The following is a 288,358-nucleotide window of genomic DNA, read 5'->3' as shown; positions in this document are numbered from 1 at the left end:
TACCATACTTGAAAATACAAAAAACTTTCTTGAAAAATATATATGCTATTGATATATCAGAAAATGGTGGAAACGCCTCAGAGATTAACTGTGTGGTTTCCTTTACTCATAGAGCTACCTGTTAGATCTGTGGGAAAGAACTACAAGACAGAGCTGCCAGGTAAACTATGAAAAACCTAACAAACTTTTTATCTTAGGTATCAGCATATCCCAATGATCTGTACTGTTCTAGGGTGTGATGGCTGAGGAGTGAATATGATTTGAACCTAATACATTTTTAGAGGGTGTCAAGTTCAGAACCAGGCAGATCCATCTCCTGACCCTAAACATGATCCTAAAGTAAATCACTTGAGGAAATTGGATCTCAAAGATTACAGGTGGGGAATTTTGAAGTGTGTCCATATTTCATTGGAGATCAAAGAAGCCTAACTGAAAGAACTGTGGGCTGACTCGCATGATAACTTCTTTTTGAAAGGGCTATTTTATCTTGAAGGTTATGAGTTTGGAGGAACTAAGGTGATTGGCAGTGGAAAGAATCAGAACGTGTGAAATTCCTTAAAAATTTATTGACTTAAATAACTTTGTGTTACACATAATAAAAAAAAACGCTTTATACTTAAAAAAAAAACAAAGAAAATAGAACACTGATCATGTGGAGAAATCTCGAATAAAATTTATCACAGGCTCATCTTCCAAGAAACAAGCACGCAGGCATGTGATATGAACCAACAGTCAGCAGGGGAGAAAATACAGAAAGTAATAAAAATATGAATAAATTATCCTGCAGCTATTTCCTCTGCATGTGACACCATCCCTCCTTTCTCCATTGAACTTCTACTCACCTTCACGGACCCTGTGATCGTTATCATCCCTGTGAGTATTCCTCTGCCTCCCTTGGGGCCCCATAGCTATGTACAAGCTACTGCTACTTTATCATATCTGGTTATTTAGCAAAGATTTAATAAGGATGTCCTAGGTGATGCTCTTTTAGGCACAGGGCTCAAGAGTAAATCAGAGAGACATGATTCCTAGATTCCTGGAGCATACTTTTTTATTACAAAGGATGCATGTGCATATGTCCAGACTGAATCCTTTGAGGACCTGAATCCCATCTCATGTATCTATGCCATCATATCCCCACTGCCTGCGTACTACCTGAGACATAATAGACAGTAATTTGCTGATGAATTAACTCACAGCTTGTTCACTGTCCTATGAGTACAGTGTCTTATAAATGTGTTTCTAAGCAGAAATATAAGCTGAGATACAAACAGAAAACTTTTGTTCACTGCATACGAGTAACAGTAAAATAAGAACAAACTAAATGTATGTTGTAGTTAGTTTCCAAAGGCAGTCACCAATGCTTCATGCCTGTATTTACATCCCTATGTACTCATCTCCCAAATGAATGAGACTGAAGGGGTGCATGTGACTCCCAAAACTAAATCACAAGGAGAATTGGAGCTTCCACCTCAGTCTCTTAGGAGGTGGATTCTGGGAGAATCCTGCTGCCATGTCCGAAGTCTGGCCATCCTGAGACCACCATGATGTGAGAAAGCCCGAGCAGCCACACGTGAGGCTGAAAGGAGAGGAAATGATGTTTGGTCGTTCCCCCAGCTGTCCTGGTCCAGCCCCACTGAGGTACCAGACATAAGGTGAACCTCCTTCTACACCTAGCCCCATTCAACCCCTGGATGATGTCAGCCCAAGTCACCACCTAAGCAGCAACATTTGAGATTTCAAGTACGAACACACCCAACTGAATGCAGTCATCCCATAAAACTATGAGAGTTTGTTTGTTTGTTTTCTTTTGAGCCACTACATTTTGGGTTGTTAGGTGATAGAGAATCAGAACGGTATCCATCTACCAGATAGCATAGCATGTAGCATCTTAAATGATAGTTACAATAGGTTTTCAAATGCCTAGAAAATGCTTTTGGTATACTAGTAACTCAAATAAGCAGACATTAATTGCATTGTCAATATGAGCTCAACTACATAAAGAAAAAAAAGTAGAAAAATAATGGAAAGAAATTTGCCACCATGTTAACGATGATTGTCTCTGGGTAGTAAAATTATGAGTAACTTATATTCTTGTTTTTTTTTTTAACTTTCTACAATTAGCATGAAATTCTTTAATAAGCATAGGAGAAGAAAACAAAGGTTGTGTTTTCAATACAGAATCAATGACTCAAAGAAATATCCCTGGCTTTACATGTTTTGAACCTAAATGTCAAAGAAGTACCTGCTCTCTTTCTAACAATAGTCATGGAAGAGATGGTCACAGTGTTCCTTGTACCTGTTTTAATGGGCAGCACTTTGTACTGCTAAAGATATTTTATTTCCATAGGGATACATCCAGTTTATTTTTGTTCTGTACTAATCAGATTAGTTTCTACCCAAATCAGAAGGACTCTGACTCAAGTTTAACTACTGATTCTTTCCTCAAAACCTTTCCATCTTCCTTGCCTTGAAACTTATTTTTTTTAATTTAACTGAGGTATAATTCATGTACCATGAAAATCACCCTTTGAAAGTATACAATCTAGTGATTTTAGCATATTCACAAAGTTGTACAACCAGCACTACGATTTAATTCTGGAACATTTTTATCACTCCCAAAAGAAACATCATGTCCACTAGCAGTTTCTTTCCATCCCCTGCCCCAACCCCTGGAAGTCACTAATCTAATTTCTCTCTCTCTGGTCTTTCCTATTCTGAACATTTCACATAAATGGAATCATACAAGATTCAGCCTTTTGTGCCTGACTTCTTTCACTTAACATAGTGTTTTCAAGGTTCATCTATGTTGGAGCATGTATGAGTATCTCATTCCTTTTTCCTGGCTGAATAATATTCCATTTTCTAAATATACTACATTGTTTAGTCCACTTTGATTGATAGACATTCTGGTTGTTTTCACTTTGGTCTATAATAAATAATGCTGCTATGAATGTTCATGTGCAAGATTTTGTATAAACATATGAGTTCAACTTTCTTGCATGTGTACCTAGGAATGGAATTTCTGGGTCATATGGTAACTGTATTTTAACTTTTCGAGGATCTGCCAGACTTCTTTCCGAAGTGGCTGCACCATTTTACATTACCACCAGCAATTGATGAGGGTCCAATTTCTCCACATCCTCATAAACCTTAGTTATTATTTGTCTTTTTTATTCTAGTCATCTTAGAGGATGTGTGGTGGTATCTCACTGAAATTTAGATTTGCATTTTCTTAATGACTAATGATGTTGAGCAGCTTTTCATGTGTTTATTGGTCATTAGAATTTCTTCTTTAGAGAAATGTCTTTTCAAATCCTTTGCCCATTTTTTTTAAGATGTTTAATTTTATTTATTTATTTATTTTGGCTGTCTTGGGTCTTCATTGCTGCGCATGGGCTTTCTCTAGTTGTGGCGAGTGGGGGCTACCCTTTGCTGTGATATGTGGGCTTCTCCTTGCAGTGGCTTCTCTGGTTGCAGAGCACGGGCTCCAGGCGCGCAGGTTTCAGTAGTTGTGGCACGCAGGCTCTAGAGCACGGGTTCCGTAGTTGTGATGCACAGGCTTAGTTGCTCCATGGCATGTTGGATCTTCCTGGACCAGGGCTCGAACCCGTGTCCCCTGCATTGGCACCCTTTGCCCATTTTTAATTGGGCTATTTTTCTCTTTATCGTTGTGTTTTAAGGGTTCTTTATGTACCCTGGACACTAGCCCCTTATCAGATGTATGATTTGTAGATATTTTCTCCCATTATGTGAGTTGTCTTTTCACCGTCTTGAAAGTGTCCTTTGAAGCACAAAAGTTTTTAAGTTTGATAAAGTCCGATGTGTGCAGTGTTGTTGCTGCTCGTGCCTTTGGTGTCATATCTAAGAAACCATTTCCTAATTCAAGGTCACTAAGACTTATGCCTATGTTTTCTTCTAAGAGTTTTATAGCTTTACCTCTTATATTTAGGTCTTGGATCCATCTTGAGCTCATTTGTGTGTGAGGTAGAGCCTCAGCTTAATTATTTTGTATATGATATCTGGCCATCCCAGCACCGTTTGTTGAAAGACTATTTTTTCCTCCATTAAATTGTATTGTCACTGTTGTTGAAAATCAATTTTATGGGTTTATTTTTGGAATCTCCTATCTATTCCATTGATCTATATGTCTCTCCTTATGTCAGTACCAAACGGTCTTGGTCACTGTACCTTTGTAGTAAGTTTTAAAATTGAGAATAGTGAGTCCTCTGACTTTGTTTTTCCTTTGTAAGATTGTTTGGCTATTCTGGGTTGCTTGCATTTCCCTATACATTCTTTGATTAGCTTGCCAGTATATACTAAGGGAAAAAAGGCAGCTATGATTTTAATAGGGATTGTATCGAGTGAGTTGATCAGTTTGGGAACTTTTGCCATCTTGACAATATCAAGCTTTCTAATCCACAAACTCAAGAGGTCTTTCCATTTATTTAGATCTCCTTTACTTTCTTTCAAGGATGTTTTGCAGTGTTCATGTACAGGTCTTGCATGTTCTGTTAGATTTATTCAGGAATATTTTATTCGTGTTTATGTTATTGTAAATGGAATTGTTTTCTTAAATCCAATTTTGGACTGTTCATTGATAACATAACAATACCATTTACTTTTGTACATGTATCCTGTATCTTACAACCTGGCTGAACGTGCTGTAGTTGTTTTTGTGTATGTCTTCAGACATTCTACATACAAGATCATGTCATCTGTAAAGTAAGATAGTTTCTCTCCTCTCTTTATAATCTAGATGCCCTTTTCTCCCTTTTATGTGCAGAGTTTCATCCTGGTGTTTATTCATTCCTGATTGAAACAAGAATAACTTACACAGAGCTTAGAGTAAAGCCATATTCCCCCTGTGGAAGTCAGGACAAGTCACAGTCTTAGCGCGCCCACACATCTATGATCCTGAGTCACCACACCCCAAGCCTGTTCCTCAGCTGACCTCACTTATAGAATTGGGCTTCTGGGCTGGTCTTCTTCCTCTTTAAGACTTAAGTTTGGACCTCTGTCTTGTAATTCAGCAGCTGCCTGGCCTCAACCCCTGGAAGGGGTAGAATGGAGAGGACTTTCGTCCTTGTATCTGCTGGGTGGCCTCTGGCTGCCTTTAGATTTTCCAGGGCCACAGACTCTACTTATCTAGTCAGAAATGTCAAGTTACTTCCTCAGCACCGCCCACACCTCGGGTGGTGGCAGAACTCAGACTCAGACCTAACCATCTCATACCAAGAGCAGAGGTGTTCCCATGGCTCCTCCCGCTGGGCCACTTCCTCGGGACAGGAGCTGGCTTCCCTGGGACCATCCCAGAGCAAGAGACAGTAGAATATGTAGTGGAAAGGGGGAGGGGAAATTCTGCATGTTTAGAAAACATTTCAAGTAGAGGAGAGGCGAGGAAAGGGGGAGATATCCAAAAAGAGTTGAACAACTATTTAGAGCCAAAGCACCTTTACACACTTGAATTCATATCATTAATACATGGGGAGTAGAGTTGTATCCTCTTTTATGAGTGGTGAAAATGAGATGGAAATTTTTAAATAACTTGCTCAAAAAATCACAGATCTGGGTTTAAAATTAAATAAATGCTCTCTTCACATCCACCTGACTCCAGGACCTGGGTTATTCCCTGTTGTACCACTAGGTGGGACTTGCCCAAGTATTAGTAATAAATGCATTTCAAACCACTCATTAGCAGGTGACATGAAACTTAGATCTTGGGAAGTTGTTTTGTGTGTGGTATGTTGAGGTGTCCCTATCAGGTTGTGTCCCTATCAGGTCTTGTCCCTAGACTTAGACTAATGAATGAAATCGAGAACCAGTGAACTGGGAATGAGCCTCTTTTTTCAGGAACCTGTTAATGTACCAAAAAGGTACAGACATGCTCCAGTGACAAGAGTGTGGACTCAGAGCAAACAACCTTCAGGACACCTCCTGGCTCTGCCTCTTACTCGCCCTGCAAACGTGGGCGAGTCACTTACTTCCTTAGATTCCACTCCCCCAAGCAACAAAGTGGGCGTCAGGAGACCTACTTTACTAGCTGTCTGGGAGACTAGCCCAAGCTTCCCAGACATCAAGCTACATAGGCAGTAAACCCCACGTCCTTAACTCTACTCCCGGGTGTACCAGAGAATATCTAACCCCCCCACACACACATACACACACACAGTGTTCCTGGCCGGGTGTCCTCCATTCTTCCTTACAAATTCAGGCTGGAGTCCTCCCAGCTGGTCCAGGGCTGCAGCTGAGCTGCCCTCACTGTGTGTCCCGCCGGGCACTCTCACCTCCCTGGGGCATCTCCAGGAGACATAGGCATCAGCTGAGGCCTGGGCCAGACCATGCCTGCTCCCTGCAGGGTAGAGAATGCCCACGTCTCCTCCCCAGTTGACACGGTGGGGCCTGATCCGGCTGCCTTGCAGAGTTCTCAGGGACACAGACCTCCCCATTTTCTCCTCATGGCCTTCCCATCCCCAGGATCCTAGGAGCAGTGCCCAGGACATGGGCTGGGGGACCCACTCCAGGGACAGATGCCACGCTGCACACAGAACTGCCCGACCCCCAGGCCAGTCCAGTCAGCCTGGCTTCCTCTATTGCCAACAAGATGTTCCCCCAGATGCCCCTGCGGCCCATCCTGAGACAGAGCCAGCTAGAGAGAGAGAGATGAGGCAACGTCCTCGGTCCCGAAAAGCCACAGCAGCTCTGAGTCCAGGACAAAGAGAAGTGGGGAGCCCCTGGCCCTGACCCACAGGGGTGCTCCCGCAAGCAGACTGCAGCTGCTCAACACTCACCTCCATAAATGACCCAACCGTGACCGCCCATGCCCTGCTCCTGCCGGGGGCACCAGGCACCAGCAAAGGCTCCGTCTCTGGGGACAAGGTTTCCAGTCCTGAGTGCGGTGATTCATCTCCCACTGACCCGCCCTCGGGACAAACCGGGCTCCGGTGGGTGGAATATTAGTGGCTGCACTGGGTCACCTAAGGGCGGTAGCAGGCAGCTCCCTAGGGCCATGCGGCCAGCTTGCCTGGGACAGGATGGAGTGGGGGGCATTTAATAAATGAAAGCACAGCATGTCTTTTTATTCCTTTTTCTGTCACTTCTCTCCCTACCTTTTCATCAGGCCTTTGCTGTGGGGTATAGGTTGGAAGTTGGCCAAGTCAACTTAAAAATTAGAAGAAGACACAGTACAGGGAGAATGATCCAGTGCTTGTCAAAAATATAGAAGGTGTGTGGAATATTATCCAGCCTTTAAAAAGAAGGAAGCTCTGACACATACTCCAAGATAGACGAATCTTGAGGACATTATGCTAAGTGGAATAAGCCTGTCACAAAGGGACCAACACTGTACGGTTCTACTTACATGAGATATCTGGAGTGTCAGACTCACAGAGACAGGAAGTAGAAGGGTGGGTGTCAGGGGCTGGGGGAGGTTTAATGTTTAGCATGTTTAACGAGTTTCAGTTTGGAAAGATGAGAAAGTTCTGTGTGTAGATAGGTGGTGGTGATGCCGACACAAGAATGTGAACGTAGTTAATGCCCTGAGCTTACACTTGAACATGGTTAAGGTGGTAAACGTTCCATTAGGCGTGTGTCACACAAGTTAAAATACCATCTAGGAAATCTAAGCAGAGAGAAAAATAAATCTCACCTAAGAAAAATAAATACATACATAACGTATCTACACCATATATTAATAACAGATAATCTCTGGTTAGTCGGTTTATAGGGGATCTTTATCCTTCTGTATTTTCTGAGGCCTTTTAATTGGCATGTATTATCTTTAGAATTAGAAAAAATAATAACTCTTTCGAAGAAGCCCTTTTAAAAGTGTTTGTTGTGCGCTGAACTTGTCTTTAATCATGTGCTCACCGGTTGGGAGACGGTAATGCCAGAGAGGCTGGCCGCCCTCACCTGCTGGCCAGGCTGCCCGGTGGGTGATTGACCAGGAGCCCGGGGACCCTCCTGCCCTGCTTGCTCCCTGAGCACCAGGAAAAACCCCATCCAGCCCACCTCCCACCCCCAGAGCCCTCTTTTACCTCTCCCCCCACTGCCTCCTGTCACTTGCTTCTGGGTCACAGGTATGTAAGGTAAGACTCCCATCCACACCTGGGCCTCCAGGCGTTTAATCTCCTCCCTCTGGGACTGGAACTCGGAACTGGCAGAAAAGGAGTCACAGCCCACCCGCCGGCCTGCCCCCCTCCCCCGCCATCAGCACCACTTCTCAGCCTGCTGTAGAGTGGAGGTCTCCTCCCGCCTTGTCCTCTTGGTCATCAGCAAGTCCTCTCCAGCAGCCCTGACTCCTGCCTCGACGGGGAAAGCCGCCTAAAGGCCACCAGCACGAGCCTGGCACACGGGGTCTTCCTCCCCTTCCCGTGCCCTCTGCTGCCGTCTCCTCTCTCCTAGCCCAACACTCACCATCGCCTCTTAGGACTGTCATCAGGGTTGAACAAGGCGATGCCTGTGCAGTGTTTGGCATGAAGGAAGAGCTCAGGAACTTTTGGACATAATCCGTGCTCCCCAAGCTACCAGCACATGATTTTGACAAACGGCCACTTCTTCACATGGGTCCAGAAAGCCCACGGACGTTAGAGAGATGCAGGGGGCACGACAGGTGTGGAATGGGGCCCTGTCGGCAGTGAGCGCCGTCGAGTTAGAGGACACAGCCGGCAGCGGCGTGCTCACGGAGAGAAGTTGTCCCCCCAGAGTATCAGGCAGTTTGTCAAACCCAGAAGGAAGGAGACGTTGTCAGAGCCGCTGGCCCTCCACGGGCAGGTAGGCAGCAGAGTGAGATGGAGAAGCCAGGGTGGCCGAGACGGGAAGGAGGCAGGACCCCACAGCTACTAGAACTGCCGCCCTCCCATCCCACTCACGGGACAAAACCAGTGGGCCTCCATGGACTCCAGGATGGACACTAGGCCCTTACAAAATTGCCCTGCATGCTCCTAGCCTCCCCAGGGATTAAAGTTGCGTCCTTTCCTCATATGAGCTCAGGATGAGTCAACATGGGCCAGTTCAACATGGACTCCACACACCAGCATGTGCATGTATTTGTGTGTGCATGCATTGTGTGTGAGTATGCAAGTGACTGTGTGAAGGTGTGTGTCTATGCAGGCACGTGTGTGCACGTGTGTGTCCGTAAGTACACATATGTGTCAAACTCTGTACAGTTCTACTTGGAAAGGCTGTGGGTATCAGGTTGTGGTGCTGTGACCTGCACACCTTGTGTTTTAGCCACATCTCCCAACTTACATGGAATTTGGATTTTAATCCTAAATTTGCCTCTGACCCATTGGTGCGTCCTGCAAAGCCCACACTCAAGCTTCTCTTCTCTCTCCCTGGAAATCGCACCAGCCTGCCAACTCCCCACGCCCAGGACACCACTTTGGCTCGGTCAGACCACCCTGACCTCCACCTTGTCCAGTTCTAAATTGAGTGGAGAGTTAGTCACCTTCTTGGAATGTTCCATTTCCTCTTTTATATCTGTCCCATTTTATCCATGCTGTGGATGTGGGAGAAGGCTGTGATCAGACCACACCGGTTAGGAAGTCTCACACTGGAGAGGCTGGAATTTGGTTTCAGGATCCGGGGAAGAACACTTGTGATTTTGCAACGCACATTAAATCTTCACATACAATAAACCAAATCTAGCACTTGTTCCCCCGTGTGAGCTGGGCCACCTTCGTCCCTCCATAAACTTGCAAAACCAGCAGGTGCATTGCCACATGTGAAAAGACCAGTCCCCTCCAGGCTGGCCTCGAGGAACAGGAAGCCTTCTCTCAGTCTTCTATCTGTCTGTATATTTTACTCATTTCACTTTTTTTTTTAAATCAAGCAGTTCACCCCTTAATAATTCATCCAGCATAAGATGCCCTCTCTGAAGGCAGGCAGCAGTCCTGCTTGGCAACAAGACCACAGTACAAAAATCAGGGGATGTGAGTTCATAACCAGACCAGCCCATTCACTCCACGGGCTTCTGTTTCTTCATCAATTTGAAGTGGGTTGGACCCCCCCAATTTCAGGGTACTCACTGGACCTTATGGCCATCTGAGGCCTGGGATGAGGCTGGCAGTAGCCAAACAAAAGGTTGGAGCTGGTGTTTAGAGACCAGGGCTTCATAGGGTGTAGGCATCCATTGACATGGTTAGAAACAGGAGAAGCCACCAGGGTGGCGATCAAAGCAGGCCTAGGAAAGGCTGAGGCCAAGCTGGGAAAGTTAGAGACCTGAGGACAAACAGAGGTTGTGAGAGAGAGTCAAAGCCAAAGCTCAGAGATTCATAAACTCGGAAATGGTGCACACAGTGAGCACAAGGCCTGGGGCATTTCCCTCAACTGGGCCGGAAGCTGAGAGATCCCTCTGCGGAGATTCCGGCCTCATGGTGTCTTGAAAGAAATCGGCTCGGTTGAGGCAGGAGCATTTTGCAAGTGTATGCCTCCATCATGCGAGAATGTAACATACAAGGAAACAGAACTCAATGAAAAGCATAATTTAAATTGATTTCCAACTCCAATCCATCCTGAAGGAACTGACTGACAAGTGTACATCTATCCAAAACCAGAACACAAAGAATAAACAAAAAAGGGGAAAAAATCCATGAAGTCCAGCAGTGACACCAATCGTCTCTTAAAGGAAATGATCCAATGTTCACAGGAAACTGTTGCTACCGCTATAATGAGCAGTCAGAAGGGCTTCAGCATGGTGGAGAAATGACCTTGGGGTATCCTGACCCATGCCCCAGATTTTGTGACGACCAGAAGACCACCTGTGCCCAGGAAATAGAACAAGGATCAAAGAAATGCACAGAATTAAAGCCAGGACGCCAGCTTCATTTGCAAAAACTCTAACATTTGGGTTCTTGAGGGACAACACCAATAGAAACAAACTGTCAGGAGAGTCTGTGTATAATGATGGTTCAGCTGGCTACTCACACCAGGGGAAAAGAACACTTCAAACACGAGAGAGAAAACAATAGGAAAAAAGACAAAAAGCAATTGTTTTTGCTTTTCATAACTATAGTGTCCATAAATCAGTTTATGGGCTGACGCTAATCTCAAACAGGCTCTGCCACTGAGAGCTCATAAGCCATGGACAGAACTTGAGAATTTCCATCAAGTCTTCCACATGCCCACTCATATCTGTAAGAATATCTGTAAGAGTACAGAAAACTTGTGTGATTTTTTAAAAATTCTAATATATTTTGCAAGTAATTAACCAGCTCAGAGAATGAAAAGACCTTTCATTAGCTCAAAAATTAGTAAGCACAGGGGAAAAAATCAAACATTTTTCCTACCTTCCCTTTATGAACTAGATAAGCATTGGGTAAGTAAACAGCAGATCAAGGAAGAACCTCTTTGAAAAAGTATTCCAACTAAGAAGTGATAAGTGCTGTAATTAGAGTCTCTTCAAATTGTAACTCCCAATGAACTGATGAATCTAGGTATTTAGCATCTAAATCTGTAAACATCACAAAAAGAGATAAGCTGATATTACCAGCTGTGTGATCAATGAATAGAGCACTATCTATTGTCTTGGTAAAGACATCCAACCGGAATCTGGATAATGGAGCCCCTGGATCCATTCGGAAAGCAGAAAATACAGAGGTCTGTTGAACTGCACCATGAGTGTGCAATTAGGAAAACAGAGACTGTGGGAAACTCTACAGGTCAACAACCCAGATTCTTCTACAGATAAATTGCAGGAATAAAAAGAAATGGAAGGGAACAGCAAGCTCCTACAGTAGTAGAGCACAGGGAACTGTATCCAATATCCTGTGATAAACCGTAATGGAAAAGAATATGAAAAAGAACGTGTGTGTGCGTGTATATATATATATATATATATGACTGAGTCACTGTGCGTACAGCAGTAATCAACACAATGTTGTAATTCAACTATACTTCAATAAAAAATACATTTGAAAAAAGAGACGGGGGGATCAGCACATTAGAAGACACTTCAAACATGTAAAGTGTTTTAAACGTACAGGACTGAACAACAGTGTCTGGGGTTGCTGTATTTGGAGGAAAAACTGCAACAAAGTGGTGGACAGTGGCTACTTATTGAAGGACGAGTTGTAACTGGAACCACATGTCGATGTGTCTGGGGTGCTGAGACAGGGCTATTTATTGGCCTGGGTGGTGATCATAAGGGTATTTGCCTTACAACAGCTTATGAATCTACATATTTAGGGTTGTTTCTTCGTGGTTTTATGTATTTGTGTTTTATTTTACAATTGAAATGTTGAAATAAGGTACTGATGTGCTCATGTCATCTCTCCATCCTTTACCAGGACAGGAATCGTTCAGTAATTTCCCTTAAGCTTCACAGTAGAGGTTACCCACCTCACCTTCATCTGAAATAGCTATCATAACCGTAGTGGATGAGTGCACCGGTGTCTGCCCCACCCAAACTCAACGCTCCTTCTTGCCTCAGAGAAACACCCCCTTCCGCTGAGCAGCAATGCTTATTTTGTGCAACATCACCCTCTGATCAGACTAAGCGCTGGGTTGAATTACTCTCCTTGAATTTTTTGGACATGGTCTGTTAGCATAAATTAGCCTGTTGTACTTGAGCTGGGACTATTTGATATTCATAAAAAGAAACTACAGAATCCCAACTCGTGGAGTGTTCTCATTCCAGCCTACCTTTCCAGGCTCACTTTTTTTCACACCTCAGCTTGCAGCCTGTACTTCACACACAGCCAATCAACTTGCCCCTCCACGATGCCACGGTGCCCTCATAATTCCATCGCTGGCACTTGTATTCCCTGCCTGCTGGAATGCCAGCCTTCCTTTTGACTCTGGAAGCTTCTTATTCATCCTTCAAGGCAGAACTAGCTGCTTTGTGTGTCTGGGAAGTCTCTGCTGATTTTGCAGACTGTCTCCAGCCCCTGTTCTCTGCCTTTCTAGCAGGCAGTGGGAGATTACATTTTATTTTTCACACTGAGTTGATCACTGTGTGCTTACTTTTCTGACAACCCCATCTAGCATGAGTGCATTGAGGGCTGGAACTATGTGTGTGTATCTCAGACCACTGCACACACACTATAACGTTTGTAACATTTGTTATATTATATTACATTACAATAACATGTAACATTTGTTACATTACATTCGTTACAATAACATTCTCCATAACATTTGTAACAAAACAAAACAAAAAAGCCTCTTAACTAGCAGGTGATTTTCTAAAGTCAGATCCAAATGCCTGTTTGGGTTCTTTAGCTATTCCATAATTATTCTGGATCTCTCTCATACTCACTTTTGTCTCTTAGAGATTTCCCAACTCTTCAGGAATGGAACATCCTGAACTTCACGGAATTTGACAGTTCTGGAACAATAATATCCTCTCCAAGGCCTCACATCCTCGTCTAGCCTAGATCGCACACAGGAATAATGACGTCAGATTTCGTGAAAGTCAGTAGCATGCTCAGGAAGTTGCTTCATTTATGGTTGTGATGGTGTTTATCCCAGTTTTTATGGGCCTTCTGTGCTCTCCCATCATGTCGACCTGGCTCTCCACTACTGTGGCTGTGTGGGAAAGGCTTAGGCTCAGAACCACAACAGAAACCTGCACGGGTATTGTTGCCGCATGTCTACCAGGAAGTGCATGACATCACGGAAAGGCACAGGGCTGCAGGTCAAGAGGGAAGGTTCACATCAGACTCCAGCAGGTATAAGCTACATAATTTGGAGAAGCTGATTAAGGCTCTCAAACTTCAGTTTTCTCCTGTAGGTAACAGGGGCCAATCACACCAGGAAAGCAGGGCAGCAGGGATGACACAATCAGTCAGTGTTCTCTGTAAGGACGATGTACGCTCCAGCTCGTGCTCAGAATCTCAACCTCAGACCCAGCACAGCTCAAGTGGAGCCATTTTAAACAGGATTGGGACACAATTCCTCACCCGCCACTCACAGATTTTCTTAAATGACCATTTGCAGTTGTCTTCACACCCTACCTCATTCCATTAGGTAGACACACTGTAAGAACTCATCGGAAAGTGGGCATCCCGAAACTTACCCCTCCATTTGACGATAGAAATGGTCAGATTACATTAACTTTCTAATGATGGAGAGACAACCCCCAATCTAGCTGTTGAATACCAAACTCCAAGAAGCTAAAAGACTATCTAGTTTCCCTAGAACTCAAAGAAATGCAAAGGAGATGAACAATGGGTGTCATTTTTATCAACCATAGTTGCAGAGTTTTTATGATACTCTCAGTGCAGATAAGGAATCGTTCCAATAGAATACACCATTGTATGTCAAAACCTCCTTTCTAGAAATATACTTAGCAAAAGGTTTCAAGAGATTTTAAATGTTCAGATCCCTCAACACACTAGATTTACCTTTTAAAACATAGTCTAAGGGATAATTGTAGATGCAAAAAAAGATATAAGTAGAAGTCTGTTCTTACACCATTACTTAGAATCATAAAACATCTAGAGGCAACATAGTCAAGCATCAAAGGAGTAACAAAAAATGATGTGACATTCAGCCAATTAAACTAAATTTTAAAGAAAATGGGATAATAGGAGCATTCATAATATTACCAATTAGTAAAAATTAGAGTACAAAATTGTACTAGTAAGGTCTCAATCTTTCTATGTGTGGGTGTCTGTAAAATTTGGGTGGACCTTACTTAGTTCTAGAAAGTATTTCTGGATTTTGCAGGTATATAAAATACAACAAAATTATAAGAATTAAAAGTGAGGCAAAAGAAGAAAGAAAAACAGATAGCACGAGGAATGAGAGGAGAAAATGTTCATATGAAAAATCTACAAAGGATAGGCAGCAGACTTTGCCATGCATTTTCTAGCAGCCAGTGAATTATGGGAAGTTGCTTAGTATTGGATTTAGAGTCAAAAACACACACTGAAAACCAACCAGGATAAGTTACACCAGCAGTGTAAACCATAGCTTTCTCTTAATGATGAGATTTCAAGCAAATTTTTAAAACTATTTTCTAAAACACCTACAGTGAACTTACAACACTTTTAAAATCATGCATATGGGGCTTCCCTGGTGGTGCAGTGGTTGAGAGTCCGCCTGCCGATGCAGGGGACATGGGTTCATGCCCCGGTCCAGGAAGATCCCACATGCCGCGGAGCGGCTGGGCCTGTGAGCCATGGCCACTGAGCCTGTGCGTCTGGAGCCTGTGCTCCGCAACGGGAGAGACCACAGCAGTGAGAGGCCCACGTACCACAAAAAAATAAATAAATAAAAAAAATCATGCACATGTATTATAAATAATACAAATACTGTGGAAGTAATTATGCAAAAATGTTGAGTTGCCTCTGAAGGGAGTGGGATTGGGTACTTTTTCCCTCTTTTTCCTTCTCCTTCTCTGATAAAACTTTCTAAAATGAACCAATAGGAATGAGGACAGCTGAGGAGATGCCCACAGATGACTGAAGAAAAAAGTGAATGCAGTTCTTTCCAAAGACATGAAAATTACAAGCAACCTGGGACCACCTACTGACATCTGGGCTTCTTTGTTATAGGAGGTCATAGATTCCCATATATTTAAAGCAGTTTTTAGCCATATATCTATTAATTTCTGCCAAATGCATCGTAACTGACTCACTCCGCAAGCTTTGCTACTACCATGTTCCTCGTGAGAGTGATCTCTTGTTTAGCGTGGTTTTCTCCTACACTGACTTATTTATTTTGTATTGTCTTATGGTCAATTGCCATTACACAAATGATTCATTCACTCTCCTTATTTAAATATCAAATAGTGTTGATAAAGCCAACTGACCATCATTCTTCATCCCATTTACCTCTCTTCTAAATCCTTATCCCCAGAGGTAATCACCGGAAACAGGTGTGTATTCTTACAGACATTTTTCTTTATGTCTACAAAGCTGTATGAACTCTATACTCACATGCTGGTAAGCTCAAAGTCTACAATATGTATTACTCTTCAACTTTTTTTTTCATAAGGACATGTCTTGGAGATTAGAATATATAGATCTCCCTTGGTCTTTTTAAATGCTACATAAAGTTCCATGGTAAAATACAGCTTTATCCTATTGTGTTAGCTCCATTTCTTTTCTTCTAAAATTATTTCTGACAAAAATTCTCAACATGTACCCACTTTCTCCACCTGACTAATTTATTTAGAGCAAATCTGAGACATCATATAACTTCACATTTAAATGTTTCAGTATGGGTCCACAAAATTAAGAACTCTTCGTATATAACCATGACGTCATTATCATGTCTAATATACATTAACAATTTTTGATATCATGAAATAACAAGTCAGTGTTAAAGTTTCTCTGTACTATATCGTTTTCTTGTTTTTTTTTTTTTTTACAGTTTGTATGAGTCAGGACGTAAAGAACAGACACATCGTATTTAGTTGATGTATCTCCTACTTGTAATCTATAGTGTGCCCTCTCTCTTTTTTATTTTTGCCTTTTATTTGTGAAGAACCCCAGGCTTTGTACTGTATTGTTTTGTGGTTTTGTTTCTACATGATGGATTTGGCTGACACCATCCCCCCTGGTGTTGCAGAACATGTTCCTCTGTCTTTCATTTTTTTCTGTAAACTGATAGTTAACTCTAGATGCTTGAATATACAGGGTTAAGTTTTTGGCAAGAATACTTCATGTGCTGTACTGTCTGCTTCCTGTTGTATCACAGCAGGGAGCACATGTCAGGTTGACTCTCAGTTTCTGTGTTATGATTGAAAAGTGTTATCAACCTAATCCATTCTTTACTGAGTTTTTACCTAATGGTTTTCATAGCCAATTGATCTATCCATCTAATTCTATGATTATTTCTTCAGTTACCTGCTAGAAATCTATATTGTTTCCAACTTTTTTGTGATTACAAATATGTTATAATGGGCATAGTGGAAAGTTCCCCTTTGTGCATATGTGCAAATGCTGCTCTAGGGCAGAAACCCGCAGGATGGAACAAAACATACATGGTACCTGCCGTCATGGAAGAGGCAGTAGAGAAAGGACATGAAACAGCATCTAACCTAATTTGGGTAGGTAGAGTGTCTAGAGAAGACCTCACCAAGAAAACAAAATTTAGTTGGAAACAAGAAGTCCATTTAGCAGTTAACCAGAGTGGAGAGAAAGGGGGAAATCCTACAGGCAGAGGACAAGAAACATGTTTTTGAAAATGAGAGACTTAAATTCTCAGTAAGAAACCTAAAGTAGTTTCCAGTAGAGAGGAGAAGAATGGTTGCTATAAAATGGGATAGATGCTGTCATGTAAATGTGCATGGAGTACAGATAGAACATAGTGCAGAGTTATCCCAATTCTCAGGGACTGGAGAAGACAATGCATCTGGGCAATGCAGAAAGAGTTCATTAGTAAGAGGAAAGAGGAAAATGTCTTCCAGAAAAAGAGAACAGTGAATATAAAGATCCCAGAGCCTAAAAGAAGATTATGGAAGCAGAGATTGTCAGAATAAAGAGAAAGATAAAACCCAACCACACACTGGCTACAGGAAACGCCCTTTAAATAGAATGATATGGATAGGTTAAAGCAAAAGAATAAACAAAGGTATACCATGCAAACTCTATAATAATATAGATACTCTCACACATATTTAAAACCAATACAAAATAGCCACTGAGAACATCAACAACATCAAAATAATCATAGAAGCAAATGAAATGTCATTCCAGGTGCTACACCCAGATGATGATCATTACTTGATAGGATTAAATACACAAAAAGACAAAGTTTCCCCTCTGTGTCCTTTATATATTAGCAATTACTTAGATGTAGTGGTCTCTGAACATGCTCTGTGCCACATGAGAGGCATTTACATCTTTTGTCTGGTGGAGAACTTATGGTCTCACCTCCCTAAGTGCCCATGCCCTTGCACCTTCCTGAGGTTTTGTCACCAAAGATCCGTTGACAGGGAATTAAACCAGGAGGTCAATTCTCTGGGATGTACCCTCTGGGATACAGGTTCCTCCTGCCACCAGCTTCTCCCAGACCCTGAGACTCTTTTCTTAAACCTTATCATCCTTTCAGGTTTTTCACACATTTTATCAGTCTAATAAATAGAGACACTGAATCATTAGCAACTAAAGAGACTAGTTATCTTTTTCTAGAGGAAATGGGGGTTAATTTTCAAATAGTCTCAGAATGTAATTGGAAATATTTGCATTGCATTCTTCTAGTGAAGAAGAAGAAGAAGGAGAAGGAGAAGGAGAAGGAGAAGGGGAAGGAGAAGAAGGAGAAGGAGAAGGAGAAGGGGAAGAAGAAGGAGAAGAAGAAGAAGCAGGAGAAGAAGAGGAGGAAGAAGAAGATGAAGGGGAAGAAGAAGGATGAGGAGGAAGAGAGAGAAGAAGAGAAGGGAGAGGAGGAAGAAAGAGTTCGTAACTACATTTCCACATTAAATTTAAACATTTGTATCCTGTAGAAAATGCTTTCTAAATGTTAATTCTAATCGTATGTATAGACTGTGGTACAAGACCTAAAATTTAGACTCATCCTTTTGTACCACCTTGACCTCTGGTGAAATTGGAAAGCTTGTACGTGGACTAATTGCAAGTCCCCCCTCCCCACTTTGCTCCTGTGGATAAGATTCTCTAGCCAAAAACCCTCATCACAGGGACCAAGCACAGTGCCTGCTTGTCCCTGAACAGCAAATTTCAGTTCCATGCCAGCTCCCAGAATTATTCAAACAAGTCAATCACATCCTCCCTTAGCAACCAGGGGGCACCTCATCCTCTTGATAGTACAAGGCTCACTCCAGAGCCCCTGTCTGTTGATTCTGTTTCCAAGTAGAACCACTGTGTGGTCCTGTGTGATGTGTGGTGTCCTCCCTGGGCTGTGAGCATATGTGACTAACAAACTGCTGTTCATTTCATCTGTCCAGTATCGTGTCATGTGTTTAGCCATCCCCATACCAGGGTGGGAAGTACTCCCTCTACAACAGGATAAAGGAGAAAAGATCAACACAGAGAGAATGAGAGGAATAATGATTGCTGCATCTTAAGCCACATTAGTACTTGCTTTTCCAGACACTCAATTCCAACAGTAGTGATGTCTCCTGCCTAAGGGGTCCCAGAGTGAGATACACCTGTCTGGTGGCAAAGCTCAGGTGATTGATTCCATCAGTTTATAGCTCTGGGAATCCCTAGAGCACTGTCAGTATAGATCATCATATCTATTCTTTGTCCACACTCTGTATAAATTGTCTTTATAGATTTCATTTCATTCTCACAAGTTACATCGCTTCTTCTGAGGACACAGATACTTAGAGAAGTTGTGACTTCTCAAAGTCACAGTGCTAATAAATGGCAGACAATGGAATCAAACATGGGGTTCTGGTCCCAAAACAGAATTTTATCTACACCACAGAAAAAAAGCAATGCCGTTTCTGAAACAAATACCCTACACATGCTTAATTTAGCTGAAAACTACTCATAATTACAAGGTCCATTTGGCCTTTCCATTTTCCACCTGTCATGCAGGGCTTGTCATATGAGGAAGAGTTGACAAACTAAGGCAATTTAATCTGGAGCAGAGAAGTCTCAGAAAGGACAACATAGATGTATTTGAACATCTAAAGACCAGTCACAGCAAGAGGTTTAGATCTGTTCTCCCTACTAACCAAAACAGGTGGATTGAAGACTAGCTGGTTACTGTTTTCAGAAACAAATGTTAGCCCCATTCTGTCTGAATTAAGTTTAAGTTAGCGAAGATTTATTCATCATTCTAGAGTCAGTAATATTTATAAATATTAGCTGCCATTACTATTATTTTAAAAAATAGTTTTGGAGCACCAACCTTTTGCCAAATACTGCTCTAAACAGTATTTTTAGGATTTGGGATTTAGTATTTCACTTAATCCTCTCAACAGCTCTGAGACGTATCACTTCCATTGATCCACCTTAGTAGCTTACAGTATTATTAATTAGTATTAATATTCACACTAGAATAATTATTAGCCAAAAATCCATACAGGACTTGTAAGCATTGTTCATTTCTGTCTTATGAGGTGAATGGTTGTAGTTTGATGGGGCAGCTCTGCCATCCTCAGCGTGGGGCTTCTGTTTGGGTCCGTTTATCTCCACTTCCCAGTTAATGAGAAAAAGAGAAAAGAAAGAGTGAAATGAAAATAGCTGCTTTACAAAAATAAGCCAGAAGGGGCTTCCCTGGTGGCGCAGTGGTTGAGAGTCCGCCTGCCGATGCAGGGGACACGGGTTCGTGCCCTGGTCCGGGAAGATCCCACATGCCGCGGAGCGGCTGGGCCCGTGAGCCATGGCCGCTGAGCCTGCGCGTCCGGAGCCTGTGCTCCGCAACGGGAGAGGCCGCGACAGTGAGAGGCCCACGTATCACAAAAAAAAAAAAAAAAAAAAAAATTAAGTTAAAACTGTCAATATTTGAATATGATATGATCATTTACATAGAAAATATAAGAGGATCAATAAATTACAGAAAAAAGTAAGCAAATTTAACAATGTTTCTGGATATAAGATTAATGTATAAAATGTAATAGCATTTCTCCACACTCTAATGCAGAAAATATAATGGAAAATAAGCTACAGGTTCAAAACACCAACCAAAACGTAATAAAGTGGTTGTATTTTAATCCGATCAAGAGGTGGATGAGAAAAGTGTTGAATTAGAGAGACGGTATAGAGTCTTGCAGTGAGAGAAGGGAATTTTCTCTTATAAAAACTTTAGTCAAATATATTCTTTTGACCTATGATTAAAGTATAGATACGCTGCTCCAATGGTGCCAGCATTCATTATGATGTGAAAACACTTCCCAGTATTTCACAGGAGCAGACAAATCTCCTGCCATTACTGCTGTCATGGCTACTTATTACAAGAGGTAGCATGGGACAAGGGGAGGGGGCAGAGGATTGTCTGATGGCAATGACTTTAGGGTAAAAACTATCTAAAACTTTGAACAAAACTGAGAGCCAGAAAACTGGTCTGGTCTTGACTCATCCACAAACAAACCTCTGTAACTTTGAACAAAACACTTCACCTTTCCATCCAGCTCCAATATTTTATAAATTTATGAGTTTCTCTATAACATTTATAATGGTGAGTCAAAACACACATTTGTTTTCCAGAGAAAGCTCCAAAGAGTGACACAATCACGTCCCAAAGAGCAGGCCATCAAGCGAATGAGAAACTACTAAAAGTCACATTCTAGGATGAGTGATGATCAAACTGCAATAATGACACTCTGTCTTCTCATGCTGCCCAATCTGCTCGATAAAATCAGAGGCAGTTGTACCAGTAGAGACCCTGAGCAGCAAGAAAAGATCAGCATGGTCCTTTGACCTTTGTTCTCTGCTTATCCACTCATCCAAGAGCCCAAAGAACAAAGCAAGAGGAGTCAAGGGAGTTGGAGAAGTTTATTTTTCCATAAACCAAGTGATTATTGTGATGTGAGGTGTTGAAATTTCTTGGGAGGCTATATTTGTAGTATTTCCCTCCAGAATAACAAGTGCCAACTCTTGAAAATGAGAGAAGTCTGAAAAGATTCCCAGGCTGTTCCGATATATTCAAAGTTGGGATTATCCTGGGCAGATTAGAACTGTTCTAGGTAGAACATGCGTTCATGGGCAGTCAGATGTTCATGTGATTTCTATCCTAATATGGTGAACAGAAATCCCCCTGGAAGGCTTTCTATCATCTCTTCTGATATATTTATATCCAGGAAGCAATGGCCTGAAAACAAGAACTGAATGTACTGATTACAACAGAAGTAAATCTTCTCATTAGAAATGAACAGACTATCAGGTGCCTTAAAGAAGCAAAAGCAAATACATTGTTTAGTCCATGCCATGTGGCAAGCAAATGGTGCTAGGGGCTTCACACATGTTATCTAATTTAACACTCATGATCATCCAGGGAAGTAAGGCTATTGCTTTCATTTGATACGGGAAGAAGGAGAGACTTGGGACACCCCACTGGCTCAGATGTGTTATGTCTGATATTAGCCCTACTGCAAATGTGTGCCTTTGACTGCTAGGAGACCTGGGAGAGCATAGAAGAGGTCAACCCAATTGCATTACTTGGGAGAAGAAAGGCCAGCTGCCATCATTCATTTATTAACTCACTCAACACAAAGTTAGTGAAGCACTGATAACATCAGTGCTTCCCAAACTGTGGTGTGCATGTGAAATGTCCGGGGAAGTGACTACAGTGGCCAGCTGGGGCGGGGTCTAGTCATTTGCATTTAACAAGCTTCTAGATGATGCCAATGTTTAGGGTGCATGGGTCACATTTTGAGTAGTAAGTGCTAGCTGGCCAGCCCTAGGGAGGCTAGACAGAAAACAAAAATGAGTAAGACATAGTCCTTGACCTTGACGTACTTACAAGTCTAACAGAGAAAGACACACGAGGCAAATATATCCACTGAATGCCAGGCTCTTCAGGAAACCCTACGCCTGCTGGGGTGAGAGGTAGAGAAGACCTCGTGAAGGAGGCTTTGGAACTGAGCTTGAGACAAGGGGAGCTGTTTTCTCAGAGTGAGGCTGGGGTGAAGTTCATTCTGGGAAGGCAACAGGAGGAGCTAAGGGACAGCAAGGGCACAGAAGCCCATTTTAAATGCAGTGCTGAAAACAGCGCTAATCATAAGAAAGCCTGAATCCACAATCCCAGATTAACAATGAGAAAAACATCAGACAAATTCAAAATTAAGGGACATTCTACGAAACCCCCGACCAGCGCCCCTCAAACCGTCAAGATCTAGAAAAAGGAAAGACTGAGATGCTGTCAGAGACCAGAGGAGACCAGGAAGAGATGAGGACCAAAGACAATGTGGCATCTGGGACTGGATTCTGGAGTAATAAAAAAGGATATTAGTAGTAAAACTAGTGAATTCCAAGTAATCAACTTTTCCGTTGATCTAAAGTTATTCCAAAATTAAATGTTTAGTTTAAAATTTTTTAATTAGGAAAAGTAGACTCAGAACAAACAAAATGACCAGAAATGAATATGGACCCAACACAAGGATAACCAACAATTCACCAAGAAGATATAGTAATCCTAAATACAGATGCAGCTAACAACAGACTCCAAATGCATAAAGTGAAAATTGATATAACTGAGAAGAGAAATAGACAAATCCACAATTATACTTGGAAACTTCCACACTCTACTCTTAGTCCTCAATAGAAAAAGGAGACAGAAATTCAGCAAGGATATAAAAGATTTAAAGAAACACTATCTAAAACTTGACTGAAATGAAATTTATGGGACAATTCACTTCACAAAGCAGAAGACACATTCTAAAGCACAAGGAACAGTCACCAAGATAAAATATATCCAGCTTCATAAAACTAACACTGACAAGTGTAAAAACTTTGAATCATATATATTATGTTCTCTAACGAAAATGGAATTAACCTAGAAGTCAAAAACAAAAAGAAATCTGGAAAAATTCCCCAAATATCTGGAAACTAAATCATACACTTCTAACTAGCACATGGGTCAAAAACAGAAGTCTCCAGAGAAATTAGAACCAATTTTGAATTTCACAAAAATGAAAATACAACATATAAATATTTTGTATATAATTGTACAGGGAAATTTATAGCATTAAATGCTTATAATAGAAAAGAAGAAAGATCTCAGGTTAGTAATATAAACTTCTACCTTAAAAATCTAGAAAAGAAAAATTAAAATAAACCCAAATCAAGCAGAAGGAAGGAAATAATAAGAGCAGAAATCAATGATATTAAAAAACAACAAAACAATAGAGAAAATCAATGGAAAAACAGCTTGTTCTTTGAAAAGATCAATAAAACTCTAACAAGAACAACAAAGAAATTAAGAAGACACAAATTACAAATACCAGAAATGAAAGAGGGGATATCACTCAGAACACACAAACAATAAAAGGGTAATAATGAAATGCAAGGATCATCTCTTTGCCTATACGTTAGATTGCCTATACTTAGATGAAATGGACCAATTCCTTGAAAAACGAAAACTACCAAAACTCGCTCAAGAAGAAGTAGCTTGAATAATTCTTATGACACTTACTAAAGAAATTACATTTTTGGTTTAAAATTTTCCAATCTGTATAGAAAATTCTTAGCACTCCACAAAAACAAACAAACTACAACAAAAACCTGTCAGAACTAAACCAGCTTTCTTACCCATGTCACAGGAGACAAGATCAATAAATAAAAGTCAATTGCTTTTCTATATATTAACAATGAATAATCTGAAAATGAAACTAAGAAAATAATTTGATCTACAATAGCATCCGAAAGAATAATTTTAAATTGTACACTGAAAACTATAAAACATTGCTGACATTTAATATCTAAATAAGTAGAAAGACATCCATGTCCGTGGAAGACACGATATCGTTCAAGATGGCAGTTCTCCCTAAACTGGTCTTTAGATGTAATCCAGTTCCTATCAAAATGTCAGCAGGCTTGCAGTTGACAAACTAGCCCAATGTATAAGGAAGTGCACAGACTCTCAAATAATTAAACAATCGTGGACACCTGAGATGCCACTGACCTGCCGTCAGGATTAAATATTGTACATAATGACCCATCAGAATACCACCTCCTAATCATGATACCTCATCCAAACTAACAGAATATGTCTAGACTCACTTGGCTTATTTATGTCAGTAGATCAAGGGCAGCCGGGAGCTCAGACCCAGAAATAGCATATATAAAACCCCAGCATGTGCCACTCCAGGATCTGAAGCTTCAGGGCTCTAAGCACTGTGCCTCTGCTTACTTTCAAGGATCTTCTCCACAACATGGGTGTCTGCTTATAAAGCAGAAGAAAGTCGGAAAGACCTGGGGGGCTGGATGGAACCCGGATGAGAAGCAGGGAGAACTGAGGACTAAAAACATCACCACAACAGCATGAGGGACAGGTAACCTGCAAGGCCAGGTGGACGGCGGAGCCAAAACTTCAAGTTGCAGACAAAATGGGAACATGAGGGGTGGCTGAGACTGGGGACAAAGGAGTCCCAGGGCTGCATCGAGCCAGCCTCCGGTGGAGACTGTGGGTCCAGGGTCCTATTAATTTGTGCTCAGTGTACGGTGCTGAAATAGAGGCCCCAGAGGACACTCTCAGACTGGACACTGTCCCTGCTGACTGCTCTGATCATTTCTCTGAGGTCCTAAGCCCGCAGTTTTTAAATGCACAGGAAAGAAAAGTTTTAAATCTAGAAGTGAAAGCATTGTCTACACGCACACACGGGTATACATGTGTGTATAGTAGGATTTAGCGAGTTTGTCAGGTCTCAGGGCGATTCTGGGATTCACTTGGTCAAGGCCTTAGGAAAGAAACCAAAACTGCTTTGGTGAGTGGCCTCACGGAAAAACAGATGTTGCCAGAAAGCAAAGCAGGGGGCCCTGGGAAGGGAGAGCGCGGTGTGAAGACGGCCGGCCGCCCTTGCCCAGGTGCCACTGGAGCGTGTTGCAGACAGGTTTATGGATTCTGCACTGTTTTTTTGGCTTTGGCTCTAATGCCATCGAATTTTATTACAAAGGCTGCTTCCCTCCCCCCCATCCCCCCCCCAAAAAAATGTTGTCTCCTGGGGAGCAATGAGGCTGATCCTTCCAAAGTCTGAATTATGTGCACAATAGGTAACGTTTCCGTTTTTCTTACTTACTTATAACCCCCAGGCATCAGCTAACTGTATTTCTCCAAATCCCCAACCCTGTAGGGTCACACTCCTGGAGCACTGAAATGGAAATGGCTCAGTGCCTTGTATCCCCAGTTCATCGGGAAACTCCATCCACCCCTTCCCCACCCACCCGTCTGCAGACCTGGGGACACGCACTGCCCCTGGAGTCCTCTGCTCTGCTCCTGTCATCTCAGACCCTTCGGTTCCACAGCAGCCACCAGCACGAGGCTGTTGCCTGGGAAGCAGTTATCCGGAGGGGAGTGGCCTCTGGAGGAGGCCTATCCCCTCAGAGCATCACGTAGAGCTGCAGCTGAAGGTCAGGATGGTGCTGACGGGAGCCACTCCCAGGGCACTTTTCCTGCAGGACCTCCCTGCCAGCTGTCTTCAGCTTTCTCGGTCCCCAGAGCCTCGCCATTTCCCTACTGTTTTGTGCAGAACAACTCACACTCCAGTCCCTCCAGGGCTCATGCTGGGCTACCTTCCAAGACCTTCAACTCCGGGGGTTGAAGTGGGGGGGGCAGGGGGTGCTTTTTCTATAAGGTGGGATATAACCAAGCCATTTACATTTTACTTACATCAGAAAAGGGGTATCTTAACTCTTCCAAAGATTAACAACTTAAAAAGGATCTCCCCAGGCTCCTGTTAAATGCAAAGTGCTCAGAGGAAGGGTGTTCAAAACGAACCGGGAGGTGAAGCATCTGACCAATTGGGAAAGAGATCAGGAAGGTGAGGAAGATGTAGGGGCATCCCGAGCTGAGGAATGGGGCTGCCTTAACGTGACAGGTGGTCCTTGAAGGTTGTCAGCAGGACACCATTCATATTCTGGCCAAGGGCAATTCTCAGCCCAACTGCTCTGACCTCAGCTGCCTTCCCCCCATCATCTCAGGCTGTTTCCAAGAGCAGACTCCTGCCAGACACTGTCCACTGTCAGTGCCAGTCACTCCGTCCTCACAGAAGTGCTGGGAGACTTCCCCCTGCCACCTGTATCATGCCTGGGGTCAAGTCCCACAGCAAGGTGCCTGGACCCCAAATGATTTCCTTGTTTGTGGAGACAGCACTATTAGCTCAGAGTCCTGCATTTGCCTCCCATGTGCTGCCAGGCGGGGACAGAGAGCTCCAGGCTCCAACCCCTAACAGCCCCCGGCAGAACCCTTTAGCTGTGTCACACCCGCTTCTCTTTATAATGAATTTTCTTTCTGGGGCTCCCCATTCCGTCTTTTCTTTTTTAACTTATCATCTGTAAGACTCAGGATTTTTATTATGCTGCAAATAACAGATAATCTCAACTCTAGAAGCTTAAACAAGTTAGGAGTTTGTAGAACTCTAGAAGTCAATGGCATCATTAAAGAACGATGCCCCCTCTCTCTCTTGCCACAGGCTCATCAGTGGGCACGGTAATGACCGTGTGCATAGTGTGGCCATAGCGCCTCCAGGCATCACACCCTCTTACAACCTGGGAGAGGGGTGGGTGGGCACAAGGCCATAGGCGGAGGTAGACCAGGTGTCCCCAGTAGAAAGCTTTTCTGAATCCCACCCACAGGCTTTGTCTTGCATGCTATGGCCCAGAACGAGGTCACAAGTCATCCACAGTAGCAAGGGGAGCTGAGAAGGCAGCTATCCCGGCCTCCAACGTTGTAGACAGAAGAAGGCAAGACAAAAGAGAACGCTGTAAATGGAAGAGCAGGTCTGAGTGAGCTGCCTCGGGGATGTTGGGCTTTTGACCACATGAGGACCACCCTGTTCATATCAAGTCAGGGAGAGGGGAGTTCTGGGCACTGGCATCCACCAGCAGACCCAGGCCGATCAGGATCCCTCTTATGTGTGTTAAACTGTGAATGCACCTGTGCAGTCTTCCCCTTGACAAGAACGAGTTTGGGCATTTTGACGGCGCCGTGAAGAGTTGAATTGCCACTCCTCACCTCTCCCAGAGAAGCTAATATTCTAAAACAGAACATACAAGAGAAATGCAAGGAGAGGAACAACTGTAGGACATATGCATCAGCCTCCCTGCCTGTAATCTCATTTAGATGTTCCCCATCACAACAGATAGCCTCCCTGGTAGACCAGGCGTGGGCAGATGCCACTGCCAGGGGCTGAACTCTGCTTCTGAGCAAGTCCACAGGCAGGAGCGGCGCCAGATCCAAAGCATCCCCTTTCACAAGTCACTGGAGCCACTGAAGCTACCCCCTCCGCATGTTACCTGCTGGGTAGGGCTGGGCCGGCCAGGGCAGAATGGCTGTCTTTCTTTGCAGCCAAGAGAGACAGATTCTAAAACAAGCTGCAGACCCTGTGATTTAGGGAGAATCCCTGAGCTTCCTGATCAGCAATGCTAGAATAGCATTGGGTAGTTGCAGTTTCATGAGATGATGTAGGGCACACGGGCAACAAATACTCCTGTAAGATACTGTGCTAAAATTCCGTAACTTGGCGCAAATGAATATACAGGATCGTTTGTGGGTTTGCATTTTTGTATTTACTCATCACTCACTTTTATAAAATGATCCTGATTCAGATTGTCACATCCTCTTAGTCATCATCCCCAGATGTTTTCCTTTGTTTTGTTTCTAATGGTTATTCTGAAATTGTTGTTACAATTGACCTCTTTTTGTTGATTTTCAGAAGATCCTCGATTTAAAAAAAAAAAAAAAAGTCTAGGAAAGTTGCATGTGTCCCAAACTGAGATGAGCTGTTATTTCCAAATTTGTTATTTGTAAATGTGGTTTTTTTTTTCTTTCTTTCCTAAGCTTCTCCCAAGGGGTTACATTGTTCCAGATCTTTCCAGCATTTGGAATAGAGTCGAGTTGCACACTTAACATTCTTCTTTAATTATGAAGTTTTGAAATAAACATCAGTAGATGCCAGATCCTATTGCTGATGGGGACAAAAGTGCATATGGGCCAATGGGGAAAGGAGTGCCGATCCTTCTGAAATAAAAATGATGGATAGTCCGCGTTATCGCCCTTTGAAGGAAGGACAAGGGAGAGAGAGTTTCCATTTTGGCAATTTCTCTGTTTACAAAAAAAAGGAAGGTAGGAGAGGCCCGGGTTCCCACAAGCCCTCACAATGTTTTGCAACTTCCTTGAAAAGCTACTAGGGAACGAAGGCCTCCGCTCCCAGCTGACAGTTGGTGAAGAGATGGCGCCCTGGTGCCCCAAGAAGACCGAGCACTGGCTCTGGGCTCCCTCTGGGGTGCTGCCTGGCAGAAGCACATGGGTGGCCAGGTGCCAGAGAAACTTCAGAGGCCATCGGACTGACGTCTTCAACCACCCGTCTTAACCATGTGTCTTCTCTAGTTACAGCACTCTGGGGAGTCCCCATCTCCATAGGTGGGATTCCAGGCTCTCCTAGTTCTCCAGCTTCATCCCATCTCAGCCACTGCCCTGCAACCGTGACTCATCCCTTGTGCTTTAACACCCATGGCTGCTCTACTGAAATAACCTCCCCTCTCTCCCACAGAGAGGACATTGGTCTTCCCTTTGGTCACCTCCCCTAGGGTCCGTGGAGCCCTGCATCCCTCTGTTCAGGCAGGCTCCCCGTTGCTGGGTAACTGTTATGGACAGAGTCGTGATCCCTCCCACCAAATTCATAGGGCAAACCCCTAACATCCAATGTGACTGTATTTGGATATGGGGCCTTTAAGGAGGTAATTAAGGTTCAATGAGATCATGAGGGTGGGGCCCTAACCCAGTAAGACTGATGTCCTTATAAGAAGAGAGAGAGCAGAGAAGTGAAACTGCAGAACGTGTTTCAGGACTGAGCAGAGCATAAGTTCTCCTGTCTCAGCACAGAAAGAATTTAGGGAGAAGCAGAGTGACAGGTAAGGAAAGAGCTTATTAGTACAGGACGCTTGTGAGAGATACCAGCGGGCAGGCAAGGGAGTGCCACCCGGAAACCCGGGTGGGTTACATATTTATGATCAAAGGAAAAGTGGGGGTGGGGGAAGACCACCTTCTTCCTCATTTTTGAGTGGATGTCAAGCTTCCATCGTCAGCTTCTCCTCCACACAGGGCAGGGGAGTTTCCTTGTCCCTACCTGGTCAAACCAGGACTGTCACGGTGCTACGGAAATGAGCAAAAAGCCAGTAACATATACTAAAATGGGGTAAATCTCAAGTTTCAGTAGAACGTCACCTTCCCCCTATATTTCTGCTCTGAGCACATGAAGAAAAAGCCCCTTCAAGGGTCATTAACTTGCTGACCTCCATGGGCAGGATGTAGGTCTCATTGCACCATCGTTTTATTGTTTTGGCCGCGCCTCGTGCTTCTGTTGCACGGTTTGGTTGCCAAGCAAGTCTGCATGGTTTGTTGTTAAACAAGCCTGCTTTCCTGAAGGATCATTAACTTACAGGGTCTCCCATACTTTTCCTCTACTTATGATTCCCTGGTGGGATTAAGTATTTAATCTCCTACGTTGTCCCTTTACTCTGTCCCTATCCTAAGCACACACAGAGAAAAGGGCACGTGAGGACACAGCAAGAGGACGGCCATCTGCAAGGGAAGAAGCTTCAGGAGAAACCAACCCTGCCCCTTGGTCTCAGACTTCCAGCTATGAGACCCATGAGAAGACAAATATCTCTTATTTAAGACCCTCGGCCTGCGGTGCTCTGTGATGGCAGCCAAGCTAACACAGAACTGTCTGACTCTCAAATCCGTGGTGGCTCCTCCTGACCATGGAAGAGGACATTGGGAGGCCCAGTGTGGGCAGGCCCTGTGCAAACCGGAGGAAAACCAGTAAGAAGCAAAGCCAACTACACCCGCGGGAGTTTACTTTCTTGAAGGGAAAACACAGCGAACGAAGGAACGTGATCAGGATCTTTGGGAGTGATAACAGGGAAATGAAGTCGAGTTCAGGATGGGGCGATGTGGGTGCCGCTTCAGTCGCATTTATCCCAACATTTACCTGACGCCCACCGCGTGCCAGGGATCATCCTGGGTGTTGGGAAAACAAAGGTGAACAAACAGAGAGATGGCCGTCGAGGGATGGGGAAGCCCTGCCAGCCTTCCTCAGTTGTTCCGAAGTTCTGACAGTTGTTCCTAAGGTCTGGCAGCAGACCACCTCAGTTGTTCCGAAGTTCTGGCAGTGCCAGTTCCGAAGTTCTGGCAGTTGTTCCGAAGTTCTGGCCTGTCTGAGACTCCGCTTCGTACTCACAAACCTTGATTAAACTGACAGCACTGCTGTGTTTGATTTTTTATTTTCCTTTCCCTTTCTTCCCCCGCAATTAAACCTTCTTAATCGAGTGGCCTCAGGTGTTCGTTCTCCACTGACACTACTCAGGATGCGGACTGGAGAAACTGTGGAAGATGTATCCATTTCCCCATGAGTTTTCTGAAGTCTAGAATAAAGAATTTTCTATATCCTAGCAGACACTTTTTTCTTTTATTTATTTTTTTCAGGGTACAGAACTAACTTAAGAAAATAACATTTGCTTATAGTCAAAGGAAAAACGCAAAAGCTTTTCCAATGTATAATCGTCTGATTTAATTTTCAAAGCACCTGTATGTTTATGGGGTCCTAGGTGGTGGGTGAGCATGGGCGGTACCCACGAGGACATCAGAAGTGACTGCTGGGATGACGGATGGATGTGGGCTGTGCTCGCTTGGAATCAAGCTCCGTGAGGGCTGAAAAATTCAAAATAAATTTGGAGGAAAAATATTGGCTCTGAGCTTCTGAGTAGCCAATGCAAATATATACATAATCGGCTATAAAATGCACCAAGAGTGACCCGCCTGGTCTCAAAACGAGTCACTGACTCCAGGGACTAAGAAGACTGGTTTGGGTTCTGCCTTGGTACCCAGGACCCATTCTCCCCGCTTCTCATCTAGCTGAGTCCAATAGGGCGGCCTCGGGCCTGGCCAATCAGAACAATCCTCTGACCCCAAGAGGGGTCCAGAAAGGGTGACCCCAATCTGACTCAACAAGAAGCCTAGAGACTGGTCATCCAGAGTGAAGTAAGTCAGAAAGAGAAAAACAAATATCGTATATTAACGCATATATGTGGAATCTAGAAAAATGGTACAGATAAACCTATTTTTAGGGCAGGAATAGAGACACAGACGTAGAGAACAGACATATGGACACCAAGGGGGGAAAGCGGGGGTGGGAGGGGTCGTGGTGGGATGAATTGGGAGACTGGGATGGACATACATACAGTAATATGTAGAAAATAGATAACTAATAAGAACATGCTGTATAAAAAATTCATTAATTAAATTAAATTCAAAAACAAGAAGCAAAGAGACTTTGGACTCCCGGGAAAAGCGATTCTCATGTGGGGGAAGCTTGATGCTGAGAAGATGCAGGCTGGGCTGCCGTGGCCGGCCGTCAGGCTCGCAGTGGGAGGCCCGAGAGGGGACGGGGTCAGTGCAGAGAAGGCAAGCCCCCCTGGAGACGCCCAACGTGGAGGCTGGGTCATTAACTCCTGGTCAGACCTGCAGAAGCAGAACATCTTTGGAGTGGGGTGAGCCTCTGCTTCTGTTTTTGTACATCTGGCTTTCTTTTGTGTTCTTTTCTCAGCCTGGCTGAGGTTGGGTTTTTGCCCTCGGCACCTAAAAGACCACGTGGGAACCTGTATTCTTGTCCCAGTTAGTTGGCCCTGCTCATGCAAGAGGACTGTGACCCCTGACCCATGACCACGTGAGGGTCAGTGCCCGGCCTCTTAGATGCTGTGTGCCTCCTGGCCTTGGGCGGCACTCTCCTCCCGTGACTTGCCAGGAATGACAGGATGGGAGCAGGTGTGACACGGGACTGACTCGAGCGGATGCCGTTGGAGGTGTTCATTCGCCTTGCTGTTCCGGGGCCTCCTTTTCCGTCTGCTGTGAGAACGGGATGTCCCAGATCCGCGTAAAGAGGGAGGCCCCGTCCCTGACTGAGGATGCAGAATTGCCATGGACCGGGGCCACAAGGATCGAAGCCACTATCACGGCTGACCTGCAGCTGGAAAGACAGAGCCGCAGGCCCTGGGGACGCGGAGCGGGAAAAGTTTGCTTCTGCTGAGCAGCGGCCTTTGCTGGCTTCTGTCGCATCCACTGATGGCAGTCGAGGAACACAGCATCCTAACCCGACCTGGGTGAACCCTGACTCCTAGCAGCCCCTCACAACCCGGTCCGCTCGGGCACCCCTCGCAGCTGCTCAGAAAGCCAGGCGGCCTGGCTGTCCTTGGAAGGTGCCTCAGTCCTGGCAGTCTCCCCCCACCCTGGAAGAAGTGACGTCAGAACTGACGCCATGGGCTGCCTCAGCAGTCACAGAAACAGCATGTAAAAAACAGATCCTTGAAACTGGCCCAAACTTTTCCCTTGCTGGGGCCAGCTCCAGGTTTTGAATCACATGACAGAAAGTTTTACTACCTTAAAACGTGCACTTGTTCAGGAAAATACCACAGACTGGTGGCTTTTAAGAAATATCTGTTTTCAGAGTAAGAGAAGAGAGGGTAGAGAACATGAAAAAAAAAAAAATCTGTTATGGGGTAAGAAAAAGTAGGACTCATCCCTTTTTATGGCTCACTGGGGAATGACATGATTTTGAAGAACTGTCAAGTTCCACAGAGCCAAGACACCATATTTAATGGAATTTGGTTCATTACGAGAAATACGGTGCTTGCATAAAAGAGAGAAATAATTTGCCCTAAAATGGAATTGAATACACCGAGGGACAATCCACTCCAGGGTTCCTCCACCTCACTCACTGCCCTGGGGTTGAGTGACGCTGTGATTTATAATAAGAATATATATATATTCTTATTTGGGTTTTGTCCCCATTTCTGGCACAGAGCTCCTAAAAACTTTGGAATTTCCTAAGTGAGGAAATCAATAAGGGTGTCTTTTGTTATGTTAATGAGGTGATTTTGGACGTTTTGGGGCCTGGGAGATGGTTGCCAGTGGCTCCAACCCTGTGATTAGAAGGTTAGAATTTTCAGTCCCACCTGCCTTGACCTCCAGGGAATCAATCAATCTATTGGCCAATAGCCAATGATTTAGTCAATCCTACCTATGTAACGAAGCCTCCAGAAAAGCCCAGAAAGTCAGGGTTCAGGGAGCTTCCCAGTTGGTGACCAGGTAGAGGTTTGGGGAGAGTGGGGTGCCTGGAGAGAGCATGAAAGCTCCATGCCCTTCCCCATGCCACACACACACACACACACACACACACGCACGCACGCGCGCACACGCGCACACGCACTGGGTGCGGAAATTTAAGTCGCCATGCACGCCTTCACGTAAATTCTCCCTACACATCGAGGAGTATGAGAGCGCACATCCCAGATCAATTAGTCCACACTTCACCTTGTACAGATGAGGACCGAGGGAACCCCTGGGTGAGCCCCTCCATCAGGTCAGTGGTCCAACTGGAGCTGCAACCTCTCACGGGCAGCAACGCACAAAAACCCCCTTGTTGTCCCGTGAGGTGACCGGCGAGCAGCAGTGCCCCTAGGACTGATGCTGAGCCCACAGCAGAGGGGAAGGTCTCGCTGGTTCTTGGGATTTGAGTCCCATGTGCAACTTGCTGGGTGGAGAAGGCCACGGTGGGAGCAGCCGCGGTACAGAGCAGCCCCAAGGGGGGCTTTGGTGGTAAAAGTACTACCTTATTTCAGAAACAACCGATGAAATAAAATTCATCTTTTCTGGCAAGGTGAAAAAAAATTGAAACATAAATTTTTCTTTGCCCCTTTGGGCCTCCTCCGTCCTCTTAGGTGTGTATTGCCCATTTGCATTAACCGGAACCCCTCAGGAGAGAACCTTCCTTCTGAATCCTGTAAGGGGCCATGGTGACCCATGACCCACCACTCGCTTTGTACGTGTAGATCTGGGTTGTGTAAACGGTCAATAACGCATCATTTAGCGTACAGCCCTCTGTCTCAAAAACTTACATAACTGTGCTTTGACCTCTAATGGGCAGAACAGTTCCTGGAGCTTTCTGAGAGGCTGTTCCCGGGATTTTAATCCTCAGTTTGGCTCAAATAAAATTTTCCATTTATTTCTTAGATCTACTGATTTTTTCGTTGACTCAAGAAAGGGTGACATCATGTGAGAGAAATGAAGAGGAAACCCCAAGAGTCGGCAGGGCCAGGGCCTCCCAGCCCCCAGGGACAGGGGACCGGGAGAGTGTCCCCGGTGCGGGATGGATGGCCCAGCGTAAGAGCTGGAAGGAGCTGCCATCTGGAAGTCACCCAGCCCAGTCCGTTGGGAGAGAGACACTCTCCCAAGAACTGAACCCACAGCTGGCCGGCACCCAGGGGCAGGGCTCAAATTCTCACCCTTGCCGTGGCAACCCCCACCCCAGAAATACGAAAGTAAAACCTGGAGTCAATGTGCAACACACCACCCAAGTAGAGACCCCAAGACATGACCCCCCAGGGAGGTGGCCGAGCCCAGAAACACCTAGGAGGGGGACACTTCACCAGAAGAGGGACTCAGAGAGAGCGTTCAGGTTGTCAAAGGCCATGAAACACAGCCTGGGCCCCAGGGACTGCGGGAGACGACACCCAGGAAAGCAGAGATCACAGAGCAACGGAGCTAGTGCCTCTGAAAGGGCCAAGGGTTGAGAGGAAATGTCAGCATGCACAGGACGGGGCCAGGCGGGATGGAGCACCAGGCGGGATGGAGAATCCGCGGGAATCGCAGACTGTCAGACACAGTCATTGGATAAGAACAGAGCAGACAGCGTAAAGACATGCACCAGGCTCCATTTAAAAGAGGATGGAAGGGGTTTCTCTGGTGGCGCAGTGGTTGGGAGTCCGCCTGCCGATGCAGGGGACACGGGTTTGTGCCCCGGTCCGGGAGGATCCCATATGCCGCGGAGCGGCTGGGTCCGTGAGCCATGGCCGCTGAGTCTGCGCGTCCGGAGCCTGTGCTCCGCAACGGGAGAGGCCATAGCAGTGAGAGGCCCACGTACTGCAAAAAAAAAAAAAAAAAAGAGGATGGAAGGAGTGGGAAACAGAACAGGGAAAGACAGTACAGCGAGATGAAAAGGTCAAAGGGGAAGGGGGGGTGGGGGGGGAGAAGGATAAGCCCAGCTCTAGGTCACAGCAGTTCCAGAAGAGAACAGCTCATCACACTGAGTCACTGGTGTCCTGCTTCCCTCACTGGACAGGGGTCTGTGTCATCCTCCTTGTGTCCCCAGCGTCTGACACAGAGCACGCACAAACGGCCTTCTGGGAGGTGTCTGAGGGGACACAGCCAAGGGACACCTCCTGGTCTCAGAGGAACAACTGCCTGTGGAGGGGCCGGAGGACAAAGATGCCAGTGGGCCCTCGCGGTGGGGGACAGAGGGAGGGCTTCCCCGCCGGGGGCGGACCCACCCAAGGGAAGCGAGGTCAATTTTAAGGGTGATGAGGCTGTAGGTACTAGTTAGTCCCATCTCCAGTCACTGTCAGCGTGTCCCCCTCCCCTGGCAGGAACAGAGGCTCAGGGTCACTCTACCAGCTGGGGGCAGGGCCCTCCCTGGTACCCAGCCCCGGAGACAGCTTCTGCTTCTAGTAACATCTAATACAGCTGCGGGGAAAGGTCAGGAACATGATTTATGCCTCCCCTAACGCTGAGGCGGTTGACCCATCCCTCCTCCAGTCCAGGTCTCCTGGGAGCAGGAAAGGGCAGCAATGACACTCACGCTGGGACCACAGGCCTGATGCAGGCGGCCCTGGGCTGGCTGAGCCAGAGGGCGGCCACCACCTCGGATCCGTGACCTTTAGCCTCAAGGGTGCCCGACCGCCTGTGTCAGTCCTTTCCCACCCCCTCCAGGCAGCCTCTTCTGCTGACAGACGACTTGCACCTTCCTCCGCTGTCCCACTGCTAAAATAAAGTCCAGCCTCCCCCACTAAAGAAGACCCGCCTTCACTTTCTTCCATGGACAGCATCAGGCTTCAGACACCCCAGCCCCACCCCATCTCCAGGCGTGATAGCCACGACTCTGGCAGTGGGGAAGCTGGCATCAATGGGGTGCTCAGCTCTGGAACCCCACTTAGGGGACTTCCCTGGTGGTCCAGTGGTTAGGACTCTGCGCTTCCACTGCCGGGGCCCTGGTTCAATCCCTGGTCAGGGAACTAAGATCCTGTAAGCCTCGTGGCTTATCCAAAAAAAAAAAAAAAAAAAAACACTTAGAAAATGCCCCCTTCCTCAAAGCCTTTCTCCTTCCATGGCCACCCGGACAAGGCTCCCCGCCTCACCAGGACAGTCGGCAGGCTCTGTGGATCCCCCAGCCCCAGGTTCGCAAACTTGAGGATTTCATCCCCACACCCCATCAGAAACAAAATGCCCCCTTCCTACGCGCTGAGCAAGCCTCTGTGAAGGTGGCCTGCTGTGTTGTTGCTCTTCTTGGACGCCAGCACCGTCTCAACGAGCGTCCTCAGAGGATAGGAGAGACATCGTCTACCAGCTAATGGTTGCTCCGAAAGGGCAGAAGGGGCCCGTTCCCTCCCTCTCTCCTTTCCCACGTGCCTTCCTTCTTCCCTTCCTTCACCCCCCCTTCCCCCACTCTCTTCTCCTCCTGTCTTTTTGGCCTCCTGATGCTCTAAATGCCAGGAACTCTGCTGGTTGTTTGACATTTAACTGGCATCAAGCCATGGCCCCTGTGCTCAGGAAGCTCAGACATGGGCAGCGGGAGTCAGCCTGCCCCCCCAGGGCTCCCTGCTGGGGGGCTGGAGTCGGGCCCAAGGCGGCAGCTGCCTTGCAACCTAGGCACCCCTATGCCAACCTCAGCTGCGGCCCCAGTCAGAGTTACCAGAGTCAGCAAGTAAGAGTTCAGGAGGCCCGGTCAGACTCAAACAACTGGATGACTCAAGATAAGCCATCTGGTTTAGCAGAAGTCCTCGTGGGGGATTGTCAGAACTCCAGAAACTACAGCATGGGGTCCTCTCCCACAAAGCCATCCACCGTGAGCTGGTGAAGGAACGGGTGATGTCCCAAAGGACAGCCAGGCTAGGGCCAGGTCACAGGGTTCATGTGCCCCGGGAAAGTACCGTCTTCACTCAGAGAGAGGGAATCAAGGCGTGAGAGGGGACATGGGGTGCCGTAGCCCAGGCCCCTTCCTGACCCTGCCCTGCTGGGGTGGGGCGACCGTCCTCCTGCCTGCAGCATCACACCGTCTGCTTGCTCTGGCATGTGAAGCAGCTGGGCTGGGCAGGCGCCCACTGGGGTCCTCACAAGTGACCTTACAGGGAAAGGAAGCCTTAGTTGCACAGCGAGCCCTCTGCAGGTTCACAACCTCAGTCACTACGTACAGAATGCTCCCCTTCTGCTTCTGTACTTAAACCTCAGGACACGTCACGGGAATCGCTTTTCTTCCCCCTTTCTGCAGAGGTGGGGAGGTTGGCGGGGGCGATGTGAGCCCCCCAGGACGGTGCGGGGGTCCCCAGCTGCCTGGCCTCCCCTGTGGGATGGAGACGCCTTGTGCAATTCCGCGAGTTAATCGTGCAAAGCGCCGACACGTGCCCGGGCCCAAGAAAGCTCTGTGGAGGACCCCCGCCACCTTCTCCTTCCGCCGAGCGGACGCCCGAGGGGTTCAGGCGGGGCTGAGAGTTCCTTACGGTTCCCGTCTATTCCGGATGACGAAGCCCTCCCCCGGCCAAGCATCCCGTTTCCCCGGCCCTGAGGTCCCGTTGGGGCCCCATCGCCTCCCCGGAAGGCTCTTCACAAGGCTGGACTACGGAGCCAGGGCTCAGGCCCGAGGGGGCGGTCCGCGGACCCCAGCACCTCCGCGCGATCTCCCTCCCGGGCTGCCCCAGGACCCGCCCCCGTCCCCCGCGCAGACCACCCACCCCTCCCCCAGCCCCGCGCGAGTCTCGGTTGGCGCGCGCCCCCTGCAGGCACTCCGGGAAACTGCGCAGACCCGGCAAGGAGGCATTTTCCTTAATATAAAGCTTTTTTAGCATTACAGCCGATTCTGAAAATACCCGCCCCCCCAAAAAAGACACCCCCTCCAACTACAGCTATCATTTTGTGTTTTTCTCTCAAGCCTTCCTTCCACGGTATTTGTGCTTCCACATATGACAGCAATGACAGGAAAGGTCCCACAGGCAGCAGTCGGGCAGGTTGTAGAAACCGGACAGTGGTTGTGAAGTGCAGGCTCTGTGCGCCGCTTCTCACACCCCTGCCCGGCAGCGGGAAGGTCCTGGGGTCCTAGGTGACCCTCCCTGCCTGGTGGCTGCTGAGGGGCAGGAAGCCCTGAAACTCTGTGGTCCCTGTCCGTCCTGGTCCACCGTGGTCACTAACCTGCAGGGCTTTGAGGGTGATAAGGAAGACCTCCGATGCATATACACACACATGCATACACACATATACACAGCAAACATGCACGCACTCACACATACTCTAGAGAGCAGACCCCTCCTCCAGAATCCCTGGGCCCAGTGGTGGCAAGGGGAGGAGAATGATGGACAGGGATGCAGCCCTCTGAGCCTGGGGGCACAATCCCCTCCAGGAGGAGAGGCTTCCACAAAGCCAGGAAGAGAAGGTGTCTTCCGACAGCAATGCTTGCAGCCTGGCACAGCTCCTGCTGTTGGGAGCACAGAGGGTCCTCCAAGACACAGAGACCAGCGGTCAGCGATCGCCTTAACTTCCACCTTCTCACCCTGGTAAATGTCTGTATTTGTACAAAGCACGTGCGTCCCTTGTCTTATACCTTGGCCTGCAGAGGCGCGCCTCTGTCACCTCCCTGGGTGAGAGTGCCCCATAAAGCAGGCGGGGGAGGAAGGGGGCGGGACGGCTGCAGACGGCAGCGCGTGGAGCGGTGCTCAGGCTGTGAGCATCTTCTGGATGACCTGAGCTCTGCTGGCCGCTACTCTCTGAGCCGCCTTCAGGTTCTCAGCCCTGCAGTGGGGCTTACCTCTGAGAATCCACCTCAGTGGGGTGTTTTGAAGATTGGAGGAGATAATGCCTGGCACAGAGTAAATGCTAAATAAAGTTTAAAGACTCCTATTGCTCCGAAAACTCATGGGCCTCTGTCCAGAAATGAGGCCTCATATCCTGTATTTATTTTAATTTACATACAGTGAAATCTCTCTCTTGTTGATGTAGTTCTGTGAGTCCCCACAAGCGTGTGGAGTCACGTAACCACGGCCACGAGATAGGGAACAGTTCCACCCACCTCCCAGACCTCCCTCGTCACCCTGTCCCCAACCCCTAACCTGGCGTGTTCTCCCTCCTGCAGTTCTGCCTTTCCCAGAAGGTCACGATCATACAGTGGGCAGCCTGGAGCCTGGCTTCTTTCACTCGCCATAGCTTTTCTGAGATCCATTCAAGTTGCTGAGTGTACCTACAGCTGTTCCTTTCTCGCTGAATACATTCCTTCACGTGGGTGTGACACAGCTTGTTATCCCCTCATCAGTCTAAGGACGTTGGGTTGTTTCTAGGTTTTAGCAATTACGAATAAAGCTGCTCTAAACTTTCACGTATAAGTTTTTGTGCGTACGTAAGCTTTCCCTTCCACTGGGTAAATGCCCAAGACTAGGATTGGTGGGTTACGGGGTAAGTGCGTGTTTTAAGTTTATAAGAAATGTCTCCTAAGTGGTTGCATGCCTTTTGCGTTCGTACCAGCAATGGGCAGGAGGTCCTCCTGTGCCCTCCCTTGGTCTCCTCGGCATTCTTTTAATTTGACCACTCTAAGAGAGATGGAATGATATCTCCTTGTGGTTTTAATTTGCACGTTCCTAGTGACTCATGACGTTGAGATGATTTTCTTGTGCTGATTTGCCATTTGTATCTCTTCTTGGTAAAGTCTCTGTTCAAATCTTTCCCCATTTTTTTCCAACCTTCACTCTTATGTGTAACTATGTCCATTTTCCACATATGTTTTCCTGCTTTCCTTTGGATAACTGGACGGATGATAGGCCCATCTAAGAGACCAAGCATATGTAAAACGCAAACACATGTTCGTGTTTGATTATATGCCAGGAGCTCTTGCAATTCTCCTTCCTTACCAAGGCGGCAAGCAGACGCCCCGGAGCCGCACTCACACAGCGAGTCAGCACTCCTCAGCTATTTCACGCTGGTTACCTCTGCCCCTCCATTCAACTGGGTCTGGTGGAGGAGGGAACCGAGTACTCCCAATCTGACCCCCATGCTCCAACTCTTAGGAAGCAGGGTTGGGGACTCGTCATACCTGACATCTCGTAACAGGAAAGATGACAACGATGACACTGACGTTGATGGGGATGGTGACGATGCTGCTGGTGGTGGTGATGATGACAGGCATGGTGGGTGACAATGATGGTGATGAAGATGCTGGTGATGTTGGTAATGGTGACGATGATGGTGACCACTAGGTTCCAGGCTTTGCACTGGTTTATCTTGTGCAAAACCTCATTCCATCTTCATTGCAACCATTTGAAGAATTGGAGTCTGAGGCCCGTGATCACACTGTGGGGACTGAGCAGCCCGACCGCACCCACGTGCAGAGCAGTGGAAAACGTGGAGATTCATCAGTGCACACCTCTGAGACGCTGCAGCGCTCTGCCACCCAGAGCCACCATTCCTCTTTAAGTCATTCCTGTTTAAAGTGAAAACACTTTCAAAGTACTTCCTTGCTTTGCTTTCTCTTTGTCCTTAAATGCTATGGGGGGACTTCCCTGGTGACACAGTGGGTAAGAATCCACCTGCCAATGCAGGGCACACGGGTTCAAGCCCTGGTCCGGGAAGATCGCACATGCCGCCGTGGAGCAACTAAGCCCGCGAGCCACGACTACTGAGCTGTGTACCATAACTACTGAAGCCCGCATGCCTAGAGCCCATGCTTTGCAACAAGAGAGGCCACCGCAATGAGCAGCCTGCACTCCGCAATGAAGAGTAGCCCCTGCTCGCTGAAACTAGAGAAAACCCATGCGCAGCAATGAAGACCCAATGCAGGAAAAAAAAAAAAAAGCAATGAGATCAGCAACTATACCTTCACTGCACTTATTTGGTTGGCCCCTCTCCACCATCCAGAGAGGTGATTTTCTTGGTATTTCCATCTTATAGACGAGGAAAGCCTTCCCCTCCGTCACCTTGCTCCTCTGTTTCCCAGGATTGCCAGGTCCCGGGCCGTGTGTGTGCAGCACACCTGCTGGGATAGACACGGCTTCTTGGCTGTCACCTGCCCGCCAAGGCCAAGCAGACGTGGAGCAGGCAGGGCCCATGGGGTCATAGCACAGCAGCCGGACTTTTGTCTTTCTTTTTCCTTCATGTCAGCTCAAGGGGAGCAGGCACTTGAAACTTCAGGAGGACCCAGTGACTACTCTGGTCACGTTTATACATAAAATGTCACTCTTGCTCGAGGAAAGATCCAACTGGTGTTGAGGACATGCAGGCCCTCGTAAGAATTCAAGTTTCCAACCTAACTCAGAGTTGTTCACCTTCCCCCAGGATTCATTGCTGGGCCCTTAGGAGGCCTTGGGAGGGAAGAGGGAAGAGAGTGAAAAGGCGCTCGTAGCTGGGCTCTGAGCTCCCCGTGGCCTCTGACAGGTCTTCACAGCCTGGATGCCCCACTGCCCTGCACCTCCCTGGACCTGGGCGAAAGTTCTCTCTTTCGAAAATCACTGCCGCCCTCCTGGGCCCCGATAAATCCGGGCCACCTCCAGCTTCTCCTTGCTCAGACCTGTCCCTCTGGCCGCTGAGGTACGTGCGAGGTTGAAGGCTCTCTCCCGGCTACAGGTCTCCTCCTGCAGCAAAACCCGCAGCCCAGACCCGAGCCCACCCACCTCCTGGTCAAGCCCGAGCCTCTGCTAAATTCTCACCAGTCTCCTCTTCACTGTCATCAAGTTCTGCCGCCCCCAGTTTCCCAATGACAAAAGGATGACCAAAAACACATCAGACTCGGGCTTCCGTGGTGGCGCAGTGGTTGAGAGTCCGCCTGCCGATGGGGGGGACACGGGTTCGCGCCCCGTTCCGGGAAGATCCCACATGCCGCGGAGCGGCTGGGCCTGTGAGCCATGGCCGCTGAGCCTGCGCGTCCGGAGCCTGTGCTCCACAACGGGAGAGGCCACAACAGTGAGAGGCCCGCGTACCGAAAAAAAAACCAAAAAAACCACATCAGACTCCTCCTTACCTGGCTTGAAGCAGTGGTGCCCACCTGTGTGCCCCCAGGAAGTCCTACCTGCTGGGGTTGGATTTCTTAATCTTCCCCTCCTGTCTCTCAGCTTCCTTTCCCCCACCCTGGTGTCTCCCCCTCCCGCCCCCCCCCCCCCACCCCGTTCACTTCGCTGCACAAGCCGCCCAAGGGCTCCCATGACACAAAGGAGGAGGCCGGCCCTGCAGTTACAGGTTCGTCCTCTGGAGGCGCTTCGTATTTCCCAGCTGGAGAGTGTTGGTCAGAGAAAGCACATCTGCGCTTGGTTATCAAGTTCAGGTCCTGGAGGCAGCTGCGTCGGGTGGCGTGGCAGGGCCACAGCGGCTCCTGGGCTCTCAGGCTCGGTTCCCTGGCTCTCTCCACGCAGGGATGCTTGGATCGCTGTCTATCTCTCCCAGGGCTCTCTTAGTCTTGTAGATTCTTTCTGCTTTTACTTTTATAACAGCTTTATTGAGATACAATGCACACACTACACACCTCACCCATTTGAAGTGTAAGATGCAATGGTTTCTCGTATCTTCACCACAATTCACTGTCAACACCATCAATTTTAGAACATTTTCAACACCTCATAAAGGAGGTTTCCTTTGTTTTCATTCCTGGTATTTCTTTATACCTGTGCTCAGATGGCAAGGATGGCTGGGACGTGGGTGGAGGGCAGAAAGGCCGGCAGGTGGGACAGGAGGGAAAGAAAGTGTGGCGCACCCTCTCCTTCCTGCAGGAGCTTTGCTGGCTCAGCCGCTATTCATGCTGAGACAGGGAGACCACCAGACCGCCACGTTAGTCACTCCGGGACAGAAACCTTCTCAGCCCCAGCAGTTTGAGGCTCATCCTGACGTTTTTTCTTTACGCCAGTGCAGCACATCTGCCCTTACTTGGCAAAGTTTTCCCACCCTTATTGTAGGGGGTCACTGCTACAATGGATAATGCCTCGCTTTTTATTTTATTTTATTTTATTTTTTTGCGGTACGCGGGCCTCTCACTGTTGCGGCCTCTCCCGCTGTGGAGCACAGGCTCCGGCCGCGCAGGCTCAGCGGCCATGGCTCACGTGCCCAGCCTCTCCGCGGCACGTGGGATCTTCCCGGACCGGGATATGAACCCGCGTCCCCTGCATCGGCAGGCGGACTCCCAACCACTGCGCCACCAGGGAAGCCCCTGCCTCACTTTTTGTACAGTGGGTCTCCACTTTAATCCACAAATACCATCAATCGGCCTGTTAAGGATTAAAGACTCTAATAATATTTTTTAAGATAACTATAGCTATGATTGAGTGCCAGTTCCCTAAAGAATTGCTGTTCTAAACTGTTTACATGGGTTCCCTCATTTAATTCTCAGGACGACAGAGAAAACTGGTCTGGTCAAGTAGCTTGTGAAAGTCACAGAGTGAACAGGCAGAAGAGCCAAAATTTGAAGCCAGACAACTCGGCTGCAGCATCCACGCTCCTTGTATTAAGACAATCTCTTTTCCATTCCACACGCTCTCCATTTGTAGGTTAACAGCTAACAGACACCGCGCTGGTCTTTGCGGTTTTGCCTGCTGTAGTAAGCGATGCTGCCACCAGGGGGAGATGCTGCCCACGATATACTCAGCCACCACCAGCTTCAGCACAAATCCTGGGAGACTGCGGATATCCCTTCAGCTAGAATCTTCCTGTCCAAATGGAAGGCAAAGTGCAGAAGGAGGGAACCATCTCCTTCAGTGAGATGGCTCACTGGGGGAGAGTGTGCAGGGATGGCTTCTCAGGGCCACAGGGAGGACACAGGCTCTGGAATTGCCTGCTGCCTGCTCGCAGCCTGTGGTCAAGTCTCTACACTCTTCCCACCCTGAGCTTCATTCTCTGTAAAAGGGCAGACCCCACTGCCGGCAGCTATCTGCAGCTGTTCATTTGCAGCAGCTAAGATCACCTGACTTGTCCCCGCCCCATTTGGGAGCTGTTGCTGTATCTTGAAAAAGGTAACCATAGCCAGCTTCCATAGCTTCCGGCCGAGGCTGTTGGCAGACTCAACCCATGCCTCTCGGGGGGTTCTGTTTGGGGCTCACATCCTGGCCCAGTCAGCAGGAATCACGCTCCCATCCAGCCCCACTCTGGTTTGTGCTGGGTGGATTCCTGGGCTCTTCAGCAGAGGGGAGCTTGGCCCCATAAACCAAGCTAACTGGCAAGTGGTTGCCCTGCACTTGGCAAACAGTAAGCACTCAACCCATGTCTGCTTTATTGTCCTAACCAACTCTCCAGGTTCTAGGCAACTTGACATGGTCTGTGAAACCCTGAAGCCTCCCCAGAGAGGACCCACGCCCTTTCCCAGGATCCCCCCGCCCTCCACTTTACGGCTCAAATTCTGGTCTATTTGGTGAATGCTCCACGGGTTCTCAAAAAAATGTCTATCTTGCTGTTGAGTGGGGTTCAGGATTTATCATTTAGATCCTGTGACTGTTTGTATTGTGCAGGCTTTCCATATCCTTCCAGATTTTCTGTCTATAGTAGTTCTATCAGATGCTGAGAAGGGCATGTAGAGTCCACACCTATACTATGGATTTGTCTGTTTCCTTTTAGCTCAACCAGCTTTGGCTTCATGTTTTGAGCCTCTGCTGTTTGATGAGTGTCCATTTAGGGTCCTCATGTCTTTCTGGTGGACTGATCCTTTTATGACTGTATAATGTCCCTCCTTGTCTCTAGTAATATTCTTTGCTTTAAAGATGCTTTATCAGATGTTGGCACAGTGGTTTCTGTATTTTTTAAATTAATGTTGGCATGATACGTATTTTTCCATCCTTGTAATTTCAACTTACCAATGTCACTGAATTTGAAATGTCTTGTAAACAGCATGTAATTGGCCCAGGCTTTTTGTTTTTGTATTTTCATTCTGCAATCTCTGTTTTTTGATTGGTGTAGTTCAAACGTTTACATTGAAGGTAATTACTGATAAGCTAGGGCTACATTCTGCTATATTATTGTTTTGTTTTTGCCTTGTTTTTGTTTCTCTGTTTCTGTTTCCTTGCCTTCCTTTGGTTATTGTTTAAAAGTTCATTTTGATGTATTTAGTGCTATTAAGTATAACTTTTTGTACAATTTCCGTGGTGGTTGTTAAATCACTTATTTAATCACTAATTTAATGTAGCCTATTGCTACATATATATGTGTGTGTGTGAGTGATTTGTCACTTTCTGCTGGTATCAGCATTTTACCACTTGGACTGATATGTGGAAACATCACCTCCATTGAGGTCCCTTCACCTTCCTCACTTTGCAATATCACTGTCTTGCGTATCGGATGGTGGTGTAATTTTTGTTTCAATCATCAAATCATATCTGAGTTATAATACCTGTGAAGAAAAGCAGAGTCTATTGTTCTTTCCATTGTTCCTTTTTCTTCCCTGATGCTCCAAGTTTCTTTCTTTCATCATTTCTTTTCTGTTCTAAGAACTTCCCTTAGCCCAATTGTTAAGAAGAGGCCTGCTAAAAACTAATTCTTTTAGTTCCTTCACCTGAGAATGTCTTTATTTTCCCTTTATTCCTGAAGGTCGTTTCGCTGAACATAGAATTCAAGGTTGATATTTCTTTTCTTTCAGACTTGAAAACTGTGTCACTTCCTTCTGGCCGTCATGGTTTAATACGAGAAATCCACTGTCGTCCTTCAGTATACATAATCCACCACTCCTTTCTGGCTACTTTCAAGATTTTTTCTTTGTCGTTAGCTGTCCTAAGGTTCATGATGATTACGTTTTGCGTGGATTTTTGTTGTTGCTGTTTCTCCTGCTTGGGGTTCACTCGGCTTCTTGAATCTACAGGTTCATGTCTTTTGCTGAACTTGGAGAGTTTGGGTCACTTCTTCAAATACTACCACTCTCCTTCCCTTCACCTTCTAGGACTCAGTGATACAAAGGACGATTGTCCCACAGGTCCCCTCATCCTTTTAAAGTCTCTGCCATTCAGCTTGGAGACCTCGTTGCTCAGTCCTCAAGTTCTCGGATTCTCTCCTCCTTCATCCCCACTCTGCTACTGAGCCTCCAGTGGGCTTTTAACTTGTTTCATACATGTTGGTTCTGTAATCTGTTCGGCTTTTTTCATCACTTCCAGTTCTCTGCCGTGTCTGTTTCTGTTTCTCCGTGCATTTGTGACTTGCTTGTTGAAGCACTGTTGCAGCGGTTGCTTTAAATCCTCACCAGCTAATCCCAACACCAGATTCCTCTGGAAGCTGGCCTCAGTCAATTGTTTCTCATTCAGCTGTAAATTTCCTGGTTCCTGGTGCAATAGGTAATTTTCTGTCGTATTCTGGATACTTGGGCTGTTATGTTAGGAGACCCTGGGTCCAGATTAAGTCTCATGTGTCAGCGGGCATGGCCCTGTGTAGGGGCAGCACCAGGTCCCAGCCGCTATGGGCTGCGTTCCCATCAACCGTTCAGGCTTTTGCTCAGCCTGGCTCACCCGCTGCTCTGAGGCTCTCACTGGCCCCCTGGGACTGCCTGAGGGGAGGAGGGGGTCTCAGTGAGGGAGGGGTGGCAGGCCTGCGGCTCAGAGAGCCTTCCCTGGCCTGGCATTTGCTGTGGGGGACCCCCTGCCTGTGGGAGACACAGGGTGCTTCCTGGATGGGGCAGGACCCTTGGCAGTGTCCCCACCACTCCAGTGTCTCTGGGCTGGGGAAGGCAGTCTCAGGTCCATGGGGACAAGAGGCTTTGGGAGCCAGGTCAGTTGTGGCAGAATCCCTTTTACTGAACCACCACAGGTGACAGGCTTTGGGGGAGCCCATCCCACCCCTACTATTGCTCCAGCCCAGGCTTGGGCTGTGGTCTGATTCCTCAGGAACTTTAAGGCCATTTGTTCTTGGACCTTTTTTCTTGTTACCAATTCAACAACCCTGCGCCTCAATTGTGTCCAGATACAGCCCATTCCCAGGTCGTAAAATGTCCCTTCCCAGTACCCCAGGTGCGCCTGGAAACTCCAATTCAGCCTTGACCCAGGCTCCATTGCCCTTGCTTTGTGAAATGTGACCCCTGGGCCATGGGGGCAATTTATCCGACGACCTATGAAACCACACACAAACCTCTAGGAGACAAAACACCACGACGACAAAGGGTCAGAACTGATGTCCCCCAGTGGGCAGGTGAGGGGCCTGTCACTGATGGATTCAGGGCCTGAGTGGGCAGGGCGGAGGGGCCGTCACTGATAGGTCCAGGACCTGAGTGGGCAGGGCGGAGGGGCCGTCACTGATAGGTCCAGGACCCGAGTGGGCGGGCGGAAAGGTGGTAACGGATAGGTCCAGGACCCGAGCGGGCAAGGTGGAGGGATATATCCAGAACCTGAGTGGGCGGGGCAGAGGGGCTGTCACTGATAGGTCCAGGACCCGAGTGGGCAGGGTGGAAGGGTGTTCACGTATAGGTCCAGGACCCAAGCAGGCGGGGCAAACAGGCCGTCACTGATACGTCCAGGACCCCGGGTGGGCGGGGCAGGGGGTGTGGTCACTGATAGGTGGCTAAGTGATGAATAGGGAGTGTGACGTTCCCCACATGGCAGGGGCCCGTCCAGCAAGGCTGGGAGTGCGGGGTCTCAGTCCTCTGTGCAGCCTGGAGCCGTGGTGACAAATCCAGACTGTGTCCTTGAAAGCGCACCCGTAAGGGCAGTAGAACCAGAGCTCCTCCCACTTCACTCTCTGCTGTGACACTGATCAAGGGTCCAGGGCCCAGTGGGAACCTTCTGTTGGACAAGACTCAACCCATCTCCGCCCGCTCTGCCTTCCACTATTGGCATCAACCCCGGGGCCACTGCAGCTCCCCCTTCACAGCAGAGTCTCCTGGGCACCTCAGTAGAGCAGAAAGCGAAGCCCGCACAGGCTCACCCTGCCGCGAGGAAATGGAGTTTGGGTGAGGGAGCCAGCTCCTATCTGTCCATGACCAAAATGGGCCCGGGCTCTGTTTCTTTCCTGAGCTGGAACAGAAGCAGCCATGGGGGTTAAGCCACGTGGATGGTCAAGCCTCAGCCCTGAGCCACATCTGTGCCAGAGCCTGCAGGAGGAGAGGAAGGCAAGGCCAGGTGTGACCCAGTGTGTGTGAAGCTCTGGGGCCTGGCTAGGATGCAGACTTGCGCCAAGGCTTGTCCAGTGGCCACCCGGCATCGTGCTATGATAGTTGCTCCAGGCCTTAGGACGCAGAGGAAACAAGGGCAGCAGAGTCCTGCGTCCATCACCAAACAAGGGAGGGAGGTCAACCTCGGGAGGGGGCCCAGACCTGAGAGGGCAGAAAGCCAGCACAGTGGGGCTTCACCTGGTTGGGGGACGAACCCCGCTAGCCCAGGAGAGCGGCAGGGTGGCGCTGGAACTGTCACCAGTATCTATTGAGAAAACAGGTGAACCCACCACACATCTTATACTCAGGTTCAGCACCCAACTCGGTAGACACCTGGGGAGTCCCGTCAGAGGCTCATCTACACGGGTAGCTTTCTCCTACAGCTACTGGAACAAATGTTCAAAAATGTAGCAGCTCCTATGATCAGTACCACACATTATTATGAAATTCTTAGAATCTCTGAATACAATTTTCAAAAGTCTCTGGGCAGAAATCAAACTATAATCCACTGATCCATAAACAATCCCCTTCAAACCCCCAAATACACACACACACGGGCACACCCAGACCCGCACGCGCATGTCCACACCCGCACACGCCTTCTGGGGTCTTCCCGTTCAAAACGACAAACAAAGGCCTGCCTCACTGAGGCTTCCCAAGTTTATACTTTTATTATACTCTGAATAGAGATGGTGTTTAAAGAGCAAAGAAAATGACTATACAAAGGGTTTATAGAACATTCAGTTACATACGGGATACATTCTTTACAATATAAGAAAAGTAAAGATATCCACTACTAGGTAAGGCAGATAAGGAGACACGATGAGGTCTTTGATGCCGAGGATACGCACGGAGACCCTTAAATGCGGTGACTTAACACAGTTATAGGTTAACACTGGAGGAATACAGCACAGGTTAATGAGCAGGTAAACAGGCCCTGGCTATGACACCTGTGGGGTGCAGTCCTCGTGCATGCCCCAGGACAGTACCCCTGTGCCCACGGGCACCCCAGAAGCCAGATGCCTGGGGATGCTCCTTCCCCCGCCTGCCCCAGAGTCAGTGTTGGCGGTGGGGCTGCCTGAGGTCTGAGCACGAAGTTCATGGACTCGTTCCATTTCATGCATATGTAACACACTGTCGTACCAGCTCCTCAGAAGACAGGGAATTGGCTTCCTTTCATTCCACCTCAGAGGGAGGAGAGCCACTTGCTGGGAGGACACCTGCTGATGCCTTTGACTACTGAGAGTAAAAGTCTCAGCTGCCAGTCAGTTTCAAAAGCAAATGTCATGGCTTGTATGCTCTGGACGAGGACGGCCTCTGTGATTGGGGTGGTTGACGTTTCTCAGTCCTGCACCCCTCTCTTGCTCTGATTTCAATATGAGCCCTCTCTTCCTTTGTCAGAAGGATAAGGGACCTGGCCTGCGGTCCCTGGGTCAAATCTGGGGACAAGCATCTCAGGAGGAGGCCCCTCTGGGGGACAGCACAAACCTCCGCTCCCCCTGGCTGAGTTCTAGCTGTGAATGAAAAACGGAAATGCTAGACACCCCCAACCCCGGGTACCAAGGCATCAGGCCTCTGGAAGATGCCGGCACGTTCTCCTTAGCCAGGCCGCCCTGCGTCAGGGTAGAGGGTCCGCGAGGACCAAGGCAAACATTTGGCACAGAAATGAGGCACTTGTGTTGGTGCATCAATAGGAGCTAAACAGTGGACTCACCCACCTGCTTTCACGCACACACTCACACTCATACACGCGTACAACGCCCACTGCGACTCGGCCAATCCCACCTCTGCTGTCGCCGAGTCTGTCTCTGCCCCACTTGAAAACAGAAGCCACAAAGCACGTTTCCAAACGCCAGCGTGGTGACCGCCACAGTGATTCCTGGTGTTTGAAGAGCTGGTGCTTGATTTGCGAAGTGGAGGAGACGGGCAGTTCACGGGGGATGGAGAGCCATGGTGCAAGTGTCTTGGGTGACGGGGAAGGAGACTGGGGCCTCTTGCTATGGGATCTTGCAGGACCATTGGCTTCTTCTCCCAAACCTCTGACCACTGCCGGATTCAGGTGGACAGACCACGGCTCTGCGATATGCACATCAGCGTAAAGAGCACAGCCGATTAGGTGGCTAAGATGATGCAGAAGAGCTGGAAACAGCGCGGAAGGACTGAGATTCGTCCTCATCTTCACCCTGCTCAGGGGCCAGAACACAGGGATCCCGACGGGCGCCAACAGGCTGGGTGGAGACAGACCAGTGTTCCCTCAGGTCAGTGGTTCTCGGGATGATCTCTCCCAGGCCCCCGGAGGGCCGAGAACCGCGACGTGGAGGACGGCTGAGTCTCCAAGTAAGCGTGTCCCACCCCTCAGGACCCTTCCCCCCGCAGCGAGGATGTACCCACAGCCTGGAAAAGACACGTGGATGGTCAAGCGTTCGGGAAGGCGGCTTGAGGCAAAGTCAGCTTTCGGCAGCTGCCCGCAGGCAACGACGGCCCACGGAGCGGTCAACAGAGTCCGCACCACCCGTCTTCGTGCATCCGACACGGGGACAGATGCTCCTCCCGGAGCCCCGGCGCGGCAGGCGGCAGCTTTTGGACACCAGTACAGCACAGCAATGGCAAACCGTTCTCATAAATAACTTGGCATTACGTAACACATAAATTACACGGAAATGGGGTTTTACTCCTATCTTCTCACTTTCCCCTCTCACGGCCCAGGGCGCCGTTCAGCTGAGGCACGTGCGCAGACGCGGGGAGCCGTCCCCACGCCCAGGCTCCGGCCTCACAGTGGCCGCACGACCTCCCTCGTGCTCACCGCCCATCACGTCGTCCCCTTGTCCATGATGCCCCAGTGCCCCGGGAGAGCCTGACCCGCATAAACCTTCATCCAACATGCATCCCCTTCTCAGGTTAATCAGCACCTCCGTCGTGGGAGGACAGAGGCCCTGAGGTGCCCGCTGGATGGGAGCCCTCTGACATGACAGCGGCAAGGCACAGCCGGTCACTCAGGGCCACTGAGGAGCGGGCGGGCTCCCCTCCTTCCCACAAACACCAGAGTTCGCGGAACACGGGTCCCCACGTCCCCTTGCATGGTCCTTTCCTGCATGGGGACCGGGCGGGCACACCCGATGCCCAACTTCCTCCACCTGGAAAGCACTGGGCTACAGAAATGCATCCATGAGCAGTGGCTCTCAGCTAAGGCCAGCTGGTGGCAGGGTTGTTTGTTTGTAAGGTTGGAGGAACCCCTTTCCCTCCTGGGCCTGGAACGTCAGGGTCACACAGGCCCTTCTGGAGTCTCCAGGCTGTGGGGGCTCAAATCTTCTTAGGGGAGCCGATCATGACCTTGGACACGAAGTTGACGATGGCACTGGCCGGCTGCTCGGGGTCATGCTCTGCAAACAGGTGGCACACGTTGTCTGTGGCGCTGCCCTGCTTCCGGGCCACAAATCCAAAGACCCTGCAAAAGGAAAGCCAGGTCAGCGTGCCAGCCGAGTCCTGTCCACCCCACAGGATACAAACCTCCGCTTCCTGTCGCACCGCCGCCACCTCTAACCTCTGCTTCTTCAAAGTCTCAGGGGCCGAGTCCCCTGCCGGGCACCTCCAGATGCAGGTCTGCGTCCTCTCTGCCTCGCAGACCCTGCAGGGAGGATGCTGTGCCCAGACCTCACAAGGGAGGAACCTGACGGGCAGGACCGAGGAGTGCCAGTCACGGGTCTGGGACCTGAACCAAAGCCGCTGCTCCAACCTGGCCAGAACCCTCCGGTTCTGCCAGCTCCTGAGCTTCACTCCCGAGTCTCTGATGGGGAGGACCCTGGCTCTACCTCAGGAGCCGCCTGCTCCCTGCTCACACGATCAGAGCAGACGGGCACACAAAACTCCAGGTGCCAGCACCCCAGCCTCGGCTCCTGGGGTGCTGGGGGCTCTCCCTTGATGCCCACGATCCCACCCACTGGGGCCAGAGGATGGGAGGTTAAAAACACGCCAGGGGCTCCCTTCTCCAGCCTCATACCCCTGAGTTACAAAGTACGTGCAGGTGAGGAAACTGTTTAAGAGCACGGAACAGGGCTTCCCTGGCGGCGCAATGGTTGAGAGTCCGCCTGCCGATGCAGGGGACGCGGGTTCGTGCCCCGGTCCGGGAAGATCCCACATGCCGCGGAGCGGCCGGGCCCATGAGCCGTGGCCGCTGAGCCTGCGCGTCCGGAGCCCGTGCTCCGCAACGGGAGAGGCCACAACAGTGAGAGGCCCGCGTATCGCAAAACAAAACAAAACAAAAAAGCACAGAACAATCTACTATTTTTCTTAGAAGAACAGAAGCCTTTATCTGAACAAGCTTTCAGGAGCCGCAAACTTAACACAATAACTACCATTATCCAAATCCAAATCCCTGGACTTGGATAATGGTAGTTTTTCCTTATCTGAGGTCTTTCTTCTCCTTCTCAGAACAATGAAGAATTTTTCTGTATGAGCTGAGTGGGTTCCACACCACGGGAGGGACTGGCTGACGGCACTCAAGTGACCCCCGCTGGGGCCACACACTCCACACGGCTGGGATCGCCGTGGGCCCTGTGAGCCAGAGCGGCCTGGGGGCACCGCCCCCCCCGCCGGGGGCTCCGACCACTTTATCAGATGCCAGGACAAACGGCCAACGTGAAATTGGAATCCTGGGATTGGACCCCTGCAGTTAGACATTCGTGGTAATCAAATTTAGGTGACGCGGAGGACGCCCACCCGTGGGCATGCAGACAGCTCTGGAGGGTTCCGAGGCTGCGTGGCCACCGCAGAGCCTGGGCCAGGGCAGAGCCGTGCTCCCTCTGGGCTGACGCCCGCTGCACTCAGGCAGCGCCCCCTTCCAACACCCCGGCCTCGGCGCTGCTGCAGACTCTACCCCTCCTCAATGGCCAGAAACGCTGTGCAATCTCTTCACACTATTTATACCACATTTTACGGGTCACAGGTAAGTACTGCTCATTCAGAGAAGAGCAGGCAGAAAAGTTAACCCTTCGCAGGCCCTTTCTGCCTAAAGAGAACACTTTCATTTCTGTTGAATGCCAAACGCACTAACACAACATTGTAAATCTATACTCCAATAAAAATCTTTTTAAAAAGGTCACACCCAAACCCATCGGCATTATTTAGTCATCTTCCTCTTTGGAAATCTGGGGCAGAACTCAGCTTTGGAGGCAAGCGTCTGTCTACTAAGAAAGAATGAAGACAGGCTGGCAACATACCTGGAGCAAGGGCCGTCTGTGATCCACCTTGCAAATTACAGAATAAGAGGAGAGTCACGTTAATTTCTTCATTAACTTAAAAAGCAAAGGAAGCACATGCACTGCTTAGTACAGATACAGACGTCTTACTTCCTGTCTTGTGGATCCAACGCACAGAAGATCACGCCGCTCACGGGGTAGTGCCTCCGGAAGAAGAGCCTGCCGGGACAGGGAGAGGGAGCGCCCATTACTGGGGTTTTGCAGTGACAACGCTGCCCTGGGCAGACCCCCAGGAGGCGGTTCGGTGGGGGGGGGTGGGGGAAGAAGCCTATTTTATGCTTTTACTGGTGGTCTGGAGAGAAGAGCAGAGTGTACGTTTGTTAGAAATCAGCAGACCTACGAGGCTGGGCAGAGTGGTTCCGGGAAAAGTGGGCACTAGGAAAGGAGTGCGTCTCGGGGTGAAGGGAAGCACCTTGCCGAGTGAAATGGAGAAGCTGCCAGCTGAGTGGAGGGCGGGACCAAGCTGAGTGAGGCCCTACCTTCCTGCCCTCATCCCAGGAAAACACCAACTGTCTACAGCCCTCGCAGCTGCCTGTGAAGAGGGCGTCTGGTACAGACCACCACTCTCCCAGGACAGGAGCCAAGTCAGCCCCAACGAGGCATCTGACAGCATGTTGTAGACTGTCAAGGGCTGTGCACGTGAAACCCACTGGGAGGTGCTACTACCGCCGGGCCAGCACAGCCGCTGGGGGACCCACCAGAGGACTCCTCTGTCCTCGGTCCCGGCTCCTGTCACTCGTCCTTTGTTTCACTGTCAGCCCTCCCCGCTCCTCTGAGCATGGCCTGCCCTGTGTGCCCCACTCCAGCTGGGCAAGCGCCCCTCTCCTCTTGGGGGAGGTGGTATCTCCAGAGGCTGGTGGCTTTGATCTGGGCAAGGAGAGAGCTCATCAGGAGAAGGAAAGAAAGAGGCCAGCGTACGGGAAAGGCACAGGCAGAGCCGGGCATCTTTCAGCGGGAACACGGAGGACACAGCCTCTTTTGTCCAGCGTCAGCCAGGCTGAATGCGCGTTCCGTGTCCTGCGACAGGGAAGATCCCGGGTGCCACGGACGCGGCCCACCCCCATGGTTTTATAAGGACACAGGGAAACTAGAGATACAGAAAAAGCACACAGGTAGCAGGAGAAAATAGAGAGGCTGTGGAGGAAGGAGCCGTGCTTTCCTGCCCGACCCCCTGTCCACGCTTCAGCTGAGCCGTACCGGCACCTGCTCGTGGATATCTCATTCGAGTCCCTGACATCCCAAGACGGTTACCTCAGTGCAGCTTGAGAGGAGAGGAAACCGAGTGCATGGCATGAGGAACGTGCCACGGTGGCCCGTCGGGTAAAGCGCGGGGAGCAAGGACCCCAGTCCGAGTGGCAGGACCCACGCTGCACCTGACACGCCACGCCCACTTCATCCTGAGAGCAGTGGGTGGGAGCTCTGGGTCAGGGACCCTCCCAAGCCCAGGACTAGCTCTGGAGCAGGGGCCGTGGCAGGAAGAGCTCCAGGGCGCCGGGGTGAGCGCTGCCCCACCGGCTGGTGCGGGGACTGGCCGCCTGCCCCTTGAAGCTCCGGCCATCACTCTGCTTTGAGGGTCGCTGACCTGGCTTCCTCATTAATCACAGCAGGCTGTTTCCATAACAAATAAACAATAACTGCCTCTGAAATGCCTTGGATCCTGAGGTCAAAGGCTCTGCTCGTGGGAGGAACACGCTTGCCATTGTTCCGTCCACGCACCTGACCCTGCTCTGTGCTCACCTGGAAACTGAAACAGCATCTACTGTCTAGATGTTCAAATGTTGTTAACTAAGATATAACAATAGACAATATCTAGATGATAGTTAATAATTAACATTAATTATTCTTATATACTATAATATTATTACATAATAATTAACATTATCTAGATACTGAAATAATATCTATCGAGGTCACACTCTCACCTGAAATGGGATGACCAAGTGTTAGAATGGGATGACCAACGATACAGAAGCAAAGATAAGTGGATTCTATCATAGTCTCTGAGTGTTTTTACAGAAATGACAAAAGATTTTTGCATTTGCAAACTACACACACGCACACACACACACACACACGTGTGTGTGTGTGCGTGTGTGTGTACGTGTGTGTGTGTGCGTGTGTAAGAGATACTCAAAGATCCATGTATCTTTTTAAAAATTTTACTGACTTCTAAAAAAACAGCATTTGGGCCTAATGTCAATAGTTTATATGTGTCTCTGGGGACATACAGGACCAAGCACAGAGTGACTAGATCATTGATTCGTTCTAGGACCGCTGAGCTTTGCCGGGGTGACCACCGCACGTGCAGGGGCCTGGGCAGAGCTGGTGGAAGGTCTCACCCCAAGTGGGGTCAGAAGCCCCGCCCTCCCCGCAGCCCGGCCGCCAGACACACTCACTTCCTCTGGTTGTCCGTCAGGGTGATGCCCTGGGCTGACACCTTGAAATGCACGACCGTGGACAAAGGAGGCGGCTCTTGGACCAGGGTGATGCTCAGGGCCTTCTGGATGGCTTGGTGGCCCGTGAGGGACTCCATCTCCACGGAGTTCAGATACCACACGTTGCAAGCTGGAAGACGCAGGGGGAAGCGGCGTTAACGCGTCTGCCAGACACGAGGGCCCCGGGGTTTATGAACAACATGCACATATGTGTGGCCAGGTATGTCTGAGGCAAACGCCCTTTACCCCTAATTCCAAAGGTGTGGAGTGACCCAGAGATGCACATGCCCCGAGGCCAATGCAGAGAATAACACCCCGTCCCGCCCACCCCCAACACACACACTGGAGCCAAGGAAACTCCTCCCACTGGCCCAGGATGCGTCTCCACCCCTGCGGCATTATTTACACCTGGTGTCCCAAGGGTGGGCTGGAGGCACCCTCCCCCGTCTCAGTGTGGGTCTGGGTGGGATAAGAACCCCACCACACCTGCAGTTAAGGAAACGTCCCCAGAGGGGAGCCTGCAGCCTGGAACCCCAAATATCCACCCCGCACGGAGTTCTGAAAGCAGCAGGCACCCAGAAGGAGTTGCTGTGAACGAATGACTTGCAGAGACTAAGAACACGGTCTGCGCGCAAAGAGCTGGGACGGCTTGTCCCGTCCACGTGCTGCCAAGGGGACTGGGGTTTGTCCACCGCCACCTCCCCTTGGGGGAAGCAAACAGCTGAGTGCGAACGAGACTTTGTAAACAGACTGATGGCCCTTTGAGCCTGGATCCCTGCAGCTCATGCAGAAGCTAACGTGGGACTTCGAGGCGTGTGACATCTGTGTGACTGTGGGACATTCAGACTCTCCCTCAAGCTCAGTCCTGCGGGAGCTGTGGCTTTGCCTGGCCACCCACCAAGGACGTGTCCCCCCAGGAACAGAGCCGCTCTTGTTCCCCGCTCTGCCGGATGATGCAGCCTCTGCAAGTGCGTGGGCTGTCTTAACTCCATCTCTAAAGGTCTTTAGATTTTCACTAAACAGAAAAGAAAAAGCTTCCCCTTGACTGGAGCAATAAGGTGAGCGCTGTGCCCTCGCCTGCACCGTTTTCCTTGGGAGAGTCTCACGGAGGCCCAGCCTCGGACGGGCTCCGTCTCCACCCCGAATTCTGAGACTCAGCAGCGGTCACACCTGTTGGCAGGTGTGCTGCCGCAGGCCCGCGAAGATGGGTTAAGAAGAACGGAAATAATGTACAATGTCCCTGGTGTCAAGATGCAGGGCCGCTTAGGAGCTGCCAACGCTCTGTTCTCTTCACGGCCAAGGCGACAATCCACAGCTACTTTTTAAGAAGCTGAGAAAGTTTGAGGATTTGGAAACTTCCACTTCAGTGAGGACACGACGATGAAGAAAGAAAGCAAGGCCTGGGGTGCGTGTAACCAATTCATCAGAAGAACGAGGCCCCTCCCTTTACCCTGGGTGGGGGCATCAGAAGCGGGCAGACCTGAGCCGGGAGCAGCTACAATCCTCTGATTTGCCGGAAGAGGCCTGAGTGGAAAGGCTGGGTCTTGAGGGAAGGTGGGAGATACCAGAGAACCGCCCAAACGCATGTTAACTGAGAGTTTCATCCCAGACACCAACTTCCCTCTATAACGTTTACTGAACAAGTCACTTTTACTCTCTGAAAAAGAGCTTCGTATTTCACTCCCATAATTATTAAAATGACATGGTGCCATTAAGCAAAGTCTTCAAAGAAGTTCCCCAACACACCAGTTGTCATTTCTCCGAGCTCCACCTGACACGGCTCATTCATTAGGACACTTACTCTGTGTCAGGCCTCAACCGAACGTCTGAGACAGACTATCTCATCACATCTGCATCAGGGTCCTGTGAGGAAGATTCTGTTATCATCCCCAATGTACAGATGAGGAAACTGAAGTGTAGAGAAATATGCCAGAAGCCTGGCAACTCCCCAGGGGGCTTGCTGTGATACCCAACCTTCGTGCTGGCTCCTGCGGTGCTGAGGGACCTGGTACCACCAGGTACCAGGTGCCAGGCAGAGAACACGGGCTCAGGAAGAAATTTCGCTAACATTCCTGAGGATGAGCTGTGATGTTTTCTTTTTTTTTTTTGAGCTGTGAATTTTACTTCGAGACATTCCTCAGCCATAATGATGCCGTCAGCAGCCCCATGTGACTGTCCTGACAGAGTGGCATCTTTTAAGCCACTGTCCCTCCTGCACATCTTGAGAGGCAGGGAGAAACCAGAGAGCCCTCCCTGAACGGCTGAGCTGCTGTGGCCACTGCTGCCCTCTCTGCGTCCTCTTGTCCCAGCCGGCGGCACTGCCCCATCTGAGGATGCCGGGCAATGAGACTCCAGGGAACTGCAGGGCCGGAGGCTGACCTGCACTTCAGCTCCTGTCTGAACTTAAGGGGTCTACTTGTGTCGTCTTGGGAAAGAGAGTGAGTTGGCCAAAGTCTTTAAAATTGCAGTTGCCCAAAGCTTTGACGAAATCGGGTGCTTTTATGAAATGCTCACGTCCACCCGGACAGCCTTTCTGGAAGATGATTCGGCATTATTTGTCAGGAGGATCTGAAGACCTGCCTGCACTCGGTAACCTGGAGGTCCCGCTCCGAGAGACCTGAGACAGGAAATATTCCATAACCAGCTGAGACAGCTAACCTAGAGGTGAAGATATTTGAGCCCCATACTCATTTGGTGGGAAGTTGGTTGGAAACAAACTATGTCCAAAAGGAGGGGAATGGTGAAATTAGCCCCTCAATGGAATACCAACTAACCAGCAAATGGTAATCACGAACCCTGTATAGCAACGTGGAAAAATGTTAGCGGTTTCTGGGAAAAGCAGAATAAAACTATCTGTGCCATGATGAGACCTATACAATGAAAGGCCTGTGTGCCTACGAACGGTTGGAGGTGTGCCTGGAAAATTTAAGACGGTTTGAGTTTAGGAGGGTGAATATTCTGCCTTGGATTTCATTAGTATTACTATAATGCTACTCGTGCAGTTACAAAAGAGAAAAAAGAAAATTCTGATCTAGTCACAATGAAATCCCAGAAAATTGGCACGAGCTGAACCTGGAGCGGGCGCACGTTTGCCACGACCCAGACTCCTGCTTCCTTGTAGCAGCACAGATCGCCTTTTGAGAAGGAACAGCCAGCCTGGGGGGCATCTCCCCCCGACGCAGAGCGGCACTGTCCCTCCTCGGAGCAGAGAGGGGAGCCCTCCCTTCTCCCAAGCACGTCTGGGGCAGCTCTGCTGAGCCCACGCCAGCCCCTTCCCTCCCCAGCAGAGGACAGGTGGGCCTGCTGTGCTTGTCCCCCGGGGCCTGGCCCAATTCGTCCAATTCCACCTGAGGGTGCATAGCTGTGGTGCGATGCTGAACGGGAAAGCGCCCGTCAAACCCGCGGCGGGAAGCAGAAGTGTTAAGGTCACAGGTTCTCACCCAGTCCTACCGCTGCCAGAAATTCAGGGTCTGAAGGTCACAATTCAGAACTCAGAAAAAGGAAGTGATGCAGAAAGGTAGCCTCCCAGTGCTGTCTGTGGTACTGAGAAGTTAGACGCACGCTAACTGGGCAACCGTAAGGGGTGGAATCAGCCGGCGGACGGTTCCTCAGCCACTGAAAGTGAGACCTAGGCTGTGTCTGCCAAAAACATGGGTAAACCCCTTATGCTAAGGGGGAAAAGGAAAACAGCCAGTGGTTGTACCTGGGCGACAGGTCTGTGGGGAATTCATTTCTCCCTTTTCTGTGTCTTCCTTTTTTTTTTTTTTTTAAACTGGAAGAATTCCTATTACTTTTATAAAGAAAACATCCTTTACAGTACGGTACGTTAAAGACACAGCCCTAACGTTTATGGGATATCGTGTGGGGTCTGGTGCCAGCGCCTTCAGCTGCATTCCACAGCTTCAACAGAACCAATTAAGAGCTGACGCTAAAAACATGAACAGCAATTCTTTTAGAAACTGCAGCAACTCACAACGGCCTCGGTATCAGATTCGAAGGGATTAAACTGAAGAGAACTGAACGCTGCAGACACCCCTGAGTGTCAGCGCCTCACCTCCACGCAGAGGACACGGGCCAGGGAATCTCGAGGAGCCCTTGCAGGGCCAGGGGTCTGGGATTCTAAGTGAATTCAGACAACAAATGAAACTTAGTTTAAGGGGAGAAAGAACCACTCAGTTTCCTTAAGGTGGTCAGAGACCGGACAGCCTGATCATCTTCTCACCACGGTCACTCTGCACTTTTCGAACCAACAGCTAGGACCCAGCGCTCTCTGTAGCATCCTCACCCTTCCAGCTACATATCTGTGTCCTGACTCAATTCCTTGCCTTGTCAGCCGTGAAGGCAGCTGGATGGACATTTAAACCTTTGGATGTGTTCTAGAAACAAGAGATTTTAAAAGGACCTAAGCTCAGGGCAGTCATAATTTAACCCCCAGACATAAATGCCCAATCAGATGATTAAATAAGACCTCCAGGTTCTGCGTGAAGTCCTGTCCCTGGGAGGCTCACCCTTTAAAAAAGCAAAGCTTTCAGAGTTACTGATACGTGCCATAGATTATCTGAAAAGACGATAGAGTGTAACTAAAAATTATAAGCCACAGCAGAAGAAAAAGCTTTAATATCTAAAAATAAAGGCTATTATAGTTCCATTAGGATCAACTAATTCATTGATTCATTTACTAATTCAACATGTATTGGGAAAATGTTAGGTAACAAGGAAGCTTAAGGAGAAACATGAAATGCTGCTTGTAATGAGATGATAGTGAACCAAAGTGCAGAACCCAGAGGCGTGTGTGCCCCAGTGCTAACTGCCTGGGGTGGGTGAGCAGGGCTGTAACCCTGAGACACCAGGTGGTGCTCCGATGGAAGCCCAGGCTCTGCCAGCCTCACAGGGCACGTACTCTGGAAGGGTTTGCTGCCATCATTCTGGAGCACTTTTCTTGAATGAGGTTGATACATGAGGTTGCAATTTAAAAATCATTAATGACATGTTTAAAAATTTTTTAATACATTTTTTTAAAGGTGCAGCTGAAACAAACATGTCAATCGGAGCAGACCTGATTTCACAGCCCACCTCCAAGGTCAAGTGCATGGGTGAGCAGTTCACCAGTAAGGCCTGCAGTAAAGTCCAGCATGTTCCCTGCAACTTTGCTGGGACCCAGAGACATGGGGACAAAGCTGCTGCTTTAACGTAAGGTAGCAATGAGCCCTAGTGGGCTCCAGGGACCCCCTGAAACAACCTGCGGGCTGTGAGCTCATGGTCTTTGGCGTGGGGACAATGCCTCACAACGCTGCTGTGGGACCAGTCCTTTCAATCGCGTCTACGTAGGAAAAGGATGAGGCCACTGCACAGCAAAGGCCACTCCTCTTGGGCCAACACAAGTGTTTTCACACGAAAGCAGAGCGGCAGGAGCACAACTACAGCTTACGTGACCACGTTACAGTTCCCAAGGCATTTTCAACATCCTATTCAACTGGTCCTGCAGCCACTGTGTCGGGGACCGATTATTATGATTATGTTGAGGTCTGCACGGCTAAGTGACCTGCCAGAGGCTGAGCCCCAAGTGGCAGGGCCTGGACTGGAACCCAGACTGGATACAGGCAGACGCTTCCTTTTGAGGCTTCAAGTTCTAGCATGCTTGCTATCTTGGACAAACTCCTGTCACCTTTGTTCTGGCCACGGATAACTTATCCTTTAAGGATAGTCTATGAAGAGTTCAACACTAAAAAAAAATTCCTTTTGAAAACAGAGGGATTTGACTTTAGCTGGGTAATAGAGTCAGTGATGTATAGTTTTACAGAGAAAAACTGCACAGACAAATAATGCAAATTGTACAGAGGAAGCAACAAGAAAATACCTGTATCTGCATATTCCTTCATTACGGAGTCACAGCTATAAAGTACGCTACAGACGTGAGGCACAGATAGAAGTACTTCTAGTCAGTCCTCCTGCAGACTCAGAGAATCCCTCCCCAACATTTCTGAGAGTAAATGTCTACCTTGAATGAAAGACCTCCAGTGGGGGAACTCAAGGTTTGGAGCCAGGGGGCCCCATAATTCTCTCCAGCTGTGTCTCTCCCTCACAGCCACACACCCACAAGAGCCCTGTGGTCTCTGGCTCGTCCACAACTCTCTTAAGCTGGGGTCACTGGGACTGCATCTCATGCTGCAAAAATGACCTGGCCTGAAACTAATAAGCTATTACAGCAGGGTTGCAGGATACAAAGTGAATACACAAGTCAATCACTTCCCTATATGACAGCAGAGAACAAGTGGAATTTGTACTTAAAAACACAATCCCATTTATATTAGCACCCCCAAAATGAAATACTTAGGTATGAATCTAATACAATATGTATAAGATCTATATGAGGAAAACTACAAAACTCCAACTAATAAAATCAAAGAAGTAAATAAACTAAATATTCCACATTCATAAATAGGAAGACTCAGTATATAATTCTGATGTCAGTTCTTCCCAACTTGATCTGTCGATTCAATGAAATCTCAGTCCAAATGTCAGGCACTTACTTTGTGGATATCAACAAACTAACTCTAAAGTTTATATGGAGAGCAAAAGACCCAGGGCAGCCGACACAATATTGAAGGGGAAGAACCAAGTCAGAGGACTGACACTACTTGGCTTCAAGACTTACTCTAAAGTGACAGTAATCAAAACAGAGTGGTATTGGTGAAATAACAGACAAATAGATGAATGGAACAGAATAGAAAGCCCAGAAATAGACCCATATAAATAGTCAATGGATCTTTGACAAAGGGACAAAGGAGATACAGCATTGCAGAAATAGTCTTTTCCACAAATGGTGCTGGAACAACTAGACATCACGTGTGAAAACAACTAGACACAGACCTTAAACTCGTCACAAAAATTAACTCAAAATAGAATGGCTATAAATGTGAAATGCAAAACCATAAAACTCTTAGGAAAAAATTTAGATGACCTTGAGTTTGGTGATAACTTTTTAGACACAATACAAAAGACATGATCCATGAAAGGAAGTATTGATAAACTGGATTTCATTAAAATAAAAAATCTTTTGCTCTGAGAGACACTGTCAAGAGAATGAGAAGACAAGCCACATGCTGGGAGAAAGTATTTGCAAAAGACAAATCTCACAAAGGACTGTTATCCAACATATACAAAGATCTCTTAAAATTTAACAAGAAGACAAACAACCCTATTGAAAAATGGCCAAACAACCTTAACAGACACCTTGCCGAGGAAGAGACGCATATGGCAAACAAGCACATGAAAAGATGCTCCACGTCATATGTCATCAGGAAAATGCAAATTAAGACAACAAGATACCACTAAACACCTATTCAGAATGGCCAAAATCCGGAACACTGACAGCACAACTGCTGGTAGGATGTGGGGAAGCAGGAAGACTCATGCATCGCTGGTGGGAATGCAAAACGGTGCGGCCACTTTGGAAGACAGTCTGATGGTTTCTTACAAAATAAACATACTCTTACCATGCGATCCAGCAATTGTGCTCCTTGGTATTTACCCAGAGGCACTGACAATTACGTCCACCCTGAAACCTGCATGTGGATGTTTATAGCGGTTTTATTCATAATTACGAAAATGTATAAACACTCGAGATGTCCTCCAGTGGGTGAACGGATAAACAAACTGTGGTACATCCAGACGATGGAATATTATTCAGCACTAAAAGGAAACAGCTCTCAGACCATAAAAAGACATGGAGGAATCTTCAAGGCATACTACTAAGTGAAAGAATCCAATCTGAAAAGGCTACGGAGACTGTATGATTCTCATCATATGACATTCGGGAAAAGCAAAACCACGGAGACAATAAAAGGATCAGTGGTTGCCAGGAGTTAGGGAGGAAGGATGAAGAGTTGGAGCACAGAGGATTTTTAGGACCTTGAAACTATTCTGTGTGATACTATAACACTGGATACACGTCACCAAACGTTTGTCCAGACCCACGGACACTGAAACTATTCTGTGTGATACTATAACGGTGGATACAGGTCATCAAACGTTTGTCCAGACCCATGGACACTGAAAATATTCTGTGTGATGCTATAACGGTGGATACCTGTCATCAAACGTTTGTCCAGACCCATGGAATATACACCAAGAGTGAACAGTGATGTAAACTATGGACTCCGGGTGACTATGATGTATCCATGTAGGTTCATCAACTGTAGCAAATGTCCCACTGATGGGGGATGTCATGAGGGAGACTGCGCATGTGTAGCGGCAAGGGCTATATGGGAATTCTCTGAACCTTCCTCTCAGTTTTGCTGTGAGCCTAAAACTGCACTAAAAAATAGTCTAGTAAGAAGAAACGTGCCCCGGGGAGCTCGCTGTCTGGAGGTCTGTGTCACCCTGGGTCAAACTGCAGACTCACTAATCTCTTTAACATTTCCAGCTGGAGGGGCAGGTCGCCCACACTCTCCCAACTGAAACACAGGCTGTGACATTTACTCCACTGAATTTGGTCATCTTTGGCCTGCAGAGTCCTGGCCCTGCTGCCAGGACACTTGAAGCCCCACCCAGCCCAGCCCTGTGGCGGTTTCCACAGAAGGAAACCTCCTCTGACACAGCAAGGAGAGGAACCCAGACCGAGGTAAGAAAGGAAGCTGTGTCCCTGAGCCCGTCTCTGCCCAGGAACCTGGAGGAGCGGAAAACGCAGCGGGGACTGACCTGCCCCCTGCTTCAGCAGCTCGGCCGCAGAGTTGGCTGCCGTCTGCGGAGAACTTTCGGCTCTTTCCTCCAACGGGTCTGCAGGAAGGAGCGAGAAAACGCAGAAGTGAGTCCACCTCCCAGGCCAAGAATGACCATGACATTGTGGATGCTCAGGATCGAGGCCCGGACGGTGATGCACAGGCTCTGCAGAGCTGGGCCTTCCTCCTGCAGACAAGGGCCCAGCGCAGAGAACCATCACCACGTTCCAAGCAAAAGCTGGGATGGCATAGCCCAGCAAAATAGCTTTCTCACCTCCGAATTAATTAATGTGAACAATTACATTTTAAGAGGTAAGTCAGGGCTTCCCTGGTGGCACAGTGGTTGAGAGTCCGCCTGCCGATGCAGGGGACACGGGTTCGAGCCCTGGTCTGGGAGGATCCCACATGCTGCGGAGCAACTAGGCCCGTGCGCCACAACTACTGAGCCTGTGCGTCTGGAGCCTGTGCTCCGCAACAAGAGAGGCCGCGATAGTGAGAGGCCCACGCACTGCGATGAAGAGTGGGCCCCGCTCGCCGCAACTAGAGAAAGCCCTCGCACAGAAACAAAGACCCAACACAGCCAAAAGTAAATAAATAAATAAATAAATAAATAATAAAAATAAAGGAATTCCCTTAAAAAAAAAAAGTTAAGTCACATTTGCCTGTATTTTAAATTAATGATGTTTCTGGAATATAATACAATTATGTGAACTTGAGATTGTCTAGGAAAGCGGGGTATGCCTGATCGCCTGCTGTGGGTGCTATTTTTAAAAATCTTTTCACCATGAATATTTTGAAACAAACACAAAGGTAAAGACAATAGTTCATCCAGCACCTGACGTCAACAATCTCAACATTTGGCTGATTTTGTAGAATTCTAAAATTTAAATGTAAATGACCTGGAAGGTCTCTGAGCCCAGGCATTTTATAACTTTGAGCTACAGAATCTTGGCTCCAAGGAAACTTTTCACAAAGCCATGACATAAAGACATGACCGGAGGCTGCAGGGGCAGCGGGCCACCTCTTCTTACCTGACCTGGGTAAACTATTCAGGGTTTACCCACAGAGTACGTGATGGCAAGGAAGTTCTGGTCTGATTTTTCTCAAGGAATCTCTTCGGATCCCAACACCCTGCGGGTGACCCCACACAGAGCCAGAGCAGCCCTCAGGCCCCGGCAGCGTACCTCTATCCGGAATGAGCAGTTTGCAGGGCAAAGCCAAGGGCGTGATGGAATGCTGACACACCAAAGCCGTCAGGCTCCCTGTGAAGAGATGAAGAGCAAACAGGCATTAGCACTGCCCTAAATAGCCAATTTATCTCCTGAAAGGAGGCTGCTGTAAGGGGTGACCCCTTATAGTTTTAGCACCCAACATGCCCCATTATTGTGGGAATTTGTGCAAAACTTCAACGAAGCCCTAAGTTCAGCAGACGGCAGAGGGGCAGATAAAGGGAACTGCAGATGATTCTCAGCAAAGACACTTCATCACCAATTCATAACGAACAAGTCGCACAGTCTGCTGAATCTGAGGCAGCTCCCACCGGTACCACCGAATCATCTCTGTAAGGTGATGCTTTTCGCTCGAGCTCTGCCTGTGAGCTCATGCCATCTTTCGGACATGCCCGCGGGGGCGGGAAGGCTCTCGTCTTACAGGGCGCCTGTGCTTCTCTTGTGCCCGGAGGGTGGGGTCACACTCAGGCGCCAACCTAGTCCACCTTTCTCTGCCCGCCTGCCTGGACCGTACCTTGTGGAATCTGCATTTCCAGTCCCAGCACCGTGCATTTTATTTGCTTAGTTTTGAGAAAGTTTTTAAGAAAATTTAATGTCCAGTTTATTTTAGAGAGGATAATTGAGGAATCTCTGAATGGGGATGAAAAGTAAATGCTCTGCGTGAAGCCCCAGCGGAGCGATGGCAGTGAGCAGAGGCAACGCGTGCGCGTGGGTTCAGAACACCAAGTCAGGCTCTCAGCCACTTACCAAAATACGGTTCGTTGGAGCACCCTTTCAACCGCACCCCTTTTGGGGTGCACTCGATCAAAAAATGCCGAACGAGTTCATTGGCCAAATCTCCAGCTGTGGTAGAGGTTTAAAAGAAAGAGAAGAGAGTTTTAAAACATGAGAGCAGGGGAGGATGAGAGAGAAGGAAGGAGAGTCTGGCCCCCGCAGTAGGTTGGCTGCCAAGAACCACTCTAGGAATGGTAGCTGGGCTGCAGGAAGGCTGGCTGAGCACTGCCCGATGGGCAGCTAGAACCCCCTCCAGTGACTGTGCTTACAGGTGGAGGAGTCCTTAGGAGACAGCCTCAAACACTGCAGAATTCCCCGCGACGGAAATGAGCAGCTAAGAACTGGGAACATGGACCTCCAGCTCCTTTGCCTCCTAAGAGGAGAACTTAGAAAGACCCAGACACAGCATGATGACCAAGAATGAATCACTGGAAAGAGCGGGAAGGGTGCCAGTCTTCTGGGTAAGATTTTGCCAGGAGTCAGGTACACAAACCCCTCTAATCATATTGCTGCTACACAGACCTGTGTTCATGCCAGCCCACGAGCCCAAAGAGAAAGTGCATCACGAAAAGCCACAGAACGGCAAACTGTCTGATGGTGGAAAAGTACTGCACTATGCTAATGAGTCCCACAGACATTCACATTCACACTGCGCAGTGTTTCCGTCCTGCCTCGTTCAGCACCCTCCCTGGGAACGTGTTTCCATGGAAACGTGTCTCCATGGGAACATGTCTCCATGAGAACGTGTCCCCATGGGAACGTGTCTGCCTGCGGTAACTTCTAACATTTCTGATGGCAGGACCTGCTAGAGGTGGGTTTGGGCTCCACACCTGGGCCATGGCAGGCTCCCCAGCAATGCTTATTTTAAACAACAGTGACAAATATCAACAACATCGGTGTCAGCATTTCACAGGGGCAGTATAGCTGGTAGGAAAGGAGATGATCAGACTCCATAAAAGGCAGTACTGAATAAAAATGGGGACAAGAACATTTTGCCATTCAGTTGTGGGAGGAAAATGATCCACGGCTTCCAAACTGAAGGCAGACACAGAGTGTGGTCTGGATGCCAGTGGTGAGAAGTGAGTCAGTGAGGAACCCAGCTGCATGGGGATTCGGAGACCAGCACCCCACACATCTGTCGCTGTCCCGTCTCCGGGGTGCCAGGGGTGGGTGGTGACTTGCTGGGCTTTTTCCCGGTCAACTGTCCTCTCAGATCTATCCTTAGACTGTGAAATCCAAATGCCAAATCCAGGGGTCGGGTGAAGGCAAGGCAACCAGACAAAATTTCGCCCAGAGGATGCGCCTGGCAATGTTGCATGTCCTGAACTCTGCTATTCTAATATCCTCTATTTTGTTGCCTTTGCCTGAAGATTGAGACAAAGTGGGCCTTAGAGACGGGATGCATGTCTGGAGGTAAGAATTATACACCACCATCTGTATTTCCAAAAAGATAATGCATGCAGTAAAAAAAAAAAAAAAGTTTTAAAAGCTTCAGCTGAAACCGAGGAGCCTGGGAGCTGCCATGCACTCACTTCTGCTCCCTCATCACCCATCCCTGTCTCCACAGACCCTCAGAGGTTCCGGTCCTGAGTCTTTTCTGATATAATCATCACTCAGCATGTTTCCAAATACTGCCAAGTGCCTTACATCCTCCACAATCAGGGCCGAGTCAGCTCCTGAGCTACAAAAGCCTCTATTTAAACCACTCTAAAGCCAGTGGAGTGTTTGGTGGAGCTTCTCATGCAGGAATTCTGGATGCCCTGGGGCCCTACTTCCGAGGCTCCCCTGTTCTGCCTGATCTGCACAGAGCCTCCTCCCCCTTCACTTCCAGACATGACAATAGCCACAGATCTGGCCTCTGAATCACCTGCTCCTCTCAGCCTCATCCCCCCCCCTTCTATTCACACAACCACTACCTTTGCCCAAACCGACCATCGAAGTTTCCTGAAAACCCCTTGGCCATGCCTGAAGCCGGACCCCTTGGAAACCAAATCTCATTCTTCAAGGTGTAACTCACTCCAAGGCAATTTTCTCCAGGAAGCTTTAAGCAGAGATTTCATCCCAGGATTTGGTACTGGGCACAGAGCGTGAGTGAAGCAGGTGAGTGTCATTTGGTTTAAACACCAAAGGTTCAGAATCTGTGCTTATTCTGATCTACCCTCGCCCCACCCAGGTGAGCCCAGGTGCCCTAGGAAGAGCCATGTAACTTGCTGACATTCCAGTACACAATCTCCATTTAGGGGAAAAGAATCTTTTCCCTTTCCTTAGAGTTTGTGGCATAGTTGGTTAAAAAAAAAAAGGGCAAGGAGGGCAGGGTGCAATAAAAAGAAAAAAAAAAGAATAAACCAGAAACCGCATATTAGGGGACAGAGAAAGGGAAGAAGTGTATTGATTTGTTGGGAACCGAGCTCATCCCTGAAGGAGAGGTGAGAAAGGACCTGGTGATACTGTATGTGAACGGGTGGTATCAACGTGAGCTCAGGAATTTTTTAAAAGGCTACATTCCCTAGCTCAGGTCCTAGAGAGAAGGAGTGGTACTCGGATAGCAAAGAGCAAACCTAGCGATTAGATCTTGGTTTCTAGATACCGTTCCCCAATAAAAAGAACCAAGGATCTTTAGAGAAATGGCTGGGGCAGGGAAAGTACAAAGTAAGCCTAAAACACGTCTGCTGTTTCAGAAAGCTGGCGTGCTCAGGGACTAATGGGGGGTATGTCAGAAGGACAAGGGGCCGCTGGAAGGGGCTCACCTAGTCAAATCCAGGATCCTTGGAAACCAAAAAGTCATGGTGGCGATGGATTACAACACACAGGAAAGGGCATGTAGGGGCTTCCCCACAAGGTTGTGGCCTATGTTTGGGTACATGCATGTCTGCTTCATAATAATGCTTACCTCGCATGCAGGCCTCGCAAACTCTTCTATACATGGTTATGTTCGTGACAAAAAACATTAAAAAGGTAAGAAGAAGCCTTGCCTGTATTACACGTTATTCGGCTAGTATTTGCCCCTTGTGCAGAGTGTCGGACCAGAGAGGAAGAAGGCTTTGTCCCTTCCCCTAAGGAAGGATAATCTCATGACTCCAGGCTTGCACTGGCCTCACTTTCAATCCATCCAAATACTCCACTGGGTGTAGGAACAAGAACCGTGTATATAGGATGCCACATTCTATGTAAGCGAAAAGGAAAAATGCATGTGTGTGTGTGCATTGGACAGATAGTGAGAAGAATTTATCAGAGATGTCTACCCACAGGAAGCAGGAGGGAACTGAGGCATACAGGGCTGAAAATGGGAGCAAAGATGTCTTATCAGAGGACTTGCTCCATTGTTCTCACATCTGATCACCCATCAAAGCAATAAAAAAAAAAATTACAAATAATTAACCTTCCTTCTTGAGCCAAGACAGTACTTACCAAAATACACCAGAAAAAATAAATAATAAGAAGAAAACCTATGAGTGTTGTTCCGGGTCACCCACCACCTCACGGGCACAAACGTAACTGACAGGCGAGGTGCCGCTGAGAAGAGCCGGCGGGACCCACCTTTCTTGTTCAGCTGCAAGACGGAGGGCGGGGGCGTGGCCACCTTCATGGCCAGGCCATAGGCGCCTCGGAAGGAGTGGCTGTCCCTGACGATAAATGACCCGGGTTCCTTGTCCTTCAGCATAGCGATGGCTGCAGAGGGGAAACAGAGAGACTTGAGTGTGTGCCGGGGGAGGCCACGGCCTGTCTCCACTCAGGGCCGTGACAAGGGTGAGGGAAGCCTCTGTGATGACCCGAGGTTTCCTGGGGGCCTGACTGTAAAGGACACAGGGGCGCAGGGTGGCCCGTCCCTTTAGATCACAAAAGTGCTGCCTTCACACACGACTCCTGTTAACCCCGCAGCACCTGTGAAGGCCAAATGAGGACCCCCCCACACACACACCTGACAGCCCAGGAAACCGAGCCTCACTGGCTCAAGTGCCCAGACCAGGTCCCGGTACACACACTGTGACCCGGCAGGAAGTCAGGCGGGGCCGCCACGCATTCCCCGCCGTGGCCCTGCCCTGCGTCTCCCCGCGTGGCATTTTTCTTAGAGATTTTAGAAAGTGCGCTTTCAACTTTCAAAAGAAGGTAAGAAGTTTCCAATCCCACTTTCTGAAGACTGTGAGAGTGTACCCCAAAAGTTACTGAATATCTAATACGAATTCCAAGATTTGCCCCAGGGGGATCGTAGGTGGCCCTCCGTCCTGTGGCTCTGAGGCAGGCGTGGCAGTTATGGCCAATTGCTTCCAGCCTGGACGAGGCTGTGAACCCGTATTCGATGCGGCCGTCACCAGCCAGTCAGGGCCACGAGCTGCACCTGGCACTGCACCTTCCACCTGCCCCTGGTGAGGCTGGGAGGCATGTCACACTGTCACCTATGAAGAACATCCCTCCCCTTCAAGCTCAAAGTCTGGCTCCCCCAGGTCCCATGCTCAGGATACGGGAAGAAATCGGGATGGATGGATGGGTTAGGGTGACAGTAACCTCAAGGTGACGCAGCCCAGACACCGGCGAGAGTTTTCTCTAGTAACCAGAACACCTCTCAGAATGTCTCTTATAAACTTTACATTTTACAAAAAGAAAACTAGGGATTTAAAATATAAGGCACTAGAAAATTACAGCCGTGGAAATGCCGCCTTTCTGGAGAGCCCGAGGCCCTGTCTGGAGCAGATGGGGGGCCCGGACATAAACTCAGGAGTGGCAGGAAGCCCTGTCACGCCTCAGGAAATAACCCCAGGAAGCCCTCTGTCCCAGGCCCCTGTGCATCCCGACTCCAGCCCCAAGCCCCCGGCATGGCATTTGCTCGGCTGCAGGATGAAACAATTGGTTTCTTGTACACACTCTTCCATGGCAATGCCCCAGCCCCTGCCGCAGGACAAGGCCGTAAGGCAGGAGCCTGTACACTGACACACACAGGGCATGAGGGACAGGAAAGCACAGTGCTCTCCAAGGGGAGCGGGTTTGGTAGGACCCTGGGGGGTGCAAGCCTGACACAGTGGAGTGAAAGCCCACCTGCTGCTCCAGCAACTCAAGGCCCGGGAGGGGAGGGTGGGTGGACCCCACGGGGCACCCCAGGCCTTCGCAGCTGGTTTTATCTCATAGCATGTTTTCTAAATATGGGGGCTGAAGACCTATTATGTTTTTAAAGTAGGGGAAAGACCACTTACAGAAGTTATAGTTTTCAATTGTGATAACCTCACCAGAGCTTCTTCTTTGTAAGTCATGATTTTACTTCACTGTGGTGGAAATAAGCACCCCAGCCTCATGGGAGGCCGACTTCTGGGCAGCAGAGAGAAGGCCAGCTCTGCTCCGGCCCGTCCTCCCCTCCCAGACCCCATCCCTGAAGCCAGGCCAGCCGGGCACAAGGGAGCCGGGGTCTCACGCGCCCGCAGAGGGAACCTGAGGGCGATGCTGGGCTCATTGTTTCTGGAACAGAAACGAGCCCGCATTGAGGGTGTGAGAAGGAGCTCGTGCACACCCACGGGATCGTCATCGCCTCTCTCCCTGCAGCTGGTGTTTTCAAGGATTCGAGGGCAGAGGCCTGAGAGCACGGCTGGAACAACCATACTTAATTTCTACTTTACTTTCCTCCTACGGTTTTTATGTTCACCTTTAAAAAGTCCCAAGGTACTAATCTTGCCATAGTAATATGTGAACAATTGTGCCCCTAAACAGGCTATAGGGCTTTTTTTTTCCCCTCCTGAATCTCCCTGAAATTTCAGTACAGTTTTTCCAGAAAAAGGCACATCCCAGCAGTTACAACAAAACCCAGGGATGGCTTTCTTCCATCTGGAGAAGTTGACACACCCAACAGAACATTCATCTGTGTAGGTGTTGTCTATACAAAATATCTAGAAAATAGAGGAAGTTATGCTTTTGGAGTTCAACTGGAAAAATCAATGCCCAATGCACATATTAACTATTTTGAGATGGAATCCACCCCAAAGAAATATGTATATATTTTTTGCGGTACGCGGGCCTCTCACTGCTGTGGCCTCTCCCGTTGCGGAGCACAGGCTCCGGACGCGCAGGTTCAGTGGCCATGGCTCACGGGCCCAGCCGCTCCGCGGCATGTGGGATCTTCCCGGACCGGGGCACGAACCCGTGTCCCCTGCATCGGCAGGCGGACCCTCAACCACTGCGCCACCAGGGAAGCCCCCCAAAGAACTATTTTTAAATGTGTGGCTAAGATTAGGCAAATGACAACAGTAATTGCTACCGCCCAGCAGGTACCACCAAGGGAGGTCCCCTCCACCCAGATCGTCTCCCCCAAACCCCACGCGGAAGGCTTTCCCATCGCCATTGCGCAGGACGACCCGCCTAGTGCTCTCCAACCAAGCCTGCCTCTTCCGGAGCCGGAGCCTGGCTGTTCAGTCAGAGAAGGGGGCAGCCCAGCCCAGCCTTCACCCTGGTCTGAAAGGCTGAGCCACCGGAGTACTCTAGGGCAGGGTCCCCAGCAAGCACTTCTCAGGGTCTGTCGGGCTGGATGAGACAGCTGGAGCTAAGGGCCACAGTCCTGGGGGTTCTTGTGACCAGAGCAGGGAGGGGACGAGGAGGAGCATCTGGCCACAACAGAGCCTGGAACGTGGGGAGTGCACAGCACAAAGGCCAATTCAGGGACTCAGAAACCTCTCCAGGCCAAGCGAGCTCCCCTCATAGGAAATGACAATAGGTCCATTGAGCTCATGGGAAGAAAGGCACATTCTTACCATTTTTATTATCTGCCTAATTGAGTAGAAGAATTTCAGTGACAACGTTGGACAGTGCTGTTTTCCAGCCATTTAACTGTTCACATCCAGGCACTTTTGAGAAACACTCCCCCGGAGAGCAGTTGCGATTTCTTCCCCACTGGCTGAGAGCAGCCCCTGGGGTATCTCCTTTCTGGGTATCCTGGCCAGCATCTGCCAGCCCCAGCCAGCGCCACGGCATCCTCTCTCGGAGGGACGTCCGGGAGTGATGAGCCCACCCACAGGCGGCCGTGTCGTCACCCCCAGGGAGGACGGTGGCTCCCGTGAGCAGGGCCAGCACGTCGCAGGGATCCCACGAATTCTGCCGGAGTGAGTGCTGTTCGCCTGAAGGGCTGCCCCAGAGGGACCACCACCGACGGCATGCCAGCGTCCCTCTGGGACACCTCTTCTATTCGTGTTCCAGTAAAAAGTGACACGCGACTTCGCTGCTCAAAAATATTAACCATTTCTCATTTTTGCCAGCTGTCTTCCGACTGTACCGCGCACCCAGAGCTGCCGTGCTGCGTGTGACATGCTGGACTGAGTCCGCCAGCAGCTTGTCTTTCCAGCGTGACACAGGCAGGTGTGCCCATGAACGGTGTTAGAAAGACACCTCTCCTTCCCCCACCGGCTGGGGCCCATGATGTCTTCTCATCACGTCATCATTGGCAACGCTGGCCAAACCTTGTCTGGTGGAAGCCACCAGAAATTACACCCCACACACTAGAACGATCGTGGCCGGTGCCCATCCCGGCCAGCTCCCTCATTAGGACTGAGCTTTTCCAAGAAAAACGTAAAGGTTGTAGCCTTTCCCTCAAGGCGAGTCATGAAGTGACTTCCTCCAGCTCATCCGTCCCACCCTGACGCTCCCACCCCCGCGGTCCTGCTTCCCGGATGCAGAGCCCTCGTCCCGCCCACGCACCTTGCTCTCTGGAGATATCTGCCTTGTACCAGAACTTGGATGTATCTTGGACAAAGTTCACGGACACGTGCTTATCACCTGGATTATCTGCAAAACAGAATTCAAAACCAATAACTGTGAAGGGCGTTTTTCATTGCAACTCTCACCTCAAAGGGACCTAGAAATTCAAAGTCCCACCCTGGGCGAGGACGGGGTGCTCTGGGGAGAGCGCTCTCTTTAACTACAGGGGAGAAGCCTGACTCGGAGCAGGCAGTGGCTGTTTCATAACAGAAAACACAAAGACAGCGGGACACTGCGATCAGGCCTCTGCAACGTATTTCAACAACACGTAGTTAGAAAGACAGGAAGCGCACAGAGCAGAGCGGGTGTTGCTTTACTCCTGTCAGTGTCTTATTATACCTTTTACATTTGAAACATTTCATAATAAAATTTCAAAGGTATTTGTTTCATGTTTTTTTTTACAGTTACTGTCACAGAACCCTGATTCCAAGTCAAAGGGGAAAAAAACAGAACCACCCCAGGTGTCTGCATTTTCTGCTGTTGGAATGAATCTAACGTGAACGAACGCACAAGCCAGATGAATTGCGAGGCGGTGTTGTGCTTCGGGCTAGTGAGATGGAAAAGACCCCTTGAAGGCTCTGGATTCTTCTCTCAAGCCGCTCAGCCCAGCCCTAGCACTGGTGCTCACTGGGCAGGCCCAGCTGTAGCCCCAGGGTCCGTCCCTGCCCAAGTGCACCTGTGAGCACAGGGGTGGGCCCCCTACCCGTGGAGACGCGCCTACCTGGGGAAGGTGCAGCTCCCTCCGCAGCCTTGGGAAAGTCCGGGAGGATGTTTGGGAAAGGGATGCTCATGGTGCTGCCGCTGTGAGGGCTGGAGAAGCCGCTTGAGGATGGAGACACGGAGCCGAAAGAACGGTCCCCCTCCGAGGCTCGCTTCTTCTCGGGAAGGGGCGGCTGCCCGGGCAGGGTCAGCCCCGGGCCCTGCAGGCCGGGGCTGTGGTGGCTGCTCTGTCCAGGTGCCACCGTGAGAAAGCTGTGGGACAGGAAGCCGTTGTCGGCAGCCTCAGCTGCTGTCCGCGGGGCGCCGGGGGCCTGGGACGCTCCGTGGGAATTGGCCAGCAAGGCCCCCGGGTCCTCGCCGGGGGGGAGCCCACCTCCTTCAGGGGCAGTGCCGAAGCTCAGGAAGGCCTGGCTGCCTGGGGGGCCCAGAGCTTCCGGCGGCTCCGCCAGGGACAGCTCGTGGCCGTGGAAGGACGTCTGGAGCTCGGCTGGCGGGAAGTGGGGCCGCCCAGGGCCGTCCTTGCCGGGCCGGCTGCTCCCCAGCAGGGTCAGCGTGGACCTGGGGCTGGTGTCCACCCACTGGTGCTCGGCCGAGGAAGGGCTGTTCAAAAGACAAACCGTCAGGGGATAACACGTCCAGGGAGATGCCTGGAAATTAGCAACGGTTCCCACATGGCGGGGTGGGGGGGAGGCTGGGTGCCGAGGCTCCCCCTGCAGCAGCGCGAGACTCCCCGAGTATCTGAACTCAGGCCCTGCCCTTCCAGCCTCCCCCCTGACTGTTGACCCCAGATGCTCAGTCTGCAGCCTCAGGGACCGGGTGGGGGGTGGGGTCCGACCCTGCCTCCCCAGCCTGTGTGCCTCTTCCTTCCTCGCTGTTCACCTGGCAAAGTCCCCTCTTCTCTTCAGTTCAAGACGTAGCTCAACTGTGTCCTGACTTTGAAGCCCGTGTCCACGTGTGCACAGGGATTAGCTGTGTCCTCCCTCTGGTCCCACCACGCATGCACCAACCATGGGATCTGCTTAAACCTCCCTCCCCCCGTTCTCTTTTTTTCTTCCCGATGCCCAACACAGGTGCCTGACATAGTCAGTTTTCGTAAGTGCTTGCAGGACAACCAGCTGATAAAGGATACATGGGAGATTGCCATATCGAAAATGGGAAATTCCAATATTAAGAATATTGGAAATTACTCTATATTTCGAAATACAGAAAGACAGCTAACACACTAGCAAACATGTATTTGCTCTGTGTGTGATGTCGAGTCCCGATACGCAATGTCCCCCTTTTTTGTAAAGAGAAAGGAGGTGGAATTAGGGTGGTAAATAACTGTAGGGCAATGTGCCCACAAGTAAAATACTAAGAAATGATTCCTACCCTGAGCATCTGAATTTGCTCAGCGGCAGTCCTTTGTGAAGGAGAAATAGGACATTTCTCTCTGGCTGTCTGTGGCCCATCCTTTCTGTCCTCCAATCCCACTGCGGGGTGTTCCTGCACCCCCCATGCTTTCCCGAACACCTGCACAAATTCCATGTCTCCGAGAGCAGCACGTCCTGCCTGCCCTGTCCACCCCAATCTGCAGCCCCGGGCAGGCCCCTTCCTAGCCTGGCCACTGCACCCCCTTTCCAGCCTCAGCTCAGATAACGTTTTCACAGATGCTCGGTCCTGAGCTGGCCACTGCGCCCAGACTCTAAGTGCAGTGTGTTCCTTGAGCACTCCGCCTGCTAACAGTGAGGGTGGACTCAGGAGTTTTTATTTTGACTGCATTTTTGAAAAGTGATGGTGGTCAATCCACAAGGCAGCCCGGTGTCATGTGGAGGACAAGCCCCCGCCTTCCCTCCGTGGTGCTTGGGTTTGGGGTCTGTAAGAGCAGCCTGTGTTTGGTTCAAAGACCACCTTACCTCCCCCTCCGCTGGCTGGGGCTGCGGCCAGAAATCGTGCAGGAGGACGTGAACGCCCGCTGGAAGGAGGGCGCCGTGGGCATGTCGGCCCGGAGCGTCGCAGGTTTGGGTCCAACGGGGCTCTCTGACATCCCCACAGAGTGACCAGGAACCTCAGGGCAGCCTCGTGGTTCTGGATCAAGGAAACACGAGCAGGCTGTAAGAAGCAGTGCCACTTCCGAAGCTTTCTGCAGCAGGAGGAGGTGCCCCGGCTCCGCCAAGTGCAGCGTCCTCGTGTCTGGCACATTTCCAAAAGGAGACACACCTGACCAGTCCCTGCACGCGGCTTTCAACACGTACTGATAACCACCACCCACTGACGATGTGCGTTTACAGTGAGACGGGAAGGAGCCCAGTGTCTCACCCGAGGAACAGTTTGCCCTGATATACTTACCGTGCTGATGAGGTAAGCCATTTCCCACCCTAGAAAGGGCAAGGCCTCTGTGCAAACCACAGAAAAGACCCGCTTTCCATAAAGTGCCCGCCCAGCAGCACTTTGTGCCCCAGGTTGGGTCGCATGCTTTCGGCTAACGCTTCCCTCCGCCAGCACGGTCCTGCCTGCGGTGTCTTCACCCCCAAGAGGTGCAGAGACCACTTGGCCTGACCCCTGTCACAGGAGGAGGAGAAGCTGAGCACCAGGAAAGCCTGCCTGTCTGACACCCACACACCACAGGGAACTTCACACGATCCGCTGACCAGATGTCCGTCCCGCTCGCAGCCTAGCATCTCCACTATTTCTGGGTATTTTTTTTTTTTAATATTTTGCCTTTTTTTAAAAAACTAAGCTTTGAGAACTGGACAAATCTACCATGGTCAATAAAATAATATTGTGAGAAATACAGGTTATTTTGCTTTCTGTCTTAAAACAAGGGAGGACTGATCAGAAAATAATAAAGTTGAAAAAATTTCACATCACTCAGTTCCATCTATCATCGATCGATCCATCCATCCACCCATTTATCCATCCGTTTACCCATCCATTTATCCAACCATCTGTCACCTATCCACCCATCTATCTATCTGACATCTATGCATCTATCAATCTACCTACAATTTTATGGAGATAATATCAAATATTTAATTTAAAAAAACTGATCAGGCATGCCAGGTAACAAAACAAAAACATGAAAATGAAAACAAAAAAATGAAAAAGAAAAGGAAAAACACCCACAGCTAATACAAACATTGGAGTTAAAAGATACAGACTTCAAAATAACTAAACTGAACATGTTTCAGAAACAGGCTCCATGCTCACAGGGCAGGAGAAGCCCCCAATGTTCACTGCTGGCCCCTCCACTGCGCTTGCAGCTGGTGGGAGCTTCAGGTCAGTCATGTTGTGAATTAATGAATGAGTTAACAAAAGCACCGACGGAAAAGTACAGGGCAGGGCAAAGCGTGGAAATATGGTTCAGGAGGTTAGCCCGAAAAGTGGGGGGAGGATCGAGACGCCAAGCAGCCCCTACGACCCCACGTCAAGGAGCAGCACAGAACCATGGGATCAGAAAAACAGTTTCCCCATCAAGTCTAGCGCACCCGCCTTCGGGCTGTTTGCGCGAGTCACGGGCGCGCCGGAGAGCACATGGCACGGGCATGCACACAGCAGCTCCTCGCAGGATCAGTTCCTCCAGTACCGAGGCTGCTCTCCGTGCTCCCCGTGCAGCGACGGGAGCCGTACGCTGGCCGAGTCCCAGGGCCGCGGCCACCTCAGGAATCCCACACCACACTCCCACGGCGCCCAAGAGCCCCAGCAAAAGAGGAGAAGCCGAGGGGAAATAAGATCCCGCTTTGTGCTCTTATCATGCTGCCTGTTCCAGAAAACAACCAGCACCGTGCTTCCCATGAAAGTGGCTTTGTTCCTAACTCAGTTAGAGCCAACTCTGGGGCACGTGGCTGGGTTCTGTTCCCTCTGGTCAGATCGGCCTCTGCCCCCTGCCCGGGCAACAGGAGTTAACCCCTAAGGGGGCGGCCAAGCACCTCAGAGTGGAGGCCCCGGCTTCCTGGCCCCTCCACGTGCTCAGAGATGCTGACAGCACGGGGAGTGGGAACCTCGTGGGAGGTAAGGGTACACCCTTCACTCTCCAAGTGATGGAGCGCTGGCCACCGGCCCTGCTGGGAATCCAGAGACATAAGAACGGGAGACCCACGTGGCTGGAGAACGACCTTGACATCGGGCTGCAAGCCCAGGCAGAGGCACCAGCTGCGTGAGTCGAGCCTGCAGACCCTGCTGCGTGGATTCCCCTCATTTCTCGAAGCGCACGCGCCCGAGAGCAGACAGAACGTGTCCTGGTTGGGGGTTTTCTTTTGTTTTTTTTTAATTAATTAATTTATTTTTGCTGTGTTGGGTCTTCGTTTCTGTGTGAGGGCTTTCTCTAGTTGCGGTGAGCGGGGGCCACTCTTCATCGCGGTACACAGGCCTCTCACTGTCGCGGCCTCTCTTGTTGTGGAGCACAGGCTCCAGACGCGCAGGCTCAGTAGTTGTGGCTCACAACCCAGTTGCTCCGCGGCACGTGGGATCTTCCTGGACCGGGGTACGAACCCGTGTCCCCTGCGTTGGCAGGCAGATTCTCAACCACTGCGCCACCAGGGAAGCCCCACCTGGTTGGTTTTTGTTCAACTTGCACATTTGCTGTTCACGGTTGAACGATAGGTGAAATTTCCAGAAGGACGACTGTACGGGGGCCCCGTTGCCGGGTGGAGGTGGGGATCGGGGCTCCGTCTTCTCAGCTCTGGACCCAGAAGGAGGCTCAGGGGTGCGGTGACGGCCACGGGAGCAGAGGAGAGTTCCGACACGAGGGAGGTCCTGCAGGCGACAAGCGTGCAGGCGTTGGTCCCGGCTGCCCTCCTCCCGCCTGCGGCTGGCAGGCTTTCCTTGGCTCCAGATGCCACAGAGAGCACGTCTGTCTGTCCTAAACCAACCACATGAGGGGCTCCAGGGTAGTCAGGCTTCTGCGGCCACAGCCCCCCTTAGGGCGTGTCCACAGAGTCGGGGGACTGGGGACCACACGGACCCTGCTGTACACCCCGTGCACGCCAGAGCTCTGGTGCCCAACCCGATCTGGGCTCTTTTGGGTCCCTGGCATCATCCCGGCAAAGTGGCAAGTCTGTTCCTCCTCTCACCACATTCTCACATTTTCCCTTTTCTGCTGACGCCCAGAGGAGGCCGCATAATACCTTCAGTGGTTGGAAATCCATCGACCGCCTCACTTCCTGGTTTTCTCTGTGCAGATGGTGCGTCCTGGGCTGAGGGCTGGGAGGAGGGGCCTCCCTTTGGGCTCCCGGGATGTCCAGCCCACCATCTCCCCTCTGCTTCCCCTTCCTGCACTTCCTTTACCCAGAACAGGGTGAGAGAGGGTCACAGGCTCTTTTCCAAAAGGCCTATTTTTAGGCTCCATTTGGGCCGCTACAGGAGGTTCTGTGGGAAGCTGGGTGACATTTGCTCTCTGGTCACCACTATTTACATCACATAGTATAAGTTAACAAGAAGAAAGGGAACCCTCGCTGCTCTCAGCTCCCTGTCATCCAGACCCTGGTGCTGAGGCCTTCACGGGAAGGGAATGGGCGGGCAGCAAAAGTAAAGGAGGGGCCCGCACATCAAGGTTCATCCCGTATGCCTCTTGTCTTGGAGGTAGGAACCACTACTTGCTAACAAAAGTCAGGGCATGTGACATTTAACAAAAAAAAAAAAAAATCAACATTTTCCTGTCTCCTAGGTACATAAAAAAATCTTCAAAACGTATAAAAATTATTCACTCATATATTACTTACTCTTAATAGTTACAAATTGCCAATACATTTTTATATGACCTTTAATGAAAAAGAAAATATATTTAGCTGAGGTCAAGGTTATTCTTGCCTATCCAGGTGATGACACTTGAGTTTTGTTATTTAATTATCTAAACCGTCTCAACCTTTGGCTGGCATGTTCACAATAAACCTTTAGAAGTGAATGAGAAAATCTATTGATGGAATCCTGGAAGGCTGGTGGCATTCTGATAGACCAAATGGTACATGTGTACGCATCTATCTATCTATCTATCATCCGTCTATCTTTTTATCTATCTGTTCACCTTTCATCTATCCTTTATCTATAGCTATCTACCTATCTTTCATATCTATATCTATCACCATCCCTCCGACCTTCCCTCCTGGGATGATGTAGTTAACCAGGAAGTTCCCTTCTCCACCATTTGAGAGAGTTCTGCAAAATGGAACACTACCAAACCTTTTTTTCTCTCTCACTCTAGTTCTAGGTGTGAAACTGGGGCTGCTGGGGAAGGAGCACACAGATTCCCAAGTTCTAATCTGGGTTCCACCACAAGTCATGGACCACTGAACACACTCTCAACCTCTGGGACCTTAGGTTCTTCATTCACAGAATCCCATCAATTAGGATCAGAGCAGATGATTTCTTGAGTCTCTTTAGCGCTAAATTTCTCTCTCCATTGTTTCTTTTTCCTTCTGGTTTTGTCTCCTTTTGTAAATTGGTGGTTTCCACCTATGGTGATTTGCTCAGTCCCCCCTTTTATGTGTGTCATGTCTCAGCTCTTGATTTTTGCTTTATGGTTACCACGAGGTTTACATAAAACATTTCATACGTAAAATGGTCCTTTTTCTGCTGTCTACCTCTAAATTTAAAGTATTTTAAAAAGCAAGATTGCATGGGAAGTTCAATAGTAGTGATTTTTAAAAATTATTTATTAGATATTTAAATTTTGTAGGCTTTATACCGTGCACTTTTCAAACAAATTATTTATTTATTTATTTATTTTTTGCGGTACGCGGGCCTCTCACTGTTGTGGCCTCTCCCGTTGTGGAGCACAGGCTTTGGACGCACAGGCTCAGCGGCCATGGCTCACGCGCCCAGCCGCTCCGCGGCATGTGGGATCTTCCCGGACCGGGGCGCGAACCCGTGTCCCCTGCATCGGCAGGCGGACTCTCAACCACTGTGCCACCAGGGAAGCGCTATTTAGTTATTTTTATTTTTGGCTGCCTTGGGTCTTCGTTGCTGTGTGGGGGCTTTCTCTAGTGGTGGCGAGTGGGGGCTACTCTTCGTCGCGGTGCTTGGGCTTCTCATTGCTGTGGCTTCTCTTGTTGTGGAGCACAGGTTCTAGGTGTACGGGCTTCAGTAGTTGTGGCACGCGGGCTCCAGAGTGCAGGCTCAGTAGTTGTGGCGCACGGGCTTAGTGGCTCCATGGCATGTGAGATCTTCCCGGACCAGGGCTCGAACCAGTGTCCCCTTCGTTGGCAGGCGGATTCTTAACCACTGCGCCACCAGGGAAGTCCAATAGTAGTAATTTTTAAAGGGAACTCTTATCTTATAATTTTTTAGTTATTTGTATATGAACAACAGACCACTTAACCAATCTTCTTGAAAGCAAGGGAAAGATGGGCAGTCAGCCAGATATAATGTCAATTAAATAGAGAAAAACCCTGGAAGACTGAAAAAACAATGCTGCAATAGATGCTTTTTGTCAAAAATCAAAGTCCTGCATCTCTGGCCCCAGAGATGCTCTACAAACAGAGAAGGAAATGATCAACGGCCCCCATATGGATAAACACATACTTTCTTGATCTTGAATTTTTTCTTTTGTAAATCTTTGTCACAATCACATCATACGAATGTGTTCTACGGGTTAAGGTCACCATTTTCAGTAAGTACTAGGAGTGCTCTCCCAAGGATGAACTGTCTCTCTCTCTTCTAGAAGCATCAATGTTCTCATGCCCCCAGCAGACCCAGAAGTGCCCCAACCAGCACTGCAGTCAGGGCCCCTGTCTGTTAACTGACAGGGGATCCTTCTGTGAAGTTCTCATCCAAACCGGAATTACCCCCTTCAAAAAATATATGCCACAGTTTTCCCTTTACTCAATAACACAGAAGAACCAGAAAATGCAGATAAAATAGCTCACTACAAGCAGGACCTTGTTTCTTCTTATTCTTTTAAGATGTCTCATTTCTATTCAGAGGTTTTGATTCAAGCATGCTGGAAAGAAAACACATTTGCCCCCATTGCATTGGTGTTGTGCGGGGAATTCTAATGTGGCAACAGTGGAAACAGTTTTTTCTTCACAATTGAGTCTTTCCAGGCAGTTTCTGCTCTGATGATGCACTAAGCAAGGCCAGCTTCTCAAATGACTAACAAGGGCTCTTAGCAACCTGTAAAGAACGAGCCTCTTTCCAAAATGGGCTTTGGAGTGAGCTCTCAGGAAAACAAACTCCATCCTTCCTGCTAGACTTTAAGGAAGAATGGCATTGGCCCTGGAGGTCCTGAGGATACCTGAGACCCCCCAGAGCCCAGGGATGAGGGAGCCTGCACACAGAGCTGAGAAACTGGGGGTCAGGGTGTGAGGCCTCCTGACACCAAACTCGAGGCCGGAACTGCCCTCTGTTCTGGCCTCACTTACATTTCCGTTTTTTAAAAAACTGAGGTGGAACAGACATAACACACATTACCATTTTAACCATTTGTAAGTGTGCAGTTCAGGGGCATTAGGTACAGTTCACATGTTGCACCATCATCACCACCATCCATCTACAGGACTCTCGTCATCTTGCCAAACTGAAACTCCGTCCCCATGAAACAATGACTCTGCATCCCTCCTCCCCCAGTCCTAGCACCCACCCTTCTACTTTCTGTCTCTATAAGTCTGACTTCTCTAAGTACTTGATGTAAGTGGAATCACACAGTATTTGTCCTTCCGTGTCTGGCTATGTCTTAAAGGTTCATCCACGTGGCAGCATGTGTAAGAACTTCCTTCCTTTTCAAGGCTGAGTAACATTCCATCGTATGGATGAATCACATCGTGTTCAGCCCTTCACGATGGTGGATACTTGGATACTTGGGTGGATACTTGGGCTGCTCCCACCTTTTGGCTTCTGTGAATAGCTTCATGTCCTCCTTTCATGTTCCTTTGCCCAAGATTGAGTGGGGACTGGTTACTTGCACCAGAAAGCAGCCTCAGGGATACAAGAGCCTTGCCTCAAAGCTACTTCCAATCCAGCGGGAATCCAGGTAGACAAGAATGATTACGGCAGCTGTCAGGCTATGGGGAGAGATGGCGCCAGAGAGAAGAAAAGAGGCATTGACACAGGGAAGCTTTGCTTGGGCTGAGCCGAAAAAAAAAAACCACCAGAGGGAGTGTGTTCCAAGCAGAGGGAGAACCTGTATAACTCATGTGCAGAGTAAGGGGCTGATGAGGGCGACAGTGCGGGGAGCCACGAGACTCACCCAGGAACGGATAAACTGTCAGCAGGAGGCACAGAACATGCGAGATGAGGCCCGATCTATCTTGGTGAAGATGCTGTACCCATGACCCCCGGTTGGTTAGAAGTCTTAGGTTCTCAGAAAAACCGCTTTCTTCCTTCAGGCAGAGTCCCCAGTGGCTCTGGCTTTCCTCTGGAAATGGGACATGGCCTTCATGCTAAACTTTGTCCTGGATCTTCTAAGGACAGAGCCATCAGCCTGGAGAAGATGGCTGACACAGGAGCCCTGAAGCGTCTTCATCGGGATGAGAGCTTCCTCTCATCAGGACCGTACCATGGAGACTTAAAACCACGTTCCAACAGAGGGCCAGGGCTTAAAACCCTCCTGTAATCTCACAGAGTGTCTTGTGAGTGGAAAGCCCTATTTCCTGTGGAAGACTTAAAGGCATCCAAGACATCCTCATAGGATCCTCACCTCTCAGAACCCCTAGGGCACCAGGGGGACCCGCATCCATTAACCTCCCACCCTACACAGTAACTGGGGCCCTAGGCGGCCAATTTCTCCCCTAATTTCAGAAGCCAGAAGTCTGCTGTTTTCCAGAGATTATCACTGCTCAGGTTCTAAAACCAGGTCCCTTCCCAGGCAGTGGTGTCTTCGCCCGGTCCTTCTAAATCACCCCGATTACACAACGTACGTAGCGCCGTGAACCCCTCGTTAGGTGGGCACCAGCCCTCTCAGTTCACACGGGCGGCTCGCTGCAGTACACGGCACTGCTGCGTAATTTAACCTGGATTTTCCCAACGTGTGCAGAAACAGCAAGCTTTCTTCATAAATTACCAAGACACTACTACTAATTACTACCTGGGGGGTACCTAACAGGCTTCCTCGGCGCTTGAAACAAGCCCTCAGGGGTATCATGTCCTGGGCAGACCCAGGAAGCTAAGGCTCAGGGCGTGCTCTCACTTACACCCGGAGCGCACACTGTTTCCTCCTTCTAGTGGCCCAGAGATCCACCTGCCTTGGATTCAATGTAAGAGACCCTCTCTCGTTCCCAGGGTGGGCATGGCGTCTTCCCACAGGACAGGGCATCTTCCAGAGGAGGCGGCGCTGAGGGACGGGTACAAAGGGGCTGGGTGTCCCTGGCCCGGTGGAGCCGGGTCCGTGCTGCCCCTGACCCCGCAGGAACGTGAACCGATGGTACCCCTTCCACGGGGCTGGGGCGTGCTCTGGAGAACTCGTCATCAGGGGTCACGGCCTCCCCACAAGATGACCGTGGGACGCCACTCCCACTTCCTGTCCAGGAGATTTCTGGGGCTGTGGTCTTGGGACTGAGCCTCCCCTTCTTCCCTCTGGGCAGTGAGGTGGCAACAGGTGGCATTCTTTGGTTTTCATCTTTTTATTATAAAACTCTGCCCATGTGCTACCTCAACCCCACCTGCTCTAGGAAACAGGATTCTGTCCCGAGCTAAGGCTTCACATTCCACACAAGGATCTGATTATGGAAGGCCTTCTACTAAATTCCTCTTCCTCACTAACTTTGTTATGTATCTCCTGAACTTGCGTTGGATGTTTCAGGCGTCTGTGCATCCCTTCTCCAACCAGCCAGTGAAGTCCCTGCAGTGAGACGCATGCCTGCTTCACCTTGGTTTCCACAGTCACCCAGCACATGGTAGGTGTCTGTGCGGTAAACGTTTACCACATTAGCAATGCCGAAAATAATAATGTTGGGGACTTGTGGTTCCGGCCAAGATGGAGTAGCCCCACTCCCCCCCCGGTCCTTGAATTTACCACTGCAGCCCTGGACATCACACAACCACACGCACAGGGAACTCTGACAGATGGAAAGAAGGACCTGGGCACCTGGGGAGGTGAGGAAGGACACCGTGGTGAGTTCCTTGGTTTCCTTACTGCCTCCCATAGATCCCAGAACTGTCAGACAAAAGCAGCTCCAGGAAAAGCCTGCTCGTCTAGCCAAAGATCCAAAACCAACCCATCCGAAAAGAGCAGCCTAACAGCAGAAAACCTTTTCGGCAATACCTGTCCTATTCCAACCGAACACCCACAGGACCCCCATCCCCCAATGCACAGGAGGAGGTGGCCCTTGACCTCCGCACCAGGCAGGTGTCAGCTGGGCGCAGGGTGAGCCAGCCTCCTTCCCCACCCAGCCTCAGGCCCCAGTGCAGTTGTGCGAGCAGACGAGCTGCATTTGCTCCTCGCCTGTGTCAGCAGGGCCAGCGGGAAGGTGCAGCTAAACATCGAAATGTCCACGTGGCCCTGGAACTGCACCTGGGCAGGAACACCGCCTAAAACGAGAAGACGGGATGAAAGAGAATCGAGAGCTCACAGCACGGTATCAAAAAAGTCCAGGGTAAAACCTAAAAGCCACTCATCACACCAAGAACCAGAACGTGAACAGGCATCAGAACCTACAGGACAACTGGAAAACCGTGGGAGCTTCTCAAAGCGACTGCTCTGAGACAGAGGGACGGCTGGGTGACATCAGGTCTACTCCTACCAACAGACGCACCAGGTAGGGACCCCGAGACCCGCACCTTCCAGGACCAAATCTTGTCCTGGGGGAGACTCTGCTCTCTCACCTTCTCAGAGCTGTCAAGGAGCCCCATGGCATTCTAGAAGCTTCTCTGTGTACACTCAGTCACCCAGGAAAGCCAGCTGTCCCAAGATGCCTGGGTCCTCCACCCAGTTGTGTCCTAATCATACCCTAACCCCAGTCCTTCCAACTCATTCCGCTGTCTCCCACTCCAAGTTTGTAAAATCCTACCACATGCCCTCCCTGCGGCTAAGCAGTCTCAGATATCAGAGAACACTGCTCCAGGCCACAAGTTCCCTGGTATTTAGTGGCAGAACTGGAAGCTGAACTGGTTCCCTGAATTCCACTTCGTCCAGTGCCCTTAAACTTCCATCTGCAGGATAAAGTGGGTGATGGCCCTAAAGGAGGAAACAGGAGCGTAGTCTGTGAAAGGAGGTCTTCTGGAACCCAGCTCCTCTGTGAACTGGGACTCAGTTACCTTTAAGTCACAACAGAATGCCTGGTATAAAGACTGTCTCAGGGGCCTTCTGCAAAGTGGGTGGGACCGGGGACTCAGAACCAACCCTGGACGCGCCAATGATGGCTGAACACCAGCTTCCACGTCACTTAACACCTTTCAGCCACACACACAAAACCACCGTCACCAGCCAACCTGATTCCAACTCACCTGAGTGGCTTTACGCCTTTGGATGTTATTTTACTGTTTTCTTAAAATATAGGGAGGGGAAACTGAAGGGTAGGAGAGAAAAAAGACAACGTAGGCGACAGTCAGGACGACGGTCAGTAAACACTTCTTAATGTGTAAGCTGCTTGCCTAGAATTTATGTTGATCATCAAACCCAAGTCCTACTTTCTTCATGCTTTCAGAGCAATGCTGCCGTGGCTACAGGTGCAGACCTGAATGTCCACGACTTGTAAATCACAGATTCTCAAAGATGTTTTAAAATCCCGCTTGTATCATGCATATCAACATTCTTTACAAAGAGAACGATAATGGAAATCAGAATAATAGCTGCTTTTCGCTGAGTACCTACGACTACATGCCAGGCGCTGTGCTAAGCTATACGCAGCCATCATCTGATTTATCCTCAGAAAAAGGTTTCCATGTGCAAATTTATCACCCCAATCTTATGGACGTGGAAAGAGAGGTGCTGAAAGGTGAGGTGAAGAAACTTGTTCAAAGGCAGTCAACTCACAGTTCTTTCCACAAGACACCCTTGCCCCGCATTAGGGAGATCTCAAAGTCAGGAGCCTTAATGTAACAGGATAACCGTGTCCTAAAGTCACTGCCTTTTGCCTCCAAGTATAGCGTAACGCTACCTCGGAGGAGCCTGCTGTGCGAGTTCCCCGCGTGCAGAGAAGGCTCGGGGCCTTTGGGAGTAGTCTGCAGCCCTGGGACCGCAGCTCCCACTTAGAAAGAGCGTCTGTAGGAAGCGCCCCAGAAGCCGGCTCCTGGGATCCCACCAGCCACCGTCACCCACAGAGGAAGAGAAAGATCTCTCTCTCCTGATAGAAACGGACCAAAACTCTCTTAAATACACCTTCGGAGTTGGAAAAGTATTTCCATCCTAACCAGATAATTTGTAACATACTGATATACATACGGAATTCATGGAAAACTACTCTCGTGTATATACTGCACTAGAATGTCAGGAAACATTTGAACAGACAGTATCATCCACTCAGCTGCGGAGAAACCTCCCAGTCCTAGAAGGGAGAACTTACAAGACTTTCAGGCCGGAAAAAGTGAGCAGGCAGACCGCTCACTGGCCTGGGCTTCCCTTTCTTAGAGGGAGTGTTCCTCTGTCTCCCTCTTGATCACCCTCATCCTTCCAGCTAAGACACACACACAGCGCTGTGTCAGCCCAGGGTCAGCACATGCTGAACACCAGCGGGATCCTCAGGCACAGATGCCCCAGGGTGGCCACCCTGATCCAGGCACGTGCCACCCTCAGAGGCTGGGCCCATGGTGCTGGCCCGGCTCACCTCGGACGTTTCAGAGGTAAGATGCATGGAAGGGCCCAGACACTCTACCGTCTGGAAGCTCTGCTAATACTGTGGGCAGGTTATTTCAGTGACCGTGTGTCTTGTTTCACAGTCATGGATTCTGAAACCCTCCCTCTGATTGTTCCGAGAGTGGGCAACACAACGGGCAAACTCATTCTGAAACCCCAGCTTTGCTCCTGAGGCTGGCTTGCTGCATTTAGTAAAAGCACTGCTTCCCCTAAGAAGCAGGGGCACCTGGGAACAGCCTCGGGGCCCTCTGCCCTCGGGGCAGCCCGAGATCCCTCACGGGCTCTGGGGGTGGACGGACGGCCCTGGAACCGGGCAGGCAGGCTTTCTCGGTTTCAGCAAAAGAATGTGCTGTGCTGGGAAGCAGCCCCGGCTCCGGAAAGCCGCACATCTGTACACCAGGCTTTCCTCTGCCCCAGTGAGTCTCGGCAAAGACAAAGCATGGCTTTCTCCTGGAAGGAGGAGCCCTCCAGGCTCTGGGGCTGCGGCGCTTTGTCCCACAGCCTTCGGACCTGAGGGCTGTCCTCAAGTGACAGGAGACACTGGAAGGGTCACCCTCCTCCCAAGTCCGGTCTCCCCTGCTTCCTGGCCCTGGGACTCTGCATCCCACCTCCTCCCACTACCTCCGTCCCCGTCCCCTCCCCCCCCCACCACCCCAGAGATCAGGTTTCAGCAGCATCGCCCCGGAGACGTGGCCAGAGGCTGTGGAGGAGAGCTGGGGCTGAGCGCGGCGCTTACCTGGGCACCTTGGGGTGCTGGTCAGTCCATAGACGGGCCCGGGAGGTCAGGGGCCGGGCGGAAGGCGCTCCCAGGGCTGTCCCCAGCGGCGTCCCCCACCCACCGGGGCAGGGCGACTCTGGGTTCCGGCGTCCCGGGGGAATCGGGGCGGGACGCGGAACGGCCGCCTCTGAGGAGGCCCATTCAGAGGGCGGCAGGGAAAGAGCTCGTCCGGGGAAAGAATCCGGGCTTGCTGGGCGGCCGCTGGCTGTCGCGGGCAGCCTGCCCACTGAGTGCCTCCAAACGGCAGTGGCCCCGCCTTGCTCTGCTGCGCAGTTTGCTTCCTTTTCATTTCTTTTCCCCTTTTCCCCTTTCCCTGCCTCTAATCTCTTGCAAACTCCCAGCTGAAACCCTCTGCAGCTTAGTTTCAGCCCCAGACCCAGCACTACTCAAGGGACAAGCAGCTTGCGCGCACGCGCGGGGCTGGAGACTCCTGGGGGTCGCCAGCACCCCCCAAACCGCCCCCTCAAGCGGGCCTCCTGTCCAGGATCTGCGCCTCAAGAGGCATCTCCCCCAAAGGCAGACCTGCTTCCCCGGGATCCAATGCTCACAAAAGAGAAGCTTCCGCAACCGCCGAGTCCCTGGTCAGCTCCGCACTCCACCCCTGCCAGCCAGGGTCCACGCCCCGTCCCTTCCCCCCGGGGCAGGGGCATTGCCTCTCCTCCGCCCCAGTCCCCAGCCCCACGGCCTTCACTCCATCCCCTGCCCAGGGCAGCCTGGGGGACCTTCCTCTTGTCAAACCCTGCAGGTTTTCTTCCTGGCCGCAGCGGCTCCCATGCCCTACCACTCCCAGTTTGCAGAGTCTCTTTTCTAACCACGTAGCCTGTTTCACCTGGCTGGTAGCTTAGTCCACCAACAGGCTGTTGGTGGGCCTAAACACATTCTATCCCTTTCTTCCCTCTTCTCTGCTCATGTTCTTCCGTCTCTCTGAAAGGCCAGCCCCACCATGCAGCAATCTGGTGGACTCCTATATACTCTTCAAAGCCCGTTTCAAATGATCCCACATTTTTATAAGACTTGGGACACTATCCCCCTCATTCAGGTGAGTCCACGCTCTGTCCCTCGTGACCTGAAATCTGACAGTAACAAATCTCTATAGCAGAGTAGAGAGGCTCTGTCCCGTGTGTGGCTTTTGCGGCCGAAGCTCCAGGCAGTAGATACGTGCATTACTAGGTTTACACCCACCAAGCGCAGCAGGGAGTGGGCACTCGCCTCTTGCCTCTCCTGCCTTTCGGGTTGGGCACCGTCCCACTCATCTGTTAAATCCTGGTGCTTATGTCACCTACCCTAAAGTCTTCCCTGAAAGAGAAGGCCCCACATCCCTCCCGGGAGGCCCCTTTCCTGCTCACAGGCTGGCACTGGCACTGCCTCCAGCACACCACGATGGGACCAGGTGCCTGCAAGCAGGCTTCCAGGACACGCTCCAACCACACTGTGCGGAGTCACACCCGCCCCGCCCTGGTGCGACCCTCGGACACACTCATCAACCCGGTGACAGCTGACAGGTACACGCCTCTCAGCAGGAGAGACAGGCATGCCTGGGACCTGCAGGCTACCTCTCTAAGTTACAGGCCAAGAAGATCGCAAGGACCCTCTGCTCCAGAGGTCTGAGCAGGGCACACCCTCCAGCCTGTTTATGTGCCAGCAGGACAGTGGCTCCTGCACAGGATCTGTAGGAAATGCCACAGCCCAGGGCAGCCCCAGCCAGCGGATGGACAGGCCTCTCCCGTGGCCCACCGCTCCCTGAACAGAGAGGAAGGCGGCCGTCTGGCAGCCAGGCCCAGGAAGGACAGTGACGCAGCAGCGCTCCCCAGGGTGGGTCCTTCCCTTCATGCCGGTGGACTCTGTGGGCCTGATGAGTCTGGGGCAGCCCATGGCCGGGTGGAGGGGAAGAATGCCGCCTGCGCGCTGCAGCATCTGTGACCAGGACAACTCCGGTGGGGATTTACAGGGACTTCACAACCTTCTGGAGATCTGTCCGCCCCTTTGCCTTCTCTCATGCTTAGCTGGAGCTACAGGGAAAAAGATTTCGTGCTTGTGCTGCAAGTGGCAGCAATTCTGATGAAAAGTCACATTCGGAAAACTCTTCCCCTAAGACTAGGCTGCCCCTACCTAGCACCTAGGATCTGGGTCAGCGGGAGCTGGGTACCCATGGGTGCTCACACCTGCAAGGTCACCCACGTACCCCTAGTGGAATCTTGGATCAAGTGCAGACACGGACTGTCCATTGTCAGCAATGCCAACCCTCCCCTGCACACGTCGTGCCGGCCACCGAGCCATCGACCCCTGCTGCCGTCCTCCACACTCCTAGAAGCCGTGTGCCTGCTTCCCTTTAAGTAAAAGGTGTCTCTCTCCTACTCACTCACTTATTTACTCAATTATGAGAAAACAGCACAAACTTTCATGTCGAACCTTATCTATGTTAGATGCCGGGACGTACTGATGAGTGAAACACAGACAGACAATAGTTTGGAAGCTACAGAGGGAGAGGGACATAACCCCAATCCAGGCCCCCGTTTCCTGCAGGCTGGGTCCTTACGGAGCCCACCCCACTGGGAGGCACATCCCAGGGCGGGTGAGGGCCGGCGGGCTGTCCCAGGGACGGCCTGGGACCCGCTCCACCGTGGCAGGCGGGGCCGGACGGTCCTCCGACACACTGCACGGTCATGGCCGCATCACGGGAGGTGACCGCGGAACCGTGAAACACTGCTGGGGAGGGAAGGGGCGGAGGGCAACTATGGGGCAGGAGGGCGAGACCTGGGCTGCCGTGAGAGGAGCGAGGTGGCAGGGCAGAGAGAGAGGCGACGCGAGTTCCTCTTCCGGGGGAAGCCTCAGAAAGCCTTAGCCATCTGGGATGTGAGCGGGAGGGCAGAGAAGCGTGAGGTGAGCCACGGACGCCAAAGTGATGGCTAAAGCACCTGGAAGGGCACGGGGAGGCCAGCAGGGTCCCCCTCGACGGCCCCCTCTTGCGTCTCCAGAGGGGCGTGTGCCGTCCAAAGGCACCAGCTGGTCAGTGTCTTCCAGCCCCCCAGCCCCTGATGGGCCTGCCGGCCTGACACGTCCTTACGGGGGGCCATGTTATCACCTCTCAGCACTCCGTCCCGCCCAGCGTGCACTCAATGACACGGAATCCAGGGCCGCTGCTCCCCCAACAATGGGGTATCTGCAGGGTCTCCCTTAGGACTCGGTACGTGACACAGCAAAGGAAGCTCAGAAGCCTTACGAGGAAGCTGCTTCAGAGAAAGGGGGCCATGCAGACAAACTGTGGGCTTCCCCCGCGTACACAGGAGGGCAGGGCGGGGACCACCGAGAGGAGATTCCCAGGGACCTGCGCGTCTTCAGCACAGGCTCTGCCCTAGTGAAACAGAACGAGAAGCGATCTTAGAAAGACCCCGAATGACCAGTACATCAGACAGGGATCCTCAGGGCCACTCTGACACCCTCCTGCTGCTTTCCCAGGCATTACGTGCCCGCCAGCACCCAGGGAGGCACTGCTCTGGGCTTCTTAAGGTCCAATTCAATGGTCTGCTTTTGCAGAGAAGAAATTAAAGACAAACCCAAAAAGCCATCCCCCAGGACCTCAGTTATACGCTGACTTCACAGCAGCCCAACCTCACACTCCTCCAGGAAATCTAACTGTAACATCACACGGTCCGTCTGTCCCAGTGCGTGACCCATGGAGACCTGAGGACACACGACATTCACCCCAAGATGCCCAGCAAGTGCATGCCGGGCCCTGGAGCATAGGAAAGGTTTTCCTTTTCGTCAAACTATGGAATTCTCATATTCCCCTGGCTTTTGTGTTTTCTATAAACTTGCTCTTTCTCTACACAGGCACCTATGTAAGTGCACGGCACGTGGTAAGAGCTCAAAAAGCAATGAATTCCTCAGTCCGAGCATGACTGTGAATATATACATCCAAGGTGCAGCTGAGTGCTATGCAATATGTATATGCAAAAACATACCAGCCCGTGACAGGATCTCAACCAAACACAAAGCTTCTTTACCTCATCACGGTGGTTTGGCCGGTGCCCCTCTCCGTCAAGGAGGCACCCTAATCTGGGGGTACCAGCTTCCAAAGGCACTGAGCCGGGTGGACCACAGACAGTAACCAAGGGTGAGAGGCAGACGGCAGATTTAAATCTTCACCCTTCTCAGGTCTCCTAATCCAAAATCTTCCCACGTGTATCCAGCAGAACGTGGAGTTTTCACCGGGACTGCCAGCCTGAGGTGACGAGAGTCACAGATTCATTTACCTCACACCATGCTAGGAATCCAGGCAGGGCAGGGGAGCGCCTTTGTAAGGAAAGGAAGAACTGCAAGCGGCAGGGGGTGAGTGCTTCCAGTAAGAAAACACCTCAACTGCTACCGACCAAGGCTGCACGTGCATTTTCTTTCAAGTCGTTCCCAGTTCTCAGAGGCGTCCTATCCCCATTCAGAGGGAAGGTGAAAACACACGGGGCCCGAGTGGTGGCTGGGTCTGCAGGCCTGCAGCCCACTCCAGGGCCGAGACCCACCCACGTCTCCAACCCCGGGGCAGAGCACAACTTTGATAGACAACGAGGCTTTGGAAACGCTTTAATGACAAAGTGCGTTGGGCATTTAAAAACTATATGGCAAGACAAGTCTCTGGTACATTCTCACGTACGTTATCACATACAAATCAATGTACATTTGGTACATTACCATATATATGTAAGCTGAAATCTACCTTCATTTCTAAGAGATGACACCATGCACAGTGCTGCTATGATTATTTTGGCTTAAGTTTAAAAAATGTCTTAAGAGGTCTGCAACTTGTACGAGAGGTGTATAATGGCGACTGTGGGCCCACATGTGTCTGTCACCAAGTCTAGGGCCTGGTCCCAGGTTACTGGCCTGCGGGGCTCAGAATCAGGACAGCAGCAAAAACCCCATTGGAAGCACATCAGAATAACTTTTACACGCTGAGATTCGAGAGCAGTCCACCAGAGGGGGGACGAAGCGAGCTGATAAATAAATTTAGAGGGACTTCCCTAGTGGCGCAGTGGTTAAGAATCCGCCTGCCAATGCAGGGGACACGGGTTCGAGCCCTGGTCCGGGAAGATCCCACACGCCACGGAGCAGCTAAGACCGTGCACCACAACTGCCGAGCCTGCGCTCTAGAGCCCGCGAGCCACAACTCCTGAGCCCGCAGGCCACAACTACTGAAGCCTGTGCGCCTAGAGCTCGTGCTCCACAACAAGAGAAGCCACCGCACTGAGAAGCCCAGGCACCAACACGAAGACCCAATGCAGCCAAAAATAAAAAAAATAAAATAAAAAATCTAGAGAAACAAAGACGCCTTTAAACTCAGAGCACGCAAACAAAAGATGCATTCAACGCGGTTGGGAAATCATCGGCTCACGTGGGGACACTTCCAAGCCTGCCTGTTTGGTGGATGAGGTGTCAGCACAGAATGCCAACATCTTGTATGTTCTGAGCTTCATCCCACTCGAGTGAATGAGTGCTCTCATCTCTGCGGACTACTGCTCACTGCACATGCACAGGCCAGCACTGCACACTGAGCTCCAGCAGCCCAACACTGATGTTTATTTTTAAATATAGTCTGAAGCTATCAACCTTCCTGTTTTCCATTTTCTAAATCTGGGGCAGCAATGGGGGTAGTAGCAATAGTTACTAACCATGTCAGTCACACGGGGTCACGTTCACCAGCAGGCGTCCTTTTGCACAAATCGGAGGGCAAAGTGTATCCCATGTGTATACAGATGTGGATATTCCTATACGTAGTTATACACACATATGTACCTAAATATAAACATGTTAGAAATACATATATAAATGTATGAGCTTTGTAGGTTCTGCAAAATTCAAAGTCATCAGGGACATCTATAAATGTCACACACGTTCACATTCAGTACACGCTTTTATTCCTATTATAAACACTCTCGTTAAGTTTGTAAAATTTCAAAAGAAAAACTGAGCTGGGTCCAGGAAGAAAGGGGAGGTCTGGTAGAAACATTTTACAATGTGTCAAGCTTTGAAGAAGGACAACTTTTTTTTTAAAACAAAAATAAAGCATTGCCTCAAAGTAACCTCTCTCTTTCTCTCTCTCTCTCTCTCTCCCCCTCTCTCAACAAGACTTTCCTGGATATCCCTTTTCTTCCTCCCTCTGGCAAAACATCACCCATTTCTACCCTTTGAATCCAACTCCAAGAGGTCGCGACAGCACTAAGCAAACCCTGTACCCCTCAGGCCAGGGCCTCCTTCCTGCCAGTTCAGAGTAGCCCTGGGTCAGAGGTCTTCCTCCACCTTCAGTCCCTGCCCACAGCCCCAGGCAGGGCCCTGAAAACACCAGTCCTTCTCTCCAGAACAAGGGTATATGAACTAGAAGCTGCAAAATGTATAAAGGCCTTCTCTTTCAGTAAACTAACGTTACAGGTAATGGTGCTCATTGAAGCCAAAAGTCCCCAAATGTTCCCTAAATCCCACTTGTAAAACCGTCAGGGCAAGACAATGTTCTGGAACTAAATAAAGATGACGGTCCTCCACGCAATGAACCGTTCACTTCAAATCGGTCACTTTATGTTACGTGAATTTTACCTCAACTAAGAAAAAGAATCTCTTATGGATTAGTTGGAGGCTGAGATATAGCAGAAACAAATTTTTAATGAAACCTTTCTTCATATTTTTTTCCCATTTATTTTGAAAATATCGTCAAGACTCCTTAGCCTTTCAGCTACGAATAACAGTAATTTATATCTTGAACTTCACAATTTTCTCTCTTTTGCCTTCATGAGGATTGAGATTAAATGACCCCTTTACTTAAACTCTTACTAATATTTTTGTTTTCAAGAAACACATTTCCTGCTGAGGCTCTAAGATGTTCTGCGCCCAATTCAATGTTGGGGGTGGTTCCCCACACCAACAAGCAATGCTCCGACACCAGCCGGGGGTCCTACAGTTCAACTCAACTCTACCTGGAGACAGCGTCAGAGCCCACAGGCTAAGGGCTCCGTCCCACAGGACTGCCCTCCCTTCAGACCAACCGGCTATATAGATCAGAGGTGGTCACGACCCCTTCCTCAGCTTCCAATAATTTGCTAGAGTGGCTCAGAGAACTCCGAGAAACATTTTACTCACTAGATCAACAGTTTATTCTAAGAGGCTATAACTCAGAACAGCCAGACGGAAGAGATGCACGGGGCAAGGCATGGGGAAGGGCGTGGAGCTTTCATGCTCTCTCCAGGCACCCCACTCTCCCCAAATCTCCACATGGTCACCAGCTGGGAAGCTGCCTGAACCCTGTCCTTTTGGGTTTTTCTGGAGGCTTCATTATATAGGCAGGATCGAATAAATCACTGGCCACTGGCGACTGATTCAACTTCCAGCCCCACTCCCCTCCCTGGAGGTCAGGGGGGTGGGACTGAGAGTTCCAACCCTCTAATCACAAGGTTGGTTCCCCTGGCAACCTGCCCTCCATCCTTTCCAAAAGTCACGTCATTAACATGACAAACATCGTTATGCTCTAATCACTTAAGAAATTCCAAAGGCTTTAGGAGCTTGGTGCCAGAAATAAGGAAAACCAAATATATATTTCTTTTTACAAATAAGAGTATCACAGACTCACATCTGGCATTTCTAAGGATGGTGGCCCCGGAGACATGTGTTTCCTGGGGTGTCATGTAGGCTGTGTCAGGGATGCACTGAACATACAGTCCCGAGGGTGGCCATTCCAGGCTCCTCCTCGAGGGTCCCAGGTGGGTAGAACCTGCTGTCTCTCCCCATGGAGCTCACGGTCCAGCCCCTGGTGCCAGCTGTCCTCCCAGCACCTACCGCCGCCCTGCCATCTCCCCCCGCTACCCGTCCCCAGTCCTTCAAGTTACGGCCTCCTCTTCTAGTTACAACACACTGCTAGGAGAACTCAGCAGTATGTGAATTCATATTTAAGTATTCATTATTTGAGTAAACATTTAAATATCCCTCACTCTCCTGGGGCAGGTACCGTAATTTAAAAGAGGAGCTTGCCAGGCCCAGGCCCAAGGCATCAGGAGCACATGCTGGGGAAGGGCAGGCTACTCTGGGCTCTGGTCCACCCATCACCAACCTCAGCTTGCTTTGTTTACTTTGCTTGTTTACTGCAGAGGTGAGGGGTTGGTATGAGCCGCCTGTGGCAGCGACGAGCCAGGCAGGCTCCCGGGACCCCTGGCACTGGAGTCTGGGGGCTTAAACTAAGTGCCACAGGACCTGGAGGGACACAGAACAGGATGTGTGCTACCCAGAGCAGAGGGCAAGAGCTGCAGGCAAAGGTGCACTGCCAGGTTCCAGGGGATAACATGGGCCTCTCCTGAGACAAACTCTCCCTCCCTGACCAAACCGGAGATAGGGTCCTGGAGCCTCGATCTTGGCCTTTGATGTCTGTCCTCGGAGGGCCCCGCCTTTAGCAAGGATTCTGCTAAGTCATCCCCCCTGCCTGCTCTCTGATCAAGTTCCTCAACTCCTCCTTGATGTCTAAGCCCTCTGCCTGTCCTCAGCAAGATCCTGTTGGGCCAGTTTGGCAAGAATGTCCCTTCCTTGATGCTCCTTAGTAACTTTTCATCCCCTGACCCTGTCACTGCTCTTTGGCTGTATCTGCTGCATTAGGATTTGAGCTCAGCTCCTTCCCCTGCTGCAACAGTACCAAATAAAATCTGTCTCTACCACCTTTCACTGGTGTCCTGCTCTGTTTCTCCCCGACATTTGTCTGCTGGTTGTCTGGGAAATAACCCGACACACCTGGGTTTACACTGACTAAGCGGGTACCTAGTTCAGTTTGATGTAATAAGACACACAGAGGAATTTTATGTAGTTAGTGTTGTACTAACTGCACACTAACTAAAGGAAGCCAGAACATAGCTGCCGTCGTAATATTAATAGCAACGAAGTCAGAAATCGTTACAAAGGCCCCAATCCATTCTGCTAGGGTCAGCTGATCACACCACCTGCATCTCCCACAAATCCAACCCGCCTCCTCCCACCATTTCTGAAATTGTTTTGATGCTCTACCCCACTGCCTACTCCGACTCCGGATCAATGCGTGAAAACAGAAGTCTGAGCAGTTGTCTCCCCGTCTCAAGACATACCCCATTCTTCTGTGGCTGCAGAGAACAGCTGTGGCTGGGCCTTCTCTCACCCCTCCACTGCCCTCCAGAGCCCCGTCTCCATCCCGTCCTGGTCCGCAGTACCCTCTGCCACAAGGCCCGCCCCTGCTGTATTTCCATCCCAAACGCCCCCCTCCATTCACCTAGTTAGCTCCCACTTACCCTACTCGCCCGTCAAACCCTCAGACCTCCTCACCAGGTAAACAACCAATGCAAATTGCCAGGGTGCCATCGTCCTGTCCTGGGCTCTTCCCTGTCGTGGGATCACTGGGCGCATCCCTGCTGTACCTACTGCCCTTCCAGGAGGGCAGGCCTGGGTGTCTGGGCTCACACCAACCCAGCAGAGCACTGCAGAACAGAAGTGCTCAATAATAAACACGGGCAGACTGCACCCAGGTCCACTCCACACCAAGTATTCCTGCATTTTATACTTTCACTTTTCATTATAGAAAATTCCAAAACATACGAAAGGAGACAGAGTAGTATGATGAACCTCTGTGAAGACGTCACCAGCTTCAACTACTGTCAACTCACAGCCAATAAATACTGTTTCAACCACAGCCACACCATTTCCCCCAATGGGATTTAAATTAAACTTTTAATGTTGAGATCATGGTACAGTCACACGGAGATCCCCTATACTCTTTATCCAGTTCCCCCCCATGGTAGTATCTTACTAAGCTATAGCAGGATGGTGATATTCATACAGTCAAGATAGAGAACATTCCCACCCCACAAGGACCCCTCCACTCCCCCTCCACCTTTACCCCCTCCAAACTCCTAGGAAACACTAATATGTTCTCCATGTCTATAATTTTGCCATTTAAAGGATATTACGTTAAGTGGAACCATGCAGGATGTAAACTCTGGGGAATGGCTTTGCTCTGAAGATTCACCCAGGTGTGGCACCACCGCTGCATCAACATTCTGGTTCCTTTTCATGGCTGAGCTGTGTTCCATGGTGTGGATGGACTGCAGTCTATTTATCCACCTGCTGAAGGACACCCAGGTTGTTTCCAGTTTGGGGCCATTTAGAATAAAGCTGCTATAAACATTTCTGTTCAGGTTTTTGTGTGAGTGTAAGTCTATTTCTTTGGGACAAAAACCCAGGAGGGCAACTGCTGAGTCACATGGTGGTTGCATGTTCAGTTTCTTTAAGAAACGGCCAAACTCTTTCCCAGAGAGGCTGCACCATTGTCCGTTCCCACCGGCAGTAAATGAGAGTTCCAGTTTCTCCACATCCTCACCAGCATTTGATGCTGTCACTATTTTTATTTTGAACCTTTCTGACAAGTCTGTAGTGATGTCTCACTGTGGCTTTAATTTGCATTTCACTGAAGGCTAACAATGCTGAACATCTTGTCGTGTGATTATTTGCCACCTGTACATCCTCTTGGGTGAAACGTCTCTTCGCCTCTTTTGCCCATTTTCTAATTGGATTTTTTGTTTCTTTACTGCTGAGTATTCACAGTGCAAATATTTACTCCCAGTCTGTAGCTTGTCTTTTTATCCTCTTACAATGTTCTTTCCATAGCAAAAATTTTCAGTTTGAATGAAGTCTAATTTATCAATTTTTCCTTTTATAGATCATGCATTTGGTGCTAATCTAAGAGCCTTTGCCCAGCCTGGACCCCAAAGATTTTCTCCTATTTTCTTGGTAAAAGTTTTACAGTTTTCCATTTTCCATTTAAGTTTTTGATCCATTATACATTAATTTTTGTATAAGATGTGAGACTTTGGTTAATGTTCTTTTTTCTTTTTTTTTTTTTCGCCTGTGGGTGCCCACTTGCTCCAGCATTATTTGTTGAAAAGGCTATCTTTCCTTTATTGACTTGTTTTGGCACTTTTTTCAAAAAAAATCAATTGGGCATATTTGTATGAGTCTATTTTGGGGTTTTTTATTGGTTTCTGGGTCTATCCCTCCACCACCACCACACAGTCTTAGTTACTGTAGCTATATAATAAATCTGGAAATTAGGCAAATCCATTCTTCCCACTTTATTCTTTTTCAAAATTGTCTTAGCTACTCAAGTTCCTTTGCCTTTCCATATAAATTTTAGAATTATCTTGTCTATATCTACAAAAAAAACCTTGTCAGGAATTTGATAGGAATTGTGTTAAAACTATGCATCAGTTTGGGAATAAATGGCATCTGTACCAGGTTGAGTTTTCCAACCCATGAACATGTCTCTCCATTTATTTAGATATTCTTTTATTTCTTTCATTAACACTGTGTAGTTTTCAGCATATAAGTCTTGTACATGTTTTGTTAGCTTTATACTTTAGTATTTCAATTCTGATCTATTATAAATGACACTGTATTTTTATTTTTTTATTAACATTTTTTTTTTGATGTGGACTATTTTTAAAGTCTTTATTGATGCTTCTGTTTTTATGTTTTTGTTGTTTGGCCGCGAGGCATGTGGGATCTCAGCTCCCTGACCAAGGATCGAAACTGCACCCCCTGCATTGGGAGGCGAAGTCTTATTAACCACTGGACCACCAGGGAAGTCCCGACACCTGTATTTTAAATTCAGGTTTCTACATGTTTGTTGCTACCATATAGAAATATAATTGATTTTTGAGTGCTTAATATCCAACAACCTTGCTGAATTCACTTATTTGTTCCGGGAGGTTTTTTAGTAGATTCCTTAGAATTTTCCCCATGGACAATCATGACATCTGCCAAAGGGACAGTTTTACTTCTTCCCTTCCAGTCTGTTATCTTTTATTTCCTTCTCTTGCATGGTGCCCCTGGAGAACTTTCAGCGTCATGTGGAGCAATAGTGGTGTTAGCTGTAGGGTTTTTGTAGATGCTCCGTTCTATTTTGCTGGGGTCTTTAGTCATTAATGGGTGTGAATTTTGTCAAATTCTTCTTTTGCATCTATTGACATCATGTGATTTTTCTTCTTTCTCCAGATAATACAGTGGATCGCACTGATGGATTTTCAAATATTGAATCAGTCGTGCATCCCTGGAATAAGTCCCACTTGGCCATGGTGTATACTTCTTTTTATATATTACTGAATTCTATTTGCTTCTATTTGGTTAAACAGTTTCGTGTCTATGTTCATAAGGGATAATTAGTCTATAGTTATCTTTTTTGCCATTGCCTTTGTCTGGTTTTGTTATCAGGGCAACATGACCTTCAAAGAATGAATTGGAACGTGTTCCCTCCTCATCTATTTTTTGAAAGGGATTATGTAGAATTAGTGTTAATTCTTCATTAAATATTTGGTAGAATTCCCCAGTGAAACCATCTGAGCCTGGAGATTTCTTTTTGGGGAGTTTTAATAAATTACCAATTCAATTGCCTTAATAGTTACAGGGTATTCAAACGGTCTGTTTCACATTGTTTACAATTTGTGCTTATCATTAAACACTACATACGTTGTCTGTAATATTCCCTTATTGTCCTTTTGGCTTCTACAGGGTCTTCAGCAATAGCCCTATTTCATTCTGATATTAGCATATGTGTCTTCCCTCTCTTTTGTCAGTCTTTCTAGAGGTTTGTCAAATTCTTTGATCTTTTCCAAGAATCAGCTCTTCGGGTTATTTTCTGTTTCCCCGTTTATAATTGCACTGCTCTCTGCTTATATTTTTAGAAGAGGGGTGAATGTAGTCCCTAAGTGTGAGCCACCACCATCGCTGTGCCTCAGGGGTCAGCCACCACCCACCCCTCGACTGTGCACAGCACACGGGGCCCCCAGCCAGTGCTGTGTGTGTGTCTCCGAGCTCCCCCTGGGCTAACGTCCTCAGGGACTGCCGAAATGAAAACACGGAAGACTCGGAAGGTGTTCTTAAGATTAAACGGCTCCAATTTCACATGTTTGCTTTTTGTATCTGAAATCAAAGCCCTACTTCTTCCAAGCGGACACCTGCACACCCAAGTTCCTTAGACACACTGGCTGCACAGACGCCTAATCCACACTGGATGTGCAGGGCCGCACAGTCACACACGGACATGCTGGCCCACGCAGCCCACGTCTGTCCCAGGGCCTGATGCTCCAGGCCAGGACGGTCACCCCGCGGCGCACACAGGGCACGCCGAGCTCGTTCAGCCCCCAGGCCCTTCTCAAGTTCAGGAAGGGCTTGTGACCTCCACCCAAGGGCCCTAGCGGCCCACATTCGGAGCTGTTAGTGAGTCTGAAGGTTTTCTCTGGTACTTTCCTTCCTCAAGCTTATCATCCACCCTCTACTGCTGTCACCAGCATGTTTCCAGTGAACCTGGTCTTGGAGTGGTGGGATCTGACTGAATTCCGTGTCAGAGGCTGGGCTCTAGCCGGAATCCACTAAATACGTTCAAATTAGCCATGAATCGTGGTCGACTCCGGGAGGAGGGGGCTGTGTGGAAATGGAGGCATGGCCCTCTGCTTCTATCTAAATTATTAAAACACAGAAGAACAGACACACGGCTTCACGTGTGTGAGTCCGTGCACCACACACACAGGAACACAGGCACTTCTCATGCTGTGCTCCTACGTGTACAAACAAATGCACCAACACAGCGCACGTTTCTTCTTACCCTTCATTTCAGTTACACCTGCTAAGAAAGACGCGCAGTTTAATTCTATGCTAAAAGCAAGCATCTTTGGGAAGAAAACTGGCCCTTCTCTTAAATGACACATGGATCTCGTTTTCTCTGGAAAAAGAAGGAAAATGGAGCTAGCTGTCATCACTACAACCTCCCCTGCGTAAGAGGTGGGATTTAAATACAATGTCTGCTTCCCCCTCCCCCAAAAGTGCATCTAATGAGCAGAAGTGGGAACCCTCACTCAGCTTCCCCAGGGCAGAAAAGCAGCCGCATAAGGAATCCACAGTTACAGAGAAGAGCGATTTTAAAGTGTAAGTTCAGCTTGAGCTACGTCCCCTCCCCTCCTGCCCGGGGCCAGGCCCGTCCTGGACTCTCAAGGCAGGTGGGGAATGTCCATACCAGGAAGGGGTGCTGAGGAACCCACCACCGCTGCGTTAACTCCCTCTCCGGGGCCAGTGCAAAGACAAATTCGACCCCGCAAGTATGACACGTGCCCAGGGAGGAAGCAGACCCGTCCAGAAGCGGCCACTCGCTGGGGAGATCCAGGATGGTGGCCGAGAATGTAAGGGGCCAGGACAGGTCTGTGTGAGCGGGCGAGGGCAGCCGTGCCACTCAGAGCAGGGAGCTCGCTGCTCTCTGTGGCCCCCACTTCCTCTGAAAAGGGAGGGTCGGGTGTTCCAGCTTCTTCTTTCAACTCCAAGTAATGCCACAGGGAGTTGAAAAGCACCGATGTTCGGCTGCTGAGAGCACCATGACCCTCCGCATCAACGCTTGTAAGTGCCCAGTGAGCAGAAGAAAACAGAAGCACACCTGCAGGACGCCAGGCAGAGAATCAACACCACTGCTAACCCCAGCGGACTGCACAACAGTGTCCCTGCACCTTCCCCAGCCAGAGCCGCATTGCTGAGATGTGACACAACGTGGAAATATTTCTGCATGAGGGGACATCCAGAGCGGAGGAAAGGAGGTGGGTTTCTTACCAGGAGCTCCTTTGTACAGACCGCTGGGGCTGCCCATCTGCGGCCCGGATGGGCTGAACGGAGGATAACGTGGTCTTCTTGTCACTGGAAAGAGAAAGCAGAGTGACGAGCTGTTCCCCTCCGCTCCCTCAAGGGGTGGTATTGCACGCTACGAGCTCTGCTTCTTTCTTACCATACGGCGTTTCTGGAGACACAGGAAATGCTGGTGTGGGAGAGATGGACTCACTGCCACTGCTGGTTGGAGAGAAGATCCTGCCGTCGATCACACCCAGGTCTGGGGGATACGTGGTGATCACCGCCTGAAATCGGCAGGGGGCGTTGGTTAGGTGAAGGCCACTCCCAGACAGCTGGGGGCCCCTGGCACCCACTGAGCCAACCCTTGTCTGAGACTGGAGACAGGAGGCAGCCATGGAAAACTGGAAGAAGCTTCAATAACAGTCAAGGTAGAGGGAAGTGTCTTGTGGTCAACATTACACAGCTCATAAGTGGAGTTAGCAGAGAGTCTGTGCAGCAGAGGGAAAGTGAGCGTTAAGTGAAAAAGGCAGGGTAAGTGTGTCCACAGATACGCAAAATACCCAATGAATTAAAAACACAGGCACAGAAAAGAGGCTGGCAGGACGTAGCCCAGATATTAGCACTGGTTCTATGTGTGTGTGTGTTAAGACTACTGGTGACTTTCTTTTCTCGTCTATTCTAGGTTCCAACTTTTCCACCATGAGAGTCAATGAAACCCTAATTTCAAAGGGTTCATCGTTTGGGGGTTTGCCAACCTGTCTTACTTCAATTCTGAATAAAAGCCTTAAGTACGCCTCCCCAAAGATGCTCTGTAGATCTCCCCACGGAGCACACATCCACGCGGACCCGCTTTCTTCCTCCCTCCCGGGGACGCCGGGAGGCCTTGGGTTGGGGACTTGGGGTCCTTTGCGATGACTTCTGTTTGCCCTTTGCTGCCGCCGTCCAGCCATGGAGCTCTGAGACCTCTACCCTCACGACCCACCTGCATGCTGGGCCCCTCATCCCCATTCTACAGATCAGAACACAGAGGCTCAGATGACCGCAGTGAGTGAGGTGCACGTCCGCACGGCTCTCTCAGGCGAGCGGGGATCCCACCCAGGATCCCGGCTGGTGCACAGCTGGGCTCCCCCCAACACCGCCTGCCTTCAGGGAGGAACGCCATGTGTGAGACGGGGGCGAAGGCGGGTGGGGAACTGAACTGGTGACTTGGGACGGGGCTCAGGCCAGGCTCTGGGGGGCGGGGTGCGTATACCTCCTTGGCGTTGTCTGAAGAGAGAAAAGGCGCCAGGCCTGGGGCCTGTTCCGCACTGGTAGTCTTGCCCCAGCCGCATGTGGAGAAGGCTGGCTGCTCCCCAGCATTGCTGTCATACTGCTCGAGGCTCAGCTTCCGGAATCTTCCGCCCAGCAGCTCGTCACCTGTTAGGAGAGAGACACGTGGGCCGCAGGCGTTTTCATCATGGAGGAGAGCATTGACCCTCAGTTAAAACTGACTTTAAAACTTCTCAGAGGCATTCTTTGTTTTATTTTTTCCAGTTCCAGAACATTTTCATCACCCAAGATGAAACCCCATCCACGCCCATTAAGGGGAGCGTTCACTCCCCGTTCCCGACCCCCAGCTCCTGGCAACCACTAAGTTACTTTCCGCCTCTACGGATTTGCCTATTCCGGACACTTCATGTACACGGAATCACACACTCCACGTCCTTTGCTGTCTGACGTCTTTCACCCAGCGTGACCCTCTCAAGGCTCATCCTGTTACTGTGTGAACTGGCCGTTGTCCACGTTCCTGGCTGTTTCTCCCAGCGTCAGCTCCACCAGGGAATCGTGCCTGGCCGGTTCCCCAGGGCCCGGCACACAGGAGGTGCTCAGGAAGCATAAGGAACAGAGAAAGGCTGGGACCCAGGATCAAGGCTTCTTTCCCCTGGCTAAGCGAGCAAGACAGATTCTTGGTGGTGGTCAAGCTTCACAGAACCCAGGGTGGGCCCCCTGACGGCCACAGGCCCTGGGACTTAGTCTGAGACCTCTGCCCGCATAATCCGTCTTCCCCTTCTCAGGGCATCTGCGGTCAACTTTGGGGTCACAGTGCCTGCACCTTGCCTTATGACCGCCAAGGAGGTAACGACCACTCAGACCAGAGACACAGAAATCTTTCCTTGAGTCACAAACATAAATACATATCCATTTACCTACACAAATGGTCACCTTCTTGATACGTTGTCCTGCAACTTTAAAAAAAATTGTATCCGTTCTTTGTGACCTCTATGAATCACCTATTTGTTTATGCTCAATCCCAGTATACAGGTATAGTGATATCAGAATTGTTAACCTGTACACTTTTTATTTCCAAGCGTCAGAGATACTTTGTATTTCATAGCTGGTCCACACTGGTTGCTCAGGGGAGCCACGGGGGCTGCTGCACGTGGACGTGCAACCGAGGGCATCCTCAGACTCACGGGGCAGGGAGGAAGCAGCCCCGGCGAGCCGGCCTACTCCCTCCGGAACCGGCTTCTGGGCAGGACCAGGCACTAGGACGGCACCCAGGGCTCTGGGATACGACCAGGCTGGGTGTGACCTACAGCATGCCAGAGCTGTGTGCGAGCCCTGTCTGCCCGCGCCCCGTCAGGGCCAGAGTGGCCCGAAGGCCACACCACCTGCAGAGCTTCAGGGCTAAGTGAGGACCCTGCACGTGACAGCTTGACACTTAACAGCAAGAAATCCTGGGGGGAAAAAAAGCTTAATTCAAGCACCAACAGTCGGCATTCACTGTCCCACTGTCCAGTGCAAGAAATGTCACAGATCCTCAGCCCTGCTCCAACCAACTAAGATTCACTTTATGGGGGATGGGGGAGGGGTCGGGGGCTGCAATCGATCTGTGGACTCTCACGACTGGTGGTTTGGGAAACCTGCTGCAGGCTGTTAGGATGGCAATGTTTCTATCGATGATATCCTCTGAAAATTCAGACGTGTTAAGGGTTTCCCCTACAGTTCAGATTTAAGCGATGTAATCCCTACAACTGTGACGGTCACGATGACACTGCATTTAAAGGTGGGGTTTAAATTACCAATGGCTCATCTGGAGAGACTCTGCCCGCGGCTGTGAACACGCTGTCACGTGAGCACCCCGGCAAGCGTCGTGCCCCTCCCTCAGCAGGGCCTTTCAGAAGCTGCGTGGAATTCAAAGGCTGCCGCATGAAGGGAGCTCCGTCCACAGAGGGAGAACACTCAACAGCTGTGCCCAGTGAGGAGAGGAGTGCGACTCCTTCGCGGGTGCCCCCCCCCAAACCCTCCAGCTTCCCGAGGGTCCCTTCCTAGGACAGAGGCCAGCCGGGCATAGCCCTCCGTGTCACACAGGAGGACATCTGCTGGGTGCCATTCAGCTGGTGACCCAGCGGGCGAGATCTAAACCCGGTCTCCGAGTGGCCGGCACCTCCCAGAAGAATCCTTCCACCCCTCCTGACATCCTTCCTCCGTTTCCAACAGCTGCCCGCTAAGACCCGGCCTGGAGGGGCGAGGGGAGAGGGCATTAGGATTCGGGATTTGGAGGCTCGTGTCCACCCTCACCAGCTGGAGGACCAGCCGCAGGGCATCCTCCAGCCCCCGTTTCATTATGTGAAAAACGAGCACAATGCTCGCCCCCTTTTCTCCCCTGCAGAGAAAAACTGGGCTGAGGATGACATAAAATGGGTTTAACACATGCACACTGACACAGCGCCACCGCCGTCCTGCGGTCCTCTTCCGGGTCCCTCCTCGGGTTCCCGCCCTCCACGAGGCCGGCGCTGCAGGACCGGCCCGACGGCCACAGACCTGCCCCCGGATGGGCACCTGGAGCCACCGAGGGAGCGGGCGCCGGGAGGCGTGAGGCCGCAGGGAGAGGCTGGCCCCCCGCAGGATCGGGGCCCAGGCACGGGCTCGCGTGCTGTCACCGGGGCAACAAAGGTGCAGAGTGGGGACAGAAGGGGCCCGTGCGAGCCTGGCTGCCCTGAGAGGCGGAGCGCCAACGCCCTCCTCCAAGGCTGCAGGGGTTACACAGAGCACGGAGCACCTCATCCAAAGGAACACCTCCACCCAAATCGCGCACTGACACCTGCAGCCCATCACAGCCAAGAGATCCAGAGCCCGCACTGCCCCAAAGCCTTCCGGACAAGGATCTGGGGACGGGAAGACAGCTTCTGTTCAACATGCAGGATAATAAGTGGTGTTCTGTGGAAACAGCACATTGCCATCACTCCAACACGCTGTGTGGCGTGAAGCCCCAGAAAGGTGCGGAGAGTGTGGGCATGCTCCCCGACCTCAATGCCCCGTGACCTCAGCCCTGACCTTTGAACCAGAGGGTTCCAGGAACTGAAGCCCCATTCCGTGTATGGCCCTGCGAATAAAAACCAGCCAGCACAGCCTCGAGGATGTACTGCAAAGGCCCGGCTATAAAAACATGTCCAGGTGGCACCAGGGCCCAAGAGGGAATATGCAGAACTGAGGAGGGAGCTCCAGAGAAGGAAGCTTAGATTTGTTTTTTTAACTGAAGGACAGTTTACAATGTTATGTTAATTAGACTTTTAAAACCTCTCTTCAGGTTTCCTGTAACAGTCCAGTTTCAGAGTAGCCGGGGAACTCAGTCTGTCCTTTCAGCTGATTCGGAGCCACGTGTGGCCTCAGTCCTGGGCTTCCTCCAGATGAGGCCCTGAGACAGTGTCCGTGAGTGGCCCCAGAAACGTCCCTAGGGAACACAGGGGTTTGCAACCATTTCTTGATGTTCTCTCTCTCGGGCACAAATGAAGATAACAAAGAGACTTTTCTTCACTTAAAAATCTCTCCTGGGGCTTCCCTGGTGGCGCAGTGGTTCAGAGTCCACCTGCCGATGCAGGGGACACGGGTTCGTGCCCCGGTCCAGGAAGATCCCACGTGCCGCGGAGCGGCTGGGCCCGTGAGCCATGGCCGCTGAGCCTGCGCGTCCGGAGCCTGTGCTCCGCAACGGGAGAGGCCACAACAGTGAGAGGCCCGTGTAGCGCAAAAAAAAAAAAAAAAAAAAAAAATCTCCTGTAAAGTGTTCTTCGTATCAAATACCACCTCGAGTGCCTTCACTGAACCTAAGTAATAGGGCATGTGGTTCAGCAGCTAGGGGCTTCATTCTTCAATAATCATGGATCAATACTTCTCTGCTCCCCGGCCTGCAAGAGTGTGGTCACAGGCGGACATCGAGGGTCTATGCCAGGACCAACATTGAGAGCAGGCGTCGGGGCACGCACACAAGCTCCACAGGGGACCCCATTTCCAGGCTGTGACCTGCACAGAGCATCGCTCTCCCCGCAGAGTGTGTCTTCCCTTCCCAAAGAGGCAAAGATACAGGCACCACGGTCATCAGAGACCAGGCCCCGCAGGCAACAGACCCTGCCCTCCTATCAGACTGCAGTGTAGACAGGAGGGTCCCCAGCACCACCCCGACCCCAGGGTGATGCTCCTGGAGAAACGACGAGGGGTGCACGACGCAGCCGCGGCGCCGGGATATGCCCACATGTGCCCACCTCTGCCCGGGAGGAAAGCGGGAAGCAGAGCCCGGCCGCCTCACAACAGCCAGGCGGTGTGCTGTGTCATTTCTGCCGATGAGGAAAATGGGGTCTCGAGTTGAGACCTGCCCCATCCCACACAGCAAGCTACAGACAGGGGTTTGGTGCGCCGCGGAGCCGAACAAAAACCCCCCACTGCACACTCCACTCCCCCAGGGCGGCTTGTCCTCGCCCACCGGTGCCAAGCGAGGGGCGGGTCAGCCAGGAGGTGCCACTGTCCCCTCCCACTTCCAAAGGCCTGCTCAGTGCAGACGGTGGCCCACAGGCCTGGGCGGCGCGGCCCACCCACACAGACGAGTGGTGCTGTCGGCACCTCAGTGATTCATAATGGCTAACGCGGATGATGGAAGGGACACCGGCTGAGATCGGGGACCCTTCCTTCTGCCCATGTGCCAAGGGGCAGTGGACGCCCGCTTTGCTTCTCAAATCCTTCTACCCCTCAAGTGAATTTCAGATTAACAATGGCTTCTTCCTTACGATCTCTGGAAACGACCCCTTTGGCATTTGAGTAAAACCACTGGCTGGGGGTGTAGTTCCCAGAGCAGGTGAGCGCAGAGCAGCCTGGACCAAAGGTAAGAGGAGGCGGGTTTAAAGGCTTTCCTGTCCGAGAATCGAGAATCGTTGGTCTGACGGTGGAAGTGGGGCTGGGCAAAGGGCATGTGACCCCAGGCCCACCCGCTGGCAGACACCGGCTCCCCGGCCCGCTCGGGCAGTCCGCCTCTGGCCAAGCGCGGAGCAGGTCTGCCTCTGTGCCCACTGGACGGTCCGACAGACGTCTCGGGGATGAAATGAGGACTGGTCCAGGCTCGATGAAATAATGCAGCAAAAGCCAGTGCAGGATACAAGCCCACAGCAAGAACCAAATGTGAAAACTGCGCCACCAAACATGCCAGAGGAAGATTCATGCGGTCACTGAAAATCCTGTTTGATGGAATGTGAAGGGAGAAAACATGCTAAAACGTTATGTGAAAAGAGCAGCGTGGAAAAGTGAGCATGTGGCATTCTATCTATGAATTCATTTTGATTTTTAAAAATAAGAAAATGTACCAAAATGTTCACAAGAGTCTGTCTCTGGGTCGTGGAATTCTAGGCACTGTGAAGAGTTTTCTTTTTAAATATCTAATAGGTTGGCCAAAAAGTTCGTTTGGGTTTTTCCGTAAGATGTTACGGGAAACCGGAACGAACTTTTTGGCCCACCCAATATATCTTCTAAAGTGTTCACTAATAATAGGTCTTACTTTTAAAATCAGGAACACAAGATCCAGATCATTTTTAAGAAGAATAAGTTTTCTTTACATTTTGTAGAACTCTGAGTTGACCTCACAGACGTCCCCAAGTCCTTCTCTCCTAGTTCTAATTCTAGTAGAACTAACTCTGTACTAGTACAGGCACCCTCATTTCACTGCACTTTGCAGATACTGTTTTTTACAAATTGAAGGTTTGTGTCAACCCTGCATCACGCAAGTCTATCGGCACCATTTTTCCACGGCATTTGTTCACTTCACGTCTCTGTGTCACATTTTGGTAATTCTCACCATACTTGAAACTTTTTCATTATTATTATATTTGCTATGGTAATTTGTAATCAGTGGTCTATGATATTACTCCTGTAATTACTTTTTTTGTTTTGTATTTTGAAATTAAGGTATGTATACTTGTTTTTTAGACATAATGCTATTGTACACTTAATAGACTACAGTACAGTGTAAACGTAACTTTTATATGCACTGGGAAACCAGAAAAATCTGTCTGAGTCACTTTATTGAGGTGATATTTGCTTTATGACGATGGTCTGGAGGCCAATCTGCAATATGCCTGACGTCTGTGGCCGTATTTAGTCTCTATGTGAAGCTCCACAAACACAAACGTGTTTGGTGTTTGATTAATCTATCATTCTGACAAGTCAGCTGGATCTTCTCATCCGATACAGAGACAATCCTATGGGAGGTGGCTTTCTGCACCAATAAGCTCAGAGGAGCTGTACAAGTTACCTTAATTTAAAGAGAGAAGGACTAGGGTGTCCGCGAGGTTGGGACGTGAGCACCGCTGGGTGGGGGCCCCCACCCCTCGGGTCATCCAACAATGGCCGGATGCAGGCTGCCCACCCTCCCAAGGGAGGGCCTTGATTCCATTTCACTCGACGAGTTGAACTGTATTCAAGAATCCACTCCATAAATCCGGCCATGACCATATTTCTCCTTCTCAGTAGAGAAATCAGATCCAAGAAAAGAGGAAACGGGAGATTGAATGAAAGCAGGAAAGAGTCGCTGCACTAAAGCCCTGTGCCTGTGCCGGCTGGGACCCTGCAGGTGGCTCGGCAAACTGCCCCCTCCCACGGGCCTTCCTCAGGCAAAGGGCAGCTGGAGCCGGTGCCCCTGCCCCTGCCCTGCTCGGCCCAGGTGCGGCCACTAGAAAACGCCCCAGGACACCACCGCCCTCCAAGTCACAGAAGCAGTAGGGTTCGGTGCAGAAACCGTGGCAACCTAGGACCACAGAGTTACCAACAATCTCCAGTGACCCGCACGTCCCCGCACGAGCCCCGCTCACATTCTCGGCCGCGGTGCCCGTGGAGGGTCGGTGTGGGAGCAGCTCTTCCTGTACAGAATGCTGCCTTCCAGTCTCGTGCTCGGGGTCTGCTTTTTTCCGCCAACACGTGGCATTGTGACGTGGTCTGCAATGGCCACACAACCAGACACGGCCCACTCCTGGCCAGTCCCTACGCTGGTCTTCGGACCTCTCTCCTTTCCTCCTGTCACCGGAACGATGCACTTCAGGCCTCGGCACCCACCTACCCAGGCTGGAAAGGGGGGCAGGTGTCCCCAGGTGTTCCCCTCACTGCCACTCCCAAAGACCTGAAAATCTCAGCATTTTAACAATTCACTTTACTCACAGGTGGAGCTGGGGTCAAGGACACGTGCTGGGCCTGAGGGCATCCGGCTTTTCCAGGCACTGCCTTAGCCCAAGCCAGGCTTGGGGGGTGGGGCTGAGCTTCCCTATGGGACGTAGGAGCTCGCTGAGCCTGAGAGACAAGCAAGGCTTGCTCGTCCAGTCATTCAGGCCACTCGTAGGGATGGAGCCCTGCTGAGATCGGGGTCGGGTACTGCAACCTTACACGGGCCACCACAAGAAAGTGGCATGGGGTCAGTGCGGGAAAGTTCGGGGGTGCTGAGGACAGAGCAGGAGGGCCAGTCCTCATACAGGGGCACCCGGATGCCCCCACTAAGCCCTGGAGACGTGGGGTTTTCAGGCCAAGACTGCGGGGTGCCCGTCAAGCACTCAGCACCTAGCACTGAATCCAGCCTAATTCGGGAGGTGGGTGGCATTGTGTTCACCAATTTACCCCTGATCCAACAGAGGTGCAAGCGGCGACTTTCTCGGACGACTAGAAAACTGTAAAAATACTAGAAAACTGGATTTTACAAAGCCAGGAGCCCCTTGGCTACTCTGCACCGAAATACAGTGAACTCCCAATTATGTAACAGAGTGCAGACACATGGTCGTAGGTAACTCAGAGCACACCTGTATTTTCCTTGCGCTGTGCTAGGGCATATTCAGATTTATCCGGTCGACTATCTGATCCTACTTAAAGAGGAACTTGAGAAGCAGTGAGGCAGGGTCACAGCACCCACTCTGCCTGCCCAAATAAAGCTTGCACCTGCAGCAGGGCCAGCACAGGGAGTCACTGCCCAGACCTCTGGCACAGGATACCCGCCTGTCCTTGAAGCTCTACAGCAGGGGGAAGTTCTCCTGCCTCACCAAACAGTGGGTCAGCCTCCAGGTGATTGGGACACAGGCCCAGGATGAAACACAAATGTGAAACAGTGATTCTCAAACGGGGCCGCACACCAGAATCACACTAAAAATGCGACTCTCGGGCCTCACCCCTTACCTGTGAAGTCACAACCCGCGGGAGTGAGGCCCAGGCGTCAGCATTTTTTTTAAACTCCCACGTTTCCAATACACAGACAAGCTCGAGAACCAGGGCTGGTCTCAACCCTGGATTCACACTGGAGTTACACAAGTGGGGAGCATTTAGAAGAATTCTGACGCCCCGAGCCACGACCCAGGCCAATTCAACCAGGCCTTTCGGAGGCGGAAGCTGCGTGGACACTCTCAGCACCTGCGTTTTGTCAAGTTCCCAGGTGAGTGCACTGTGCAGCCAGGCGGCAAACGCCTGCTCTGACAAGCAGGTGGAAACTCATGAGCTCCTAGAACATGACCTTCACCTTCTATCTGGGCCACTGCAAGCTGAAGCACCCTTAAGCTATTTATTTATCTTTATACGATTGTATAAGAATGAAGCCTGCATCATCAAGGCTTGCACGGATGGGTTCTGGAAACTTCCTCGAATTCCCAGGAGCAAAAACAATCACCAAGGATTCATTTGGATTACTTGGCTCCAGAGTTAGTCTGAGGCCTCCTGACTTCAGCTCATTCAAATAAACATGTGCATCCTCTAGAGAGAGAGTGGAAAACGGAAAACGACAACAAAAAGCCCAAACACTCTTCCCAGCTTAAATGTTCCCAGGATGACTTAAGGAGATTTTCCTCCCTTAAGCTGAAATAGGGATTGATTCACCGGCAGGGTATATTCTTGAAGAGCTGGGTGACGTCTGTTGGAAATCCCTAGTCAGAGTGCAGAATGATGTTGAAGACCTCGGCAGGAGCAGTGGTTCTGGGGTGCCCTCTCTGACCCGACCGACCCCAGAGCCTTAGGAAAGCGTACAGGAACGAGAGCGGGCTCCAGCAAAAGCACACCAAGAGGCCGAGTAAAAGAGCCTACCTTTTGGGTTTCCCTGGTGGCGCAGTGGTTGAGAGTCCGCCTGCCGATGCAGGGGATGCAGGTTCGTGCCCCGGTCCGGGAAGATCCCACGTGCCGCGGAGCGGCTGGGCCCGTGAGCCATGGCCGCTGAGCCTGCGCGTCCGGAGCCTGTGCTCCGCAATGGGAGGGGCTGCAGCAGTGAGAGGCCCGCGTACCGCGCAAAAAAAAAAAAAAAAAAAAAAAAAGCCTACCTTTTGGATTGCAAAAGTGAAAACCCTTTCCACTGGGGAACTCCAAAGTGCTTGGTTAGGTGGTAGCATTTCCTCTAGAATGACATATTTAAAAGGAAATGATTGTGTCCAAAAAGCTAGGAAGGATACCCTTCTACTATAAGAAATTTCAGGAATACGCTCATGGTTTTTTTTGTTTGTTTGTTTACATGGGTAAACAAACATAGGGTGTTACATAGGTTTTTTTAAATTATGTATTTAAGTAGTTTGCATCAGCTATGACTGATTTCAGGGTAGTGAAGATGGCATCAGAAAACAGATGTTCTAAGAACAGGACCGTGGGCTTGAGGGGTTGAGAACCACAGCTGCAGGCTGGCCCAGGCAGTTCAGAGCAGGCAGGAGAGGCCACAACTCCAGGCCTTTCAGGGACGTCGGAAGACGTCCGTCAAGGTGACCACATGGGGCACCCGAATCTGCCTGTTTGTGTGGTGAGGGTCACTGCAGCGAAAGGAACTGATTCATCAACTCTCAGATTTATAATGTGCCTTTTTTTAAAAAATTTGTTGATTTGTATTTATTTTTGGCTGCACTGGGTCTTCATTGCTGCTGCACGGGTTTTCTCTAGTTGCGGCGAGCAGGGGCTACTCTTCGTTGCGGTGCGCGGGCTTCTCACTGCGGTGGCTTCTCTTGTTGCGGAGCACGGGCTCCAGGCGTGAGGGCTCAGTAGTTATGGCACACGGGCTTAGATGCTCCGCGGCATGTGGGATCTTCCCGGACCAGGGCACGAACCTGTGTCCCCTGCATTGGCAGGCAGATTCTTAACCACTGCGCCACCAGGGAAGCCCCTTTAACATATAATTTAAACTGACAGGCTTTCCACTATCAATTACTGAAAGTTGATATATTGTGAATTTCCTTCAGCATAAATGAGCTCTCTGCCAGGAGCACTCATGCAGGGATGTCTGTCTGTCTGCAGAAGCACATGGGGAGCCCTGGCACAGTGTCCTAGTGCCATCTGCAAGCAGAACACGGGGTCTGCCAGGGTCCGACAATTGTGGGTTGGGGGTTGATGTACCATGAATAAAATATTTTGACAACAGGAAACAAGGAGCCCATAGGTATGAGGAGAACAGAGCTGGCTTCCTGCCATCCATGGATTCATAAACTTCACAGATTGAGTCATTTCTTTTGTTGCTTGGGTACTATCAGTTGAAATCTCCCCTCATTTAAACAATGTGATCCAAGAAACCCACCGTTGAGCAGGGCTGCAGTGCAGCTGGGCGACCTGGGGGCTGGGGCGGCATGAGGCCACAGCAGCGCTCAGACGGGCTGTGGCTGAAGCACGGTCTGGTGTCAGCCCAGAGCAGGGGAGCTGCAGAGGTGCTGAGCGCCTACGGGGAGTGAAACGCCACCACATCTCAACCCATTTTACAAGGTCTCCCAGGGCTTTCTGAGACCCCACCTCTGAGGGGCCACTCTCGCCTCTGGGTGGGGACTGGCTCCCTACACTGCCCATGATAAACCTCGCTAAGGTCCCCGTGCCAATTCAGCAGAGACACATGGGTCTTTGGAGGGTCACCTGCATTTCCACCAACACCAGATCCCCTCTATTTACAAACATTCCACATGTCAGGAAACAAAATGAGTAAGTCACTGGCACTGCCCTCCAGGGGTTTTGATCTGGTGGCAAAAACTGAGTTTAGTGGAATAAGGGCTCAGCCATGAGATGCATAGTGAGACAGATGGACGCTGTTTACACATTATAGTGGGCATGTAGGTCAGGCGTGATGCAGACAAGCTTCAACACAGCGCCTAGAACAGGGCAGGAGCTGTGTGGCAGTGGTCACTATCATCTTTACCATCACCATCACCACCATCATCATCATCACCACCACCATCACCATCACCACCATCATCACCATCACCACCATCATCACCACCACCACCATCATCATGACCATGACCACCATCATCATCATCATCATCACCACCACCACCATCATCATCATCACCATCACCCTCACCACCATCATCACCATCACCACCATCACCGCCATCATCACCATCATCACCACCATCATCATCACCATCACCATCACCACCATCATCATCACCATGACCACCATCATCATCATCACCATGACCACCATCACCACCATCACCACCGCCATCATCATCACCATCACCCTCACCACCATCATCACCATCACCACCATCATCATCATCACCATCACCCTCACCACCATCATCACCATCACCACCATCACCGCCATCATCACCATCACCACCATCACCACCATCATCATCACCATCACCATCACCATCACCACCATCATCATCACCATGACCACCATCATCATCATCACCATGACCACCATCACCACCATCACCACCGCCATCATCATCACCATCACCCTCACCACCATCATCACCATCACCACCACCATCATCACCATCACCACCATCACCACCATCATCACCATCACCACCATCACCATCATCATCACCATCACCACCATCATCACCATCACCACCATCACCACCATCATCATCATCACCATCACCATCACCCTCACCACCATCATCACCATCACCACCATCATTATCCCTACCACCACCACCATCCTCACCAGTATTATTATTGTGCTGATAGCAAGCAGACTTTCTCAGAAGATGCTTAGCCTTCACAAATAATTTTCATCTCAGAAATAACCAGAGCCACAGTGGGCATGCTGCTGCCTGCAGAGCTGGTGCAACGGGAGCTGTGCAGGACATGCAGCAGGCCCCAGAAGGAGCTCCAGGTAATACCATTCCCAACTCTCCACCACCAGATAAGTGGTGGTCTTTCTCATAGTCAGGACATGATCTGCAAAGAGTGAAGGATTTCAGTAACTTCAGGGTGCTGAGGTCTCTGCGACACACCTTTATTTACAGCCAGAATTAAGACACTGTGCAGCAGTCAGCATCTGGGGGCAAGATGCAAGGCAGGCCAGGGAGGGTCTCCCGTAGAAGATACAGCGTCTTGGAACTTTCCGGCCTACTTCCCATTTGTGTGCAAGACGTGAGGCCACTCTGGCCAGATACTGCCCCACATCAATAGGGCTGAGCCTCAGGCACACAGACATGGGACAATGCATCTGGGGCATGACAGCCACCATCCTGGGAATGTCATGGAGCCTTTCAGATTCATCGTCCCCTTCCTACTCAGCACGGCAGAACCGAGAGCCACATGTGGACCAGCTCAGCTCGGCAGCCCTGGCCTCCCCCACCTAGGGGATGGATGTGTGACATCTTCCAAGCACAGGGTTCCAGCATCCCCAAACCTTCTGGAATGTTCCACAACTCAGAATCAGTTGGTTAGTGGTACACTTTTATGACTTTCCATGCCATCCAGTGATTTTTTTTTTCTGCTGCTGGCTGATCTAGCTTTTTGCAACCTAGAGGTGTAAATACTGACATTTAAATATTAAAATCAAATGGGCTCCAGTGTCCTCTATACCAGCCAGGGAGGGAAGGAAGTTCTCTCTCCACCTCAATTCAAGTGGCCGAAAGCTACAGACATGCACATTCTTTTGATGGGATTTCTATCGATACAAGATGTCCCGGAATGAGAGCCAGAAGTCTGCATGCAGGCTGTTCTGAGAACCCTTTACACCGTCCAGATCCTTTTCATCAACGTAGTGCAAGTCTCAAAGGCACTACACTTCCCGGCTTGGCACTCTCCTAAAACAGGAGCTGACTCTGGAGTTGAAAGCCAAGCTCCGGGTCAGAAGGCCAGTCCTCGTGCTGTGAGCTATGAGCTGCCCCGCCGGCAGGTGCTCATCGCTGCTCAGGCCTCCTACCAGAAGCTCACGTGCAAATTTCAGAAAGGTGTCAGAAGATTAGCACACACATTGCTTATACCTAATCCACTGACATCACCATAGTTTTAAAAGTATAAAAGAAAACCGGCAAAAGCCCGAGGTTCCTATCAAACATGAATGGATTAATAAACACTCTAATTGAATTTGCATAATTAATAACCTAACGTGCTGAATTTTACGGGTCTGTTGAAATATTCGAGTCCTTTAGTTTAAAAAATGTCATTATTTTTATAAGACAAGGAACTAGAAAAGATCTAAAATTAATATTCCAATAATTACAGCGATGAGTTTATCAGGTAATTTAAGAATAGCTAACGAAAGGGTGGAGGAAATGAAGAGACTTTCTAACATCCCAGGCTCTATGTTTTATTGCTACAAGAATAAAGGAGAAGTTGTCACTAGGGACTGAGTTCCATCAACTGGAAAACAAATGAACTAAAGGAGGCTGTCAGACTGTAACCTGAGCCTTGGAATCCTTTTCCCCCTATACACTCAGCTGCCTCCAACTGCTTCCAAATCTCAAAGGAGGTTTTAATCCAAAAAAAAGGTTTCTGGTTTTAATTTTTCCAAGCAATTTCTTTTAAGTAGGTTTGGTGAGATAAGAGACAGGGTGAAGATAGCTTTGTTCCCAATGAAACCTTTTTTTTTTTTTTTTTTAAAGAAGACGTTGGGGGTAGGAGTTTATAAACTTATTTATTTATTTTTGCTGTGTTGGGTCTTCGTTTCTGTGCGAGGGCTTTCTCTAGTTGTGGCAAGCGGGGGCCACTCTTCATCGCGGTGCGCGGGCCTCTCACTATCACGGCCTCTCTTGTTGCGGAGCACAGGCTTCAGACGCACAGGCTCAGTAGCTGTGGCTCACGGGCCCGGTCGCTCTGCGGTATGTGGGAATCTCCCAGACCAGGGCTCGAACCCGTGTCCCCGGCATTAGCAGGCAGATTCTCAACCACTGCACCACCAGGGAAGCCCCTGAAACCTTTTTTAAACTCAGCATCTCCTGAATGTGTCTGATTCCATGAATTCATACATCCAAATCCTTCCAACTATTTAGATGCTGCTATTACTACCGTTGTCCTACGGCTACAGGGTAAAGTCTGATAATCTACTCCCAGGAGGCTCTTCCAGCTCCGTCGAGCTCCAAGTTACTTACACCCAGGGGCACAGGTACTCCGGGAAGAGGGGATGCCACACACTTATGATCCAGGTACCCTACAGGGGCGTGCGGACCAGCATGTCCTGCACTTCCACCAGCCGGGTACGTGATAGGGTTTCTTTTAACAGAGAGAGCGAACAGAAATTCAGAGACTACATCCTTAACCCAAAGCCACACAGTCAGCCAAATGCACAGCTAAGCAGGACCAAGGTCTGCAAAGCTCAGGTAACCCAGGCCATCTGGACCCCGGAGGTGGGGGGGGGGGGTCTGAAATCCACTCCATCTGACTGCAAAGTGGGCAGGGCCTCTGGGTGCAGCCACAGGGGCTGAATCCTGCTCTACTGCGAATGACCTATGTGACCTTGGGCAGGCCACTTCCTGACACCTCTGGAAACTCAACTGTAAGACAGGATCCGCCCCTGTAGCCGAGGGGCCTAAGAAGATGAAAGAGCCCCGAGAACAATGCCTGTGGGAAGAGCGGCACCCCTGCCCCATCATTATCCTGGCTTGGCACTCAGGGTCAGACCCGGGAGTAGGGGGAGGCGACAGAGCTCTGTCACCCCTCCTGTCTTTACTTTTAGGGAACAGCTGCTGCCCCAGAGGTGGACGCACGCCAACACGCCGACGCGGGAGGGCCTGGCCTCACTCTCAGCCCCGAGGTGACCTCTGGGTCCTTGCAGCGCCACACCTTCCCCAGACCCCAGCAGGCTTGGATGTCTGCCTTGGCCCCATCCGCCTCCTCTGTGTGGAAGCTTCTAGATGGACACTCCATTCCTTGACCCGGACACCCCACCTCTGTCCCAGTGCCCCCGGCCTGCGGGGCACCCTCCCAGGCCGCCCTGGCCAGCTCTCCGGGGCCCACAGCCTCTGCTTCACCAACGTGGAGAGCCTGTCACAGGCCGGATCCCAACTCCCTGCCCCACGTCCACTCAGCCGTACACCCAGAGGCCACCTCTGTCCGCCACAGCTACCCCCAGCCTTCCCGGGTCTCGCAGGTGGGCAGGAAGGCCTGGCCCTGGTCTTGCACAGCCGTGCCCTAAGGGGGAGAGCCTGCACAGTGCCCACCTCCTACCCAGGACAGCCCCCAGAGCTGCAGGGTGCCCACAGGGATGCCCTCAGGGCCCGCGACCCTGCAGCCGGGCCTGGTGGCCGGGATTCCCGCCGCGCCTCTCGGCCCCGACTCTCCGGAACCTGCCCCTCTGGCATCCCTGCCACTGCCCGCCTCCAGCCACCCCCATGGCCCTGGCTCTCCAGCTCGCAGGCTGCTGCCCCACGGACAGCCTTCCCGTCCCCTGCGTGGCCAGCCAGGAGACATCTTCGGTACCTGGAGTGCACGGTTACCTGCCTGTCCCCATGAGGCTGTGCCCAGGGCCCCAACCGTCCTCCTCATTCCCCTCCCCCGGACCCTGCGTCGAGCCCGGCGCTCTTCCATGAATCCCCATTCTGCAAAACCCAGACCCGGGCAAGCATGCATCCCACGGAACAGCGGCTCACCTTGCCTCGCGGGGGCCCTGCCAGGGCCTTCTCCCGTGTCCTGCAGGCGGCCACTCGCCCGCAGCCCACCTCCCACACCGTCTGGGGCTGCGGGGCCGTTGGCCTGGCTACCCAGCATGTTCACGTGGGTGGGGATGGGCTCAAAGGTGGGGTCCAGCTCCAAGATCAGCCTGTTGAGCTGCTCGATGGACTGGTCGATGTCCAGGGTGGGTGAGCCAGGGGAAGGGTCTGTGCTCAGCTCCGGGCCAGTACCATTCACGACTCTGACATCTGGAATCCTGGGTTTGAGCGCTGCTTTGCCGGGAGGGGGTCTCTGCGTGTCGGGGGGATGTGGCCCGGGGCCTATGCCCCTCTGGACGGCCACTCTGCTGCTGGTCCCCCGGGTAGGGGTGAGCGGGACCCTAGGCTGGGTCTGCGCCAGGCCGGAACCGTCAGCGGTGCCGCGGCCGCCGAGCCTGGCCTCCCCGTCGGGGGTGAAGCCGTACTGGTGAGCGGCCACCATCTGCTGCTGGCGCACCCAGGTCTGCGTGGAGTAGCTGCTCTGCCCGTAGGCCTGCGTCGGGGCGGGCACGGAGGGCTTCCTGAGCACAGGCTGCGGCGGCTTGGGCTCGCGGCTCCCGAAAGCCTGCTCGCGCTCGTACGGGGGCTCCACGGCGAGGCCCAGATCGGGGGCAAGAGCGCCGTGCTGATCGTCGCCAGCGGCGCTGCTGCATCCATCAGACAGGAGGGAGTTCTGGCTGCTCTGGTGGCAGGTGAAGGGGCCCAGGTGGGCTGACTGGTGGCCCTCGGAGGAGGAGAGGGTCCCGATGCTGTCCACACTGTGCAGGTCGTGGCTGGGCATCTCGTCGTCCAGGATGTCCGTCTCTCGGTCCTTGGGGGTGCTGTCTCCGTTCACGTGGACCTGGGCCGGTACGACGTGGCGGGTCCCGCTGTACTTGCTGCAAGCATCACTCATGTCCTTGAGGGGGCTTCCAGAATCTTCGAGACCAAAGCCACTGAGCAGCTGATCCAGCTCGGCCTTTTCTTGGGGGCTCAGGCCCCTCTTGGGTCCCGGAGCCAGGTGCTCCTCGGTCCTGTCGGTCCTCACCGAGGCCGTGGAGTGGCCCGAGTCACTGCTGACAGACAGGGTGTGGTCGCTGTGGTCTGGGCTGCTGGCGGCCGGGACAGCGGGGGACCCACCTGGGACACTGGGATCCGAGGTGCTCTTCTTTCCCACCTTGGCATAAAGGCTGCCATCCACAGGGCCCTGCGTGTGCACCACTGGTGGGGAGAAAAGGAGAGACGGAGAGATGGACTGTAAGTCAAGGACGGAAAGGGGCTTCGCACTCTTGGAACAGGCCTATATTTCTGTCGGAACAAATAAACGGATTCACAGCAGACAACTTAGAACAATCAGGGCCAAAGATGCCTCTAGGGTCCCCCAATTCTACACACACTCCTGCGAAGCAAACGCCAACGAAAAACACTGAATAATCAAACATTTTCAGGCCCTGAATTGCTTCTACATTTTTATGCAAAGAGAACGGTCATTTAGAGAACCTCTGGGCCTCTCCACACTGGACTCGTCTTGCCTCGAGGGCTCACTGTTGATGGCGTCCTTAGTTTGAAAGCTGAACACGGCGCTGCCCACAAATCTCTAAGACTCAAGGATGGGTGGCGCCTGTGACAGGAGAGAGCTTCTGTCAGCATCTATGAAGCGGCCTCCAGGGATGCAGGTGACAGTCCTTGGGAAGCGGGACATCTGATTTAGGAGCCTGCCGTCCTCAACCTTCTGAGATCCTCTGAAACCTAAATATGCGACTCAACGAAAAGAGAAAACACAGGACTCGTCCCAGCCCTGCCTCCCCGTTAGGGCAGCATCTCTGGGCCAAGGAGGTGCTGATAAAGACACGGCAGGACCTCAGAACACAGAAGGGGAAGCACTGATCTCCACGCGTCAGGACGGCCGAGAAAACAAAATGAGGCCTCAGAGGCAGACGGGAAGAGCGCTCCTATTAGTCCTGGCTGCGGCAGTCACCACTCCCTGGCTCACAGCAAAGAGCCGGGAGGGCACCCAACAGCACAAGAGAGCTTGAGGTCAGCACCTCCCTCCCGCTCCATCCTCCTCTGCCTCCCTGTTTGCCCAACTGTGAAATTGCCGGCATACCACCACAATAACGGAGCTGCAGAGGGCTTGACCCACGCTGTCTGGGGTCCTGGGAGCCACTGCATGCCGGCAGCAACCGGGCCTGGAGCCGCTCTGGAGGGACCCGGCTCGGCTCTGGCCCTGGTGGGCTGCGTGCACTCCACCATCAGCAGCTTCCGGCTTTTTTAAAAAAACACCGGGGTGACACGCCAGGACAGAGATCTGTGGGGTATCTGGGGGTGCTGTGCTGAGAGCACATGCGAGCCTGGCTTCCTTCTTATCTCAACTGTGCCCGAGAGGAAGAAGCGGGGCTAGAAGTGATGGGGGATGGCAAACAAACACCGGAGTGCAGGCCGGTATGAACCTCAGCGACCCTCACCTTAACGCAGCGCCTGGTGGGGAGGGCTGGGGGGAGAAATGATACATAAAATACGGTAAATAAACCAAGTCTTCAAGGCAGGCAACTGGTGACGTGAGCATCTAAGTCAGAGGCAGGAGCTGGATGCAGCTGCGGGATAATTGGGGCAGGTGTCAATGACAGCTGGTGACCACAGAGCACCTATCACGGGGTGTGCACTCAGCACATTTCCTCTAACCTTCTAGCATATTCCCCTTCTAAAGAAAAAGAATTGATGCTGAAAGAGCATCAGTAACTTGCCCAAGGTCAAGGGGAAGCCCAGGTGGGACCAGAACCCATGCTCTCTGGCTCTGCAGCCTGGGAGCCCTTGGCTGCCCGGGGCCCTGCTCACAAAGAGGTAGCACTCGGTCATGATGCTCTGCGTGGGGTCAGCGAGTGACCCAAAGGTGCCGGGGGAGGACCTGCTGCACCCAGCTTTGCACACAAGGACCGCGGAATGAGCGCCCCCAAGTTACAGGGCACCTGCAAACGTCACCCCTACAACCGTGGAAGTGCAGAATCAACCCATGTGTGAGCCACTAGGTCATCACGCTTAGGACGCTGCTGGGCTCACGCAGAACGGCCCGTGGGTGAAGCGGGAGCTGGAGCGTCAAACAGACACCAGTTCAAGTCCTGGCTCTACCCCAGCCCGGTCTGGGGCCACCAACCCTGTGTCGGCCCAGCTGCACAACAAGGGTTTGGCTGTGCTCTACATGAAGCTCAAACACGGGCACTGAAAGTCACAGCACACAGATGAGTGTCCTTCTAGCCCTTCTAGCCTTCTAACGTGGCTTCTGTGGGAGACCCTCTGTGGCCAGGAAAACTCAACTAAGGCAAGACCTGGGGAACCAGGTGTTTCCCTTCTATTCTGCAGAGAGAGCAGGAGAGCACACTCCCCTCTGTAAGAATCCCAGTCCCACCAGAGCGGAGGGGAGGCCAGGCCAGACGACCAGCACACAGCCAGCCAGTGGGGATTTCTAGAAACAGATGTCCATGCGTCCATGACTCAAGTCCTTCTCCCTGAATCTAAATGAAAACGGACTGGCGCAATGAGTTAAGGGGAAACAAGGAAGCCAAGAAGCAGCTGTACAAAGATTCTTCTGATTTAAATTCACGCAGTGCCCGTTAATCATTTTGAGTAGAACCCCGTGGCGACCCCACGTGAGGGACAGTCCATAGGGCCTGCAGGAAACGGAACAGGACATTTCCCCTTGGCTGCGAGCTACGAGTAATCCCATTCTTATTATTTTTATTAGCAGCAGAAATCTTAAAATGATAATAAACGCATTAAAAAACAGCCCGCTTGCCACGGACTAAACACTGGCTCTGTGCGAGGCCGGGCGCTGGGCACTTCGGCCTTGGTCTCATGGGCTCTCAGAGCTGCTCGGGGTGGGGGGGGTGGCGAGACACCACCGCAGACCCTTTGCTAAACGCCCTACCACACACACGGGTGACTGTCTATGTCAGAAAATGTCCGGTAAATGATATATCTATAGGAAAAGGATACGAACCATCTCCGAGAATCCTCAAAGTCAGACTCGCCCAAACTTCTGAATCACTTTGTAGGAGCTCAAATCTTCCCAAAGGCACAGGGCCTCTGGGGGACTGTCCAGGGGCCTCCAGAGACACCCTACTGCACCCATGCTTTGTGATCCCGGGGAGTGTGGGAGTCAGACTTGGGGTGAGGAGGAAAAGGGGCCTCCAGTACCCGCTGTCGCTGCCCTGCACTCTGTGCAAAAGGACTCGGACTGAGTTTCCCTGCACCCGGAGATGGACTCCTGTTCTGCATTTACTCTGTACTTTCCTGGTCAGGACATTTAGACTGTTCGATCCCCTGATTCTTCCCTTATAAAAGGGAATAATTAGTCTTATCTTTCAATGCACTTATAAGAATTAGAGAACATATATAAAGAACCCAGGACCTAGGCTCCTGAGATGGGTAGCCATAATTATCTTTTTTTTTAATTTTATGTATTTATTTATTTTATTTTTGGCTGCGTTGGGTCTTTGTTGCTGCGCGCGGGCTTTCTCTAGTTGCAGTGAGCGGGGGCTACTCTTCGTTGCAGTACACGGGCTTCTCATTGCGGTGGCTTCTCTTGCTGCGGAGCACGGGCTCTAGGCAAGTGGGCTTCAGTAGTTGTGGCTCGCAGGCTCTAGAGCGCAGGCTCAGTAGTTGCGGCGCATGGGCTCAGTTGCTCCGCGACATGTGGGATCTTCCCGAACCAGGGCTCAAACCCGTGTCCCCTGCACTGGCAGGCGGATTCTTAACCACTGCGCCACCAGGGAAGTCCTGAGGGTAGCCATAATTATTAAAAGCCCCTTCCAAGGTGGACAAGGCCTGGCATTCCCTGGCTGTGCTCATTTCTTCCCTGTCCACCTTGCTGCTCCCAGACCACAGCAGGCACTCCCCTGCCCCAGGGCCTTTGCTCGTGCCGTTCTCTGCCTGCTGGGTGTTTGTCTGTGGCACACACCTACCTTCAGACCTACTGCAGACTGTCTCCCCCACAAGAATGTGGGCTCCAGGAGGGCAGGGTTTGTTTTTTGCTCCCTGTGGTGTCCCCAGCATTAGGAACCAGCCCCTGGCACCCAGTGGGCAGCGAGTACTGACAGACTGAATGCTCTGGCTTGTTCTCACAGGACAAAGCCTGGGGAGCTATTTTGGAAAGATGTTCAGCTGCCTTAGCTGGTTAAAAGACTAAAAATAACTAACCAACCTTCTGAAGGTAGAAGTGCCCATAACCCTTGGCCACCTGCAGCCCCAGGGCCTCCGCTCCCCAGACGTCATAACCACCTCTCCCCCAGGTAGACCGCACAGCCCCAGCGAGTGGGCCTTCAAATGCAACCCGACTGGAAAGACGCCGAAGTCAACGAGTGGATTCCAAAATGTCAAAGAAAACAAAAGGTGCAAACCTAATTGTGACCCAGTGTGCAGGCATAGGGGCAAAGGTCCGAGGGACGTCTGAGCACTACCTGTGCAGCCACAGGACTGTGGGTGTGAAGAGGGCAAGACAGAGCCCTGGCATACAGTAGGTGCATAACAATGGCACCGCATCTTTGCTGTTTCCCGTCTCCTCCATCCTCCTGCCATTAAGATGGACCTTCCCAAGCAGGTTCGTCCCCACAGCTGCAGGGATGGGCGGGGTGCACCCACCTACTCATGGCCCGCCTCTAAACCACATCTAGAGAAGGGCGACCTTGCCTACGGGGCTGGTGTTTTGTTTTCTGAGACCCCATGTGAAAACTGCAGGGTGAGAGCAATGAAAACAGAATCACAGCCAGGGACAAAAGTTATCTGGGGGGCGTGGGGGAGGGGGTCACTGCACGACTGACTGACTGCCAAACCCTCCATGGAAAGTGAGACGCAAGCCCCAGCCTTGGTGTATGAAGCCCCCCAAAACTTTGCTCAGTCTCTAAGGACACCCTGACTTAATTGATGGTACAGTGCCCCTTTTAATTCAGACTTGGAAAAGTGATGCAGAAAGTAATTTTCAGAGAACCGATAGAGCCAAACTCCCTCTGTGATCCCTGGCACGGCTGGGGTCCCACTGCCACCACCAAGGGCTCCCAGGGGAAAGGAGGTGGGACCCCTGGGGTGAAGGAGGCTTGTGGGTATGAAGCTCAGCTCCATCTCGGAGCTCAGAGTGCTATCAAAGCTGGGGTGAGCGCGGGGCCAGCAGAAGACGTCTGGAAGGCATTCACTTCATCCGCCCCTTGCATCCTTTTGTAGATTTAAATGACCCATTTTAACTTTGTGCTTCCAGCTCAAGGGGAGTTTGGGGGAACTGAATGAATCCTCATTCTGCAGATGAAGACCCCAATCTCCAGGTAGAGATGCGACCCGCCCAGGACCCCCAGCTTTTCCACTGCAGGTGCAGGACAAGAGCCTTTGCCTGTGCCAGTGCAGGATCAACCACTTGCTCTGTGTCCTGTCCCTTCCCGCCATCCCTGCCCCACCGACCAGAACCCAGGGCCCCTTCCAAAAGGAGGCCTGTGAGTTTTCTGGTAATGATTTCCCTGCATCCGGGGGCCTAGTTAAAAATCAAACAAATGTTAACTACGGCTCTGATCGCTTCCGCTGAATGACACACCAGGAAGGTTCCCATCTGGAAAAGAACCAGAAGAAAGAGAAGAGCCAGTGGACATTCTTGCCTCGTTAAAGGGCAGAAGCCGAAGCACGGACTCCCCGCCCCTGCTCTGCTACCGTGGGCCGGTTCCCTGCCCGTTCCCACCCGACTTTTGAAACGGGGCTATCTCACAAGAAGGAAAAGAGACACCCCCCAAATATTTCAAAAGTAAGCAAAGAAAATGAGGCAGACCTAAAAAACGAAAACATTCCTTCTCATCCTGGCTGAACGCAGATTAACCGATGCCCACCTGTGCTCACAGGTATGTGCTCACAGGTGTGTGAAGAATTAGCCAAAGGGAAGGCAGCATCTCAGCTCCACCGCCACCCGAGCACCAACCACTCGGCTACCAAGAAGGCGTAGAACTGATCTGCAGTCAGTTCAGCTGTCCCCTGGGCCTGAGGCCAACACAAAAAATCCATTTCAAACAAAAGAGCAAACCTGAGGGCTTCGTTAAGCTCGCTGAAATCTTTCTTTCTTCTATATACTCACTCTACGCATCTTATGTTTTACTTTTGTGAAAGGTTTGCTTGAAAAGCAACTTTTCATTTCGAAAGAGCTAACAGGATCCTCCTTGCAAGTCTTCAACAGAGAAAAACAGAAAACTCCTCTCCAGGAACAGTCGCACGAGTTTACTGAGCACTCGCCACGGCTGCTAGTGAGTTGTTTGTGGAGATTGAAATGGAATACTCAGTAGAGTCCCGACGACATGCTGGGATGAACCAGCCTGGGGAACAGGGAGAGGGTCAAGATACGGAGGGCGGCAGGCACACTTCACGGCATCTGACGGGTTAGCAGAGGCAGAAAGAGAGAGCAGGACTGCAAGAAGGGATGCATCCGGGAACAGCTGCTCTCAGGTGAGGCTGCAAGGAATCGTTATTTCTATCATCAGAGAAAGAGAGAAGGCAGGAAAGCCGTCTCCTGCAACGGGGCTGACACTCTAAAGACAAAGGCTCTGTTTAAGCACCTCTTATGTGCCAGGACGCTGTCACGCTCCAGGGATGGACCGCACTTAATTCCCAAAGCAATCCTGTGAGGCGGTAATCGACAAGCCCATCGTATAGATGAGAAAACAGAGGCTCAGAGAGGTTATGCTAATATTTAAGATAATAAAAGGCTACTGAATAGATCATCTGGAATTCAAACCTACCTCTGCCCTACTCCCAAATCCATGCTTTCTGTTTTTTTAAAACACTGGAATTCTAAACCTGACCAACCACTTTAATGTGAAATTAACAATTTAATTTTGGAAAGGAATTTCCCTAAATGTTTTCTTTTTACAAACACACACACAAACACTCCTTAGAAACTACTTAAGCACTCTGTATTCCTCCCTAACTCCCGAAATGGTGCACTGTCGGGACAGGATCCTGTGTTTTGAGGCTGCCGGGTTGATGATGGCAGTGTTATGTCTGTTTCCTAGGCTACAGCAGCAGGAGCCATGGCAGGCTGCGCGTTTCTGTCCTTACAATGAATGAGCTGTTCCCGGGTACACCACTTGGTCCCTGCCTACCGCACCCACAGCCCCTTGGGAGCCCTGATAAAGGGAAGGCTCCCCGCCCACGCTGACTCAGCAGGAGACAGGCTGCGTCTCCGGGTGCAGACTGCTGAGCAGTCGGTCACTCCCGCCTCCTGCGGCCGGTCCCGCATGGACCACCTCCAGCTCGCCCCTCCAATCGGCTCACTCACTACTCGAGGCCACTCAGCTAAACCAACTGACCCCATCAAAATGTCCCAATACCAGACGCCATGAGTCTACCAGCCGCGGGCTTCCCGGGAAAAGTGTCTGAGAAGAAAGAAAGACAAATGATGCCATCACCTGCAACTACACCCAAAGCACTGAGTGAGCAGCCGGACTCCAGAGGCTTCCACGGACATCCTGAGGGAAGAGATCGGGGGCAGGCACTGGGCTCGCGGCAGGGAGGCTGCTACAAAGGGCCACCAGGGATGATTGGGGTGACAGACGTGTTCTTTGTCTTAGCTGTGGTGGGAGCTGCAGGATAGGAAGTCAAACCCCTAGATGCACGGTAACCAGAGTGAACTTTACTCTATGTATGTATTGGGTTGGCCAAAAACTTTGTTCGGGTGTCTCCATGCTACAAAAAACCCAAACGAACTTCCTGGCCAACTCAATAAATTACACCTCGATTTTTAAAAAGGTCATGAAATCAAGACAGAAATGAGGCTCACAGTGCAATGGGCCACACCCCATGCACTGTGTCCGCCTGCCCCCTTCCGGCCCCCCATCTCCTTTTCTCTCTGCTCCCGCCGCCGCCGCCTTGAATTCCTCCACTTTCTCCCTCTCTTCCAGGACCTTCCTTCCTCCTCCTAGACTCCCTGAGATGGTGAGAGCTCTCTCCTCTTCAGGACAGTTGTCAGGGTCCCTTCGTGCCCCCCTTGTGGCCATAGAGCTTGTTTTAACTTTTTCACTGGAGTGATTTATGTGCACATCCTCAGTCCCCTGCTGGACTTTCTGGCATAATCCACCTGGGTGTGAATCCTAATTAAAAATCCTCCCCGCAGCTGTGTGACCTTGGGTGAGTTACTCAACCTCTCTGTGCTTCACTTCCCTTATTGGAAAAGTTGCCAGGCAACAGGTGTCTGATGAGGTTTGCCCCAGGATCACCATGGCGACTCGGTGAGACCAAACACAAAGGGAAAAGCACAGGTGGGCACTGGGTGAACACTGTCCCTGCCCATCCCCACAGTTGTCCTGGTGATTCAGGGTTCCTGTCCGTGTTCCCTCCAGCCCAGAGCCTGGGGAATGATAAGAATGCCTCGTGCTGTCCCGTTAATGAGTATTCTTGACTCAGCCTGACTGACCTTACACTTCGGAATTATGTTGAAGCATTGCTTTTTAATAGAGACCTAAAGTAAAAGATGGAATTTTACAAAACCTACCTGAAGGTTCTATAACCCAAACTGCACAGCGCGGCCCTCCGGCCGGCCAAGCAGCCCACCTCCAGCTCTCACCAGCTGTAAAACATTGTTCGAGCCACGTGATCTGCTCGGCTTCTCAGCTTCCTCTGGGACCAATAACCACGAGGACAAAAGCGGTAGCAGTAAGCTAGCTGAGTGACGCCGAGGGCCTCTGCATCGTCTCAGTGGGCTCACCACAAACTCGCCTCTGCTGAAGCCGCGCGGTCGTGGGAACTGTGCCCCGTTCCACAGGGCTCAGAGGCAGGATGACAGCCACATGGGCGGATCTTCCAAAGCACACCCAGGGGCCTTCCTTACCTCTGCACATCTCGGGACCCTCACCCTAGTGGTTAGAGACCGTTTCTCCCAGACCTGCTGCAGCGGCTCTGACTGACCAGCTGTGGAACCGGCGACAAACTGCCCAGCTTTCAATTTTGAGAATGGGCCCTGGCACTGGCCCAGCCCTGCAAGACGTCGAGAAGCAGGCGAGCATCTCAGTGCCTGCTGTGTGGTGTGCAGGCAGAGGGGGCACCTGAGGTCCCAGTCTCTGAGGCCTGGCGAGCACTGCCACAGAGCAAAGCAGCTGGAAGGGGGACGGGCCCAGGGCAGGAGGCTGGGCTGGGCGGGGTCAGTGACCCTCAGAGCTGCAGGTGGCTTTGGAAGTGTCCCAGGGATGCCTCTTCCCTTGGGGGCCTGTGGAGGCTGCAGAACCTTCACAATCAGGAGAAACACCCAGGCTTGGCCGACGTCCCTCTCAGCGGAGTCCTTGTCATCTCACCAAGTCAATGAGACTACCCTGTGTTTGCACTGAATTAGTTCCTATTCCAAAACTATCGAGGGCTAAGAAAGGATGGCCACACTGGGGCCTCTGAGAATATTACCTTTAGCCTACAACAGCACAGACGGTGACTGATACGTCACAGGGGAGGTGAAATGTGCCTTTTACCCCTAAACAAAAAGGCAGAAGATGGTGATTAGCTGCTAGGAACCCCAGGGGTGTGAGAGCCTGGCCCAAGCCCCTCCTCAGGCCGAGTTCCAGAAATAACTCCACAGAGCACGGAGCTTCTCTGGATACGCTATCCTCATACCTTGCGAGCAAACGCCTGCCCGAACCCCCGAACCCAAAACTACCCCACTGAATGCCAGGCGGGGAAGTGGCACCTGGCCTGCCAGGAGGGCAGATGGAAACCGCTCCCTCTGGAGCCAAGTCGAGCTCTGTGTAAATGTTTTCTAAAACCGAGGCAGGCTGTAAATTCTTGAAAAAAACAGTGAGAGCAGGAGGGGGGGCGTTCCAGCCAGAGAGGCACAGGGCTGTCCAGGAAGGGACGCGCCAATGTCAGGGCCCAGCACCTGGAAAGCTGGAGCCACACCGATTCCAAGCGCTCCTGGCGGTCCCCTGGGCGAGGCCTGGAATGCTGTGATAAAGGAGCGTTGGGCTTCACAGTGGGGAGGCAGCAGGCATGTCCCGGCCGCAGTGACCATGCCCCAGACACGATGCTGGCAGGACCACTCCTAAGGGGGCCCCTCTCCTGTCCAACCAACACCCCAGCTCGGGCCATCCTGTTGAGGGCGCTTATCTTGGCCGCCGATTCCCTTCCAGGCACTCCAGTGAAAACAGGAGGTCCTGCGGCCCCACTCAGAGGCCACCTGGGCCAGCCAGCCGCAGAGCCGGCCACGAGCTTCTGCACATAAACCCCACTTCAAACCATCGCTGAATCTCCAAGGGCAGAAGCAGCTAAGACTCCTCTAAACTGCAAACAGTCTTCCCGGAGGCCTCCCTGGCCTCCCCTCTTGCCAGGTTAAAACTGCTGTTCAGCTCGTTCCTCACCAACGAACACCCTCTCCTCTCCCGGGAGCGCCATCCTATCCCTCTGGTACTTTTTCTGGCTGGCAACTCTCTGGTCTCAACTGAGGGTCTCTGCAGCCTAGCAGAAGCCGTGCACACGCGCGCACACACATGCTCCCTGCTCACCTTCCTTCCAGACAGCCCTGCGGCTTGTTCAGCCCACATCTGTTGGGCCCTGAAGAAAGCCTTCAACCCCAGAACGCAGCATTCCGGGATGGGGGCATGTGTCCCCCGCAGGGACCCAGCCTCCCTCTCTAGGTAGTGGAAGGTGGAAGATCTTGTTAGCTAAGAAAAGGACTTTGGTTCCACCCAAAAAGGCCAGTGCAATGTAAACACGAGGGCGGGGTTTCCTGCAATCAGGTTTAGTGAAATTTGAACCCTGGAGGCTCAGGAGGCGGGGAAAAGGCTTCTATTCGAGAGCCACCCAGCGGGACCAGCGTTCCCTTCCAAGCCTCCCGGGCTGACAAGCTGACGTGCAGAGCCAGCACCAAGCTGCCCGGGTTTACAAAGCACAGTTTCAGCATCGCTTGCTTTCTTCGGCATATCTGCCAGGAAGTCTTTGCCTTTACACCCTCCATCTCCTGGGGCTGCATCTCTCTTTCAAGCTCGATGTGGCCAAGTTCACTGTCAGTGTTAACTGCACACGGCCTATCTTTCGGGGATTCCTTGCACACCCAGACCTCCACGTGCTGCCCAGCAGCACCTCTGCACCTCAGGCCTCTTTCTGTGCAACTTAGGTGGGCTTCAGCGAACGGTTTCCCTCTGTGCTTTGATCGCATGTGGGTCACAGCACAGCCAAACGCTGCGAGTCTTAAATGAACCTAAGACACCAGAGCAAACAAGCAAAGCCGTTCTGCTGCCTCCAGGATCCCACAGCACAACTGGAACCTTCACAGACGTCACCACCCAGTCAGCCTGAGGGGGGACACGGGACAGAGCCAGCAGGTCCCAGACACAGATTTCCCCAACAACCCCCCCCAAACGGCCACCAAGGCACAGTTACACCTGTGCTCAGGAGAAAGCGTCTCTTTTATTGCGGAACACAATGCACTGCTTGTGCAAGAAGGTCTATTCAGTTTGGTGTGTGGCAAAGGGTCCTGACCAACCCCCGTTCCTGTCGAGGGAACTGACATCATTGTGCCCACTCTGCAAATAACACGGTCACTGCAATAAAGGAAGTGACTAACTGATCACACAATACTTTGCGTCAAAGAATTCACATCAAAAGAAAAGACGTTAGAAACGGAAATCTGAAAGATCTGCTTTGAGGACTGAGAAAAATGGGGCCTGGCCGCGCGTTGCAGCACGTCCAGAGGGCGTGGAGGTCCTAGCCTTCTACAGGAGAGAGTCTTCAGGTCAGACCTCTGCATCCCAAAGCTGACAATCGTGTGAAGAAAACATAGAATAAGGTACCGACAATGAGGAAGAGACAGAAACAGCCGTACCCTGGCCAGTGGTCTCTTTTCTCCATTTCTAACAGAACGAAGCTGCGTGACTAGCTGTGTGTCAGAAGAAGCCTGGCCTTTCGTGTGGCTCATTTTCTAGTGCGTGGGGCGCAGGGTGGGTTTTCCTCATGTTGACGGCAGCTTCACAAATGAACCACGACAGCCTCCGTGAATGCATGGCAACCGGCACCAGTGTGACCTTCAGATCTTGGCAGTTGTGCGGCTACTCGCGCCCAAAACACCGTCATGTTTCCTCCGCTCCCACCTGTGGGTTTCCATCACACAGAGCCCATTCAGGCTGTTAGTGTCAACCTCTCCTGAAACAACATGGTCTTGTGACACGCTGCTGATGTGTGGCCAAAAGGGAGCCCTGTGGCCCAGTGTTTCTGAAAGGCCTCAAACCTTTCAAAGCTACAGAGGTAGAATTTTGTGCGTGGGGTGACCTAACTGATACTGAAGAAGACTTGGTGGGTTCCCGAACGTTCCTGGGAGGAGTCGGCAAAGTGGGACAGGAGACCCGCAGAACGTTCAGTGTCATTCCTGGTGTAAGACCCATAAAGACAGAAGAAATATCCAGAAAAGGAAAACCAACTGGGACTAAAAGAAGTGGAAATTTCACAAAGTAGTAGGAAACATTGGCAGTATAAGAACAGCCCAAGGTCAAAACATGTATAAGAAGGCTCACAGCAGCATTAATCACAATAGCCAAAAGGTGGAAGTAACCCTCATGCCCACCTGCTGATGAATGAATCAACACAAGGGGGTCTAGCCACACTTTGGAACATTATTCGGCCATGAAAAAGGAGTGGAGTACTGAAACAAAATGAATGAACGCTCAAATCATCAGGCAACGTGAAAGACACCTGTCACAAAAAGCCACACACTGTGTGAAATGTCCAGACGAGGGAAATTCATAGAGAAGGAAGACGAGGTCACCTGGGGCTGGAAGAGAAGGACTGGGGAGTGACTGCCAGTGGGCACGGGCTTTCATTTGGGGCTGACAGAAATGTTCTGGAATTAGAAAGTGGTGACAGTTGCCTGGCCAGACCCGGCCCCAGGCCCCAGAGGGACAGCTGCCCACCACGAGGCCAGAAGAGGTACCTCTGCCCCCGCCCCACTCCTTCCAAAACTCCTTTCCCTCTGGAAGCCCATGCTTTCCCTCCAGCCCCTCCTGAAGTACCTGCTTGGACTCCTAGAGCTACAGAACATAGAGTCTGACCCCAGGAACACCCTCATTGCCACCATCAATACCGTCGCCAAGAGAGCATCCCAATAAATGGCAGAGACCCATTTATTTAAAAGGAATAGGCGCGTGATAACTGTCTCTACAGAGACAAAATAAAGGATTTTCCCAGCTGCCCCTTCTTACAAAACACCTCCCTTTTCCCTTAATTCATGGGGAACTTTTCCCTCTTGAGGACCCCTGGGTCCGCTCCAATTTGCAGCCCTTTCCAAAGGGAGCGTGTGATAAAGTCACATCCGTGGGATCTGAAAGCCCACCCCCTCCATTCGGTAAGTCTGAAGAGATGGGAGGCAGGGTGACACTGCAACCACATCAGGCACGAGACGGAAGGAGGGGATGCGTGCACGTGCTGGGAGGAGGACGCTTACGTGCAGCTCAGCCCCTTTCTCTCTCAGGCTTTTGCTTCTGGTGGTCAAACACTTCAAGTCTGGAGTCATTCCCGTATTGGTGACATTGCCAAAATGCCTGAGCCCTGTCTTGGCAGAAATGCACCAGCAGGCTCTGCAGGGAAGGCTGCAGTCCTGCCCGTTATTGAGGAAGTTCTCCCCACGGAGGACACAGAAGGAAATTCACCAGATTGGATCTGAGCTTAACTCACCCAGCCAACGTGCCACTGTCCAGGCCGGGAGGGAAGCGGCCGGGAGGGGCTCGACTGAGATGCAATCTGGTAAAAGTGGGTCTGCAAGAGCTTTTAAACAAGGGGACAGGAAACAAACCCCTCCCCACGCCACACGTACACACGCTCTGAGTTCACTCTCATGTACAAGTTGTGTGACTTGGGGTTTTAGGGAAACCAGGGGGTCGGGCCCACTTCTAGTTTCATCTCTCAGAGAACCCCCCAGCCGCTGGTCCCCAAGGCAGGGCGCCAGTGACAGAGTGCTCCAGAGACGGGATGCAGGGCACGGGCGGGGATCCCCGGGTGCCTGCTGCTACAGCAGGTGCAGCATCGAAGGGCAGGAGCGATGCCGACGCCAGTCATAAAGGGCAGGAGGAAAAAGTGAGAGCGGGAAAAACATGCACTTGGCTGGAGTCTAGGGAGGTACTGGAGCTGCAGGCAGGTCAACAGCCACCTGCCTTTCAGAACCCTGCCCCAGAGCACAGGACACACTCGCTCCTGCGGTGGGTCCCACAGGACACGCTCGCTCCTGTGGTGGGTCCCACAGGACACGCTCGCTCCTGCGGTGGGTCCCACAGGACACGCTCGCTCCTGTGGTGGGTCCCACAGGACACGCTCGCTCCTGCGGTGGGTCCCACAGGGATGGGGGCAAGTTGGGGGCCAAGGACCCCGGTGAAGTCAAGCCAGCTCTCAGTGCCTCTGTTCACGGTCTGTCCTGGGGTAACGCTACTTAATGCTTCTAGCCATGCCCGGGAGACTGACACGGGCTACTTCATGCAAACTCGTCCAGGACGACATGAATTCTGAGTCGATCTCTCTGACACCACTTGGGCTAGAAAAGCAATGGATTCTGAGATGGCAGCTCAGGGCCGGTCATGACTCATTACCAGCTTCTGACATCGCACTTAACTCTTCTGACAGGATCCAGTCCATTTCAAAACGCTAACGCCCGAAGGACTTTACGGTTCTTAGCACAGATGGTGAGACTCTTGTATTTCAGATAAGATGAAGCCACGGCCCTCCATCCCAACCGCTGCCTGAAACCCCTTATCAGGGGAGGATTAACTCTGGGTCAGGGGTTCACACCTGGAAGGGGACCTGGCAAGGCCAGGGGGTCAGAGGCTATAAATCAAGAGAGCACAAGGAGGGTGCTTGCTGAGGTCTGAGCGAGAGGCCCACCTCATCCATCTACACGCAAATGCCATCAGCATTTGACACAGCGTGGGCTGGGTCAACGCCGTCACTCTGCTCCGTCAAAGCAAGCCATGCTCGGAAAAGCCTGGCTGGGCGCAGGATCTAAGCAAATTCTTCTCAGTCTGGATACAGAGAGTGGAGGCATTCAGTGAGTGGTGGCCGTGGCCAGACACTGATGACACATACACACACGTGCGCACACACACACATACACACATGTACACTGATGAGGCAGCCCCTACGTTCTGGAAGCTCAGCCAGCAGCGTTCCCAGTCTGCCAGCGGGGAGCCTGGCCTTGGACAGAGAACAGATCCAGGACCTAAGGTCCAATCCCCCAGGTTCCAGTGGACCCTCCTTCTGCTAAGTCACCAAAGCTTGCTTTGCTTTTCCAAATCTCAACACCCAACCACAACTTCTGGGAAGAAATGCTTTCAAATCCACGTTCAAAATGGCAACACCTAAATGTCACAAATGGACCTGGTACTTCTAACTCTGCACACACCCGTGGCCAGCCGCTTCCTGACCCAACTTGTCAGCAGGCCAACTGCCGCAGGCTCTGCAGAGCGTCCTGCCTGGGAGAGTGAGAGGACTGCGTCTTATTGTGAAGGTGGTGAGAAATCTAAGTCTCCCTTTCCTGCAACCAGCCCCCATGAAGCTCTGGGACAACTGTGGTCACCTGGGAGGCCGAGTCTGACTACAGGATGTTTATAAGGTAGCAGCTTGAAGTAGCAGAACCAAAACCTGGGGGACGGTGGCCCCCGTCTATGCAACCTTGGATCCACGAGTTTTACCGGTGGCCAGAAACTCATTCATTGGTTAAAGCCAGGAACAGAGGAAAGGGGGGCACAGCAAGGCTTCACGCCCAACCGTGGGCTGTTCTGGAAGCTTCCCTGCCCCAACCCCTGAGTTGAATCTGGCGGAGAATCTTAAGTCATCTACCTCCTAAATGGGAAACCGCCTACTGCCCACCCAGAGCCACACCCGAGTCCAGGGCCTCCAGAAGCCTCTTCACTGCTGCCCTCCTGTCCGGGCCCTGACACCGCCCTTCACCCAGCGCCTGCCGCCTCCTGCAGCATGCCTGCAATGAGGCAGGTACACGCCGGGCTCCCCCACGCCCCCTTCCCGCACCCCTGCCTACAAGAGCCATCTTCTTCCTGCACCTCCCTCGAATACACAGGCTGAGCAGCTGCTTCTCTTCCATACTTCCCTAATTCCTGGTACCTAGTCCTCCCAAGGCACATGGGGCATCTTATGGCCACTCCTGAGGTAGACAGAGAGAAAGGTACACATACACACACTTGCGCACACATACACATCCACACATGTACACATAAACACACATATGTACACACGAACACACATACACACCGTGTATGTTAAACACATACACATATATATATGCACACGCATACATCTATACATACATATATACACACTCACATATACACACACACATATGCACACACACACATATGCACACATACATACACAAATACACACATAGGTATGTCTGCTTATTTTCTCTCCCTGAGCTCAACACAGCATCAGAAACACGGCAGCCCCTAAGGAAATCTGAGACGCGTGAAAAAGGGCAAATATATGTAGAATAGAAAAGAACTCCCAGAGCTGGGGTTATCTCTAGGATGATCTAATTAAAATAGGCCATTTCAGACAAGCACGTGCCTTGTGGAGCGAGACAGAAAGAGCAGGAGAGCAGCCCCAGAGCCGTAGCCCTCGTGGGAGGGAGGGGCGGGGCTGTGCGCACTTGCTTTGCTGGGATCCTGAGTCACTCCCAGCCTCCAGCGGGGGCTCAACACTGCCTCTGGGCGTGGCACCCCGAGTCCAGGGACCCGTGCGGTGCGGTGGGCACCCCCCCAGCCATCACAGCCTGCTGGCGCAACGCGCTCTGTGCCACGAGAAGTTGTAGCAGCAGCGACATTCATCGTTGAGCAGCGTCAGCACCAAGATGAGAGACGGGAACAGAAAGGTTTTCTGGGTGGAACAGAAAAGTCACCAGAGCCGAGAGCAAGGCCCCACTTGGTGTCGCCATGCTGTGCTGCCACCTGACCGTGCAGGGAAAGACAGACACGTGCTTCTCCCACATCTCAGGGTGCCACACACCTTCACCGACCTCATGTTAGACCAGGGTCTCCATCAATCTCTGGGCTTCAGAGGAAGTGATCACACTGTTTATAGGACCCCGTCATCTGAAGGATGTGCTCAGTGCCTCGTGCTGACCATTTCACTGCATCCTCTCAGCAGCTCTGGAGCTACACTATTCCCACCGTGCAGAGGAGGAAAGGACACAGTAACTTGTCCAAGGCCACACAGCACAGGCAGAGAGGCAGGAAAACAAACCCAGGCAGCTGGGGCAGAGCTGTGACGCTTAGACCTCCCTGGGACGGGCCGGTTGTGGTCCCTGGGCGCAGAGGACTTAGCCCCGCGGGAGGGACAAAAGGAACAGAAACAGTAAGTACAGCCAGTCCCCATCATTCGTGATTCCATATCTGAAAATTCACCTGCTCACTAAGAATTCCTTACTTGTAACCCTCAAATCAATACACACAGCATTTTCGTGGTCACTCACTGACATGCACAGAGTGGTAGAAGTTTCCCGGGTCCCACACACAGGCTCGTAGCTGTGGTGGAACAAAGGGACCCCTGCCTTCTGCTTTCAGCTCTCACACCATAAAGTGGCCTGCTCCAGGCCTATTTCATGCCACACTTTTTGCATTTCCGTGCACTTTGTCGGTGCTTTTTCTATTTACAGTGGCCCCCCAGCAAAGTGCTGAAGCGCTGTTCCACAGAGCCGGAGGCCATGAGGTGCCTTATGGAGGAAACACGGGTGTAGATCAGCTCTGCTCAGGCACGAGTTACAGGGCTGCCAGCCAGGAGTTCAATATTAATGAACCACCAATATAGAGTCGGTAAGGTGTCTTTAGACAGAACAGCGCTCGCTGCCCTGTCCTGTCACCCGACGCAAGTGGGGCCGCCCAACGCAGCTCAACTCCATTTCCTGGGCCCCGAGCAGACAGCTCACCGTGCAGCCGGGGCCCCAAGGGCAGCGCCCAGAGATGGTCAAGCCCACTGGGGTAGACAGTCACATCTGTCCAGAAGCTCGCCACCCGGTGCCCTAGAAATACATCTTTTCTCCTCAAACTGTCTAGAGGGGATTATGCTGTCCGCAGGCCTCACCCTGGCCCAGGGACCAGCAGGTTTTCAGCTGGAAGGATGAGGTTTGCACCAAATAGCAGTGGGGTCAAACAGGCCCAGACTTGAGTCTCGTTTCCACGGTCTCTGTCCTGCGTGATCTCGAACACACGACAACTCACTCAGCTTCACCCGTGATCACCAAGAGTACACCACCCCGAATGGCTACCAGGACCCCTCACCAATGTCTAGCTTTTGATTTCTCTTGGGAACTGCCCCCTTTATCTCTAAAATGGGTCACAGGTTCGATGTGGATTAAATAAAATGGCATAGGAGAGGCTCCGGCAGGCTGCCCCGCTGTCTGCCCTCACCCCTTCCAACACCTCTCTCCTTGAAATAGCGCCCCACGAAATGCTGATGGGGGAGCGGGACCCCCATCGCCCCGCCAGGGCCACAGAGCCAGGAGCAGAGGAGTGACTCTCCACAATGAAGACAGGACACTTGGAATCACTTGTCCACATCCTCACTCAGACATAACAGGGGGGTCAAGGTCCCTGACAGAAGGCCACCGTGGAGGGTCCATTCCAGGACAGCAAGGATTTCCAAAGATAAATACAGCTTGCGTGTGTTTTTGGGTTTTTTTTTTTTTTTTTCAATCAGTAGGGACTAGGGATGGAAGTGCAGATAGAAGAGGGCTGCAGCATCATTTTCTAGCCAAAAGACACGGTTCCACAGGCTACCAAACCCTGGAGAGAGTTTTGCCCTGATGGAAGCATGGCTGAGATTCTGTTTCCTGCCGGCCAAGGGCCCCGCCTTTGCAGGTCTGGGGGCCCAGCTGCGCCTTCCTCCAGGGACCCAAGCAAGGGGCTGCAGCTCCAGGTGAGAGCTAAGGGCATCAGGAATGAGTTCGCCGATGCAGGTCAGCCTCACCGAGGAGCCCTGGAGAGCTGGGGGAAGGGAGGGAACTTCAGGAAGGGTAATGTTTCCATGTGAGGGAAGCTGTGTCTGCTTCCTGGAAGGTGGCTATGCGAGGGGCTGCAGGGCCTTGGCAGCAGGGGCCACAGAGGCAGCACTTAACGACCACGAGAACTCGGAACGCCACGTGAGTTCCACCGAGATCAAGTGCAATTGAGGAGGGGCCAGATCGGGGTAGGGTATTAAGGGGTACAAACTACTATGTATAAAATAAGTAAGCTACAGGATGTATTGCACAGCACAGGGAATAGAGCCAATATTCTATAATAACTAGAAATGGAGTATAACCTTTCAAATTGTAAATCACTACGTCGTACACCTGTAACCTATATAATATTGTACATCAAGTGTACCTCAATTTTGGCTTCCCTGGTGGCGCAGTGGTTGAGAGTCCGCCTGCCGATGCAGGGGACACGGGTTCGTGCCCCGGTCCGGGAGGATCCCACATGCCGCGGAGCGGCTGGGCCCGTGAGCCATGGCCACTGGGCCTGCACGTCCAGAGCCTGTGCTCCGCAACGGGAGAGGCCACAACGGTGAGAGGCCCGCGTACCACAAAAAGAAAAAAAAAACAGTATACCTCAATTTTGAAAAAAAGTAGATTCGAGAGGTCTAAGAAAAAAAATCAAGAGCTCCTGGGAACCCCTCTGATGGAATGCAGTGTGGTGGAGGTACCAGGCACTGGAACAGTGCTTAGAGGTATGTGCGGATGCTTGTCAGGGGCTCCAAGGGAGCAGTCAGGTGATGAAACCAGACAGGGGCCACCCCTGCCGTGAAACACACAGACAGCATTTAGAAACCGCGCCTGAAGTACGATAGTGACGCGGGCTTCACCTCTAGACAGCAGGAGGGTCTGCATCGCAAAAATACTGACACGAGCCCAGACATCCCCGGTGGACAAGTAGAGGAGCCTCACGCCCCCTGGCGTGGACCGCAGACATCCCCAGCCGCCGGTCCCTGCGAGCCCAGAGATGCACAAAGATGGGCACTGGCGGAGTTACCTCCACAAGACTTGCTTTTAGCTATTTAATGTCTGGATGAAAGTAACTGGACAAAAATGTTTTGATTTTTCTCTCCCAAATCAGGTCTGTTCTCAATTGGTGGTTGAAAAAGACGAAAGGCCAGTGTTCTCAAGTGCCTAGAAGAAGACTGATCCCTCTTCTTTGAAATCAGCCTCCAGGGGCTTCTTTCTATAAACCTGGCAGATGCCCCCCTTCATTCCTTTCCTCCTTCATGATACTTGTGACCCAAACTGCATATCCCGTGGCAAAGAGAGAATATGTTTGAGAGAGACAGACTCACAAAAACAGAGATTAAATGATGCAGCCATACAACCAGGACACCAGAGTAATGAGCAAACAGAAATAAAACCAAGCCTGATTCCCACGAGTGCCCTCAGACTCACAACGGCAGGGGTCCCGGACGGCAGGGTTCCCAGCCTCCAAGCAGACTACAAGGAGATTTCTGATCTAAACGTGAACAGGCTGCTTTTTCTGGGCCCTCTTCTCTGGTAACTGACACAAGGTAACCAGACTCACCTTCACCGTCTGCACTCAGGTTCTCGTACGAGTCCCAGCGGATCAGCGGGTCTGCCGTGTTGAAGTCCACAATCACCCCGTGGTCGTTTTGCAAATGCTCACACCCTGCAGGGCGGTGGGATGGGGGTAAGTTAGTTAGAGAGAAGCCGGTGCCTCTGGGCATCTGCCAGCGATGAGGCAGAGAAGCCTAAGTGTCCAAGCCCAGCCCCCTCCCACAAGCCCTCCAGTAATCAGAGCTGCTGTGCACTGTTTGGGATGAACTGAACAACAGTGAACACCACTTGGCAGAAAGGAAAGACGAACATCGGTCCTCCACCCCACTGGGTGTGGGGCTCTGGGCGCTGTCTCTGCACTAAGGGATCACCCGGATGGCTTGGCAGGTCAAGGACCCAGAGGATCGGCCTCAGGGCAGGTGGACGGAAGGGGCAGGTTTGGGCCCTCCCTCGAGGCTCCCTGATCATTCTGAGGATGTCAGGAGGGTTCTTACCCCACAGTCTTGCATTTAATAGTTCACACCTAAATCTATGGCACTGGGCACAGAAGTAGGGTGCTTCTTTTCCACAGCTATTAAAAACTGAATTAAAACTTTCACGAGTGTGGACCTTGGTGATGGAAATGAACCATGTGCCTCCACGACAAAGGGACTGATTTCTCTTTAAATGTATCCTTAGAAGAAAGGAGAGAGTCTGTTTTGCTCATGAATATTTGCAGTCTACTATACTTCTAATCCTCTGTAAAAACATGTCGCTGTTTGTTGAGGGAGAAGTAAACAGGGCATCAAGACACAGCCCCGGTCCTAAGGTTGGGCCCTTCCTTGGGTGAGTCACACCACCTCTGGGGTCTTATTGACCCACCTGGGCCCTACTGTCTCTAAGGCAATGCCCTCCCACTGTCTAATATCCTACTATTTTTTAAAATATATTATATTTCCAATTATGTGCAGAGGTGGGAAGCCAGACAGAGGCCCCAGCCTAGGCACCACCCAGCCAGGACAGCATCCTGCCCCCTGGTTGCAGCATTCTGCATTCTACCCACCTTGAATCTTCTCAGGAGTGGCTGAGAAGACTAACTCAATCTTCCCATTATCAGGAAAACGGTCATCTAAAAAAGAAATCTTATGTCAACAAATTTGGAGACAATGAGACGGGAAAAGGTGGATGAATTTTGTCCTCATATTCCAACCAGGAAAACACCTTTCCCAAATCTCCAACAGAGCACCAATGACAGAGGAAGTATCAGTAGTTTCACCGTTTCTCTAGAAATTTTTCTTTGTTGGGTCAGTTGCCAGTCTCTTGTGAGACTGGTAATGATTTTGTCAATAGGTTGACTTACGGGTGGAGCGGGGGAGAACAGTGAAAGAAACACGTGAGGCCGCCGGGGGTCGCCCGCCGAGGGTCCACTCCCCACACCCACAGTCTGGACTCGGGGCAGGGACCTCACCTTTGCTGGCGTTGTCCAAATCCTCCTTTGCAAACACAAGTCCATAGCCCTGAACAGCCCCGGTGTGAAACTGCAGGCGGAAAATGACGTCTCGGGTGGCCGAGCGGTACTTCTTGTGGTAGCACTTGACCTGGGGTAAAGAGGGTGTGTCCTCAGGGGAGCCCGTGCCCGCGGAGGGCGCTTGTCGGGGGGTGCACAGGCCGCTCCCTTCCAGGAGGGGCTGGGAGTGCGCGCAGCCGCCAGCAGCTCCCAACCCAGGAGACGGGCTGCAAACGTCACCGCGGCTTTGGTCCTTCCGGAGGACACCTGCGCTGTTCCAACAGGACAGGAATCCCACAGTCCTCCGTCCTCAGACGGCCCACACCTCTACTTTGGAAGACAGCTGAGGAATGAAATTCCGTGGCCTCTTCCTCCTCGTTTCATCTAAACTCCCCATGTTTCACCTTAAAGCCTTTCTGTTCTCATGAAAGGAGGAGGTGGTCACCACTTTCTGGACTACGCACAATATTTATGTTGCGTGCTATAATTCAGAGAGAGAGAGAGAGATGGGGAGAAGGGAGAGGAAGGGAAGGGGAAAGGGAGAGAGGCCTTGGAATTGAAATTCCACTGCTGGGTTGTCCAGACATCCTGAAGGGCCACTTGAGACCAGTCTCCAGAATCACCAGGGATGTGATTTGAACTCAGGCTGTGGCTCCGTGGTCCTAGGTCCCTGGGAGCAGCTCAGGCCCCTGGAGTGACTGTGCTGCTACGGAGGGTGGAAGCACCCCTTCCTGGCACGTGGCAGGGAAGGGTGGGCAGGGGAGGGGCCCTGGCGTCGTTTCCCACCTTTACACGGGGGCCTCCCTGCCCCTGCCTGAGGGGTCTGTGGACGGCGCTGACCACGAGGAGGGCTCGAAGGTCATGGCGGGGTGGCGTGCTGCAGGAGAGGGGACCCTTCCTCCCTCCCATGGCAGGGCAGGGCTCCTTTCTAGGGCCACCAGGGGTCCAAGACCAGAAGCAGGCTGGATCTTGCCCTCAGACACTCAGCAGAGGTGGCCACTCCGTGCACTGAGCGTGCCTGGGAGGAGGGGAGCCTGGAGGTGCAGGGATCTCAGAGGCAGCCATGCTCACAAGAGAGACTCTGCTCGGAAAAAGCCGAGCTTCAACGATTCTGTGCAAGGTCACTGACCGTCCAGACCAGCGATGCGGGAGGATGCCTCAGGTGACCGGTCTATAACCTTCACCAGTGAAACCACCAGTCGAGAGAAAAAATAAAGGCCCAAGGAGCCGCGGCCAGCATGTCAGGAACTGTGCCCCTTAGGGTGGACCCAGAGGTCGTCTACCTTTGTGCTATCTACAAGGAGACAGTCTGATGAAAAAATGTAAACAGACCGTCAGGGGAGTGTTTCACGTTGACACACACGAGCTGAGCATTGACGAGGCGGGAGGTGCCAGGCGGCCTGTGCACACGCGGCCGGTGGGGATCGAGACTCAGGCCTGGCCTCCGGCCCCTGGCCAGGGAACCGGCCAACGAGAATTCTGCAGAAGCGTGAAGCCTTCAATTTGCTTTCCAACAGCAAATGGATCGCCGGCCGCAAGTCCTCTCCCGCCCCGTCTGGGGTCTCTGGATCCTCAGCAAGGCCCCCTCAAAGGCTGTCCTCTCAGCCTTCCTTCCAGAGTGTGCTACCCGCATCCTCACCCCTCCAAGGCCCTCACCCCACACTGACCGCGCTGACCGCTCAGCAGAGGTCCCACACGTGCTGCGGTGGAGCCTCCCACGCAGAGGACGTGCCCATCTCTGTGGGGTGATGGACCACCCCCCCCGTTTGCCTTTTTCCACTGGTACCTTGGAAGTACGAGGGAAAAAGGGGAGAAGACTGGAGAAAAGGAAAGAGAGTTTCAGGCGCACACCAGTCTGGCCCTTAAATCTTTATCGATACTGAGGGGAACTGAGGCTGTAAAGTAACCCAGCAAGGCCTCCAGAAGCTGACATCCACTGAGGGAAGCAGCCCCAGGCCAGCCCACGGGGTCACGCTGCACAGAGCTGGCAGCTCCCCCAAGCTGGCCCCAGGTGGACACGGGGGCGTCGCAGGCGCTGGGTAGAGGCATACGCAGCCTCGGGGCAGCGCAGAAGGCCCAGCGACAGCTCCCTTACAGGAACACCTTCTCCTGCTCTGAGTTAAAGGGTTCATCTTGCAGACAGCTCTTGACGGCAGCTCATGCCAACCAAGAGCCCCCGGGCCCGGCTCCCACCTTCCCCAGAACGCAAGACGTTCTGTGGGCTCCCCTCCTCTGGTCTCACCATCACTCATCACAGCAGACACACACACGCGCGTGCACGCACACACACACAAATCCCAGCCCACTCCAGGCACCGGGCAGGGGAAGGCAGAGGTCACCACACGCCCTGGGGCACGGGAGGGACAGCAAACGGGTTCACCCTCCCTAGGCTGCTAGCTCCCAATCATTCTGGGGCACCGGCACCTCCCCAGGCCCAGCACGACTCTAGTGGCTAAAGACTCCCAGTTTTTCACACGACAAGGGCTCAGGGTGGGCGGAACAGAGGGGCATCCCACTGCCGCAGAGCAGCCGCCCTCTGCGCACACGTGCCCTCGCCGAGGGGTTCCGGGGCCTCCTGACAGCCCTCGCTGGCGGAGACCTGAGCCTCCCACACTCCCGCCCGTTGTTTCACCGTGGACTTCTCTTCCCACTGCTCAGGACGGTACCCGCCATCCCCTCCAGTCCTCCTGGCCACCTCAAGAATGACCCCCACTGTCTCCTGAAGGCACAGAAAACCGCAGACGTCTCGGTCACATGGGGTCCTGGCGGCTCCAGCTGGAAAGGAGACGGACCCACCCAGCAGGAGCCCCGCCCGGGGGCCTCTGGCACCCCCTGCAGAGCCAGCCACGATGCGTCATCCGCACCAGTAAATCTTCGTAGCGTCAGTGGCCAGAGGCCAGAATCAGGCCCCTAGCACTCCACGGAGAGGACCGCCAGCATTTTGCCTCAGTAGTGCCCAACGCGCGCCTTTTAAGGCAGGAGTATTGGCCACATTTTGCACCAATTAGAGACTGAGGTCTGTAATACCCCCTTCATCCCTCCAGCTTAGCAGTTCTGTTTACCTAGATCTCCCCAGAGAGTTTCTAAGAGCACATCCATCCTCTGCCTTTGGATCTTAGAGTATCTGCATTTGAAACAACAATTTCAACCCGCTTTGCTGGCGGCCCCGGCGGCTGTCTACACAGGCGTCAAGGAATGTGCGTGCTCGAAGACGATGCTACAACCACACAGGCTTAAAGGTTTAATAAGCTGGACGGCTGCCTACCTAAGTCAAAACACCTGCAGTATCCAGCGCCAGCACTAACCCTGATTTCACTTGGAGGTGAAAATGATTGCAGAGGGTGGCAAGGCTGAAACTCACTTCCTAAACCGTTAGTAGGTCAGCAGTACTGGCTGTGAAGGAAAACACAAGTAGATCCACTGGGCTGAGATGCAGAACGGAGCAGGCCCGATCCAGGTCCAGGAGACCCACGGCACAGCGACGGGGAAGGATGTACACACAGCAAGTCCCAGGACAATACGGCACAACAGCAGTCCTTTAACGACCCCCGCGGGAGCAAATCCAGAGGGGCCTGCGGACGCCTTCATCTTCCCTGATCTTACGTAAGTGCCCTTAGCGAGAAACAATACACTCAGGTGCTGTTTGTTTGCAATGGCTCCTTGAGAAAGGTCCCCTCTGTTTAGAAGCCGGGTCGCTGGAGCCAGGTCACGGAGCCCCGCCCCACAAGGACAGAACGTAAGTGGCCACGGGGTTTGCACAAGCAGAGGCGGCAAGACGAGGCATGTGGCTGGGAAAGTGTTTACAAGCCCATCAGGGCTCTGGACCACAGCCAGGCTCCTGACGGGCCTGCGGCCCATGCGAATTCCTTAGCGAGGTTACATAATGACACGGCTGTGCTCTCCAACGCCTCTGCCCTCCCACCCGACAGAAGCATGTTTACTGAACACCTGAGGCTCTGCCCTTTAGAAGTTCTGGGGTGGACTCGAAAATCTGACCCTCGGTGCAAGCACATCGCAAAGACGGGCGGGTCAGGTGTGCAGTGGGAAGGTGCCGGCAGTGTCCAGGCAAAGCTGGACAGCGGGTGGGTGTCACCAGGGCCCCCAAGTCGAAGGAATGACAGACGGAGCCCCCTCCACTTTCCCACGTAGCATTCTCAACCCAAAGAGCTCACGAGGCCTTACTTCTTGTAAACGGGACCCCTGTTACCTCTGTTAACCAGTCTCAATGCAGAATCCCTCATGAGGAAAGAGGCAGGTTTATCTGTGTAGGAGGCTGACATCTACCAAAATCAAGGAGGGGAAAAAAAAATCAAAGGAGAACATTCCGCCTCACAGGATGGTGAGCAAAGTGTCAACCTTCCCTGGGAGCTCCCTTCCACTGTGCAGAGCAGAGGCAGGCTCTGCAGACGCCAGCCCAGCCGAGCCCTCTACCGCTGGGGGGGTGGGCAGCCTATCAAAGCATTCTCTGCAGCTTAGGATTCTGTCCAAGTCACAATCATTGCCAAATTCTTGATGAGAAATTAAACCGCCTACACATTTGAACCTTTACACAGAAAAGGCCCTGAGACATTCCCCATCTGCAACTTTCTCCACTGAAGGAACGCCCACTGGGTTCGCAGAGGTGCGCACCAAGCGATGACTCCCTAAAACTGAAGGACAGGGCAAACCGCAGTGCAGGGGTCTCCCACAGCTCATCTGCGCCCAGGGGCTTCTCCCGCCTAGAGACTCTGGAAACCAGAGCCAACCTGCACAGCAGGAGGGGAGACAGCTCACGCTGCTCCCCAGGAAGCTCGGCAAACACCAAGGAACGTTCTGCCGCCCAGCTACTTCCCTGTGTTGATCCCTGAGGTCATTTTCAGGTTGAACCAACAGCCCTGGGATTCCAAGGAGCCCACAGATCATGCAGCATAATGTGTCCCCCAGAGATTATGGTCTGAGTGTGGGGATGCCCTGGGCCCGTCCTCCAGGCTGGACAGCACGGCCTCAGAGACTCTCCTCCTCGGACACACTGGAATCCTCTCTCCCACCCGTGGACCTTCAGATCCTGCCTCTGGGCACTCGCGCACACACCAAAGCCTACTTGCACGAGAGTGATCTGCCAGCTCATCTCACTCAACAACTGGAACCTAAACTCTTGGAAGTAGGACCTGTGTGTGATTCCCGTTCACATCCACCATGTTACCTGTTCAGGACACACGCTGTGGGGAATGAACGAGAGAACGAATGACAAATCAGAGCCTAAGGTGCCAGAGAACCAATGGTACCTGATTTCACTATTAACCTTACTAGAATAGGTTTATTCTAGAATGGGTTTATTCAATGGACACAGGTATTACGGGCTTAATTCTGTGCCCCCAGAATTCATATGGTGAAGTCTTAAAGGTGGTTAAGGTAAAGTAGGATTATATAGGTGGGCCCTAATCCAATCTGACTGGGGAGATCAGGACACAGACACAACACACATACACACACACACACACACACACACACACACACACACACACGAGGGAAGATGATGTGAAGACACAGGGAGAAGACAGCCATCTACGTACCAAGGAGAGAAGCCTCGGGAGGTACTAGCCCTCTGACACCTTGATCTCAGACTTCCAGCCTCCAGGACAGTGAGAAATGTCTATTGTTTAAGCCACCCAGTCTGTGGTACTTTGTCATGACAGCCCTGGGAAACGAATACAAGAGGCTAGAGCTACTCTGAGACTTCTTAGAGATCAATAGCTAAACTAAACCTCCTAGGTCATCATTTCCACGAATGGTGCAAGGAAAAATTACCCTGTGTGATGGAAAATTACCCATGTCCAGCTGTAACCCACATCGTCCTTCTCCCATCTGATAACGTTGCAAAAAATAAGTGCAGAGTGTACAAAAATGAACTGTAAACACAGGAAGTATAAATCAAATAATAATTCAGTCCGAAAATACTCCATGTTAAGAACATGGTGCAGGAAGGGGATGGTTTTATCAAGTTAAGCATTTCCTGTGAAGAGATCCCTATTTGCCGGCCTTTCCAACGAAAGCAAAAGTTCACAGACAGGGTGACTTCACGGCCCAGAACATTCCCCTCAAGAGACCCCATGGCGACAGGACACCTGAATGCCAGCCCTCTCGGGTTCCTGCAGCATCGCTCAGGGCTCATGCAGCCGGCTGTCCCCTCACGCAAGAGGCAGCTTGCAGTTCTTGCTGGGGTGTGGACTTGCCCAGGGACTCCCGCTTCAGGGGCGGCTCTGGGCAGTAAGCTGGGGGCAATGGCACACTGGGCACAGGGTCCCCTCCTGGCTCCCAGCAAGCGTGAGCCGCCACCCCTGAGGAGCACAATTACTGGCTCGGGAGAGGCTGGGACCAGTCAGCCGCCTGCCTCAAGGGCTGGGCACCCACTAGGGAGGCAGACGAGGTACCCAGCCATGATGCATCATCAAACACGGCCTCAGGGAGGGCACAGCCGTGTGCCCCAGTCGTGCCTGATGTGGGTGACACGGGTGCGAGGCATTAGCAAGACCCAGAGGAAAGGGCCATGGGGCCGTGTGCAGAACAAACCAGATAATACGGGATCTCTGGGGCTAAGTGATTGAGGGTGCAGGACACCCAGGGGATCCTATGCCACATACGGGAGCCTGGACCCTCTCCTCCCCCCGCGGGGAGGATGCTGGGCCACGGCTGCGGAACGCCGTGCTCAGACGGGGTCACGCTGTGAGGGCCAGGGCTCAGGGATTCAGGATCCATGTGGGGAGAGGATCTGCACGACTGACGAGAGAAGTGGAGCCAGGGGACGCCAGGACGAAGCTCCCACGCGGAGTCTGGGGAACCGGTGGGGACGGTCCTAGAAAGCAGCAGAATGGAGGCCAGGGGGCTGGCGGGTACCAAGGGCTGAACCTGAGGCCCGAGGACCGAAGGCAGAAGTGGAGAAGAGGCAGCGTGGGCCCAGCGAGAGAGACACGGGGCCAAGAGGACCAGCACTCGGGGGAGACGGACGCCCAGAGGACAGCAGCGCGGAGACCCGCCAGGAGCCGGAGGGGAACCGGCAGAGGGGCTCCACAAAGAGAAAGGGTCCACGTGACAGGCAGTGCCACAGAGACGGCCACGGGGATGCGGTCCCTGGGATGCGGCCGGAGGGAGGAGAGAGGGCGCGCAAACCATCCTTTGCCAAAACCTGGCCAGGAAAGCGGGCAGGCAGAGGCAGGGGTGCCCACAGGGGAGGAAAGGCCTGATCGCCAGGCAGAGAGAGGCCAGTTCTTCCTCCCCAGAACCTCCGAGGAGGGCTGCAGCCCACGTGCTGAGGCCCACACCAGCCTTCTTGCCATTGCTCCCACTTGGGCCTGTGCCGCACCCCACCTCTGTGCCCCCGTGACCGTGAGGGCCCCTCCCAGCGCTGTACGAGGAGGAGAGGTCCACCCACTCTGACGGCTCTAGGCCGACGGCCCCCTAGCCACACCGATGTCCGCCCTTCACCCTCCCCACCCGGGCCTCGTGCGCCTCCAGAGGTCTCGGGCAGGTGCTCCCTGAACCCTCGCTGGCCCGACGCCTTCACCTGCAGCTGCTGCTTCAGGATGTGCCGCTCAGCACCGAGCAGACGCACACGTGTCCGCTGGAAGGGAAGCTTTTCGAGCAGGGCCTGATAATCACACTTGCGGACTTCCCGCAGAGAAGTAGCAAAGCAGGCACAGGGAAGGGCGAGTCCCATTGGGCCACTGGCTCGAAGCCACTTACCAATATACCTGAAAAGAGCCAAGGGCTGAGCACACGCGGCGACAGGCGCCTTTCACGTGGCCATGGGTGCCCAGAGGCACCATCTTTCATCTGCAGACGGTGCAGGCGACCGCATCCCAAACTCCCAGGCCGGTGCCTCCCTGCTGCAGCAGGGCCGGCTTCGACAAGCTCGCCGTGTGCCGGGAGACGGCTCCCAGCGCCTGCAGCGGCACTGGCTGGCGGACACCGCGGGGTCCAAGCATGTCTGCCAGCGCCTCCTCCCCCAGCCCCGCTTCCCAGCTCCCCAGGGCCAAACGGCAACCACCCACCTGGGTCCCCTCAGAACGACCCCACCCGCCTGCTCCGACCACATCCCAGATGAAGCTGGGTGCACGTGATACTCAGGTAGGCGCCCTGCTCGCAGGCGGCGGTGCCGACGTGGGCCTAGGACAGCAGTGAGGCGCGTTAGGCGATCGCCCGGGGGCACGGGGAGGTGGTGTCCACCCCTAGGCCAAGCCTCAGTGGGCCCTCGGTCACAGCGCGAGGCCCTCACCCCCCGCCGGCTGCCCCAGCTCATCTCATCCCCACGACGCTCGCCTACGGTACTCATGCAGCAGAAGGGGGCTCGAGCGTGGACAAGACCCGTCTGAGGCCACCCAGTCCCCTTAAGCCGTAGACCTGCTGGGAGCCCAGGCGTGGGACCCAAGCCTGCCAGGCTGCGTGATGCCCCTGTTGGGCCTGCAGCTCCCAGTCTGCTGTCGCTTGTACGTAGCTGCAGGGCTTCCTTCCTTCCACTCGAGACCAAGGGCTTTCTCCCCCGCGTTCTCACTACCTCTCTAAGTCACAGTCCTATAAGGGTTACTCTCAAGGGGTGATTCAGGGCATTTTCAGGACACAGAAAAGAGCTCTGCTAACACCACGTTTCCCAAAAGAAGACGGCAAAATCCAAGTCCTGCACGATCTGGCTTCAACCTCCCGGGACAAGTAATTCCCACAAGGTCATCCTCAAGGCCTGGGAACTGCTGCACCCCCTGCCCAGGGCCTCACGCACACCTCTGAGGGCGCTTCCGGCTGGACCCCCGGCCGCCGGCCCCAGCCAGCAGGACCCACGCTGCGGCGCTCTCTGGATGTCCCGGCCGCGAGACGTCCACTTCCCCCGCCAGGCTCCTTTGGGACATAGACGTCCCTGCGTCCCTCCCTTCCTTCCTGTGCTAGGGCCCAACTCAGACGTTCCGAAAGCTCAAAATGGGACCTCTGGACAAATAACAGTACGAAAGGAAGCAGGGAGGGAAGAGACAGTGGGAGGGAGGGAAGGAGGAGGAGGGAAGGAAGGAGGACGGAGGAGGGAGGGGCGCAGGGATCTGGGGCAGATGAGGTGACTCGCCACCACCGGCCTCTGGGCTGGCAACCTCCTGCTGCCTCGGGAAGACCCTGCAGCCACCAGCCCGCAATCAGGTGCTCTTTCTTGGAGGGGGAGCCCCTCCCTCGGGTCATCACGAAGGGACCCGGCCGACTACTCATCACGGACCCCAGGGAGCACCCAGCCTGGCCATGCCGACTCCAAGCCCTCTCCCAGACCAGGGGCAATGCCCAGCCGGGCGCACGTCCCAGCAGCAGCTCCGCCCTCTCGCAGACGCTCTGGGTCTCTTGGCCTCCTTTTTAAAGGAGGAAAACTAGACCCAGAGGACAGAGCTGGTGAGCGACAAAAGTCACAGCCAGGTAAAGCCCTGGCTGGCGCCCGGCACACAGCAGGGGCCCAATAAGTGCTCAGCCCTTTGCCCAACAATCCCGGGAGGTCCAAGGAGACTCGGCCAGGGCTGCATGCTGGGTAGAGGAGCACAAGAGTAGGGGCGTCCCTCCCCTGCCCCGTCCCTCCCCTCTCTCCTAACCACAGAGATGGGGAAGCCACGAGCTGCTGTGCAGAGCCAGGAAAGAGAACCCAGCCCCAAGCCCTCCTCCCTCGGGGCAGCGCAACACCGTGGCTGAGAAAACAGGCTCGTGGAAACGTAGCAACCACCCTGCGCCTCGGCTCTCCCACCCATGAAACGGGATACTGGCTCTTCCATCTCAAGGTCGAGGAGAGGGTGAAAGACCATGACTGTAAAGTGCTCAACGTGCTGACTTGGAAACAGAGCCGTCTTGCGGTTGGTCTGCTTCTTCTTCCCCCTCATGCGCCTTCTGGGCCTGCAGGTGCCTCTCTGGACACAGACCCCTGAGGCCTGGAGGTGGAAGGGGCGCCCCCTGGGGAGCCCGCCAAGGGGGCGTCAGCTGTGAATGTGCCCGGGATCTTTACCTTTGAGAACCTTCCTGAGAACGCAGGATGGGGCAAGGCGGCAGTGCACCAACCACGAAGAAAGGGTGGAAAACCCAAAATATTAGGAGAAGTTAACGAGACTCCTCAACAACACTGGACGAGCCACTTAAATCAATAAAAAGCCAACTTGTGAACCGTCTTATCTTCTCGTCATGGGGTGTCCTGGGGCTCAAACAGATTCCAGGAGAGCTATTCTGTGCCCGCGGGAAGCACGCACGTGCCTTAAAGGTTTTCCTGATTTCAGACAAATTTCTCTTTTTTTAGATGCATGCACTTTTTTATATTCAAGATAGAAAAAAGGCGAAGGTGGAACAGAGCAGGGTGTTGCTTCTGCCCCAAGAATCAAAACTATCTGGAGAAATCACTGTTTCAGTCATAAACCAAGCTGCAATACACTAGCTGTATTTCCCACCTAGGCCACTAACGATAAAAAAACGTTTTATGTCTATGCCCAGCCCTGGAAGGCCTAGGTCATGTTGAGACTGCACACCGTGCTCAGGTAACTGGAACCCTGGGAAGCGCAGTGGCTGAGCTAGGACTGTAATTTCAAGGGTGCACACAGCAAGCGGCTCTACCAATTTGTTCTGTTCCTTTCATTAAAATAGGTTCGCTCAGAAAATTAACCCACTGCCTTAAGGTAGAGGCGACTTTCCATTCTTCCCTCAGGTTTTGTCGGGGCCGGGGTAGGGTGGGAGGAGGCTTTCATGTTCTTGCTTTAAAATGAACTTGCTTTTACCTTTCCAGGTATGATTACTGGCAGCAGAGGCAAGGCCGTGACACTCACCATGATGTCCCCTTTCAGGAGCTGGGCTGGCTCTATGGCGATATAGATCCTGCTTTGGTTTTCTGGGCCGACGTTGCTTTGGAATAAATGAGAAGGTACATCATTACGCGATTTCATGATTTAATGGAAAGAATACGTTCTGAGAAAAGCAACCCCACAATTGAAATTAAACAAACTATCCTGCTTGGCCCAGGAATCCAATTCCTCAGACTCTCTCCTATGAAAATGAGTCCAAAGAACGTATGAAAAACCAACAGGGCCAGGCAGGGCCCTGAGAGCAACGTCACAGCCAGCGCCCGCCGGCCCGCCCCAGGCCCGTGCACGATGGAGCGCGCGGCGTAGAGAACTGGCATGCCGATGCCAGCAGCCTCTGTGGTAAGCAGAGGGGGAGGCTGCCCAAGCTTCACCGGTGCCTGGGTCCAACAGGGTCCGGACACGTGACAACAGTTCATTCTGAGTGAGGACACGTGCTAAGAACATTTTTTACCTTTATTCATTTTCCATTGATGTGCATAAAACGCTTCTCCAAACAAAAAAAGCAAAGCAAATAAGTCTAGAATTAGTACATATTCTGGAAATGTCTGCCTGACCTTTGTCTAAACTGCAAAGGGGAGAGAAAGGGAGACCACCGTGGCCCTGTCCCAAGACCCCGATGTGTTTACTTCCACACGGTGTGCGGGGCCCTCTCCTTCCCCCAGGTCCCAGCGTCCACGTCCCTTCACAGAGCCAACTGTGTGACCGCGGCGAGACACCTGCTGGGCAGGATGACGGGGGCACTGCACCCACGGCTCCCCTTCCGTCCCCTGCTCTTAGCTCACCTGGTTTCCCCCCCCCCTCACCCCTCCAGAGGGAGAGGCAGCCGGGAGCAGGCCCCCTCCCCGCCGGGCCCTCCGGAGGCCCCCAGGAAAGCAGCCACACTTACTAGATCCCCGACGTGTACATAGGCTGCATGCCTTGGTAGAGCTTGAGAAAGGGCCGGCATGCTGAAAGACACGCAGAATCGGCTGTCAACACGCGGAACTGAGGGCCAGCGCCAGGCGGCGCGCCTCGAGACCCTCACCCCGCGGGAGACACCCACCTCCGCCAGAGTCGAAGTTGGGGGTCCCATGCAGGATGACGAAATGCAGGAACAGGGGCGAGGCGTTCATCTTCACCGTTCCCGACAGGAGCCCGCTGAGGAACTGCACGTACCTGCGAAGGGCAGCCAGCTCAGGGCCCCTGCACAGCTCCCGAGCCCAGGTGGGGCCGGAGGGCAATGAGGAAACCCGCCTGCACTTCCGGGAGAGAACCCATCCTGACCGCTCACAGCAAGGAGGGTGGACGCACCCCAGGCCCCGGCCCACGCTCTGCAGAGCATGGCCGAGCCCACAGCCCACCGGGCGTCTCTGGGCCTTGCACGCTGACATGGCCGATGACCTGGAAGCACGGCCAAGGGTGCTTCCTGAGCGTGAGCCCTCACACGCGGCGCCTCTCGCTCTGCACCCCGAGTGCCGGTGGCATCGCTTCTGTCCATGGAACCCACAGCCAGGCAGGGCTGGGCCACGGGGCTGGCACGGTCTCCCCGCAGAGAAGAGGAAAGCAAGAGACCTGCCGTCCCATGGGCGCGCTCTCTGAACCAAACCACACGTCTGAGGGCATGAAGGTCACTCGGCTCAACTCTCAGTCCTACCCACCCCGCCTTCTGCTCACACTAGGAAGCCTAGTGGGAGGCTGGGGTCCACACCGCAGCCCACAGGAAGCCTTCGGATGCCACAGCCCACTGCGAGAGCCTCCCCTACCATAAAGGGCACGAGCGCCCCTGAGCTGCACTGCCCTCCCGTCTTCCGGCTTCTCTGTGCCCTCCCTCCTCAAGGCCCATCTCAGCAGCAGAGCACACGTCTGCCGTGTGCCGGGAGACCTGCCTTCTCTCTGAACACCGCACACAGCCTCGCGCGCCATGCTGACGGCCCCGCACCCTGCGTGGGTGCCTGGCGGCCTAGAGAGAAGATTGTACCCTGGAAGCATTGCCTCACTGGTTCCTCCCGGGGCACAAGGTGGCAGCTGTGACCCCAAGTGGGCACACACCTGCCAACTCTCAGATGCCGCCTGGCCTCGGCCTCTGCCACCACCTGGAGTGTGTGACTCCGGAGCAGAGCCAAAGCCTACCCTATCCAACATCTCTGTGCATCTCTAATGACTACACAGAGCCGCGCAGGCGCAGGAAGGAAGCGTTCACTGAATCACCAGGCTGTGCGGCCAGCACGGCGTCCTCTATACCCTCCAGCCAGCCCACCGCAGTCCACCCCACTAGGAGGACCAGGGACCACCCCTTCCTCCCTAGGACCGAAGGCTAGTCAAGCTCAGCCTACTTAGGTTAAAAAAATGCTGCTTTTCTCTCTCTGGCTTATTTCACTTAGCATGATGTCCCCAAGGTCCATCCACGTTATCACAAATGGCAGAATTTCATTATACTTTATGGCTCAGTAATACTCCACTGTGTGTGTGTATAAACACACACGCGCACACACACACATGCACACACGCACACACACACGCATTTTCTTTATCCATTCATCCACTGAGGGACACTTGAGTTGTTTCCGTATCTTGGCTATTGTGAATAAGGCCACATACAATAAACACAGGAGTACAGATAGCTCTTCAAGAGCCTGTTTTCATTTCCTTCGGATATACACCAAGAGCGGAATTGCTGGGTCATGTGGTAGTTCTATTTTTAATGTTTTAAGGAACCTCCGTACTGCTTTCCATAGTTGCTGCACCAATTTACATTCTCACCAAGAGTGCACAAAAGCTCTCTTTTCTCCATGTTCTCGTTACCACTTGTTTTTTCTTGTCTTTTTTTTTTTTTTTTTTTTTGCGGTACGCGGGCCTCTCACTGCTGTGGCCTCTCCCGTTGCGGAGCACAGGCTCCGGATGCGCAGGCTCAGCGGCCACGGCTCACGGGCCCAGCCGCTCCGCAGCATGTGGGATCTTCCCGGACTGGGGCACGAACCTGTGTCCCCTGTGTTGGCAGGCGGACTCTCAACCACTGCGCCACCAGGGAAGCCCTCTTAACTTTTTGATGACTGGCATTCTAACAGGTGTGAGGTGATGTCTCCTTGTGGTATGATATCACTCATAATATATGGAATCTAAAACAGCCAAACATATAAAAGCAGAGAGTAAAATAGCAGTTAGCAGGGGCCGGGGGCTTTGGGGACAGGACAGAATTTTTAAAGGGTACAAACTTGCAGTAAGTAGTAAATATGCCCTAGAGATACAATGCACAGTGTAGTAAATATTGTAGTATAATTATCAAACTTGCTAACAGATATAACTTAATTATCCCAACCACTAAAAAAGAAATGATAATTATTGTAACGCGACAGAGGTGCTAAGTACGGTTACAGTGGCAATCGTATGACAATACGTGAATGTAACAAATTAACCCCGTAAGCCTTAAATTTACACAATGTCATTTGTCAAATACACCTACATTTTTAAAAATATCGAATTTACACCAGCAATTCAGATGCAGTCCGTTATCTCAAGCAGCTGACTTTGCATACAAAGGAAACTGAACAAGAGAACATTTCTAGTAAATTTCAAAACCAAAGTTTAAAAACTCTACTTGAAATCTATCCTTTTAGAAAAAAATGTTAGAAAAGAACATTCACTTCAGCTTAGGGGCCCCTCCCGGTGTTTCAGTTTTCCTGGTGGCAAACCGCTCTTCCCTTTCAGAAGAGGACAAAACCTCACCCAAGTCAGAGTCCAGACGCAAGCCCTGGAGGGCCCGGGAGGCCACGTGGCCGGGCCGTGGCTGCAGGAGCCTGGCCACCAGATGGCCCCACGTGCCTTCCCATTTTATCTTCTATGTCGACAGCAGACGTGCAGACACGAGAATATTCAGGTGACCTGTCCAGCTACGTTTTATCACCTAAGTGCCACGCACTGCAGATTTCTGGGTTCTCCGGCCATCACCACCCCCACTGCCGGGTCATGAGCACAGGAAAAGGGATCACAGACGCTGAGCTGGGGCCATGAGTCGCCACCTGCTCTGGACAGCAGTCTCCCCGCCTCCAGCACGGGTCACCAGACAACCCGCTTCCTCGGCCTTGTCTGTGGCCCGGCGGCTGTGTTCACTCTGTGGGCGCCTGGCCGTTCGCTCCTTCTACACTGACCTCAGGTGGCCCTTCACTCTCTGGACATCCAAGGGACCCACGAGCACACGGACCAGGCATCACAGAGGAGGGTGAGGGTCAGTTTCCGTTTTACATTTTGATGCAGCCGTGGAGGGTCCTCCCCTTGCCCTGACACAGCCTGGCCGGCGCCGTTGCCCAGCAGCCAGAGGGGATATGAGAAGGTGCTTCTTTTAGGTGGCGTGTCGGCATGACCACAGAAGAATGTTGATTCCCTGCAAGCTCCCGAAGAAGGAGCCAGAAGACGAGGGCCAGCCCTCACATGGGGTTAGGGACCGAAGGGAGGGAGTGCCCAGTCCTCTGCCTGGGACCCAGACACGGACGCCTGCCCTCCTGACCAGTCCATCATGGAACCAGTGCAAAAAAGCCCTTCTCATCTGCCCTTTAGAGAAGGCTGCTTTATATCGATTCCCATTTTAGGTAAATCAAAGACGTCAAATGTTATTATAAAATGCAACTTACTTCTTCCTTCACATGCTTCCTTGATAAGGAAAAAATACAAAATCGTTTTATATTTCACGGCACTTTCTATTAATGAAGCGCTACTTTCCAGCAATTATACTGCCTAACTTTGTGGAGCTGAAGTCATTTTGGGTGCTTGTTCATAGGATGCAATACAAGCACGATTTCTGAGTCCAAGTTCTGGATTTTGTGATCCTGCAGAAGTTTACCATAAGGCTTGTTAGCGGCATGACTGAGATCAGAACAGCCTTTAAAGAAAACCTCATGCCAACCCCATCACCCCGCCATCCACCTCTTAAGAGAGGGACAGGTGACAAGGGTCCTATATGTACTAACTTTTGTAAAGCGTATGGACAGAGTGGAGACAGCACCCTTGTCCCTTCCTTCCAGCTGTGATGAGTACAGTTCTGTGGCTGACGGTGGACATAAATGAGCCGGACGTAAGCCTGGGGGTGCCTCACCTGTGACCCCAGCCCACCACCAAGCACCCAGGCACGTCAGCATGGCCACCGGGGACAGCACAGGCCCCTTGCTTATCTCCGGGGCTTTCCTCCAGGGCCTGCAGGCAACTACCGGCAAATCCGAAACTCCAGATCGCACAGCTGAGCAGCCGTCGGCCCAGGCTCCCCCGGTGACTGTGGCCTCAGCCCAAGGGGCACTCCTGGCCCCCTGGGGGCTCATGGCAGCGGGTGAGGGGACACTCAATGCCATAAATTAAGCCTATCTCCTCTCTATGCACCACCGATGAGTGTGTGTGATGGGGGAGGAGTAAAGAAAACCTCTGTATGGGAAAACACATTTTTCAAGAATTTTTCATTGGCATGGCCTCATCCTGCTATTCCCAGAACCCTTTCACACCCTCATCGGTCCCTCTGACCAGCAGGCTCAGAAGCTCTGCTGCAGGCCACCCGAGCGTGACCCGGAAAAGAGAATGCTGTTCTTAAGTCCCAAAGACATCACATACAAAACGCCCGATAAAAACAACAAAGTTCATTGCTAATATACGCCGTAATTGCTGCTGCAGTCAGCAGTGGAGCTAGCCACCACCTGCACCCTGGGAGAGAGAGGACAGGTAAACAGGGCCCGTGTGGCAGGAAACTACCTGGAGAGCCGCCATCACTCCCAAAGAAAAACAATTCAGGCCACGGCTGAAAATAAGAGGGAAGAAGAGCAAAGGCCAGGATTCCACAATTAGTTCCTCCAGAAAAGTGTGGCAAGGATGAATGTCAACTCTTGTCTATGTGATATTCACCCACAGCACTGAAGGAAAGGTGTGTACGAATGAACGGACAGGGTGTCAGATGGCCTCTCAAAGCCCATCCCAGTGTCTTACCCGAAACAGAAAGTCCTCCCTGGTCAGCGCAGCTCTCACAGCCACTCACGTCAGACAGCTCACCTGTCTCCCAGCTGTGCTCTTCTTTCTTTCGAGGGAAATAGCTCCCTGGGGATGAGGTTTTCCCCACTTCGTCGCAACTAGCAAGTACGATTAAGAAACCAAGCTTGCAGCTGGCAGGGCACTAACAGAAGAGCACACGCTTCCTTCAAGTTCCAAAGCAGCTGGAAATTTGCAGTTGTTCGTTGCATTATTTATAACCTCTTTCCAAAGCAGAAACTTACATGTGGAGTTTCCCTAAATCTTCCTACATATGTGAGTTGTACTTGACATAAGCTTAAATATCCCTGAAAACAAGTATGAAATGATACTTTTGTAAGCAGAAGGAGCCACTGTGTCGGCCCATCTCTCCCTAAGGCTTCCCGGTGTCACCTCCATACACTCAGAGTGGCTACAGCTGCAGGGGAAGCACGGATGGCGGGGAGACGTGGGCAGGGCCCCATCAGCTCTGGCCTGTACGCCAGACTCAGGCTCGCTGGTTACCTAACGTTCCCCGGCACTTCCCCACCCCGGCCGGGCTGGAAGGATAACACACCTCAGACCTCTTCCAGGCGACCCCCTGAGGGATGGCCCCGCTCCTCAAGCCCGCCCTGCAAGCCGGGGCAAGAGGACATGCGGAGTGGACGAGGCACAGGGAGCCTGCTGGCCTCAGCGGCCGCACTCCCTCAAAGACACATCCTCGGAGGAAGGATCTGCACATCTGCTTCTCTCAGCAGCCTTCTTGCTTCAAGTTCAAGGTTCTTTCAGACACTCAAGGCATCATGTCAAAAACTACAGAAATATCAAAACCCAAATAATGCTGTAATGTTGGGGAACTTTCCAGCAATTAGAAACACCCAGGAATCCAATCCTGGTGTCTGCATGCCCAGACTTTTGGCCTCCCTTCCCTCTACCTCATGGGACACAGGAATGACCCCCGCCCAGGACCTCCCTGGGCTCCCTTCTTCCGCACACCCTCAGGAGAGGTTTGCTGTCCCCAAGAAAAAGCCGGTTACCTGTCATTTTCCCCACTAAACTCAAAGGGATGGGACCCGCTTGTCCCAACCCCTTCGTGGAAGGAAAGGAAAAGCGGAGAAGGAAAGGAGGTCAGAATTTCATTATTTAACTCCTCACTTCCATGATGCTGATGATAACTAATGCTGGAGGAGGATTTTCTTTAATTACTTATCGAAGTGAAAGGGACTCCAAGTTAACGGGAGCCTCTCTGACACAGCAGGCTCAGCAGCCCTGCAGGAGGTTACCCGGGGGCCTCCACAAGTTGCTCCTGGGGTTTGCTCAAGGCGGCAGGTGCAGGGAGAGAGAAGCGCTGTTGCCCGAGGAATTCTGCTGGAAGCGAGCAACCTCCAATGGGCCATTGCTGGCCAGGCTGCTGCAGGCCAATGGCTCGGTGGCTTTTAGGAGTGAGGCACAGAGTGACAGAGAATTTGCCGCCTGTCAAATGGACTTCCTGCCTCTCGAGCTCTTAAACCCAGTATTAATTAAGTGAAGGGCGGAGTAGGCTTACTGCTGAGGCTCTAAACTTCTTGGACCACAAACCCAAGCTCTCACCACAAGATGGATTTTAAAATGGTTTCTTGAGTTCAGTCCTAAAATACCCTGCAACGCTCCCTCCCCCTGTGGGCATTTGGGACCACGGCGATGGGTCCCATCACCACTGTGCCTGTCCCCACAAATGCGGTCATCACACATCCTCCGGGTCTGAAATATTCCTCCAGAGGTACTTATACATTCACTCAATCGTTCACCCGCTTCATTACGGGGTGGCAAGCGTCTTCCGATGCAGGTGCTGGGCGGGCTGGCATTCCCCTAATCTGTGGGTGCGGGGAGATTAGCCTCAGAATGCAAAAATTAACCCATGCCACCCTCATAAAATGTAAATACTACAGCTTCTGTCGTTCAATGATGCAGGAGAAGCATGGGCACGTTAAAGTGAGATGTTTCCCTTTTTCCACACTCCTTCAATGGTATTAAAAAGTCTGAAGCATGGGGCTTCCCTGGTGGCGCAGTGGTTGAGAGTCCGCCTGCCGATGCAGGGGACACGGGTTCGTGCCCCGGTCCAGGAGGATCCCACATGCCGCGGAGCGTGTGGGCCCGTGAGCCATGGCCGCTAAGCCTGCGCGTCCGGAGCCTGTGCTCCGCAAGGGGAGAGGCCACGACAGCGAGAGGCCCACGTACCGCAAAAAAAAAAAAAAAAAAAAGCTGCAGTAGGTAGTAAGAAGAAAATGAGGCAAACATCCTTCCCCAGTGCATGCTGAGTTTTGGGGTGCGTTAGCCCGTTTACCCTCACGTCTCACGGAGGGGCTCACATGAATGTAACCATTGTGGAAACTGCTCAACCAAGAAATGACACTTAATGGTTCGAAATAGATCAAGGGTCCGTTTAACTGTAATACTAATAAAATGCTGGTTTTTCCCAGGCAGCTCACATGCCCTGTGGGATGGCCAGGGCACGGCCAAGCTCTGACCCGTGGGTCCTACATCCACCAGACATTCTGGTCTGAACACAAACAGACCCAGCCATGGGAAACACCCGGGACAAAGCAGGAGGTGCCTCTGGTGGTCCCTGAAATCCTTTTTTCCCAAGTGGAAATACTGAGACTCAGCTCTTGACCAAAATATACCTGTGACCCTACCTCCTGGAACCTTCAGTCCACCCAAGACCGCGGGTCCAGCCCTCTGGCAGTGGGGGGAAAGATGCGAGGCACAGGAAAACCATCTTGGCAATTGCCCGGACAATGCTTGTGCAAATGCCCTGCCACTTGCTTTAAAATAAAAATGCAGGGCTTCTCTGGTGGCGCAGTGGGTGAGAGTCCGCCTGCCGATGCAGGGGACACGGGTTCGCGCCCCGGTCCAGGAAGATCCCACATGCCGCGGAGCGGCTGAGCCCGTGAGCCATGGCCGCTAAGCCTGCGCGTCCGGAGCCTGTGCTCTGCAACAGGAGAGGCCACGACAGTGAGAGGCCCACGTACAGCAAAAGAAAAAAAACAAAAAAAAACGCAGTGTTCTCGGTTCCCATCTGCAGAGGAAGTGGGTCTGGAAGGCAAGTGGCTGCTGGCTCTTCTCAGGCCACACACCTGACCCTCCTCTGGTTCTTCTCCACCTGGGCCTGCTGACAGCGTGGATTCGCCTGGGAGCAGGCGGCAAGAGGAAGTCTGCTCCCCAGGGTCCCTCTGCAGCATCTGCCAGGGGCCACGCCGAGCAGGAGAGAAGGGCAGGTGGGCCAGGGGGCGCCGAGGAGAGAGAAGACTCCTGGGCCTCTGAAGCTGGCCATCAACAAACTTGCGTGTGTCGACAGCTTTACTGGACATAAACCGCTTTCACCTGCTTCCTACTGCCCACAGATCCTGTTAGAGTGGCCGTGACAGAGACCACGTGACCTGCAAAGCCCAGAGCAGCCGCCATTCAGACACAGTTCACAGACCCTCGTCCAGGAGACACCAGCCAGTCCCAATACAGAAATGGCACCAACACCAGCAGAGAGCTTGGAAGACCCGATGGCTACGCGTGTGGGGAGGGAGCCCTGCGTCCACGCCGGAGCCAGCCAAGGGACCCGGCACCCACACGCAGGGTGGCTCACACTTCACCACTGGACACCGAGAATCCCTTCCCTCCTCATCTTGGCTGGTCCGGGGAGGTGCGTCTTCTGTCCCTACATTTTTTTTTTTTTTCAATTGGAGCACAATTGCTTTACAATGTTGTGTTGGTTTCTGTTGCATTGGTTTCACTGTACAAGGAAGTGAATCGGCTACATGTATACATATATCCTCTCCCTCTTGGACCTGCCCCCCGATCCCACCCATCCGGGTCACCACAGAGCACCCAGTGAGCTCCCTGCACTATACAGCAGGTTCCCACTAGCTATCTGGTTTACGCATGGTAATGTATGTATGTCAGTCCCAATCTCCCAGTTCATCCCAGCCCCACACACACGCTTTTAAACATAAAATCTCATTCACTTTTCCACTCTGGCTCTGGGACAGATACATACCGTTTCTGGGACGGCTGCATTAAAGCTGAAAGTTTATCATCATAAAATTTCTTCATTGCAAATCTGTCGAGGGCTTGGTCAGCACTGGGGAAGCAGAGGGAGAGAGAGAGAGAGAGAGAGAGAGAGAGAGAGAGAGAGAGTGAGCACACGCTTTAACTCCATGGCCACCGCAGGAGGCCGGGTTGTGGGGAGTGACATGAGACAGGCCCCGAGGCTGTTCTGAGTGGCTGGCACTCACTAAGAGCTCCATTTTGCTACACCCCCTCCCCAGGGAAAATCCACTTTAGCCTCTCTTCTAGGGCCTCATCTCCCCCAGGAAGACGTTCAGGGCCAAGTGGAAGCCAGGCTTGCAAGGTCTGGAGTCCCCCCTGCAACAGCAGCACCCGATCCTAGGATGTGGCACTTTCTGTGCAGCATGTCCGGCAGGTGGGGGAGTCACCTGCCTGCCTTTTCTCACCTGTGGGCACAGGCCACTGTCCTATCTTAATAACCATCTAAAATAATAACGTTGTCTAAATAAGGGGCTGGGCTGGCAGGGGTGCACAAAAGCAAGGGTCACTTAAGAACTGAATATTTAACATACAGAGCACGTAAGTTTTTCAGAGTAAAAAGTATAGTTACATATTCACCTATACATTTTATTTTTTTATTTGTATTTTTTTTTGATGTGGACCATTTTTTTAAAGTCTTTATTGAATCTGTTACAATATTGCTTCTGTTTTATGTTTTGGTTCTTTGGCTGTGAGGCACGTGGGATCTTAGCTCCCCGACCGGGGATCAAACCCACACCCCCCTGCACTGGATGGCGAAGTCTTAACCACTGGACCGCCAGGGAAGTCCCTCACCTATACATTGAAAAGTATTCCTTTTTCTGGAATTCACTCGTTTTATTAAATGCTGATAACGCATTTTGGTCAAGGTTTACGTTCAGCATTAATATTGTTATCAGCATTCATAATATTAGCAACAACTCCATCTTTATGAACTCTTATCTTTCTGGTGCTGGTACCAGAATGTTCTTCCTACTTTACTTTGTGACTTGAAGTGTCTGTTTTGATCTGGACACAGTTTGTGACAAAGGCCTTAAAAACGTCTGCTCGCTACGATTACTTCTGAGAACAGTATCTAAGGGGAAAATAGTAGAAATGATCGAAGATGTATCGAGGAGAATTTGTTATCACGGCATGCTTGAGCGTACAAGGTCATTAGACAGAGGCAACTGAAATTCTAAAGAAAACCTGCAAACGACCTGGATCGGCAGAATTGGTAAATGCTAAAATACATAATATTCTATTCATCTATTCATACTGTTAGTCCTACTAGTACCAGCAGCGTTAACAGCAGCTAATACCAGCACCGATGCTATTCCAACTGTCTTACGCGAAACGACACACTGAATTGTCACAAAACCCTGTGAGGCATAGCCATCATCCCCGCTTCCCAGGTGAGGACCCTGAGGCTTAGAGCCTTTCACGTGAGTTGCCTGACACGTGAAGCTGAGACACACTTCGATTATTCAGAAAAAGTGGTGCGTTTAGAGACAGTGTCATTGATAAGCTGTAAGTGACTAAAGCTTAGCCTCTGTGCTTTCCAAAGATGCCAGGACTGCCCATGGCGCATGGAACTCTGGTTCCACACAGAGCTGCGCTGTTGTGAGCAGGTGAAGTCTGCTCTCTGACCAAATGTCTTTGGCTCAGCAGAGGGATGTGACGTGACCAGGAATCTCAATTTGTCTGGCACGCACACAAGTACTTATTATCACCAAGAAAGGATCTCATTTTTGCTCTGGGGTTGGGTTTCCTGCCTGGCAAGCCATGGGCTCCCCAGTTTGTTTCCAGAGAAAACATTTGGAAAGTCAAATTTCACTCCTTAACGCTAGAAAGGAAAGGGTTTATCGGCTAATGTGAATAGGCTTATATTTCCTCAGAATGGAGCGGTTCATGCTTCACAAAGTGGCCATTGAACAGAGAGAGCCAACGCAGATGCAAAACCCATAAAGAATGATATTTCTGAACTGGGTCTCAGTGTGAGCGGAGACGTGTGCTCGGAAAGGGCATCTGGGTCCACCAGCACGGCCAGCGCCAGGAGGGCTGGCACGCGGCCGCTGCCTCACTCGCTGGCCTCGTGGTGCCTGTCGTCCCCAGTGGACGGGACCGGCCTCCTGCTGGCGGCACCCACACGCCCACGGCACACCTCCTGAGAACCGGGCCAGACCAGGCTTCCCGCTCACGGGCCATGAGATCATGAGCAAGCTGCCTAAGTCCACCAAGCCTCCGTTTCCTCATCTGTGAAGTGGGAGCAATGACTGCTCGCTCCTAGATTACCTGGGAGGATTGAGCAACGAAAAGGAAACGTGCAAAGTGCTTCCCAGAGGCCCACTGCATACAAACATGGCAGCCATGCATGCAAACCATGGCGGCCGTGGCCACGGCCATGTACAGAATTTGAGGCATCCAGTGAGACAGCACTGCTCTTCTTTACTCACGGTAATGTTTGTCCCTATCGTTCTTGTCAGAGAATGACAGTGCACTCACTTTATCTTTGACGCCTCCATGAAGTCTTCAGTGTGAATCACTGCACACCTACGACAGTGTCTTTCTCACAAGTGCAAACCCTTAGCTGCAGCTGAGCTTCTAGGCACCAGGGACACAAGCCTCGGACTCCAGGTCAGCTCCCAGGCTGACCGCCCCCCGCCCACCCAGCCTCAGAGCGTCCCGATGCCCACGGCGGTGAGGACGCTCCCCTCTTACCTGGCCGAGACATTGGTGAAGTGCATGTAAGATGATATGACCACGCCGATGCGTCCCTTTCCGCCCTGCAGGAGACAAGAGAGGTCATTAGAACAGGAAAGCACTCGTTCATGCACAGGATGGCAAAGAGCCTGCCTCGGAGGGGACGCCAGCGTTACCCCCCTCTGGTCCCTGTTCTGGGGGACGGCAGCACCCAACTCAGCAGAGAACACAAATATGGGGTGCTGATGGCGGGAGCAGATGCTATCCAGGACATCCGAGGACACCCCCGAGGGCAGGTCTGCACAGAGGCGGCCAGTCAGTTCCTCATTTCCCAGTGAGGCTGGAAAAAACCGTGTTGGGCAGAAGCCATTAGCGTGACTTAATCACCCAGGTGAGAGAGACCCGAACGCCCCACGCACAGGCTGAGAGGGCTTTGAGGGCTGCACACAGAGCCCTGAGACGTCCAGAGTAGCAGGACAGCAGATCCCAGGGTGCTGCCAGCATCACTGTCCCCACCTACCCAGCCCTGCCCTGTCACACACGGGGACCCCCATCCGAGGCAGCGTCACGGAAAACGCATCACTCGATCCGTAACCACAGACATGCACAGCCCGGACAAGGCAGCCCGGCAGGGCCTCGGACCAACATTGCCAACAGGAGAAGGTGCCTGGGAGCACCGCAGCTCCGTGACCTCGACCACCACCTCGACCAGGCCACCTCGACCAGAACCGTGGACTGCCACCTTCTGAAACACACTGCCATGACCCAGAACGGCGGCCAGCGAACCACAGCCCACCAGCCCACTTCTGCCCACCACTTGTGTCCCTACGAGTTAAGAGCCACCTTAACATGTTTAAACAGTTGAAGAAAAATCAAAAGAATAATATTCCAATGACACATGAAAATCATACGAAGTCCAAATGTCAGTGTTCATAAATAAGGTTTGATTGGGACCCAGCACGCCTGTTCGTTCAGGAGCTATTTCCACATGGCAGCGGCAGGTGGAAGGAGGTAGACTGTGGTGCCCCAAAGCCTTGAAAGTCCTGTCTGGGTCTTTCAAGAAGAGGCAGCAACCCCTGATCTAGAGTCCCATGAGCCACCATGGCTGTGACAACAACGTGCAGATCGTACGTCTATTCTTGAAAGGGAACGATGGAGGAAATTCAGGTCCAAATCTGGCATGTGACCGTCACCCAGGAGCGATCTCCTCTCTGTCTCATCAAGGGCGTGCCTTACAGAAACTCAGTGCAGACACACACTCAGTCCTTCACTGCTGAACCCTGGCACCTGCAGTTGTCACTGCGCAGCTACTGGTACGTTTCTTGTATAAATTCACCTGCAAGTCAGGCACGCGGGGCGGCTTCACTGCCCCCATCTCCAGTGCTTTTCGTTACGTGCGCACAGGAAGTCTTCGAGCGCAAACAACGTTCTTTAGGACCAGAACAGCTTTTGTCTGCTCTTAACAAAAATCAGAATCGCTGACTACACAAGTCCCAGCGAGTATCCTCTGCCAACAACTCAAGACTAACCCGTGTGGAGGTGGGTGAAACTGTCCGGAAGAACCGCAGGCATTATCTACTCCAAACTAGTGTGAGGGGGGACTTGGGAACAAACACCACCCTTTGTATCCTGCAGGGAGACAGGGGTCTCACAGTCTGGCCTTAGTCTGCCCTCCCCAGGCCAAGACGGTATTCCTGGCACTCCTGGCAGTAAGAGCACATTCTGCAGGGCTGGCAGGTTTTGGGGAAAGTCAGCAATCTCACCCCCCGCAGCAACTATGATGAACTTCCCTTAATGTCAACATCTGTAAGTTCAAATCACCAGAGGGCTTCTCTCTCATGGCATGTTTTCTAGCTCATCTTGGAAAGGGTTCATAGGTCACCAGAATTAGGGCAAGAGATGAGCAAACTGTTCCCCAAAAGTTTGAACATGTTCCAGTTTAATCCCACCAACAAGACATTTCCCAAGAGGCAAGCGTAGTTTAGAGGAGGGACACGTTTTAGAGAACTCTGATGAGCTAAGTTCATCACTTGTGGCCCGGATGTTGTAAATAATATTATAATTTGTTCCATTAAAAAAGTGAGCTGAAATGGAATGCATGGTGAAGGGGGTGCGTCTCAAGGTCCAGGGACCAGAATCCTCTGGAGACACAGACGGCAGCAGGTCTGGGTGCACCGGGCGGGCATTCCTCCCCAGGGTCAGGCACTGCGGCTGCTCCGGGTGGGTTAGGGCCCACTGCCTCACAGGCCTGTGAAGGGATCTTAGGCAACAATGGCCCCTCAGTATTATCCTCACTGTGTCAAAATCACCAAGCCAAGCCCAGTGAAAAATACAGACGTTTTTTAATTGACAAGAATTTTTTTTTTTTTTAAAGTCTCTTTCTTTAAGTTTTCACCAAAACATAAATGTGGAGAGAAGCTCCTCAGTATAACACAATCCTTGAATAAAAGCTCTGGTTAACTTAATTTAGTACTAACGGGACTCCCTGGCTGTCTGAGGGAGAATGTAATCAAGTTAGATGTCAGAATAAGGAACAAAAGCAGAGAGCAGCAAACGCACTGTGTGTACCCAGCGGCTTTTCCTCCGGGCCGAGTGACCCTCAAATGCCCCAAGTGTGGGAGCTCTGAACATGGTCGGCCCTGTCTACCCTCCTCATTCTACAGGCAGATCTCAGTGCCCTTGCAGGAAACTCACACAGCAAGTCTGATCCTTCGAAGGGAAGGTTCTCTTACACTAAGCTCCCTAACGCAAAGGGTTTTTGTGCAGCTTTTGAGTGTGAAAAGTCTGAAGGAAGAAACACTTTAAGGTGGAAATGTCTATTTTTTCGAGACGTCCTGATGGTCATAAGAATTTGGTGTAAAATATACAGGGCAGGGAGCAGCCCCCTTCTTCTGGGAAGGAGACCCAGCCACTGCACTCCCCGCCCCCGCTTCTCAAAGCATTCCTCCCACAGGCTGCATGAGCTCCAGGTGTCTGGGAAAACGGATCAGATCTGAGGAATCCAGGGTAGTGCAGGAAAAGGCTACGGACAATCCAAGGCAGTTGGGAAACTGGAGAAGTAAGAGGAGAGGTAGGTTCCAGAAGATGGGAGGGCGGTAGGAGGAGGGAGGGGTGCAAAGCAGGTCAGCGCAGCCAGGACGATGCGCTGCTGCGCTCACAGCCAGCCCCGGGCACCCTGCAAGGGTAGACATGTCACGTCCCCTTCGGGCTGACCTGCTTGGAAAGGACCACAAGCCAGCTGCAGCGGCATCGTGCCCACAATGCCAAGCCAGTCGACTGGCATACCTCAGGCGGCACAGAGCCCAATGCCGTGCACCTTAAGAGCCCCCTTCACTTTTTCAAAAGCGCTTCCCATGCAAAACAAAAATGCATGAAAATGAAAGGATTCCCTCCCGGGGTCTCTAACCTTAGCTTCACCATGTGCAGCTATGCATTCAGGGACCTCCATCCTATACATTCTGAAGCCACACTCTGGGAGACTGGATGACTCTTCCCCCCCCGCCGCCCCGACCCTTAGAATAAGTATGAAAACCTAACCACAAACCCCTAAAGAAGCTGGAAGTTAGAGCGAAAAGGTGGGCCCCCTGGGCCCCCGAGCGGGCGCTCACCCTGCAGTGAATGACGACCACGTGCTGGGGGTCGCTGTTCAGCCAGGCCTCCTGCGCCTTGCAGATGGTACACACCTTATCCAGGGGCGGCGCGTGCAGCTCTGGCCAGCCCACGTCCAGAATCTGCGGGGAGAGAGAGGAGGGTTCCTGGTGTCCATCTCCAGAAGCCCTACGAAGCCATCTCATGACGTTTTTTTTTATTTACCAAAATATTTCATTTTAGAGTAAAGAACAAGGCTGCATGCTCCTTTTCTAAAACTTAGTGGGAATTATGGCTCCTTTACTGGAAAGAAAAATATGAAGGATTATGTTTTCCCCAGGAGACATCTACTCCCGGGTCTTATCTGCTTTTCTGCAGCTGGAATGACAATTCTAGAAAGGGCTTTCGGGAGCCGCTAATGGTGCGTGGCTCATGGGGAAAGAGGCCCAGGTCTGGCAAGATCTGAAACAGGAGTTCTCCGCAGGGGCTGCCAAAATTCCTCCCTTCAGACTAAAATCGCAGTTTGGGAAAACGCTGAGAGCCATTCCTCCACACAAAGGGCAGATAACTCCTCAGAGGGAGATGCCTATCACACGTGACACTCCCCAGAGGAGAGGAATGTGCCCAGGAGGGAGGGAGGAAGGCCTCCAAACCTCGGTTACAATTCAGGAACAAAGAAAGTCATCATCACGAGATAAGGAACCTGGCAGGTCTGTGGGCAAAACACGGCATCTCTGAGCCACCTGGCACGTTCCCAGCTCTAAAGCTGAGGGCCACGCAGTGCTGTTATTTTTGCTTTCCGTTTACTTTTTTAAGAGGGGAGGGGAAGGCAGAGCTCTGTCTTATTATAAAAGCAATAGAAATTGTGTAAAATGATGGAAAAATTCAGAAAACCGCTGGAAGCAGGGAAAGGCCTACACCCCTTCCACCACTCAGAGCAAAAGCCTGTTCTGGTGAAACCCTTACACTCTTTTTCTATGTACAGTTAGCAAATACATAAATTCTATACTCTGCCCTTGTTAACGAGCATTAAAACAGGCAATTCCCCATGTTACTATTTTTTTTATCCTAATGGCTGCAAAATGTTCCAACATATGGAATACGGTATGCGTACATATACCATATATACCATAACTTATGCTTATGCAATCTTAAAAATTTCCCCCTAAATCTTTGCTGTTAAAAAGAGTAACGGACGGAGAGGGAGTGCATGGATGTAGGGAGGTGGCAGGAAGATCTTTGAGGTGAAAATGTTCTGGATTTGATCGCAGTGGTGGTGACAGAAATCTACATATTTGAGATGGTACAGAACCACACACACACACACACACACACACACACACACACACACACACACACAGCTGTTGCTCGTAAACCCAGCGGAAGTTGCATGCAATCTGTGGATGGTACCAATATCAACTTCCTGGCATTAATATTTTACTATAAGTTATGCAAGACAGTACCACTGGGGAAGACTGGGCCGGGGGTATGTGGGATCTCCCTGTATTCTTTTTGCATTTTCCTGTGAAGTTATAACTATTTCAAACTAAAAAGTGTTAATAAAAAAAAATAAGCCACAGATATGAACAGTTCCTAATACCCCTCACTAAGTCATATTCCACAAAGACTTGCCACAAACCCTTTTTGCACAAGCAGGATAAGCATCGTGGACCTTTAACAAAACTCAGAATATAAAGGGCTAAGATGCATACCTTTGGGTTAAGCTTTGTAAGGTCATATCTCTTTTCCGAAAGGTTTAACACCTACAAAGGGGAAATAAGAAGCTATTAGACTAAACACGGTCCTCCGAGATCAAAGAGGATACAGTTGCATTCTCACACGCTACTCGCTTTCTAGATGTAGAGGATTATAAAAGATTGAAATGTACAGATATGTAATTGTCACAGAATGAAAAGCAAACAAAATAAAGAATGACAGCACACAGATCCTACGGAACTGGACTTGGCCCCCAGAAAGCATGGGCTTCGTCAGAGGACGGACGTGTGGGAAGGAGGGCACCTGGTCCTCGGGGAGCCCAGGCCCTGACACTCCGAGGCAGCCCAAAGACCCTCGCGCTCACGGAGAAGCACAGCTGCCTGCGAAACCTGACCACACCTCGAGGAAAGGAACAAATGAGGACAACATTGGAGCAGAAGGGGCTCCCCAGCCTTCTCTCTCCGGAGATGGACACTGCGGAGAGCTGAGAGGAGGGGTGCTCCTGGGGTGAGGGCCCGTGGTCCCTCTACCCCAGAACAAGCTGTCTCCTACACCTGTGGACCGTGGGCCCCGTTAGAACCTTCCTTCTTCAGAGGGCCGATGCCTGTGGCCTGACAAGACAGCTGTGGGCAGGGAGGAGTTCTGTCCCCACAAGCACCTGTCAGGGCACACAATTCAGACGTGCACGGGGGAGGAGATGCACTCACCCCGGGTTCTGAACTCAGAAGCCATGGAAGACACACAGGTGTGTCTTTCTTCAGATTGTTCAAAAAGGTCCCTGTCCCCAAACAAGGTGAGCACCCGGCAGCCTCGCCATTGTGCAAGGGGGCCTCTGGCCAGCGTGGAGGGAAGAACTGCCCCAGCTCCCGGGGCTCAGGCCCCAGGCCTTCGCGGGCTCAGTGAACAGCGCGCGGGGCAGGAAGGACGAGGCGTGGAGGGGACCCCCCATCCTGGGCCAGGTGTCAGGACGAGGACACCATTCCTGCAGGGCAGGCGGCTCTGGGAGCGAGGACGGGCTGGGGTGATCTCAGGGGCTGGACCCCGCCTTCCCTGCCTGTCACCAGGCCATGCTGAGGACGGGCGGGCGTCAGGGGGAAAGGCCACTGGGCCACGCAGGGGCTGCTGGAAGCCACCCGGAGGTCACCTCCCCCTGCTCTGCTTCCAGGGCCACCCGCCCAGCCCTTCCAGGAGGCCGATAAGGATGGCAATAACTACCCTGTCGTTTAAAGAGGTCTTACAGGCGGGTCTGGAGAGGTGCGAGAAGCTGTCATTTAACTCAAAGAGCGGAAGACGGAGCCGCAGGGCCCTGCTGCAGGACCGGCACTGGCACGGAGGGAACACGCAAGAGCAAGGGGCAAAGGAGGCCGTCCAGGAAGACTCTGCTCTTCCGCGGTCTTCCTCAACTGGGGGCTCCATCCGACAGCCTCACGTGTGTTTGAAGTGGGGCCGGGACAGACGCCGGCTCCTGGATGCCCACCCTCCGTCCCCCGATTCCCTTCAGCAGGAGGGAAGGAACGGGGCTTTGGAGATGCGGACGCCAAGCCCAGCAGCCGGGGCAGAAGCCGGCGGCCCTCGGGGCGCAAGTGCGGAGCCCAGACGCCCCAGACCACCGCGGGCCGTGCGCGGCAGCCAGTGCGGCCTCTGTGCGGTGCGTCCCCCTCCCCGGCACCTCTCCCCATCCACCAGGCCCCCAAGGGCGCTGAGCTACGCAGGGATCGAGACGCCTTCCTGCCCACAAGCTCCTCAGTCCACGCATGTGGGCGCCTTCGCCAAGTTTCAGCCAACTCAGTGTCCCCCAACGTCCCCACCCTTGGTGTCCCCTCAACCGTCCTCACGCTCTGTGTCCCCGCTCACCAGGTAGTTGTCCCCATGCTTGGACCGCAGCATGCGCGTCACCTCCTGCAGGCTGTGCAGGTACGACTCCTCGGAGCAGCCCGCGGGGAAGGACACGGCAATGATGCGCTCGGTGATGTAGGTGAGGTCCAGCTCGCGGCCGTCCTCCATGGCGGGGCTCAGCCCTGCAGGCCTGGGAGACACACGGCAGGCTGTCAGGGGAGGGGCCGAGTGCCAGGACAGCAGAAGTCGAGGGACCTTCGCTCACTGTTCGCACCTGGACCTGATTACAGGCATCTGGGAATTTACTGTGCCCCATCCCAGGAGGGCACACATCTCAACTTCCTTAACGGTCACGACTGGGGCACTATAAGCTACGAGCAGGGAATACACAGAGGAAGAGAGGCTCATGGCAGAGCAGCAGGCCTGATGGAGAACCTGCAGAGGGAGGGCCTCAGTGGGCGGGCGCGGCTCAGAGAGCCTGGACCTTGGAGGGAGGAGCCTTCCTTGCTCTGGGTATCACGGCAGGAGTAGGCAGCAGGGGAGAAGCTCATGGCAGAGCAGAGGCCAAGACTGGGAGACACCAGCAAGTGACTCGTCACGTCGATATGTAGCATCCTGCGGCAGGTGCGGAGGGCCCGCGGGCCCAGGCAGGAGGCTGGCCTACCCTGCAGGGGGGATGAGCTGGGAGGGAATCTCAGCAGCTGGGAGGCAAGCGCTAGCGTCTCTGAGAAGGGCTGTGCGCAGGCTCTGCTGAGACCGCGCGTGGGTTAACCCGGGGCGTGCAGACAAGGGCAGGCATCAGGTATGGGAGGATGGGGCCTGGAGGAGGGTAAAAACGCCAAGCAATGAAGCCAGCAGAGGGGAGGGCTGCTGGTGTGGGGAGAGCCCGGAGCCCGGTGAGCCCGGGCTAATGCTTCCTGCACACAGCATCCAGGCTCTGCTTCACTCATCACTACGACAGGGCTCTGGGGACCACGGGCCCCAGAGCCCCTCCCAGGAGAGGGCCCTAGGACTGCGGGTGGTGTCAGGGACGGAAGGTAAAACAACCAGCGGAGGGGTGCCGGGGTCAACTCCAAGACAGTGACAGCCCACAGTGAAACTACAGAAGGGTGCAGGACAGTCACGGGAGAGCGATTTTCGTCCATCAAATTCCCCACCACCAGCTTTAGGGGTTTGTACTTGTTGTTCGTTTACTACTCTTGTTACATGGGTTTCTTGCCTAATTCTGAAAAAATTTTAAAAATACACCAAATGGTTTTAACAAACTTCCAGGCACCCAGTCATCCAACTTCAAAACTGACACAGAGCCAACCTTTTTCCATCCACACTCCCTGCTACCTCCTCCATCACTTTGATGGCATTGAAGAAATCCCAGATATTATATGTCATTTCACTTATAAATATTTTTGCATTTATGTCTAAAAGACAAAGATATTTTTAGAAATATCTACGATGCCATGATCACGCCTGAAAGAAACAATATTTTTAAATACCCATTATCATAAATGTATTTTTTTAATTGGTTTATTCGAATTCAAACAATCACCGAGATTTTTCTTCTCTACCTTATGCATCAGACATGCATGTAAAAGAGTTTTGTTTACTTTAAAAAATCAAATCACATTTTTTGACACTGGTGTTAAAAATTAAAGAGCTCATCCCCAATGTTACGTTTCACAATCCAATCACAGCTACACAATTATTTATTGAATGTTTCCACAACCAGCGTTTCTAATGCTGGGAGATTACATCCAGAAAGAGACATAAACATGATATTTATCACCTTTGAGCATTTATCTTTAAAAATGAAAACGACATTAAGCTCACTACAGAATAAAATAACACTGTGCCCAGGCTTCCTCCGTGAGATCTGACCCAAGGCCAGAGGCACACGAAGGAGTTTCGGTGATGGCCACTCACCTGGATGGTTTGTCACAGCACAGAGAAGCAGGTGGTGAGGATGCCCCCGGAGTCTGCAAATGACAAAACAAGCGTCATTCTCAAGTCCCCTGTCCTGCCAGCCCGCACATCGCAAACCTCACCGAGAAGGAGGGATGGGAGCCCGATCCTCTGTTTAATCATAGATGGTTCAGACCCTGAACTACTGGCTCCTCTTATCACCCGGGAGGGTCCACGGCTTATCAGGTCATCTCGGCCCTAAGACTCCAGATCCCAAGTGACACAATTCCATCAGCCAACAGCAGGACGGCTTCCCACGTGGGACAGCACAACAATCCCCCGTCGGGCGTCGGGGCAAGGTAAGCGGTCCCAGCACATGTAAACGCTTGTCCTGCGTGTCCTGGTATACAGGAGGCGCTCAGTCAACATCGGCCATTATTACTATCATTATTGTTAATATTGATATCTACTTGAAAGAACCAGTTAATGACTTTGAGAGAATTCTCAATTTTTTCCACTCTTTTTTGTAAAAAAGCTTATCCAACAGGGAAAAAAAAAAAACTCAGGTTATAATTACTTTACAGTTTACATAACCCTTCCCTGTGTGTGTGTGTGTGTGTGTGTGTGTGTGCGCGCACGCGTTGTAAGGGTTATGTTATACTCTAAGGCTATATATACACTCTTTCAGGAGATGCATCCAGCAACTTTGTGAGGAGGAATTATCCCCACGTTTCAGAAGTGGGGAAACCAACGCTCCGAGAGGTGTGAGATCTTGTCGAAGGTGGCAGAGGGGGAGGAGAGCCCAGACGTCCCCGTCTCATCTCCCCGAATGCCTTCCTCTCAGGAGGCTCCTTCCTCTACTGCCTTCTGTGAGCTCCTCCCTGCCCGCTGCGTCAAATGTATTTTTTAAGTATTGGGGAAATGTAAACTGATTCAGCATTTCAGAAAACAGCTTGTCCGTAAATATAAAATGCCCTTAAAAGGTCTGAAGCATGTGACTTAGCAATGTGAGGAATGACGCTGAGGAAATTAATGGAAAAGTCCGTGAGTCTCTATGGACGGGGCGCTCACTGCGCTGTGATGTGTGTAACAGCAAAAAATAGACAACAGCCTAAGAGGTCAACCACGGCGCCTCAGTTACATCAGATAAACCATGCCACCCTGCAGATGGCGACACATGTGTGAGCCTGGAGAGAGGCCGTGACCTGTGACGGCAACAGCGCTGACGACCCCAGACGGCCACATGGCCGCTCACCGGTGCAGAGTATGATTCACACACAGACCCACTCACTCCTATACACGCACACCCGGCAATGTGTGGCCAGAGTGCAGGTGGACGGGGCAGAAGTTTGCTTCTGGAATGTCCCGTTACATTTTTTCTTCTATGTGCATTTTTTTCCTTTTCTGCTTAGAACATAGCTCACTTCTGTAACTTGAGAAAGTGTAATGCCTCCAGGGTCGGCTCAGATGAAGTTCCAGCTCCTGGTGTGGCATTCAGGCCTCACGGCCACAGTCACAGAACTCAGACGCCCTCCTGGAAGGCAAACAGGGAGGAAGCTGCCAACCTGGGGGTGAGTACGCAAAGCTGACTGGAGACCGCTGCTCCCTACTACCAACCAGCACAGAGGGATTGATTCTGTCTTCCGATACTTACAAACCTCTCTGCGTTTTCACTCTGCAAACTGGTCTGTGCGAACACACGTGACAAAGCAAAGCAGGAGAGAAGACAATACCCTGGGGGGAGGGAAGGCCACGGGGGCCCTGCAGACCAGCCCCACCTGCTGACAAGCACGGATGTGACCAGGCCAAGCTGCTCGCCGCCAGGCCGCCCCCTCCTCGCTGCTTAGCCGGAGAGGGAACGTCCCTTGTCATTCCTGACACACGGAAGCTGAGTTTCAAGGGGGCCACAGAGACTCCTTCCGTACTCTCTCCTGGTTTGACCTGAAGGTCGGTCCAAGAGAACCGTTTTAGTTTTGCTCTGTAATTCCCCCAGAATTAGCACAGGAGCGCGAGATACTTCCTGCCCTAGAAGGCAGAGAGCTGGGCAGCCTCCGGGCCTTGGGAAACACCAGGCCCCAAGAGGGCAGTGAGGGTGGGCCTGGAGGGGTAGCACCCACACTCCCCGCAGCAGCCTCAAGGCTCAGCAGCTTCACAGAGGGTCCGAAACAGCCCAAACCCACAGCAAGTCCTGAGCTCCACCACCCTTTGCATGATGGATGTCAGCTAGATAGACGATAAATACACAGCTAGATGGTAGATAGGCAGACAAATAGATTGGACAGGTGATAGATACATGATAGGGTTAGGTAGATAGATAGATGATAGAAACATACACACACACATACACGCATGAAAGATAATTAAACAAATACATACATACGTACAAGCAATACAATCAGAAGGCCAGGCCTCGGCCTACCCTCCCAGCATTTCTCAGTTTCACCTGCAGCCTGAGCTGTGTCCTTTGCCAACTTACACTGAAGTAACACACACCCATTTAGGATAAGCTGACACCATCCATAAGCGTAAGTTTGTCAATAAAGAACGAACTCCTTGAAGGCAGGCCCTCTATGCCTTCCAGTACCTGCCCCCATCACCTAACTGGATGACAGGGGCTGGGACTGCCCCATACATACCGACTGTTCACCCCAGCCTGCCGGTGAGGCTCCTGGCCACTCCTTAGGTGAGAAGCCTAGCGTGGAGGTGGGCTGAGGGACATCACATGAAGGCGATGCCACTCAGGGGGGTGTGGCCAGTGCCAAGGCCCTGCGGTGGGACTGTCTGCATCTCAGGGACCAGCAAGGGAACCAGTGAGGCCAGAACAGGTACACAGGAGGGGAAGAGTGAGGAGGGGATCTCTAGGATGAAAAAGGGAGGCCCTCCGGCAAGTCAGGGCCCCCAAGAGGCTGGAGAGAAAGTCCCTGCCTCCTTTCCTCGCCGTGCTGCCCCTGCACCCCACAGCAGCCAGCCGTGCCTGGGGCGACAGGGCCTGGGTCCATCGACCACGCAGCCCCCCGGGCTTCACTATGGGAGGCAGCAGTGTTCCACCGGCACTGTCCTGTAAGAGGCCACAGGTGACTGAGGTCAGGAAGCAGACCCACTCGTGGTCGGCCACCTGTTTCCCAGCAGGAACCCCAGGACGGAGATGTGATTCTCCTCACTTCACGGTTTGGGAAAAAGCATTCAGAAGTACCATTAGGTGTCTAGAATATCACAGTGAAGATGCAGTAGCAACTTCTGACACCAAAATTCTGGACTCTTTCGATCCCCCGGCCCCCGATGGTCCACAGCCCACCCTGCTCAGCCTGTCCCTGGGTCAGACTGGAATCACTGAAGTTAGCGGAGCTCTTCCCTGGGGAGCTAGTCTAGCCCTACGCTTGGAGGATTAGAGCAACCGTGAGCAAATTACCACTTCTAAGCCAGTTTCTGAGATTTGATGTGCATGAAATCCTGCAACGGGAGAAAACTTCATTCTGGGGCTGTATCTGGAACCAAGCAGATGATACGCAGGGGACGGGACCCCAGATACACTGGATAGAAGCCCCTTGGCTGCCCGGGGAGCTCTGCCGTGAGCAGATAGAGAGGGGCACGCCCCACGCCCAGTGGAAGGGGCCTGACCATGCCCAAACACCGTGCTTGTCAGGAAGGTGACATGTGATGTCTCTGTGAGTCTTTACTTGGAAGCAGAGAATTTATCTACTTTTGGGGCTAAAAAGCCAAAGTCTCCCTTTATCATCACAGTATATTTCATGCCTTAAGAATAACGGAGAGGGCTTCCCGGGGGCGCAGTGGTTGAGAGTCCGCCTGCCGATGCAGGGGACACGGGTTCGTGCCCCGGTCCGGGAAGATCCCACATGCCGCGGAGCGGCTGGGCCCGTGAGCCATGGCCGCTGAGCCTGCGCGTCCGGAGCCTGTGCTCCGCAACGGGAGAGACCGCAGTGGTGAGAGGCCCGCGTACCACAAAAAAAAAATAGTAATAACTGAGAACCAACGTACAAAAGATTCTTGAAGACAGTCCCTTGCTCATGAGAAACCCTGCATCCTGAGCTCGTGGAAGTCTAAAGAAGCCTCTCTACTTGTAGACCCCTGGCCCCCAGATCTGTGCTGCAAACGCCTTTTCTCCTGCTGTTTTGTGAGAAGAGAGCTGTCCGCCAGGCTTCCTGGGGAGCCTTCGGAGGCTGAGGGCTGCAGGCCACCACCGCTCTCCGTAGACCTGTGCCAGCGCCCCGGGTGATAGCAGCACAGCACCTGCCGTGTTCCTCCTGGTCTCCAGGGCGATGCAGCACCATCCCCACCTGCCTCTGCCCTGCCCAGCCTCCTTCACCTGTGTCCCCTTTGGCACATGCTTATCACAGCTCTCAACTTCTAAATGTGCTAAGAAAAATAAGGGCAAAGGGAAGAGACACAGGTGGAATCCGTGCTAAAGGTTAAACATACGAAAGGTAACCCACAAAGCCTGGGCTGCTTGAGGGGCTGCTTCTCCTTAAAGGTGCTGCTTGAGGCCCAAAGCTCATCTGCTTAGACCACTATGTAGTCCTGGGACCCCAATGAAGTCACTGGCCTCCCTGATAAAATGACAGCTTTGGATCCAGCGCTTCGAAGGTCTGGTGCAGCCCTGCAAACCCTGAGTCCACGGATCCAAAACAGAGAGGAGTGAGCCATCCACCAGATAAAGAACTAGATGACCTGCCCGGGGGCTCTCTCGTTTAACATATTTTTCAAATTATTAAAACTCATTTATTTTCCTAATGAGGTTATTTTTATATTTGAAATAGATGTAGCAATAGCAATTCTGCAATCATGTGGCCATCTTTCAAGAGAGCACAGTGACCACCATGACATTTGCATGCCGACACAAACTTCTGTTATTAAAAGAGAACAGAGAGGGCTTCCCTGGTGGCGCAGTGGTTAAGAATCCGCCTGCCAATGCAGGGGACACGGGTTTGAGCCCTGGTCCAGGAAGATCCCATATGCCGCAGATCAACTAAGCCCGTGCGCCACAACTACGGAGCCCGGGCTCTAGAGCCCGCGAGCCACAACTAGTGAAGCCCGCGCACCTAGAGCCCGTGCTCTGCAACAAGAGAAGCCACCACAATGAGAAGCCCGCGCACCGCAATGAAGAGCAGCCCCTGCTCGCCACAACTAGAGAAAGCCCGCGCGCAGCAACGAAGACCCAGTGCAGCCAAAAATTAATTAGTTAATTAATTTTTTTTTAAAAAAAGAGAGAACAGAGACTGGTGCACCATTCGCCAAGACCAGGGGTAGCTCAGTCCAGAACACATGGTGACACTGGCCCAAGTATCGCTGGGAGAGAAATGCTTTGCCACTGATAACGGCGCTTTTCTAAGAGGGCAGACCGCTGGAAGGAAGGCTGGAGTTCAGACAGGCACTCCACCGTTTGGGAGCAGACGAGGGACAGCCACATACTTCCAAACAACAGAGGGAGAGAACAGTGGGGTCCTGGGGTCCTGGTGGGGACGACCGGCGTGAAAAGGCCACTGGAAGCTCGCGGGGGACGAAGGCCAAAGCACGTGTCCAGAGTGGGAGGGCAGCTGCTCCCCGGGCGCACACCCTGCGGGCCCCGCCCGGGCTGAGTAAAGACAGGCACCCACGGTGCCCGGCGGGGAGGTGGTCCCCTGCGCTCACAGACGTGCGTGGTGTATGGGGCAGAGCAGGAGGCGGGATCCTCATCCACTGGGCAACACCACCTCCCAGGAGCCGCTGGCTCCCCAGGGTGCGTGGGGCTCCAGGCCCCCGGGCCCCCAGCTGACCTGAGGCTTACTTGGTTCAGTCAAACATCCTGCACCACCTCAAATCTACAGCCGAACCTCTGCTACCCTGACAGGAGGCCAAGAATTACTAGGGGCCCTTGTATCTTATACTTTTTCAAGGAAAAGATGTAGTCGATGCATGACAGTAAACAAACCCCTGAAGACCTTACTCTGGATGCAGAATGCGCCGTCGAAGGGTTTGGAGGAGGGCGCTGCAGTCAAAGCCAGCAACCGTGTCCAGGCCAAAGGACGCCAGGCTCCGCGTCTCCAATAACCATCCATGAGAGGCGGATCGCTGGCTTCCTGTAGGCTTCCACGAAAAGTGCTTGACAAATTCAACGCGGCAACGACACCGCAACCACGCCGCATCGCCAAGGGCCCCAGCAGAGCCTCGGGGACAACCTGAAAGGCTTACGTGAGGGCTCGGATTCAGGGTGCAGAGACAACAGCTGCTATAGGCCATGTGCCCCGTCACCCTCCAACGCAAAGGGCAGGAAAGAGGAAGGGAGGACGTTCGGAGTAAGCCCCACTACACAGCAAGTAAGCAGTGCGGCCTGGGCTAGAACCACACCCACACTGCTCACCATGGCCACCCTCCGGGCATCTCCCGGAGTCCCTTCCGGCCCTGGCGGCTGTGAACGCAGGGCCACACAGGGACAGCCGGCTGACCCAAGGCCAGGGTTAGCCACATAGGCTGTCCCTGCATTACCAGGCCCTGCTCTCCTTCAGATGAAGGCCTCTAAGTACAGGTAACAGAACCCTGAATGCTCCAGCTGTGTGACCTTGAGCAGGCAGCATGCCCTCTCTGTGCCTCATGCTCCTTACCCGTAACATGGGCTGATCACTACAGCAACCTTCTCCGCAAGGTTGTTGTAGAGTTAAAGCAGCAAAGGCCTGTCACAGACCCACAACAGGGCCCAGCACAGAGTAAATGCATTAATAGCATTTACAGCGACATATTCTCATGTGTTTTCTGGGAAAGCATGAAATGGTGTGAAAGGAAAACGAGAACAGAGAAAGCAGTGCCTTAATGAGAACCACTCAGGGGTCAGTGAACGCATGTCGGCAGAGAAGAGGAAGCCACGGACACTTCCCCGTGAAGACACAGCAGCACCCATGCCTGTCACAAGCACACTTAGACACACACACACACACACACACACGGTGGACAAATCAAGCCTGTGTTGCCGGGGTTGATGCTAATGCAGCGTTCTCATGTCCCCTTGCCACAGGGTGAAGGGTGGGGACTGGCCTGGCTCAGGAGGCCCTGGGTGAGCCCCAACCCAGCAGCCTACCTCATGGAGTCTCCCTCACTCTCCATCCTCACCTCGCAGCCCTCCTTTCAGTTCTCCCAACACATTCGCTCCCTCCTGCCCCAGGGCCTTTGCACATGCTCTGCACCCACTTATTCAAGCCCCACCTGCAGCTCTCAGCTCAGATGTCATCTCCCCAGCAAAGGGGCCCCGTATGCATGTTCTGTCTACCTTGGTCTTCTCGACCGCACTGACCTCAACTGCACAGAAACAACCAGGGTGTGAATTCTCGTCTAAGCTCTACATTCCCCCCTTGAAGACACAGCAGAGGCACTGGCTGCTGGCTCCCAGATGCAGCTCAGCCCTGGGAGCGGTGTCCTGAAGGCAGCAGGCAGCAAAACACAGAGGTCTGCAGGAAGAAGGAAGGAATAAACCTAGCAATAATTTCAAAGAGTCAGAGGGGTGATCTGGCCATGTTAAGAGGCAGGGGGATACTGTTTAACATTTCAGTAACGAATATCGACCTAGCTTTATTTTTAGGATAACAAAAATAAATGGGGGGCTTCCCTGGTGGCACAGTGGTTAAGAATCCACCTGCCAATGCAGGGGACATGGGTTCGAGCCCTAGTCCGGGAAGATCCCACATGCCGCGGAGCAACTAAGCCCGTGTGCCACAACTGCTGAGCCTGTGCTCTGGAGCCTGAGAGCCACAACTACTGAGCCCACATGTCACAACTACTGAAGCCCGCACACCTAGAGCCCATGCTCCGCAACAAGAGAAGCCACTGCAATGAGAAGCCCACGCACCACAACGAAGAGCAGCCCCCACTCACCACAACTAGAGAAAGCCGGCACGCAGCCACAAAGACCCAACGCAGCCAAAAATAAATAAATAAATGTATAAAAAAATAATAATAATAAATACATGGGGTACATTTACTATGTAAGTGGCTTAAACACACTCATCATCTAAAAGAATAGCAGTCGGGCTTCCCTGGTGGTACAGTGGTTGAGAGTCCGCCTGCCGATGCAGGGGACACGGGTTCGTGCCCCGGTCCGGGAAGATCCCACGTGCCGCGGAGCGGCTGGGCCCGTGAGCCGTGGCCGCTGAGCCTGCGCGTCCAGAGCCTGTGCTCCACAACGGGAGAGGCCACAACAGTGAGAGGCCCGTGTACCGAAAAAAAAAAAAAATTTAAAAAGAATAGCAGCTGAAGAGTAGCCACTCTCTGCACCGCCCCAAGGTTATAACATATGGAATCAATGAAAAGGGGGTGGTTGGTTATTAGGAAGAAATTTTCCATTGCACAGCCAGGTGGTGAAACACCAACTTCAGACAACCCATTGACCATCAAGTACAGCCTGTCCCCACAGACCGTCGAATGTGGGTTCTTCTCATATATGCTGCGCCCACCCGGGTACTGGCTACTGTGACACACGTGCTCACCAACAGGATCCTCCAGATCACCCTGTGGAGGCGTTTGGTGAGATCCCCGCAAGGCGAAACCGGAGCAGAGGCCTCCCTCTCCAGGCACACTGCCGACCGTACCGGGGAGCTGGTCGCAGCTCTCACCAGGCTGGCTCCCCGCGCCCGCTCACGGGGAGAAGGGTGGCACTGGGATCCCTGGGCTGGAGCAGGTGAAGGCTGCACCCCCTGCTTCCCACCTCCCCTCGCCCCCTCTGGCTTTCGGGTGAAGAGCAAAGAAAGAAAGACCTTTAGCGAATGCCATACCGGGACCTTGGCGGGCCTGAGGACACATCAAGGGTGCCAGCTTCCCCAGAGCTGCCGGACCTGTGTGCTGGTCCCAGCCACGCTGACCAGCCCCGAAACTTGCGTTGTGAAAGGTCTTATAAAAAGGAACAAAAGGCACGTTGCATAACCACAGCCAGATTCACAAGGAAGCACGGGACTTGGTGGCAGTGCACAGAGGTCACCGCCAGGCTGGGGACTGGGGAGGGGGCTCCATTAAGATCAGCTGAACATATCTGTACATTCTGTGTTTGTTTCTCCAGGAAAATGGAGTTAAAAGTACATTTAAAAACTTTTTGAGGGACTTCCCTGGTGGTCCAGTGGTTAAGACTCCACGCGTCCACTGCAGGGCACATGGGTTCGATCCCGGGTCAGGGAACTAAGATCCCGCTTGCTGTGGGGCAGAGCCACAAAAAAAAAAAAAAAAAAAAAATTTGAAAGGTAACAGCTACCCACATCCAGTTCAAATATAAAGGCATTCATTTGTTCACTCATTCATTCACTCACTGCCCGGATAGCAGGGTACAGGGGTGATGTGCACCTGCTTTGGAATCCTAACGCCTAGGTGAGGCCCCAGCTGTCTGACCTTCAGAAATTACCTCTCCGTTACTCAGTTTTCTCATCTGGAAAGTGGAGGTATTGGGAGGATTAAATAAGGAAACATGTGCAGAGCTGAGAACAGCACCTAGCAGGTAGAAAGTGCTAAATGAATATCAGCTTTGCACTCGGGCACCAGGCAGGGATTGGCCCCTGAAACGCAACTTCCCCACAAGCCCACATCAAACACAGTAACCATCCAGGACCACAGCGCCATTCAAAGAAATAAGACTCTGGGAAAGAAATCTTCCCAAAGTCAGACAGCCAGCAAGACACCGTTCCCTTCCAGAACGAGAATACCAAAAAACAATTCATCATCAGGACTGCCCACCTTAAGAATTTTTTTAGGATTGCCCACCTGAAGAATTCTTTTCTTAATGCTCCTACAGGTGAGCAGTGATTACGATGAATTACTAGAAAATACACACCCCTCTTAAGTTAGGAAACTAAGGTAACCCCCAAGCTCAACTATGAGAAGCAAGGTTTTGTTCACACTGAGATTATGTCTGTGCTTACTTGTCACCAAATAATCAGAATTCTGAGCTGCATAGGCTGGTCTGAAGCATACGTAACCCCGAGGCTGATGAAAGAAGGGAGGGAGGCGTCCCCAGGGCAGGAGGGTGGAGACAGTGCTTTCACAATCAAGTCCGATGTCCCCAGAGGGGGTGATGGGCAGAGGTCCTCAGCTCCGGCAGTGGCTGCCCCCAGGAAGCAGAGGGCGGGGGGCAGGGCCAGGGCTCGGTGCTCCACGCGACTTTCACTGCCCCATCGCCACCCAGCGAGGACAGGGGCAAACAGAGGAGAGACGCCAGGGACAGACTCCGTGCCAAGTGCAAGTGGAGGCCCTGCAGATCCCTCTGGGGAGGAACTCACTGTGCTGCGGAGGGGCACAGCCAGCTTCTCCTTGCAGAAGCAGCTCCCTCCTCGCGCCCTGTTCCCTCCCTGCCACTGGCCTGATGCAGGCGGAGGAGTGGTGACAGGAGGGGCGGCTGGGAGCACAGTCTCAGGGCTGCAGCACAGGGGCCCCAGCCCCACAGCGGAGCAGAGGGCTCAGTGAAAGCACGTAGGCCTGCGCTCAGGGCAGGGACACGGGCTCTGGCTGAGGGCTGCCTGCCAGGGCCCTGCAGGGACCGGCGAGGGACCAGGAAGGACCACACAGCGCGGGGAGCCGCGTCCTGCTGGCACCGAGTCCCACCTCCCTGGGGTGCAGAAAGGTTAGGCCCATCCTCGTAAGTTCCCCCAGGAAACTTGCCAGGGTTCCTGGGAAGGCAGGTGTCCCAGAAACTAACAGGTGCGTGCCCACCCGCCCGCCTACCCTCCTTCTGTCCTTTTTAATTAGCACAAAACCAAGAAACAAACACACAAACGAAGTCAAAGAGCATAGCTGGACCGAAAGAAGAAGCAGGCGCCACGATACCTCCATTAGCTCCTGAACTGTCACGCTCCCTGGGCCCCGAGTTTCCAGGAGGCCAAAAGGAAAAAGGGGGTGGTGGCTGGACACACATCAGACCGTGGGGAAAACCGTGGCTGAACAGGTGGCCCAACCTGTCTGAGGCTGGATTCAACCTGCTCACGGGACACCCAGAGCTACAAGAGGAAGGACAGCCAGTGCCGGGCCAGGAGCGGCCGAGAACCAGAGCCCCATCCCCCACTTCAGAACCGCCCTCCCCTCCCCAGCTGTCTACCCTGGAGGCTGTCTGATGGATTTCATTTTATGAAATGGTCGAATATGCTCCTTAAATTGAGAGGGAGATTCATGTAAGCCCATTTTATAGTTACATCTAAACAGGCATTCTTTATTTTTTATCAATTATTCCATAACAAGGACATTTCATTTCTTCCCATAGAGGACCACGGGGAGGGTTGTGGGAGGCTCTCACAGCCCTGTCCCTGGAAGGATGGCCAGGGGGTGGAGGGGTCCGCTCTGGAGGAAACCACGTGGGGTCTCCTTCCAGGCCAGACGTAGTGGAGGCCCCGAGCTGAGGGGCTCCAGTTTCTGTCTTAGGCCAGCTCGGTCCCCACAGGACGGCAGGGGCTTCCTGAGAGTGGCCGCGGGGGTGAGGGGTAATCGGGCCACCTGTCCCTTTACCTGTCACGTCAGCAGGATTTTTAACTCTTCTGAGCATCGTTTCTCACGTCTGTGAAATGGGTCAACGATGGCAGCCTCCTGGCTCCATGAGAGGACCGGAGAAGTCCAGAGGCACCTAGCCCCGTGTCTCATGGCGGTATCGGCTCAAAGCCAGACTCTTCACCATCAGGGGCCCCAGAGGGAGAGACGGTCCTAGCCCAACTCCCGCATTTCACGCATGAGAGACGTGATTGGGAGGGGAAGTGCACTCTGGTGGGGGAGCAGACGGGGCCAGGTGTGGTGCCCCAAGGACAGGCTGTTGACTCCTTACTCCGTGGTGATGGAGAACACGCCAAGCCTGGGGATCCAGCTCTCAAAGACACCATCAAATTCCCAACAGGAGCATTCTCGGTGCCAGCCAGGGATATGAGGAGCCCAGGAGTGACCTGCAGCCCCAGGAGAGACCAGACACACTCTCTAGGAAGTTAAGGACCTGTGTGATTATCGCTGGGGTAGTGTCACTCATCCTGGGAGGGCGAGAGCTCTCTGCAGAGAGAGGGCTTCAGCAGCAGTGACGTGAGGCCACTCCGGGTGGTGCCCAGTGGGGCAGTGTCCTGTCCTGCAGGCCCATCCTGCGCCAGTGCCCAAGCTTCCCACCAAGGATGGCCCCACTGAAATCCAGGGGTCCAGAGGAAAAGGCAGGCCCCCTTTCTGAGAACATCTCTGAAATGGTGTTCCCTTTTTATAGGTGAGGATATTTTCCACATTTAAGTTGCTTAAAATGAAACAGAGAGGTAAATATAAGACTGTGAATGTGGAATTAAATGCTGGATGACAATGGATCACATTCAAGAAAAGACAGGGACTTCCCTGGTGGCTCAGTGGTTAAGAATCCGCCTGCCAATGCAGGGGACACGGGTTCGATGCCTGGTCCAGGAAGATTCCCACATGCCGCAGAGCAACTAAGCCCATGCGCCACAACTACTGAGCCTGCGCTCTAGAGCCCGCGAGCCACAACTACTGAGCCTGCGCTCTAGAGTCTGAAAGCCACAGCTCCCGAGCTCGCGTGCTGCAACTACTGAAGCCCACGCACCTAGAGCCTGTGCTCCGCAACAAGAGAAGCCACTGCAGAGAGAAGCCCGCGTACCACAACAAAGAGCAGCCCCCGCTCGCCGCAACTAGAGAGAGCCCACGTGCAGCAATGAAGACCCAACGCAGCCCAAAAAAAAAAAAAAAAAAAATTTTTTTTTAATAAATAAATAAAGACAAACACATGTTGAATTAAAATGGAAGATGAGTCTTAGCTGGAGCAGCTGGGAAGCCACGTCAAAGTTTGGGACCTACTGCTCACTGATTGGAATTAAACTCTGTCTTGCCCTCCGAGAACCAAATAAATGAGGTCACACCATAACTGACTGGCCCCCCCCACCAATCAATAACTGTATGGTCACTCCATTCACTCTGGAAGACCAATGCCTGCTACCCAGGGCTGCCCAGCCTCCACAATCCTGTACTGCCTCATCCACCAACCAGCCCACAGACGACCACGTCCGCTGGCTTCTGTCGCTGCCGAGTTTAAGGAAACATTGTGCAAACCACTGAAACGTGAGCCTCAAAAGAAAGAGATCTGTTGCTGCTACAAACACGGGTGGGTGTTCACGTCCCCGGAAACGCACAGTCATCAGCGCTCTCGACCTAACCAGGTTGTGTAAAACCCAGGGCAAATCCAGAGGACTGATGTGGTCCAGTCATCTCCTAAGTCTCCTTCAGCTTTCATAACACTTGCAGGGAAGTTTAGAGGACTCATTGTGGGTGTACATTATGCAAAAACAGGACAGGGGAGCCTCAGCCACTGGACTGAACTCAAAGACAGGGCTATCAATACACCAAGGACATACGGCGACTGTTGTCTGTGCCGACAACTGTTGTCTGTGTCGACACAGTTAAATACTAAAGTGAGTCATGGTCAGGATTCTGCTGGTTAACTGACAGGTCAATTCAAGAACCACCTACACATTCTGATCATTTTTAATGACAGGTTTGACTGAATGTGAAAGCAAATCGATGACTTGTGACAACCCTCCTCATGACTGTTATTACATGGAGCAGAGAAATGGTTAAAGCCACTTATCCCAGACCTATTCGAGCCCAGACCCATCCTAGTGTCTTCCTTGCACTATCTCTCATGACCCATATGGCGGCCCCCTGAGCCGGGAACCCTTACCATCCGCACTTTGCCAAAAGGGAGCTGAGGACCACATGCTCAAAGTCACCCAGCCAGTGAGAAGCAGCGATGGGACTCAGTCCAGAGGCCACCATGTCTGCTCCCAAACCTGTTTATGCCAAATGCATAAGAGGTTCCCAGCTCTTACTCACCACGGTGGGCCACCAACTTCCCGACTACCCTAGCACCCCAAAAACCAAGACCACTCAGTCCTCCACCGTGGATTCCTCCCAGCTTGGCCTCTCCTCCTGCCCACCTCTCAGGTTTGTATGAGAATTGCCCACTGCAGGTTCATGGGGAGGCAGCTGGGAAGTGGGCTAGGGTCTCTTCTTTCTGATGGGCAAGTGAGGGGAAAAGGTCTGAGGACCCCTAATCAATAACTAATCAATTGGGGACTCCCCTGGTGGCACAGTGGTTAAGAATCTGCCTGCCAATGCAGGGGACACAGGTTTGAGCCCTGGTCTGGGAAGATCCCACATGCCACAGAGCAACTAAGCCCCTGCGCCACAACTACTGAGCCTGTGCTCTAGAGCCCGCGAGCCACAACTACTGAGCCTGCGAGCCACAACTACTGAGCCCACGAGCCACAGCTACCGAAGCCCACGCGCCTAGAGCCCATGCTCCACTCAAGAGAAGCCACCGCAATGAGAAGCCTGCACACCACGACGAAGAGTAGCCCCTGCTCACCGCAACTAGACAGAGCCCGTACATCGCAACGAAGACCCAATGCGGACAAAAATAAATATATAAATTTATAATTTAAAAAAAAAACTAATCAGCTGTAGTTCATTCAAGGTTGTCATGTTCTAAAAAGTCACCATGACACTGGCCGGCCTTCTTGTGCCTATGAGCAACAGCCATTGTAAACAGAAATCACTAACAAAAAGAAAAAAATGTGGCACTGAAAGAAATATACCTTGAAAAGGACACCTGTTTATTGATACTATTAGTCTGAAGGCTGAAACAAGAAGGCACCTCGTACAGCCTCAGCTGGTGACGTGCCCACAGGCAGCTCAAAATTTTTGCCCTTCTGCGCACATCCCTGGACAACCACAGAATCACAGTGAGTGTTGATTTGTGGATTACAAATAAAGTTTAGTAAACAGGCAAGTTTGCAAACATAAAATCCACTAACAATGAGGTGTGACTGTAATTTAATCTTTTTAAATTTGTAGGTGATTCAATCTTTGATTCACTTAAGAACTATCTGGAAAACTTCCCAATTCTAATGTCCCCATATTTGTCACAATAACATTATGACAAGAATCATAATCACAGTATCCAGTCATAGTTGTAAGTTTATGTGATATCATTTTTTTATACCAAGGATGCCTTATGCTCCTTGGGAAGCTAAGCCCTGGAGTTCTCCTTCCTCTGTTTTTTTTTTTTTTTTTTTTTTGCGGTACGCAGGCCTCTCACTGTTGTGGCGTCTCCCGTTGCGGAGCACAGGCTCCGGACGCGCAGGCGCAGCGGCCATGGCTCACGGGCCCAGCCGCTCCGCGGCATGTGGGATCCTCCCGGACCGGGGCACGAGCCCGCGTCCCCTGCGTCGGCAGGCGGACTCTCAACCGCTGCGCCGCCAGGGAAGCCCCCTCCTTCCTCTTTGGAAGGTAGAGGCTGACAGGTTGATGCTGCCACGCTTCCTTCTGAAGACGTGCACTGTCTCTGCCAGAGCTTTGTTTCCACCTGAGGACTTCCGACGCCATGCACTGAGCCGCTTGGAGCGTTTTCTAGACAGAGACCCTGAAGAAGCTGGCTCTGTGTTCTAGAAAGCGGACAAAAGGACTACAACATCGTCTATGCAGGAGGGAGAGGACAAGGGCATCAGGAGGTGAGAGACTGTTCCCAAGAGGAAGGGATCTCGGTGAGGCAGCCCAGCCCACCCCCTCTCCGTCCCCCTAGGCTGCAGCGTCCTCAGTCATCCCCACGCCCAGCTCGCACAGCCCGCCAGGCTCGCTCAGAGTGGCCGCACCCCTGGAAGACATCTCCTCGTAGAGCTGGTGCTCAAACTTCAGCTGGCAGCACAGTCACTCGGCAGGCTTAGGAAAAGAGAGATCTGGGGTCAGGGGTGGGACCAGAGGATTTGCGTTTCTAAGTTCCCAGATTCATGCTGCCGCTGTTGTTCTGAGATCACACTTTGAGAACCACTGACTAAATAAACTATCTGTGCGTTGCTTGGTTTGGACTAAAACCTTGTTATCGCATACTCTGCTGGCTTTGCTAAAGCAACCCTCGCTGTCGTTTTCACTCAGTCCCCCAATCTCCCAATCACATTCGGAATGACCACTGCAGCAGTGCTGTCAGCCTCTACTTGAATATCCCCAAGGACAGGGAGCTCGCCACCTCATACACTTCCAAGTCCATTTTTAACTCTTAATTTTCCAAAGTCCTTTGTCACATTGGGTCTAAATCTGTGCTCACTCAACGTCTGTACCTCACGAGCAAATCATATTGAAGTCAGTCCCTCTGGGGAGGAAGATGTACGATCTTCCCAAAGAGAAGAGTAAGAATGCACTTGGCTGGTTTGAAACTAACTTCACGTAGAATGACGGTTTTAAAAAGGCTTTATGAAGCAAACATTGTCATTTTAGAAAACAACGTATCACCTCTGTGTCCTGTGCTGACGAACTCAGCAGGTTTTCAGTGAAGCATTTCATCAAGCAGACACAGTGTCCTTCCAGATGTCAACTAGTCAGGAGGCCACACTGGCCGCTGGCGGGCAAGGCTTGAGCCCTCAGGAAGATAACTGGGCAGGATGGGGAGCTGGCAGCGGATCTCGAAACATGGTGGGCGATTCATATGGTGAAACAGTTACTGGCCACTGGGTGTCCATCACCAGCCCACCCTGAGCTCTGTGCCTTATTACTTGCATCCTGCACTATAACCCTGGGATGTGGAGACCAGGGTCCTGAGCTTCAGGTACCACCAGCTTCCAATCCCCACAGCTCCTCACTGAATCACTGTAAAGCCAAACCCAAACGTCACATCACTTCATCTGATAAGGATTTCAGTACCTTTAGAATGAAGACTTTTTAAAAAATACAACAAAATACCAGTATCATTAGCAATATATTCCTTAATGGAAGCAAATATGAAATCATGTTTGTACACAAATATGGAATCAATGTTCAAATGTCCCTGTCTCACAAGTTTTGTTGTGGTTTTGTTTTTTCACGGTCTGATGGTTTGAATCAGGACCCACATCAAGTCTTACAGTGTTTATTTAACCTGTCTCTTCATTTCCTCGGAGGAGCACAGGTTCCTCCTCTTCTTGCAGTGTATTTGAAAACAACTGGGGTTCTTTTTACCCAGTAGAATTTCCCTGTTCTGATTTTGCTGACCCCTCTGGAAAGATTTTTCAGATCACTCTGGCCCCGTATTTCCTGTAAGCTGTGGGTGGGTCTGGGCTTGGTGTGATTCTGGTTTGATTTCTGGTAGGGACTGGGCCAAGAGGCGGCCTGTCCTTCACGTGAGGTCCACGTGACCCCAGCAGCTTCCTTTTTGTGAACAAGGAGGTTACAGAAGGTCACAGCCTAGAGCCAGCTGTTCAGTTACTAGTGGTCTGAAACATGACCTGTTCTAACGCTATCATTTTCTCAACATTTGTTAGCGGAATTCCTCACCAAATTAAACTTCCGCCCTTCATCTATTTTTAACTCTGAGGTACAGTTCGTACAAGAAAAGAAGGTCAAATGCTTCATTGCTTCTCTCATCCGATTTCACAAGTTGGTCCCCTAACATCCCACCAAGGGTAACTAACAAATTTTTGTTGCTTGTTTAAGTAAGTGCTTTTTAAAGTCTGTTGTACAGGTCAGAAAATGATGTCTCAAAGTCACAAAGCTAACAGCTGTTACAACGCCGATTCGGGAAATGTCTGCACTCGGGGGATCGCTCCAGACCCAGTTCCGGAGACGGGCCCCTGTGTCCCAACGTTCCTTGGGTCCCAGGAGAGGGCCGGGGAGGAGGGCCCTAGGGCATATAGAACTTGGAGAAGAATCTGACTCCACACCCCTGGGCTCCCAAAATGACAGCCAGGGTCACTAGCCCCCCTGCCATTGCTCCCGGGCAGAGACTTAAACTTGGGCGAGTTCGCTGCTGTGTGCATTTTTTAAGGAGTACTCCTCTTGCACGTAAAAATACACTCAGGTAATTCAACTGCTAAGGCAATATGACGCTTCTCCTTCGTCCCAATCCGGGGCATTAAAAAAATAAGCAGTTGTTTTTCCCCTTCAATGGTTACTGCTATTTCCACCACTGATCACACAGAACCATCGTCTTCAAGCATCCCTCCCACACTTAAAACCTGTGACTGCTGCGGAACCAGTGTCATAAAAGAGAAGAAACAACACTCAACCTGCGTTTTCTTATCCACTGCAGACTTCCAGCCCTCGGACCTGGGGACACCCCAGTCATTCCTTGAAAACATTTCCCAAGGCCCTTCCCTGGGAAGGAGCTGTCACGCTGGACGCTGCAGGCCCTGGCGAGCTGACCGCTGTCACCCCAGAGCGCTGGGCACGGGGGCCCAGGACGAGGATGGACATGGATGATGGGCAACCCGAGCCAGAGTGGTGGCGATGCCACGCCGTGTGTGCCACACCTGGCGGTGGATGTGCAGGGGATGCCGACGTCTGACACAAGGACGGGAACAGACACGGGGAAGCAATCGCCGGAGTGACCGTCTGCAGCCGGGGTGGGTTTTAATCTTTAGCCGGGCTCCGTGCTGCCCTGGATGCAAGCTGACCCTGAGTTCACGTGTCCCCTGCAGCCTTCTCGTCACACCTGCAGGCGGGCCTGGCGGCCAGCAACACATAGCCACCAGCTTTCAGACCCCGGCTACAAAGGGGGTGGCTTATGATGGGGGGTTTTCTTAATTTGAGGAGGGTTGTCCCTCCTTCTCAGAAGATCCCTGAACTGAAACTTAAGGAAAGGCTCCTGATGGCCGACCTGGAGTTCCCACTAAGGAATTGCAAACGCCGGGCCTCTTCACCGGGCCACCTTCCCAGAAATCCTGACAATTCCACCCGCAAAGGTGACCAAAGCCAGGGGCCTGGATGTTATTTCAGGTGAGGGAGGGACCGGTGAAATCAAAGCTAGCTAGACCCAAGTTTGGCCTGGGGTAAGGAAAGGCTGGAGGCAAATACCCCCTTCCTGGAAATCTATGGGAACACACACCCAGCTGTGGGGATGGCCCAGGGCCGTGTTTAGGAGAGGTGCTGATGGCAGCTGCAGCCAGAGACCGGGCAAAGGTCAGGGCCCCCTTCCCGGAACACGAACTGGCTGAGCTCTGACCAGTCTGGCCTGGGTCCTGCTGATTCCTGGAAGGAATGGAAGGGGGTCTTCCCATTCCCACTGTGGGCTCACCCTGACTTAATGCCAGCCCAGCACCCCAACCTTCACAAAGGACGCTGAACTGAGAAAAGTACAACAAATGAGCAACTGAGAAATGAAGTAACAAAGTCATCAACCCAGCCCAGGAGCCCGGCCTGCTCTGAGATGCCCTGGAGGGACTGGCGGGCATCTGGATCACCAGTGCACGGGAACCTCAGGAACAGGGAGCCCCCGGGCCGCATCTCAACTCAGTTGTTCAGCTTTTCCTCAACACTCCTCACTCTTCCCCCAAGCTGTAAATCCCCAGGCACTCCTGTCCATCCGTACTTGCTGAGCACACAGCAGCAGCCAGCGTGTGCCCCCACTCGGGTGCAGGAGCTGCGGAAATAGGGCGTGAGGCTCTCCGCGAGCAAACACAGAGCCTCCAGCAGCACCGCAGGGCTAGAACACCCTGCCTCTCCAGCGGAGATGGTGCCCCAAGCTCTGGCCTCACACCTATCCCTCCATTTCGAGTGCTTGGCCATGCCCCAGCCCCCCGAGTCCAGGTGTGCCTGTCATGCTTCTCCCCTCCTAACTGAGCCTTTCAGTCTCCACAGGCCCCTTCAATGATCCTCCATGGGGCTCCTCAGATGACCCATCCCTGTGTAGACAGGTTACTTGGAGCACAGCTATCAGATGACTTAGTTTCGAGGTTAAACTCCGGGAATGCAGCATCGTTTATACTTTTATCTCTGGGTCTCACCCGGCTTTTACCAAAAACATAGATGTTAAGTTTGGTTCTCTTGACCGAGTGGAAGACTTGGACTTTGATCCAACAGGATTCTTGAGACTTTTTCTCTACTTCCCAAAGATCAGAGAGATTAAAGAGCAAAGGAAGTTTGCACGTCTCTGTTGGCCTGAAACAAATTAATATCACTGTGATTCTGGTCAAATATGTTCCTATGAGATATACAGCCTCTGAAGGGGCAGCCGTGCGTCCCAACGTGTGTGTGCGTGCACACGTGTACACGTGTTTGTGACTTTCAGAAAACAGCATCTATCAATCGCTCAGCTAAGACTCTGCTGTGGTAGGCAGATCCATGTCTACGCTTCTGAAGGTTTACTATTGGGGTGGAAACAACCTATAAGCAGGAATAACCAGCATCCAGTCGAAGACCTGCACTTATAGACGAGGACGTGAAATTCGTTCAGAGAGCCTGCTGTGGAAAGGAGCCAGCAGGAGGGACCAAGCTTCCAGGAGCTGCAGTAACACTTCTTTACAAATCAATATCTGACAGATAGAAACCTTGAAGTGTGTAGTTGTTACCAAATTGCAATAAAATAAAGGGAGTGTCATCAGAGTAGACTCCTTTCCCTCTGTCTCAAACTTCCAGTTATCCAATTTGGTAGGCATTCTTTCTGAAAGAACTCAATCCTTTTGAGAGACGCTGTCACGCAGCCACTGGTGGGAAATGTGACACTGACAGCACATGCGCATGGGCATGTGTCCTCAACAGTCACGCTGCCCACGTGTTAACCTCATCGTTCATCACCACTTCCTCTGACTTTGTGAGTTTAAGCAAACGACATTGAACAAAGTCCCAACACACACACGGACGCACTTGCACACGCATACATACACGCCAATACAGAGGTGTAGCTGTCAGAACCCAGGTTGGAACCTCCAGCCTCAGACAGTGTAATCTGATTCCTAAGGTCACCTTTGACAGAAACCATCCATTGCCTTCACTTTAATTAAACAAGGAGAAATAAAGCCATCTGAGTTCAGTAAACAGCTGACTCAAATTTCAGAAGCTATTCTTAGACAACCTCCTTTCCAGTGGGAGAGACCACAATGGCCCAGCCAAACAATGGGTGTGTGCGTGCCAGCCGCCAGGTGAGGGCCTGCACCTGCGTCCTCGGCGGAGTCCGGCACTGCCCTAACCGCCTCCCGCACGTGGCCCCGGAGGCCGAAAGGCAGACACACGGCCTCTTTCAAGGACGGCGGCTGCTCTGAAGAGAATGCACCTCTCAGACGCAAAGCAGCGCGGGGCTTCCGTAGGGTTGGATGCTCTGGGGAGGTGGCTGTGTGCTGCCCGTGGGTGCGACTCATACACGTGGACTCACAGCGTCCCAGCGAAAGCTGCACTGGCACCTGGGAGAGAGTTTCCGTTGGTGCCCTGATATGAATCCACTCCCTTGGGTAGCAGTGGAAAGGCAAAGATAAAATGGAAAAACAAACAACACTGCCCCGACGTCAAAAAAAAGCTGTCAGGCCAAGTACAGAGCTCCACGAGGCCTGTGTTGTGGAAAGATCCCGCAGTCAGTCCACCGACCACCAGCTGGACGCTCTCACGCCACCTACAGCCTGACCACAGGCTCTTTTCCCCGGGCTTACTGAGTTCCTCTAAGCCTCCAAATGAGGGATGGCAAGAATCAAGGTCTTAGAAGTGCCTGTCCAGGGGCCATCACCCTCCCGCAGCAGAGGGCACGCTCTGGAACCGATCGAACTGGTTCTCTCCCAGCAGACGGCAAGAGAACAACCATCAAAAACAAAACACAAACAGCAAAGGCTACGGGGAACTGAGACCTGTTATCGCCCTCTTGAATTCACCGAACAACAAATAAGGCTTTTCCCCGCTCACTGTGTACTTTCCTTGTGCCAGAGCCGGAGTTAAGAATCTTCACACGTTATTTCATCCCATCCTTATCAGCGAGCTGCGAGGAAGGGGGTCGTATCCCCACTGTACCGAACAGGGAAGTGGAGCCCAGAAGCAAGAGGGCTCAGTTCAAGGTCACTCCTGTTGTCACAGCCCGCGTGGGACCCCGACCTGACTCTAGCCCCAGATAATCGCTGCTATATCCTGTGCTATACATGCATGTGAACATGTCTGTAGATCTACAGAAACATCTAGAACATACACATGACTCAGTCTTACAGAGCCTGACCACCTCTCCCATCACTAATGATCATGGTTACCTAGAAAAACAGTGATGCATCCACTGTACAGCTCAGTAGACCACGTTCTGTGCAAGTCCCACAGGTATGACCCAAACAGGCAATAAAGTATTGGGTCCCCTTGCCTGTTTCTAAACGCCATGCCAATGGGTACGGCCACATAATGCCAACGGGTTTGATAAGCTGCCCTTCAAAGCTTGTATCCGATGTCCCTCTAAAACAATAATTCATCTCGATCTGGGCACAGGCTGGAGCATTTCTGTGCAGCTGTGGTTCAGCACCTTTCCCAGACGCAGTCAACACCCTGCATAACTTCCCACGTGGCACCTTCTCCACTGAGTTGCCTTTTCCCTCCTTGCCGATAAGGCACATGCCAATAATGTGGTTTCCTTTTTACACTGGCTTCCAGGAATCTCGGAGGCCTGTTTGCACGTTTCAGCCGCTCAGTTAACATTTACAAAGGGAGGTTTGCCTCCCAGACCTTTTTCTCAGCCCCACTGCCTGCCATTTTTAGTCGAACTTCACACCCACTTTTTAAGGCATCGCAATAAAACAGAGGATCTGCTACCAGAAAAGGCCTAGGAAAACGAGCATGGGGCAAACATCCAAGGGTTCAGAGCATGACAACCACATGAAGATTCCTTGATTCCTGTGTCCCCAACACCCCAGGTGGTCACAGAGGTGCCTTACCCGGCAAAGACTCTCACAGAGCATAGCTTTAGCAGGTGCAGGGCACCCGCGCCATCAGAGGCACAGGAAGCAGGAAGGTGGGCGAAATCCCCACCAGGACTTTGGATTCTGTATACGGCGAAACCGGGGCCAAGGGCAAGGTGCCGCGTCCAGCCTGGGAAGCACAGAGGACGCACCTAGTAGATATCCTGGAGAAGGCGCCGGGGCACACCTGTCTCCTCTCCTCACAGGTGAGGCTGGGAAAGGCACACACTCCCCGCACAGTGAGTCACTTCCAATTTGCAATAAGAGGGCTGTCGGCATCCTGTTGTCCCGAAAGTGCGCTGCGCCAGGTGTCCCGCAAGCTGCTGCTACGTCATTAACACCAGGCTCAACCCCCTCCAAGGGTTGGTAAGGAGGTGGGGGGCAAAGAAAACACCCAGCGGCACAATGACATTCAAGGAACATATCCATTTAAAGAGCAGACAAGAATAAAGATCTGCCAAAGTGAAAGTGTTATCACGGAGTTTACCTTCAATCTGATAGAAAGCAGGCATCGGTCAGAGCCTCTGCTCCAAAGCCACTGCATCGTGCCCTCCACGGACACCCTGGACACAAGTGCTTTGCCCACTTCTCTATCACTAAGAAAATGAACGAGGAGCATCTTTGCATTACAGCAGGGGAAACTCGGGCTCAGGGAAATGAATCCCTGAAGTAATTATCACTGCTGGGAAAGGTAGTTCTTACAAAGGAGTGTATGATTCACTCATCTTAAGGAAAGTGTGCAAACAGCTACTGCAAGGTGGTCCAGGGTCCCTACAGAGCTCTGTGAACAAACGCTACAGCTCAAACAGAGGGAGAGGATCCTGGAGGGGTCGGGAGACTCCCCAAAGAGGGCACGGCAGGAAGGGCCCCAAGGAAATGCCAGGGACTTACCTGTTCCAGGTGGACTTGAGCACAGTGGGGACTCACCACCTAAAGGGAGAAGAAATACGGTAAACAGGTGGGTTCTCTCAAGAAAAAAAACGCAGCATCGTGATCAAGCGAGGCTCCCAAACCTGAAACTACCTCTGACCACATCCACACAAAGTTTCGCATCTCAAGACAAAAAAGACCTAGCGTTTACAGAGTCCAGATTTTTGTTCACTTTTGTAAAGTCCGCGTGCTTTTCAGAGAATGTCATGAAAACCATGGAGCCTCTCCCCAAGAGAAATGTCCATCGCTCATAAATACAGGACTTCATCTTTAATGTGGAAGACGGAGCAGACTCCCAGGCTAGGAACTTCTGACTAGGGTGAGCCCCTCTTCACCGGGCAGCAGGGGGAACGGGGGCCAGGAGAGGGAGCTGGGGGCTCTGCCTGGGGGGGTCTTCCAGCTGCCCCAGGACCTCACAAACACGCTCAGGGCTCGCGTTCTCTACAAAACAGATTGCCTTTTCTAGAACTATTTCCACAAGCGGAACCAAAACCAGAGTCTAAATGTGGACATTTCACTCTAGGCTGGAGCTTCGTGATCAGACAGTGGGGAGGAGTCCCTTGGACTCCACCCCGGCCCCCTGCAGACGTAAGCACGTTAAGAAAGACACACAGGCCAATGTGATGAGGCCACAGCTGCAATCACGTCAGAAGAAACACAGTTACAGGCACCTGGGACAACAGACCCAGTGGAGATAAAGACCCCAGCTCTGGAGACCCCGTCTTGGGTAGGACTTCCGCTCCACCACTTCCTCGCCATGGGCCCTTGGGCTCTAATCGCTCTGGGCCTCGGTTTCCCCATTGGAGAACTGGAAGTTGTAAGAGCTTGTGGCGCTGAGAACAGGGGCTGACACAGGGCAGCTTCTCCTCCGGGGAACACGGTGCCCTCCCTGAGCAGAAAGGGCTGTCGGCAGGTGAGGGAATCAGACCTGCTTCCTGCAGTTCTGGAAGGCCACGATCCTGGCACCTGCAAGCAGGATTCAGCTGCCCATAGCTGCGTCCTGGCTCTCCTCCCTCCGGACCACGTGTAGCCCCATCCTCAAAGAGTTTTCTAAAAATGTGTAATGGCAGGAGAACGCCCAGGGATCTGACTAATTGTCCTCGTGGGTTGCAGTGGGCAGCAGTGCAACCTTGGTTCTTGCCATGGTAACTATATATAGTCCTCAGCTTGTCTTACAAAGTTCCTTAAGGAGCGTGATACACACTCAGTCATTTGTCTGGGTCACATTATTACTCCACCAGGATTCTGACTCATGTTCTCGTCTGGGACAGGGGCCCTCTCTCCTGGCACCCCATCTTCTTCCCCCCTACCTAGCATACACTTAGCAGCCGCTCTCACTGTCCAGAATCGCTGAGCTCAGAGCTGCTTCACTTTACACTGAGAATTCTTAGGAAGCAGGAACAGTCTTTGGAAATAGAGGGAGCTACACACAGATGCACGTAGGATGGTGCTGGCAGTCAGACAAGGAGCCCCTGTGGTCATGGAGCACGGTGATTAATTTTCCCCTGTGTACAGTCCTCACGTGGTGCAGGCTTGTGTCCTGGGGCTTCACTAAACGCTTGACACACTGGTGAGAAGTGTGCAAGCCACCAGAGCTCCTGCCTTTGACAAATCGTTATCTGTATTCCACGCAATGGAATACTAATCCAGCAATAGAAGGAAGTGAGCTGTCAGGCCATGAAACGATATGGAAGAAGCTTAAATACCTACTTGCGAAATGAAAGAAGCCAATCTGAAAAGGCGGCATACTGTATGATTCCAACTTTGTGACATTCTGGAAAAGGCAAACTATGGGGACAGTAAAAAGGTCAGTGGATGCCAGGTATCGGGAGAGGGATGAGATGTGGAGCACGGAGAAGCCTTAGGGCAGAAAAACTCTTCTTTGTGGTGCTGTAATGGTGGGTGTGTGTCACTATACATTCGTTCAAATCCTAGAATGTATAGCACCATGTAAATTATGGACTTTGGTTAATAATGTATCAATATTGGCTCATCAAGTATAACAAATGCACCACGCTAATGCAACATATTAATAATAGGGGAAATTATGAGGGAGGAAAATGGGTATAGGTTAATTCTCTATACTACTTGTCTAATTTTTCTGTCCATCTGATACTGGCCTAAAAATTAAAGTCCGTTAATTATTTTTCATTTATTGTCTGGAAGATGTGCTTGTTAAGAGAACAAAAGCAGGGCTTCCCTGGTGGCGCAGTGGTTGGGAGTCTGCCTGCCGATGCAGGGGACACAGGTTCGTGCCCCGGTCTGGGTGGATCCCACATGCCGTGGAGCGGCTGGGCCCGTGAGCCATGGCCGCTGAGCCTGTACGTCCGGAGCCTGTGCTCCGCAACGGGAAAGGCCACAGCAGTGAGAGGCCCGCGTACCACAAAAAAAAAAAAAAGAGAACAAAAGCAAAAGCCCTATGCAGTATCAGAAACTTGAGTTTTAAAAAGAGCAACCACTAGGAAGACAGTCCAGAAGCCAGGCGTGTCCTGCACCTCCCGTGCCCCCTAGAGCCGCATGAAGTGCAATGACACCGACCACCTGGCATGGCCCCAGAATGTCCTCCAGAGAACGAGAGAGAGCTCTGTGCTCTGGGCCTCTCCCAGTCCCACCTCCCGGGACCCCCACAATAAGCCCCATCTGTGGCTGACATCACCAAGCGCTGTGCAGTCCGCACTCCAATCTTCTCATTTATACTGAGTGCCTTCTCTTGCCAGGCGCTCGCTGGCCTTCACGGCAATACATCAGTAGAAAAACGGACAAGTCCTCAGGAAGGAGACGCTGGCTAACACAAACTGCATAAACTGTACTCTTCATTGGGAAGTGAGCTGTGGCATGGGGTGCGGTAAGTGGGGCTCCCCAGTTCAGGGGAGCAAATGTCAAGCAGCAATTCTCTGCGTTCCTGCCAGAAAAGAGCCTCTGGTCCAGGGAACCGATTACAAGCCCTACGGTCTTGTTTTTACACGCTGCTGTGAAATGCAGACAGCAGATGTCTGAGGAAGGACCTTGAGTTAGAATGAACTTGCAAATGAAAATGCACAAGAAGTACCAACTCAGAGAAAAAGGGATGGTGGGGGGTGGCAGGGGGAAGCAACCTGTCCGTAGAGAGAACACTAATGTTTACATCAAGAACTGCAAACACCCACTTTAGTAAAGATCGTCATCAAGTGGACACACGGACACGTGTCCCTTCACACCAAAATCCCAGGATGGGAACTACATGAAAACAGATGAGATTCTTCAGGTACATTTCCTATTTCCTCCCTTCAAATAAGAAAGAGGGAAGCAGCTGACCACGGTCTGGCAGAACCACGGAGCAATCGTGGTCAGGACACAGCATGTTCTCACGTGGACCACCCTGCTCGGCATCAGAGAACGGAAGCACCGTGCAGCCTGACCAGAGGGACAGAAGCGCACGGCTTCTCCGGAGGGGCTACCTCCAGTGCTGGAGCCCACGTGGCTGCAGGCGCTCCACCGCCCCTCGGCTCTGCAGCCCCTGCCTGCTTTCCCCCTCGGGGGCTGCACGTCCTCGGGATGGAGCTACCAGGTAACCATGCCGAGGGCTGCTGTCCCGGGTTCAGGTCGGGCCAGCGAGGGCGGTGCAGGCTCACCTGCTTTCTCTCCCCATCTCCAGGGCGTCCTCTGATAGCATCCCTCACAGGACCGTCTGGGTCTTCTATTTTTGTTTGACAAAAGGAAAGACAGTGGCTCTGGGTCATTTGCGGGTGGCCTTGGTCATCCTCAGCGTGAAGGAGCTGGTGCCGCCTTAGCATTCGGCCTCTGCAGGGCCAGTCCCATCTCACTGATGGAGCTGAAAACCGAGCAGGCCCACAACTCCCTGAGGGCATGGCCAGCGCGTTTTTTTCAGAGGGATCTGGCAGTGCCCCCCCTCGCCGAGCCCCTTGCCTGCTCTGTGAGGGGTCCTGAGCCAGTGGCAGCGGAACAGGGCTGCGTCACCTCCGGCAGGGCAACCCCCCGGGGATGCCTGCGGCTCAGTCACAACTGGGCCAGGGAACCCGCAGGTCCTTCTCCCCGGCCCCGCACAACCCGGGTAGCTGGTGAGCGTCCCGTCAGTGCCCCGGGGCGCTGATTCCCAAAGAGGCCGGGCCACGGATCCTTCCAGGGAGGAGACGCGGCGGCCACAGAGGTCAAACTCCACATTCCTCTCCTGATACAAACGGATCCCCTTTCTCACCGGAAGGAGCCCGGGAGCAGGGGGGGGACACAGGATGTGGGAGGGACAGGGCAGGAGGCAGAGCCAGTGCCCACTAGTGACTAAGGTGGCCCCAGAGGAGGCCCCGGAGGCCTGGCCTGTCTGGGCTCCAGGTAGGGCCGAGTCACCGTTACCAAGGGCAACCACAAACAAACAGGGCCGTGCCCAGCACACCTGGCGACGTGGCGCCTGCTGCCTGTTGATATCAGCAACCTCTCCCGAAGCCAGCGGGTGGACAGGTGAGCAGGACAGAGGAGGGACGAGGGGGCCCTGCAGAAGTGACTGTGCCCCTGGGGGATGGAAGTGTGGGTGAGTGTGTGTGAGGGGGAGGGAGGGTAGAAGGTGAGTGTGACCGTGTGTCTGTGTAAGTGAGTGTGTGAGTGTGCGTGTGTGTACACACTACAAAAGCCCAGCCCTGCACTTCACTTCCCGGGGGGAACCATGGTGCTTTGTCTGCGGCGAGGCTCTTTCTCTGGAGGGGTGAGGCCGCCTCTGACAGCCCGCGGGGGCACCTCTACCTGCTTCTGGAGGTTAATCCTGGAGAGAGACTACAGCTCAGGTCTCCGCGTGCCTTACGGAGATTTGCTTCCCTTCTCATGAGTGCCACGAAACGATGAGCTCAGCTGTGCTGCCATTGCTTCTTATTAAATTTTACTATGGACAAAGCCATATAAAGAGTGATGTTTTCTCACCAGCTTCTCCAAAAACACGCATGCATCCCTGGTGCCCTGCCTATCACTGTGTGCACAGAGTAGAGATAAATCAGGGTACAACCTCTTGAACCATCGGGGATCCCAATTGTGCTGAGTCCTGTGAACGAGCTCCACGGAAGCCCAGACATCAGTGCCCTAGAGCGTGTGGCACGTACCACATGTTCAGCCACTACCACAAAAGTCCCCGGCTTGGTCTCTCCTCCTGCCATGTACTTAACTCTGCCCACAGCTGAATCCCTCCAGTTTGGCATCAAACCGGCCTGAGCAGATCCAATTCACGCCAGGATCTTGGAAGGGTGGATAAGCAGCAGCTAATAGTTATCAAAGTGCATCCTGTAACTGCACACACGTGCCAAGGCAGAATGGTCCTCCAGCACGGAAGTGCAAAATGAGCAAACGGGGAGAAGACGGGGTGAGCCGACTTGCTCGCAGGGGGGATGCCAGGCGGTCTGCTGAGCTACGTCAAGTATAAAGGCATCGCTCTGTGCACACGTTGCATCATTAAATAAAATCACTTCAGCACAGTAATTTGAATTCTAACATAGACTGTGCAAACTCTGCAGTAAAGTTTACCTCTGTTTTATCTTTGCAGAGGTGATTCTTTACAAAGGAAACTCACAGGGAGATCAAGACTGAAGCACTTTCTTTCCCACATCAGCCTGTTAAGTCACAGGCCATCTTCTCCATCTCGGGCTCTGAGCCAGGAGCTGGAGGAACGGGTACGGACACACTGGCCATGGGGACGTCACACTAATGGGGGGGGAGGGTGACACTTCCCTCATCTCTGCACAGAGCAGCAGCCTGGTGGGAGGAGGGTGGGGCCTTTCCTCAAGGGACAGAAACTTTATCATCACCTTTATCTTGCATTATGTACAGCTTTTACTTCTTGCATTTTATGATAGTGATCAACGAAGTAGCAAGGTGTTTTATGTGCCCATCACAGATGATTGCATAAAGATAAAAGTTCAATTATTTCTATGACCTCATTTATTATAAATAGGGGGGTAGAATAATGAGAAGAGGAAAGCCCCCCTCTGCCCTAGAGCTCACATCATGAGAGAGAGCACGTCTGCTTAAATATCAGCTATCTTAGAGGCTCAGGATGCCGTAACTAACACCACAGCCTGGGCAGCTTAACGCAACAGAAACGTATTTCCTCAGTTCCGGAGGCTGGAGGTCAGAAACCAAGGTGTTGGCAGGGCTGGCTTCTCCAGATTCCTCTCTCTTTGGCATGTAGAAGCCACCTTTTCTCCTCACCTGGTCTCCCCTTTGTGTGATCTCTTTTTTTTTAAATAAATTTATTTACTTATTTATTTATTTTTTACTGTTGGCTGCGTTGGGTCTTCTCTGCTGCGTGCGGGCTTTCTCTAGTTGCCACGAGTGGGGGCTACTCTTCATTGCGGTGCATGGGCTTCTCATTGCGGTGGCTTCTCTTGCCGCGGAGCACGGGCTCCAGTAAATGTGGCTCGTGGCCTCCAGAGCGCAGGCTCAGTTGCTCCGCAGCATGTGGGAACTTCCCGGACCAAGGCTCGAACCTGTGTCCCCTGCATTGGCAGGAGGATTCTTTTTTTTTTTGTGGTACGTGGGCCTCTCACTGTTGTAGCCTCTCCCGTTGAAGAGCACAGGCTCCGGACGCGCAGGCTCAGCGGCCATGGCTCACGGGCCCAGCCGCTCTGCGGCATGTGGGATCCTCCCGGACCGGGGCTCAAACCCGTGTCCCCTGAATTGGCATGCGGATTCTTAACCACCGCACCACCAGGGAAGCCCCTGTGTGATCTCTTCTTGCAAGGACACCAGTTGTATACGGTTAGGGCCCACCCATACCATCTCATTCTGGGGGTTGGTGCTCCTACCTATGCATTTGGGGGTTGGGCGCACATTCAGCCCACAGCATCCACCATCAAAGGCCTGAGAGGGCCACACAGGCCATTCTCACAAGGTCCTCCAGGCAGATTTGGGCAGGTGGCCTGTAAACGCTCCTCTGGGGTCTCGGAGCACCTGGGGCAGGGGAGCTCCAGCAAGAGATCCAACACAAACCTCCAAAGAACAACAGGACCCATGCAAAGGGATGGTGCCCAAAATGCCGACCTTCCAGGCTTTATTAACTTATTTGCTTCCTTCAAGCACTTTTCCTTAACTTTATCAGGTGTGACCCTGGAATCCCTAATCAGGTTCACATTCCTCAGGAAACTGTTCTCCCACTGTGCGTTAAAGCCCAATTTAACCTGTCTAATCCCCATAAGAACACACCACCCCACCAATGCAATTAAGCCTTATTGGTCCTGCCTGTTCCCCCCATTCCGGGGGTGGGGTGCCGAAGAGAGAGAAAGAAAATCACTGCCCGCGGTGGGCAGGCTGCACACAGCAGCCGGGCCTCCCTGGAGCTCACGGCCCCGGAAGGGCATGGGACCCCGCACTGCCACTCCACTCCGCCCTCACCTCCCCTTCTCCATCGACACAGGCCCAAGGTCATCTCACTCCCTGAGGCGTCTCAGGCTGGCTCCTCTGCTGAGAAAGCCCACCTCTCCCTTCCTACCTAGCCACGCCCCTACTTCAAGGCCAGACCAGAGGCTCCTTCTTCAGGAGACCCACAGGTAAGATAGATGGGCCTGCTCCCCACCAAGCCCCTCCACCCATCAAGACCTCTCCTCCCCTCTCTTCCCAACAAGCCCCGCCCCTCCCCTCTCCCCACCCCCAGCAAGCCCCTCCCCTCCTCTCCCCACACCCAGCAAGCCCCTCCCCTCCCCTCTCCCCCCACCAAGCCCCTCCTCTCCCCCTCCCCCTCCCCTATGCCCCCAGCAAGCTCCTCCCTTCCCCCCTCTCCCCAGCACCAGGCACCAAGCTCCTGCCTTCTCTCTCACTTTACAGGGACACCTGCAGGGCTGGGACATCTATGCAAACAGCAACACTGGAATAAGGACCCCCTCCCCCAGGCTTGAACAGGTCAACCAGACCAGCCTAAATAACAGCAACTCTGTGTTGTACAAGGTGGGCGGAGCCAGGAGAAACAGCCAGGAGCTGCACTAAAAATTCAGGACAAATACAGTGTATGCTTTTGCTTTTTTTAAGAGAAGAGCTTAGAAATGATCATGACACCACCCCCATGACTTTAACACCCTCCTTCTTGTCACAAAGAGGAAAGGAAGAAAATGCACAAACAGAAACAACAGTTTTTAAAGGATGGAAATAGTACATGCCACAAAGTGGGATACCAAGGAAATTTCCCCGAAAGTATTTTGTTGAAAGTGTCTAAGAATACTATAATGAATAGTGTGGTTTTTGCCACTTGCCCTTTGGCTGACAAGAAAAAGAAAAAAAATGACAAATTTTAATAGCTCGTAACTTATCCTCAAATCTTAATAGAAAATTTTTTTTTTTTTTTTTTTTTTTTTTTTTTTGCGGTACGCGGGCCTTTCACTGTTGTGGCCTCTCCCGTTGCGGAGCACAGGCTCCGGAAGCGCAGGCTCAGCGGCCATGGCTCACGGGCCCAGCCGCTCCGCAGCATGTGGGATCTTCCTGGACCGGGGCTCGAACCCGCGTCCCCTGCATCGGCAGGCGGACTCTCAACCACTGCGCCACCAGGGAAGCCCAGAAAAATTTTTGAATTTAGCATTAGGCTGCATAGGGCCAGCTAGCTTACTCTGAATGTCCACAGAAATATGTCCCACTAAACCCACAGGCGTTCACCCTGATGAAGCTAAATCTCTATCCACGTTTACCAAATCCTGCTAATGGTGTCACTCTCCACCCAGAATCCCAAATGGAAAGCCTAAGAACTGCCGGCAACCCTGTCCCCATCTAAGCAGGACACCAATCCTACCTGCCAGTTCTTCCCTCAAATGCCCACGAGTCCCCTCCTGCTGCCTCGTCCGCTGGACCAGGCCTTCCGCCCTCGCTGGGCACCACTAAGCTTCCAACGGGCCTCCTTCAGCAGGGCAACTCCCCCGAGAAATACTTATTAAAAGTAAAGGAGGGACTTCCCTGGCAGCGCAGTGGTTGAGAGTCCGCCTGCCGATGCAGGGGACGCGGGTTCGTGCCCTGGTCCGGGAAGATCCCACGTGCCGCGGAGTGGCTGGGCCCGTGAGCCATGGCTACTGAGCCTGCGTGTCCAGAGCCTGTGCTCCGCAACGGGAGAGACCACAACAGTGAGAGGCCCGTGTACCCCCCCCCCAAAAAAAAAGTAAAGGAGGGACTTCCCTGGTGGCGCAGTGGTTAAGAATCCGCCTGCCAACGCAGGGGACATGGGTTCAGTCTCTGGTCCGGGAAGATTCCACATGCCGTGGAGCAACTAAGTCCATGCGCCACAACTACTGAGCCCGCTCTCTAGAGCCCGTGAGCCACAACTACTGAGCCCACGTGCTGCAACTACTGCAGCCTGCATGCCTAGAGCCCGTTTTCCCCAACAACAGAAGCCACCACAGTGAGAAGCCCATGCACCGCAATGAAGAGTAGCCCCCGCTCGGCACAACTAGAGAAAGCCTGCGCACAGCAACGAACACCCAACGCAGCCAAAAAGAAATTAATTAATTAATATTTTTTAAAATGCTTTAAAAAAAAAAAGTAAAGGAGAAAACCTCTAAAAGGACAAAAGGTTCTAGATAAAGACTCTGGAATCAGAATTTCTAACTTCATAGCCTGTACGAGGCACTCAGACCGTCTACCTCCTACCCTCCAAAAAGGAGCTATTGTGAGTTTATCCTAAAGATGGTCTGAGCAGGGAAAGGGGAGGCTGACAGCCCAGAGCCCAGTACTCAGCTCTGTTAGAACAGAAGGGAGGCCTGCCAGCTCCAGAAGTTCCTGGGGGACTCAGGAGTTGAAAGGTGCAGAGATACACAGGGCACATGAGAAGGCCCGAGTCAAAGTGCCTAGAAACACACAAAAATGAACCGTGCTGGCTGCACCCAGAGGTGACCAGAGGGCATCCCAGGAGCTATTTCTGTACTTGAAGGAAAATGGGAGGCAAGCACTTCCTGAATCCCTGCTCAAAATAAATAGCTTTACTAGAGAAAAAACAAAGCACAGGGTGCAACTGGAGTTTACCTTTACAAATTAAAACGTGAAGCTGGCGACTCAAATGTGTGGTTGATTATTTCCATCCTGCTGCTAAAAATGTAAAAGAACTGGGTTTTTTTTAATATGAAACCTATCCTCCAGAAGTAGCTACACAAAAACAAAACCAGCAACTTGATTAGAAATGTCCTTCTTCGTGTACAACTGTAAGCGATTTCAAATGAGAGGCTCAAAGATGCCGACACAAACCCGCGTGAAACACCTCCAAACACACGCTGGTCATCACCAGAAGTGGGCGAGCCACACTGCGGGTTCTGATCTCAGTGCTGGCCCTCTGTCCTCGGGGGCCCTCACCCAGGTGTCGGTGCTGTCCACAGACACACATGTTCAGAGACAGGGAGCGGGTCGGTGGTACTGCCGTGAGGCACAGGGTGTCCAGAGGTACGGTGGGAATGGGTCCAAAGCCAGCGCCCTGAGCACAAGGCCTGCAGAGGTCCCCAAGGCCCACCAGCGTGTCCTCCCCACAGGGAACAGGGGACAATGAAGTCGTGCAGGGTTCGGTCACCTCTCCCAGCCTGAACGTAGTGCTTGGGGAAAACAGAGGGAAAGGGCAGCAGAGAGGTGACCTTGGAGAACAAGAGCTGGCTTGCACCTCCTCTACCGGGCGGGACGTGTCGCCGGCCAGAGCTGGAGCGCACCCCCAAAACCTCCAGGAACCTCCTGGAACCTGCCCCTTTGGAGACCGCACGCTAGGCCCCAGAACAGAGGGCATGGGCACGGAAGGAGGGCGCCGTGAGGACCGTCTGCCAATGCATGGAGCACACGCTGCAGCGCCTAGAGCGTGGGCCAGGGCCGGCAGGACACGCTGCTTTACTCCTATTTGTAGAGGGGGACACCCAGGGTCACAGAGATGCCACGGGGCCATCAGAACACAGACCCAGGTCCCAGGGCCCCTTCTGCGCTGGCTCTCGTGGCTTTTGGAGCTGCTTCCAACAGCTACGTGTGGAAATTGCCATTTTCTGCTTCTATTCTCCCCAAAAGACTGCAGGTGCAGGGAAATAATCACCTATTACAGAATTTCATGAACCAGCAAATCCAGTCACTCACACTCAGAGAGGAGGGAGGGAAATCGTCACTGAGCGCTTTTTCTTGATTTTGTTTATATTTGAGGGACAGGTGCCCGCAGCAGCCTGGCCCCAGGACAGCTCTTCCTCTGCGAGGTGTCCCAGGCCGCACAAGGCACCCTCCACGGCCGGGCTCCCACCCTGCTGTCTGACCCAGGACAAACACACACACACCTTGGTTACTCGCATCACAAAAGTGACGTCTGCTTTGGATCGCCGGGCCCTGCAGTCCTGGGTGCCCCTGCTCTGTCATCAGAGCCCAGCTGCGTGGGTCAGATGGTACCACGCTCCTGACGCCCTGCGGGCAGGCGCCTGTCCCCGCCCCATCTCCGGCCTCAGTGAGCACGCTTGCCTGACCGCGTCTGATCATCTCCTGTGTAACTAAGTCCCCTTTGCAAGGCAGCTCCAATAATTAACTAGGATCAATGCGCTAAAAATATTCCAAAACATTACCGCGATCGTTCCTCCCGTCCCCCCTAAGTCCTACAGATGACGGGGAAGCAGGGCAATGGCTAATTTGTCACGGGGGCCTCACCCAAGTGGTCTCTCTAGAAAGGACCACAAGATGCACTGGCCAAAGATGACGGTGCAGGAAGCGCTGGGGTTTTTTTTGCTTGTTTTTATTTTTTTATTTTTTTTGGAAGCGCTGTTTTTGAAGGAACCTTCCCGAATAGACACATTTAAATGACTGCAGCTCTTCAAAAGTCACCTTGAGACACTATACACATATTCCAGTCATTGTGTTATTAATTAAAACTAAAACCCTGCTGCAACTGCCTTTGGGAGCAGAGCCTTAGGTCCCGGAGCAGAGCTGTGACTGCAGGCAGGGGCAACCTGCACAGCGTGCGAGCACCACCACGATCGATCGCAGAATTCAGCAAACATCAAGTGTCCTCCCAGAAAGCACGCAGCCCCGCCACTCATGAAGTCACAAAAACACCTGCTCCCAGGATTTCAAAAGGTATTCTGGGAAACTTGAGCAATGCCTAGGCTCAGGCGCCCCTCCCCTCACAGATGATGTCGCCAAGCAAGAATTTGTGACAGCTGGCCCCAGGGGCTCCCCCAACCTCGGGTTTGGCTCCAGGGGAGTCGGCCTGGAGTGAGAAGGATGTGGCTCAAAAGTAGGTTCCCAGGGCACCCCAGAGGCCCTAATCTAAATAACAAAGCGCATTGGACCCAGAGCGGCCCAGGCTTCCTCCCGCTGCCCTCCCCGCGCCCTGCTCAGGATGGAGGACCCCTGCCCATTCAGTAATCAGCCAGAAGGTCAACTGTGCAGCAGGTGAGTGCAGTTAAGTATGCGTGGAGGCTGCCCTGTTAGCCACTACATGATGCGGAATGAAAAGTGACGATTTCGAGAAAACAGAAGGGCCTATTTTTAAATTATATGACTTATTTAAAATAAATAAATTTCAGATGAAGATTATAATTCCCTCTGGGCTTTTTTGGGAAAGGGCTAGTGAATCCTACATAAATATAGCTTAAACGTAGGCTGCTCTAGAGAGCAAATCAGTCGTGATGGAGTGAGAGTGTCAACTACACGGCCACTCGGTCCTGTCACCTGGCTACACACCACCGCCAGCTTCAGCGGCCTCTGTTTGTTTCCTCCCGTGTAAAATGAACACAGTGCCTGCCGGCCTATTCAGTGCTGCCCGTCAGGGTTTGGTAAGGGCCCTGCACAGAGAAGTGCCCAAAGAAAGGAAGGATGGGCTTCCCTGGTGGCGCAGTGGTTGAGAGTCCACCTGCCGATGCAGGGGACACGGGTTCGTGCCCCGGTCCGGGAGGATCCCACATGCCGCGGAGCGGCTGGGCCCGTGAGCCATGGCCGCTGAGCCTGCTCGTCCGGAGCCTGTGCTCCGCAACGGGAGAGGCCACAACAGTGAGAGGCCCGCGTACCGCAAAAAAAAAAAAAAAAAAAAAAAAAGAAAGGAAGGAGGCTCCAAAACCACCTGGAGCAGTGCTATTCAGGGGATGAGCTTCTCCATGTTACAGTGGCTCCGTCCTGCCGGCCACTTTCAAGCCCAAAGACCCCACAACCAACGCCGCTGTTCAGGCCCAGATTATCTGGGATTTTAAAACATTAATTCCCATACAAAGAAAACTGCCAGGTTTATATAAAATAGCACTTTCCTAGAGCAGCTGCATATGGCTTGCTGACTGAAAAGCAGACCCAGAACCCCCTGGTAGGAACTGGCACATGGAGGCCATTCCCCAAACTCTGGCCTCAGAGTAACCGTTTCCAGTGGGGCAAGAACCACAGCCGTGAATGTACCTTTAGCAGCGTGAAATGGGTAAGGTGACTTTTCTTCTAGTTGTAATGAGTCAAACAAGGATCAGTGAGGACAGCCTATCAGGGAAGGGATCTGAACGGGAAAAGAAACAATAATGCCCAGAAGAAGTGCAGAACTTACCAGGGCTTCATGGCTCTTCTGACCCCAGGGACAACTGGCAAAAATAAAAAACAAGACACAGAAGCAACCGAGATGTCCTCCAGTGGTTGAATGGATAAATAAACCGTGGTACATCCAGACGATGCAATGCTACTCAGCACTAAAAAGAAACAAGCTATCAGGCCATGAAAAGACATGAAGGAAACTTACATGTATTTCACTAAGTGAAAGAAGCCAGTCTGAAGAGGCTATGCACTGTATGCTTCCAAGTATATAACATCCCGGAAAAGGCAAAACTATGGAGACGGCAAAAAGATCAGCAGTTGCCTGGGGTTATGGGGGAGGAGGGATGAAGAGGGGAAGCACTTTTAGGGCAGTGAAACTATTCCACGTGATACTGTAGTGATGGATACCTGTCATTATACGTTTGTTGAAATCCACAGAAGGAACAATGCCAAGAGTGAACCCTAATGTAAACAATGGACTTCAGTTAATAGTAACGCCTGGATACGGGCTCATCGACTGGAACAAATGCACCACACCTGTGTGGAGGTTGATGGTAAGAGGGGTTCTGTGAGAGTATGTAAATTCTTCCTAGCTTCCCCTCGCTTTTATTATTTTACTATTAATAAAAAACAATCAAACAAAAGTCAACAGCCGAGCATCAAAACAGAGGCAACATCTGTCCACCACGGGTGGGTAACTGGAATCCTCTACCAGGACTGGTCTCCCTGGGTGGTCCTACAGCAGGCCAAGATGGACCTGCGGTCCAGCAAGCTACACCGGGGCACCCAGCCCGGGGCCTGAACGACAGCAAATCAGGAAGTGTTTGTTGAATTGGGCAGCTCGAAGATTAACCTCCTCTTGCCTTAGGGCAAGGGGTGGGAGGAGGGAAGAGAAGTGTGAACATTCACTGAGAGGGCAGAGAGGCCAGGCCAGGGTTTGCAGCTCGGCCCGCCCGCGTAGGACACGGCTCTCAGGTCCTATCCCCGGGGCGGGTGGTGTGACTATTTCAAGTTCCAGGGTCACCTGTAAGGCTGGGACAAAGGACACGATGCCCTCCAAGGGAGGCTGTGACGATCAAAGATAGAAAAGCAAAGGCTCAGCACATTACTGATCATCCCTCAATACCGTAGCTGATTTCTCTTCCTTCTGAGCCCAGGTCAGAAGCCACTCACGGGCTAGATATTTAGCTCTCTGACCTCACATCACCCCCAAACCACCCTGCGGGATTACAGTCAGCCATCGTGCTTCACAGGAGACTCTCAGGCTTGCCTGTGTATGTGGAGGCCTGGGGTGATGAACACACAGACCCTCACAAGGCTCTGTGCTCGACCGACCGCGAGTGTTATGAAAACATTCTCACTCTTTCCTTTTTACTAATGCAGGTCATTTGTTCCCAGGAAACTATTTGTGTCCCAGGAAAGAAAGGTCATCACCAACATCCTGTGGGGAGGTAAAGACAGACTCCCCGCCCCCATTCCTTCCCCAAATGCCTCCGAAGGCCCCGAGCAGGCAGGGAGAAGGCGGCCCTGGAGCCGGGAAGGATGGGGCGCTTCGCCCAGGTCGGGGCCGGCTGGTGGGCTTCTGGGGAGCAAGGGCCTCGGGGCCTCGAGGCACAGTAGGATTTGGACATGAAGATGGGGCAGTGCCAGGCCCCCCGGGGCTGGGGGCTCAGCGCTCGGGCAGGCTGGCTTCTCCACCTCCTCTGTGCAGGGACGCGCCGAGCTCCAGCGGCAAGGCCATCGGACGTGCCCACGCACCCCGGTCAGCACAGGCCCCGCACGGCTGACGGGAACTGCTCCCGCCTGTGTCTCCGGGGAGGGCTGGGGTCTCAGAAGATGCCATGGATGTGAGGTGAGCAAAGCCGTGTGGGAGGGGGCAGGCAGGGGGCACGGATCCTCAGGGCATCCTTCACGGCAGAGAAAGAAGACGCGGGACAGGGAAGGGCTCGACCCCCGAGCCAAGGGGGAGCCTTGCCCATACCTACGTGTGGGTGTCTCAGGGAAGCTGGCCACGGGGCTGGAGCTCCCAAGGGAGGCTCTGGAGGCATCAGAGCAGCTGCACCAGGTGCACAGGCCCACATCAGCTCCACGGCTGATCCGTGAAGAGCGAAAATACGTGGGGCGGCAAACACCTGAACTTGGAAGCCCAACACCCTTGAACCCTGGCACCTGGATGCCAGGTGACAGTGGGTAAGTCATTTCACCACCGGGGGTCTCTGTTTGCTCATCCAGTGAAGGGAGGGGCTGGCCGACAAAGCCTGGGACAGCAGGCCCCAAAGGGCAAGCTGCTGCCCTTATTACTCGGAGAAGAGAGCTGTCTGCAGACAAAGGTTAATGACCAGACATGTAAATTAATGGTTAAAACTCATGAATGAAGCCAGTGGGTAGCTGTTGACACCCAGGAGAGACGTCTAGGGTGGTCTACGAGGAAGTCGCAGGCTGTGGCCCTTGTCCTTCCCATGGCACAGAGATGCCATCTGAAGCCAGCCTGTCTGATGAGGTCACTGAGGCTCCTGCATCAGCCACAACCAGAACCTGGGGTCACTGGGCCGAGGGGCCAGCATGGCAGAGGAGGTGACGACAGCAGATCCTGCAGGGGTCCCGAGGCAGGAGAGGCCCCAGGGGTCCTGGAGTCGCCCAGAGCCACACCTGCCTCACATGGTCTCTCTTCAGGGAGAGGAGCCCATGACAAAGAGTTCTGCTTCTACGGGAGGTGGAAGTGGGCAGCGGGAGGTGAAAGTGGGCAGCGGGAGGTGGAAGTGGGCAGCAGAGCTACCGCGTGGTGGACGGACGAAGAAGCCAGCCGAGCCCGGGAATCCTCTCCTGTCCGGAAACCAAGTGGCAGCACCTGCAGTCCTGGTCTTTATCTCCAACAAGGCGCCCCGTCAAGGCAGGCTCAGAAAGAGAAGAGGACAGCTGGCCCCGGGTTGTGTGCTGTGCAGGCCAGGGACGGGACACAGGGGGTCCGAGGACAGTCTCTGAGCCGGCGGCAGGCAGCTCAGGGCAGAGAGGGCTATTCCACACTGCGTGTGCGCTCCAGCTCTGCCGGCTCAGCCCCTATGCGGGGCCTCACATGTGCGGAAACCTGCTGGAGGCACGGTGCTCTCGCCAGTGCACCAAAGCTCAAGGAACACCCCCTCTGCTGCACCCCCATCCCCCAAGTGTCTCCGCACCAACATCTGCCTTCCTGAAACAGCCTTCTTTCTCCTACTTCCTCTTTTCTCTTGCCAGGGAGTCAACCAGGGGCCAGGAAAAAAAAAACCAAGTCACTCTGCCCAAACAGCTCATGTGGCACCCATGAACAAGCACAGCCTCCCAGGGAGCAAGACAGTTAGAATTCCAAACTTTCCAGTAATTATACGTACATTATTCTGCTTCCTTAAAATTTAAATAATTACTACTACCACAGTTAACAGCTAAAAGCAAGCTGTTTCAGGTGGGTTGCAGAAGTTATTATTGACCCATTTTATGCATGAAGAAACTGAGGCTCTGGGGAACCGGACTTGCTCCAGGAGACAAGGAGGATGAAAGCCCAGGTCTCTGCCTCCGTGTACCCTGGGACCGCATGGCCTCCCCTGGGGGGGTCATACTACCCGACGGCCAGGAAGAAAATGCCCTCGGTCCTAGCTCAAGGCTCCGTTTCCCTGCCTGAGCCCCCAGTCCATAGCTCAGCCCCTTTTCTGCAGGATGGCCCTCTCCTTCCACATCTCCTGCTCTACCAAGAGGACATCCCGGGCCTCGCTGGGAGCCTCTGATGGTGGCCCTGGCAGCAGCAGGGCAACGACAATGCCAGCGGGGTTAAACGCTCCAGGGTTCATGCCGTGCCCTCGCCTTCGGTGTTCCCAGCGCAGAGGGGACCCACAGCCCATACCATCCCCAAGTCAGTAAGTGGATGGATGGGCCAGACGTTAGGCCAAAGCCTGTGTTTTTGACCAAAGCTTCACGTAAGCTTTCTCAGTCTCAAATAAATCCGGGCACGCACGGTTAGGCACAGACGTGTGGTGATCAAGGACCCAGCCGTCTGCGGGAGCTGCGTCTCAGCTCCTGGGAGACTGAGCTGCCCTACCCCCAACCCCGTGCTTATCTCCAGGGGCGGCCCTCGTCTGCTCAGCAGCAATGGCATTATAGTTTTGGAATAAGAAGAGTCTTTGTTATTGCTAGTGGCATTCTCTCCTGCCATTCAAAGCTGCGTTATCCAAAAAAAAATGACTACGGATACATTTCCCCCTCCACCATGATCTAATAAGAATAAAAGCTTATCTATCCCTAGCAAACTGCCAATTACTGTGGCTAGAAATGCCATAATCAGTGATAGTTAAGACTTTTGGAATATTCTTTGAACCAAAGAATTCAATCCCCTAAGTAGCTGGCACAGGGCCCCCTTTGAGAAACAGTGCCAAGGGCAGCAGGGCTCAGTCTGCAGCTGCGGGTCAAGAATGGCCGGGCCAGGCAGAGTGTCACGGGAGGAGGCCCGTGCACACGACGCACACTCACACGTGCAGCATGACACGGGACAAGCAGGGCTCTGGCAGTGGCTCTCCCCACCGTCCGCCCCACCGGGGTGACGAGGCACGAGCTCCGCAGGACAAGGCTTGCTGCAACTGGGACCCTCGGGGGCTGGGGGCGCGTCCAAACCCTCGGCAGGCAGACGGGGGGAAAACCCTCTGGGAAATCCGAAGTATTCCCCAAGGTGGCATCTTCCCACCTCCAATGCATGCAGGAATCTCTGCTCTGACACAGTCACTTAGGTTTCAAGTACACAGCACACTGGAAAGACAAGCAATTTGTGGGCAAAGCAGACCTACAATAACCAAGGTCAGAAATCAGTCCTGCCCAGAGGTCAGTGTGAGTAAGAATGCCTGGCCTTGGACAGAAAGGCGAAGCCTTCTCCACAGTGAGACGGCAAGTGACAGCAGAAATGTCCCAGAGCTCCGCCGCGTGGCCTGATCCTGAGACGACTAAGACACACATCACGTGACACCTCGGAAGAGACGCGGGCAAGGGGGCTGCCGACCTGGGGGCTGGATAACAGTGCAGCGCAGAGCTCCATCCTATAGCCTCGCCACTTCCGCATGTGTCCCAAATGCTCCATGATGAGAAGTTTAATAAGCAAAGTCATTTAATCTCTTTCTTGAAAAAAAAAGCAGGGCTAGACCCACCTGTAATTTCTCTAGCTTTGTGCGTGTGCATCTGTGTGTGCGTGTGCCCGTGCGGGTAAACTGCGTGCATATGTGTGAGGTGTGTGTGTGTGCGCGTGTATGTGGGCACGTGTGAGTGTGGACTGTGTGTGAGTGCCCGTATGAACGTGAAGGGTGTGCATGTGTGTGACTTCACGTGCGCGCCTGTGTGGATCGTGGGGACAGTGGAGGAAAGCAGGATCCCGGTCCTCACAGGGAGAACGCACGCACGTGAAGCCAGCCCACAGTTCCACGAAGCCCGCGTCCAGCACACGTTCCTTCCACTCGGAGCCCAATGACCAGTCGAAAATTCTCAGGAGAGGCTGAGCCGTGAGGTCCAGAGCAGCAGCAAAATCCCAAGACTCTCTAAAACCCCATCTCCCTGGACCTCCACCCACCAGGGGCAGCCTGCAGGGCACCTGAGGGGGTCCCACAAAGGTGGGACCGGCCAGTCAGCAAGGAGCGACGCGTGGGCCCTGGCTCCACTGAAGGTAACATCGTACCTGGAAAGCGTGAGAGGTGCAGACACCTGGACCTGCGTAGAAAACCAGGGCCCCGTCTAGGGGTGCCTGCAGCTTCCATATGCCATTTCCAGGCCTCCTCGTTCCCCACTAATCAAAGCCTTACACCCAACCCAGCACACCCAGGCCTCAAGCCACCCTACCGGGGAATGCAGGACTCCGCGATTCAGGGTCCCCAGACGTCCATGACAGCCTGAAAACCCCAGCCCATCTATGAACTACCCTCAGAAAAGAAGCCAGAAAAATTCTCAAGGCCAGGCATGTGCCCTCACCCCTATCCCCACCCCCTCTCTGCCACTAAAAAAAGCAGTACGTCGATGTGATTGGAAAGAAGGGATCATTTGTTGTGGAGAAAGGGCTGTGAGATGGCCAGGACAAAATTACCGAATTCTTATCTGAAACCAAATTCTTAAGAGCTATTTTTCTATAATTAAAAACATGGATTTCATAGCTCCTCAGTTTATTCTTCAGATGAAAACTATACACCCTATCGAAAAGCATCTAGCAGCCGTTTCTTAAGCGTTGCGTTTCTGTGGCCACGGTCCAAAGCAGTCCCCTCCCATGTACATCATTCAACGCGGGCCAATTCGGCTCCAGAAGCCCCATGGGAGAGCAATGCAACACTTACCTTGGCTTCACATTTCTTGTGGCAGGAGTACTTGCAGGCTGCAAGAGAAGGAGAAAGAATGTGTGTGTGCTGAGCAGTCTCTCAGTACTTTCTACATCTCCAAATTCTCAATCCTTGGAGAACGTCCGGACTGAGGGAGGTTTTTCACTTAGACACCTTAGACACGACGCCGAGTTCAACAGAGTGTGGGATGGATGGACACGGCGTCCAAGAACCCAGACACCCTCTGCAGTGTCAGCGACGGCCCAGAGGGCGCAGGTGGGGACGCTGGGGAGCAGTTACAAACACACTGGCTTTTCCAGGGGTTCAGGCGGCCAAATCAGGGCCTTGCAGGAGAAAGGCGGTGAACCTGAGCAGTAGAAAGCATCCGTGTTTGGCTGGAAATCACAGCTTCTCCCTGAAGAAAGGAGAGAAACTTGAAAGTGCCCCAGAAGACTCGGGACTGGCGCCTTTAAATTAGTCAGAAATTGGACATTTGAGTTCCACGCTCCTTCCACTTCCGGACAACTTAAGAACTGACTGTCAGAACAAATCCACGTCTAAATTCCTGCAGGGGATCCTTCAACCCAGGCCATTGTGTGGACTGAGAGAGGCATGTGTTGGTTCGGAGGCCCTAACAATGCAGATAGAGCCGGAACCAATGTGGATTTCACAGGCCCGCCGTCCAGAGGCTGCAGCTGTGCTGACAGGACATGAAAGGCTTCACCCACACCGCACTGGCTCGGGGCACGGGGGCCTGCCTGCCGATGCTTCCAGGCAGAGGCAGCAGGGCAGCGAGACAGCACAGAATGAAGCCACTGCACCAGATAAGCCCAGTGCAAGCTCCCATGTGGGCTCCAAGCGGGCATCCATCTGGCGAACCCGTGGGGCAGCTGTGAGATGGGGAACAGGGACCTGGGCTTAGGGGCACGGGACCTGGGGGCTTCCTGGCCCTGTCCAGCTGGGCTGCTCTAGGCAGGACCAGTGACCTCTCTGGGCCTCTTTCCTCTCCCAGGGTTATCGTGATGCCAAAACGGAATCGTTCACGGGACGCTGCTTTGAAACTGCAAAGCACAATGTCAACGTATAGGAGTGTGTGGTCCTGGAAGAATAAGGCCTTGGAGGTCAGGAGACGGGCCCAAAATCCTGGTTAGCGCTTCGAGGCCCAAACTTTTCACCAACCACCCCCCCCCCCCCCCACCCACCGTATCTTCCCCCTCTCTTGTGTATGAGCTGAGGACAGAAAGCCGGAACTCGTAGTCTACCTGGGCCCGAATGAGGGTACAACAAAGTAACAAAAACAGCCCGTGCCTGGGGGGTGGTCCCTGGAACTCCAGCAGGGAAGAGCCAGGGTTATTATCTTTGCAAGATCTATTTTTTGAACTCTCTCTGTGCATCTGAGGTTTGTGAAATTATTCACAAAAACAAATATTTATTCTACATTTTCTAACGGGTCCCCCCTTCCCCCCCCCCCCCCCCGCAAAGGCGATGAGTGATTTTCTAATTGAGATAAGCTGGCCATGGGAATAAAAGAGGCTTTCACACCAGATTAAAATCTCAGACAGAGGACAGCCAGGGGCCAGAGGCCAGCCGGAAGGACTGAGATAGAGAGAAAGGCAGTTGAGGGGCCCTTTGGCCTTTGGGAAAGTGAAAATTAGCAGAAATGCAGGTGAAGACTTCCCCCTGCCCCAAAGGAAGCTCTGTCCACACACGCTGGATGGGGCAGGCCTGTCCACTCAGCAGGCAGGACAGGAGCACGACCTCCCGCGGCTGTCAGCCGGGAGATGGCCTCAGGGATCCTCCTGGCACCTGTGACCCCGCGCAGTCCCCTCACAGTGACAGAGCTGGTCGTGCGCCGAGGCAGGATGGCACAGGGCATGGCGAGTGACCTCCGCCCTGGTCTCCCGGATCGCCCCTCTGAGGGGAGCCTGGCCCACGCTGTGAGGCGTTGAGGCAGCCCTGGGGAGGTGGCCCACCTGAAGGAACTGAGACCTCCCGCCAGCAGGCAGCTCCACCCTGCCAGCCAGCCGTGCGTGCGAGGGAGCCAGCTGGGAAGTGGGTCCTCCGGCCTCGGGAGAGCTTTCAGATGAGGCAGCCTCTTAAGGGATCCTGAGCCAGCGCTGCCGGCCCACGTGATTCCCAAATTCCTGATCCACAGAAGCAGTGAGAAGAGAACCTACTGTCACGGTAAGTCACTAACTTTGGGGGTAACTGCTTATGCAGCAGCAGATCGACAAACCAATTCAACCCAAAAAGGGCTGTGGTCGGTGGAAAGCAGGATGACAGCGGTGTGACACATTCATGGTGGACGGCCCACTGGGCCACGAGAGAGCCTCAGGCCGTTATAGGGCAAATCATCACATTCACAAAGCTTAACTGATCATAGTGAATTGCATAAACCACCCGCGCGCTAAGGCGGGGGTCCTGAGAGGTGAACCCGCCGTTCCTGGGATGTAATCAGGTGACCCCACGGTATTATGAACTTTCTACCCAAATGCCAGCAGCGTGGATGGCCCCTCAGGTTTTCCTCGGAGTAGCAATTCACCCTCAGCTTGTGGGAGCTGTGGGCAACCCCAAGCGAAATGCTTCTCGCGTGTTCCTTGCCTTCAATCCTCGGGACCACCGTCAGAGAGAAACTGGGCAAGTGCCAGGACCCAGCAGGGCCTATGCAGGCTGGCATTCCAGCCCGTATCTGCCCCCACTTTTCACCCCGCCACACACTGCCTTTCCAACATATTATAAATACTGACGGGAACAGCGTCCAGACCCAGTTTCCAATCCTGTTGCCCACAGTAGCAAGGGCAGCTCCTCAGCACAGATACGACATCCAGCACTCCCAGCCTCCCCGGCTCCAGCACCTCGGACACACCCTCCTCAGACTGCGAGTGCTGCTGCCTCCTCCAGGAAGCCCTCCCTCCCTCCACCCTGCCCAGCCAGGCAAGGCTAAGTGCCTGACAGGGTTGCGGGAGCCCTGGCCACATTTCTCCCTCCAGCACCCATCCCATCGTGCATCATTTCAAAGTAGTTTCTGTGCGTCCATATCTCCTGACCAGGCCAAGCTCATCCAGGGAAGGTATCATCTGTTGTGTACCTCCAGCTTCTTGGAACAGCGACATGACAGGAGGGACAGAGGCTAACAGACTGAGCGCCCACCATGGACAGTCTGATCACAGCTCTCATCCCACAGCCACCACCAAATGTCACCATATCCCACAAAGGCGCTACAGATCTTCTGCCTAATTCCTGATGGGAGCCTGGAGCTCATGGATGAGACCTGGGGTGTCATTCCCTGGACAACGGCGTACGAACCCTTCTCTGTTCCGAGTCCGCTTTCAGAAGCCAGTGCCCAGCAGGACCACACAGGGCGGGAGCCTCTTCACCCGACTGCCCCTCTGTGCAGCACAGCCCCGAGGATAAAGGAAGGCCCCGGAAGGCACCAGAACTTCCCCAACAGAATGCACCCCCCCAACTGCAGAGGCCAAAATGTACATGAAAAGACAGAATGTACATGTTTACTCTGACCGTCAGCTTCTCCTCTACCCCTTCTCTCAGGAGCCAGCCACTGGCAGCTCCTACTTTGCTGGTTTTTTCTCCGCTTTACTGAGGTACAATTGACAAAGCTGTATGTATTTAAAGTGTACAGTATGATGATTTGATATACATACACACTGCAACATTCACCACAGTCGAGTCAATTAACACATCCATCACCTCACATAGTCACCATTTTGTGTGTGTGGTGAGAACACTTAAGATCTACACTCTCAGCAGCGTGCAAGTACACAAAACAGTGGTGTTAACTACGGGCACCACGCCGTACACGACATCCCCAGAACCAATTCGCCTTATGACTGGAAGTTTGTACCCTTCGACCAACACCTCTCCATTTCTCCAGCCCCCAGTCCCTGGCAACCGCTCTCCTACTCTCTGTTTCTCTGAGTTTTCTTTTTTTTCAGATTCCACATATAAATGATACCATACAGTATTTATCTTTCTCTGGCTGACTTAGCATAATGCCCTCAAGGCCCATCCATCATACCTGAATATTTCATTATTCATACACACACATACACACACCCACCACATTTTCATTATCCAGTCGTGCACTGATGGACACTTAGGTTGTTTCCATGTCTTGGCTATTGTAAATAATGCTGCAATCAGCACGGGAGTGTAGACATCTCTTCAAGATACTGATTTTGTTTCCTCTGGATATATTCCCAGGAGTGGAATTGCTGGATCATATGGTAATTCTATTTTTCACTTTTTTTTTTTTTTTTTTTTTTTTGCGGTACGCGGGCCTCTCACTGTTGTGGCCTCTCCCGTTGCGGAGCACAGGCTCCGGACACGCAGGCTCAGCAGCCATGGCTCACGGGCCCAGCTGCTCTGCGGCATGTGGGATCTTCCCGGACCGGGGCACGAACCCATGTCCCCTGCATCGACAGGCGGACTCCCAACCACTGCGCCACCAGGGAAGCCCTATTTTTCACTTTTTGAGGAACCTCCATACTGTTTTCCACAGTGGCTGAACCAATTTACATTCCCACCACCAGTGTAGGAGGGTTCCCTTTTCTCTCCATCCTCGCCAAAGCCTGTTTTTTCTTGTCTTTTTGATGACAGCCATTCTGACGGGCGCGAGGTGTTATCTCATCATGGTTTTGATCTGCATTTCCCTCAGCATTAGTGATGTAGAACACCTCTGCATGTACCTGTTGGCCACTTACATGTCTTCTTTGGAAACTAAACTTCAAGAAACTAGCATTCGATTTTTGGTGTAATATCAAAAGAGAACATGCTTTCTTTTCCAAATACGTATCTGTATAGAGCTGGATTTTCTTCAAATACTTCAACCAAAACAATGTTTTGTCCATGTTTTCTGATGGATAATTTTAGGTGTCAACTTCACTAAGCCACAAGATGCCCAGATATTTGCTTAAACATTATTCTGGGTGTGTCTGGGAGGGTGTTTCTGGATAAGGAAAATATTGGGAATTGCAGACTGAGGGTCAATCCACTGAGGGTCTGAACAGAATAAAAGGGGGAGTAGGAAAGAATTCTTTCTCCCTCCCTGACTGTCTTCAAGCTGGTACATCGGTCTTCTCCTGTCTTGGGACTAGGACTCAGAAAGGAACTACACAGTGGCTGTCCTGGGTCACAGCTTGCCGACTACAGGTGGGACTTAGCCTCCATACTGTGTGGACCAATTCCTTACAGTAAATTTCCTTCTCCATATACATCCTGTTGGTTCTTTTTTGCTGAAGAACTTTAACTGATACCGTGGGGAAAAACACTGAATGCAGACACAGCTAGGAAGATCCAGCCTCTTAAGTCACAAAAAGCATGTGTCATATGTATATATGCAAAACAATGCCACTCCTCTCATTGTACGTAATGAGGAGTAGGACAAAGGGATACCAAAGACTTGTTTCTGCCATGAAAAAAGAAGTTACTGAAGCAATAAAGAAGAAAATTTATATCCACAAATAAAATATTGAGTACTATTGAAAAATCATAACTTCTAAAGAGCTAATATGGGACAATGCTTATAACAGGCAAGGTGAAAAGATATAAAACTATGTACAGTACAAACTCTGTAAAAACAGACATGTGCCATGGGCTGGTCCTCATGTGAGAACGCGGCATAGGGGAAAGACATCGTCATACTCAGTTACAAAAGGACGAGCGAGCTCCACAATAAATCATTCTGGAAAAACCAGCTCGCTCATGAAAAATAACCTAAATAACATGAATTCCAGATGAATCAACCATGAAATTGTGAAACTGGATGAGAACTGGAAAAGCAGAAATGGATATTAGAATAAAGTACGGTAGAACAACGTTATGACCATAGAGAAGGGAAGGCATTCTTAAATAGGAACAAAAACAGAAATGAAATGAAATGACGGGTAGATTTGAATAAGCGGAACCTTAAAACTTTCACATGACAAACACTCCACAAACAAAATTAGGCAAGCAACTGCTCGCAATGTTTGCAATACGTAAGTTGGAATTGGTAAGGAACTGACATTTCTGTAGGTCAACATCCATCAAAAATCCGCAAAAGTCCTGCCTAATTTAATGATAGAAAGATTAATATTATAATATAATGAATTCTTAGAAATCAAGAAGAAAAATTATCTAAGTTTTTAAATGAGCCAAGGACTTGAAAGGCTAGTTTACTAAATAAACACGACAGACATCTTTTCTGTATTTGTTTAGATGCTGCGCCTCAGTGATAACCAGACGAATGAAAACCGTTAATAAAGCGAGACACCATTTTTCATCCATTGACTTGCAAAAATGAAAAGCAGAGAGCAGTCAAGCGAAAGAGTGGGTTGAGCTCAAGGCCAAGGTCCAGGGTAGACTCCCTGACGCTCCCTCAGCATTTCCCATCAGGAGCCTTTCTCCACCCTGGGAGGGGGTATGTTCCCAGTGCATTTCTCATGAGTTTCCTGCAATTAATGACACACGAATCCTCACCTCCACAAGTCTGGGGTCTGCATTCCACACTCGGCTCCCTGGTCAAACAGGGGCTTCCAACGTCTTGGGGAGGAATCCGCTCCCATAGCAGCCGCTGCCCAGAGCGTCTGGCTCTGAAACGCCCCACATTGTTCCACGTTGTCTTGGAACTGCTATTCTCCCGACGTCTCCAGGAGCCTTGGGAAGCCAGGCCACTGGCTTACGGGCCTGTCATACAATACTCTACACATATTTACCAAGAGAGAGACGAGCCCCGGGCGTCACCTCTGCTTCTCCTGCCTCTGCCCTCAAGCTCACCAGCTTATCCGCGTCCACAGTCACCAGCTACATGTGACGGGGGACCGGACGCCCACAGCAGGGGGCAGAGGGCCCAACGCCACATTCGCTGCTTGGCCACTTGCTCCTCTTCCCTGCCTTGTTGGTCATCACTGCCACCACGTCCTGCGGTTCTAATTCAGCACCTGACACAAAGCAGCGCTGACTATCACACTTACCGATCTGCCCATCCAGCCCTAAGCTTTGTCTATTTATCCCTTAGGATATGGTAGACAGTGACGGCCTGACAGACAGGACTCCCCCCTCCGCCTCGGAGCTCCCCCCTCACAGGTCACAACTTTTTCACCTTTTTATTCTAGCGGGTGCTTAACATGTGTTCCGTTAACTGAAGGGGGAAAGTCATTATCAAATATTCCTCACAAAACCCCCTCCGTGCCCTTTTCCCTCTGGTTTCGCTCCTTTTCTCAACCTTCATTCCCTTCAGGCTCCTCCCTACGATCGAGAAGCGTTTCTTTATTTTTTTCCATTCCAGTCTGTTCTCTCCTATTCCATTATTAGATCCAGGCTTGATCTGACACTGCATCCTCTCTGGACCCATCTCCCCCATGGGGCCAAATCTCGCAGAACTCACAGTTCTCGACACCCAGGAAAAGACTCGCCCGCTGAGGTCTAGAACGCCAAGATCCACCACGCCAGCACCCTCAAGTGTGGGTCTGCAGCAAGACCGTCCGTGGAAACTGGGCCACGTAAGCCACCCGAGGGATCTTGGTGGAGCAGTGAGGAGAGGTCACCTGTTCAAAGCCCTGGCTGGTGGGGAGGGCAGAGCAGGAACCGCTTCAGCGGGGTTCTGAGCAGCAGAAGGCAAACCACACCAGACACTTAACCCATCACTCACCGGCCATCTGAGGCTTTCCCTGTAGCTACAGTTTGAGAAGTAGGGGTAAGGGAGCCTCGATGTGCAAACGACAGCTGCTTAAAAATTAAATTTTTTCGGGCTTCCCTGGTGGCGCAGCGGTTGAGAGTCTGCCTGCCGATGCAGGGGACGCAGATTCGTGCCCCGGTCCGGGAGGATCCCACATGCCGCGGAGCGGCTGGGCCCGTGAGCCATGGCCGCTGGGCCTGCGCGTCCGGAGCCTGTGCTCCACAACGGGAGAGGCCACAACAGTGAGAGGCCCGTGTACCGCAAAAAAAAAAAAAAAAAAAATTAAACTTTTTCTTCTAAGTTAACCACATAAAAAACTTGTGGCAAAATAGGTTAATAGGTGAAAATAAGGGACTTGAGGGTCAGGAAGGAACTAGAAAAAAACAGTAAAAATATTAAGCCCGAGTCACAGAAGACACACCTAACTCTTCTCCACCATCACCAATGTCACCATGACCAACAGGAATAACAATGCCGACACGGTCGTCATCACTAACACTACTGGACACTTCCTTGAGCCAATCAATGTTCTTTGTGTTCCTCGTGCATTTCATCTGTTACTCACAATGACTCTAAAAGAGAATTCAAGCACAGGGTGGCAGGGCAGGAACCCTGGCAGCCTGTCTCCAGGGTCCATGCTCCCCTCCACCATGCCCTGCTGCTTCTCCAGAAATGAACCAAAGGAAGGGTCTCTTCGCCGAGACCCCACACAGCTTGTGCGTGGTTACTGAGAGAAGACACATGATGTCTACAGGCAGCACACACACACGGCCTCGACGTGCACATGTATATGACATACATCTAAACTACAAGGAGAGGAAACGACTATACTGTCCGAGTGTTTCACGGTACCTGTATAGCTTACTGACAAAAGGAAGAAATCCTAGACATTAACTACTCGACACGCAAATTGTAAAGGTCACCAAATTCAGGGCCGGGAAAGGGGCCTGTCCAGGGCCACAGCGACTTCTGCAGGAGCCAACCACTGACCCTGCCAGGCCCCGTCTACACCCGCAGAGACTCTGCCGGGCTCCCAGTCCAGCAGCAGCCCCACTTCACACACGGTGGCATCCGTGAGAGGCAGACTGTCACAACCACCCTGGGATGGAGTCTTGCATCTCCCGCACACAGCAGTTTAATTTAAGAAGGTAACGTCCAAAGGACTCCTGGCACATAGAGTTCTTTCCTTCTCAGAAAAGAGTAGCTACTGTTTATTCACACGATTATTACAGTTAGGTACATAAATACGATAATCCGTTGAGTATTCTCATAGGTGTTTAAATTCCACCGTATGAAGTTCTAAAAAACCTTTTTCTGAAGAGAAATCGGCAGACATCTCACTAACAGTGATACAGGCGAGTCCCCAGCCCCTCAATGCACATGGGCCCAAGGGGTGACACTCAGCACATTAGGAACGGCCTCCATGCAGGACCCAGAAATCAGGACTTGATGCCTGCACGGGCACCCGCCACTGGGCTTCCTTCCACACCGCCCACGGCCTGCCCTGGAACCCACGTGGGGCCCCGGGCACACAGGCATCCCTGATGTCAGCGGGCCTCCCCACCAAGTCCTGGGCCTTGGCCCTCACGCAGACCTGCTCCCGGTTACTTCTCCAAGTAGCGCAGCTCTCCGGGGCCCACGTCCAGGCGGCTGAGTCCTTGGGCCAAGGACGTGGCTTCCCCAAGCCACACAGGCCCCAGAGGTGGCCTCTGCGAGCCAGCGGTCCCGGCCACGTGCTTCAGGGCAGCAAATGCCACCACCCGGCCACGAGGGATGGACCCAGGGCCCCTCAGGGAGAGTCCGTACGCATCCCCTCGGCTGGAGGGCTCGGAACAGAGGAACGTGGCCTTGAGATAACACAAGGAGAGGCCATGTGTGCACACAGCGAGCGTGGCACATCTGCTAGGGCATACGCACCGGGAAGGGAAGCGTGAGAGAGGAGCTGCCCCGGGACCCGCGCCCAACCCCTGATCTGCTTCCTTTGCCTCCAAACTATGCAAACCGTCCCAGCCAAGCGCTGGGGCGACACACGGGCGCGGGCGCCTTAGGGTCACGTTGTGTTTGCCCTGGCTTCCCTGCACAGGAGACAGTGGCAGAGTGTCCCTGAGGGGAAATGAGACGTGGAGATGAACCCCCCTGAGGGAGAGGGCACCTACGGGACAGTTGTCAGTGAATGATTTTCTTCAAGGAAAAGAAAACTAGGTGGGTCAAAAAAGTGATCTCCATGGGGCTAGATCGTGAGATAAAACGTAACCACACAGCGATTCTTAGAGCAGAGAAGTGTGGGCCACACAGGTCACGAGACGGCACTGCACAAGGCCGGACCGTCACCGCCCTGCCGCCCTCCCGCCCTTCCGTGTTGGGCACGCACAGGGTCCTCGGGGCCAAAACGGCCCCAGGCAGCACAGCACGCAGTGGGATCCTGAGGTCTGGCTGCCCTCCCCCAACAGAATTCCAGAGGGTGCACAAGCAGGTGCATGCACAACCACGTGCCATCCACACCAGTCCGACAGGCCCCTTGGTCCTCCCTGACATCTCACACACTACACACTAAAAATGCCCTAAAACAGACCGTTAAGAGTCAAAGGATAATCTGGGACCCCTGCTGGCCCCTATGGGCCTGGGAAGCTGCAGGACAGGGAGGGAGGCACAAGCCCGGACATGCACTCTCACGCCAAGCCCTGGACGGTGCTGGGGGCCGTGAGCATCCTCGGGACCAAGCAGGGAGCCAGGCCCTGGCCTGAGAGGAGAGCCTGGCTGCTGGGCACCGCCGTCTCCAAGCTGGTCAGATCTCACTGCTTCTATTTGCTTTGAAAAGAATAACTGTCTCTTGTAGGTGGTTAGAGCAGAGGCACTGAGATTTTAAAAAGGACATTTGGGATAGCTCCTTAGTCAGCTCGGGCCTCAGCTGTGCAGAGATGAGAAGGAAACTGGCTCTCCACAGAGACAATCTGTCACAACCAGGCCGTGTTAAACGTATGTGGGAAACAGAGCCCTTGCGCCTATGGAGCTAAACCACCGTCACTTGTGCTCATGACCTGCACGTGTGGACGGCAGCCAGCCAAGGACCCCGGGTGTCACCCACGTGGGAATCGCCCATGGCACATTCAGTTGGGGGCATTGAGGCAAAAGAATCCTCACGGCAACTGCAAAGCTAAGTACCAGAACGTGGGCTAAGCACCTCACACCCGTCTCATTCGGACCTCGCACCAGCCGTCCAGAGGAGGAATGGTTACAACCCACGTCATGGACTCACAGCAGGAGACTTTGCCCCTGACAGACTCAGAGCACCAGCTTGTGCTCCTAGCCCAGCCACGTCTCTGTCACACCCTCCTCTACGTTTCCGTGTGTGTGCATATGCGCCTGTGAGCACGTGTCCATGTGTGTTTGCACATGCACACGTGTGTGTTCGTGTACGTACACACCCATGCATGCCTGCTGATGTGGGGAGAGGGCCCATGCTGAGGAGGCCTGGCGCTGGATCCATGTCCCATGTGCACCTCCACAGGTGACCCCTCAGCCCCCGGGGCCCGGCTCACCCTTTCTACATGGAGAGGAGACACCAGGCCCCGTGAGACGGGCTGCATCCAGGGACAAGGTGAGAGGGCCATGCACTCTGAGAAGCAGGTGTGTCAACTTTGAAAGAGAGACCCCTGGGGGGCCGGGGAGGGAGGGGCCTTCTGGCATCCCCACGAGGCCGCAGCGGGGGAAGGACAGGTGGGAGCTGGTGATGTGCTGACGGCACCAGGGCACCATCATCACTGACCGTGGAGGGGCCCTTCAGAGGAGGGGCCACAGCTGCCTCCTGCCCGCTCTTGGGTCCCAACGAAGTGTGACCATCGTGCATCCTTCCTCGAGGCTGCCCAACCCCAAAGCAGCCATCAGGGACCGTGTGCCAGGGTGTCCACAGGCGGGAAAGGGAGCCTGGAGGCAGCCCTGAAAACGTTCTATGGAGGAAATCCTAAACCCACCGGTGATGAGAAGCCCCGGAACAGCCCAAAGCCTTCTGCCAGGTCCCCCAACCTGCCTCCACTCTGTGACACAGAACCACGGTTCTAGGGTTCAAGGGAAACAAGAGACGTCCTGCTCACATGTCCCTTAGACAGATTTACTAACGTGAAAGCACAAAAAGTAGCAAGTTGCCTTGATCACCTGGGGTTTGAGCACCAAAGAGTGAAGCTGGTGGCTGTTTACCGACAGGAGCAATGCCTGACCACACGCTGAAAGGGCAGGAACGCGATGACCCTCACTCAAAAGAGCCGAAAGTTTTCATCTGTAAACTCTGGTAAGGGATCAGAAAGTAGAAAAACCCGAGCTCCCGACACTACAGGGCAGACGGAAGGTACGTCATGAGCCACTCATTGCTGCGCCCTCTCCCACAGGACTAGCTTTGCTCTTGCTGGAAACATTTCTCCTGAGTGCATATCTGTGTAAATATGGTCAGTCCCGGTCCAGTGAGGACAGGGGGAAACTCAGGCTGAGATGGGGAATTCCGCGATTTAACTTTTGGAAACTCCTGCAAGAAGGTTTCATTTTGGTTTTTTGTTTGTTTACTTGCTTCGGTTTCATCAACATGGGAACGATAAACGCGGACTCACCTCGGCATGAAATCCCTTGACCTTCGATAATCTGTTTGCAAACCCCACAGACTCTGGCTTTTTTAAAGGCCTTGTTCTTAAAACTGTGCAGACTCGAAGTTAATTCTTCTGGCTGAAAAAGTAGAGAGAGAAAGTGTCAGCTCTTCCATTCGTCGTCCGTTTGCTCTTTCTTTTCCCTTTCAGGAGATGATAAATCCAGCCGAGTTGGTGAAGGGTTGAAACAGGAACTTGACCAGGCAAACAGAAAAGAACAAGACAGCACCCTGCCAAGGCTGGGATCCCAGGGGCCTGGGATGCCCCGTCAGCACGCCCGGTGCCAGGGCCCTGGTGGCGGCCCACACGCTACCAGTTCATAATCGCCTGGGTGAAGGGCTTATGTGATTGCGTATTAGCTTACAAACTGCAGGCTTACAGCCACTGCTTCTGTGACAAAGGAATCCACATTCTGGGAATCCATAAGATTCCCAGAATCTTAACGCTTCTTCCTCTGGAAGAAACGATCAGCAAACAGCACAATTATAGCAGAGGTCACTAACCAACTGGCCTTCCTGGCCACTTAGCCTCTCTGAACTGCTGTACTGAGGAGAAGCTGTCACCAGACCAGGGTGACAAGATAGCAGCTCCTCCTTAAACCTGGTACAGAACTGAACCCATTACACACACCGGCACTGGGACGAGGGGAAACACACACGCACCAAATCCGTGTTTGTAGAGTCAAGGCTCACAGCGGTTGCTGAGGATCTTATAAAAATTCAATTTGCCTTCGAAACCAAACACCAATCATATTCCCATTTGCTGATACGTGACAGTGTATTCTAGCGTAACCTGTATCCACATGGACTCACAGAGGCCATGACTCACACCAGAATAGCTCAAATTCATTAAGATGACACGTTACCGAGAATGGGAGACAAATGGTACAACTACTTTGGAAAACGGCTTGACGATTTCTTATACATATTTTTAAACCTACACCAATCTTATGACTCAGCAATTCCACTCTTACAGACACCAAGATACATACGTCCACAAAGACACGTGCAATAACGATCAGAGCCACCTTATTTAAAACTGCCCCAAACAGGAAGTAACCCAAATGCCCATCACAAGGAGCCTGGATAAACAAACCACGGTATATTCATAAAATGGAATATCATTTGGGTATACACAAGAGCAAGCTACTCATACATGTAACATCACGGATGAACATCAAAAGCATTATTACGCTAAATGAAAGAAGTCAGACACGAGCACACAGTGAATGATTCTCTTCATAGGGTGTTCATGAACAGGTAAATCAACCTATCTAGTGCCTCAGAGGCAGGAAAAAAATTAGGTGAGCTCTACGAATGCCCCAAACTCCTACATGGAGAAAGCTTCCAGGATGCAGAGAGGGAAGGGGGAACCAGCGTACTACATGGATTGAAGGAAAGGAGTTAAGAATTCAGGCTGGGGCTTCCCTGGTGGCGCAGTGGTTGAGAGTCCTCCTGTCGATGCAGGAGACACGGGTTCGTGCCCCGGTCTGGGAGGATCCCACATGCCGCGGAGCCACTGGGCCCATGAGCCATGGCCGCTGAGCCTGCGCGTCCAGAGCCTGTGCTCCGCAACGGGAGAGGCCGCAGCAGTGAGAGGCCTACCGCCAAAAAACAAACTTCCTAGGATATACAAAAGCTGAAAGCTGAAATAATTTATCACCAGCTGACACGTACACAAGACATGTTAAAGACAGACTGGGCGAAAGGAAAATGATATCAGATGGAAATACAGTTTTACACAAAAGAATGAAGACCACTAGAAACGGTAATTACATGGACAAATATGTAAGATTTTTCACTTATTACTTAAAACTCACTAAAAGAAAATTAACTGTTTAAACAAAAACTAATAATGATGTGATGTGAGGTTTAACATAAGTAGAAGTAAAATTTATGATAAAATAGCACAAAACTCAGGAAAGGAGAAATGGTAGTATACTACAGTAAGACTCTCATAATATACGTGAAGTAACAACACTATCACTTGAAGGTAGACTGTGACAAGCTAAAAAAGTATAATATAAACCTTAAAGCAACTACTAAAATAATGAGTTATAGGTAATAATACAACAAAGAAGATAAAACAAAGTTATTTTAAAAGTTCAATTAACTTAAAATGATAAAAAAAAGAGAAAAAGCTGTAATAAAGAACAGGTGAGAGGAATGGAAAACAAGTAGCAAGATGATAGATTTAAACCTCACCATATTAGTAATCACATTAATGTAAATAGTTTAAATCTCTTAATTAAAAGGCAGGGATTATCAGATTATTTTTTTTTCAAAAAAGACAAAGGATAGAAAAAATATACAATGATAATGTTAATCAAAGGAAAGCTGAAATGACTATATTAATAACAAAGTCGATTCTAGATTAAAGAACATTCCCAATGATATAGAAAGGCACTGCATAATGATGAAAGGGTAAAAGCAACAAGAGAATATAACAAACCTGAACAGTTATGTATCTAATAACAAAACTTTCAAAACATATGAAACAAGAACTGACAGAATTGCAAACAGAGATAGGCAAACATACACAGTCTGAAATTTCATTACCCCTTGTTATAGACTGAACTGTGTCCCCCAAAATTTCATATATTGAAGCCCTAAGCTCCAATGTGACCCTATTTGAAGATGGGGCCTTTCAAGAGGTAATCAACATTAAATGAGGCCATAAGGGTAGGAAACTAACCCAAGAGGGCTGGTGTCCTTATATGAAGAAGAGACACTAGGGAAGCTTTGCACACAGAGGAAAGTTCATGTGAGGACACAGTGAGAAGGTGACCATCTACAAACTAAGGAAAGAGGCCTTGGGAAAAACCAAACCTGTCAATACCTTGATCTGGGACTTCCAGCCTCCTAAACTGTAAGAAAATAAATTTCTGTTGTTTAAGCCACCCAACCTGTGTTATTTTATTATGGCAGCCCTAGGAAACTAACATACCCTTTCTCAATAATTAATAATTATTTTTATCAATAATAATAATTGATAATTATTGCAGAAAATGAGCAAGGATACATAAGCTTTGAACAATATTATCAAAAACTTGACCTAATTGACATTTATAGAACATTTGACCTAACAGCAGCAGAATACACATTGTTTTCAAATGCATATGGAATATTTAGCAAGGTAGACCATATTCTGGGACATAAAACAAGTCTAAATAAATTTAAAAGTATTCAAGTCACACTAAATGTGTTCTCTGACCACAATGGGATTAAATTAGGAATCAGAAACAGAAAGATCTCAGTAAAATTCCCCAAGTATTTGGAAACTAAATAACACACTTCTAAGTAGTGCATAAGTTGATACATCACAGCTAACTGGGTTTCTCCCAAGAATGCAAGTTTGGTTGGTTTTACATTCAAATGTCAATCAATTAACTAAAACAAAACAAAACACAACAACAACAACAAAAAACCTCTTATAAAATCTAACTTCCATTTCCTGGTAAAAAAGCCAAATAGGAATAACAAGGGACTTCCTCAACTTCATAAAATTGTCTATGTGAAACCTACAGCAAACATCATACTTAACGATGAAAGACTAAATGCATTCCCTTTAAGATCTGAAACAAGGCAAGGTTTTCTGCAATCAATATTTCTATTTAACCCTGTCCCAGAAGTTCTAATCAGTGCAATCAGGCAAGAAAAGTAAATAAGAGGTATCCAGTTTGGGAAGGAGAAAGTAAAAACTGTCTTTAATCACTGATGACATCACTGCTTATGGAGAAAACGCTGATGAAATCTATGAAGAAGCTCCAGAACTAACAAGTGAGTTTAGCAAAGATGAAGGATACAAGATCAAGGAATGTACAAGCTGATTGTATTTCTACATACCAGCAATAAACATCCAGAAATTGAAATTCGAAAAATATTACCATTTATATTAGTATGAAAAATATGAAATACTTAGGGATAAATCTAACAAGACTGCAAAAGACCTCTAAACTAAAAACTACAAAACACTGTGGAAAGAAATTAAAGAAGATATAAATAGATGGAGAGATATACCATGTTCATGGGTCAGAAGACTCAATGTAATTAAGACACAATTCTTCCCATAGAATCTATAGATTCAACAAAATCTCAATCAAAATCCCAGAAGGTTCTTTTTTTATAATTGGCAAACTGATTCTAAAATTCATATTTAAATGCAAAGCACTTAAAACTCCCAAAACAACTTTGAAGACTGCACATATTTAAGTGTACAGTGTGATGTTTTCTATTATATTTTGAAAATGTGTCTTTAGTATGAAAACATTAAACTAAAGAGTTTCAAAGAAAGTATGTTCTTGGGATTCTACATAACTAATAAACATGAGGTACTGAATGAACACCTTGAATCCTAATTTTCAACAAAGCAAACGCTCCTCTGATACTGATAAAAGGAAAAGCAAATACGCAGCACACAGACCACAACCCCGTATTCCTTGACCAACGGCTGACAAGGAGAACCCCACGTGCAACTACTAATGGACTGGAATTGGCAGAGAACCCTTTCCGACATGCCATTCCAACTTTAAAGCATGCTTTGCCCATCCCCAAACTTTCCCCTGCTATTCAAATTGTCGAGAATGCTGGTAACTTCTAGTTTTCTGTTGTGACCATTTCTAGTCCCACCCTCCCCCAAGTCCTTCCTGACCACTTCAAGTTCCTCAGGGATCCTACAGCAGTCTCATCACTCAATCATATCCCCTGGTGTTGATCTTGTCAAGCCTGTCAAAGGAGGCAAAGTGTCCTGCCCCAAGCAGCAGTCTTCTCGCCGGTTCTGCCACCTGCAGTACGAGCTCTATGACCCAGGGCAAGTCATACCTCTCTTCAAGGGAAAGGATACCGCCCCCTCCTACCTATTAACCAAGCTACTGTAAATAGTCAAATGCTACGGCAGGTACCAGTTATGAACGCTGGCCGTCTATGGGAATCACTTGGGCAGAGTTTTTAAAACAGCGGTGCCTAAGCTCCACCCCAGACCAATTAAAACAGATTATCTGGAGGTGGGACCAGACGACAAATTTTTTCAAATCTCCTCCAGGGATTCTGAGCTGCATCTGGGACTGAGAGCCTCCACGACATAATGGACCACACTATAAGAAGCTATTCCTCCTACGTGGTAAGGCACTGTTATTACGTGCTTGTTCACATGTCTGTTTCTGGTTTTCTCAAGAGACGGTATACTGTTTGATAGCAGGGCTCTTGTACTCCATGCCTATAAAAGAGGGACGAAGGTACCGCTATCATGAAGTTCATGACACTGGCAGGGCCCTTCTGTGCTGTAACCACTGCTCAACAAACGGGGCACCAGCATGCAAGATCAAGACCACACAGCCAACAGATAAGGGATATGGGCTCAGACCCAGTCTCCACCCGGGTCTCATGCTCAGACAGGAGTCAGCATTCAAGTAGCTGACAAACACAGCCCTCTATCGTAATCCCGCAGCTGGTACGTACTCGCCCCCTCCCTCATATTTCAGTTACTTGTTTACACGCCTTCTCTCCTGTGTCATTTCCTAGAGGCAGGACACCAGGCGCTTATCCATGTGTCTTACGAGGCCCCTGCACAGTGCCTGGCAGACAGTGAACCACGGACCCTCAATTAATATTTGTTGACTGAATGAACTGGCCGTATTCTGTGGGCCAGCGGGGTAGACTGTGACCTTTTATTCCTTGCAAATACCTTTATTATAACGAGGGAGAAAGAGGCACTGTGTTCCTGTGATAGTCTTGCGGGCTGGGCGACAGCTAGAAGCCTGGAGGAAGGAAACAGCAGAGGTGCTGTAGGGAGGCCGAAGCCATTTCAATGGCTGGATGGCGGAGGAATTCATTTCAGATAGTGTAATAACATCTGCTCACGCTTCATCTGTACATAACATCTCCATTGTGAAGTGAGCCTAGACAGGATTAGACTGCCTTTGTTTTCACCTGATACTGTGCTTTCATTTCTCCCAAAGAGGCGGGGCCAGTGAGTGCAGGGGGGAGGGGGGAGACGGGGAGGGGGGAGGGGGGAGACGGGGAGGGGGGAGGGGGGAGACGGGGAGGGGGGAGGGGGAGACGGGGAGGGGGGAGGGGGGAGACGGGGAGGGGGGAGGGGGGAAGGGGTGGGGGAGGGGGGAAGGGGTGGGGGAGGCCAAAATGCTGCAGCATTTAGCAGGCTCAGTTCAGGAATCTAAATTGCATTTAATTGTTAGGAGCAGGCAGTTGGAAGGGTAGAGAGCAAGGCTGCGGGTTCCACAAGGACTCCCTGAGGGGTTCAGGGTAATTAGTGCCGGTCTTGATTGTGAGGTCTCTTTTTAGAAAGAAAAATCTCTGCAGAATTGAGCGAGTTTAAGTGCTCCACAGCAGCGCAGAAGGGTAACCTTCTGCTCTGCGAAAATGCAAAACCTCACAGACCTCTCTGCTAGGTTCTCTGGGCTAATGTTCCGGAAGCAACAGTTACCCACACAAAGGCTAAATTAGCACAATCCAGCTATATTTTCCTTCCAGGAAAGAGGATTTAGGTGTGGGTTTTCATACCTGGAAGCTTTCAGTAGCATTCTGGGGGGGGGGGCAGATACTGAGCAAAAACACCAAGCAACTTGACTCTGAAGTTAAACGCGAAAAAAACTTCCTGCATAGGCAGAGTGGACCTCAAACCTCTGGGGTGTTCCTGCTCAGAGATGTTTCCACCCACCAGCAGCCACAGGACCCAGGGTTCAGGGACACCCTCTGCATACCACACACTGTCCCTAAGCTTCCCAGCAATAGTGTTTGTTAAACTAAAAACAGAATGCAGCACAACTCAAAGTGATGTGAAGTAGCTGACATTTTGACAAACTCTCACTCCTCAGAACCTTACATAAATTTCCGGGAAGACGAATGCAATAAATGCCTAATTATTAGACTCAGAGAAAGGACTGCTGAACCTAGTAAGGAGCCGCCTCCCGGCATCTGCTCTGTTTAATTCAAACGCCATGGAGGACCGTCCCAGGACCAGGTATCGTTACATGGCTCTGGTTAACTTACATTTCTGCAACAATGCTAGTGCACCCTCACATACCCATAGAGCTAAGCACCCTCTTCCTTTGCAAGAAACACAGGCTACGAAGCGAGTCCGCGAAATTGCCAATGTCCTACTTCCATTCCAGGAAAGGAGTCCAAGGAAGTGTGTTCAAGAGGGAGTTGAATCAGAAAATTAAGCCAGAACTGTCCCCCACCCCATGTGGGCTCACCAGGGCGCCGCCGGCCTCCCACCAGGCAAAGCCCTGCTCTCCCTCTCTCTTCCTTTCCTGCGCAAGTAACACGCGCATACAAGGGCACACGCGGGGGGACACGCGCGCGGAAGTGCACACGCGCGCACAAACAAGGACACACGCGCACTCGCGGACACATGAGCACGCGCAGAGACAAGGGCACAGGAGTGAACGAACGTGCACGCGCAAACAAGAGTGCACGGGCACCCGTACACACTTGCACGTCGGCACTCAGACTGGGGTACGCGGGCACACACAAGCACACGCGCACACCAACCCAAAAGTGCCCCCACCCCGTCCCAGCGCCCGGCGCGCCCGCGTCGCTGCTCCCAGCACCCTGACCCTTGCTCCAGCGCCCCTCCCCCGTCTCGGGGCTCCCACTCACCTGGCGCCGGTGCCGGCGCACCCGCGCCCCGCGCGCGCACCCTCCAGGCGGCCCGGGTGTCAGGGCGCGCAGCCGCATGGCCGCCCTGGCCCGCGGAGAGCCGGGCCGGGCGAGGAAGGCAGAGGCAGGCGCGGACACCTCTCCGGCGGCGGTGCCAGGCAGGTATGCCTCCTGAGCCCCTGCGCCTCGGCGTCAGGAAAAGTTCGACCCCGTGAGCCCCGGAAAGAACCGGCCGCCAACTCCAAGTCCACTCTGCCGTCAGAAGTCAGATGCCGGGAACAAAAGCCAGAAGAGTGAGCGCACGGTCCCCCGGCGCCCCTCCATCTGACACGAATTAGCCCTCCCTCCCCCACCCCAGACGCAGCTCCAGAGAGGAGGCAAAAGGCTTCTCAGCCAAACCCGGGAAAAGTGGAGAAGAAACGCCTCCTAGGGCAGGGCTGGGGGGCAAACCTTCCATTGCCCTCCGTCGCCCTCCGCCCTCCCACTGGATTTACCCCCGCCTCTGGCTGGAGTACAGCTTGACTAGGATTTCAGACCTCTCCAAGAATGCAGGCCCTGGGACTTAAAATCAAAACCCGCAGGCTCTTTGCCTTCGGGGATTTTAAAATCTTGTATACTGTCCAGTAAACCTGTATCTGTAATGGTCAGTATCACTGGTAATCTACACTGCTAGCAAACAGTGGCTTTGGAGTGCAAAGAAGGAAAACTCTCATGCAGAAAGGCCTTTTTCCAATTTGCTTCTTCAACTAAGGAAAGCAAGCATTAGCAGCCTTGCCAAAGAGGGTTGAGAACCAGGTAGAGGTCCCAGCAAGCTCAAAGTGAACGGTTATGGCGCCTGGCACACCTGGGGTCTGGGATCCACCGCACCCCTCCGTCCCCTTCCCATCCAGAGTGCCATCCAGCTCCCAGCAAAGCACAACCCGTTTTCCTCTCTGGGTCTGTGATTTTAGAAGGAAATGAAAAGCCTGTTCTTAATGCTTTTTTAAGGAGATGGAGGTGACTGGGATGGTGGGGTCCAGGTGTCACACGAAGAGGTAGTCAGACACCTGGAAAGTGGAAGGGTCACTTCGCCTGAAGGACAGCCCAGAGGGGTGGGTGGGCATGATCCACAGACAGAATGGCCCTGTTTCGATGCCTGTCAGACCCCACAGGACTGACTTGTCTTGGGCTGGGGTCGTGGAGCAGTGGATCTAAGCTTTCCACCATGGAAAGCTCTGGCAACCCACTCCTGGGAAAGGCTCCCTTGATCGTGGACATGTTCAGCTGAGGCCACGTCCTCCCTTCCGTGGGGTCCTGTAGAGGAGGTCCATGCACAGTAGCACATGGCCTCGGGAGCTGTATGGCCTCAGCCATAGCGGAACTGTGTGCCCTAGTGGCTTGGCCGGCCTCCACGCCCAGCCCAGGGTGCGATACTAATGACCTGTGTTGGTGTAACACTTCAGATCTTCAACTCCGCTTGCAACTCCAAATGTCTTAGCTTCGGAGAGCAGTCTGGGTGGGCTAGACCTGGGCCTTTATGGTTAACACATGTGCGAATTCCAGCCATCAATTCAAAGGCCAGCATTAACCTCTCAGGTTCTGGCACTGAATACCCATCTTTCCATTTCTGGGGTGGAATAGCAAAGCTGCTCTTCAACTTTCAAACACACACACACACACACACACACAAAACAACAGGAACACACCATTCTGATTCCTTGCCTGGCAGCCACCCATTCATTCTCATTTCCCTCCATCCTTCAGATAAGATGATTATTCATCTGTCTCTATAGTCATTTGTTCGTTTGTTCGTTAATTCATTTTCTAGATTCATTCATTATTATTCACTTTTCCTATAGAGTAGTTAAACTTTAGTTTTTGCAAACATCTCTCAGGGCTATTTCTTCATAGGTGTCCCTCACCCCCATGTGACTGCAGGATCCCTAAGAACGCACATCTGTATCAGATTCATTTGAGTCCCCAACATCTAACACAAGATGGAGCCCAGAGCCGTGTCTGCAAGCTGAGCTAGAAGCACATGATTCTGCTGTCTGGGGGCGCACGGTGCAAACACTTCTTCCAGACGTCAGCTGGATCTCTCACCAGTCTCACCCATGGAACCAGCAGAAGGAACCTGAATCCCAGCAAAGAACAGGTAACTCCCAGAATGATAAAGCTCCTTGAACTCGAGGACCGGGCTCCACACTCCATGGGGCCCCTGGAAATGATGGTCCTGAGCTCCTAGGCCCGTGGCTGCCAGACTGGAAGACAAACAGGTGTTTCCACAGGGGACATCCGAATCTCCTCTCACTTGATTAAAAGGTACATCGTTCAGAAGATTCCCACACTTTATTACTAATAACCCATCAGATGCATGCGACCACACCTCACAGATAATGACAACAAAGTGAGAACCAGGGACCAGAGACAGTCGTTGGGCTACAGCCCAGACCACCCCAGCCCAAGCGAACTTCCCCAAATACAAAACTGGGACCCCTGTCAGACGCCCCGCTTTGCCAGCCGGCCCCCTCTCTAGCCCCCTAACCCTCCACCCTCCTGCACCAGCCGGCCCCACCCACCCCCAGGCTTCTCCTGCTCTGCGTCCCTCAGAGGCAAGCTGAAGTGTGAGGGTTTGAGGCCAGCTCAGCCTAGGGGCCCCAGGGGACCCCAGGAACCAGGGCAGGTACGGAGCCAGTACTCTAGCCTCTCCGGACTCACCCACTACTGTGCTGCCAGCCTGGCCTGCCCCTGGTAAGACGGCGGTCCTCCCTGATTCTCACGGGCCGGACCGCCTGCCTCTGCCTTGCGGCTGCACCGAGTCCCCAGCGACAAAGGAGGTTCTTTGTGCTCAGGACGGACTTCAGGGGGCCCGGGTCCAGACCGTGCGGGCAAAGCTCCAACGCCAGGCCTCGGGGCTGCATCATCAACCCGGGCTGGGAACCCAGACTGGACTGGGGACAGAAGCCCTGCGGTGAGACCGACCCTAACACGGGATGCAAGGCTGGCCCATCCAGGACCCCGGGGTTCTCGTCCGACTGAGCGGAGGGAGGGCTGCTGCCACACGGCCCCTCGTCACACACTCACCCAGCCATCCCGGAACGCTGACGAGCAGCCTGTGTGTGCCTGGCGCCACGGGGACTCTGGTGACGAACGACTCCTCTTTACCTGATGGCAGAAATATCTGCATGTGGCGTTATGAGGGGGCACTGAGCCACTCAGGGGACTTTCGGGAAAACGGGCGACGGGTGGGCTGAGACCTGGAGGAGAAGTGGACAGGAAAAGAGCCGGGGGACCAAGCACTGTGCATAAGGCAGGGTGTTTGCGTGAACTGAAGCACAGTGTGCGTTCGGGGCGTGGACCCCAGGCAGGCGGGCAGAGGCCGCATCCTAAGGGCGGGCATGGGGGTGGTGAGCTCGGTCCCGGGAGGAGTGGAGAGGAAGGGGACCCTCAGTGCAAGCCAGGGCCTGACCCCGAGGGCAGCGGGAATCTCTAGCGGTGAGCGGGAAGGAACCACATGAACACCCTGTGTCCTGGGGACCACCTGGTGGTGAAGGGGTTTACTAACACGGAAAGGAAGAAAATGACAGTGATTGCTGTGTTGGGGGACTGGAATCGGATGCTGGTGTAACTCGTGGTTTCAACGTAGAGACACAGATACTGACAGAAATCAAAACTGATGCAAATGTGCACACGCACATGCACACACACCCATGCACAAGCATGCACCCATATACACACACGCATATATACACTCCCCAGCTTTGTCCGTGGTGGGTGGCCTGAAGCGGCCCCCAACAGTAGTGGTTACATCCAGCACCCACGTCCCGGTTTTAAAGTAATGTTTCCCAGTAAAAGAAATCAGGGCTCCTTGGAGACACGGCTGGTTTCAGATCTGAGCCAGGGATACTACAAATGAACCTGCAATGTTTTTTTTGTTTGTTTTTGCCAGAGGGTAAAGGAATGCTCCCAGAATGACGGGGCTGCATCACCAGGGGACTGGAGTGGCCTTGCAGAAATTGCCCCTGGCCAAACTGGGGACAACTTGAACATCGAAATAAACAGTGATAACATTGATTATAACCCATTCAATTAAATAGGAATTCATGAGTCCTACTGATAGAAATAAATAGCTAAATGAACACACTGTGGGTCTGATGAGACGTAGATGCCTGCATGGTCTCAAGGCACCTCCTGACCTGGAGGGACGAGGGCAGGAGAGGGCGGCAGGAGACAGGTGGAGGGGGCGGGGTACAGAGATCGTGGAAGCTTTTAGCCTCTACTCATTATGGGAACTCACAGAGGAGAGCCGTGATCCACCATTCTGCCCCTGTCACTCTTTGGAGAAGATTCACATAGCCTCAAAGAATTGTCCCTTATTTGTTATAAAAGGGAAAACAGCAAGTCTGCGACAGAGCCGGCTGGCCATGCCAGCCTGGGCGACCGTGGCCTTCGATGGGACACACCCACCATGAGAGCACGCCTCTACCGACGGTGCTCCTGCAGAGGCACAGCCTGACCCTGATCTTGATCAGGTATCACCAGATCCGAGCGAGGGACACAGGGGCCAAAATCTGGGGTCCCTGGGAGCTGAGCGTGGAGGGTCCATCTGCTGGCTAGATACACCCTCATTCCCAGCCCCAGAGTCTGCAGTGGGGGTCACCAAACACTCCGGGCAAATGACTCCTGTCTTCACCCCTCCATCCCCATCACACAGAAGATCCGCCACAGGCCGGTCACACCCATCCATGGCTCTGTGACGCCAAGTGCCAAGGTGTTTCCAAGAACCACCTAAAGCACTTTCAAAAGCACTTTGCTTCTGGTAACAAAAAAGACTCTTGCTTGAGCTTTTTTTAATGCAATTCTTTTTTTAAAAAAATAAATTTATTTATTTTTTTGTTTTGATTTCTGGCTGTGTTGGGTCTTCGTTGCTGCGCGCGGGCTTTCTCTAGCTGCAGCGAGCGGGGGCTACTCTTCGTTGCGGTGCGCAGGCTTCTAATTGTCGTGGCTTCTCTTGTTGGGGAGCACGGGCTCTAGGGCGCGTGGGCTTCAGTAGTTGTGACGTGTGGGCTCAGTAGTTGTGGCTCACGGGTTCTAGAGCGCAGGTTCAGTAGTTGTGGCGCACGGGCTTAGTTGCTCCGCGGCATGTGGGATCTTCCCACACCTGGGATGGGACCCGTGTCCCCTGCATCGGCAGGCGGATTCTTAACCCCTGCGCCGCCAGGGAAGCCCTCTTGCTTGAGTTTAAGGAGCTTCTGATATCAGTAAGCTGTCGCCAGCTCTCATCTGCAGAAAACTCCATGCTTCGCTCTCTCTCCTGGTCGGAAGGCAGGGACACCAGTCATGCTGGCCCTGGAGGCCCAGGGATCATCTCTAGAGGCCGGCCTCGCACGTGGGCCCCGCACAAGCACAGCCCTTGGGCAAATCCAAACTCTCAAGACCATCCGCCTCCACCCCTCCCCGCTCAGCCGGCTCCTGCTCCATCCCACACCCGGGAGGGCAACAGGACACAGTGGGCCTCGAAGGGCACTGGTCGCATTTCAGTACTTCCTGACGACACCCAGGAGCCCCATGAGTCCATCTCACTGATGGCAGTAGGGCCTGTTCCTCAGACGATGAGGGAGCGCAGGATGGGGCACAGGACACAGGGGAAACCAAGTCCCCAGGGGATCCAGGGATGTGGGGTGAGGGGGCAGAAGACTGCAGAGCCAGCGAGCAGAGGCACCTCACCTAACCCGGGGACATCCTTGGGGCAAGAGTCAGATTAAAGGTGCCACATGTTGGGAGCTGGATCGGCGAGGACAGTCCAGCAGCAGGAATGACCTCCTCCTAGAGGACACAGGACTGTAGGGCTGTGTTCCCACTCCAGGTTTTGTCCCCCACACCCCTCTGTGTCTCACCAAAGTCATAGTAAATCAACCTCAGTGAACCTGTACCATGAGTCCCCTGACCTCACGGGAGGTCATCTAGTCCAGCCAATTAAGCCAAAATGTCTTAGTTGGCTACAGAATTCAAGGCGACTCCCAGCCTGAGCTCACAAGCCCCTCCCCTCAAGGGGAGTCCTGCGGCGGCGACAACGGCGGCCCCGTGGGGTGGGCGCGCCACCCAGGGACCCGGATCCTCGGGCGCGTCAAGTGCGGCTCTTCAAGGGCACGTCTCGTGGCTCCCTTTCAGGACAAGGGGACCTCCTCGGCGAACCGCTTTGGGCCGCTGCTAAGAAAGTGAGAACTGGTTCGCATTTCCCCTCCACTCTCCCCTTTCACGCGTTTCCTTCCCTCGCCTTCAAAAAGCACAGAAAACGTGCTTCCTCTACAAAAATCAGCCTCCGGTATGTGCTTTTCCCCCCTTTCCTGCTCAAAAACAACAACTGTTTCATTAAAGAACAGGCAGAGAAGAGCAAAAGAAAGGGATGGATGGAAAGGCTGGCGCCTCCCCCGACCCCCGGCGGTTATGTCCCCCTGTCCCGGCCATTCCTCCTCTGTCTCCTTGTCATCCCTAGAGATGACACGGCTGCTTCCTGGCGGGGCGGCAGAGGCATCCTAGCTGCCTCACCTGCCCTGTGGAGGGAGACAAGGGTGCGGCAGTGAGGATAAGGGCAGGGTCTGTGGAGACACCAGCAAACCACGGGGGCCCTGGCTGTGTGCGCTCCTGCCCGAGCGGACACCAAGGCCTCATACTCAAACCTAAGAGAAGAAAGCGAACCCCGCGCACCATGTTCCTGCCTCTGCCCTCACAGGCACGGAGGACATCCTCCCATCCTCCCACCTCAACACGGACAGGCTCCCCCTGCTCTGGGGGAAAATATCTGCAGGAAGGGGCAGGGGATTGAAATAATAAATATCAGACTAGTGCCTTAAGTCGAGTTTTCTCTCTGCAGACCGAGAGGACCCCACCGGGAGGGAACTCTAAGCCTGGAGGGCCCTCTGCCCTCCGCGAGTGATTCTGGTCTCTCACACTAGAATCTCACATGCGGAGACCTGCCCAGGGTCGCAGAGCTGAAGACCCCGAGCCCCCAGCCCCCAGTCCTCATGTCCATTCTCAGACCTCTGTGGTGTCTGACAGTGTCCCGGACCTAGCGGGGGCCCCATCCTACCCTAGCTAACCTCAGGAAATGGGCCAGTGGAAAACTGGTAGGTGGCCTTCGTTTAGTACTGAGGGGAGATGAGCGTTAGGACAACCAGAGCTTCCTCCTCACTCGCCACTAAGCATCTCTGCACCATCCCTTGACCCCAAGTGCAAAGAGACTCCCCAGAATAAGCTCCTAAGCAAGACCTTGAGACCCACAACTTTAAGACGCATTCTGCTGCTTTCAGCACAGAACACCGAAAGTGGAGAGAGAACGTGCAAGTCCGAAGAGAACAGACATGGCTCACCTGGCCTTTTAAATTCCTCCCAGTATAGACAGACCTTGTTTTGATGGTACTTCGAAGCTACTGCATTTTTTACACATTGAAGGTTCATGGCAACCCTGCGTCGTAGGTGATGGTTAGCATTTTTTAGCAATAAAGTATTTTTAATTAAGGTATGTCCATTGTTTTTTAGACATAATGCTACTGCACACTTAATAGACAGGAGTATAGCGTAAACGTAACTTTTATACTCACTGGGAAACCAAAAACTTCACGTGACTCACTTTATTGTGATACTCACTTTATGGCCACGGTCCGGAACCAAACCCGCAATATCTCTGAGGTGTGCCGGTACAATCAAATTGAAATGCTTCAGAGTGGGTTTCCCCTAACAGAGGAAAATCTAGATCATGGTCAGGTCTGGTGATGGGCCGCAAAATGCCAGCAGTGCAGCAGACAATCTCCACCTCCCACCCCCTCCAGAAACGCCGGTTCTGCGGGGGCATCATCCCCATCTGTTGGCGACCAGCGGAGGCTCCGGGAAGTTTAGCCTGGTGAGCAGAGCCAGCCTCCCATGGGTGGTCCCAAACCCAAGCCATTTCCCCAGGCGGGGTGTGAGGACGGAGGGGCCACACTGGCCTGTCCTTCTGCTAGAACACAGCAGCCGGGCAGCCCTCCTGTCCACTTGGCCCCAGCACATCCTCCCCCGGTGTGCCAGGGAGCTGGCTCCTACGAGGAGGGTATGGTTGGAAAGGAGACACCGACAGAGCGCCCTCTGAGTCACCAAGCCTCATCTCTGGATTAACCCCAGCCTTTTCCTTCCTCCATAGTTCTCCTGCGGACCAAAAATGCCCCAGTATTCCCTGGCTTTGACCAAACCTGGCTAGACCACATCTGGAACTCTGGGGAGGGACTCTGCCCATAAGAGCGCTATGCTGCCTCCTCCGAGATGGGCTGGACCGAGGTGGGCTGGAGAAACGGCCGCAGAGAGCACCTCGGGGCACCCTGGACCCGTTCTACTCCTTGCTGTGTGTCTGCGAGTCTATTAGTCATCACTCTGGGCCTCTATTTCTTCATCTGCTAACGAGAATGATAAACTCACTACTGACCTCAAACAGTTCTTGTGAGTTTCCCTCCAGATGATGCCCGGAGAGGCTTTGGTACGGTGCCCACTAAGTATTCCTTCTTCCCCTGCTAAGAGGGGTCCCTACACAGCCAGAAGGGTTTGGGGGACTATGTTGGGGGGCCCCAAATAGACAATGGGAAGATAACATCACAGTTTCTGAGACAGTTGGGCTGTTTCCATCCATACGAACAAGTTTTGACTATTCCTGAAGTTGAAAAAAAGCAGACCTTGTTTCTGTTTATTATTGTCACTGTGAACCGGTGTTTGTATTCCCGGGCGGGGGTGAGGCAGGCAGGGCTGGGTCCCATCTTGCTCTGGGGAAGCCAGGACTTTAGGGTGACTCCCGGTAGCTGGGTCACCCTCAAACTCGGTAAGGCCGTGACGAAGCTGGGAACACACCTGGCCCAATCAACGTGTTCTCAAAGAGAGCTAATAACTAAATCCTCTGATCTGAATCCTGGCCAAGCAAGTTCCCCAGCCTAGTGTGATGCTCTTGACTTGAAGTAATCTCTACTTAACCAAATCATGCCCCAAGATGCTCCGGCATGTGGAAAGCATGTTTCCAGTAAATAACGCTGCTCGCTGCAACTCAGAAAAAAGAAACAGCAAAACCTCCATCCAAGCCCAGAGAGCAGGAAGCACCCACCCGACACGAGGGGCAGAGCCCTCAGCCGCTCGCCTGACCAGCGCCTTGGTCTCCCAGCCCCAAGAACAACAGCCCCGTATCAGCCACTCTCCAACAGCCCGCGACGGGCCGGGTGGTGGGTTAGCTGGTGATTTCCATGTCAGTTCCCAAATTTTCTGAAACGTCAGTCAGGTTGCATTTATAATCTTTAACACTTAGGGTCAATACAACTTTCATAACTTATAATTTTAAAAAGTTAACGCTTATAAGTTTAAAAATATATCCGTAGCACAGTACTGACAGTCCTCTTAATTCTCCTTTTTTTTTTTTTTTAAGTTATTCCAGTTCCAGTCCCACCTGACCACCGGGGCTTCTCATCTGGCGTCTAAACTAGCAGCAGACACCCGTCTGTCGAGGTCAGACAGACAAGGGACACTGCCTGGGCCCTGTCCCATGGCCAGCTTTCTCTGGGCGTCCCTAGGCCCTGCACCCACTCACAGCAAACTACACATGTCCTCCCGGGAGCCAGGCTGTACGGGACACACATTCCTGGCGGAATGAATGACTGTAAATCAATAAAGACAGACGCCAGGTTTTAAGGCAACGGTCACTGGAGGCCACACCCTGTGCTCACAGCTGGGCTGGGCCTTGGAACCTGTGGCCTCATATCTGCTGCCCTTTGATTTCTGAGTAGCTGACGGACAATGACTCACAGCGCCCACGCACCCTCCCTTCCATTCATTGCCCACAGTTCACTGCGTGGGAGGGACAGAGTTGATAAAGCCCGCTAGAAGGAGATGGTACCAGTGATGAGAAGGCGAGGGTCGGGGCACTGGGTGCCAGGCTCAAGGTCAGACTTGACTCTGGAGAAAATGAGGAGTCAGAAGTTGACAAGCAAAGGGGTAGGAGGGGGCAGAGGGTGGGGATGGGAGGGGGCAGACCTCCCGTGAAACGGGCCAGCAGAGAGGGGAAAGGTGTTTCAACCAGGACCCTGCTGGTGCAGCAGGAAAAATGGCGGCTGATTCCGAGGGGGTCACAACCACCGAAGCTGGGCTGGGAATTAAAGGGGAAAGATCCAGTTTGGTGGAGACGATGAGGGGTCTGCGTAGGGCCGGGACCTTCAGAGGTCATCAGCACTCACTGGGGGACTGCAGCTTCAGATCTTAGATGTCTGCAGTCTCGGGTGGGATGGGTGCGGATGGGCCCCCGTAAGCACGGGTGCAGGGCTCTGCTCGCTAGCTCTCCGATCTCCTCTATTACGAGTATGGGGTCTCAGGGCCCACCTTCTGTTCAATCGGCTGGCCAGGTCCACTGCGCACCCACTGTGCATGAGCTTGGGAAGGCCAAGGCCAGGGACGCAAGCCAAGGTCACTGCCTGCAAGGAGCGCTCAGCGTGGCCTCGGGAAACCTCCCTAAGTGGGTGCTGCCGTCCACCGCCCTCCACAGTCGGCTCCCAGCGGTGCTTCGTTGCCCCGTGCACACCAGCACGCGGAGCCTGGTGCTCCCGGCAAATCAAATGCAGAAGAACGTCTTGACCCTTTGCCCAGCTCGCAGGAGGTACACCTGGAGGACGGCAGGTGCCCGCACCGTGAGGCCCTCCGAGCAGCCTTGACTCTCGCTCCCCCGCGGTCAAGCCTCACCAGCGTTTTCCTCCCTGTGCTGACTCCCCAGCAGACACAAGAGGCTGCCTGACGCCCATCTTTAAAGATGGCCCTCCTGGGGCCCGCATCTCGGCCCATTTCCTAATCCCCTTCCAGGGAAACTCCTTCAAGGGTTGGCTGGAGTCCATGCCCACTACCCAGGGTCCATGCCCAGGGTCGACAGCCAGACTTCCCTCCCCATCCACCCAAACTGCCCCCCAGTCCCCACCTAGCTCGCGACACCCAGCCACCGACGCTGCTCTTCACCTGCCCCAGCTCTCAGCTCACCTGGCTGCTTCCCACCCGCCACACTTCCCTCTCCTGGAGTCCATGCCCCCGTGTCCTGGGTACCTTCTCTCTCTTGGGGCCTGCCCTCATCTCCCTTGGAGAGCTCTTGTCCCCTGGGCACCTCTACATGTCCTGGGCTCTCCTCTGTGCACGCTCCCCCCGCAGCTGTCCCCTCCAACCCACCCTATCGTCGCTGATGGCATCCCACCTCCCCTCCAGGCCTTCTCTCCCGACCTGCTGAGTCCCGGGCATCGCTAGCTCCACACCTCCACCGGGCCGTCCCCTCAGCATCATTAACCTCAGCCCTCCAAGTCAGAACTCTGGGTTTTCTCCGCACAAGGACCACACAACCAACGTGTCAGCAAGCCCTACAAAACAAACCCCCAAAAGACCTTGCCCTGGTCTCCATCCCCACCACCCCAGTCCCCCCATCAGCAAGCTGACTGGCTCTCTGCGTCCACAGGCCCTGCCTTAAATAGGAATCAGGACTGGACAAAGCTCCAGCACAGGCCACTCCCAAGCTTCCACAAGGACACCTTTAACCAAAAAAACCCCAAACTTCTGACCCTGGGCCCACAGACCATTTTTGCCAACCCCTGCCCACCTTGGACCTGTTCAACTCCCCTGCTCTTTTCCCACCTGCTGGGCTAGCTGCTGCCTCAGGACATTTGTACATGCTGTTCCCACCACCTGCAACTCGTGTGGCTTACTCTTCTCTTCCTTCAAATTTTTGCCAAAACGTTACCCTCTCCGAGAGGCCTTGCACAACACCTGAGGACACAGTCCTCCCACCTCGGCCCATACTCGCTCCCCCTATGCTGTCTTGTTCTCCTTCAGTATCCTTATGGCTACCTAACTTCCTGTCCCGGGGGGCAATGTGGATAGGTTTACTGCCTGTCCATCCAAGAGGGCAGGGACCCGCGTGCCTGGCTGGCACAGGGTTCCCTATGCCTGGAACAGCGCTAAGTACCAGCTGAGCGATGAATGAATGAATGAATGGTGCTCCTGAGGGCCCTCGGCAGGCCCCTCCCTGACCCCTTCAGGGCTCCCCACCTCTCAGAGCCCAGTCGCTGCGTGTAGCTCCTCCCGGCAGAGGGCGCCCACCCCGCGCCTGGTCTCCTCTCTCCCCTCCTGCCTTCCACCCGGAGGCCCTTCATCCCAAACACCCACACGCGTCTCCCTGCGGGGTCCTCTCAAGGTGACGTGGGTGACGTCCGCTGGCCCCCGCCCATTAAGTGCGTACAGCGCCCCGCGCTCGCCGCCGCTCCAAGCATGTCACGCGTCACCGTGGGAAGGCCCGCACCTATTTACTGCATGAATGGGCAACGGAGGCCGGAAACGGGATCAGGGACGCCGCCAGGGCTCCCGCCCAGCAGCGCCCGCAGGACAGCTAGGCGCACTGCCCTTTGCAAAGTGAAGCACGTAGGGCAAGTCGGCGGCAGCCAGACCACAGGGGTCCTGTCCCAAAGCAGGAGAAGCACAAGACATGCTTAGGCAGCGACTCCACCACCACAGCGCATGCAAACAGAAATCTCCGTTTCTTCGTGTAAAACAAGCACATGGCGGGCGATTCCACGTCCAGGAACGCATTCTAAGTCACTGAGCACACAAGTAGATCGATTTAGTTGGAAGGCCCTTCATCACAGAAGTATGCACAGCAGGAAAAACCGGACGCAGTTTAATATCCAACAAAGTGCCTAAGGCAACTGATGGCACTAACACGCCGAGGAATCTGTAATAGTACACCGTCAGAAAAAACAGCAATCAGATGCGTATTCACTGACGTGGAAATACCCAGGATAAATTAACAGAGGTACAAAAGAATCCAAGTTTCTCAGTTTTGATCGTTCCCGCCGGTCTTGCCCCGCTCCCAAGGCATCTCGCCACTGCAAAGGACAGCTGGCTCTGGGGTGACGGAGATCATCGTCCAGGTTCATTCCCAGCCCAGGAGTGTGAACTTACTTCGCAAAGGGGCCTCCAGGTGAACCCCAGGAGCACCCCCGAGGCCCCCGGCCCCCGAAGGAGGCCTCTCTTTGCAGTCCCCCACTGCTCTTTCTTGACAGACGAGCAGGGCCCCCTGTCACCCAGCAGACAGACAAACCCAGGGCCCAAGCCTGGGCGCCACTGGGTCCTCCCATGTGCACATTCCCCTCAAGACCCCGGCCATGTGTCCAAGTGCTGGCGCTGGATGCCAGCAATAGAGCATGAACACAAAAAGGTCCCGGGCTTCCCTGGTGGCGCAGTGGTTGAGAGTCCGCCTGCCGATGCAGGGGACGCGGGTTCGTGTCCCGGTCTGGGAAGATCCCACATGCCGCGGAGCGGCTGGGCCCGTGAGCCATGGCCGCTGAGCCTGCGCGTCCGGAGCCTGTGCTCCGCAACGGGAGAGGCCACAACAGTGAGAGGCCAGCGTACCGCAAAAACAAAAACAAAAAAAACCCTGACAACTTGTAGAGCACTCTGGAATTTTTTTCATCCTAGTTCATTTTTTTTAAACACTGAGTGATTTCCCTAGCCACGAATAATTGGAGAGATGTCGGGGGCATTTGGAAATATGCGGAATCTTTTTTCTTTCAATCATCACCACAAGGGGGGCAGCCACTAACTCGCACTGAGAGCAGGTAGGGATGCTGTGCAATTCCTAGTGCAAACCCTCCGACAAGAATTATCCCACCACTGCAACGAAGACCCAGCGCAACCAAATAAATAAAATAACTAACTAAAAAAAAAAGAATTATCCCATCAAATGCAATGAAGCATGCCCTGAGGGCTGCCCTCACACGGTTCAAAAGCAGGTATCATGGAATTTTCCAGAGAAAGTCTACAAACTGGAAGGATGCCCTATTTCAGGAGGTCCGGGTAGGAGGTGGGCGGTAAGCAGGTCCCCAGGACCTCTGCTGTCTGCCTGCCTGTCTGTCTGTCAGTCCTGAGCCTCGGGACCACTCCCACCGCCATCAATGAGGCCGCAGCACGTTCTCCCCCTACAGACAGGGCAATGCTTCCCGTGAGCAAGAGGAAAGAAGCGCTTCCAATTTCAGAGCCCTGTGTGGGTTCTCAACATAAAGGGGGAAAGGAAATTTGCTATCCTGATGGTAGCAAGTTGCAGCAAGCCCAGGGCACGCGAGATCAAAGATTCTGGGTCACCTCCAGGTAATCCCCACCAGGAATGCTTCCTCTGCTCACAGTTTTCTTTTCTTTTCTCAGCCTAAGGCAAAATGCAAAGCTCCCTTCTGTGCCCCTCCTTTCAGCTGACTTGGTACTCTTCAGAGCATCACGTGCTCACCAGACGCTCCCACCTTCCTCACAAGTGTCCATAAGCCCAGATTTCAGGAGCCCGACCAGGTGCACTTCTCACTAGAGCTACGTGGTATGGGGGGCAGAAAAGGGCACCAGGTTTTCATTGCACGGACACAGGGTTGAGGCCCACTTTTGCCTTCACTTGCTTGCAAAATTCAATTGTGTTTCCTCCCTAGAAAAACTGGGACAGAATCACCCCAGCCCCACTCAGCAGGCATAGGACAGGCAGGTGACCGGTACAGAGGTACTAGCCTCACTCATGGTCCCAACCATCTCCATCCCTCAGTGCCCGCTTGGGGGTCCCCTGTGGGGTGTCCCTCTGTGCACACCCAGCGGGAAAACCTAGCTCTGCCACCAGACTGAGCCTCCTTACGGGGCAGGAGGGGGCTTTGCAGGACCTCTGGGAGCCAGTCCGTGGACCAGGGCGTGAGAAAACCAGCTAAAACCTCCTAGAGCCCCAAACCACGTCAGGACATACAGATGTCCTGCCAGCTAGGAGGCGGCACAAAGAAGCTGACCTTCCCTTTGTAACCACCGTGACCCACCTAGCAAGAGAAGAGAGCCTTGCTGCTCTCCGGGCCTCGAGGCCTCCATCAAGGTCAAGGGCATGACCCCTGACCCACCCTCAACACCGCACCACATGGACTCTGAAGGCTGCTCCCCGCCCCGTCTATCTCTGCCCACCCCCTACCCCCTCCGCCCATGCCAAGACCCACTCCATCCAGCCGTCTTCAACAAGAGAGAACAGGGCTGCAGAGTAGATGGCTGAAAAAGGACTTAAGAGAGAGGCACGCGCAGTGTGGGACCTCGTTAGGACCCCGATTCGAACACACCTACTGGAAAAGTCATTTTGAAGCAATCAGGGAAATCTGAATACAGTACAGCAACTGGGTGGCGATGCCAAAGAATTACCGTCACCATAATACAAGCAAAGTGCCTGGGACTTCCAGAGCGCACACACCTAAGCGTGCAGGTGAAAAGTCACGTTGGCTTCAACATCACCAAGATTATCATCACAGGGAGAGGAGGTCGGGGAGCAAGTACAGCAAAACCTTGGTAAATGTTGAACCTGGCTGTTGGGTTTTATGATTATACTCCTTCTACTTTGGGAAATGTTTGAAAACGTTCACAATAAAATATTTTTTAAAAGGAAGGAAGCCGTAACACACACAAGGACAGCACTCAGCCTCAGGTTTGCACAGAGCTCAAGCTCAGGCCCCTTTCCTATAGCTCCCTTCCTATAGCATCACGATAACTCTGTGGGGTTTCGGGTGTTAGTAAGGACAACTACTAATAGTGACAGCTGCCCCATTTTACAGCTGGGGAAACTGAGGCTCGGGTTGGCAAGGAGGGGAGAAAACAGAGCCAATGCCCTCGCTAAAGGAGAGGGGCCCAGGATGAAGAGGGGCCTGACAGCAGGTGCCTAACAGCCTGGACCCCGCGCCCGAGACAGGTCCTTCACATCAACATGAGACTTCATGCTTGGGGAGGGTGGGGGCGGTCGTGATTATCTGATGAACCTCCAAGCCCCTGAAAGCCACAGCCCACACACACACCTTCACATTCCCTTTGAAGGGTCTCCCAACACCAAGGCCAGCCATGGCCCAACCCGGGCCTTGTCGCATCCCTGAGTACTGCACCAGCTGGCCTGGGGCCTCCCGTCCCGCATCCCAGCCCTCGGCTTTCCTGAGTTGCCCCGCCCAGCACCCCGCAGGCTCCCGCCACGAACTCCTGGCATGTGCGCACCTGGGCCTCCCCGTGTGATTTCTCCGAACCATCATACCACCTCCAGGAGGAAACAGGCAAAGAGAAGTCAGCTCCTTGGCCAGGATGGGGACGTGCCGGACTGGGTGGGCAGCCTCTCTGCCAGGGAGCTGGCCGGCCCTGCCTGACCCAGGGGCCTGCACACCAGGGTCCGTAGCCTCTTGCTCCCCAGCTCACCCAGCACCCGACCGGAGCCCGAGGCACAGGCAGAGTTCTGTCCGTGCTGGTGACCAGAGGACAACCTCACCTCCTCTCCCCTTGGCTGGCCACCGAAATAAACAAATAGGAAGCGGAGTGAAGGCAGACTGTAGGCCAACTTGAAAATTTCCTTGGCGATGGTCGATCCCAGCAGCAGGATCCACGAAGGAACTGCTCAGAAGAGCAAGGAGTCTCAAAACCAAAATTCCCAAGAACAGGTGAAATCTCACCTCCTCTCACCTCCCCGGCAAGGGAGCAACAGTAAGGACCTGAGAAATTTAAATAATACCCACGATGACTGAATAACTACAACAAATGTTCACCGTCCCCCCAGAGTCCAGGCCCCTAAGTCCAAGGGTGCCTTGGGAACACTTCCTTGTCCCTGAGAGGACGGCTACTGACTTGGCCTCTACCCCCTGGCCCTCTTATTCTAACTCGCTAGCTGGAGAGGGGGTGCACCCCAAGTCCAACGCACAGACGGAGACCCCGGATGCACATGGCAGCACCCTCTCTGCCCCAGGGTCAAGAGGGCGCCAAAGCCAGGACATCTGGACATCCCTGGACCCACGCTGCCTGATGGAGTTATCATACAAGCCACATAGGTCGTTTTCCAATTTCTCGTAGCCACGTTTTGAAAAGAAACAGGTGATAGCAATTTTTAATGATCTATTTTATTGAACCCAATATATCCAAACGGTTATTATTTCACCATGCAATCAACATGAAAATTATTCAGGTTACTTTTTTTACCTTTTTTTTTTGTACCGGCTTCAAAATCTTGTGTGCGTATCACGCTATCAGCACATCTCAGTTTGGACACTAAATTTTCAAGTTAAAGCGAAATGTAGGCCTAGCAAAACAATAAAGTTGTGTTCAGTGGGAAGATATCAGTACCCTGCTACAGCTTTTTGAATGTAAATGACTTAAAATTAACAAGGAATTTGGAATTCCCTTCCCCGGTCACACCGGCCACACTTCACGCACATGGCCGTCATCAACGTGCTGGACGGGCAGCCCTGGGCTCCTGAGAGCACATCCTCAGCGGAAACTGTTCACTCATCATTTTCAGAGGAAGATGAAGCAAAACGCAAAGGAGGCAGCACAAATGCTCTCTGCGAGGATCTGCTAAATTAGCAGTGTTGAGGCAGTTGCTATCCAGTCACTGGAAGCATGGGTCCCCCACGGTGCCTCCAGGGGAAGCCAGCGGGGGCAAACACAGCTTGTCAGGCACAGAGGGGACCGGAATAGATCTGAATGTCTTTTTGGCCCTGCAGAACACTAGAGTTCATTCTCCTGTAGCTCAAGGGCAATATTCTAGCCTTTTATCTTTGTATCTAAGTTGTACACCCAGAGCAGCATGCTCATATTCCTTGGAATGTTCCTCTTGCAGACCCGCATTTCGTCACAATGCCCTTGGCCACCACTGAGGTTGTTAAAGAGACTTGTACTCTACTCCTCTACCATGTTGGTTGTAAGATGTGACCGACAACACTGCAGGGACCCTACAGAGGCATTCCCTCAAGATTCGGTCTCAGGGCTTCCCTGGTGGTACAGTGGTTGAGAGTCCGTCCATCGATGCAGGGGACACAGGTTCGTGCCCCAGTCCGGGAGGATCCCACGTGCCGCGGAGCAGCTGGGCCCGTGAGCCACGGCCGCTGAGTCTGCGCATCCGGAGCCTGTGCTCCGCAACGGGAGAGGCCGCAGCAATGAGAGGCCCACGTACCGCAAAAAAAAAAAAAAAGATTCGGTCTCAGAAACATCTCTGCTCTTTGGAATAACTTGTTTCTGATTCTGTTGTCTGTTTTTCTTGAATTCATTATTTTTGTCCTATAGACACGATGAAGCAATTGAAAACAACTGTTTCCCTTATCGAACTGGCTGCCAGGTAGCTCACAGCTAAATCATTGTGGTAACCAGGATATTTGGCATACCCACTGGACGCTGACCTTCCACAGGCCTCACAGCCTTCTCAGATCTGTTTTTCCTCTCTTTCTCTCTGTATTGCTTTCTGAATATTTAATCCTGATATATATATATAGATAGATATATACTTCCGCATGCTTTTCCAATCATTTTGGAAATTTGGCAAGGCACTGAGTCATGTACATAAAGTTAAAATTCTGTGGGTTTAGAACATGGATTTGGAGGTTGCAAGGATAAACATAACAAGCACATTTATGTCTGTGTTAAAAGGCATGTGTCTGGCCGACCCGGGCTCTGGGGGCTGCCCCACAGGTTCTCACCCAGGACAGCAGCATGAGAGTACCATACTCCCACACAAACACCAGCAAGACTGCAGACACCAGAGCAGAGGACCAGCCCTCCCCTGAGCCATACCAGTTCCAGATTTATTCTCTCTGTTTCTAGATCACCATGAACTAAAATCATCTTCACAGACCTCACAGGCTACTCTCCCAGCTTACAGGTGAGACAGACACTTCCCAGACGTAAATCAACTGACCCGGTCACACAGCAGCTCTCCCACGTCCTCAGGCCACACACACTTACTTCTGGGTGAAGGTGGCCATGACCTAGGCCCTGAGCATCTTGCAGGCTCCACACCTGTCCTCACAGCCGGGCACCTGCTCAGAGGAGCGTCAGCTGACAGGTACAGTCAGTGCATCCACGGAACAAGTGGTCCCCAGGCCGCGGGGACCCAGAGTCAGCTTCTGGACTCGTCTCTCGGCCACGTGCCCCCGGGGACCCCCATCTTGGAAGTGGTGCTGAGCACGTAACCTCACCCCTGGTCTTCTGAGAAGCAAACCCTGTCCCAGGATGCTAGCCAACAGCACAGCCCATCCCTACTGGCCTTAGGAGGATGAAGGTGCAGTAAGAAGAGCCCAGTGCAGACACGGGAGGAGGGGGGAAGGACGAGGCGAGGGCCTGTTCTTTCCAGCAGGAAGACTGGGTGACGTGGTCCCATGGCCCCAGCACACACCCCGACCCAAGGCCCCAAATCAGAAGGAGCTGGGTGATTCCCGACGTGCGTGCGCCGCTGGTACCAGCAAGAGGCCAAACAGTAAAACGGAATGTGCTCCATCACTAAAGGGGACGCCTAGCAACGTTTCAGAAAGAAACGCCGGTCCATACTTCCCACCCAACAGGGGTCCTGAATCCGCATGGATCTTGCTGCGTGTGGCCCACAGGAACGGCTAGAAGTTCTGGCACGCAGGTAGGGATGGCCCACAGCTTCTGCCTTTGACCCCTTCAACCCAAAACCTCTCTACTGAGGAGCACCCAGGACCCGTGGCCCTAAGGACGGACAGGCCGGTGGTCAGACCCCCTTCTGAGCCCAGCTCCATCCCCCATCCCAGCCTGCCCGCCAGCAGCCATCCCCCCAGGCCACGAGAACTAAATCTTGTCGCTTTAAGCCACTAAGCTTGGGGTGGCCTGTGTCACAGTGGGCAGCTGGCACAGTCACCCACGCCAAACTGTGAGTGGCCCGCATAGGTCAAGCCTATGGACAGCTCAAGGCCAACAGGGAACTGGGGGCCCAATGCAATGCAGTTTGATAGGAGAACACTTCTCCCTTTTAGCAGTGAGGGCAAACACCCCCTGTACAGCCTTATCCCCAAGGCGACAACTCACAGGGCAGGGTGATCACTTTGGAAATGTAAGTTGGCCCACTTTTCCTCAGTGGGATTCTGCAAAGACTATCTCTGGCACCATTTACCATCATTTTAAAAGACTTCAGGAAATGGAATTAGAATTATTTGGTCCATGATGGACGGGACAGATGCTTGGACAGCCACCTCCTTTATCCTGCTGAAGTGGGTCACTGGGTGAAGCTCTCCAATCCGCTGTGTGGACACCCACGGAGATGGTGTGCCTTTCCAGTAGGATTCGTAACTGCCTACAGAGCAGGTCAGCAGTCTCTTAGGCAATCTGCCTGAAGGTAAGAACAGTGTTGAGAAGTTCAAGGCCTGTCACTTTATCAATACTTTGCACAGGGAAGTAGGTGTCAGGTCTGGGCAACTCTATCAGGGCCTGGAGACAACTCATCAGTGGCCAGTTACATGCCAAGCCGCCAGCAGGGGTGGGGGGAGCCCAGCCGTGTGCCAGCGACTGCCGCTCTGGGCACCGTGATGGCCAACCCTGCTTCTTCCCCCACCTGGCAGCCAAGCCAGTACTCACTGGGCACCACCAGGGCCAGGCTCTCTGCCCGGTGCACAGCGCTACCACGGACAACAGAGCTCGGGCCAAGCCCATCAAAGCAGGAAGCAGCATCAGAGCCAGGAAACTTGGAACCCGCTGCCTGGGACTCACCCTTCAAGGACTCTCGAACCCTAAGCCAATGACAACGGTTCTAAACTCAATAGTTGTGTCAACTTCACCAAGTGAGACAAAACATATAAAACTGGTTCCTAAGCTGAGAGGCATTCCAGAAGTGAAGGAAGAAAATACACTTTCACTCACTTCTCATTTGGCCATCATGCCAAGACACACCCTTACAGAGGCCTTATCACCTGTCTTCCAGGAGAAACACGCTGACATGCAGGGAACTGAAGACCATGGGCTGGTAAGCCACCGAGCAGGGCTCATGGGCAGCAGAGAACTCTGCCCCTCCTGCCAGCAAGTCCCCTTCAAGAAGGACCCTTTTCTGGGGAATCCCTGCCTCCCCACCTAGCTCTATTCTAAGCCAACTTCCGGAAGGCCTTTCCTGCTTCTCCAGGGAGGGGATACTATCATCACAGCCCACTTGTTCAGCACTTACGTGTGCTGAACAAGACGGTGCATCATCTCATGACAGCCCTGGGCGGAGGCCACTGAGCAAGGGGACACAGTTGCTGGCTTTTCTGGCTCACATTTCCCAGCCCACATAAATCTTCCCCTCTTCCACCACAGTCACCGACTCCAGGAAAATCCTACAACTTAGGCTTAACCAGTCAGTGCAAGGCTTACTGTGGCCAAAGGACATCTGTTGAATGGCCGCAGAAGAGACACACTCTCTCTGGAAGTAGGCAACGGGCAATTGGCTGCCATCTTGTAGTCACAGGAGGCCCACTAGGAAAAGAAAGTGACAACTAAACAAGGCAGAGAAGAGTTTCTGGGCGGTGACATGGTTGAGCTGCTTGATCAAACCAAGCCTGATGTCCACATTACCTCTGGTTATTCTACTTATATAAATCAGTAAACAGCCATTGGACGACCTAAAGAGCCCTTAACCTCAGAGGCTCAGAGAAAAGTAAACTGTCCAGGGTACCCAAGGTAACACACAGCAATTCTGCGATTTGAATCTGACTGCGTGTAGTCCAGATTCCCCTCTGCGGTGCTGAATTTTATGTGTCCTCATAGCTAGGTTATGGCACCCAACGTCTGTCTAGATGTAGCTGTCAAGGTATTTTTCAGATACGATTCACACTGAAATCAGCAGACATCAAGCAAAGCAGATTTTTCCTCCATACTTGGGTGGGCCTCGCCCAATCAGTTGAAAGCCTTAAGGGAAAAGACTAGAGGGAGGAGACAGAGGGAGGAATTCTGCCCCAGATTGTTTTCAACTCAAAATTGTAACATCAAGACCTGTGGGGATCTCCAGCCTGCCCTGCAAACTTCAAACACACCAGCCCCCCACAAATTCATATATTTATCCAGATAGATAGATAGATCTATACAGATATCTGCCTACAGATATCTATCTCTCTATATATAGCTCGTGCTGGCTCTGTTTCTCTGGAGAACCCTGCTTTAAACACTAGGCTCTCTGCTGCCTCACTCTTAGTCACCTCTCAGTGCCCACAGCACCTTCCTCTGCTCTTGTGGACACGCCCCCTTCCTACATCAAGTTTCCTGTGTGCACAGGGCTAAACTCCTGAGCTCGAAGCAACTCCAGTCCCACTTTGTATGAAGAGCACACTGCCTTACGCACAAAAGAAGTTCAGTCTACATGTGTTTGATGAAGAATCAACTATCCTCAACCAGTACAGCTGGCAACAAAGGCCTCCAGAAACATAGAGTATCACTCATTCAGGCAGGAAGCCAGTTAGTCGGGGACAAAGTTAAAATATGAACGAATGCTGAAAACATGCCCAAATTTATACTTGTTAATGCGAACCTCACTCTGCAATCCCACACTCTGCTGGGTGTTCTAGCCTTGGGCAGGAACAGGAATTGGGGGTTCAGGTGGCTGAAGGATGGAGCTCTCCTAAGGAAATGCAGCTCCTTCCCGGCACAGACCCCTGGGAGGCTTTGGAACAGCTACCAGCCACAGTCTGACACAAAAATATGTGTGGATTACGGCAAAGCCAAACTGAATTTTAAAGATATCTGAGTGAACAATGTCACTGGAGTTCCACAGCTAGTGTTCCATACTGGAGAATGCAATGGATAAACTTAACGAATGGCTCTCAGACTTGAGTGGGCATCTGAACGCCCTGTAACTGTCATTCCCAGCCCAGAGTGTGTGGCAGAGGTCTGTGGTGGAGCCCAGAGCTGGCATTTCTAACAGCCCCCAAGGGATGCTCACGTTGGTCCCGAGACCTCACTTTAAGAAGCCCTGACTTAGACAAATGTCAGCAAACACAGACTCTCAGCAAAGCCACCCAAACAGTGGGCTGAGCTGGGCAAGTGAGCCCTGGGTAGGTATCTGCTGCGTGGCTGTGATGACAGCTACAGTCTCGTTCCCGAGGAAGGTTATGTTGGGTGCACTGGAGAGCACTGTTGCAACGTTACAGTGTGAGGAAGACAAACTAAAGAGCATTTTTCTTTTGCCAAATTTACAGGCCATTTAAAGAATAAACACAATAAATAAAATTCTCTTACTCTACCCAGGTAAGAGGATTGGTAATTAACAGTCTGATTACTTGTGAGATAATGTTTCCAAAGTACTTAAATGGTTAAAGTCCAACATTTCATGATCCCAATATAATTACTGATTCAGGCAAGGACCACCCTTGGATGCTGAACCACTGAGTGAAAGGTGGTTAGGAAGAGGAAGCTCAGAGTCTCAAAGGAACAAAGGGGAAGAGGTACCTGACACCAAGGACCTCTAGGAGGCTTCACCAGGTAACTCAGCTTGGTGGACCAAGAGTGGGACAACAGACACTGCACCTCTTGACATGAAGTGAGCAGAGTACCTCACCTCACACCTACGTGATCCTGAATGTGATGATAAGAAAAGACTCAGACAAATCCAGACTGGGATATCCTACAAGGACACTGCCCTTGTCTCTTCAAAAGGTCAGTGCAAGGGAAGAAATAAAACTGTCCCTATTTTCAGATATGATTGTCAACATAGACAATCCCAGGAAATCTACAAAATAAAACTCGTAGAACAAATAAGTGAGTTTACCAAGAACACAGGATACAACATAAACATACAAAAGGCAACTGTATTTCCATGTACTAGCAGTGAACACATGGAGACCAGAATGAAAAATACAGTATCATTTACAATCACTCAAAGAAAAGTAAATACTTAGGTGTACATCTAACAAAACTCATACGTTGAAATCTACACAATGCTAGTGAATGAAATCAAAGATCTAAACAACTGGAGAGACGTACCATGTTCATGGATTGGAGACACATATTAGTAAAGATGACCTTCAACCAGTGAACAAACAGTGGTCCATCCACACCACAGAGCAGTACTCAGCAATGAAAGGGAATGAACTATTAAAACAGCAACAACCTGGATGGATCTCCAGAGGATTATGCTGACTAAAAGAAGCCAATTCCAAAAATCTACATACTGTATGATTCCATTTATGGAACATTCTTTAAATGACAAAATTACCGACCTGAAGGTTAGTGACTGCTGGGGTGAAGTTTGGGTGCGATGGGTGGGAAGTGGAGGTGGCTATAAAGGGCGTGTGAGGGATCTCTGTGGGGATGGAATGTTCTGTACCTTGATTCTATCGATGCCGACATCCTGGTTGTGAGATGGTCCTACAGCTTTTCAAGACGTTTTCATAGGAGGAAACTGGGTCAAGTTACACAGGATCTCTCTGTCTTATTTCTTACAACTGCCCGAAAACTACCTCAACGTAAAAAATTTAATGAAAAGAAAATGTCTTCAGGAAAAAGAAAAGTCATGAAAAATAATAATAATATTAAAGAAAGCAAGCAGGCAGCCTGCTCCCACTTTCAGAGCACAGAGAAATGAAGTCACCCAGTGTGACACGTAAACCACAAGTCAGAGCAGATTAAGGACAGCAGGAAAGCACTTTAGGGACCGGACATTAGCTGGTGTCCACAAATCAACATTAAATTGCTTAAAGGGATCATGGTCTTGAGGTTGAGGGATGTGGGAAAGCGTCCTTGCTCTCAAGAAACACAGGCTAAAGCATTTGTGGGTACCGTTCACAATGGGTACAACTTTTCACTTTTCAGATAAAGCCAATGTGACTAAATGGCAAAAAAAAAAAAAACCAGCAAATCTAGGTGAAGGGTATACACGTGTTCATTATGCTATCTCCAGAAAATGTGACCATTTTCAAAAAAAGAAGTTGGGGAAAGAACAGTCTTTTCAGTTCATTAACCATCCACTGGGTCCGTCTGCACTTCTGCAGTCTCCTTTTCCTCTCATGCTAAAGCACAGATCCAGCCAGTGCTAAGTTCTCAGGGTCCCGAACGATGGCAAAGAAGCCTCACACACAGGAGCCAAAGGGCCCCTTGGCCCCGAGACAGAGCCTCTAGCAGATGTAGCCTCAATCTCAAAATGACAGTGAGCATTCAGAATCGGATGATCAGAAGTAACTAGAGATGGATACGAAGAGAGCCGTGAAGGGACGGATCCCCCAGCTCTGACCCCGAGGTCCTCGAGACGCCCACCAGCCCCGTGGCCCTCAGGACCCCCCACCTCCACGCTGTTCTGCCACATCCAAGCTTAGACAGCAGTCAAGCCACAGCAAGCCCTGCTGAGTGCTCCTTTCTTCAGTGTTTGTGAGGGTTAACCGTATCTGGGACACAGTCAGCACTCAATAAATGTCAGCTGCCTGAGAGTGAGGGAGTGAGTGAACCAACAAAGGAAGGAACCAAGGAGTCACTCTCTGACAGAGCCTCACACACAGTCAATAATTAACGTCAGTCAGCCCGCCTCTGCCACCCTCAGGTGTGTACCTTTTATTCCCAGCAACCAGCCTGAGGTCTATGAACTGCCAACACACCACATCTCATTCATCAGGCTGGGAACGGAACAGCATCATGGAGACGGAGGCGAGTGATGGGGGGTCATGTACCACCCGGCCATGCGTTTAGCCAGGGCTAAGGCCCTGAAACGCCTGCCGGCCATATGGGGCAGGATAGATGGATCAGCGGATGAAGAGATCCAGCTTGTGGAGGGCAATCAAAGCCACGCTCTTGCCATCAGCGCTCCCATCTTCATCTGAACGAGTTGTGTGCCTCCAGGCACCAAGGGTATCATACAGCACATCCAAACTTCCCTCTAAAATCTAGCCATTTTTTAGGACTTCCCCAGTGGTGCAGTGGTTAAGAATCCGCCTGCCAATACAGGGGACACGGGTTTGAGCCCTGGTCCGGGAAGATCCCGCATGCCATGGAGCAGCTAAGCCCGTGCACCACAGCTACTGAGCCCGCGCTCTACAGCCCGTGAGCCACAACTACCGAACCTGCGTGCCACAACTACTGAAGCCCTCGTGCCTACAGCCCGTGCTCAGCAACAAGAGAAGCCACTGCATTGAGAAGCCCGCGCACCGCAACTTAGAGTAGCCCCCGCTCGCCGCAGCTAGAGAAAGCCCGCGCGCAGCAACAAAGACCCAACACAGCCAAAAAAATTAAAAATAAATAACTGAAAAATAAATAAATAAAATGTAGCCATGTTTTAAAATGCATTCAGTCCCACAGAAAGAATTTGTGAACATGATCTGGGCAGAAAGCAGGTAAGTGGGAGAGGTGACCCTTTTCTCAGCACGAGTCTGGTGGATGCCCACCATTTTCATAAGAACAAAACTCTCATTTAAATATCGGACAAGAGATTTATACATTGCTAGTGGATCTGTATGGAGACTGGAATCCATTCTGAGAGAAAGACAAAGGAAATGATTCTTGCCATCTAGCACTGTGGATTTCAAGGAATCCCACAACACATTCTGTCCGACATGAATATTCTTTTGTGCTACCAAGATAGTAAAGTAACGGTTTTGTGTTCCCAACCCTTGTCTGGGAGCCTCATGAATTCCTAGCAGACATTTACCATCAACTTTCTCTAATACGACAACTTGGGACATGGCTGTTTTCCAAGAAAATTACAGTGGGCTACATTCTCAAGTCTGTAAGATAAGCGTCAACTGCCCTCCTCTGAAAGCTCATGGAGTATATTGCAAAGCAAAACTCCCAGGAAGTAGAAAATGGTGGCCCTGAGAAAAATTAATGAAACCCTGGGAAAATATGCAAGCACCTCCTTCTCTTCTAGTAAAGAGCCAGCTTCTCAAATGTTTCCACTTAGATGTGGCATCGTCCACTCCCATGCTGAAGCCTCAGAGTAGGGAGGCTCCAGTGGCAAAGGCCTTGCCCAAGGTCACGGAGCTGTCCCTGGGCTCCTTCCAAAACCCTTACCACACGAAGATATAGGACGCCCTGGATCTTGTCCTTGGAAGAACTCAGATTTTAGTGAGGAGAGATACAAACAAAATATACACAGCCCAATCCCAGAGTACGTCAGAAGACCAAGGATGTGCTAACTGGGCGTCAGGAAGGGCAGCGTGGGCCTGTGACTGCCAGGTTCCACCCAGAGGACATGGGCCTGGCTGAGAAGAGCTCGGGGGTCCCACACCCTCACCTCCTTCCCAGGAGCTCTATCTCTGAGGCGGGCTAGCATGGGGTGGGGAGTGGGTGGAAGGCTTCTCCTGGATTCAGCTCCTCGAAAGGCTTAATGACTAAAGAGGAGAGAAGAGTCATGACTATGACACCTAGTGTGTACACGACATCACAGTTACCGCAGCAACCTGGTGGGGGGGGGGGGGTCCGTGATACCAACCCCCCCGTGTTCAGCAACACTTCAAGCGCAAGACGGCTGTCCCAGGGTCACACGCAGAGGCAGGACCCAGGCCACAGTGGTTACTGCAGAGCACACTCCCTTTGTACCGCGGCCCCAGAGCAAACAAGCAGGACCATGCCATTTCCAGCAGCACCAGGGTACACAGAGAAGCTGAGGTCCTGAAAGCGCACGGGTCTGACAACAGACAGAACACATCAGAAACAACCAGTGAGGCCAAATGGAAGGAAGGCAGTAAACCAGGGGTCACGGGAGAGCACACAAGAAAGATCACCATTGGCCAAAAGTCTTCGTCAGCTCCAGCCCGTTAATCCAACTCATCTTGGCAGTGAAACCTGAAAGCTGAGACTGTCTGGACCCCACTAGAACATTATTGGTTGCAGAGCTGAGTTCAGCCCCGACAGGTCCTAGCTGGACACTGGCCAAGATTCTTGGTCACAAAGGCTCCCAGAGCCGAGGTCAGAAGCACTGCTGCTCCAGTGCACGTAATTCCATCAGCACACAGCAGGCCACAGGGTGCGGTGCTGGGCCCTGACCCCGGTGCCTTTGTGAGGACCTAACCAAGCAAGAGCCACGCTCACCTCCGCCCACTGTGGCGCGCAGGCCCCGCAAGCTGGAAGGAAAACTTGGCCCCTTGGGGCAGGACAAGCAGCCTAGGCAGAGGGAGGGGCTGTGTCCGGGCCAGGCCTGAGGCTGCACAGACCTCCCCGTGGGCTACACACAAAACCAGAGGCCGGCAGGTCCCCAGCAAGCCGGAGCCAAGCGCCTTCTTCTTTCACCTTCTGAAAGAAGCAGCTCTAACGAGAATCACTTACCCGCAAGTAGCCAGCCCAGCGGCTGGGAGCTCATGCAGGTACGGTCATCACGCTGAAGGGCTGTAAGAGTCATCGCTGTGAGAACTGTGAAGTCGAGGCAGATACACGGGAAATGCTTAGCATAGGATATAGGTTTGGGAAAACCACCAGCATACAAATACACACCCCACCCCTAACGCTGAACTGTTACAAAAACCAAGCCGGGAAGAGGAAGACGATCCTGTGTCACGATAGTGCCTCTAGCAAGAAACGAATTCTGTAGAAGTGACTTAGGCTCTTACAGATGACCTATATTTTGGATTTTTTCCATTTAAATGGCGGTGGGGGGAAGTGAAGTGCAAGAGACATCAACCCTCTTGTTGCCAGTCACCCATGTCACCCAAAGTCTTCATCAGCCTGGCCAGCCCTCAGCCCAAGACGCTCCTATTGTTATGCTGAGAACTGCCCTTCCTCAGGGGCCCGTGCACAGCGGCCTTTCACGAGCAGAACAGCACACAGGAGCTCTCGCAGGCGGGCGGCCTGCGGTCTGGCGGGCTCAGTCCCTCACTCCCCCGAAAGCGGGGTGCACGCTCCTTTCTCCTGCACGCCGAGGCCCACGCATCCCAGAACCCCAGCCCGCCGCAATGGGCATGCTTCTCATTCTGGGCCACGGGATCTTCGGGGTTACAATATCTCCAGGCTCCATGATTCTCCAACCACCTGGTTCAGCAAACTGTCCTTCCTTTGTGGGCTGCACTCGCGCACATTCCTGTGGAGACTCCCCGCCCTCACCCCAGCTCCCACAGGCCCCAGGCTGGCCAGGACTCATGGCGGACCTGCCACCCCCATTAGCACGGAAGGCTAAGGCTTTGACACGGTGCTCCTAGTATCAGGAGCAGAATGCTGGTGTCTTCTTATTCCTCCGCCTTCCTCAATCCCTTCCCTGCTCCGGGAACGCACCAGGCGGCTCCCACCTGAGGCCTCTGCCCTCACTGGCCCTCCACCCAATGGATCCTTCCCAGAGAGCCCAGGATTGACTCCATCACATCCTTCAGTCCAGCATCTCCTTCCAAAGAAGCCCCACCGGACCACCCTGCAGAGAGCCCAGCGCCCAGGGCCTGAACCCTGCCTGGGCCAGGGAGCCTCCATAAATAGGGGACAATGTAAGGATGTCCCCCCGCCTTTGAATCCCCCAAGCCTGACCAATTCTGCAAATGCCCACACTGGAAAAGATGCCAGTAATTCTGGTCCAACGTGTTCCAGTGCCGGGGGTAGGGCCTGCTGGTTGGCATTCCTGACTTGAGACTGTGAACACGTTCTTGGAGGGTAAAAATTAACCAGCATCCACCTGGTTGGGCCTCGGGCCCCGCAGGCCCCAGGTACTGATCAGAAGAGCGGTGTCCCTCTAAGGCACAGCGGCCGTCATCGCCATTGCACCAAGGCCAGGCCAGAGCAGGGCCCGGATCTGTGCTGTTCCTGAGGAAACCCGGAATAATTGCACTCATACATCATAGGTTCTGGCATGCGGGTCCCAGACTGAACCATTTATCCAAATTAAAGCCATTCTCCAGAAACAAAATCAGACCCTTTTAATTGAAAATAAAACCAAGCAACCCCAAAGGCTCTTTTTTTTTTTCTTAATGAAAGACATTCTTCCTGCTTTCTCATTCCATTAATCACTGAGTTTACACAATCTGTCAAAATAGCTCGGTAAGAAGTCTCCCTCTTCCTTTTCCTGCAGGCCTGGTTTTTCCCAGCGTGCGCCAAGCCGGCCGGGAGTTCAGGCACCCTGGGAGACCACGAAGAGGGTTCTGCGAGCACGCTGTTTCTCGACTGCAATCCAACCACTTATCTCAAGGGGCTTCAAAAACCTTGTGTTCACTTCTAGGTATACACCCCAAAGACGTGACAGCAGGGATCCAAACGTATACCTGCACACCCATGTTCAGAGCAGCGTTATTCAAAATAGCCCAAAGGTGAAAGCAACCCAAGTGTCCATTGGAGGACAAATGGATCAACAAAAGGTGGCCTTTATGTACAATGGAGTATCATTCAGTCTTAAAAAGGAAGGAAATTCTGACACATCCTACAACACGGATGAAACTCGAGGACATTATGTTAAGTGAAATAAGCCAGTCCCTCCAAAAAAACAAGTATTATATGATGCCACTTCCATAAAGTACCTAGAGTAGTCAAATCCATAGAAACAGAAAGTAGAATGGTGGGTGACAGGGGCTGGCGGAGGAGGGATGGGGAGTAAGTGTTTAATGGGGATGGAGTTTGTTTTGCAAAATGAAAAGCGTTCTGTTCACGGATGGTGGTGACGGTCTCACAATACAAAAGTACTAATGCCATGGAACTGTACACTTGAAAATGGTTAAGTTATGTTATGGGTATTTTACCACAATCAAAAATAGTTTGTGGGGCTTCCCTGGTGGCGCAGTGGTTGAGAGTCTGCCTGCCGATGCAGGGGACACGGGTTCGTGCCCTGGTCCGGGAAGATCCCACATGCCGCGGAGCGGCTGGGCCTGTGAGCCATGGCCGCTGAACCTGCGCGTCCAGAGCCTGTGCTCCGCAACGGGAGAGGTCACAACAGTGAGAGGCCCATGTATCGCAAAAAAAAAAAAAAAAAAAGTAGTTTGTGTTCTTTGACCTCGAACCACCTTAGGAGTCCCTCCAAGAACATGACTGGCCAGGATCTTGCCCAACGATCTCCGTGCAAGGATGCACGCAGGCCGTCCGTGACCAGAGGACAAATGGTCATCACGTACTTACTGGGCTCTGTACTGTCATCAACACTCGTGTGTATGCAGAGTTAGTTACAAGTGGGGAAATGCTTATATTGCCACATTGATGCTAAAATAATACATTGATCTCAAGTTGGTAAACATGAAAAGCACAGAATGTACACAGCATACAAGAGGGTGAAAACATCGCTCCCTGGGTGGTAATATTAGGACATTTTTCCTGCATTCTTAACATTTCTCCCTCTTTTCCAAGTCTACAGCAAACGTATTACACAAAAATTACTTTGTAGAAAAAGAATCAAAAAATAATTTAGGAAGCAAAGGCATGTCCGTTCCCTGCGAATCCTCTCCCACCCCCTGAGCAACACAGATGACAAACGTCCCCTCCCCTCCTAGGGCAGGACAAGAGAAAACATGTGCCTGGCCAGCTGAGAGCCGGGCCTGCCTCACTCAGCCGCCAGCCCAGTGGACGCGAGCAGAGGTGTGTTCCCTTTCCTCCACCCCCAGCCACTGGGCGCTTCTGGTCTTTCCAGAGAAGAGAAACTGGAAACACACCTGTCCAAGCTCATGGGCAAACTCCTGAGTCCCCACCACGCGTCCTCCTGTTATCACAAAGGCTTGTCCCCAGGGGGACCAGATAGGGCCTCCGAGAATGGGGAAGTGATGTTTCAGCCGGAGCCCCTGGGGCGGTGGAAATTTGGCAGAACCAGAGTACGTAGCGGCCCAGGAGCTGGCAAGCAGGAGGGATGTGCAGGGCCACGCGCGGGACCCCCGCAGTCAGACAAAACAGCGCCCAGGAGGAGCGCCGGTACGAGTCACGCAGAGGGCGGCGATGTCCCCGGGCTGCAGGTGGGAAACGAAGAGGGCAGTCACGGGACAAAGGGCGCCTTCTACCCCAGACCTGTGGCCGCCAGAGCCCAGCTCTTTCCTCCCAGCACGCTGCCTTTGATGTGCATCCAAAATCACCAGTGGTGAGGGGTGAGCACTCAGGAAACCTCTGAAAAAGGTGATGGATTGCGAGCGGAGGAGAACGCCAGGACGGAGTCAATGGGGCCCTTTTGTTCCCGCAGCCCCGGGAGGAATGTGTACAGAACGCAGACGCCCCAGCTAATGGCCCAGCCTGGCCCCGGGGCGATTCGCACGGCCAGCTGTAGGCTGCTCCCCCGCGCCCTGGGAGGCTCCACCATGAGTGAGATGCAACACAGAGCAGCTGTGGTCCAGGGTAATGAGGGGAGCGGATTCCTGAATCCTCCAGTGTGAAACAACCGGCTCCCGAGTTTCCGGGGCACAGCCGCCTCTCCTGGAAAGAAGAGGCAGGCGGGCCTCACTGCATGCATTGCCTTTGCCTCCCCCTCTGCCCCTTCTCCAGAGCCTTGGCCTTCTTCCACTGGGGCACCTAACTCATTCGTGTGTCTTTAAAACCTCGGGGTTTGTTGTTCATCACCAGCTTCGGAAAACCTACGCTCAAGAGGTTCCAGGTCATACCCTGTGGCTGCCACCCCCTAAGACACGACGAAAGGAGGTGACACCCTTCCCACCTGGGGGGGGTTCCCCCAGCACACGGGCGCAGACTGGCTGGGAGTGGCACAAACAGGCTGCCACTCGGGAAGCTGGAATGAGGATTCCCTCATATGTCTCCTCAATCTTAGAAACAGAGCCGTGCCCGCACAGGGCGTCCTGAGTGCTATCAGCTCCCCCAGGGAGAAGAGGAAGGGGAAAGCAGGCAGCTGGCCACGTGCCATAGTCAGAGCTGAGGAAGGAGGAAGAGGGGCGAAGGCTCCACATCCGAGGAAGCAGCTGGGGCCGGAACCCCGGCCAGCTACGGACGGCGGGCACTCGAGAGCTTTCAGAGCCTTCGCCAGGCCCTCGAGGAGGGGTGACAGGGGCAGGGGACCATGGAGACCCCTGGCCTTGGGAAGAAGTCCCAGCATCGCGGAGGGACCTGGGTTCCACTCTGGGACCCCGCCCAGCACCACACCACCCCCTCCATGCACAGGCTCAGGTCCCTGTGACCAAGGGGGCACTCACCTGTGGATGAGGGCCAGGCACAGGCTCTGTCCCCAGACAGACCTGGGTTCCAACCAGCCCCATGACACAGGCAAATGACTTCAGCTCACTGCGTCTCAGTGTCCATTCCGGAAAACAGAGACAAAAATGTTATCTTGCAACGTTGGGTGACGATCTCTCTGATCGCGGATAGCAAGCACCCCATCGCGCATGGGTAACCACACCATCAAAAGAAGGCATTAATCTTGCAAGGTTACTGGGCTGGGAGCCGGGGAGATACTTGCCAAGGGCTCCCAGGGCTTCCACCCCAGGCGGGCGGGCGTAGGGGGATTGGGGTGGGTGGGCATGGAACGTGAGGAAACCTCTTCTCCCAGAGTTGGTGGCTCTGGGGGCACCTCCTTGGCACGATCAGGAAATGCTCCACCAGAGGGAATTTTCCTGATCACTGACACAGACTCCTTAGACATAAATTTTTCATTAATTTAGCCCATTTGGGACCAAACATATTAATATCAGATCATCGCCTTCTTTTTAAAAAAATTAACATAGCTCTTTTTAAATGTCTAGGGGTCATCACAATGACTATCCTCCCCTCAGTGACACAGTAGGGCATTCTGATGGCTCCTATCAGTGGCCCCAGGTGGCGGTCACCCTCACCTTCACTGGCCTCCTCCCTCCTATCCAGCAGAGGCAGTCCCCAGCGGGGGTCTGGGACAGCAGGTAGGAGACATCCGGCCGGCCTGCACCAGGGCCAGGCGTGCAGTGGGGACCCCGAGTGCACACAGAGCAAGAGAAAGAGATGTCCCTGCAAGAGGGCCTGGCTTGTGGCCCTGGCAGGCGGACACCCGGCCGACCCACACCAAAATGATGCGTGCGGGGGGCAGGGGGAGGGGTGCGGTTCGCCAAACTCAAGTGCAAAAGGAAGCTCCAGAAACCTGGAGATTCTAGTTTTCTGCTTTTATGGGGAAAGGACAGACATCAAGGAAATAAGTGTTCCCACGCTGAGCTCACTCACAACTACAGAGCAGCAAATCTGCCTTTTCTAGGGACTCAACAGCCTGGAAGATTCAAAACATCTTCTGAACCCTAAGAGACGGTTCACTCACATTCAGCAGCATTCTGCCTGAGGCAGTTTTTAATGTCTAGGTGTTTTAAAATCAGTGAGGCAGCACGGAAAAGTACACCCTCGCTGTCGGACAGCTGGGGTTTAAATGTCACTCCACGTGGACAGGCCACACGACGCCCTCTCACACCCGCCTCTGCTTAACTGAGAGGATTCAAAGAGGTGACTCTTTCAGTAGCCAGAGTAGTGCCCAGAACCCGGACAATAATGAAAGCAGTGATGATTCTGAACACTCTTGCTAACCACCAGGAACATGTAGCGACTCTGAGTTAACAGAATGCCTATTTAACTAACCAACTGGCCACACCCCTTATTCTGGATCAACAGAGATAACCGCAAAGGACTCCAGGGGGACAGGGCCGGCTCCAGGTCACTGATGACTCCCGTGCTTACCGGGTCGCACAGGAAAGAGCCTAGGGTTCAGGGTCTGTGTACCTCCGGGACCCCATCCCAACCCACCGCCTGGTACCAGAAGACCCGTCAAACGCAGCCACAAAACAGGCGCCTCTCCGAGAGAAAGCAGAGCCGCTGTAAGGAAGCCTCTCTACTCAGGGAGCTGTGGATGCACTGGGTGGCTGGGATACAACAGTAACTTTCTGCCTGCTGGAGGCGGGCTATTTCTCTAGCAGGAAGAGCTGGCACCTCGCCCGCACAGGAGTTTGGGGGCAGGGGTCAGGGGTGGAGCAGGGTTTGGTTCGGGTACAAAAGGCTTTCTCCTAGCGTGGTGGTGGTTTTTGCCAGGCTGACCCTAGAGGAGGAGCTGCGCGCGCAGGGAGAGCCAGAGGGCTGGGTCTGATCTAGTCCCCAGCTGTTTTGCACTTTAATAAATGTAGGCACCTGTAAAACGGGCCTTGTGTACAAGCTGCCGTCGCCACATGGTGGGTCAGAAATCGTCCCCTCTTGGCCTTTCCCCTCTCTTTTCTTGCCTTTTTGCCTTATTCCCAGGCCATTTTTAATCCCATCAGTAATATCTCCTGCAGCCCAGGAACACACTTTGACCTGGTGACCTTTAGCTCCCAGGGTCACGTGTGCAAATAGCTCCACTGAAAACCCGTAGGTGCCAAAGCTACACTTTGTAAGAGCCAAGTCAGTTTGCATCCAGGAACACCAGGTCCCTGAGGCTACTGCTTTTTCTATCTTTTCCTTGGTTTGTAAAGAAATAACTCATCTGCTGCTGCTGCTAACTTTGGCACCTCAGCTGAGGAATTTGCGGCCAGGACATGCATCCACTTGACAGACAAGCAGCAGCAACTTCGGGGCCCTGGAACCCCACTGTCCTGGCCGAATCCTGGGCTGCACCACCACGTGGGGCGACAACTTGGACAAGACACTTAGCCTTTCTTTGCCTCTCAGTTTGCACATCTGTAAAATGGACCACGAACCCCAGCTCCCTCCAAGGGCTGTTATGTGACTGAATGCAACGAATGGATGCAAAGCATTTAGCCCAAGCAAACACTCCATAAGCATTTGCTACGACCATGCTATTACTTCGTCTCCGGGGTCACTATTACTTTGTAAAGTTACTAAGTTAGATTACTGTTACTTTGTCTTTGAGGTCAGGAGCCTGGCCTCCTGCCAGATCCCACAGTCAGCTCCCTGTGCACAGAGGTCCCCTCGTTCTCCGCAGAATGGCCTTGCCCGCTCCACCCTCCAGCTGCAGCGACTCCCTGGCCCCTCCAGGCCTCCGCACAGAAATGCCTTTCTTAATACTTGTTGATTGATTTGTAAATATAACCTCCCAGGCCCTAAAGAGGAGAGAATCACAAGGACACACAAGTCTCTTTCAAAAGGCAAAGAACTAAAGCACTTCACAAAGAATAATACGCACAGACCATGTATACCAAAATGCCAAGACGGTTAGTTCTGAAGGGCTTTGCGATATCCACGCAATGATAATTTTCAGTCACATTTTCAGAATATTTAAAGAGTCCTCCGTGAACACGCATTCACATTACAAAAGAGTGAAAATGGGGGAAAACTCTGCCAGAAGATCAAAGTGTGTGAAGGACAGGGACACCCTCAGGGTCTGGGGGACTTCTAAGTGGGCAGTGACCTCCCTCAACAGCGGTCTCTGCAGGCCACACACCCCATGGGCTTTTATTTTTTTAACCACACTGGAGAATGGGGGGCACCCGCCAGCGCTGTCTCAAGAATTCAACGGGAGCTCTTCAGCCCCTTCCCGCCACACAGATTTTCAAATCACTTCAGGCAAACGACCCCATCTCACTTATCAGACCCAGGCGGCGCCCACCGAGCCCCGGACCCTCCCTCTTCCTGCCTGTCAGCGACAGCGCCGGCGTGGCAGCAGGCACGTGCCGCAGGTGGCCCCGGCCCCGCACGCCCCCGCCCGGTTCCCGCTCCTTCAGAAGTCAGGAAGGAAGCGCCAAGGGACCCCCTACTTCCCGACCAACACAGGGAAAGGGAAACAGAGACGCACCGGAAAGCCCGCTTGCAAAGAGCGGGAGAAGGGTTCTGAGCCTTCCCACTGAAGCTCCAACTCGGCTCTCCGCCCCGGAGTCTCGGGACCCGTCCTGGAGAGCGAAGTCCACCCGGGCGCCGCCGCGACAGTGCCGCTCCGGCCCGCGCCCGCCGTCCAGGGCGCCCCGGCGCAGAGGGCCCCTGACGCACACGGCCCGCTCCGCGGCTGCGTCCGCGCGCCCCAGCCGCGTCCCCGCGCCCCCGTCCCCAGACCACGTCCCGGACCCCGGCCGAGCCCGCCCGCGCCCCCCGCCGCGTTCACCCGACTCTGTCCCTGAGCCCCGCTCCCCCGTTCCCGAACCCCGGCCGAACTCTCGCCCCCAGCTCAGGTCCCCGCGCGCCCAGAGCTCCGTTCCCCTGCGCGCCCCGAGCCCCCTGCCCGCTCCCCAGGAGCAGACGCCGGAGCCCGCCCGCCCGAGACAAAGAGGTTGGCGGCGCGTGCCCCCCTCCAGTACCTGGGCGAGCGGCGGCGCGGTCCCGTGGGGCGATGGCCGCAGCAGACAGGGCGCCGAGCAGCGCGAGCAGCGCGCGGGCGGGCCCGTCCTCCTGGCTCGCGGCCGCGCCCGCCGCAGGGCCCCCTCGAGGCGGCGCGGGCAATCGCCGCCGCCACGCCCGGGCCGGCCGGTCACCTGGATTCATCGCCCTAACAAAGCAGCGCGCTCCAGGCGCGCCCGGGGCCCCGTGCGGCCCTGCGACCTCTCTGCGTTGGCCAGGTGGGACTGAGAATTATTAGACCCGTTGAGCAGCCCAGACTCAAAGTGTTCACGGGCTGGCGGGTCCCGAATAGGCAGGCAAAGTCCTGGTTCCTGCACAACTGGTTCGTTCGTTCATTCATTCGTTCGTTCATTCATTCGTTCGGCGCCATAATTATTGTGCTCTAAGAAAGCGAAACCTCGCTGCCCGCCTGTGACTTACAGTCTGCTGGGGGTAGTGCACACATAAAGCAGCACGGCCGTAACAGAGGAAACCCAAGATGCTTTGGAAGCCCTGGAAAGTCTGGCCAACGGAGGCAGAGGGTCGGGAAAGACTTTAGAAGGCACGTCTTCTTGAAATTAGCAAGATTTAGGCAGGCCAGGAGTGGACAAGAAAGAAGGTCCCAGACAGAGGGATGCTCAGAGGAGGAAAGGCAGATAGATGCCAACATCCCCAAGACACAGATGCCCCTTACTCAGTCCCACAGCCTCGGTTTCCCCATTGGTGAAAACTGGGAAGTGGACAGCATGCTCTTGAAGATCCCCTTGTAAAATGTGGGCCCTTCTGCAGAATTAGAAGTGCCCTTCCTCCCGTACAAAAGAACAGTTTCATCAACACTTTATCTTGTGAACGCACAAAGCCCCTTACACGAGGAAGACGTTTCCTGGAAGGCACTCCACCCTACTTCCTGCAGAAGAGACATAGATTGCATCTGTCACCCGGACCAAATGTTCTTAGAATCCCACCTGGAAAAGTGGGCACATCTTGGAGTGCAGTTACCAGGAATTGTCCCTGATTCAGGAATGCAACATCCAGGCCCACCCTGGCTCTTCAGGAGCAGCCCTGCCCGTCCTGTCCGAGCACAGAGCAGGAAAAACATGGCTTGTCGGGACCAGTGGAGAGACTGAGCAGGAAAATCATCTCTGAATGGACTTCTTTAAAAGTAGCCAGCCACCAAAAACCTTGTGGCCCTGAATCCAAAGTACAAAGTAAGCGTGTCCGGGGAGGAGACACGACAGACCCCTTGTTCGCTTCCCTGAGGGCCCAGGCCAGGTACGCTCAGACTCTACTCGCACTGTTCACCGTCTCTTCAGAAGGATTTGAAGAATCCCTGCCATGCTCTGATTTCTCAAGAAGTCAGAATCCCTGGACTCTCATTCCCAGCTGAGTAGGGCATTCATTCCTTGAGGCCCTGAGCCCCAGGCCTCGGAAACAGAGCAGACATTTTTCCTGCCCTCTAGGACACCCCAGCCCAAGAGGTGACAGGATGAAACAGGAGGTGTGGAGGAAAAGAGCCTCAGGGGAGTTGGGGAGGTCGCAGCCAGCGGACCCCTCAGTGGGAGTGAGGCAGGTCCTGTTACTATCCCCTTTTTACTGATAGGCGAAGATCCTAGGGAACTTGCCCAAGGTCACCAGCTGGTCAGCTACAGAATATGATAAGGACCCAGGACCATCAGGCCGACAAGCTACCCTGGTTTTTTTCCAAGCTGCCCTGCTCTGCCCATCCATCCAGCTCAACTGCACTGAGTTGTGTCTTTGCTGAAATATCTCTTCCACTAGACTCCCAGGACGGGGGCAGGGGGTGATGGTGGTGGTGGGAACCTTCAGACCCACAGCCAACAAGTCTATCCATCTTGCATCGCGGAATCTATCACAACATCAAGGTCCATGTTAGCCGACTGATTGAATTGAACTTCATGAGGTGTTACAATATCCAACATCCGCTTGCAGAAGCTGCGTTGGTAAGTTCGCCTAAGATTTCACAGCTACGAAGCTGGGGTTCTTTGTCCCTTTCGGGAAGGCCCTCCTACCCGCAAATTGCTCCCCTCCCCTCCCCCACCAGGGCCAGCCAGTCCCACTGACCCTGCTGCCCTCTACTGGGCTGGATGCCTTGACCACACCCTTATTTCTGGGACCACAGTGACTTAGATGCCAATTCACGCAGTGTCTGCCTTCACACCTATACAGTGTCCTCAGAAGGTAGACGGCACCCTGGACCTGCTGTCCTCTCGCCATCTCTGCTAGCCCATGCAACTGGCTCCCTGATTCACCAAAGTGCAGACTCTACACCTGGCCCAGAGTCTCCTAAGGGTGACCCATGCCCCACGAAGCCATCCTGGGTCCAGGGACTCCACACTTCACAGGCTGAAACTTTGAGTTCCCAAGAATTTAAACAAAAACAAGGCACGCAGCAATTATCTAAAAGAGAATGCACAGTTTTTCCGTCCTTACCCACCCTAAAATGTCTCAAACCTGAAAACAAAAGTCTCAAACCAATTTAAATGAGGGAAAAGCAGGCGTATACCAAGAATGGCGGTTCCCTTCCCAGCACTCCATAGGGAGCAGGTTGCAGGGGTGGGTGAGGAGGGAGGTCTGGGCAGGAAACCCTGGTGTCTCTGTCCCTCCTCTCTGCAGCTTCACTCTTGTTCTTCTCAGCCAGGAGTTCTGAAAGAACTTTTTAGAAGCTTGTCGTTGCCATAAAGATGGTCTTGGCCATGGCAAAAGTCTGATACGTTTTTGTCCTTTATTTGTTATTATTATTATTATTTTTTTGGCGATACGCGGACCTCTCACTGTTGCGGCCTCTCCCGTGGCGGAGCACAGGCTCCGGACGCGCAGGCTCAGCGGCCATGGCTCACGGGCCCAGCCGCTCCACGGCATGTGGGATCTCCCCGGACCGGGACATGAACCCGTGTCCCCTGCATCGGCAGGCGGACTCTCAACCACTGTGCCACCAGGGAAGCCCTATTTTTGTCCTTTAGATCAAAGGGAATATGTGAGCAATGACTTGGATATTTTTCCTATTTCTTATTTTCTTGCCCTGAAAATTAATATTGTTCAAAGAGCCCCTGAAAGGGGTAGCTGGAAACATTACATGCGATATAGCTGGATTGGTAAATTTGCCCAAGATTTCACAGCTAGGAAGCTGGGATTCTTGGTCCCAGCTGTAACAAATGCTGTGAGGAAAGGGTGGGGCAGGAGTGGGTGCACGTGCCTTAAGATACCCCCAAGACGTCCCTGGGCAGGCTTCCCTGGTGGCGCAGTGGTTGAGAGTCCGCCTGCCGACGCAGGGGACGCGGGTTCGTGCCCCAGTCCGGGAAAATCTCACATGCCGCGTAGCGGCTGGGCCTGTGAGCCATGGCCGCTGAGCCTGCGCGTCCGGAGCCTGCGCGTCCGGAGCCTGTGCTCCGCAACGGGAGAGGCCACAACGGTGAGAGGCCTGCGTACCGCAAAAAAAAAAAAAAAAAAAAAAAGACCTCCCTGGGACTGTCACCCTCTCCTCACTTTCCTTCTCCCCCTCAACACACAGTCCTTACCCCCAACCAAACGCCTCGCCTTTTCTATATCCGCAAACCTTTTGCAAACCCATGGAACCTTGGTACCCTCTCCCCCAAAATGCACAGACACACCAACTTCTGCAAGGTGGGCTCCAGGAGACCACTGCCTGGGCACAGATTAACTCTCTGTGCCGCTGGTACCACCCGGTCTCTGGGAAGTGGGCTCCTAGACAGCCATGATCCGGGATCACACCCTGGGAAGTGAAAGGAGGGCAGGAGACGTGGGGTGGTAGTGCTGAGACCGCCCTGGGGAGTGCTGCAGCAAGGCCACCCTTTGCAGCTGAGGCTGTCCCCAAAGGAGGCTGATGACAGAGGGCTGCTTCCCAGTGGCCGGGCCAAAAACTGTTCACTGAGGAGGGATCTGAGTCACTACTGCAGGGCCGGCTGCACTCCCTTGGGATGCTGTTTGCCCCAGAGCTGTGCCCAGCGCTGGGACTACCCCAGGAACAGCTGACTGGTCTCTCCATTCTCTCTCCATATTGAGAATGGGAGGATTGCCCACCCCGTTTGTGTCCCAGGAGCAGCCTGCTGATCGAACCCTGCTGGGCTCCATCCTGCGAGTGCTGGGGTGCTTTCCCTTCCCCCGTGACAAGCAGGCCCCATGGGGAAAGCAGAAGTACTGCACTTTCCTACCTGTTGGTCCCCCAGGGTGACCAGCTTAGAGCAGCAGCCCAGGAAACCATGGCAAAGAGCATGAGGACAGATACGACAACAGTAGAGAGGAAAGAAAAACGGACTGTCCTGAGCAGACGTGAGCCAGATGTGTGTGTATGATTGTGAACGTCTGGTGCTTGCCAAAGCCTCAACAGTGGGGTTTGCCGTCCCTGCAGCCGAGCGCACTCCTAACAGAATCAGGACGCGCGGATCCGTCTGCCCGTGCTTCTCGCACCGTCTGGAGGGAAGAGGAGATAACAGGTCCACTCGAGGAGCGGCTAGATTCGTCCTCCCCTCCACGCCATTCCCTTTGACCACCAACACCTCTACTCCCACAGTCCTCGCCTTACACATCTGGTCGGCGGGGGACCCTTGCTCAGGAAGCCATCCCCCTGCCTTCTAGCTGGACTGGCCACTAGTTCCTTGTGTGCAGGGACTCTGTTTCGCAGCTCTGCATCCCTAGCAGACATGGGGGGATGTGGTTGGTTCTAAGACCGGGGCAGGCAGCCTACGAGGTGAGCTGGAGGGTCTTGTAGCGCCAGAAAGTAAGGACGTGTTCAGAGAACAAAAGGATCAGGGCCGCCCCGTTGAAGGGACACAGCAGAGGGACCAACTCGAAAGAGCGCCCAGTGGCCAAACCTGAGCAATTTTGGGTTAAAAAGTGTAAAATTAAATGCCCATGAGTCCATACTGACGAATGAATGAACGCATGGGGAGAACAGGCAAAACTCTCTTCCAGAAGAACTCCAAATAAGCTTTGTAGATAGCTCCCCCTGCCAAGGAGATGCCCTTTATTCCCCAGCCCTAGAGGGTGGGCTGTGCTTAGGACCTCCTTCCAAAGAGTCAAGTGTGAAGGGTGGAGGGGGTCTAGGAGTAACTGTAAGGTGGAGAAACCTGACAGACGTGACCTCAGCCAGGTGATCAAGGTCACCAGTGGTGAGTCACCTTGAGAGTGTGTGCCCTTGACCAGACGTGGCGAGAATGGCGCTCAGGTCTTCCTCCCGGTAACCAGGAACTCCAGCCTAACTGTGAGTGAGCATCAGACACGTCCCAACTGAGGGACGAAACACCTGACCAGGCCTCCTCAACACTGGCCAGGTCAGCACGAACGAGGAAGTCCGAGAAACTGCCACAGCCCGGGAGCCTGAGGAGACACGATGAGTAAATGTCACAGGGTGTTCTGGATGGGATCCTGGGACAGAGAAAGGACAGTACGGGCAAAGCTGTGGCCTCCAAATAAGCTGCTGACCTGAGCTAAGAGCGATGTCCCAATACCGGTTCCTTAGCCGTGACCGTGTGGCATTGTGATATAAGACGTTAAGGGCCAGAAAAACTGGGGTGGGGCAACCGAACAGAACTCTGTACAGTCCTTGCAACCTTGGTGTAAAACTAAAGCAATTCCCAAATAAAACGTTTATTTTTTAAAATGCCATTGAAGCTATAGGAAGAAAGTGGCTTCTCTGCAGGTGGCAGCACAGCTGTGCTTCCCTGACTGCAAATATCCAATGCAGAGCCGTCACTGTGCATGGGCCCTTTGTATCCTCGGGTAACCCAAGTCCTTCCAAATTTTCTATGAACCTCTGGCTACAAAGAAACGTGCTTACCTTACCCAGGGGAAATTGTCCAAACTAGAATTCATGGAAGTGCTAAGCTAGTTCCCTCCGTTTCCCTTTCACCTTCATATTTCACCACTTCTTCTTTTTTTTTTTTTTTTTTTTTTTGCGGTACGCGGGCCTCTCACTGTTGTGGCCTCTCCCGTTGCGGAGCACAGGCTCCGGACGCGCAGGCTCAGCGGCCATGGCTCACGGGCCCAGCCGCTCCGCGGCATGTGGGATCTTCCCGGACCGGGGCACGAACCCGTGTCCCCTGCATCGGCAGGCGGACTCTCAACCACTGCCCCACCAGGGAAGCCCCATATTTCACCACTTCTTAAAAGTTTTCTTTTTTAAGTGAAATTCTAGATTTATTCAAAAAGAAATGAAATTTCCTGGATGAAGCATTTGTGTAATAATATTACTTCTGAATCTGTGTCTTGGAAATAAATGGCCGAATGGTTATATTTATACTTTTAAGCATTAATAATAGGCACTATTCAGGATACACACTGTGAAAAAAGACATGATTTAGTCTTTGCTAAAGATAATCGCTAAAACGTACATATCATGATTACTTAAGATAACATGGATGTTTAATTCAAATTTAGAATATAACAACATCTGACTCTTATCCTGTGGACATGAAAGGAAAAATACAGTAATCCATTTTACCCATTACATGTTACAAAATCAGACAGAATGAATTGATAAGCAGTGTTTTATAATAATAACAGCAATATCATTTTAAACAAATATATTCCCGTCCTCTTCCTTTATGCTCTATATGTATCTAACCAGTAAAGCCTACTATATTGCTGAAATCAGTAATAATCCAATCTATGGTGCTTCAATTTTTTTTTCATGCTCAGGACCTAATTCAAAAATACCATGAAATGAGCGGTTCACGACATTCACGTCAAGATAAGTTATGATTCTTGCACAGTGCCCTCTTCAGGGGCCCCCAGAAGACCCAGGGGTTACCCCAACAGAGCCTGCAGAAGGGGAGTTCATGGTTGTCTCTCGGCTGCCCACTTGTGCTCTCAGGTCCCAGCAGGCTCTGGGGGCCACCCAGACAGAGCCCAGGACCGCTGAGAGCTGATCTCGTGCACAGACCCCTCCAGGCCTGCTGAGGTCAGCCCCCCGACCATGGCTGACCAACCAAGAACCAGGCTGCGCTTGGATCTCCTGGCCAGTTGCACAGTTATCACCAACCCGCCCAGTGTCCAGATGGACCACCTGGGCAGCAATATTTCCCCACCAAAGAACAGAAGAATGAAGGTGTTTAGGGCAGGGCCCAGGGTAGTGGACACAGAGACCCCCCTCCCTATAGACCCACAGACATGTTCCCATGTCCCGTGTCAGCCCCACCTGCAAGGCCTCAGACAGATCACGTCCTCGGGTCAGGAGGGGACCCTCGTTAGGGAAGACTCGCTCCCACTCAAACTCAGGGAAGCCCCCTGTTTGAGGCCAAGAAAGGCCAGGAAAAGCCTGTTTGTGTAACCAAGCAGGACCCCATGGGGCCTTCCCAGGACAGACTCCTCCCCCATATCCTCTGCTTTAGCTCCTCTCTGAGGTACCTAGATAATAGTATTTGATGCACATTTCCTGAGTTGTTTTACGGATGTGAAAACCCTCACCAAATGGAAGAGGTTAACTACTTGATGACCATGAGCACAGAGCCCCCAGGCCTCCTGGAGCCTGAGGGTCGATCACGTTAACCCCTGTGACAATGCCCTGTGACCTCACCATCAGCCAATCAGAGAACTCTGCACTAGGTGATCACACACCCTGCGACACCACTCCCTCACCTGGCTTTTAAACGTGATTTGCCAAAACCCTTCTAGGACTTTGGGGTTCTTTGGGGCACGAGCCACCCGTCTCCTTGCATGACCCTGCAATAAACCTTCCTCTGCTCCATACTCTGATGTTTCGGTTTGTTGGACCTCACTGTGTGTCGGGCACACAAGCTTGCGCTAACATTTGCGAGCCGGTCTGCCGTCCCGGGCCTGACACTTCAGAGGATAGTTAGAACAGAGGAATGAGCCCACCAGAACTGAAGACAGAAGGGAAATGGGATCTCCGCAGGCTTCACAGAGTCCCCGCCACTGCCAAAGCCATTAGTGACACGGACATGAGCACGCAGAAGAGAGCTTCGGGGCTCAAGGGGTGAAAGGCCACATGAGGGGCAGCAGGCAGGAGCTCCCCAGCAAGGAGCCCCATCAGGCACCCCTTCCTGCAGCTCACAGGCATCTTCAGCCACCTCCTGCTAGTGACTTATTAGTCAGAGGCTGTTACGGGCTGAACTGTGTCCCCTAAAAATGGATGTGTTAAAGTCCTACCTCCCAGTGTCTTATTGTGACTGTACTTGGAGATGGGACCTGTGAAGAGGTTATTAAGGTAAAATGAGGTCGTTAGAGGGGACTAATCCAATCTGACTGGTATCCTTATAAGAAGAGGAGACTGGGACCTAGACACGCACAGCGGAAAGACCCTATGAGGACACGGGGAGAAGATGGCCGTGGACACACCAAGGAGAGAGGCCTCAGGGGAAACCAACCCTGCAGACACCTTGATCTGGGACTTCCAGCCTCCGGACTGTGAGGAGATAAACTGTTGGTTGAGTTCCCAATCTATGGTACTTCGTTATTGCCGTCCAGACAGACTAATGCAGGGGCCCCAATTGTTGGCTTAAAGCACATCATGGAGATCATTCTCTGATTCATTCATTCATTCATGCATTTGTGTATTCAATGAAGGGTCGGTCACCAGACACCACTCTGCATCAGGCGCAGGGCAGTTAGATGCTGTCAGATCCTTCACTTAACATCCAGCCGACAGAACTTTCCAGAGCGCACATGCTTGCCCAGGCTGTGCTGGATGCCCAGCCCTCACGGTGTGTTTGCAGAGTTGAACATTTACCCTCATCCTGTGGCAGCCCGGGCTTCTGGGATCACCCCAGTGAGAGGCCGGGGCCTGAGATAGGTGACTGACAGTAGGCAAAGTTGGGTGGGTCTGAGGATCCCAGAATCTTCCAGCTGGAAGAGTCCCTCGCCTCTGCCCTGCCTGCCAGGATGTCCCCTCTACCGTCCCTGACACAGGCTCACTGGGCTCAGCTTGAAGGCTTCCAACAGTGCAGACCACCCAGCTTCGGAAACGCCCGTCTGTTCCCGTGAGGAAGGGCTTTGGCTGGTAGTGAGGCCCTTCTGGAGACTCCGCAGAGGGTACGGGGCACAGGGCGGGAGCGGATGCCCTGGGGAAGCTCCCTGGAGGAGCTGGGAGTGTGCAGGGTACCCCTGGAGAGCGGGGAGCAGACTGCAGGCACAAAGCAGGGGCCTTGGTGTGGGGGGCAAGGGTGGCCTTCCTGAGCTTGGGCACAGGCATTTGAGGACGTGGCCTGGAGCGGACAGCACAGGGACAGAGGTGAGAGCCCAGCTGGAGGATACGAGGTCCAGGGCAAGGAGGAGAATTTGACAAAGAAGTTTGGAGCTGTACCACAGACACGTCTGTGACCCTCGGTTTTCCAATCGGGAAAGTAAGGCTATTAAAACTGAAGTACAGGGCTTCCCTGGTGGCGCAGTGGTTGAGAGTCCTCCTGCCGATGCAGGGGACACGGGTTCGTGCCCCGGTCCGGGAGGATCCCACATGCCGCGGAGTGGCTGGGCCCATGAGCCATGGCCGCTGAGCCTGCGCGTCCGGAGCCTGTGCTCCGCAACGGGAGAGGCCACAACAGTGAGAGGCCGGCGTACCGCAAAAAAACAAAAAAAACCCCAAAAAACCTGAAGTACAGCCTGCCCGAGGACGGCTGAGACGGTTCTCCTGCAGCCCTCGCACAGGGTGTCACACAGTGTGAACCCTACGAACAGCCTCGGTCGCCGTGACTGCGTGGGATGCGGAGGTTGGCTGAGGGTGGGGCTGAGGGCCGGGTGCCGGGAGAGACCTGGTTTGCTAACCTTGCTTGGTCCCATGGGGTCTGGGGCCAGTCCGTTCTCTTGTTCCCATTTCCAGAGGACATCATAGAAATAAATATTTACCAAAGCAGACAGACCATTGGCCTGGGGCTTTGTGGTTTTGCTTTGCTTTTATTTATTTATTTATTTTTTGGCCTTTAAACAGTTACGAATCACAGAAGGAGTCGCTCAGATATTTTATGCTCGCTCAGCAGTTTTCCACCGGGAAGGCTGAAGCACTTTGCCGACACGTGATGCGGCCAGGACTCCCATGTAGGGAAAATCAGGCCAGGCTGGCACCCGTCACTCTGCCTGGCAGGGCCCCTCCTGTCCCTTTTAGACTTCGTGCAGACGTCCTGACTCCAGAAAAGCCCAGCAGGTCCACTGGCCACTGTGGGGTCTGCCCAGCCTCCCCGGTTTCCCCTCTCAGGCCTGCCAGCGTGGCAGCTCCTGGCCCAGGCCTTCACCGACTCACAGCTCAGCACATCCGGGAGCGAATTTCGTCCTCACAGCACCCTTCCTACAGCTCCCGCTGTGTCATTTGTATGGTGTACCACAGTGTCTAGGGGGCTTGGAGCACAGTTTCCTAGTGTTCTGGGCAATCATGCCATTTTCCGTGGAGAAGGAGACCCTAGGAGGGAGCCCTCCCACATCTCTGTCCCCCTCCTGAGGCAGCATCTGCCCCCTCACTGTGTCCAGGTCCCCGAAGTGCTCACCTGGGGCTCTCGGGGGCTCAGGCCCTATTCCCATATTAGTGCAAGCACCATGATAACGACTTTTAAACTTCCCTCAATTCTATAACCGAGGAGATTTTCTTCAGAAGCACCTGGAACTACAAACACTCCGTGGATCAAAGTAAACATTGTCACTTAATTTTATCCCGATTTTATCCCTCAAGAACCATCAGAGGAAATGAGAAAGACCTAACTCTGGGTTCTCTGGGCAGAAAAGGGAATCTGGAAACTTCTCTGCAGGGTCCTGACCCGTTGGTCTGCCCTGGTGGTGACGCGCTCAGGGCGGCATGGCTAACTCCCAGCCTCAGCCTGGGATGCTGCTGGCACAGGCTGGCGGGAGCAGCTAGCAATTAGGAACCTGAGAGCAGAAAGACGAGACCAGAGAGGACGCTTCTCCCGCCT

General features: G+C 52.1%; 1 protein-coding gene across 4 annotated transcripts; it reads right to left on the bottom strand.

The window, feature by feature from the left end:
• Positions 1-49,340: 49,340 nt before the first annotated feature.
• TNS3 (tensin 3) lies at positions 49,341-277,545 on the bottom strand. 4 transcript variants are annotated; one of them, XM_067745699.1, is made up of 31 exons: positions 277,451-277,545; positions 232,981-233,092; positions 220,726-220,763; positions 200,909-200,947; positions 177,399-177,451; positions 175,497-175,668; positions 173,639-173,689; positions 171,947-172,069; positions 168,357-168,421; positions 165,607-165,690; positions 156,664-156,776; positions 156,508-156,568; positions 155,586-155,661; positions 144,751-144,880; positions 144,346-144,411; positions 143,311-143,415; positions 121,742-123,001; positions 105,934-106,097; positions 104,839-104,965; positions 104,667-104,750; positions 77,451-77,622; positions 75,557-76,155; positions 74,776-74,862; positions 70,645-70,776; positions 67,081-67,176; positions 66,289-66,366; positions 65,085-65,162; positions 56,346-56,514; positions 54,040-54,108; positions 53,911-53,937; positions 49,341-52,139 (listed from the first exon to the last, which is right to left on the bottom strand). In XM_067745699.1, exons 6-31 carry the CDS (start codon positions 175,644-175,646, stop codon positions 51,995-51,997), a joined length of 4,311 nt encoding a protein of 1,436 aa, XP_067601800.1. In that variant the 5' UTR covers positions 175,647-175,668; positions 177,399-177,451; positions 200,909-200,947; positions 220,726-220,763; positions 232,981-233,092; positions 277,451-277,545; the 3' UTR covers positions 49,341-51,994. The 4 variants fall into 4 exon arrangements, with proteins under 4 accessions (XP_067601800.1, XP_067601799.1, XP_067601797.1 ...); XM_067745698.1 differs by lacking the exon at positions 277,451-277,545 and adding an exon at positions 276,955-277,096; XM_067745696.1 differs by lacking the exon at positions 277,451-277,545 and adding an exon at positions 240,633-240,944.
• Positions 277,546-288,358: the final 10,813 nt, after the last annotated feature.

Source organism: Pseudorca crassidens, chromosome 8 (genome assembly GCF_039906515.1).
Source record: "Pseudorca crassidens isolate mPseCra1 chromosome 8, mPseCra1.hap1, whole genome shotgun sequence".
Taxonomy (NCBI): Eukaryota; Metazoa; Chordata; class Mammalia; order Artiodactyla; family Delphinidae; genus Pseudorca; species Pseudorca crassidens.
Note: the sequence above shows the minus strand (reverse complement) of the source record. Positions and strands in the feature narration are given on the sequence as shown.

Excerpts from the sequence above, each read along its gene's own strand:
- TNS3 (XM_067745696.1), bottom strand. The coding sequence starts at position 240,710 with ATGCGGCTGCGCGCCCTGACACCCGGGCCGCCTGGAGGGTGCGCGCGC. Across the intron at positions 106,098-121,741 it reads CAGGGCCCCCGCGAGGCAAG|GTGACGAGCTGCTGGGCGGA; the intron begins GTGAGCCGCTGT and ends CTCTCCTAACAG. Across the intron at positions 70,777-74,775 it reads AGATATCTCCAGAGAGCAAG|CCATCGCTATGCTGAAGGAC; the intron begins GTGCGTGGGCGG and ends TCCCCTCTGCAG.